Source organism: Dipodomys spectabilis, unplaced genomic scaffold, assembly GCF_019054845.1.
Source record: "Dipodomys spectabilis isolate Male_0828 unplaced genomic scaffold, ASM1905484v1 ptg000145l, whole genome shotgun sequence".
Classification (NCBI taxonomy): Eukaryota; Metazoa; Chordata; class Mammalia; order Rodentia; family Heteromyidae; genus Dipodomys; species Dipodomys spectabilis.
The window spans coordinates 10,285,370-10,573,727 of NW_024870822.1; the positions used below are offsets into that span (position 1 = coordinate 10,285,370).

Genomic DNA, 288,358 nt, shown 5'->3' on the forward strand with positions numbered 1-288,358 from the left:
ACATAACCACATATTAGCTGTGAGACCATCAGATACAAATCATTAAACTTGTCTGAATGCTTATACCTCTACATAAAATCTTGGGAGATCAGAAAGATGATAGATAGATAGATAGATAGATAGATAGATAGATAGATAGATAGATAGTAGATGGATGGATGATGGATATGTATCTCTTTCTATATTATTGGCAAATTATCCATCCCTGAATTATACAAGGTATTTTTTACTCATAATATGTAAACAAAATCCCATTAGTTCTACTTTCAGAGTCTGTTTAGATTCCTTCACATCTATTACCTGCTCTTCCATCATCGGTCTGATCTTCCCACTTTATTCTCATAGTTGTGTGACTGGATTCTTTTCTTTCACCCTTACTCTCCTATTATTACTCTCAAAGTGGCAGCCAGAATACTCCCTTCAATTCTCAGCCTCAACAATCTTCAGAAGCTTCCCATCTCAATCAGTGTAAATGCTGGTCTCTGCAGTGACTTAAAAGTCCACTCCAAAGCTTATCTTCTACTATCACCCATCTACCTCACTTAGCACCTTTGATATCTCTTCTCCTCCACCCTCACCTGCACCAGCTCCACTGTAGACCCTCTGATCTTTCATCTTGGGAACTCTTGATCCTCTCCTACTTCAGGATCTTATTTAAAATACCATCAGCCCACTCTCCATTCACTTACCCTAAATTATTTTTTCTCTATTGTAGCCATCTAACACTGTGATATTGCCTTCATCCACTTACTTTTGTGCTGTTTGTTCCCCTGAAACACACAGATACTTGTATGAATAGAAACTTTGCAAGAGTAGGTATTTTAGGCACTTAGGTGCATCTCTGTATCTTCAGAGACTAACATAGTATATTGCATACAGTCTTCTCTGTTTGACCCTCTCTTTTGTTCTTCCATGATCTCTTATCTTTGTTCATATTCCTCTGTCCGTCACTGTTTCCCTCCTTCTGCTACTCTTCTTCCTCTCTCATTTGTATATGTGTCATGGTAAACATTCCTCTGATCTTGGAACCCTAGAGAAAATGGTGTCCAAAGAACATCTGAGCCTTCTAGAAACAACTAGCCTACCTGGAGAAGAATGTAAGACTTATGGCATATTTAATATGTATGTCTTAGAACCCACTGTATAAGGTGCTATATTATTCAAGGTAAATAATATGCATTCCCAACTTGCTAACCACTTCATTTTTTAAAAAAGAAACAAGTAAAAACACAATAAATAAGAGAACCACAAAAAAACAATATGTTACTCCATGAGGAGGGAATTAAGAGGGGTTTAAAAATAGCTCTAATGTGGTCAAGACAAATCCAGCAATAACAATCAATTAGAGAGAAGACTAATGGCACAGTGTGAGTTTGATGCAGAAGTTTCCCCATTTGATCAACCCCCTAGGTTGATCAAGATGATTCAAGTGTTCCTTTCACAATGAGTCATCCATAATTTCAGGCTTGCTTTAGCTGTGTTTGTGGTTATGAAATGATCCTCATGCTACCATTCCTAATATTAGAAGATTCCGTTCTAACCAGTACAAATTGTTAGGCAAGGGAGTAGGTGTTCATAGTATGGGTTTATTTGTTCTCCAGCAGGCCTGGGTTACAGTGAACTCAGCATTTACTGAATAAGAAACACATACTAGAACTTTCCTTAATTTGCTGAATGGGACTAAACAAGAGGCACTTGGGGGCACATTCAGGGGAACTCAAAGAGCTAGATGGAGGAGTGGAGAAGGTGAATAGTAATAGCTAAAGTGTTCTCCTGAAACAAAATTGCTCTTCTGAGTAAACATTTAGCAAACTGGCACATCCATAATTTCAGGGTTCAGAAGCCTGAATATGCCAAAGCAACAACAAAAGTAAAGCTTTGAGGACATACCTTATTTCATCAGTGGAAATGTTTAGAACTTATTTCATGACCTCAAAGTACAACTGTGTACGGTAGACATTTAAGGCATTAAGAAAGTAACTGAGGGGGGAACCATACAATATTTAAATGAGCTTTTGAGAAAATGGCAGAAATAGCTTGAGAGTTACTCCCGAGGGCTAAGTACTGCTCATTCTCTCCATTTGATAAAGTAAAAAAGTGGAACTCAGAGAGAAGTAACACTTCCAAGAGTTGGAGCCAGGATGAGAGTCCTGGCCTTAATGGTTCAAGATCATCACTTGTCTTTCCCTACTTGCGTGCTAAAACTCTAGAAAACAGTCTATGATATGCTAGACTTGGTTGTACACCGGAATCATCTGGAATCTTACAAACTGCTGATACCTGGGCGTGAACTCTGTATGTTCAGATTTAGCTGGACTGGAGTGCAAGCTAGTCCACAAGATTCTTTTAAATGCTCCCCAAGTGATTTTAATGTTTAGTCAGAATTGAGAGCAACTCTGTGGAAGTTATTTTTAATTATAGATTTCTTGAACTCAAAACCAGGTTTTACACCATGACAGTCCCAGAGGTGGATACAATTAAGAACACTATTTTTATAATCTGTCATATATTTTGTAATAGTGTTTTTATAATCTCTCTAGGTCATTCTGGTAAGCAGCCAGATTTGTGGCTCATTACAAATACACAGGTATTAGACCCAGTGTGCCCTTGCCTATGTTCACATGGAGAACAGACTTATCTTATAGCATCAGTTTCTGAAATGGTCAAAGGAAAAGTGATTAATGTGAAAGTGCTTTGAAAGCTATAAGGCATCATACACTGTTAGGTATTACTATTATTATTATTCCTCTCCCCTGGCATGCCTGACTTTTATCTCTGAGATTGACTGCCTCTATATCAACCTTATCTAAAGAAGAAGAGTCCCAGCTTTCTAACTCTCTTCTGGCAATTCCCTCTTTTATCTTCTGCACAACTCAGAGGCAGCCTATTGGCTCAAGAGTAGGTAGCTGCAGACTCTCATTCCGATTAGAGAAAAAAGTACACAGAGGAAGCTTGCCCCAGTGAGGGGAAATGGAGAGAAATGAGAATTGTGTAACTTCAACCAGAGGCATTTGTTGTTGAAGCTATGAATTCAGCCAAAGGGCTGAAACATTAGCCAATATGCTTTCCCAGCACTCAAATTCAATTCACAAATGAGACTTCCCATTGCCCAGAACATCCCATCCCATTGGGAGCACGCAGCATCTCCATCTGGGGTTTCTGTGACTGATTTGGGAGTGGGAAGAAGATACATAAAGAAAAAGAATACATTACACAAGTGCTTTCTTCACTCACCTCCATCTCTTACTTTCTAATGGGTCCTTACTGTTCACATTTTCAGGAAATGGTGTAATAGGGCTGATGGCTTCCTGAGAATATCTAGGAAAAAATTGTAGAATATTAAAGTCTGAGATTCTTCCTAGAATATGAGGGGCCATGTATATATCCCCAAATCTTTACCTTCTCTTGGGCTTCTTCTGTGGTCTAATTGCCTATCAGTGGAATATGCGTTCTATTTAAAAAAAAAAAAACTCTGGATCAAGTGTCTCATGGACAGAAGTGGACAGTCACGATTTTTCAAAAGATGTAATTTCTGAAGGAAAAAATAAAAGAAAATTACCAAAATTAGAGGGGGATGAATATAATTATAACTATATATTTTTAATCTCTCTTATCTATAGCAGTTTATAGCAACTCATTCCTACCAAAAAAACCAAAACAAAACAAAAACCTCTGATGGCAATATCTCCTCACTGTGTTATCACCAGTAAAAGGGAAGAAGAAGAAGGAGGAGAAGAAGGAGGAAGAGGAGGAGGAAGAGGAGGAGGAAGAGGAGGAGGAGGAGGAGGAGGAGGAGGAGGAGGAGGAGGAGGAGGAGGAAGAGGAGGAGGAGGAAAGGGAGAAATGGGGAAGAGAAAAGGGAAGAAGGAAGAGAAAGAATAGGAAATAAAGGAGGAGGAAAGGGAAGGCAGGTTTCTATTACTGTACTGTAGTCATTGCTTTTTTCATACAACAAAGTACTATTTAGGGCAGACACATTAACCAAATCAATGCTAGTTTGAGCAGCTAAGAAGTTACCTATCAAAAGCATTAAACAGAAATCAAGTAAATTTAATGAATACTATTTATTTCTGAAACTATAAACTCACAATTTTATTTATTGATCATAAAAAATCCTTACAAGATTTTAAAAAAATATTGGTATTAGGTCAGTAGTAGAGTCATTGTACAGTGATTTTATAGCATCTATAAGGCATAAAGTTTGATCCCTGGCACCACATTTTTAAAAATCATGGTATTATATAAGTGAATACTTGAAACTATGGGTAAAATCTCCTGTGCTAGATCAGGCACATACAAAACATGGTATTTCAAAAAAGTGAAAAAAAAATACTTTCAGGTGCTGCTAGATGACTCAAGAATTGATTTCAATAATGAAAAAAAAACACTTATCTTTCTTATAAAAATGTAAGTGAGGAATAAAAACGATATGAAAATTGGGTTCAAAAAAGTAATATTCCATTTTCTAAATGAAACTATGTAGACACACATTCATCAAATTTATGTGTTAAATAGTGTAAACAAACATTTAACTATTCATTCACTTCCAAATCTTATTTATCTAGGCTTCCAAAATTTTCTTTAAACATATTCACAGGAAAAATGGAAGAATAATTATATGACAAGGAGAATGGTTGAGTCTCACAATATACTTCAGAGCCTTAAAATGCACAAATACATTGTGACTCCTTAAAATGCGAAAGAGATACAATATGGCATACTTTTTGTTCTTATTTGACAATGAAAACTTGATCCATGTGAGACAAGATTTCTTTGGGAGAGCTTAGGAAATATTGCTCTTAATCCAAAGAATCTGCCCAAGCTCAAATGTACCTGTAGCAGTTTCCTTTCCTTGGATTTTCAAGCAGAATTACCTCCATGTGTGGGTACTATCTTACTGCCACTACAGTGACCCTATCTTCTCATAGGCCAGTGTTATTTCATTTAAGAGAAACTTAAATATTTGTTTTCCTCTGGATCCTGCTGCTCACTGGAGTTCTAGCTCTATCCAGTGATTGACATAACAAATGAGCCCTTTGTTTAAATATGGTCCCAATCCCTAAAACAGAGAATGCTGTAGTCCTTTTTATGTCCAACAGTGTCATTATTAGGACATTGATCTTACCAAATAACATCTAAGCACCAAGTAATGGCAGGTCACCTAGTACTTCCTACATGCTATATGTAGGCTAAGGTAACATGAATTGTAACTACAATGAATCCAGCAACCCTTGGGCTACATTAGAGATAATTAAATGAATAATAATGACAAATAACATTAAGGCATACTATGGAATAGGCCCCCAAAAAGCTCTTAACATTTGATTATCACTACAGTGCTTCCTGAAAATTAGGGCTGTTGTAGACAGTTAACAACTAAACTGGGAGTTAAAAATCTATCCAGTAAAAGTATCTATCCAGAATAGTATAAATAATCTATCCAGAATCACTTAACTAGTAAAAGGCCTAGACCAATTGCTTAGTCCTCTATGACATTTTATCTCACAATATTTAATTCTCCAAAGTTCGCTTCCAAACTACTTCAGAACAAAAGTAGTTCGGCCATATCCCAAAGTTACAGTTTTCAGTCAAAGTGACTGGTTTTTATACAGTAGCTCCAGCTTGTGGCAGACAGAAGGAAATAAAGTGCATTGGGAAAAAAACGCCTGCCTAAACTCAGAATTTTAAAATGTTCAACCATTGACTAAAACTATTCTTACTTTTTTATTTCTTTGAAAAATTACTTGTCATATCATGTATTTTATGGCTTTTATTTTTTTAAACTAAGAAGTGTTATTGATATAGTGGGAAAAACCATGCCAGCTTATACTTGAATCTGAATTTTGAGTTTGGGCAAGATACTCACCTCTTATCTACAAAAATGTGAATAGTTATATTTTCTCTGTAGATCATGTAAGTTATAAAGAAAGCATTCAATAAGTAATCATTTCCTTTCCTGTTGAAAGAAATGGACTCATTTGCTTTCCTCATCTTTAGATTGCTAATGCTAATGTCATTTGCAAGTTTTTCATTAGAAAGAGATTGCATTATGCTCAGAGTGGTATTTTATTTGTAAGTGGCTCCTATTTGGCTGAAAAAGAATGAACATTAACTGTAAGTAGGGACATAGGCATGATAGCTCAAGCCTGTAATCGTGGACAGATGAGATCAGGAGAAACACAGTTAGAGACTAGCCTGGGCAAAATGTTCACCAGATCCCCATCTCAACCAATAGATGGGGCAATGGTATGCACCTATGATCCTAGTTATGCAGGAAGCTTAAAATAGTAGGATCAAGGTTCAGACCTACCTGTGTATAAATCAGACACTATCCAAACACAACTAAAGCAAAAGAAATGAGGACATAACTCAAGTGGTAGAGGATCTGCCTACCAATGCAAGGCCCTGAGTTCAACCACAGTACAATTAAAAAACAAACAAACAAAAAACCTATAAGGAGGCCTGAAGTCTTATCTGAGGTTCAATTTCCCACCAGCAAAGAAGTCTGGAGTTTCATTGACAAAAACTGCAGCCCAAATAACCATCGCAAGACACATCTGCTGGTACATTCTCATAGCTGTCTTGCTGTTGCCTTTGCATCCAGAGAAACCTTTACTATAAAGGCTAAATGTGCTATGTGTATGCTAATTCTATTAAAACCACATGACACAATTGGACATATTGAATGTAAATAACAAGAGAATTGTTAGATCTTCATAAAAATTCTCTCCACATTAGTACTAATATGTTATTATGCCTTTACATTTGAGTAACTACTAATAAAATTATTCATATTTTAGAATTCTTGTGTAGATTTATATTTAATTTTCAAATGCAGATGCTCCTTGGATTAAAGTGAGGTTCCATCAAGTGAGATTCCCAACAACCTGACTGTAAACTAAAAATATTGTACATCAAAGTGCCTTAAAAACATCTAATCTATCAAACATCAAATGCTTAGCAACACTGCCCACTATAGACTATCAGCTATTAACCCTCATAGTCCCATAGCTGACTGAAAACTGAAAGTTTACTGTCTCTGCCCAGCATTGGGACAATTGTTCAGCTCCAGGAAAAGATCACAATTCAAACTTTAAAATATGTTTTTCTACAAATGCGTGCTACCTTGACACCATCCTAAACTGTGAAATGTGCATCATATGGTCAAGGACCATCTGAATAACCATATCTTTATTACTTTGAAGATGGAGGAGATGCATTCTGTTTTAAATCAAAGCAGTAGAATCTGCCAAGTAGAGGGAAGAAACTGCAATTTTGGAAGAATTTTTTGTCTCAAAAATGGAAATGCTATATGTTATACTGAATTAGATAGTCCATAGGATATAGCACAGGTATGTTTAAATCCTTATGATATAAAATCTATGGGCAGGACCTAGCAATAACAAGGCTCTGAGTTCAAAGCCCAGGGCTGACAAAAACAAAAATTCTGTTAATGTAACCTATTAGCCTGTTTGCTTGTCAGTAAAATTGGTAAGAGATTCACCCTGCACCAGAATCAACTCCAAATGGATCAAAGACCTCAGAGTCAAAGCAGACACCCTGAAAAACATTACAGGACGGAATAGGAGAAACCCTAGGTCTCCTTGGCACAGGCTGAAATTTTCTTAATAGAGACCAAGAAACACAACAAATCAAAGAAAGGCTGGACAAATGGGATTGCATGAAATTGCAGAGCTTCTGCATGGCAAAGGACATAGCTAGCAAGATCAATAGAAAGCCCACAGATTGGGAGAAGATCTTCACTAGCCATACAACAGACAAGGGTCTCATGTCTAAAATATACTTGGAACTCAAAAAATTAAATCCTCCAACAACAAATCCTCAAAGAAACAACTGTCCAATAAATAAGTGGACTAAAGACTTAAAGAGAAACTTCTCTGAAGAGGAAAGAAGAATGGCCAATAGACACATGAAGAAATGGTTAACCTCCCTAGCCATAAAAGAAATGCAAATCAAAACAACATTGAGATACCACCTCACCTCAGTTAGAATGGCTATAATCAAGAACTCTAATAACAACAGATGCTGGAGGGGATGTGGCCAGAAGGGAACCTTACTGCATTGTTGGTGGGAGTGTAAACTTGTTCAACCACTTTGGAAAGCAGTATGGAGGTTCCTCAAAAGATTCCACATAGAGCTCCCCTATGACCCAGCAATCCCACTTTTGGGCATTTACCCAAATGTTTACAAACAAGACCACACTAAAGCTACCAGCACAACTATGTTTATCACAGCATTATTTACCATAGCTAAGATCTGGAACCAACCCAGATGCCCCTCAGTAGATGAATGGATCAAGAAAATGTGGTATACATACACAATGGAATTCTTTTTTTTTTTTGGTCCGGTCGTGGGGCCTGAACTCTGGGCCTGGGCGCTGTCCCTCAGCCCTTCAGCTCAAGGCTAGCGCTGTACCACTTGAGCCACAGTGCCACTTCCGGTTTTTTTCTTTTTTTGCTTATATGGTGCTGAGGAATCAAACCCAGGGCCTCAGGCATGCAAGGCAAGCACTCTACCACTGAGCCATCTTCCCAGCCCCCACAATGGAATTCTATGCCTCCATCAGAAAGAATGACATTGCCCCATTTGTTAGGAAATGGAAAGACTTGGAAAAATTATATTAAGTGAAGTAAGCCAGGCCCAAAGAAACATAGGTCCCATGGTTTCCCTTATTTGCAATATCTAGTATATGTCTGAGTCAAACAGACAAGGTCAGATAAGGTGATGTTAGGGACATGAACCCTAAGATACATATTCAAATGCTTTTTTCTTTCATGCAATAGTTTCTAACACATTTATAAGATTATTTCTTTGTTGCTTTATATGTCCCTCCCCCACAGTATAACCCCTGCTTTCACTCTATTTGATGTCGGTATAATTTGTGGAGGGGAAGGGGATAAACAAATCATTTAAATAGGGATACAGGTGGACCCATTGCAACAATGAGATCTACAAGTCATTATGTCGAAAAATGAACTTTACAACTTTGGTGGGGGAGGGGAACAGGAAGGATTGGGTGGGGGGGCGGGGGGAAGCTGGGAAGGGATGGGAAAGGGAAACAAAGGAGGAGGCTACAATGCTTGATAAGAAATGTACTCATTATCTTGCCCATGTAATTGTAACCCCTCTATACAGTATTTTCACAATAAAAAAAATTTTTAAATCCATTATGGAAGAAAGTGTAAATATAAATATATTTTAATATATTTTTATTAAATATAGATTATGTTATTCATTGTAAAACTTATAGAAAATACTTTGAATGTGTAAATTAAAAAAGGGGGTGAGATTTCATAATTGATGTGATTCTATAATTTTCAAAAGTTTATGCCCATCTCATATCTTCATTGATTCATCTTTCTCACAGGAATACAATAGCAAAAATGAGGAATATAGTAAAGCTCTCAGAGCTCTTCTTCTCAAAATTCATTCTGACATAGAATCAGCTATTTGTAAATCAAGGGTTAAAATTTCTTTTTCTGTTTAATTAGAGTAAGTAGCATGGAGCTTCCTTCCTTTTATTGATCATGGGTAAAACTGAGCATTGTGGTGTACCCATATAATCATAACATTGGAGTTACTCATCAGGAGGATCATAAATTCAAGGCAAGCCTGGCTACACAGACAGACTCTGTTTCAAAAAAAAGAAAGAAAAGGAAAAGAAATCTATTTTAAAAAGGAAAAGTATCAAAAAGAAAGTAAATTTTGAATGAAGGCTATTTGGATATAATTATTACTATGCTTGATCACAATTTTTATAGAGCATAAAATATTGCTTTTTGTTTCAGGAGGCAACACATATCCAACTGAACAATGCTTAACAAATATGATAAGGGAAAGAAATAGCCATTAACAAAATGTTCTTATATTGCTTCATTTCTCAATTTTCGTAAGGCTTTGAAATGGTCCGCAACGTTCCAGAAGCACCAAGATTTTCTACAACTGGAACAAATGTGCAAGGTATACACCTCATGCCATGTAGCTAGCTAAGGAAGAGCAAAACGTAAATGATCATCAATAGCCTACATTTGCCGAATGAAAGTATCCGTTATCGCGTTTGATCCCCAATAACCCGGTGGCCTTGGTAATGTGTTTTGTATAATCTCTATCTTAGTTATGAGGAAATTGGAGCTAACAAAGGCTATGTACCAAGTAGTAAGGCTAAGAAGTGAGAAAGTGTGTAGGATAGGGTAGGGGAAATGTTGACTTTCTCTCAAAGGGAGGGAAATGATGTGCAGTAATAGCATGGCAGCAGTCTTCCATTAGAACGAGGCAGTATATAACAAATGCAATTCATTAGCAGAATAGGGAGTTGATAATATATGGCAGCAGGCCATCTTCCTTGGGTTTCTGGGCCTAAGCCTGAGATATTTTGCAGTTAGTTACAAGAATGCAAGTAATATGATTCATTCTACCACCATTTGAACTTTAAGTACATGTCAGATGTAAGAACAAAGGAGGATATGCTACCAACTTGACTTATTTTGGTGACTATAAAAAGCCGATTACTCAAAGCTTAAAATAGGACGACTTAAATAGCAGTGTTTCTTACCCCACCCTTAGGGAGTGTTGGCTAGAAGGACTTATGTGTTGTGTTAGGCAGTACGAAGGGAGGGGAAAAACAGAGCGGGGCATCCCAAAGTCAAAGTCAACAACCTTTATGAATCTGAGCCATGGACTCATTGCCTAAAGGAGATGAGGGAGGAACCAAGTTTCCACCCTCTTCATGTAGAAATGAGAACAATTGTTGATAGAAAAAGGAAAATCTTTTCCTATCCTTCTCTCTCCAGAATTAGAATGATTAAGGCAGCACAAGGCATGCCATCCCAAACCCCCATATCCTAATTAAAAGTAAAAAATGAATAATTTTAAAATGTACACATATACAATCCAGATATAAAATAGCAATGAGTAAGGTGTTTCCATCTTTGGGTCTAATGTGATTACATTCAGTAATTAACGATGAATTCGTAACCAGCCCTGTTGGCTGTGCTCAGATGCCAAGTGTGGCAGTCTAATGGTTCATCAGCTATGGGTGTAGATTTCTAATCTAAAGGCACTGGAACTTCTGGCACTGGGTGGCGGATTTCAAATGGTTGCAGAGACTTGAAGGTAGAAAAACAAACAACAACAACAACACAAGACTTCTGGGACTGAAAAACAATGAGACACAGGTTATTTACTTGGTACCAAATGTTGTCTTCTTGGTCCACAGATTTGTGGGGGACAGAATCAAAGTACATGCAGCAAAGCACAGACAAGACCAGCATTTAACTCTCTGCCAGCCTGAGATTAGGCCTCAGGACATCTGTCCCAGCCAGAAGAGGATTGCCAGAAAGCTTGAATTTAGCCTGTCGTCTTGTGTGTGCTTGGACTTGTAGCATCAGTAGTGACAGAGAGAGCTGTGATGCTGGATGGCAAATTCCTGTAGGCATGGCTTTGTGTGAGGCTGAACAGACCTATCTCATTAGCAAAGACTTTGGATGATGGATTACAGTCCCTGGATGATCAAACCATTTCAGCCATTCCCACACATGGAGATCGCATGGAATCAATGAAACCAGGCCAGCCTGAGGCCAAAATAAAAAGTAGGCCAAACCTGTCCTTAGCTTGCTCAAAGCTGATGTCTCTACCCACCTCCTTTCTTTCAACATGCTCCACTTTTCCTGCCTTCTTCCTACTCTCCACCCAAACAAGGCCCAAACCTTCTCCACTGCCTCTGGCTATCTAAGCATCTGTGTCAGTCAACCGATTATGTCTTGCCCCACACCACCAAACACTTTATGAGTCTTAATTATGAGACAGATACTGTGTTACATACAAGAAATACAAATATACACTACACACATGCAAGCACACCCACATCTGAGCCTTGATGAGAAGATCTCATAATTTACTCTATATAGTCTGAATCTCCTACTATCGGGTGGACGTAATGCAGGGTATACCAAAGGATTCAGAGATTAAGAACACTTTTTTTAATCTCCAGCAACCTCTTGAAATCAAGAAAAGACAAGCAGAGAGGCAGGAGAGCTATGTAATGGAAAGAGCTATATAATGCCTTTCCCAGCTAATATGAAAGCATCTAGCTGCCCTCCTCACTTCTATATTTGTACTCTGTTGTAAATAATAGCAATAATAATGGTGATGCCATGTATCTATTTGCCATCCAGGAATCCGTTTCTCTTGGGAAAAAAAATCAAACCAAGTCATTTTTTTGTTTACAACTTCCCAAACTTTCCTTTGTTCACCAAACAGAATCCAAACTTCTCAGCTGATGAGGTTCAGTATGTCAAGGTTGGCATACCTTCCCATCTTACTGTTACATTCCTCAGACATTCCTATTCTCTGGGCTTTTATCTGTTCAGTCCTCTGACTGAAATAGATTTCTGCCAGATATTTGTTTTGTAGCTTTATACCTTTCTTGGCATCTCAGTTCAAAAGAACTTCTTCAAGAACGCTTTCACTGACAAGCCCGTCTAAACAACACTTCCTCTGTCAAGTTTGTGGAGATTTTTCTTCATGATATGTATCACTATTCAAAAAGGCCTCCACACCTGTTGATTTGGGGGTCAACTTGTAGAGTTAAGCCTTCCTCCAAAACGTCTCTACCTAACTTAAAGGCCACGTCATTCTTGCCATAACACAGATTTAACAAAACATACCAAGCAGTCCTCTTGGATACCTTTCTTTCTGTACAGTCCACTTAGGAATCCTGTGTATTTTATCTCAAAAAAGGAATTGCTTCTACCTGCCTTCTGCACAACCACCCTCATGTTTCACTGCATTATCTCATAACTGGTCTCTCTGCTCCCTCCTTGCTTTCATGTAGCCCAATTTCCACAGCACAGCCAGAATGGCCTTTTTATTCATTTTTTTTTATTTATTTATATTTTTGTCAGTTGTGGGTCTTGAACTCTGGGCCTGGGCGCTGTACCTCAGCTCTTCAGCCCAAGGCTAGTTCTCTACTACTTGAGCCACAGCGCCACTTCAGGTTTTCTGGTGGTTAATTGGAGATAAGAGTCTCATGGACTTTCTTGCCTGGGCTGGCTCTGAACCATGATCCTCAGATCTCAGCCTCCTGAGTAGCTAGGATGACAGGCATGAGCCACCAGTGCCTGGCTCAGAATGGTCTTTTTAAAACAAGTCTATTCAAGTCATTTCCCCTCTCAAATTTTTCCGATGGCTTCTATCTTAACTCAGTAAAAGCTGATATATCTGTGGTGGCTAGTTTAGTAGCACGTGGTTACCAAGCACTTTGTGTGGCTAGTCCTAACTGAGACATGCAGTAAGTGTATAACACTTGATTTCAAGTACTTAGCATGAAAAATGCCTCATTGAATATTTCACAAATCAATTACATATGGATATGTTAAAATTCTTGACACATTGGGTTAATAAAATATGTCATTAAAATTATTCTAACTTGTGACCAAATTATTCTAAAATATGACTGCTAAAAATACAAAATTGAATCTAGACTCACATTTGTGGCTTGCATTACATTTCCATTGGACAGTACATAGAGAGCATGTAGTTAAGAGACTGAATGAGATCACTTAGTGAGTCATTCTACCCTAGGGATGGAATCTTGCAAACTCTACAAAATTAACAGGTCAGGGAGATAAAGAAGAACCATTTAATTTAATTTATTTTATTTATTTTGTTGGTTGTGGGCTTGAACTCTGGGCCAGAGCACTGTCCCTGAGCTCTTCAGCTCAAGGTAAATACTCTACCACTTGAGCCATCGTGCCACTACTGGTTTTCTGGTGGTTAATTGGAGATAAGAGTCTCACAGATTTTCCTACCCAGGCTGGCTCTGAACTGTGATCCTTAGATCTCAGCCTCCTGAGTAGCCAGAATTAGGGTCATGAGCCACTAGGGCCCAGCAGAAGGACCATTTTAAAAGAAAATGTGCAATGAGATCAGAAAAGACTCAAATAGATGATATCCTAGAAGTCAGATGGAGAAAGTCTTACAATGGAGGGAGCAATCAGTTGTTTCCTGTAAGATGAGAACTGAGAACTGATGCTTTGCTTTGACAATATGGAAGTCATTGGGAATACTAACTGGGATGTTTTGGTGGAATGTTTCAGATGAAGATAATTAAAACTGCTCAGAAGATAGAGAGTGAATTAGGACCGAAATATTGTGTGGGCATCATTTTGAAAGAGTTTTGTAATGAAGGGGATATGAAAAATAGGAAGACTTTATGAAGAGGATTTTACTACAAGAAATACAGCATGCATATGCTGATGGAAAGAAAATGATAAGGATGAAGAGAACCTCTCCAAAATTTCTAGACTGAAATCTCTAGTCCTTAAGTTCTGAGACCTAGTGTATGTGGTACTGAGGAATCGAACCTAGAGCTTCATGCATGCTAAGCAAGCACTCTACCACTAAACCACATTCCCAGCCCTAGGATTAAAGTTTTGCCAAAGAGGGAACCAGGAGAACCAGGAAGCTAAAGGTATATAGAGTGAGTGACTATTAAGATCTAGGATAAATAAGGAGATAATGAGGACATATGAAATCTGACAGACAAAGAAAAGATGAGTCAAATGTATTATTGGGTCAAAGGATTTTAAGTTAGGGTAGTAGGTACTGTGAGTGGGAAAGCAATGAAATAGTAGTCCTAGAGAGGACTGCTGACCATGGACAGATATGATAGCTCTGTCTTTATCAAGTTAGAATATAAGGGGCCTAAAAACAAGCTTTACAACGTCAGTGCGGGGGGGGGGGGGGAAGGGGGGGAAGGGGGGGAAGGGGGGAAGGGGGGGAAGGGGGGAAGGGGGGGAAGGGGGGGAAGGAGAAGGATTGGGATTGGGGGGGAGGGGGGAGGCTGGGAAGGGATGTGAAGGGTAAACCAAAGGAGGAGGCTGCAATGCTTGGTAAGAAATGTACGCATTATCCTGCCCATGTAATTGTAACCCCTCTGTACAGTATGTTCACAAATAAAATAAAATAAAATTTTAAAAAAAAAAGAATATAAGGGGCCTATTCTGTGTGAATGAGTGGCTGAGGCTGGGGAGAATGAGACCATTAGAGAAGAAGAGATCAAAGGACTCAGAGGCCAGAGTATTGAAATGAGCCTATGTATGGATCCTGTATATGGATATCCCTTAAGAATTGTGACAGGCATATTGTTGGAAAGAGTGAGTCAGGAGCTTAAATCTTCAGACAATGTGATGATTGCAAGGGAGGAATGAAAGGGGACTGGCCATCATGCCACAACTTCCACATCAAAGTTCCTCAAGGCAGATGAGATTATGATCATCCAGTAGCAATATAAACCAAAGAGATATCTCTTTTACTTCTAAGTTCAGAATTCACATTATATTTTACTGACCCCACAAGAAGCACATGCTATTAAAAAAAAAAAAGAAGAAGCCTGGATGGTTTACAGTTTTCCTATTTAAACTCAAAGGAATGAAGAACAAAAAACAAGCCCCATTTGACCAAGCTAAACACCTACATTCTAAATATAGCTTTTAGTCATATGCTTTGTAGTTCCACTTAAAGGAAATTCTTGTGGATTGCTGAGCTAGATACGTTGCCTAATACCAGCATGGGAGAAGATGCTTTAGGAAGCAATCTTCAGCAAATGGAGAGAGGAAGAGTGGGTAAATATAGTCATATTCAGTATACATATGTGAAAATGAGACCATGAAACTTGAGTTTATGAGTAGGTTGGGAAAAGATGGAAGACATGATAGAAGGGATGGCATGAATCAAGATACCTGTACTTATAAACTGATTTATCTGACATTCCCTTGCACAACTATTTAAACATAATAAAAATTAAGATTATTTTTAACAACAGAAAGTAGTCTTTAAACAATACCTGGGCATTTCTCCCCATATGCAGAGGTTTCTATAGAGAATGTTCTTCACATTAACAGTAACAATTTTAAAAACACACACACAAAAAAGACAGACTAAGAACAAGTGTTTATTACAATGAAAAGATAACATTTTACCTGATAAACTCTGAATAAAGGAAGTTCAAGTCAAGTTCATTGAGAACCAGTGAGATGAGTCAGTGGCTAAGATCTGTAGAAATGTTCTTAATGATTTGTTATAATTGTTTCCTTAATAATGGAATCTTAATAAGCAGGTCAATGTTAAATTAATAACGTGGAAGTACTCTAAAAAGCATATTAAAACATCATCTTAGCCCATTCATGCAAGGCTTAAAGCCATAATACAGTTCTCCCTCCCTTCCTGATAGCATATCATCTATCGGAAGGAAATATTTAAGCTAGGAGATGAAGGTTGAAACATAAAATTAACAAGGAAGAGAAATAACAGTTTTAACAATAGCCAGATAGAGGCTGTGTAGGCCCAGAGCCATGCTGTTTTTTCTCATTTACTCAATAAATGATCACTGAGTGTGGATAATGTTAGACACTTTGCTATTGGCTGGAGAGTCAGAGATGAATAAAATGCAGTAACCTCTGAAGGATGTATTCTCTAGCTGAGGAAAATAAACACTTCAGTAAAGACAAAGGCTGATCAGTGAGAATGGACGTGTGGAGTGGTAGACAGAAGTTCATTGGGTAGATAAAAGAAGCATGCTGAGTAGCAAGAAGAACAAGAGAGAAGACAAGCATAGCACATGTCACATATATGACAGGACAGGAATATACACTACAGAAGGAAGAAGGAAGAGATGCAGTTGCTTATAGAAGGTCAACATGCTTTGCCCTATATCTGCCACTATTACCCCACCATCACCACCCTTCTCCCCTAATCCTCCATCGCCCAAAGATAGGCATTTTCCAGAGAAACTCCACACATAACAAACATGATGTGGTTTTTGTAGTCATTACTGATTTGGAGGTCATGTAGAAGGATGACAATACAAATCTCTTGTGACTCTCTTGTGCTTTATCATTTCCTTACTGCATCTCACCTTGACCTAAGTATGATGGAATTTAGCAACTTCATGGTACAATGGTACCATATCTGGTCCCATGTAGAATTTCTCCTTTCTTTTCTAGAGCTTTGGTACCTTACAATTATCAATTCAACAACAAATAATATGTAAACAAAGGAGACTTACTCTCAAAGAAAAAAATGTTTTGTTCTCTACTAAGAAACAAAGCTTCTCCCTCTGGTTATACTTCTAAAACATAGTTCTAGCTATTGCTTCAAAATTTTAAATCCTTCAGTAGTTTCTCTGGTCAAAAATTACATATATATATAATCTAAGCATATATATATAGTCTAAGCATTCAGAAGCCACCATAATCTGCCTCAACCTAAATGTTAAACAATCTCTTTACTTCCATACCCTCCTCAATCCCAGTTTATCCCATGTCAGGCTTTCGTAGGGAGTGTTTTGTTGTCAGTTCACATAGCTGTCTAGCTCCAAAATTCCTTTACTCCAAAGAAACCTCTGTGAAAATTCTAATCATCAGTGGATACCATTTCCTTCTTTCTAAGGTAGGATTTCTTCATTTAGGCATTGCTAGCATTCTGCACTGGATAATTCTTTGTCATAAAGGTTGATATAGTGCATTGTAAAGTGTTTAGTAGCATTCTTGACCTCTATCAGATGAACATAACCATCCTCATTCCCAGCCACTACCCATAGTCCTGACTATTAAAATCTCTCTCTATATCTATATCTATATAGATACAGATATTGCCCCTGTACTATGGGTTTTCAAATCACCTCTGGTTGAGAACTACTCTGGTTACTTCCAATGACAAATTATTAGTCACTAAAATGCTTTTAAAGAAAAAACTACAACAGCAATGATTCAAGCAACATCAGCACCATCTTTATTTTATTTCTGTTTGTTTTCTGTGTGCCTCTTCTCTTCTACTCAGCTTGTGAACTGCTTGAGAAGAGCCTTACTGGTATCTCTAGGGCCAGCATAGTGCCTTACTATGGTACATAATTAGAACATACTTACTAAATTCTGTTGATAAGGCCATAGTCTTGGCATGCTTTCTTCTAATTACCTATTTGATCACTCTGTCAGTTCAAAGATTGAAAAAAACAAAAATGTATTCTCTTGTCAGGTATTGTCTATTGCTGGGAAGTTACAAGACACAGTAAGAACAATAGATCAGAAGGTTTATTTTTTTGTTTTAATTTTCATACTGTAGTGGTTTTGTCGTTCTTACTGCTATTTGAAGATAGGTTCTCTCTTAGTAGCCCATGCTCACCTCAACCTTGCAATTCTCCTGTCTTAATCTTCCAAGTGCTGATGGTACCCTATCAAGCTGGAATGTTTTGTTGTTGCTTTGAGTACTAATTTTCAGACTCAGATTATGTTAACATAGTAATGTAGTTGATTTTAATTTAGTTGGAGTTTGTTTGCAGAATACATGAGTTTTAATTTAATATATAATGGTTCCTATGATAAAGCTTATAACTGGTAGAATTCTGTGTCATTTTTATTCTTTTCATTTGCTTGTTTTGTTTTGCTTCTATTTTACAGAGCTTTATTTCTTTACCTTTTTTTTCTCCCCCTTTTTTTCCCCCCCATATTGTTAGAAATTTCCTTGAAGGCAGAAACACATTCAGCAATTCTTCTCTTTCCCATGGCACCTGAGTAGTAAACACTTTTTGTCTAATTAGCTCAAAACTAAGGGGTTGGATGCCAAGAAGGATATGAATTTATTGACTTAACAATGCTCCAGGAACTAGCTTTAGGGGCAAGTTTTAGAAGTGGCGTCATGGTATAACAAAACTTTCTACAGAATTATTTCTATAGTTATTTCCTCCTTTTTGTCCTTGGGGACAGAATTGAGATTTCATAACTGGCAGTGTGTCATTCAAAATAAACCCTTTGAGGGGCAGTGATAGAGTGTAAACTTAGTGTGCATCAGATCTGAGTCCAATCTCCAACACCTAAATAAATAAGCAAATACCTGCATTTATTTCCCAGTTCCTTTGTAGTAGATGAAGTCATGTAACTAAGTTCTGGATACTGAGATGAAGGTCAAAATATTCATGGAACATGTGAGAAGGTGCTTACAAGTTGTAAACCCTCAGCCAGCACAGTGGTATATGCCTATAACTGTGGTACTTGGGAGGCTGCAACAAGAGAATCAAGAGCCTAGAAGATACTCTGTGTTACAGAGCAAGTTCCAGGCCAGCTTGAGCTACAGAGTGAACTCTGTCTCAACAAAGTCCACTAGGGACCTCTGTTGTAGGGGGAGGGGGCATGGGGATGGGTGGGCAGAGGGAATGTCAACTCAGCTAGGAAGGGCAGTTTTCAGCCTTCTGCAATTCTTTTCTCCTATTTTCTTTTGTACAACTCTTGAGCAATCACTAGAACTCCTCAGGCCATGAGTAAATTTGACTATGGATAGTGGTACAAAATGATAGAAACTGGACTTCTTAATGATTCTGTAGAGTTACTATATTTTTTCCAAGTTGCCTACCTCTGAAGTTTTCTCACTTCAACTACACATTCTTTTGGGTTTTCTTGATTATATTCAGGTTTACTGGATCTTAACTAATACATAAATGTTTCATTAGAATGCAAGAATATTTTAATGCCTGCTACATGCTATATATATATATATATATATATATATATGTACATATACATATATATGTATATATATGCATTCTCTCTCTCTCTATATATATATACTTTAAAAATACAAGTGTTTATGTCATACTTGAGAAGTTCAGTATTAAATTTACATGGTGAGCCTCTGGAATGAATATATGTACATATGCACATAACAAATTAGGTTAGATACAATGCATAGTTTGTGAATTTATGTGTAGAGATAGGACAGTTGGCACAAAGAGAGAGAGAGGAAGGAGATATAGGAGAGAGGAGAGAGATTTTCATAGTGTTACCTGTGGTCCTTTTTGTTCCTATAAGGCTAAATGAAATAAAAATCACAGAAATCAAAATTTGTTCTCTCTATTGCTTTTATTTTTATTCTATTCTTTTCCTATTCTATGTTGTTTGTATTTTATTTTACTTCTGCTGTAACCTTTGCTGTTTCATTCCTTCTATTTAGTTTGAGTATAATGTGTTCTTTTTTCAAGAATCTTACAACAGGTAGTTTGAGATCTTCCCTCTTTTTCAATATAGGCAGTCACTGCTATAAATTTCCCTCTAAAAACTGCTTTAACTGCATCCTGAATACATTTTTAAAGCCTTGTGGATTTTTTTGTTAGACATAGTGAGGGATATTCTGTATTTTATTGCCATTGTGAGGTTTTATTTGTATTTTTCGTATTCCAGCATGGTTTTTGATGTTTTGAGTAGACAAAGCTTTTCTTACAAAGGCAAAATGACTTCATTTGGCTTAGCTAGATATTGAAAATGGTTCTTGCTTGCAACTGAAAGTTTTCTTTCATGGTCTAATTTAAAAATCAAGAAAGTATTAGCTCTACTTTATCTTCTCTGTAATGTAGTAATATGGATCCTTCTTAAAGTTAGAAATTTTCTTTTCTGTTCTGAAGGAATAGCTATGCCCTTTAAGCAAAAGTCAGCTCATAGTGAAAGCTTTGTGCTATCAAGCCCTTTCTGGTGGACTGTGGGCTTTTCTTATTTGCCTTGCTTTTTTTCATAATTTGGCAGTACCACCATCAACTCCACGTGACAAGTGACATCATTGCTATAATGAGAATTCCAAGCGGCACCACTGGATCAAAGCCCATCTGTGTGCCTGCTCCCACACTTGACAAAACAAATTCCAAATTCATTCAGCATGCCGGTGCCATTTAGTCACTGTGACATATCCTAAGATTTGGACTCTGTGCAAAAACCAGCCTGTGCCCACAAAAATTAATCACGGAACATATTTTATGACGTTTGACAACAACTTAAAAGGTTCTCGTCCCTGGCAGGTGGCTCTGCCAATCTGCAAGTATGTGCACGACAAATTCTGAACAATACATTGTGTGGCTGAAAATACACTGTGAAGGACACAACCCCCTAGTGAGAACCAGAGTGAGTCCAACCAATCCAAACTTCTTTCTCAGGACACATACGCCAGGCTGCTATCTTGTGAAGGAAGTACGATGGCCCCAGGTACTCATAGAAAGCCAAAGGAAAGGCAACAGTTCATGTGCCAGGAGATGCTGAGAACATTGGCACAATCGCCTGTGTTGGCAGCACCAAGAGTTTGAGATGGCTAATTTAAGCGACCAGATCCTGGCAAACAGATTTATTTAGGGCAAGGGTGCGTCAGAAAGATGCCAGAAAAATATATCAATCTGTGCCTTACATGTACCATGGAGTGATGATGAAACAACTGACATTAAAAAGAAGAAGAAGAAGAAGAAGTCAACTTCCAAGACTTTAGTGCAAGCTAAAACTCATCCTAACAAGAAGCAGGAGTTACTTTTATATCTCTGGATCTGCAGCATAGGACTTTATATTGGGGCAGAGATGTGTGATAACATTAAAAGGTGTTCTGGAAGAAATTTCCCCCTAATGTTATGTTGAATTAGATGAACTGCTTTTTTTGCATATTGTTTAGTTCATTTTAAAATGAAGGCTATTTTGCAATCATACACGTTTAAAATAAGGAAGCTATTTATCCCAACTTCTAGTTTCCTGAGGAATATATATATTATATATCTATAATAGAAACTGTTGGGGAGAGGGGGGGGCTGAGCCTTTAATTGGATTGTCAAATGCCTGAATAGATTCCTTTACTTAAGAGTCTATTCTTCAGTGATATGTTACAATTATCAACTTTATATAGTAATGTCTACTGGTTCTATTACGTGGTTCAAGATAATAAAAAAGCAAAACCTTTAACTAGGACCACCTCTTGCTTCCTTATATTATTTTCATTTTCTTAGCTTTCCTAGACAATTTCCTTCCCCCAGCTTATTCACCCAGGCCCTTTTTCTCTTTAATGATGCTCCCAGTACACTGTATTTGCAATTTCTTAGGTTAAGAAATACTCTGACATTCTACCTAGGACTCTCATTTGCTTTACAAAACCTAAATTTGCGTAAGTTAGCTTTCACTGAGATTTGTGTAGACCCAAACTTCCTATTCTAATTTTAAAGTTCCCCTTCATCTCCAAGGCAGGAAGTAATAGGAAGAAGCTCTTTCACAGCAAGAACAATTCTGGTTTGGAAGGTCAGGTGATTTAATCATCTGGCAGAGGCAATGAAAGCAAAAAAGCAGCTCTCTCTCATTCAAGTTCAAAATTGCCTCCATTGAGACCCAAGACTTTTCCACTATTTTCTGCAAAGTGAAGCAATTGTACTCTCTAGGACTCTCGCAACTCTGATAGGATTTATTAGTTACAGAGGAAGGTTTGAGACCTTACATCAGAGATTTCTGTTATTTTCTATGTAGAGGACAATGCTTAGTTCATTGTTAGTTAACTTGAATCATATTTATCCTTCTCAGAAAGATTTTATTACCTCAAATAATTTAATATTAATTTTAAAACTGAAAAAACATTGTTTCTTTCAATATAATGGTGGTAATTCTCAACAATTTGTCTCTGCAATTTCATAAAGAAAACAATTTTATTTTAAAAAGGCCCTAGAAATAATCTTTTGAACCTCAAATGCAGGTTCTTATGACAGTATGTTCTAATGTGTTTAGCATGAACAAGGAACCGAGTTCAATCTCTAGCACATTTTTTTAAATATTAAAAAAAGTGGATTCCCAGAGCCTTTTCCCTGAAAATCTGATGTCCAAAAAGTCCTTAAAATTCAATAGAATCTAAAGAACCATGTTTATATTAATATGTATGCTACTATGTAGCAAGTAATTTTCATATGCAGATGAGGAAACATGTCTACAGTAATAAGTGATATTCTCAAAATTACACTATCACAATATTACAAACCAGGGGCTGGGAAGGTGGCTCAGTGGTAGAGTGCTTGCCTTGCATGCCTGAGGCCCTGGGTTCGATTCCCCAGCACCACATAAGCAAAAAGAAAAAAGCCGGAAGTGGCGCTGTGGCTCAAGTGGTAGAGCGCTAGCCTTGAGCTGAAGAGCTGAGGGACAGCGCCCAGGCCCAGAGTTCAGGCCCCACGACCGGACCCCCAAAAAAAAAAAAAAAATTACAAACCAGAACTCCTGACATTTAGTCTGTTGTTTTTACCATAATATTGGGAAACTATTCCTATGGAATTTGGAACATTTCCCTAAAAGTGCAATATATGATACTAGACATGCTAAGTGCATTGCCTGCAATGCCTAGTCCTCTATGAGAGATTGGGGGATGTTCTGCCTGCCTCCCATAGGTCTATCAAAGCGCAAGTTCACCATCTTCTCAACTTCATCAAGCCACAGTTGATTTGAACCAGGCAAGGATGAGTAGCTGATCAAAAAGGGCAAACCCATGGGATAATCACAGTTCAACAAAGGTAAAACACCAAATAATCCAGGCTCATAAAGCTAACAAATGAAAATTATCATCTAATGGTTAAGCTTTCAAACTTGTATTGCTTTGAAACATTCAGAGAGTGTTTTATTAGTGTTGTGCATTACATTCTCATGCCTGTTTAGTAAAACCTGTAACCAATGTGCAAGCTGTAACATGAGGCTGATACACATTTCAAAAGAAATATATCAAATATTTAATATTTTGATAGATATTTATCTTTTATTATTTTCACTTTATTAAAATGCATCTTTTTGGCTGACACACCTATAATCCCAGCACTGATGAGGCTCAAACAGGAGGATCACAAGTTTGAGGCTAGCCTGAATTGTACAGAGAGACATTGTACACCCTAAAGCAATGTATGTATCTTTTTAAAAAATTATATAACGTTACAATGTTTATAAATAAATAATAAAAAAGTGACACCTATCACTCCTCCTAGCTTCCTATAGATTTGTTGTATGTACCTTATCTGTCTTGTATCCTTCTATTTTTAGGATACAAGACAGCATCTGCTTTGCATCTTTATATTTCCTTCAGTATACAACTATTTTTTAGGATTAATAATTGCTTAATTTCTCCCCCATTCACTTGGTTTTCTATATACCTATCACCAACTCGTCTCCAAACACATCAACAAAAGGTAAACATGTGTTATCCATCTTGTGATCTCACTAGTGAATTTTATTTTCTTGATGACTTCTTCCATAGTCCTCTGACCTACTCCAGTGTGACTGAGTGTCTCTGTATGCCAGCTGTGTAGTTCTTATCCTCAGCTTCCCTTCATGATTGTGATGGCTTAATATTTTGTGTCAACACAACTGGGCTAAGGAATGTTCAGATAGCTGGAAAATACTGTTTCTGGATGTCAGTGACAAAGTTTTTACAACACATTACCATCTGAAGAGCAAATTGGGTAAAAAAGATAGCCCTCACTAATGGGGGGAACATCATCAATCTACCTATTAAAGACCTAAATAGAATGGCAAAGAAGGAACCGGAATTTGCTTTCTGCTTAATCTGGGACATCTATCTTCTGCCCTCAGACTTCCCTGTTTCTGGTTCCAAGGTCTTCAAACATGGACTAGGACTTAGCTTATTGGTTCACTTGTCTCTTAGATCTTTGGGTTTGAACTAAAATTATACCATCGTAGTTCCTGAAGACAATAAACACTAGACTTCTAATGCCCCATAATCATCTGAGTGAATCCTTCATAACAAACTTGTGTGTGCATATCCATTGTTTGTTATTAATCTAGAAAAACCTAATGCAACACTCATTCTGAAATCATCTTAATTTCATTTATATTGGATATTCCTGCTTTTTAGATCAGCTAACTTCCTCATTTGGATGGAGCATGTTTTCTAGTAGCTTTTGAGAATGTGTATGGGGAACCCTACCTTCTCCATACATACACGCATACATGTATACACCTATACCAAATGTCTGCCCATGCTATACACATATGCCATAAAGCACATATATAGCATATATATGTATGCATACTGTGGGGCGGGAGGAATGTAGTTGCTTTCTCTGCTATCAGCTCCTAGCTCCTCCATTCGAAAGAGTAGGTATCACTTGGGCGCTCATGGCTCGTGCTGTATAATCTTAGATAGTGAAGGAGCTGAGATTTTTAAGCTTTGAAGTCAGCCCAGGCAGAAAAATCCATGAGCCTCTGATCTTCAATGAAAAAGCTGGCAAAAAAATAATGCTGGAAAAACGGTGGTTCAAGTGGTAGAGCACCAGCCTTGAGTGGAAAAAAAAAAAAAGAAGAAACAAAAAGAAGCTAGAGGACAGCACCCTGACACAGAGTTCAAAGTCCAGTACAGGCCCCTTCCCCATTCCTAATGATAATAACTAGTTTAAAGAACTTGGCGGGTAGGACCTTCCCTCCTAACACAAAGCGGGAAACGGAGGCTGAGAGGAGAAGGCAGTCCGGATGCCAGGGCTGTCAGTGACGGGTCGAAGGTCAAGTGGGGATTAGAACCCTTCCTGCCGTGGGGTCTGCCGGGCGACACGGCCCGAGGCCGCAGGAAACAAGGAACAAGAGTCAGGAGGCCGGGGAATCCGGTAGATGGCTCCCTCGCGAGGGCCAAGTTGGACGCGGCCACGCTCGACGGGGCCACGCGCGTCGCGCCCGCTCTGAACTCCGCGAGGCTCGCGAGCGTCCCTCTTCCCCTGCTCTCGCGATAGTTGGCCCGTCCGGGCCCCTCCGGTTCCCACTAGGCCCCGCCCCACCCAACGCAGTCCCGTAACGTCATTTCCGGTGGGTCCGGCATCGCTGAGGGAGAAGATGGCGGCGCTGGGGGAACCGGTACGGCTGGAGCGGGGTGAGTGAAGGGATTTCCCACACCGGGGTGCCAGGGGAGGGCCGAGGGAGTGCGGAGACGCTGCAGGGGAGGAGAAGACGCGCAGGCCGGAGTCGCGGAGCCAACCTGTTCCTGTCCCCCGCGAGGGCGGCCGCTGTGGGCGGCGGCGCTTGCGGTCCTTGGAGCCCCGTCCTCCTGCGTGCCCACGGGCTCCTCCGGCCTCGCGTCGCCCTTCCCGCCGGGGCACGCCCGCGGCCTGCTGCGATGGGCGCGGCGGGAGCACCGTCCAGGGGCCTGTGGCCCCGAGGAGCGGACGCCGCCCACCTGGTGGGTGCGGACTGCACGCGCTGTCGGTGCGTCTGCGCGCGCGGGCACCGCGAGCGCCCAGCGCGCCCAACCCCGTGTGCCCTGCGCGCGCCTGCGCCTGCGCCTGCGCACGCACCACCCTGCCTTCCCCAGGTTCTGACGCGGCCCGCCGGCACCCGTCCCCGAGAGCCTCCCGCAGCCCCAGGCACACCCTTCCCCTGGGGCGCCCGCTGACACACACCTGCACCCGGGCGCTCGCCGCCCCGTGCAGCCCCCCGTGCCCGCAGACACACCCTTCCCGTATTCAGGGCACATTTCAACAGGTTTCTACACACACACACACACACGTCCCCCCTTTTCATTGAAAAGCAAACTCCTTGGTTACTTTCATCACCTCAGTCTCGATTGCTTTTGAGTTGGGGGTATTTCTTGGCTTTTTCTCTCAGAAAAGGGAGGGAGGGTGCTGTCAAAAGCAGCCCCGCTGTGATTTTGAGCTTGGGAAGCAGATTACATAACCAAGTGGAGTTTGGTAGATTATACGTCGTTAGTAGGTGCAATTTCTTTAAAAAAAAAAAAACAACAACCTCACAATTGCAAACCAGGATTGCTTAATTGCCGCTTAGAGCAAACTGTCATGGAAAATAAAACCCCTCTGCTCTGTAGAGAGCTAGCTGCCTCTGAAAGTACCCACCTGGCTGTCCCTCTTCCAGATTAGGGATGCTCAGTGTTTCAGTCTTCTGCATTTCCTCTATTTCAAACAATTCAAGCATCCTTCTGACACATGGTAATAGTCAAGAAGCACCAAGTTAAATATTTTGTACTGTTGATAAATGTTGAAATTCTTTGGTGCGCATTAAAATTTGCTATTATATTTGGAGCATTAACATCCTCCTTTTAAGGAAAAACATTTCAAGTTTTATTACCTTTAAATAATTGTCCAAGGGAGTTTCAATTTAACCTGTCAGTTTATGTGTACAGTGCATCTTGACCAGTGTTACCCCTTCCCACCTCTCAAGGAAATACATTTTTGAGTTCGTGTACTTAAGAGAACCTCTTTTCTCTCTTGCCTTTCTGATAAACAAATGTTCTCTCAAGATTGTAAGCTTATTACTTACAATATTCCCCACCTGGAAGTCCTTTTTATAAATGATTTTGTTTCTCTCCAGCCCACCAGAACATTCAAGCTTGGTTTTATCATGGAATATTTGCTCTGGAAAAGTTACTGAATTAGGCTTAAAAAGGTAACATCTTCCACTTGAACACAGTGATGATATGCTGTGTAAATAGGAACAAACCCATTGGTGTTAATAGGAATAGGTGTTTTTCTTTGAAAGCTTTGCCTATGTTAGCATTCTTCTATATATGTTTTTAAGTAATAGTCTGGGAACTCCATACTTTGGCATTAAATCTTGGTAGTCATGGCTTTATGTTTTTGCTCTTACGGAGTTTTTTCTGTGGAATTACTAGTGGTTTGATTTAGCTGGATAAGAAAATCAGGTTACAGAAAGTCTAATTCTTTGAGTTCCAGCAGCCTAGTAACAAGTACTCACAATGAGTGCATATGATCAAGCTCCTGAGTGTCTTCCAATTCATCAAAACACAGCTCCCTGGAATACAACATTTCAACATGTATTTGATGCAGTTTAGGTTTAGTATTTTACTTTTTTTTGCAGGGGGAGGGGGGGAGGAGGTGTCGGTTATAGGCTTGAACTCAGTGCCTGGGCTTTGTCCCTGAGCCTTTTTGTGCGCAAGGCTAGTGCATTACCACTTGAGTCACAGCACCACTTCCAGTTTTTGAGTGGTTAATTAGAGATAAGAGTCTCATGAGGACTTTTCTGCCTGGACTGGCTCTGAACTGTGATCCTCAGATCTCAGCCTCCTGAGTAGCTAGGATTATAGGCATGAGACACAAATGCTCAGCTAGTATTTTACTTTTGTAAAGTAAATTCTTTGATAATTGGATTTTCCCTCTGCTGGGTATTGAATCCAGGACCTCACACATGCTGGTCAAGCCCTCTCTTACCAAGCTGTATCTCCAGCCATGTCTGACCTACTTATAATGATTTTGCAAGTCAAAATAAGTGAATGAGCAATTCCCACTTACCAGCCATTATGATGTTGGGAAATCAGAATAGAGAAGGTCTCCTTGTTTCCACTAAACTTGGCTAGCTCATGTTTAAACTTTTATTATTTAGAATAGAAAAGGAAAAAAGAAGACTGCCTCTTTTAGTTGTAGTTATATCTGCAAACATAAAGAAATCTTATTCATACTATACTGAAAACTTCCCAGTCCTTTAGTATACCATTAAATAAGTCAAAAAAAAAAGGAATAGAAAGATAGTACTCTAGCCCTTTAGGGTACAGAAATGGTTGTAGAAAACAAAATCAAAACTATTAAAGATAGGCTTTAATACTGTTATAACATGACTCTGAATCTTCTAAAATTTCTTAAATCATAATACAAGTACACTCCACACAGTTGTATAAAATGCTTATTATATTTGTATAACTATATAGGACCCCTGAATATTTCTTATGATTAATTATCAGTTTAACACGTTTGCTTGCTAGACCCCTGTTTGCGTATTTTTTTTTTTCATTCAGTCACAAGTTACTTCTTTTTTTCTTCTTTTTTTGTCCTTTGTGGGGCTTGAACTCAGGGACTAGGCACTGTCACTGAGCTTTTGCTCAAGGCTAGTGCTCTACCATTTTGAGCCACAGTGCCACTTCTGGTTTTCTGATGGCAATTGGAGATAGGAGTCTTAGGGACTTTTCCTGCTGGGGCTGGATTTGAGCCATGATCCTCACATCTCAGCCTCCTGTGTAGTAGCTAAGATCACATGCATGAGCCACTAGCACCCAACCACCAGTTACTTATGAGGAAGGTTTTACATTGAAAGAAAATGAGAAACAGCGAAGTTAAGTAACTTGTCTAGGATCATGCAGCTAGTATGAGGACTGGATTGACAAATTTGACTAGATTGAGTTTTTGTTATTACTGCAGTTTGAACTCAGGATTGCTCTTGATAGAAAGACACTCAACCATTGAGCCACAACTCCAGCTACATTTGTATTTAGTGAGCTTGCCTAAATTAAAACACAGTGTTAATCCTATATCAAAAACAGGTTGTTACATTTTATTCATTTGTGCTATTTAAATGTGTCCTGGCTGATAACAGCATTTAAAAGAGTTACTGGAAGTACATGTCTATATGTATTGTGTTTTTCTAGGAAAAATGAACAGTGACATCACTAGTATACAAGCTCATACTATTCAGTGTTCTGGTTGCTGATACGATGATTTCATAAATTTTTATTGACTCAATAGTTCTTAATATTACTGCTAGTTTTTCTGAGGAAATGTATTCACGTGTATCTTATATTTGAGCCTTAGTTCTTTCCTTGAAATGTAATGGTTTTATATCCAGTTTACCTACATCTCCTAAAGATTCTGTTTTTCAAGTAATAGTTCTGCAAGGTTGTTTTTTTCTAATCTGTAAAATTCAGTGTGCTCAGAGTCTGCATTCCTTTTCTACTTATGATTAGTCCTTAGGGAATTAGTACAGTGTTTCAGAGGCATTTAGAGAATCCTTGGAGAAAATGATCAGTTTCTCTTTGTTTAACTCTAGATATTTGTAGAGCAATTGAATTGTTGGAAAAACTACAAAGGAGTGGAGAGGTACCACCACAGAAACTTCAGGCTTTACAAAGAGTTCTTCAAAGTGAGTTCTGCAATGCTGTGAGAGAGGTAAGTAAACATAATTAAGATTTACCAAAAATTTAAGTTAAAAATTAGCTAACATAAAACTCTAAAAGTTAGATTCAGAAATGTCTTAAGAAACAAACTGTAGAACATTTGAACTTGTCCCTCTCATTTTGGGAATTTCTAAGGTTTGGGAATGTCACTTAGTGGTAGAAGCACAACATGCTCAAGAATGTAAATTTTAACACCAGCTACACTCCCCTCAAAAAGAAAAATTCCTTTGGAATTTCTAATAAAAAAGCACTTTACAAAGATTTAGTTCTAGCACATTAAATTCACAGAGAATTCAAATATGGTATACTCCAAGTTTTAATATAAGATGACAACTTTATGTTTTACAGGTTTATGAACATGTCTATGAGACTGTGGATATCAGTAGCAGTCCTGAAGTGAGAGCCAATGCGACCGCAAAGGTAAAGTTTCTCATTTTATCAACATTGAGAATTTGTCATATTTCAAAGACTTGAAAGTGCAATGTTAGATTCATAATAAACATTTGATAAATAAGGTATCATTTCTTAAGTACTAAAAATAGGATTTTTAAATTGGCTTTACATAAGGTCTTATGCTGCTTAGTTAAAAGCATTGCGAGAACTCTCACACAATTATACACGTATTATGAATTGTATTCATAATAGTGTTGTATGTGTTTCTCTAAATGTATAGCTTTGATATTGCAGAACTGTTACTTCAAAAACAATCTTTAGGAGATGCAGACAAATTGGATATAAAAACATCACATTGCACAGGAAAGAACTAAGGTTCAAATATAAGTGAATATACACTACCTCACATAAACTGGCAGTAATATTAGGAACTATTGAGTCAGTAGTGAGATTGTGTGTGTGTGTATTACATATATATGTATATATGTAACATCACTAATTTTGCAGTTGATGAGGATGACTGAAGGGAACTGTGAGGGTTAGATTACTTGTCTCAAACCACAGTAACAAGAAGTGTGGTACTCCCCAGGAAGGCTATTCCATTTTACATTTTACATAGTGGTAAGCTATGTCTCCAGGGCTGCAGGTGGCATGTTTGCTTTCTTCTACTACTGTTTTCTTCAGATAATTCAGATGTTAACCTCAGTGTGAATTGTATGTGCTTAGGATAGAGATAATTCTGATTGATAGTTACTGGTTCACAAAGGAACATGTTAGATTATCTTAAATACAAATACTTCAATGTGAGTGTCACTTATCAGAGTAGAAAAAGCCATAGAAACTTAGGTTTTGCTAGGCATGGTTGGGCACATTTCTAATCCAGGCACTCAGGAGGCTGAGATTTTAAAGACAGCCTGGACTCAGATTGAGGAAAAGAAACTTATTTTTCATCCCGCAATTATATATAACCTTAATAGTTTACTGAGTTTGTAAGCCTTAGTTCTATTTGTTAAATAAGGCCTTTTTTAGGGCTTTAAAGATACTGGCTTTTCAGTAAGCCTGTTTCTTCCATCTTTCTAAAATGAGGCCTTTTTCAGTGCTTCAAAGATAGTGGCTATTCAACAAGTTTTGTTTCTTCTTTCTTTTGTACCTACATCCTGGTATGTCATGCAAAATGGGCCCTTTAAAAGCAAAATGAAACAGAAACTGTCAACCTGTGTTAAAGAGAGGTGGCTATATTTCATCTTTCATGTGTGTTTTTTTTTCCCTTAGAGTAACTAGGTATTTAGCAAAAGTAACAGAAACATTTGTGTTCGCTGTATGTACCACTCATTTTTTTATATTGTTATTTCTTGATGTGCTAGTTATTTGGTCTATGATATGTATAGTATATAAAGTATAGCAGCCAAAAGAATGTACATAGAGGCAAAGGACCCCTCTTATGTGTGCTGTTGTAGGTAGGTTGTATCATGTACAAAGGCCCCTGAATGATTCAGGCTATGGGGCCCTGAAGCTCAGGGCTACAAGCATACCAAGAGGAGTTTCTTCACTTTAATATAAAGTGTTTATCTGCCCAACAAGCCTGCCTGCCAAGCCTTGTGCACGTAGAACTTCACAAAAGGTCTTGGAACTGAATAAGCTAAAATAAACCTCAAAATACTATACCCTACACAGTCCCAAGGTATTCTTTTCAGTTGCATCTCTTTTTAAAAAAAAAATCTGCTTATCTGGATACCAGTGGCTCATGCCTTTAATATTAATAACTCAGGAGGCTGAGATCTGGAGGATTTCAGGTTGAAGCTAGCCCAGGCAGGAAAGTCCTCAAGACTCCCATCTCCAGTTACCTGGCAAAGCACCAGACAAGCAAGCAAGCCAAGTAGGTGAGAGGCCCTGAGTTCATCTCCTGGTACCTGGGGGTGTAGAAAAAAATCAGCTTAGTTGCTCAGACTAGCCAAACCGTTTAAAATCCATACTTCAAAAGTAGTTCAGAAGTAAGGATGTAAGTATGCCATCCTTAACTTACATGAGTCTCTGTGTTTGCTTTGCATCTCCTAAGAAAAAGATGGAAGTAGAAATGGAGGGAAAGAGGCTAGCTTTTAGAAAAGCATAAAAGAACTAAGGTGATATGAATTTTTCTTTCAGGCTACAGTTGCTGCTTTTGCTGCCAGTGAAGGACATTCTCATCCTCGAGTTGTTGAGCTCCCAAAAACTGAAGAGGGCTTGGGATTCAATATTATGGGAGGCAAAGAACAAAATTCTCCAATCTATATATCTCGAATAATTCCTGGTGGGATTGCTGACAGACATGGGGGCCTCAAACGAGGAGATCAGCTCCTTTCTGTCAATGGAGTGGTAAGGATGAATTTTATTTCTGTTTGTAGTAGTATCTTATGACCACTTGGGGGTGCATTTGATTTAAAGAAGGTAGGGAAAAACCAGGAAACCATAATTGAGAAATCTGGAGTGAATCTTGCAGTGTTGTTTGGTACAGTGATGATTTTTTTTTTTCTTAAATTTTCTTGTGGTGGAAGAATCAGAACCAGGGTTCTAGACAAGCACTCCCATCACTGAGCTACATCCCCAGCCCAGTGATCTTTAAAGCACTTTAAGTGTGGTTGTTTATCTTCAGTGTAAAGTAGCCGTGCTCAGTTTGATTTTTTTATGGTATGGACAAAGCCTTGTTAATAGCTAAAGCAATACATAAAATTAGGAATCTACTCTCATTTTACTTGTATTGACTGGCACCTGTTTGGTTTACTTCTGATATAGTTAAATAACAGAAATATACATTGATATGATAATTATGTGTTATAACAGAATTTCCTGCTAATGAAAATTATAAAACAATTTGAGTGTTGATATAACCTTAAAACTTTTACTTAATTGTATTTTAAATATTCCTTTTGAGTTAATTACAAAATCTAACTCTGTGTGTGTGTGTGTGTGTGTGTGTGTGTGTGTTCCAGAGCGTCGAAGGAGAACATCATGAAAAAGCTGTAGAACTGCTGAAAGCAGCCCAAGGAAAGGTTAAATTGGTGGTACGGTATACACCCAAAGTCTTAGAAGAAATGGAGTCACGCTTCGAAAAAATGAGATCAGCCAAACGCAGGCAACAGACCTAATAGGTTGAAAACTTTATATTCCATTTTGCTCTTTAGCTAAAGAAGTTTTGCTTGTGACCTACTGATGGCTACGATGCCAGTTATTGTAAAACAAACAACAAAAAAAAAACACTACCCGTGAAATCCTTGCCATTTTATAAATGCCTATTTTAACATCATTATGATTGCAGAGATGCGTACACTTTTTTCTGACAAGAAAAAGTAAAAGGTATAAGGGCAGTTCTGCCCTGCTGTTTCTACAGGCCTTTTTCAAATGCAGATTTTGTCATAAAATTGTTATAGATTTTTAAGACTGCTTTTTAAATATTAAAATGTACTTTTACATTCTTAATCTTTTTTTAGGAAAAAAGTTTCCTTCTTTTGGCTACTTATTTAAAAATAACAGTTCTCTGATTCTTTTTTGTTTTGTTTACTCTATTTTTTTTTTTAATCTGTGAAGTTTCTTTACAGTTTTCCAAGAAATTAAACATAACAGTCTCACCTTCAGCAGTTCATTACACTGTCATTGTTAACATCTCTGCTGCATTTTGTACTTTGGACATATGCATAATATATATAAAATCAGTGATAGACCCATAATGCAACATATTGGAAGTTTTTTTACTTTTATTTAAGCATAATATATAATGAGTGTCCATTTATACTGATTTATACAAGTGAGCTTTTAAACACTGAAACAATCATTGCAAAAATGTGTATTCTTTCATAAGGTTTAAGCAGCGAGGCAAGAAGATATGGTATTATTAGCATTACTGAGAATATCTTTTTCTTTTGCTATTAAACAGTGCATCAAAAATTACAAGTGGAAGACAGGTATAGATTTCATCCTCTGGAAATGTTTTAATGCTATCCATTTCCATTTAAATGTCTTTTTCATAATTTGGTCCTTCCATGCCTAAGAGATTAGCCAGTTAGTTGGTAGGAAATAACTGAAAGAAGAAGTCAACCTTCACTTCCCCTAGGAGCTGTGCAGTCTTGCTAGTTCAACTGAAAGAACTGATTTGAAATAGGAAGAAAAGGATACACACACACACACATATGATGCATAGGAATTATGGGGAGATAGTATAAGAATCTGATGAAATGAATAGGATCTCCGTATTAAATTAATTGGATATAGATTGTATCTTTGTTTACAATTTAAAGAAGATACTTCATGTCTTTTGTCCACTGGATGTCACTATTTTACTATAAGGCAGCTATTAGTATATAACTGTGACTGAGGTCTTCAGAGCTGAAGTTTAAAGTTGAAACATGTGCAGTCACAACTTACAGGAACATTTGTACTTTTTAAAAACTTTTAAAAGACAGTTGCTAAAAAGATGATTGAAATACACAGGAATATGACATTAATCTTTTGTTTTATTAAAGTGAGCATTTTGTAACATTCCTTCAGGAAGAATAGAAATGTAAATCATTTTCTGCATGTTTGTGAGCATTGTGAGGCTTAAAAAGAGTATTGCAGTTTTCAGTGGTCTTTGTTTTTTGTTTTTTTCAGAACAAAAAGTCAATCAGCATTGTTATTTGTCATGTAGGTATTGAACACTGGATTGCATGGTTGAATGTGTCTTTAGTCCCCACCAAATGTGCTTGACATTATTGATAAGATCATGTTAAATTGTGTATTTTCAAAATGAATTGCTGTGCTTTTAAAATATTGAGACCAAAGTAGTATAGACAAATTATGGACTTAATTTAATTGTAAAATTATTAGAGGTATTTGTTGTAGAGCTTTATATATTAAAGGGAGGTACTGGTGCATATAAAAGTAGTAATATTATTGTTATGCTTGTATTCTTGCATTTCAGGGTGAGTAAACCCCGAAGAAATCTTATTTTAGTGTAGCTACAGCTGCAGTGGCTTTTAAGGACATATCAACATTTCATTATAAATTATAGCTTCCTGGTTCAGTGTTCTCAGCTGTTTGAGAACTTTCAGCCAAGTTAAATCTTTTTTGGTGTTCAAACTTAGTAAGTTGAGTAAGCTTTTCTGTTTCTCCTACAGTAATCCACAATCTGTTCTTTGTGTGGGTTGGCACCTATTTATAATTCTCAAAATAAGGATAGCTTAAAGGAGCCAAATATAGTAGTTTTGCTTGGTATTGTTGAGCATGAGTAGCAGCGTTTTTGTTAATGCATTTCTCATAAGATATCTCAGAATTTTAAATCTTGACCACAGAAAAATTCACTGTCAAAGATGTATGATACTGGTCTAATATAATGAAGATGTGAAGGGAATTTTCATTCTGTCAGTGAATGGTTGGTGAATAAAACGTGGCACATAGTAAGTATATTATAGGTGTTTGACTTGTAATTTACAAATATAAAAGATTCTTTCCCCCAATTTTCCTTTCATTTTTGTGTAAATTTCTTGAGTTGACTAGGTGGTTCTCAACCTTTGCTGCATCTTAGCCCTGAAGAGCTTAAAAGATCGATACCTGGTTCCCATCCCAGAAGGCCAGCTAAAACAGCATCACTGTTGTTGTTGTTGTTGTAAATATCCTTGCATGTGATTCTAATGGACATCTAAGTTTGAGAACCACTAGGTTTTTTCTTTATACCAAATTCTGTTTGCAGGTGTTAAAATAGGATAATTCAGTTTTCAGCTACTATATTTCTCAGTGTTTGTTTAGTAGTAAAAGGCACTTGGCCTTCCTTTTTGTTTGTTTTTGTAATAGAATTTGCCAGTAGTTTAAATGTAAATTTATAACATCTCATCTTTCTACCTGTTTCCCTTTAAAACTTATAAAAATTAGATTACTGTTTGAAAAAGCATGTTAAAAATTGCAAGTAAATACTGCCATTGACAATTCTGTACTGTATTAACATAGCCACTGGTATCTATTACTATAATACTAGGCGGTGGTGGCCTTGTTGTTTAGGACTCATGGATTCACCTGTGTTTGGTTTCTGCTTTGTTTAGTTTTGTTTTTAATCATTGTCCTAAAGTTTTTTTGTTTTGTTTACCATTAAAACAGATAGCATTTAATTGAAGATACGGTTGTGGCTAATCTGGAAAGAAGTTCAGCATGACTTGGTATCAAATTAAAAGAATACATGTTGTGAATATTTCATCTTATGGAATGAATAATTGAAATATGAAGGACTAGTAATTGTGTTTCCTGAATAAATGTATGTTTATGAATCTTCTAACTTACAGTTTGTTGTTTCTTCTGCCAACCGTGTGGTTTCACGGTTTTTATTGTCCAGCCTTCCCTAGTAGCATTTCTTTAAAGGTTGAACTAATAAATAAGGGGGAAAAATCAATCACTTGATTATTAATTTTCAAGAAGTCACATTAACTTGTATGTGGATATGGTATTTAAAATATTGACAAATGATCTCATTAGTTGCAACAATACACAAAATGGGCATAAAAGTCAAACATTTTTAATTGATGGCATCATTTTGCAACTTAGTTCTGATTGGAAGGCTTATTTTAAATAGTTAAGTAAGTTAAGTCATTCTTTGCATCTGAAAAACTGACGACATCATTCTGTTAGATATGTATAAAATACATAGGTTAAAAACCACAGTGGTTTCTAAAATTAAATTTCAAATCTCAATATTTTGCATAATTATAATTAAGGAAACAAATTATTGCTTAATTATAATAAAGAAAACAAATCTCTTCTGTTATTCCAAAAGAGGTAGCATGCATGTGATTGGCAGCACAGAGTAGCACACAGCTACTCAGATCTCCATTACTATGAGCTGCAGACGAGTCACCTGACTTCCCTGTTCTTCAGTTTTCTACTCTGCTCTGTAATAAGGGTGTATGTTGTTATGCCAGTGCCTATCAGTAAAGGGCTTGGAAAGCTGCCTGGTATAGTAAATCCCACTTCAGGACCTTGTTAGCAAGAGGAAATAATTACACTCAAGTAACTAAAATTAGCAGGTTCTTATTTTGATGCCTAGCAAACAAATTTTATGCTTGAAAACAGAAAGGGCAAGATTCATAAGAACATTTTACAATTCTCTGTACTCTGATCAAAGAAACAAATTTCACTAAAACTTTGGTTATGGTTTTTGTTTTTGACACTTGGGGTTTGAACTCAGCACTTCCGATGTGCTAGCCAGGCATTCTGCTTGAGCCACACCAGCCCTTGATTATAAATTGCTAATTTCTTGGATTAGGGTTTCCGCTAGAGGTTAATGGTTTCCTGTCTGATTTGCATTTTTTTTCTCTCTCCTCAGCCACAGCCTGCCATGTATTGACCAGAGCTACTAGTTCTAGGGGCCAGGAAAGGGAGGGATCTGAGGCTGCCCTGAACCCTTCTCCTGCTCCAGTGCTTTGGAGACCTCTCCTTGGTGATCTCTGAAGGCCATTTCCATTCTTAAAAGTTCAGCAGTACTAAAATGCTACTGATTCGATGTGAACTATTTTTATCATGTGGCTGGACTGATAGTCATGGGTGGCTTCCTATCATTAAACATTCCTTCTACTGCTCAGCAGAATAGGTGTTCTCCACACCCTCACAGACTCAGATCATGTATTTCCACAATCAGTACCATGTTGCACTTTTGTGTGTGTGGTACTGGGGTTTGAGATGAGGGTCTCAGGTACCATACCCTATCATACTGTACTTCTATTTGGGTTTTTTTTTTAATTTGTTGCTTTAATACATTCTTGTTCATTTTACTTTTTAGGTTTTATGGTGTTTTTCAACAGTGTTTTCTTTTTGTAAGAGTCTTGCATCAAAAAGTTAATAAAAGTAAGTTGAACCAATGAGTTAATATTCAATTATTTTCAAGTTGGCACCTCCTACCTAATATGAAAGTGTTACTCTCCATTCAATTGCACTAGCACATTGAAAAATACTACTGTGTACTTACTGAGTTTCTTTGTATTTCAAATAATAATAGGTATATACAGCAATATTAGTGAAATATTCACAGCAAAAAAAAGTATTATAAAAGTATACATTTAGGAGCCGGGTGCTGGTGGCTCATGCCTGTAATCCTAACTACTCAGGAGGCTGAGATCTAAGGATCACGGTTCAAAGCCAGCCCTGTCAGGAAAGTGAAACTATCACCAATAAACCACCAGAAAACCGGAAGTGGTGCTATGGCTCAAGTGGTAGAGCACTGCCTTGAACTGAAGAGCTGAGGGACAGCGCCCAGGCCCAGAGTTCAAGTCCCATAACTGGAAGAAAAAAAAGTATAATGCATTTAAAGTATAAGAAAATGCATTGTAAACATTTTAATTGTTTGTGGAAGAAATTAAGAAAACCACACTGGGAAATAAAAGTTGAGGGCTATTTTTTCATTCCAATAAAATGATTTTTGAGTCTCAGTGGTTGAACGTGAAAAATTCATTAGTGAGCTATTCACTCTGCATTTGTACAGGGACCAACTATTGCTGGGCAGTGTACTTAGAATACAGTAGTAATCAAGGCAAAGTCCTGACAACTGTGCCTAATTCTGTAGTGGGAAAGACCCTGAATAAAACAATTCTATCTGGTGGTAGGAGCATTGTTCCTGTCCGGCAGGAACTGAGGGCTAGAGAGGTTAGAGAGTACAAGACTCGGCATTAAATCATTTGTCAAGGTTCACAACCTGTGGTCCAGAGTCCCTTCTACACTGGGGTGAGCCTCTGGGACATAGCCCAACATGTCTGACCCAGCACTCGCTTGTTTTTGTCCAAATTTGCATATGATACCAACTGCCTTCCCATTATGTTTGCAATTATTTCTTAAGTTCCTAACACGCTTGTTATCCCTAAAACATCCTCCAGTTTCTCAACCCACCAAGAACAAAAATCTAAGCCCTTCACCATGGTCCATGGGGACCTGCTCTAAGGCCAGCTTCTGCCTACATGACAGACCTTTACATTTCCTCTGTAGGAAATTTCCACCATTTGCTGTGTGCTTCTTGTTAACTCCCTTCTCAAGATTATAAGCATCCTAACAGCAGACAGGAACCTGACAAAGGTTCTTTTTGAGAAGAATGCCTGGCACATAGAAGACCACAGTTGTAAAGAACGTGATGATGTCAAGCAGGGAAACAGTCGTAATAATTATTTTAAATGGTAAGGACAGAAAAACCTGTGAGAAAGATGACATTTGAAGAAAGACCAGAATGATGTGAATGAAGAAGCCACTTCGGTCAAAGAGTCGAGGGGCTTTACCAGGACCAACCAATAAAAAAAATCACCCCTCCTCACTAGGGTTTTGAGTATAGTAAGGAAATAAAATGAGTGGTAGATGGGGCCCAATATCACCTTCATTACTGACTCATCCACACCTACCACAAACATTTGTTGAATGTCTACTGTGGGCCAACCCTGTTCTAAAAGCTAGGAGTACTCTACAGAACAAAACGAACCCCAAGACCTCACAGAACCCCAGGTCTCTGTGAAAGGCCGGGCAACTCATATACTTACCCTTTAAGAAGAAAAATGGCATCCTAAAATTAGCAGACTGCCCTACTTAGTTACAGGTTTCTCTGACCATTCCCATCCAGCATGAGCATACTCGCTTTTAAAGGGCCTATTCCCTCTTCCCAAGTTCATCAAAACTGGAAGCAGTTAGGACTGACCATGAGGTAGAAGTAAAGCCTAGAAAGTGTGGTGCTTCAGCAGCCGGACAAAACATGAACATAAAATTTCAGTAGGATAAAAAACAAGCTATGGGAAGTGGAGCTGTGGCTCAAGTGGTAGAGTGCTAGCCTTGAGCTGAAGAGCTGAGGGACAGCGCCCAGGCCAGAGTTCAAGCACCACAACCAACAAAAACAAAAACAAAACAAACTATGTATGTATAAATACTTGCTGGTCCTATTAGAGTATTTATTACTTCAGAATATATTTTTTGAAGATGACCAAGGAGGAAAGATGGGAATAACAACACACAACACACACACACACACACACACACACACACACACACACACACCACCTTTGTTTTGAGACAGATCTTACTGTGTAACCTGGTCTGGCCATGAACTTTAAATTCTTCTGCCTCAACCTCCTGAGGCTATGCATACAGGAATGCATCTTAAACCAGAAGAAAGACTTCAGGAAAGTCCTTTACAATCAAATCAATGTTATCTGACAGACACCCACCGGTAAACAGAGAGCTCCTGGCTGATTTATTATACACAGCTTGGACCATCTTGTTCTCTTGCCTTTTCATATGTGACCACGAGGTGGTGCCAAAGTGTCGTCATTTCTAGCTTAGTTTTTTGTAATTTTTTTGTAATTATTGAATTTTGAAATTATAGGAATGTAGGTGAGCTTTTTTCCTTTCAAAATTAAAATTGAAATATGTTTTATAAAACTAAGCACTTGTTAATGTGAATAAACAACTTCTGGAAAAAATACTCAAAACTTGATATGACATGAATATCTGTAATACAGTTTAAAGATTTGAGGGGGATATACTTAGCATTGTTTTTGGTCCTATTAAATATTAATACCATTATTTACATAGAAATCTTCTTTGGTTTTATATCTCTTATAGTTTCTTTACCTAATGTCCACAAATCTGCTAACTTCAGAAACTTTTAAAACTAAACTAAATAAACTAAACTAAAAAATAAAATTGACTATCTTAGATTAACTTGTTTTATATGATAATAAAATTATAAATATGGTTTATTTTCCATGAAACTTAAAGATTAAAAATTAAACCAATTAAACCCAGCACTGGTGGCTTATGCCTGTAATCCTAACTACTCAGGAGGCTGAGATCTGAGGATCATGGTTCAGAAGAGGAGTCTGTGAGACTCTTATCTACAATTAATCACAGAAAATACCAGATGTGGCACTGTGGCTCTAGTGGTAGAGCAACTAGCCTTGAGCTAAAGGAGCTCGGAGACAGCATTCAGGCCCAGAATTCAAGCCACAGGACTGGAAAAAAAAAATTAAACCAATCATAGAGCAGTTAAGCTAGATTCTAGTTCTGCTAGTGAAAAGGGCATATTGTCTTGGATCATTTAGCTGCCTATCTGATTTCTCACTATGAAATAAGGATTTTTTTTTACTTTTTTGAATTTTTTTGAGAAGAGCCTCATTACATTGCCCACACTACTCTTAGACTTGTAGCTGGGACTGCAGATATGTGTTACCATGACTGAGCCTGTTATATAACCTTTTCTTTGCAGTGCTGGGGATCAAACCTAGGTCCCTACAGATGGTAGGCAAGTGTTCTACCTCTGAGCTACATCTCAGATCCAGAAATGAATAGATTTAACCTACAATGTCCACAATTGTTTCCATTTCTAATCCTGTTTCCAAGGATCTGAAAACCATCACAGATAGGATTTACACACAACAAAAGATTGAGCATTTTAACCACTAGACCCACCCAAAAGGTGAGCTCTCCTACTTACCAAGGTCCAAAGATGCTAATTTTAGAAGTACCCCCAACATTGCAGGGATGCTATTTAACCTTAGGGAAATGGTTGGACTACTGTTAATGCCATTGTAACCCTGAGTTCTAAGTTCTGTAAGATAAATTGAATTCTAAACTGTTTGAGTGGAAGGCCTTGCGTCATATGGCTACCATGAAAATGCTTTAGCAGACTCACAAATGAGAAATTCTTTCACAAGGAATGGCTCACTGGGCTGGTCCCTGTCAATGACTGAGCACTGCCACGCCACAAAAGCAAGTCTGCTTCTGGGAGATATGAGACTCCTCTGGGAGGTGATTTCATTTTTTTTGTCTTGGAGACTTCCCATCCTCCTTGATGAATGCATATAGGATGGTCTAAGGGTCGCCTTCCGTGTAGTGTTCAGTCTAGGACTTTTCCTTCCTCACCTGGGGCCAGACACACATCTCAGTCTGACAGCTCTGCCAACCTCCCTCAACTACCGCCCCACATCCCCTCATAAATGTTTCCCCTAATAAATCTCTCAGAAGAGTAATGCTGCACTAGTGTTTGGTTTGTTTCTCAGAGAACCCAAACATGCACAGTCCCCTAGCAGAGAGTCATAAATTCCAGCATGGGGCTATATTGACATCAGAAACTTTTAAACACTGAAAATCCAGCCTCTGCCCCTCCAATCTCGGAACTTCTACGCTACAATCGATGGAGGTAAAGCCCTGGAGTTTTTGTTTCCAAAACAATCTTCCCCGGGTGATTTATATGTAAGCAGTGCTGCGCCTCTTCAGTCTTCAGTAGATGCACAGTGAATCTTAACCTGAAAGAGTAAAAACAAAGTCCAAAAATGTTGAAAAGCTTGACTATAGTCTGTTATTTTAGAAGAATAAAAGGAGCAAACTAATAAAGTTGCTGTAATCACCTCTAGGTTTTCTATTTTCTCTTTTATTCATTTTTTTAAAATCTTGCTCCAGTTTTCTACAAACTGAATCTATATGTTTTAATAAATTAACATGAAATGAGAGAAAAATAAAAAAATACCAAATTTTGCCAGACTTAGAAAATAGTATTTCCAGTGTCATTCTACTATGCAGTAACTTGGATCCTATCTCGATAGGCTTTTATTTATTTATTTATTTTTTGTCTGTTGTGGGGCTTGAACTCTGGGCCTGGGTGCTGTCCCTAAGCTCTTCAGCTCAAGGCTAGCACTCCACCACTTGAACCACAGCGCTACTTCCAGCCTTTTCTGTTTATGTGGTACTGAAGAATTGAACCCAGGGCCTCATACATGCTAGGCAAGCACTCTACCACTGAGCCAGCTCCTCCATAGGCTTTTTTGTTTGTTTATTTAATTTGTTCTTGTTGTTGTATTTGGTGGCAGGGTCTCACTAATAACTCAGGCTGGCCGCAAACTTACCATCCTCCTACCTCAGCATCTAAAGTGGTAGGATTTCAGATGTATGTTTCCATGCCAGGCCCGGCTAATGTTCGTGTTGCTTTTGAGCATTTGTTTTGTTTTTGTTTTCAAATAGTTGCTTTTTTTATTTTGTGATTGTTTGTTTTGGTACTGTTCCTTGGGCTTGAACTCAGGGTCTGGGTGCTATCTCTGAGTTTTTTTGCTCAAGGCTAGCACTCTATCTTTTGGACTTTCCTGCCCAGACTGGCTTGGAACCATGATCCTCAGATCTCAGCCTCCTGAGTAACGAGGATTACAGATGTGAGCCACCAAAGCCCAATTTGTTTGTGCTTTCACAAGCATTGCCTGAACATCTTTTTATTTTTCAAAAATTATTTCAAAGTCATCTTCAGATACTCTAGGATTATTATGATTACTTTGTCATGCTAAAGATGGAACCCAAGGGGCCTCACATGTTTAGTAAGGGCACTATTCCTAATCACACTCCCAGTCTTGCGTCTTTTCTGAGACAGTTTTAGGTATCCAGGATAAGAAAGGGAAGACAAGTTACAGAATGTGAAGTCTTCCCTCACATCCTATTCCAAGTGTCTCTTGCCATCTAAAACCTCTTATTGCCTCTTCGGTCCCTTGCTTTCCTTTCAACTATGTTCCTGTAGATAGGGAAGAGCTTTCTAGAACATGTCAGTCCCCTACGACTAGCCTGCTCTGTTCCAAGTATTGCTCTTCCTGGAGCATGCACAGATGTGCATGTACTTCCTTGAAATAGTTGTTGCATACGAACGTCATTCTGAAGCATTTATGTCTTACTTGGAATTCTAAGGGAAGAAAAGTACCCAAATGCTGTGACTAAAATTTGTTTCTCAGCATAACCACACAGTTATGCTCCTGATTTCCTATTATGGTTTTTTTTCCTGCCAATACTCTTCTGTCTCATACTCTCCAGTTTCTGTCCTTCTTTCTTTCCTTCCTTCCTTCCTTCCTGACCTCCCCCCTTTTTTTTTGTCAGTTGTGGATCTTAAATTCAGGGCACTCTCCCTCAGCTATTTTGCTCAAGGCTAGCACTCTACCACTTTGAACAACAGCTCCATTTCCTATTTTTGAGTGGTTAATTGGAAATAAGAGTCTCACAGACTTTTCTGCCTGGCTTGTTGTGAGCCATGATCCTCAGATCTCAACCTCCTGAGTAGCTAGGCATGAGCCACCAGCATCTGGCAGTGTCCAGTTTCTTTAACACACTTTTAACCTTTTGCCAAGTTTTGTTTCTGTGCTCTGACTTGGATGTTCACATGTGGTTTTGAATTTAGAAGGTGTCCCCTTGAGTCTCATTCTCCTCCTAAGCTAGAATTGACGAGAAAAGATGAGGAAAAAGAAAATCAATTTTTTTAAAAAATGAGGCAGAAGTAGAAAAAAATCAATGTTTCTAAAATTTATCCAAGTGTGTTGAAATTTGGGGGAGCAAAATGGGCCACTGGAAATACAGAGAAGGTTATCTGACCCCAGGATGTCAAACCAGGTCAGGAGAGTCAACGACTGAAGGATTGCCTCCAACACTGGCCCTGAGCCAGTCCTGCCCAAGGCCTCACCACCAGCCCTCACCACCCATTGGCACTGCACAAGGTGGCATGTACTGCTGCCAGACACTACTTCAGCCTTTGCCCCAGCTCCTGGCAGAGGAGCCAGAAGCCTATGTGCTACATGTGCACTCTCCAAAAGGGTATTTTTAATTTGACAATAATGCTGTATTGGTTGTGTGTGTGTGTGTGTGTGTGTGTGTGTGTGTGTGTGTGTGTGTGTGTGTATCCTTCAAAATAATCACTGTTTTAAATTAATCCCTAGACCCCAAATTAGATGCTGCACCATAAGAACTGCACAATAAGAACTCTCTAAGAGTGTTCAAACAGAGGGAAAAGATACATGATTAGAAAAGCATCTTAGTTAAGACAGGTGAGATGAAGGCAGGCTTTAAGGACAGTATATGGAAACTCTGCCATTCCAAAGCATGAAACACAGGTGTGGAGGGTCACCAGAAAGAACTGATCTCATTATAAGGAACAGTAATATGGTGCTTATCTTGAAGATTCGATTATCTGAGTAGATGCATATCAGCTGTCTTACCAACAGAAATCAGACCTGATTTTCTTCTTGTATTCATTGAATTCATTATGATTTGAAAAGATTATGTATGCATATGTGTATATATCTGCACATATGCACCGATATGTTCTTATATTTATATAATATGTATATACTTAGCTTCTAACTTTACATAATAGTTAAGGCTTTATTCTTTTATTTAAACTCAGTAGGCATTTATCACAGGCCATGTGGTTATACTAGGTTAAAAATATTGGGAATGTTTTTTGAATAAAGAACAAGGGAAACTCTAAATGCCCAGGACTTTCTGAGTTATTCATTCCAAAAACTAGGGCATTTTATAGCTTGTCCTGGGTTACTTTCTACCTATTGTATAGTATACATTTTAGCATGAGCTTACCATTGAGACCAAAAAAAAATGCTTGCCTTTTAGGCACATCTCTCTAATTATTTTCATAATCCTGTATGGTTTTCAAAAATAAGCGGTAAGAGTTCAATAAAAGATTAGCACTTTAGGGAGTGGTGCTGTGGCTCAAATGGTAGAGCACTTGACTTATGCTGAAAAGACTCAGGGACACTCAGGCCTAGAGTTCAAGCCCCATGACTGAAAAAAAAAAAAGATTAACACTTTAGGCTGGGAGTGTGGCTTAGTGGTAGAGTGATTGCCTACCATGCATGAAACAAACCCTGGGTTCAATTCCTCAGTACCATAAACAGAAAAAGCCAGAACTAGTGCTGTGACTCAAGAGATAGAGTGCTAACCTTGAGCAAAGCAGCTCAGGAAGTGCCCAGGCCCCGAGTTTGAGCCCAATAATTGGCACACACACACAAAAAGATTAGCACTTTATAAGGCAGGGTTAGAGAACATTGGACTATGAACCAGAAGTAGTCCAATACTTTTTTTTTAATAGAGAAATCTTATTGTAACCAACAGCCACATTGAATTTACTTATGTATTATAGATGGCTGCTTTCATGTTACAATGACGGAAGAGTTCTGAGAGAGACCACAAAGTCCCCCAAGGTTACTGTATGTTCCTGTATGGGGCACACAGTATGGAAAATGTTTGCTAGCCAGGCATGGTGGCTCATGCCTGTAATCTTAGCTACTCGAGGTACAGAGGTGGGGAAGATTGTGGTTGGAGGCCTGTCTAAGCAAAAAGTTTAAGATTCAGTTCAACCAATATAAAGCTGGGCATGGTGGTGCATGCCTGTCATCACAGTTAAGCAAGAAACATAAATAAAGGCTGGCCTGGGCAAAAAGCAAGAGCTAGGAATCTTGGCTTAAGAGGCAGAGTAATTGCTTGCCAAGCACAAGGCCCTAAGAAAAAAAAAAAAACAAAAAATATTTGCTGATCTCTATTCTAAAACACTAAAAGAAAATACAACCTAATAGAAAACAAAGGAAATGAACAGGTGATGCAGAAAACCACATGCCAGACTGTCCTACACAAATGTGAAAAAATACAGTTGTAATCAGGTAAAGTCATATCCAAACTAACTGAGATTTCACTTCATGTTCATTAGACTTGCAGTTTTGCCTGTAATATTGGACGTTGGTAAGGTCCAGAGTAATGGTGATTTTGTTGTTGTTGTTGTTCATTGACCCTATTAGGACCCTGTCATGAGACAGGATTTCATCATGTAGCCCAGTCTGGCCCCAAACAATTCACTGTCCTCCAACCTCAGCTTCCTGAATGCTGGGATATATAGCCATATGCCACAAGCATAATCACATAGTCATTTGTGTGAAAAATGTAGCGACATTTAATAATGGTGAATGCTTATTATCTATGACCCAGCAATTCCACTACTGGACCCATATATGAAGGAAATATATATATGAACAATCATACATATTAGAAAAAATTGAAATAATAAAGTGGATAGATTATTACATATTGGATACAAAATTTTTTGCAAAAGCAAGCTTGACTGGGCAAAGGATGCCCAGCTAGATGGTCAAACATCAGGTTTCCTTGTGACTGGGTTTCTGGAAGAGATGAGCATTTGAATCTGTATCCTGAGTAAAGAAGATGACCTCATTAATGTGGGTAGACATCGTCAGCCTCCATAGAACAGAAAGGAAGGTAATATGGTTCATTCTGTTTGTGTGGGACATCCACTTTTCCCTGCCATCCTTGTTCTCAAGCCTTCAGGTTCAGACAGGAACTACCATGGTTGCTGGGTTCTCAGACAAAGGACTTGAGCTTGAACTAAAGCATTGGCTTTCTTGGGTCTTGAATATACAAATGGCAGGTCATGAAATTAGCTTCTTTGATTGCGAATACCTCAAAATAAATCTACTTCTCTATATCCTTTTGTGTCCTTATAATAGTTCTGTTATTTGGCACACTTTTTTTTCTCTTCCCTTCCCTTCCTTCCCTTCTTTTCCCTTTTAACTCTTTCTTTTCTTTTATCTTCCTTCTTTCCTTTCTTTGTCATTCTGGGAATCAAACTTAGGGGGTTTGGACAAAAAGCATACACTCTATCTATGTTCCCAGTCCTCTGAGTATACTCTTGAAATGGAATATAATACAATAACAAATTAATTAACATAGGTGCCTACTTTAGGAACAAGGAGAAAGCTTATAAGTTGAATGCAAAAAGCAAGTTGCAGAACATAGATAATATTCTATACCAGATTAGTATTCATTCTGACATTTAAGAAAATGTTTACTATTCAGAGAAAAGAAGAAGAAACAGATCAGGAGCAAGTACACAGGACACTTCTGCCACATTTGCTTATTTCATAAGCTGATTGCAATAGCCTTTATTTTTCTAAGTGAGGGATACTTTACAAAAAGTGCAATTCATCAAGATATCACTATCTAAAATGTCCCACTGTCTTCCAAATCATGCCTTCCTAGACGGTTCACCTACGAGGTGGGGCTTCTGAATACTCTTCTTGAGGTTCTGTTTACCAGCACACCAGGACAAGGGCTAGTCAGTTGCCCAACAGTCATTTAGTCCTATGTCCTTTGCGTCCGTTAGAGAGGATAGTTTCTTTACTGCCCCAAAGAAACACACAGCAGCGGTAGAGGCAATGCTGCCCAGCTGCTTGCATTTCTGAGACAAGGTCTTGCTTTGCAGCCTGACTGGCCTTGACCTCGTGATCAATCTGCCTGTGTCTCCTGAGTTCAGGGAATGCAGACATGTGCTGCTACAAAAGCCTCTCAGGCTACATTTTATATCTAGCTAGTAGATATTATAAATCCATACACCCACAGCAGGTAGTGTGTAGGCAGATTGATTTTTTTTTTCTGCTTGTTACCAAATTTCTATTTGGAGTTATCTCCTAGTCTTGATGTTTTACGTAAAATCTGTTTTTATTTGGTGGTGGTGGTGGTGGTGTGTGTGTGTGTATGCGTGAAGACAACTGATATAATAGGTAAAAACTAAATGGCTGATATAAGAAATATTCACATTTTAATAGAGTTTACTTTTCATGACCAGTCCTTTATTTCTAATCTTTGGTCTTTTTCATAATCTGTAGATTATTGTGTGGAATATTGTCTTCTTCCACAAAATTTACAATTCAATTATGGCTAAAGATGAATCTTTCCTTTCACCTAAGTTGCCAACCAAAACATTTTATTCCTGGAAGGAAAGAATAAAGTTCTCCAAATGTGGTTCAGAGACCATCCATATCACTCTTATCTCATATGCTTCAAAATGCTGATTCCTAGGTTTCTCTCAGGCCTAATAGATCAGTCTACATTCGAAATACAATTTTGCATATAATTTGCATAATCACTAAAATTTGAAAATTATTACTTGAAAAGAAAAGCAAGGCAGGCTGTGGAGGCACATAACTGTCATCCCAGTTACCCTAACAGGCATAAATAGGAGTTTGGTTGTGTGTGTGTGTGTGTGTGTGTGTGTGTGTGTGTGTGTCCTGGTTAGCCTAGAGAAATGGTGGGAGATCATATTGGTAAAATAATTAATGACCAAACAAGGACTGACTCAAGTGGTAAAGAATGTTAGTCTAGCAAGCAGGAGACTCTGAGTTCAAGACCTGAAAATGACTCCCTCCAAAAAAGTAAGAAAATAAATTAATAGGCAGAAATATAATTAATCAGTAAAGTCTATAAGAAAGTGTTATCTTGACAAAGAGAAATTCCATTATATTTCAGTTTTATTAAGAGGATATAAGGCATAAATTAGGGAAATTTTGAAATTTTCCCCCCTTTTATTTACTCATCCAAGTTGCTCAAAAACTGCAGAAATGACTTAGACACTGAAAATGAAGTCTCCTAGAACACCAGACAACGAGCCAGTTGTTCTGAAATGATAGTATGAAGAGCACAGTATCTGAGAGGTTCAGATTTCTAATCTCTGAAACCAGAGAGCAAATGCAAACAACAACAACAACACAAAAAACAGAAAAACAAAAAACAAAAATGGGGGCTGGGAAGGTAGTTCAGTGATAGAGTGCCTGCCTTGCATGCCAGAGGCCCTGGGTTCAATTCCTCAGCACCACAAAAGCAGAAAAAGCTGGAAGTGGCACTGTGGCTCAAGTGGTAGAGCACTAGCCTTAGCTGAAGACAGCACCCAGGCCTAGAGTTCAAGCCCCATGACCTACAAAAACAAACAAACAAACAAAACACACACACACACAAAAGTGTTCTTCAATGTTCTTGAAGTTGTGTCTAAGGCCTATGGAGAAAGACATTTTGTCATTCTAAAAACTTGACGCAAAGTCATGTCTGTATTCCCTGACTCTCTAGCATAAATTTATAGAATGTTAGTCATGTGCCCAACCTGGCATTATTTTAACCATAAACTCTTGAATACAAAGATAATGGATAATGTTTCATCTGAAAAGCCTTTTAGGTCTGCATCAACTTGTTTCCACTGTCTTCAGGCTTACTTGCATGAGATCACTAGTTAACTTTATGATGGTGATAGTTTAAACCCAACGTGCTTTAATTTAATGAGTTCATAAAAAAGTGTCTCCAATAAGGACTAAAACAACCCAAACGAAGAAAGGAGGCTCCCATAAAGCTACATTTTGTTTAATGGGGGGAGAGGGTGGTATGGAGAGGGTGATGTCAAAGGCCATAGAAAATACAAGTCCAGAATGGCAGGAAATATTAATAATTACCTAACGTCAAGTTCCCTCTGACTTCTGAAAGATAGTCACTCGGCACTCAAAAGTGTTGTTGTCTGGAGAAATTATCCAGCGTTCAGAAACATCCTTTGACCCTTCTGACATCCCTGCGTTTTAGGATTTTTAAAGTGAGTGAGAAAGCAGTCTGGTTTGTATCAGGGATAATAAATCCCTGATTTAGCTACCAAGTGTATATAAAGATGAGCATAAAGATCCCAGGTGAAGCGAGAAAGTTAATCGTTTTAAATGTAGGACACAGCTAAAACCCGAAGATGTGGGTCAGATTGAAGGAAACGTTTTTTTCCTCCTCTTCAAAGATCTCCCCTCTCCCTCCTTTTAAAAAAATTCTTATTAAATCATTTGCACAGCTCCCAAAGTTCTTGGCCCTTTTAGGAACAGTGGAGAGTCATTTGAAATTTAACTGAAGGCTAAGGAGGCTAGTTTTGCCTTTTCAGATCATCCAATTTAGAGGATCCAATTTCTGCGGAGGGAAGGAAAAGACGGGGTGGGGAAGGTTAAAAACCAGAGTCCTCGCCTGCGGATCTTCTAACCTTCAAATCCACAACCTGCCAGGCAAAGAGAGTCAAGTCAGAGAGGTTTTTTGAACCACCACCAACACCACTACCACCACCACACCACCACCACCTTGTCACTCATGCTCAAGAAATACGCCCCTATGGTCTCACTCTTGACCAATGGCGGCCCGGCTGCCTGCATAATAATGAGCTCGAGGCCTCCCCTGGCCAATAGCACAACGGGAGAAGGGTTAGTTTTTGCATGTACCTAAGTGATTTGCATAACCCAGCGGCTGGGGGCTTGGGAACCGGAGCGTGCAACCCTAGAAGGGAAAAGGACGGGAAGAGCTGGAGCCGCGGCGGGGAGCGAGCGAGCAAGTCTGGGTGTTTGTGTGAGACCCGGGCGGGGGGCTGGGCCGGCCGGCCGGCATGGCTGAAGGCTACGCTCCGCAACCTTGAAAGAGCGACTGTGGCTGGAGGCCGTGGGGGCAGAGGGAGGCGGGTGCGATGGCAGAGCGCGGCCCGGGCAGCTGCGCGGGGCCGGGCTGGCTGGCCTGAGCCTCTGCGCTTCCATGGAGCAGCGGGAAGGGCGAAACTCCGGAGCGCCGCGTCCCTGCGCTGTTACGGCGGACTGTTGACGGGATCAGCTCCGGCCCGGGCGTCTACGGAGAAAGAGCCCCCGCCCCGGCCCCGCAGGCCGGCTGCCCCAGGCCGGGGGGGCGCGTCGCAGGGCAGCGGGGGTCGCGCGGATCCGGAGACGCCGCGGGGAGAGGCCGGCGCGGGAGGCGGCCGCAGCAATGCCGGGCCCTCTGGGGCCGCTCTGCTTCTTCGCCTTGGGGCTGCTCGGCTCGGCCGGGCCCAGCGGCGCGGCGCCGCCTCACTGCGCGGCGCCCTGCAGCTGCGACGGCGACCGTCGGGTGGATTGCTCCGGGAAGGGCTTGACGGCCGTGCCCGAGGGGCTCAGCGCCTTCACCCAAGCGCTGTGAGTACCGGGGCGGCTGAGCTGTGGGGTGGAGGATCACCGCGCGGGGTGGAGCCAGTGGCCCACCCCTCTCCAGCCACCCACCCCAGGGCCCTGGGGTCGCGGATCAGCTGTGAGGATGGGGGGGGGGGGGGCTTGACACCCTTTCCAAACTTTCCCTGTCCGGGTCCGCGAGGAGCTTCCTCTTTCTCAGACTTTTCGGGGGCGCGCGGGGGGGAGGGGGGGAGGGACGGTCGTTGACCGGGCCCGGTGTGTTTAGGGCCCAGAAGGAGGGAGGGATGTGGACCGCGTGTCCCCGAGCAAACCTTTTCGCCCGACCTGCCTTCTGCCGCAGTTCTCTGATGGACTGGGGGTATGGGGAGGTGGGGATCTTTAGGCCCAGGCCAGGAGGGCGCCGAGAACTTGGCCCCGCGTTTGCAGACCCAGAGTGGATCGCTGGGTGCACCTGGAGTCCCCGGGGTCTTGGGCTAGGGGGAGGGGTTAGGGGGCGGGGGAGAAGAAAACACCTGTACCTTGGGAGACCCGCCTTTCAGTTGTGGCCTCCACCTGGCCGTTTGCAGCCTGGCACCCTGGCCCAGATCCTCTCTGGAATCGCTTCCAGACGTCCAGGGCTCTGGGGCCGCCGAACACAAGGGAAGAGGACGGAGGGGAAATTACAGGCTTCTCTTGGTGAACATACTCCTTTGATTCAACCAGGCCTTTTAAAGCAGGAGTGCTGAGCTGGGGAGCACCGAGCTAGGTGCTGGAAAAGGAAGCTGGCAGCGCATGTGCGCAGTGCTGTCTGCAAGGTGGGCAGCTGTCGTGTGCCATACCTGAACCAGCAGAACATTTGCTTCGAGTTGTCTGAGATGGGGCAAGTCACTCACATGGTTCTGACTTCCAAACGCTCTGTCTTCAGAGACCTGAGAGGTTCAACGGTCACCCCAGAAAAGACAGAATCTGAAAGTAGGTATTGGAGGTGGTGTTGGCAAAAGCCACCCATACAGAAAGAATAGCGTAGTTTAGTGCCCGGACTGCTTTGCGCTCTCCTTCTTCCTCCTTGTGCTGTGTGGCTGGTGGACTGCTTAAATCAGGAAGAGTGAAAAAGGTGTTCGAAAGAGGAAGGGGTCTGGGAGGCACTTGGGTAAAGGGAATTTCCTTTTACCTTAATGCTACTGAACAAGACCTCTTAGTTTTAAGAGGAATAGCAGACCCTGTGAGGAAACTCCTTTTAGGCAGGTGGGACACTTGCTGTATCTCTAGGTGGAGGGTGACAGACTGATCTCAGATTGTGGTTAATGAACGTTGAGGCCTGTTGTCCTGGAACCTGTTTTATTTTATTCTTCAACCCAAGCTCCCCTCTTTCTCACCACCCCCCCAACCCCATTTTGTAAAGAAGTCACACATTTGAAGTCATTTTCCTTCAGTGTTGATGGAATTTAACGTTTCACCGAAAAAGTTAACTTTACAGTGTGGAGCATACTATTCACAAAGGTCCAATACAGGAATGGGGAAGATTGAGGAAAGGACTGGATAGAAGTAGTAGGGTGGTTTTTCCTTTTTCCTAAAAACTTTAGAAACTTTTTTTTTTTTAAAGGGAATTCAGGCAGAGATGTGACTTTACCTGAACCTCTGATGAGGCTGTCTATATAATAGAGAATCATAGTTCTACCATTTAGGCCAGTTGTAAAGACCTTGTGTAGCAGATTCCTCCACGTTTAATGAGTATAGTTGTCCTGTAAAGAAAAAGGCCTGTTTTACATTAGTACCTAAAAGCAGAAAGAAATGTCACATTTTCAGTGAGAGAGCATGCTCTCTGGAGAGCAGCTGGCAGCACGAAGACAAACCTCCCTGGAGGCAGTGAAATGCTATATCCTAGGAAAGAAAGTTCCTGTTCATAAGTAATAGTACTTTCTCAAATGATACTCCTTTTCACCGCCCACGTATGTATGTGTATGTGTTTGTCTGTTTGTGTGTATGTGAGTGTGCATATCCCACTTGGGAGGTCTCAGGACAGATTGTCAATTTTAGGAGATTGTCAAATACAATATTCTTAGCATTTAGCTTTTTGGCCCTCTCTGAAAAGACCCCTAAAATTAGAGACTCGCTTCTTCTAGTGTAGGCATTTTTAAACTTTTCAGTCAAACCATTTTCTGCTGCAAGCAGTGTTACCTAAGTCTGGGGACCAGGCCCATGTAAATTTTCAGTATGACTACAGGACTTCCTGCATATTTGCTGGACCTGATTATGACTATGATTATGTCACCTCTTGTCACAATTCGTGCAGAAGCTTGTTCAAGGAAGTGATCTTAATAAAATTAAAATCCCAATTTTGCCATATCCAGACACTTCAAGGTTATTCCCAGGTGAATGGTAATAAGATCAGTTTTAATCATTTGCACTTCAAAACTGAGGGGAGAAAGAAATGAAGTCACATGGTTGGATATGAGGCTGCATAAAATCTGTCTTCCAACCTTCTGGGAACCTGGAGCACAAGCTTTTTTTTTTTGTTTTTTGTTGTTATTTAATCCTACATTGTACCTGGCACATAAATTTAAGATTACAGAGGCTGTTTCTGTGGCTTCCTGGATCCCAGTCTTTTCCTCACCACTGGGTAATTGTGTGGCCTTGGGCAAGTCATTCTACTTTTTACTTGGTGTGTGAGAGTTTCACTTTTTAAAAAAATAACGCAGTTGAATTGCCTAGATCATCTCTGAGGGTGCTTCTTGCTTTTAGAAGTTCTATGATTTTGTACAGGTTTTAGGATGGCAAAGTGACACTAATGTTAAGATCTTCTCATGAAAAGATGCCAGGAGTTAGCAGAATATTCTTTTACTTGAAGTCACACAAGCCTATTTATTACCACTCACTTGGAGGAGTTCTTCTTTGTATTTAGAAGTGTGTGTTAGGAAATTTGCCATGGAGACTTGTTGCAGAATGCATGAGTAGCTGAGGCACTTTGCTAGGGTAGAATAGCCTTACTTGTTTCCTGTGGGTATGGCTTAACACTTGGAAAATAAAATCTCTCTGTTTCAGTAATTTGGATACTGTACAAAAAGTTACTCAATGTCCTTGCTTCCACATAATTAGTCATAATCGCTCAAACCTTCACTGTTTTTATCCTGTACTGGAGCAGGTTATCAAGCTTTTCCTATGGAATTAATCGTACCTGAAGGGCTTTGAAGTGTTTTAAAATAATCTGTTGCTTTTTCTTCTTTTGCAAGCACCATTTCAGATTCTTTCCCAAATATGTCATCGTCGTCGTTGTCATTTGTCATTATAGTCCCCCGCCTCCTCCTCCTCCTCCTCCTCCTTCTTCTCCTCCTCCTCTTCCACCTCCTCTTCTTCCTCCTTCCTAATGTACCAAACACCTTTCTCCTTTTATTAGTATCATTTGAAAGTATTTTCTTAAATATTTTCCAGTATCAACTGTGTATTTCCTGGTAGGTCAGCTCAATAATCAATGACCAAATATTTGTACTTTATTGCTAGTGGAGATTGGAGATATTGTGATTTCAGAACTGTTATGTACTATTGTAGTGATGTGTTTGTTTTGTAAGTAAGTGAACTTCAAAGTAAGGAGAATATATGAACATCTTTCAGTATAGATCCTTTGTTTTGCAATCTAGTGAGCCAGTGGGTTCTCTTTAGATACCTGAGAGGAAATAGCATTTCCCCTGAGAAAGCATGGGGAGCTGGGTTCCAGATCTGTCAATAATTCACAGGACTGACTTTGAGAGTGAGTCACATGCCCATCCCTTCAGGGCTTTGGCTTCCTCAACTGTAAAACTAAGAAAGCTACTCTCACTGACTGGGGATTTCTTTTAAATTTGTTTTTATTGATTTCTATTTATTGTGTATTTTGAGCCGAAGGCCTGAGGGTCTTGTGCATGCTAAGCAAGCACTCTCATGCATGGAGCTATATCCTTAGCCAGCTGTCCAGTTCTACCAGAATGTTTCTCTTGAATGGGGAACTCTTGTCTCAAAGAACAAGAATGTGCTGGATTTGACTGGACTAGTATTTAGGACTTGAACCAATAATTCATTTGTTCTATGTTCCTTAAGGCTTGCAGTAGCCAATACTATTTTATGATTTTCAGTTGAACTACGTGCTGTGGCTGTCACGGTATCACAAGTATTTAATGTCCGGGCACTTGGCTCTTCACATTAGAATTGTTAAGGTAACATGTGACAACTTAATCTCTCAGGAGAGATCAAAGATGTGTATTAGTAGGTGGATCCAGGCAAGTTTAGGCATTTTCTTGGATTCTGTCTCTGTCAGTCTGTCTGTCGCTCAGGTTCTTATTTCAGTCATCTTTAAATGGGGGAATGCATTGATAGCTTGTAAGTTGGATTATAGTTTGTGTTCTCCTTGGTTGTTCCTCCTCTATTAGCCTCATTTTTTCATATTTGTAAATAACAGACATTGGACTAGATGATTAAATATCCATTAAAGCCCAGTGTCTGTTGCCCTACTTGTATTAAAAGTTAAACTCTGCCAAATGTGCCTTTAACCTTAAAGAAATGTAACAAGTCCAGTTTAGAGTTCCTTTGTTTGCTTGTTTTTGTTTTTATTTTCTCAAGGCAAGTTCTTTCTATGTAACCCACACTGGCCAGCCTCCAACTCCCAATCCCCCTGCCTCGTCCACTGAGTGATGGGATTACAGGCAAGCACCACCACATCCAATAGAAGCCTTCTTGATGACAGCTTTTCTCTTTTCATTTGTAAAAGTAGACCTCAAGGTTTTTAGGTATAGAAATATGTCACCTCGCTTGCTCTTTAATCATCTTGTAGCCTAGTTTGTAGCCAAGTCAAAGCTTCCCTATTTGATACATAAAAGGATACATAAAAGAACATAGATAACTTTTTCCTTTCTTTCCTAGCTAGTGAAGCAAATGGATGTGTGTGTGTGTGTGTGTGTGTGTGTGTGTGTGTGTGTGTGAAGCTTTATTGAAGGTTTTTTAAAATGCTTAAATTGGTACACTTACACAATGTCTAATCTGCCTCCTCTTGCCCTTTCTTTTGCGCTTTTTGAGCAGCTAATGGTCACATTATATGCCAAATGCCAGCTCTATTGTCTAAAACAGTGAAAATATAAAAACAGATTTGAAATCAATCTTACTATATGATAGACCGTGAATTTATAGTTCATATCAACTCAATCACGTCTTCACTTTCTGAAGTGCTTAACAAGTTAGTCTCCAATACCCTTTTTTAAATAGCACAGTGTATGTGGGTAGTATCATACTCTACATTCACCCACACATAGATAAATATTTGTTAAACTTTGAGTACAGCTGGGCTGCTTTTAGCTAGATGAAGTGTCTAAAGTATTCTGATGCCACATCCAGGCACTTAAAACCCCCATGTTTGGGTTGATTATATTTAGTCTCTAAGAGTTGCTCTTGTACCACGACATATTTTAATCATTAAAAAAAAAAGTACCCTCCCCATGTCAGTATTTTGCATAATCTATTATTTTAGATGTGAGTGGCTGAAATTTGGGAAATGTCTTTGTTAATTGTCTAGATCCAACAAATGAACGTTAAAGTTTTTTAAAAAAATGTTTAACTTCTTGTCCTAAAAGGTCTTAAGGGAAAACATTGAAGCATGCTTTTGTGGGTCACATGTCCCATGGAATATAAGAATATCCTTGCAAGGAAAAGTAAACTATAGATATTTTGGGAGGCAGCTGGGTATATGTTTAGATCCCAGCTTAATCTCTTGTCTACTAGTGAGAAAACACGGGGAAGAGGTTTATTTTTGATAGACTACAAGACATTTAGTGACTCTTTGTCCTTCATATTAAGCCTATTTGAAGTAAAGATAGGTAAAAGTCTTACAATCCCCTTTGCTAGTTGTCTTTTGTATTCCTCCTCCTCCTTCTCTTCTTCTTCGTCCGCCTCCTTTTTTCTTGGTACTGGGACTTGAACTCAAGGCCTCACACTATGCATGCAAGGTTGGAATTCTCATTTGAGCTATACCTCCATTTCCAGCTTTTTGCTGGTTCATTGGAGATACAAGTTTCATGGACTTTGCTGCCTTAGCTACCTTTAAATGGTGATCTTCAGATCTCAGTCTCCTGAGTGGCTAAAATTATAGATGTCAGTCATTTGAGTCTAACTTCTTCCTTATTCTTTTGCTCTTTTCTTTTTCTCTTTGTTTCTTTTGACAAAATCTTGCTATGTAGCTTCAGATGGCCTCAAATTCATGATGTTACTGTGTTAACCTCCTGTGAACTATGTTATTTTTATACCGGGAGAATGTTGCAATATGTGTTTTTTTTTTTTTTTCTTCCAAAAACCTGAGTTTAAAAAATAAAGTTGAACATTGGAAGGATGGAAATACTGCACCAGACAATGATGTATTTTCGAATTTGAATCAGATTATCGAACTCCATATACAGAAAATCAGAGGTTATATTTTCTCCATTCTCTTTGTATTTTTCACATTAAGGTTGGGAACATTATTTTCCTTCTCATCACAGTGACATGAATTTGGCCCAGAGATGATTCCTTTACGTTGGAGCTGTTCTAGGCCTGGCTGAGGAATGCGTCTCGGACTGCTTCAGTCTCAGTCTCCACTCCCCTTAGAGGCTTTCGGTTCCCTTGTGGGGCTCTAGCCATCCACGATGGAGTAATTTAGTAGATGTTTTGACATCCAAACTGCCCTAAAGAGCTTGATTAGAGCTGTTTTCACGTGAAGGGAATTAGAACATTCCTGCAATCTTCATGGTTCTGGTTTTAAAGGTGCAGATTGGAAGGTGTGTTTCTTTCCAAGCTGGCATTCTCTGAAACCCTTGTGATTGGGCTATGATGTTGATTAACGTATGGGTTTTTCCCCATTTGCCTAAGGGATATGCTTTCTGGGTGGAAAGCCCTTGAAGAAACTATATAATGCATGAAGGGTACGTCCCGCCTGATGTTTTTAGGAGAGTGAAGACTCCAGGTGTGCAGTCCATTCTAGACTGCCACTGTGTGCCAAAGCTGAGAGCCTTCTTACAGGAGAAATCTCCAGAGAATGAAAAAGCTTTGTCTCTGGACTAACTGGATCCTCAGGTCTGTTATTGTTTATTCATTAGTTGGGGGAGCGAAAAATAATATCAACTGTGCTCCTTTGAGCATACTTAAAGATGGCTCCTATGCTGTGTTTATTTGAAATCCCTTTGTCTAATTACTTAGGGGTAATACAAATAAATAAAAACTGTTTGTATGCTCCTCAGCTTTCTGTTTCAGGTACAAAATCAATCCATTGTTTGTATTTTCTAAATGCCACGATTGTCATTTGGGTTTTCTTTAACACCCCCTCCCCCTTACTGCGTGTAAATTGAAATTGTCACAGATCTCGCAGTTAATTTGATTTCCTTTCCTAAGAAGAAAATATTAAGGGAATTCCCTATGTAAAATATTTTACTAACATGTTAGAATCATGGGCTTAATTAACTGATATTTAGCAGTGGTATAATCCCAGTTTCCCTCCTTTTTCTACTATTTCTGTTAGTTCAGATCCTTTGAATCTTTCTTTCTTTCTTTCTTGCTCTTTCTTCTTTCTTTCCCTTCCTTCCTTCCTTCCTTCCTTCCCTCCCTCCCTCCCTCCCTCCCTCCCTCCCTCCCTCCCTCCTTTCTTTCTTTCTTTCTTTCTTTCTTTCTTTCTTTCTTTCTTTCTTTCTTTCTTTCTTTCTTTCTTTCTTTCTTTCTTTCTTTCTTTCTTTCTTTCTTTCTTTCTTTCTTTCTTTCTTTCTTTCTTTCTTTGTCATGGGTCTTGAACTCTGGGCCTGGGCACTATCCCTTAGATCTTCAGCTCAAGGCTAGTGCTCTATCACTTGAGCCACAGTGCCACTTCCAGTTTTCTGGTGGTTTATTGGAGATAAGAGTCTCATGGACTTTCCTTCCCTGGGCTGGCTTTGAACCACTCCTCAGATCTCAGCCTCCTGAGTAGCTAGTATTACAGGTGTGAGCCATGGGTGCCTGGCTTTCTTTCTATTTTCTTAGAGAAAAAGAAAATATTCTTCTTAGTCTTCAGTTCTCTCAGGTTATTTTCAATTCATGGCTTTATTATTATTTTTAATGTCACTATTGACTTCTCGTTCTTCTATTATAGGTATATTTTGTGATCAGATTTTAAAAAGTTATTATTATTACTAGTACAAATGTGCCACAAAGAATCAGGACTCCTCAAACTCAGAAAGGTGTTCTAGAGCTTAGGCAAGTTACGTAGCCACTCCAGGTTTCAGGTATTCCTTCTGAAAAAGCAGGGCCATCCTAGATCATCCTAGAAACTCTTTTCTGCCTGACCTCTTGATGCAGCTAGGACCCAGGTTGTTGTCATTTGTTTAAGTAATACCTAAGCATTTCTGATGTTCAATTCGGAACCGGAGGTCTTTGCAGGTATATCAGGGTCAACAACTGTTTGAGTCTTCATTAGGTACTAATGAAGAAAAAGACTAGCAGGTGTCTCGTTTAGAAATCCATAATGATTCTACTGGATAAACAGTACTACATTTACTTTAGAAAGACACCACCTTACAGGTGTTCCCATACAGCTTCTTACTGGCAGTGGTGCATGGTGTTGCTTTCCTGAGAAGGCTGGGTAAGTGACAAGGTATTGTCCTAAGAGAGGGACACAGTATTTCTCCTCAGAACAAATAGCCTGTTACCATGTTCAGTACAGCTAGACTTCTGATAAAAAAAATAGTAAATAACTTTGGGGGTTCGGATTCCCCCTCGGACCTACCGTAGTTTGCTTTCCTTCTTTCCAACTTGGAGATGGGTAAGATGTTTCTAAGATTGACAAGTTAGCCCCATTTTTATTTCTTCCTGTCAATTCTTTTTCTAGGACGATTCTGATTATATAAGAACTTTCCTCCTAAGTATTTTGGAAGTAGTATTTTACTAGTTTCTAGGTCTATCTATGTTTATTTACATTGGGCACTAATGCTCATGTTCTCTGGATGAAAGTGCTAATTTCTTAAAAGTGGTTTTTATCACCCATATTCTTTCTTTAAAATTTGTCATATTTCTAAAATGTTTTGGCATTCTTACTTTTTATTGACATGCTAAGAAGAGCATGCTCTACCACTGAGCTACAGCCCTAGCTTCTGGCACTTGAATCTTTCAGAAATTGAAAAAAAAAACACCAAAACACCAAAACCCATTTTTTGGGGATTCTGTTTCAGACCTGATTTAATAAAGGCCAGAACAGCAGCTCACAGTGGAAGTAGTGCCCACAACCTACTTAGATTAACTGAATGGTTCAAATAGAGTTGTGTATTTTGTACCTTGCATCTCTCTTAAAAGAAAAAAAAAAGTTTGGGATGTTTTTCCCATTACCATCTTGACATCTGCCTGGTTACACACATGAATAGCTTGGCCCAGTCCCTCAGCAGGGAGACTACCCTGGCCTTGCTTTCAATAGCCATGTCACTGACAAAGAAAACATATGGAATATTTCATTCCTATCCTTTACAAACAGAGTCTGGGGCTGTGAGGGCAGGCAGCAGAAGGCTTCATACTTCATGGTAGGCTGGCAGATTTGTGTACTCACCATATGGTCTGCTGATAGTCATCAGTCTGTGCTTTCCAAAGTCCCATTACCTTCTGAGGAAAGGAAATTCTGTATTTTGGATGAGTCAGTTTCCAAAGTCAGATTGACTTCAGTTTTATGTAGTCTGCTTTCTATGTTGAGGCTTCCTACTTAATCACATACTTCACCAGAAGGAATTTATGTGTGTGTGTGTACATGCATGTGTGTGTGCATGTGTGTGCGTACACACACATGTATACACATATGGGTGAATGTGTGTGTGTTTGTGTATGTATGTTTGGGCATTCAGGTGCTGATCTTTCAGATTTGGTATGTAGTGCATATAGGGAATGCAGTTGCTTGATTCCCAGAAGAACATGCCTCAAGGACTTATCTGCCTTTATGTTTATCTTCTTGTCAGTCTACAGAAAGAGATCAACTCATCATTCTCATGCTAGCCCTAATAGTACTGTTGGTCTTTCCAGCTGTTTTTTGCATACTATGGAGCTTCTACTAGTATCAAAGGCTTTGCATTGTGCCATCTGAATCTATAGTGTGGAAGTTTCTTGGCAGGTATGACTGGAGATGAGCAAGAACACAGAAAAGAGGGTCAAGTTACTTTCTGTCTTTTTCAGGTCTTATTCTGTGTTAAAGAATAACCCATGGCATCATCGCAGGTGACATGTCACACAGTAGAGAAAGAGGAAGTGGGTATGGAGAAGATTCATGACTTTTATAGGAAGTGGTCTCTTGTTGATTATTTAATTCCAGATGCAATCATTTATTTAAATATTTAAATATATTTGAATATATATTTATATATTTATAATATATATATCTATATATATATAAATGGTGCTTGGTGTCATTACTCAGACATACTTGCTAATAGAAATTATTGCCTTTACATAGAAATGAGATCCCTCCCTATATAACTAAAGTAAGCTAATTAAAAGAATGATTGCCTTTAACATTTTCTCATACAAGTAGTTCTTGAGGATAGTTTTTTTTTTTTTTTAAATTTGTTGACTCAGGGCTGGAGGTATGGCTTAGGGGGTTTAGTACTCATGTAACAAGGCTAAGACTTTGAATTCAACCTCCAATACTGCCAAAAGAAGAAATTTGTTGACTTGGTAGGTTAAATTTTCTATTTATGGTCCTTTACAAATGAAACTTCTTGAAGTTCTTCCTCCCCCGGCCCCACCCCCAGCCCTTAAATTTTTTTTCCCTTATTTTGATATAAATGATGTAATATTGGATGTCCCTTCTTCCTTTAACTGGCTCCTAACTATGAATTCATGGGGAAATTTCCCTATATTAAAGTTTACGGTAACTATTAATGTACAGTTCTCTGATCTTAGATATGTGTATAGTCAAAGGAAATCACCAACGTCATTGTCAACATTTAGAATGTTTTCATTACTCACCCATATTTCCTTGTGTACTTTGGTAGTTCAGCCATCTTACCACCCCTAGCTTCACACCATCGCTGGATTGAGCCTACCACTTTGCATAGATTTGCCTTTATCAGAAAGCCATATAAATGGAATGAAACAGAATGTAGTCTTTTGTGGCTGGCTTTTTAATTTACTGAATCGCATGTGAGATTCTGCCGTAGTGTTGCATATGTCAACATGCAATATCCACTCTCCTTGTATGGATATCTGTCTGTTACCCATTTTGTGGACATTTTGTCTTTTTTCCAATTTGGAGCAATTACAAATAAAGGCAGTGTAAATATTCACATGGAGTTTTTATATAAGGACAAGTTTTTATTTTGCTTGTACAAATACCTGGATATTGAGTCATGTGGTTAAGTATATGTTTATAAGAAAAGCTGGGTCTCAATTTTAATGTTTTAGAACTGTAGTGAAGTTTATTATCACCAATTACCTGCAGACTCAATATATTGTTAACAGCACACGTAGTATTAACAGAACCTATTAAAATTGATGTGGTTGCAAAGTCTGTACTTGTAGAAGAGTAGAATTATTAGCTTCCTTTTTTATTCCCAATCATTAAAGTGATACCATGTAGTGTCTACTGTGATCTCATGTGAAGCATTCTTTATGCAGTGAAAAATCTTTGAGCTATTAGGGTGTGTGTGTATGGAAAACCTGATTCAGAAAACACAAGGATTTGGTGAGGAATGTCTGGATCTGCTTTGTATATGAGGCCTGGTCCCTGTGTTCTGACTATAATTTCCATAATAACTATTCTGGGTCTGTGGCATGTTCCCATTTTACAGCTGAGAAAACTGAGATTTGACAGGATTAAGTAATTTGCTCAAACATCCCACAGTTAGTGGGTGGTAATTTGTCTGGAAGTCTTGGTACTCTGTATTTTTAGGTTTCTTCATCTCTTTATACAGTTTGCTTGCATGTTTGACAGTTGACCAGAATTGGAAGTGTGTGAAGTATGTTAAATGCATGTATAAAAAAAATCACATCAAAACCCATTATTTTGTACAATTGATATGCACCAATTAGACATTTGAGAGAAAAAAAGGAGAAAACTAAAACTAAAAAACCTAGAAGACTTGTTAACTGAACAATAACCAACAAAAAGCCTTCATTATTTAATGGTGCTTTATTCCATGTCGGGAGAGCATCAGTCATATGCTTTTCGTTTCTTTTCCTTTTTTTTTGAATTCATTTTTGTGTTATGTGAGGATCAGATCTCTTAGTGGGTTTGCTTTTCTATTTCTCCAGCAATTTTCTGAATGTGCTTCTTTAAAGCAAAACCTTGAAGATTAAAAAGCCAAGTGTGCAGTTTGATGGCTTCCATATAGCTGCCTCTTTTCACTCACTGGAATTTCCTGCCTCTCCTGTTGAAGATGTTTTTATAGGGAAGTCAGCATAAAAGTGAATCACCCAGGAGCCCTTTTTCCCCCTAAGGCATTTCATTTAGTCAACTTGCTATTAATTTAGTTGGTACTTTTTAGTTGACTTGAACACTGTGTTTGTTGATAGTGTGAGCTGATGTTTATTAAGCTGTTAATATTTTACAGACTTCATGAGTTCCTATTTGGATCTGTACACTCTTTTCCCCCTTTAGCAGTAGGGCTATTCATGATTGCGTCTGTGCCCACAATTTCAATGTATTAGTAATAGCCGGCTCTATCCAGGAGAGTCAGTGGCTTGGTGATTGCTGAGGTTGATCTTCTGGAAGCTTTTGCTTTTTTCCTTTCACTTAGGTTGCTTTTTTCATCAGGAATTGCTTTATGGTTTGTCTTGCCTTTCAGATAAATCACCATCATCTCGTTATTAACCTAGATGCTAATAATAATGCTATTGAGTGCCAAACATTAAGTGAATGCTTTACATGTGGTATCTATTAATCCTCCCAATAGCCTTCTCCTTATTTTAGAAATGGAGAAACTGTATGGGGGAAGGGGAGAGCTATTAGCACAAGTAAGAAGTGAGGTTTTATAGAGAGGGTGTTGGGGGTTTTAAAAGCAGAATTATTTAGTACAGAGAGTTGTACAACTGTATGCTTCAGTGCTCTATCTATGAGTAAGTGTTCGTGTATGTTGCCTGTTTTGGTAGGAAATATTCATCTTATAGATGGGGATTTATTTTGGAGATTTTAAGTCTGTTTGGTCCTTTGCCTAAAGTGTAGTCCTGTATTAGAATGTAGAGAAGGAAGGGATCTTACAGGTCATCTTCTGGACCTAAAACTTGTCTGTGTGCTATCAGCCACTAGGCAAAGTGGCTCAGTCATTCCGTGGAGAAAACATGAAGTCTATGTGCTCCTAGGGCATATTTTTACACTGACAAGCTTGTAGACAGAATAGTTATTTCTTATTTGCTAAACCTTCTAATTCCATAAATTGTAACACCAAATTTTTGTTGATTCAGATCTTCTCTTCCTTCTTAGGGTATTTCTCTTAAGAGTCAATAGGAAATAGTTGATTTGGCTTAAATCTTCCATTCATAGGGGAGAAATTCTGTTACATTTTATTCTATGACTTGTCCAGAATCTGTTACCCTTTGGTGTATGTTGGAAATAAGCAGAAGGAGTAGTGTGATTAGAAAAAATGGTTCTCTCTACAACTGTGTAATGCTTAATATTTAACAAGACTTGTCTTTTTAAGACTTGTCTTGCTTGTGCCTGTCAGATAATAAACTTTTTTGTGCTTCTTTCTTGTCGGATCCAGCATTTTGTTAACAGCATAGCCAGCCATTAGTATGATAGTGAATGAAAAGGTCTACTATGAATAATTTTATCCAGTTAAACTTTTTTTTTTGAGGACTGAAAATATACATTTGGTGGCTTACAAACACAATCGTCTTTGAACTTGAAAATAAGAGTTACTTAACCTTTATTTAAAAAATTAATTTGTTCAACATCTTCAATGTCTTGCATGTTAGAAACTAGTTTTGGTGCTGGGGACACAGAACTAGAGGCTATTTTGTGTCTCTAAAGGGATGAAGGGATGAGATGGGAGTGATAGTACATAATAAATAAATAAATAAGTAAAATAAATTATAATGTCAAGTAGTATAAAATACCATTAAGAAAAATAATCCAGAATGAAGGAGTTTGCTATTAGGGATAGCCTGCAAGGGCTTAAGAAAGTGGTGATAAGGTGGGTACAGTAGCTCACGCCTGTAATCCTAACTACTCAGGAAGCTGAGATCTGAGGATCATGGTTGGAAGTCAGCCTGAGCAGAATGACTTTTTTTGTTGTTGTTGTTGGCCGTAGGGTCTGAACTCTGGGCCTGGGCGCTGTCCCTCAGCTCTTCAGCTCAAGGCTACAGCACCACTTCCATTTTTTTCTGCTTATGTGGTGTTGAGGAATCGAACCCAGGGCCTCGTGCATGCAAGGCAAGCACTCTACCACTGAGCCAACTTCCCAGCCCCCAGAGAGACTCTTATCTCCAATTAACCCACTCAAAGACTGGAAGTGGTGCTTTGGCTCAAGTGGTAGAGTGCTAGCTTTGGGCACAAAGCAGCTCAGGGACAGCACTTAGGCCCTAAGTTCAAGCTCCACAACCAACAAGTAAAAAAGGAAGAAGGAGAAAACAGAAAGAAAGAAAGGAAGAAAGAAAGAGAGAGGAGGGGAGGGAGGGAAGAAGGGAGGAAGAGAGAGAGAGAGAAAGAAAGAAAGAAAGAAAGAAAGAAAAAGAAAGAAAAGTAAAAAGTCCATCTATAGATGGACACTATGGATTTTATCTATAATATGGAATATAGGTCCATTTTAAACAATACAAATATGATTTTAAAGTTTCCCTCCACCAATAACGACAATTTAATTAAAACATAAAATGAATTAAATTGCATATAGCAGGATAAACTGGTATATACAAGTAATGGGGTACTAGACAGCAATAAAGGAACAATCCACTGAGTATAAGTAAGTGATAAAATCCAATCTCTAAAGGCTGTCTGATTCTAGATGTAGGACTCTACAAAGGGCAAAGCTTCAGTGACTTAGTAGTAGTGGCTCACTTTGGAGATAGGTGTGACTATTCTGTGTAGTAGGATGGAATTTCTTCATGGCCATGGAGCAGTTTCTTATGGTTGTCCATGAATCTAAAAAAATAATTTAAGAAATGAGTGCATATGTGACAAAATAATGAAATCTGATGAAGGCCTCTCGTTTAGTAAATATCTGTACAAAGAGGAACTTCTCCATGTAGCTGATATAACATGGTTATGTAAGATGCTACCATTGGGGAAAGCTGGGTATACAGGAATTCATTGTAGTATGTTTGCAAGTTCTGGTAAGTTTTAAATCATATGAGGCACTGAGAATAAAAACCGACACGATCAGTTAGGTACCGATGGCTCATGACTGTAATCCTAGCTACTCAGGAGGCTGAGATTTGAGGATTGGAGTTCAAAGCCAACCTGGGCAGGAAAGTCCATGAGAATCTTATCTCCAATAAACCATCAGAAAACCAGAGTGTTTTTGTGGCTCAAGTGGTGGAGCCTTGAGCTGAAGAGCTCAAGGACAGCACCCAGGCCTAGAGTTCAAGCCCCATGACCAACAAAACAAAACAAAACAAAACAAAACAACAAACATGATCACTTTAGAGTCCTGAAAAGCCTTAGTCTTGACTACACCCTTTAAATAAAATAGGGAAACTGAATGTTTGATGCAAGAACTACAACCTGTGTGTGAGTCAAAGTCTCAGTCTGAACCATTTCCTTCCTTCCTTCCTTCCTTCCTTCCTTCCTTCCTTCCTTCCTTCCTTCCTTCCTTCCTTCCTTCCTTCCTTCCTCCTTTCCTCCCTCCCTCCCTTCCTCCTTCCTTCCTCTTTTCTTTTTCTCTTCTTATTCCTCCTCCTCCTCCTCCTTCTTCTTCCTCCTCTTCCTCTTCCTCTTCTTCTTGGTGCTGATCCTGAGGCTTAAACTCAGGGCCTTAGCATTGTCCCAGAACTGTTTTGCTAAAGTCTAGGTGCTCTACCACTTGAACTACAGCTCCACTTCTGACCTTTTGGTGATTAATTAGAGATAAGTCTCACAGACTTTCCTGCCTCAGCTGCCTTTGAACTGCTATACACAGATCTTAGCCTCCTGAATGGTTAGGATTATTAGGTATAAGCCACTAGCACCCAGCCTCAGTCTGAACCTTTTTTAAGTTTAGTGTCACCATTATTTTCCTCCCGAGAGCATATGTACATTTAATTTGTGATTGAGGAATTGTTGCAAGGTTATATGAGTAGTCTCCATCTTTTCCCCAGCTTAACTCCTCACTGGCTGTGTGTGTACATGCTCTGGCATGTATAAATTCTCTTCTATGTTTTGAAAGAGTACAGTATCTAAAGTATGTATTGGATTTATAATTTAAATGTGTTTCATATTTTTGAGTGGAACACACACACACACACACACACACACACACACACACACACCTCCTGTTATAGAGATATCTCATTACTGAGTACTGTGCCCGTGAATTAGTAGCCAAGTGTTTTACTTCTGATGATTCAATATATTTGCCTTAATTGCTAGATTAACTAATCTCTGGCCTCCCACAAAAAGCACACACATTTGTATAAAGAGAGGATGAATGAATAAAGTTTTAGGGACTAATTTTTTGTGGTATTTAAGCAACAATAGTTTAGATTGCCCACAACCTTAATTTCCTTTCATGAGTTCCTATAGATGGGCTTTGTCACCATTTACACTTGATTACTTCATTGTTAACCCCAGTGATGTGATTTAGCATGCAAAGACTTAATTATTCCTTTCTGGCCTAGTGAGAAATTTCCTTCTAATAATTGCTGCCACTGCCCTTTAGCCTCTTAAACATTTAGTTTGTTTGGAACAACATGGTTGCTCAGTAAGCAATTCCAAGCTCAGCAGTGCCTGGAGCTGTCTTTGGACCATAATTTATACGTTGGGCACAGTGACTTGGACCTCAGTTCTTAAGTGGTGACTGGTAGGGGTTCTTCATTAGAGGAGCATAGTGCAGCATTTGTCTGAAGTTGCTGTTCATGACTAAATTGTACAACACAGCCCTCTGTACAGTAATCTCTCTTAAAATCTAACATTTCCTTATTTTAAGTGAAAAAATATGCCAATGGTGGACATAAAAACTAGACTCTTAAAACCATAGTTTTGCTTCTTAGAACTACTTGTTAGTGTTGAATACTAAAAACTTGGATTTGTCAGCAGTGGTTTTGTAGGGCAATCACATGTACTCCTAGTTAGTTACGGTGCAGGCTAGATCATTGCATGCTGTGCCACTAGATTTTTTTTTTCCTGTGAACTGGAGGGTCATATTTAGATGCGATGTTGGCAAAGAGGTATTTAAGTTTACTTCGTTTTAAAATATAGTGCATTCCATATAAAGCTCTGAAGCAAGAAATAAAGGTAGAATAGAATGAAACTATCTGAAAGTAAGGGCTCCCTTTTTCTTTGCAGCAACATTATGAGAAGTTTTGATTTTCCAAGTGGGTGTTTATAGAATTGTATATTTTTCAGCCAGAACCTCAGAAAATACTCTGCCAGGAAGAACTCCAATGTTTAATTCTACCCAGTTTTGTTTGTCTTCTGTGCTGGTGTCTCTATAAGGTTTGTTATGTGTCACTTTTTTTGTTGTTGTTTTGTGTTGTTTTTTGACAATGTAATTTTAGAGTTTTAACTCTAAGGCCCTGGACACTGGTTTTCAAAATTAAACCCTTCCCATTTCTTCAAACAATTACTGACTCCATTTTCGTTAGAGAGGATTAGGAATGACAATGAACATACTTGCATGCCATTCTGTTAGTGGGCTGTGTGTGGCTGGACTATTTGAGAGCAGAATATCAGATGGATCGGGCCTAAATAAGTATGTTTCTGAGGGAGATCTTTTATGTAGATTTTGCCTTTCAGTTTCTGTGCATACAAGACATAATCCTCTGAGATACCACCTCATCTTGCTAACCTAAGAAATGTCCAGGGACTTGGTTTCTTGGCACACTTTATACCTTGAATAGTATCATCTTTTGAGAGGGGAATCCAAGATTAAGCATACTTTTTGGAAAGAAAGAAATGTCAGGAACACAGTATGAAAAGATGAAGGTAATAGAGCACGTATAATCATTCTAATTATTTAAAACTTGGTTAGGAAATGTAGCATAAGATACTAAAACCCTCCTGTGACCCAGTAACCATCTCATTCTGAAGGAAAAGTTCTAAGATCCTGAGGTTGGATGTACTATGTTCACATCCTCAGGGCTTTTCCCATCTTAAACAACAACAACAACAAAAAAACAAAAGCAAAAAAACCTTGTACTCTGTGCCTTAGTTTCTGTAGTTGGCTGTACAAACAACAAAACTAGCATTTATTTCTTTACAGTCTGACAGATAGAAGATTCATTACCATGGATGTGAGCATCCTCAGCATATGGTTTGTTCTTTTTTTCTTTCTTTTTTTCTTGTTTATTGTGAAAATACCGTACCAGAGGGGTTACAATATGTGGGCAAGGTAATGAGTACATTTCTTATCAAGCATTGTTGCCTCTTCCTTTGTTTCCCCTTCCCATCCCTTCCCACCTTTCCCCTCCCCCCTTTCCCCTCTCCCCCCCCTATGATTTGTTCTTGACTCAAGGTCAAGAACTTCCAGCTTTTCACTTCAAGGAAGCACTTTTTCTTTGGCATGCTAGAATTGCTAGCATCATTTTTCTCATGCTCTGGATCCCTTATTAAGTAAAATAAGGGTTTTCTTCTCAGCAGTGAATCTGATAATACTGGTGGCTTCCAAGTGACTTCCAGGGGTGTGTGATCTTCTGGATGAAGGGGTGACTCACATCCTGGGTGACATGGAACAGGATAATAGGAGATTTCACTGCACAGAATGGCACACAACTTAAAATTCAAGAACTGGTCACTTCTGGAATTTTTCCATTAATATTTTTGGTTGAGCATGCATAATAAAAGCTAAGAAAGCAAAACTGAGGGTAAATAGGTGTTACTGTATCTCTCCTGGGGATTACTATATCTCCTATTTTTTTTTTTAAAGTATTAGCTTATTGTAGAAGTTTGTTGCTTTATTCTTTTAGTAGTATCTTGGGTTAAACATTTTCCTCATAAATGCCACCATTTTCAACATTGCATGGTGATTGTATTGATTTGTTAAATTGTAATATTTTGAAACTAAAATAAATTCATAATTCTTCCTTTTGAAACTTAGTGATGTATTTTACAGCTCGCCAATAACTATCTAGATGGAATTGCCTTTCTTAGATGAAGGTAGTAAGACTAGACATGGAGTTTTTGTTGCAGCTTTGTTAATTTATCCTATTTATAATCAGCTTGGCGAGCCTCTCCCTTATTTGCATGGAACAAAGAAGTAAACATTTTGTGTTGGTATTTAACCCGGTGAGGGTAGAGGTAAAAGGCTAGAAACATTGACTTCAGGAGGTTAGGTACAATGGTTGATGTAAAGACCTCATTTCTTCTGGTAAGATGTGACTCTAGCCTTTAATCCTAGCTACAAACAGATCTGAGATCAAGAGGATCACTGTTCAAATACAGTCTAGACAGTAAAATAGCTAGCTAAATACTGAGCTAGAGGCATGTCTCAAGTGGAAGCGCACCAAGGAAGCAAGCTAGGCAAGTACAAGACTCTGAGGTCAAATCCAGGGCCAGGAAAATTAAATGAATAAATAAATAAGCAAGCAAATAACAGAGCTCATTTCTTATAGTCTGTTGTCTTTCTGGAAGGATAATTGGATACAGTAAATCTTTCAAATGCAAGGGTATTTTTGTACCTTTAAAGTATAATTCAGACTATCATGATATTTGTGTGTTTTTGAGAAAATAATGTTGACAGTGAACAAATGTGTGGGAAAGTCAGTTTGTTCTGATCAGACTCTTTAGCTGAATAACTAAACAGGGTGATTTATTCTAATTGCACGAGTTTAGTTTAGTTATGGTTTTTATTAAATTGGAGCTTATTAGAACTGTTGCATTTAATCATGTGTTCCTGTATTTAATGGTAACATTGTTTTTTGGGTTTTTTTTTTTTTTTTTTTTTTTAAAGCATTTTGAAAACAAAGTGATTTTGCTACATGCTTGTTTCTGACTCAATTTATTTAATTTTATGGATTGGTAGTTTTGACTCTTAACAGTGCTACAGAGAGCAATAGCTATAATCTTAGAGCCAGTGTAGAGATCTGCCACACATATGTGTGGTGTTGTATGAATGTGGAGCACAATTGAGAAAAGTATAAGGTTCATTGAGATATATTAAATATAACACTATAGATAAGATTGGAAGGTGTAGCTTAGGGGTAGAATATTTGCACAGCTTGAGCGAGTGAGGCCCTGGTTTCTGTCTCCAGCACTGACAATAAAATAATAAAATAACATCCTTAAACTATATTGTCATGTCTTCCTGTAGTGAAATGAGATACTTTGATTTCACAGATATTTAAAAAAATATTTGAAGACAATATTCTCATATACATTGGGAAAGTATAACATCAGCAATCAATATAAGAGACAGACATATCACTAGGTTCTTATTCTGAAAATGATCTGTAAGTTGTCTGAGGGCAAGAATCATGCCTTACTTGGCATATATATATATATTTTTTTCCCTTGCCTTTATTTGTCCTTTGTAAGTAACATCCTTTTCTTTTTTTTTTTTTTTCCTTTTTTTTTTTTTTTTGGTGCCAGTCCTGGGGCTTGAACTCAGGACTTGGGCACTGTCCGTAAGCTTCTTTTGTTCAGCATTTAGCACTCTACTGCTTGAGTTACAGCTCCACTTCTGTCTTTTTTGAAGATAACAGTCTCATAGTACTGCTGTATTGTACTTTGAACTGTGATCCTCACATCTCAGCTTCTTGAGTAAGTAGGATTACAGGCATGAGCCACTGGTACCAGGTTTAGGTACTTTTTACTTGTGGAGTAAATTGAAGGCATAGAAAAAGTGTTTTAAAGAATTACACCGTTATTTGGCAACATTGTATCAATGAATTAACTTGCTTAACAAAGATTATACTTTGTACTTCCCAATCTGTAGCTACATTGAGGATGGGATAGGGCAGATGAAGGTAAGGCCTGTGCTTCCTGTTTTATCATGTGCCAAGCTCTTCATGTGTCAGACATGGTGCTCAGAGAGCACATTTGTGAATTTACTTGGTTATCACAACTCTGAGAGAGGTCCCTGTTCTTATTTTAAGATGGGACAGTAGCTGCATAAAGTGTTTTAAAAGGATACCATCCACCAGTGGCTCAACCCTGTAATTCTAGCTACTCAGGAGACTGAGATCTGAGGATTGCAGTTCAAAGCCAGCCAGGATAGGAAAGTCTGTGAGACTCTTATCTCCAATAAAAAGTTGGAAGTTCAATTGGTAGATCACTAGCATTGAGCAAAAGAAGCTCGGGGACAGCACTCAGGCCCCGAATTCATGCCCACAGCTGGAAAAAAAAAAGTTTAAAAGCACATTAGTGAAATATATTGTCACCACATGTTAACAGTCAAGGTTTATAATCTTATAATCTCTCTCCCCCCCCCCCCACCCCCTTTTCATTCTAGTCTTGAGGCTTGAACTCAGGGCCCTGGGTGCTGTCCCTTAGCTATTTTACTCTAGGGTGGTGCTCTACCATTTGAGCCACACCTCTACTTCCTGCTTTTTACTGGTTAATTGGAGATTTTTAAGCCTCATAAACTTTGCTTGCTGGGATTTGCTTCCTCAGATCTCAACCTTCTTAGTAGCTAGGATTACTGGCATAAGCCCCTGGCACTTGATGGTTTATCATTTCTAGACAGGATTTGAACCCAGTCTGTCTGACTGCAGAACCAGTGCCCTTGCCCCTGCTACACTGGCTCACCAATGTTCATAGCGGACCTACCGTGTGGTGGAGATAACAACCAGTACAAATAGCATACACACAGTATGACTGTGCCTGTGGGGAATGGACAAAGGGCTGTGGGAGCCCTAGGAAGCGGGAATTTACTCTGCTTTGGGGAGTGGGGAGGCTTTGCTGAGGTGACATTTGAGCTGGGTCATTTAGTCTTCTGCAGGGCAGCTGCCCAGTTCTGCCTTGTTTGAAATAAGCACATTTACAAGAGAATAGTTGAGCACATTCCACTTGATGGATTGGATTGACAGATTGAAAGTAACTCCCCAGAATGATGGCTTTGTTAGGTATTTGTTCTCTGAGAACCCTACCTGTCACTCCCCTTTGGTGAATTGTGGCTAGAAAGCTGTCACATTAAGCTGTCACTCAGGATATTTTGAGAGGGGGAGGGAAGGACAAATTATGGGCAGAAGTAAGTATTTTCAGAACTGTCTAAAACCCGGAAAGATTATATTTCAGAGCATTTAAAAGTGAGCACAACAACCTTAAAAAAAAAAACTGTGCAAAAGGAAAACTGAATAATGAAAAGTTAATTAGGCTATGGATATTTTTAAAGCTTAGACATTCCGATTCTTATCCACTCTAATTATATGAAGCTTTGCTCGGGTCAGGATAGAAAAAGAAATCAATTATAGAACTAGACAGAGTTCTTATAGAGATTGTAAAACTACTGGATCTTTCTCTGTGATTTTTAAGGAGTTTCTCAGAAGCAGACTCAATTCCAACTTGTATTGCCCTTTGTTTCAGTTGTCTAGCTGTTTGCTTTAAGAATATCTCATGTGTTTGGCTGTTTCATTTGTATGTGCCAGTGAGAAATTGAAAGACCCATCTAGGTCTCTCTAAGTTATGGCTATTCATGGTTTTATTTCTGGAGAAATGGTTTAACAACACTTCTGAGTTTTGCATTTCCTTTCCTTGTGCAGACTCCTGCTTTCTTCTGTCCTAACCAACCCTTCATTCACTCTCCACTCCCCAAGCCTGAAAACCAGAGAACTGGCTTTGTTACTGATGATAATATTTAAGCTCTAAAATTTTAACAGTATTTCAGTTGCAAATAAATGGAAATTGTGTATTCTGTTTAATGTGTTTCAGAAAATCCCTGCTATTTTTTTTTCTTTAAATACAAGAAAACAGGCGTGTAATGCCTCATTGAAAAAGGCCTGTAGGGGTGCTTTGTACAGGTCTTAATTAAGGGCTTTGAAAGACCAAACAAAAGGAAAAAGGAAAATGCTACAGGGTTATTGTTATTCCACCCCATTGGCTCAGCTAGCTGACCATCCATTGGAGCATTTTGTCCATTTTGAAACTGAATGACACTTTTGTTCGTGATTAACAGAGGTGAAAGAAGCCAATTATTGGGCCGTCTTTTTCCATAGAGCAGCTGCTGTTGGATTTAACTGCAGGCAAATATGGCTTTTTACTACCACAAGGGTGTTGTGATGACAGTTTATTTTTATAGAACTATGTGGTAGAAAACAAAATCTGTCTGACTCTTGTTACGAAAATGCCCTGGAATTTATCATGAAAGGGTGGTTTTAATAGCTTGGTTCATATTTCTTTTTAAGAAACAATATATATGGGTGAATACATGTGTATGATACATGTAGATATTTTAACATCCTTTTATGTGTAGATTTAGCATTACCATTCTGTAAGATACACTCTTAAGCTTCAGGCTTTTCCTATTTCAATTTTAATGGAAACCCTCATAACTTATTAAAGTTGCAAAGTAATTACTGGGAAATGGAGTGGTCTTGCTTATGCCTCCGGGTCTTGTGATGAACAGACTGCTTAGGGAGAATGAATGAGTCTCAGAGATTTCGTTCCCAGTGGTTTTGACTCTGGTTTGCTCTGTTAAGAATGGACTTCTGGGAAATCTCCCTTAGTCTTAGTATTAAATGAATGTATTATAATAGTAGGTGTGGCTAGGGAGCTGGAGGAGCAACTGTCTGGATCTACTCCACTTTAATACGTTCTCTTTGGCAGAGGGATAGGCTGTGTGAGAGTGTGTGTGTGTGGGGGAAGAACAGGTTGGTTAGCCATTATTTACTTCAGTAAGTCTCTAGGCCCTGTATCTTTCCCCCTCTCCTTCCCCTCCTCTTGAATCCCCTCCCTTCTCCTCTCCTCCTTCTCCTCTCCTCTCCTGTTTCCTTCCTTCCTTCCTTCCTGTCTTTCTTTCTCTTTTCTTTTCCTTCCCTTCCTCCTTCCCTCCTTCTCTCCCTCTCTGTCTCCCTCTCCCTCCCCTTCTCTCTCCCCCTCTTTCTCTCTCTCTCCTCTCTCTCTCTCCCTCTCTCATCTCTCTGTCTTCTTCTACCACTCCTGAACTTGAACTCAACTCAGGGCCCGGATACCGCCCCCGAGCTTTTTTTGCTCAAGGCTAGCACTCTACCACTTGAGTGAGCCATAGCTCCACTTCTGGCTTTTTGATAATTAATTGGAAATAAGAATCTCACAGGCTTTCCTGCTTGGGCTGGCTTTCCTGATGGTCAGATCTCAGCTTCTGAGTACCTAGGATTACGGGTATGAGCCACTAGCACCTGGTTCTCTGAAGTATTTTGGTACAATGGATAAATTGCTCTGTCTAGCATGTCTTTGGGAAGATTTATTAACCTTCTTGAGCCTCAGTTTAATCTGTTGGAATTTATAACACCTATCTTTCATAGTGGTTCTAAGAATTAAATGAGTTGGGCTTGCCATGTATATTAGTCCCTTGGGCATGTAAAATACTTCACACCTGCTAATTCCTTTTTTTCCTCCTTGTTTGCTGTAAGTAGCTCTTTATGCTGAAACAGAAAACTAAGCAGCAAGAAGAAAAACTTTGCTTCTTCCTCAACTAGTTTTCTTTTAATGTTTTCCCTCCCCCTTTGTGACAGTTAAGTTTTCAGGGATAACTTAGTGACAATAAATGACTTTTTTCAACAGCTCTGTCTTCTTTTGCATAAAATAACCAACATGGCTCCATCTACTGAGTGTGGATGACTGCTTTGCTCTTTGAGAACTATTGCCTGGCAACAATAAACTAATAACATTTAACTCACTACTCACTTATTGGTTATGATTATATCATAAGTGGGCCATAACCTCTCTGTAGATATCACTACATTAAAATGAAAGGAGTACGTTCTTACAATTATACAATAAAACAAACTAAAAACTTTGTGGTGAGGTAATTAACCTGGTTTCTGTGGCTCATGGGGCAAAGTTATCATTTGAAAAGCTGTTTAATATTTAAAGTTAATCTAACCCTAGTCCTAGCGAAAGTAAATCTACTGTCTGTAGAATTACCCAGAAAGGTGGTGATAGAGCTCATCTGAAGGTCTCTTCTCTGGTTTGATTTTACCCTCTTCTCCATCCTAAACCCTTGCTTGCTCCATCTTCTCTGAAACTCTTCTTCGGGGATGAATCACTTCCCAGTAGCTTCAGCCTTTTTGCTGGGTCTCACCTGAAGTACTCCTTGCCTTGTGGACTGTTCTTTAAAGGCCGCTTAACCCCACCTTGTGAAGGGAGTAGCCTCACATCTCCTTTGCTTCCTGAATGTCAGTCATTGGGCTTCTGCCTTCACTTCTAAACTCTGTACTTTGTGGCCCATGACTGGCAGTCCTAGCCTCCTGCCGCCGCCCCCCCCCCCCCACCCCCGCACATATTTTCAACTCGGTTCTGTTTTGGTTCTTTTGGAACTGGAGTCTAAGTTCATTTGTCCTCTCTTTTCTGCCACTCTCTCCTGTCTGTGTAAGTGTAAGTCCCATCACACATCACATGGATGATTCTTGAAGTATCCTTGCCACTGATTTCATCCACCTCCATCACACCGAGAATTCTGGTTCATTTCCACCTCAGCCATTTCCTGCCATGGTCACAATTAATGGTGTGAACACTCATGGCTGCTAAATGCCTTAGAGCATCCTTCTTCTCTTCCTTTTCCTCTTCCCTTTTCATTACTGTTACTACTCACATTTTTCAAGCTCATTTAGTCTTCAAGTCTCTTTATCCTTTTACTTTCTATCACCTATTTATTTCTCTGATGAGATTGAGGTCTACTCTCCATTCCTTTGGTTGTACAGAAACTCAATCGGTAAGAAACAGAGAGGGCACATTTTGTGAGGTTGAATTGGGAGTCTTTATTGGAGAGCCAGAGAATGCCGGTGGAATTGGGAGTCTATTGGAGAGCCAGAGAATGCCAGTGGACTCCTGTCTCAAAAGACTTGCAGCCACCTTGAATACACTTACCACTGTCAGAACACTGAGCCAGGAGAGTAGGAGAGGTGTGAAAGAGTAGAAAAACCGTATCAGCAAACCAGATCAACTCCAATGGGGAGCTGAAGTGCGATACCCATGGTGACCAGGAGACAGGAGGTGACCAGGAGGACCAGGAGACAACAAGGCATGGCAAAATGGAACCTGAGCTGGTCCTGGCCTAAATAGGGTCAGGGTCAGGGAGCAGGGTCATACAGAGTCTCTGGAGTTCAAGGCACAGGCCTGACAGGTCCAATGACTCATTGTCTAAGTCCCTGCCCCTGCCTCTAGAAATTCAGGCAAGCCCATCAGCTGGACGTGGGACTTCACTTTCCTCCACCAGGAAGGTAAGATTTTGCCAGTTAAACCCAATTCCTCATCATCTACCACATGGCCAAGATGGTGCCAGTTAGACACAGTATCCTTATTTCCCTTTATGTTCTTATCAGTGTCCTTCTTTCTCTTACCAATATCCTTCACAATCTTCTGTCTAAAGTGACTTGACTTAATGATGAGATCAGTCTCGTAAGTCACTTATGCCAGTATTTTGTGAAATACGCTAGTGCATTGCAAGCTAAGTACTTACCACAGGTGGCTCATCAGTTATGAAGGTATTTAACTGGCAGAGGCTGCCTGCTTGGATGTAATGGTTCGAAAGAGACTAAGAATTGTACTTGTATGGGAGAAAAGCAATTTCATTGTGGTGCTATCTGGTTTTGTTCAGATCATTTAAAAGGGTTAAATGATCTGAGTTTTAGTTGCTTTGGATTTTAGTTGCTTCATCTGTACCTAGAAGATATTTGGCAATCTTTCTCTAACCGTACACATTAGATGATACTAGAACCAGGTGTTTTGTTGTTGCTGTTTGTTCTCTCTGCTTGCTTAACTACATCACTTTAAAAGTCAAATAACTGTGGTGGGCTTCAGTTTCCCCATTTATAAAAAGGACTGAGAATGTAGCTCAATGATGGAGCACTTACTGAGTATGTGTGAAGCCATGGGTTCAAACCTGAACATTGTATGTTGGGGGAACAAGACATACTGCTACAACCTACTCTTATAGTCATGCTGCTCTCAAGAATGTTGTGAAGCTCAACTAATAGCATAAATATAGAAGTGCTTTGTATTGCTAATAATTTAGATGCTACTAAACTATGTTTTGAGAACTACTACTTTAAGGAGTTCTAGATATATGAATTATCACCTTGTTCCCTTTTCAAGCACATCCTTAGCTATACTTTATTCTTAAAAATCTGAATAAGGCCTAAGAGATTTTTTTTTAACTTATGTTATTTTTTTGGTAAAAATTGATTCTGTTAGTATAAAGGTGATACTAAGAGTTTTTGTAATAATAAAGTTATAAATGTATTAGACTTCAAATTCTTCTTGAATATCTTAGACTTCTTATTGTCTTGTGTATGTGAAACTATATTTTTGCTCAAATTAACTGATACCAATTGAACTTGCATTGAACATCTATTCAACTATGGTATGGAGCCTGTAAAATCAGAATCTTTTCCCACAAGCTACATGTAAGTAAGAGATTGGAAAACCAGAAAAAAAAAATTCTTTCTCAGAGAATACAAGCAGGTGTTCCATAGAAAACTCAAAGTGAGGTGGGGATTATTTCTATCAAGTTTCATAGGGAGTCTGGGGTGACTTTCAAGAATGGGTTTGAAGAAGGATCATCTCCTGGGCAGGCAGGTGTACTTCTTCCCATGTTCTCCATGCCTCTCACTTCCTTTTACTCCAGTGAAGATGACTTACAGGCATTGTACCTCAGGGAAAATTTCAGGGTGATGATTAATTTTTAAATATTGTTTCCTAGAGTTTCTTTAAGGGTCCTCCAGTTTTTGTTTTTGTTTTTTGTTTTTTTGCCAATTGTGGGGCTGGAACTCTGGGCCTGGGTGCTGTCCCTGAGCTCTTCAGCTCAAGGCACATGCTCTATCCCTTGAGCTATAGTGCCACTTCTGGTTTTCTGGTGGTTAACTGGAGATAAGGGTCTCATGGACTTTTCTGACTGGGCTGGCTCTGAACCATGATCCTGAGATCTTAGCCTCCCAAGTAGCTAGGATTACACGCATGAGCCACCAGCGCCCGGCTCCAGTTTTTTAAGTATTGACTCACTACCTGCTTCATGAGAGGGCCAAAGTACAGTGAGAGAAATAGATCAGAAAAAGATAGGAGAATTCAGATATCAGGAGCCTAGTTCATGAAGAATGTACCTGATGGAGCTGGGTACCAGTGACTCATGCTTGTGATCCTAGCTACTCAGGAGGCTGAGATCTGAGGATCATGATTTAAAGTCAACCTGTTCAGGAAAAGTTCATGAGACCCTTATCTCCAATTAAAGCCAGAAGTGGAGCTGTGGCTCAAGTGGTTGAGCACTACTAACCTGAGACAATAAAAAGCTCAGGATGTCAAATGTGTAGCTACTCAGGAAAACAGTATGGTGGTTCCTCAGAAAATGAAAAACAGAAATGGTTGTATATAGCTCAAGGCACTGGGTTCAATGTCCAATACCTTAATCATATATATATATTTTTTAAAAGCAGATTTGATTCAGCAATTCTACTCCTGGGTATGTGTCCCAAAGAGTTGAAAGCAGGATCTTGAAGAAATATGTGAACACTCTCTATATACTTTCCTAGTGTTATTCTTCACAATAATTAAAAGGTAGGAACAACCAGTGTCCATGACAGATGAATATCTACAATGGGATATCATTCAGTATGAAAAAGATGGAAGTCCTTCCTTTACTATAACATGGACGAACCTTGGAAATATTTTCTGAGTGAAGTATATCAGTCACAAAAGGACAAATGCTGTCTGTTTCTATTTGCATGAGATTTGCAGAGTAGTCAGAGTAGAGAAGGTAGAATGGTGCTCCTAAGGACTGACAGAAATGGGATAATAACTGTTTCATGGGTACAGAGTTTGTTTTGCAAGATGAAAGTTTTGTGGATGGTGGCTATGAGGGTGGTGTTGGTGGTTGTGTGGCAATGTATATACACTTAATATCACTGAACTATGCAACCGGAAATGGTAAATCCTTTGTATGACATAATATCTCTATTATAAAAATGTCAATAGTCTTAAAGAGTAGTTTCTCAACTTGTTGATGGTTTGGATTGGATAATTCATTGTTATAGGGGGTCTCTCTGAGATTTATTAAAAGGAATTGGTAGCAGTTATTTAAACTAGGTATTGTGTGTGTGTCTGTGCACACGTGTGTGTGCACGCAGACAAAAACACTGAGACTTGAACTCAGGGTCTCACATTCTTGCTCTGCTTGCTTGCTCACAGCTGGCACTGTGATTTAATTCTCTGGATTTCAGCCTCCTAAATAGCTAGGATTACAGGTGTAAGCCACTGGTGCTCAGCTATTAAATTAGCTTTCTTAAATACACACACACACACACACACACACACACACACACACACACACACACACACACACACACACACACACACACACACACACACACACACACACACACACCATACTTTAAAAGAGATTAAGGTAAATATTCACAAAGACTTTAGAAATAGAGACTATTTCTTTCTATGCGTAACATAACGGATTGAAAGATTTCATTCCTGTTCTGTTCTTGCAGGAAATACCTGACTAGGTGGCATTCAGTTAAAAAAAAAAAATTAAAAATGTCCTCTACCTCCCAGTTTTAACTCATTGTTTATTTACACAGCACTTTTTTACAGAGTGAATTTTATGGAAGTACATTGGTTTTAGTGATTAATTCTGGGTAGCACTTTAAAATTGTTTTCAACAGTAGGAAATAATGTATCTTTGGTTTATCCACCACACATGGATAATTATAATTTATTTTCAAAATAGCAATTGTTTAAAAAAATGGGCTTAACAGTAGGGTTTCTTGGCTATTTTTAAGGAAGAAATTACTGAGATGTAAAATAAGTTTTAAAATAAGAATGAATGTGTGTATATTTCGACTATCTAACATGTTTATATTGGCTGTCCTGGCCCAGCCACATAAGTGGCAGTTTGAATTCTGGGCCAAGCGTTTTAGTCTGCCATCTCCCAAATTTTAGACCCATCTCAGTTTTTATGGCTCATGTTGCTATCTAAATATTGGGTGGAAACAACAGAAGAACCAAAATAAAATGGGGAAGGGGTTGTTCAAAACTAGTAAGTAACAAAACAAGCAGCTATGTGCCAAGTTTTTCAATGTAACCCCATGGCTTCAACTTTCCTTCTTTACCTTCGCTTGTCAATACAGTGCAAAGACTGATTAAGACACAGCTAAATGAGTGGCCTCTCTGTCATACAAATATAGGATTTGCAACATATGACATTTAGGACTAGAGTTAACTATAGCTCTGTGAAAGTTATGTGATGACACTGTGAACAAACAGTATTAACACTTGCAACAAGAGCAAGCGGTCCAGTGGTTGTTTTCACTACATTGTTGTATCTATAATTATAAAAATTGTAGTCCTCTCAGAAGATATCGTCTACATACTCATGATTTATTTTTTTTCTGAGCACATTTTCTCTCTTTTTCACCTCTACATACATAGTGTAAAGAACTGGAGGAAGAATTGTGGAAGGTATGTTTTAATCATATAGTTTTCTAGAAAATTGAAGGATTTTAGAACATATCTTAAAGTCATTTGGTAGTAGTGATTCTGATACTTTTGTTTCTAAAGCATTAGGGTGTAGTGATTAATCAGACAGTGGGAAGTGATTGCTTGACATCTCTGGAAGCGAACTTTGGGTGGTTCCTTTTTCAGGTCTCTAAACTAGGAATAGCAGTGGAAACTGTAGTCTCAAGATTGTTGTAAGGGTAAGGGGTGTTAATCATTCTCTTGTGCCTGGGATCAAGACTTTCAATTATTGGGAATTGTATTAGTTAAAAGTGCTATGTGGCCAAATAACTGTTACCTCTCTGGGTATTATTAGTCTCTTCGAAATTGTTAGAATTTTTAGATATTAAAATTTAATCCTTTGATAGAAATGAAAAAAGTGTATCCAGAGCAATAGAGATGGTCATGTTATAATTATCACAAGAGAGTCCTTATGTCCAGTTACAACATCATATCTTCTGGGCTTGAAAGGTAGTGGGTTCTTAGCTATCTGTATAACAGTTTACATGGTGAAAACTTGGGATGGTGATATGATATATTTTTCTTAAAGTAACTATTTTTAATTATCTTTTGTTGTAATATTATGCCCTTTTAGATTTTTAAATCTTTTTTTTTTTAATTTTTGGTTGGTCATAGGCCTTTAACTTGGGGCCTAGCCACTGTCCCTAAGCTCTTTTGCTCAAGGCCAGTGGTCTACCTTTTGAGCCAGAGCAGAGCACCAGTTTTAGTGCCACAGCCTTTGCTGCCTGGCTGGCTTTGAACTGCGATCCTCAGATCTCAGCCTATTGAGTAGCTAGGATTACAGGCATGAGTTACCAGTGTCTAGCCCTTTTAGATTTTTTTTTTTTTAACTGGATACCTTCCCTCTCTTGGAAAAAAAAAAAAGAAACTAATGGGGTTGTTTTACAAATGGTCTCACATGCTAATGATGACAATCAGGTATTGATCTCTTTGTTGGAATATGATTTGGTGAAATGGGGTGGGTATTTTATAGATTTAAGGTATCTGAGTTCCAAGAGCTGGATCCATAAGAGGAAGTTTTTTCTCCATAATCCCTGCTTAAGTATCTCCAGTAACAAGGTAGTAGCTTCTTTTTCTGTGTGGCACAGCTGAACACCCATTGACAATGTTCTTTCTGCTGTGTTCCATTTAAGTATAGTGAAAAACCATAGGCTTCTACTCCACCCACCATTAGTTTACTCTGGGAAGTGTTAAGTAAAGCCCTGAGTTATGAGTATCAAAGGCCAACACAGATATAGACCCTAAGCATTGTTCATGTCAACTAACACTAGGAATTGTTACTTCCTTACCCTTGGGTAGCATTTGTTCAGTATATCTAATTCACTCATCTAGAGCAATAGTGATGGATGATGGACTTGTTATAATTATCACAAGGGAGTTTTTAAACGTCTTCCTCATTTTCACCTTCTACCAACCAGATGTCCTCCATTTTCTGTGCCTACCCTAACTTGAGTGTTTAAGGCCTCTCACTACCCAAGCCTTTTGTTCTGGAAACAGGACACATGAAGTTTCTATGTCTCATTTGTGCCTTCTCCATGGGACACCTTTTACTTTGCAGAATAGTAGGAATAGTGCCTCAATGTTTACTGAGAACTCTAGTTTAGAAAGTGCTACTCTATCTTCCCCAGCCCTGTGGTAGAACAGATGTTTCTCCATTTGTCCAAGAAGGAACCTGAGAGCCTTTCTAAGAACAAACAGACATCATTTAATTTTAGAGTTGAGAAGGCTTCACATTCCATGCTGGCTTCACATCCCAGAGGAAAAACTAGAAGCTCAGAAGAGTTAAGGGTCTTGCCTCAGGACACATGTTCAGAATTCGGCTATTGTCCTTGGGAACTAGACTCCAATATTAAGTTCCATTTTAACTCACAAGTTGAACCTTGATTCTGTGTGTTGGGCAACAGATGAAGAGAAGCAAAGAGCAAATAAAGCAGCACTCACGGCAAGGAATATATAGGAATTGAGTAAATAAAACAGAGGACTCCAGTGCGAGGAATGTGCATAGGAACAGAGTGAATGGTTTGTTTTTCTGTTCAGTTACAACACACATACACACACACACACACACACACACACACACACACACACACACACACACACACGTCAGCAGCTAAAGGGATGCTGGGTTATAAATTTGAGCAGAAAGATCCATACTAAGATTGTTTAGGAAGGGCTTTTTAGAGGAGTCCTTGAGATTAGGTTGTGGGAGAGGAGAGTGATAGAGTATCCAGTGAGGAGTCTGGGGTAATGATTCTTAAAATATCTGTGGTAGGAGGTCAGTATTTTTGTTTTGACCTTTGTTTTGATAAGTTTTTGATTCAGGTTGGATCAATACTTTTGTGAAATACAATCGAGATTAATTTCAAGGATAAATGAAATGAAAAAATAAACAAAAATACACATACTGTAAACCCCTGGCTTTGTTTCTTTTTTTCTTTTTTGGTCAGTTGTGGGGCTGAACTCTGGGCCTAGGCGCTGTCCCGCAGCTCTTCAGCTCAAGGCTAGCGCTCTACCACTTGAGCCACAGCGCCACTTCTTTTTCTGCTTATGTGGTACTGAGGAATCAAATCCAGGGTCTCATGCATGCAAGGCAAGCACTGTACCAACTGAGCTACCTTCCCAGCCCCATTGGCTCTGTTTCTTTATGGCATAAAAATTCTGTTGTCAGGTTGCCATGATGTGAGCCTTCAGTCTCTCTATTTGTCTCATGTGGACTGTTCAGAGTTTACAGATTGGCCTTACATTTTAAAGTAAAGCTGATTTCATGTGCACCAAAAGGAAAAAGCCGGCAAGTGGTGGGAAGATCTAGCCAGAGCAAATGGAGATGGGTGAGACACAGGAAGAAAAAATTGTTCAGGTGGTGTTAGCTGATGGAGAAGCTCCACTTCTTCTTTAGGGATGAGGAGGAGTTTAAATGTGACCCCAGCAGCAGTTAGGAGCCTTTGCGAGTTCTTAGGTTGCTCAGAACTATGCTGTATGGTGGGTATTCCTGGTGACTAAGATACTTGGTATTGCAAGTTCTTCCATGATTTCTTCTCTTCATTTTCCTTTGTGTTAATCAAAGAAGGGACATATCCTATTTCTGCAGTATTTTTCTTGAATTTTGCCATTGGGCCTTTTCCAGGATGAATGCTGTGTTCTGAGGTCTGCAAGCTCTCTTCTCTCCTGTGGCTTCACCCCCTCTGTGAGCTGCATGGTCTCCTAGAACATGTCTCATTTGCTAGACAAACATTGCTTCATTTCTGAGCATTTTGAAAGCAAGGTTAACGTGGGGGCTAGAGAGAGAGAGGGTATTTAGGACATGTAGAACCATTTGGGGGAACTTTAAGGACTACAGCCCATCTTTTGTAGGGTTGGCCTTCCAGGTATGTGGAGAGGTTTTTCTATTCTTTGCCTACAAGTGAGTCACAATGCGTTACTATCCAGAGCAGTATTTTGTTCCTGAGCTACCAGGGCTAAGAATTTACCTAAGACCTTACCTAAGACCTAGTGATAGGCTACAGAGTGTGGCATGAAATAGTCAATGGGCATTGAGGGCCTTCTATCACATGGGGATGATCCAATCCCTGGATGTGAGTTATCTCATTTAATTCTCACAGCAAACTTGTATGGTAAGTGATGTGACTCCTTGCTTTTAGATTAGAAAGTTTACACACAGAAGCTAATCAGCTGTTTATGATCACACAGCTAATCAGTGATGGGATTAGGAGTGAATGCAGGCAGCCTGGCTATAAAGCCAGTACTTTTACTTATCTTGTTCTTCTGTCTGAGCTTGAAAAGTTTAATGTGAGAAGCATGACCCAAGGATCCATCACCTTTCAAGAGTAACCCTTCCTATGTTCAGAGAGGTATGGAAGAAAAATGGGGAATCTAAGAGTCATGAAAGAAGACACCAAGAAGAGAGATGAATGCTAATCTTTTTGTGGGATAATGGGTAACATCAGATCATTTAAGCATCCATAAAGTTTACATGGTTTTATTTAGCAGCTTTCAAATTCCTCTAATAGATGATGATCTGGGGTAGGAGGTCTTTGTCTTTGTGAATAGGGGAGACTACGAGCACGTACAGGAATAGCATATTCTGTATTTGGAGGGCATCAGAATCACCTGGAGAGCTTGTTAACACTCCTGAAGTATCTGGGTAGTGAATCCACAGTATGGCCTGAGCATGTGTATTTCTATCAAATTCTAGGTGACTTTACCCCAGACTTCAAGAAATCCTATTTGAATGGTTAGTGTTAGCTTACAGTCTGTGTTACGAGACAGTTGTTTTCTAATAAAATAAAAGGCAACATAGGAGATATTTAAAATACTAATAGTTATGAAGAAGAAGTGAGCTGGGTAGGAAGAGTTAACTGGGACCACTTTATAGAAACTAAAGGAAAATTGTTTAAAGGGGTGACATTTGAGATGAAACAAGAAGGCAGTGAGGTTGCTGGGAAAGAGCAATCCAGGCCAATAACAAGGGCAAAGTCCTGCAGGAAGCAAGGATCCTGGTGTTTTAAACAAAAAACGAAGTCCATGTGAGATGGGAGTGGGGGTATGAGAAAATGATTGGAGGTGAGGATGAGCAGTATTGAAGAACAAGTGCAGGGAGAGCATCGGTCTGGAGTGGATAGAATTCCAAGGGCTGGAGTGATGTGAATTGCTTTTCTATTTTAGAAAGATTGCTTTGGTTGCCACATGCAGGTTGAATGAGAGAGGGTTTTAAGTGTGGACAGTAAGCAGCCAGTAAGTACCACCTGTCATGGTCTAGGGAGACGGGATACTGCGGATTAGAGCTAGACAGTGGAAATGGAGAAACAGAAATAAAGGTGAGACAAAGGAACATATCTACTTTATATCCAATGCAGTGAAAGGCTCAGAATAGAGGCCCATGAAAGGTTTACTTTTTCTCCTAAAATTTTTTTTTGTTATTATAAAGGTGATGTACCAAGGGGTTACAGTTACATAAGGCAGGTGAAGAGTATATTTCTTTTTGAACCATGTCACCCTTTCCCTCGTTCTCTTCCAGTTTTTCCCTCCTGATCCATCCCATAAGTTGTATAGCTCATTTTCAACATAGTGTTTAGGAAGTACCGTACTACTGCTGCCTTTGTTCACCCTTTGTCCCTCCATTTCTGCGCTCCCCATTACCCCCCCCAAAGACAAATAAGTGAACAGTCAAAACAAAAACAGCAAAAAGGAAAAAAAAAAACCAACAATTCTTGTTTCCATTCCTGGAGTTCATTTTGATAAATATTATTTTATAGGATCAGATGTACATAAACATTGTGCCTTTGTGCTCCTCTAAGGTTATGTTTCAGATAGACTGTTTTAGGAAGCAGAGAAATGAAAACAAAATTAAAGAAATAGTCTTGAAAAGTCACTTAAGTGGCATGGCTTTTCCCCTTCCTCTTTTTCTTGAGGGTAAACCCTCAGCTATCTGGAAAGCCTTGCTGTTCAGCACAACTTGTTCTATGAGCTCTCTGGCTTAGCTTTATTAACATGGAGTATAATTTGTGTGTGTGTGTGTGTGTGTGTGTGTGTGTGTGTGAGATTGCCTAATTGTTGGCATGTAGTGACTCAACTGGCAATTTAAATTAATAGACTGTGCATATAAGCCTACTATTGTTCTTCTTAGATCTCGATGGAGCTTTGATTGGCACTTAAGTGATGGTATATTTGAATTAATTACTGTAGCTGAGAAGAGCTGGGAAAACACAGGAGGAATAGTTGTGATGTAGGAGTGAGAGGAATAACATTCAACGAGAGAATGAGCCTTGCATACATTATCCTGGCCTGAAAAAATGAGGGAACAAATGCCAAGTCTTCACAGATTTCTAGGGCCCTGTCAACCACGGCTCACCACGGCTCCCTCTGAGGTGTGGTCAGCCAGTAGCCTCACCTGTTCACTGATGGGTAAACTAGCCCTCCTGACCGGCCCTCCTGTCCAGGCTGTTTCCTGCAAATAAAACAGTCACATTGTGGATCCCTCCTTCTTTGTCTCTTAGATTTCTAATGCAAGCACTTGTACCTCAGGCGGTCTCTTTCTTACATGTTTACACACATCCTCTTTAAACCTTGTATTTCTTTTCCTTTGCTCTTTTAAATCTTGCCCAGTTACCTCAGGAAATTCTCTCCTTTTCTTTGTTCTATTCCAGAGCCAAAAAAGGGGGGGGGGGGTGGAATCTAGTCATGGTTATTATGTATGAGATTCATGCTGTGATAATCATATTGACAAATGATCCAATTACCAAATCCTGTGGCTACTCTCTGCACTGAGTCCCCGTTGCCTTTCACGGTGGAACATTTTCTCTGCTTCAAGCTTTCCCTTCAAGTCCTTCCCTGCCTCTCTTGCCTTTTCTGTTACTTGACTTATTTCTAGAAATGTGGTCTCAGCCATTTTGTCATTCTTCACTTCCTGTGCAGGTGATGCCATTACCTCTGCAGTTTTAATTCTTTACATTGTGCACTCATACTCTTACCTTCTCTCTCCTATTCAACTCAATTCTGGTCTGGACTTCCTCCTGGGTATTAAAAACCCAACCTATCCATATGCTCTTCTCCTGTATTGTATCTTCAGGTGATACTAACTTTATTCTACCAACCCCATGGATTTAAAAAAAAATCCATAGTAACTACATACACATACACACCTGTAATCCTGTAAACTCAGGAGGCTGAGATCTTCGGCAGTTCAAAGTCAGCTTGAGCAGGAAAGTCCGTGAGACTATTATCTCCAATTTACCACCAGAAAACTGGATCAAAGTGGTAGAGCTCTAGCCTTGAGCAAAAGAGTTCAAGGACAGTATGGGGGCCCAGGGTTCTAGTGACAACACACACACACACACACACACACACACACACACACACACACACATTGTAGATTTAAAACAAACAAACAAATCCAAAGGGTCATCCTTTTACACACACACACACACACACACACACACACACACACACATTGTAGATTTAAAACAAACAAACAAATCCAAAGGGTCATCCTTAAGGTTTATCTTTACTTTTTCCCGACCTCTAGTCAAGGATGAAATGTTGCTGCTGATTCCTGGGTGACTGCTCTTTTGATTTAGAACCTTGTGATCCCTCAGAGCTGGCCTTTTTGCTTCCCTGTTACGTTCATTATTTTATTTCTTTTACTTTCCTATTTTAAACTTTTATGTTTTTAATACTGTGATGGGGATTGAACCCAGGGCTTTCTGCAGACAAGGCAAATGTTTTACCACTGAGCTACATCCCCAGCCCCTAGTTTATGGACTTTAAAATTATCCTGTATTACTATGCAGAATGGATTTGTGTGGTTGTTTGGGTTGCATATTCCAGGCACGTAGAGAGTGCTCATAAGATACTAGTATTCTTTTTTTTTCTTTTTAAATTTTATTTTCTTGTAAAGATGTATCAGAGAGATTACAGTTACATCAGTAAGGTAACAAGTACATTTCTTGTTGAGTATTGTTACCCCCTCCTTTGTTATTCTCCTACTATCCCTTCCCTTAGTATGCCCCCCTTAAAAAAATACTGGGAAAAAAAATTCAAGCTAGATACAAAAAAAGTGCAAGATAATTTAAAAATAAATGGCCAGAGGCCTGGCTCATGTATCAAATACCTGTCAAGCAAGAGTGAGGTCCTGAATTCAAACCTTAGAATCACACAAAAAAAGAGAGAAATGGATGAATATATAAATAAATAAAATATATAAAATGAAATATTAAAACAATAAAGGGGGGGGAGACCAGAGGGCATCTCCTACCATCAAAAAGGGAGAATACTCATAAATGGAGGATAGAAATTACTGAAGCTGCCTACCTCATGAGGATATTTGGGTTCAGAGAATCAGAAGCTGGTGGAAGAGGGAAAGAGCTTCTATTTCTCTCATTCCACGTTGTTCATAAGATAAAGAGGACACGTGATGCAGGAGAAACAGCTATTCTTGGAATTGAGGTCAGAGGGAACTTTTCCCCCAAGGGCTCTGATAAAGAGATTTCTCTGTACGTTCATGAATAACTTCACCAGCATTCTTAGAGTACTCAGTGTAGTCATTTTTGTGGGACTGCTGCTTCTAATATATATCACTATGTGAGCCAGCAGGAATTGTTGTGGAAGCTGATGGAAAGTAATAGTTGTAACTGTGTAGGGAATAGGAAAATTGTGCCCATTCCTCAAACCTTTTTTCAAAAATACCCTTGTTTGTGTTCTTAAAAGAAATCCTGATTTCTGGTTCCTATCCTGGAATCAGTCCGTGGCCTCTGTCATTCAAGGCTGCGGCATCTTTGTAGGTTGTTCTTGACCTCACTCTGCAGGCATCCTTATGCACAGCAACTTGTCCTTTGGCTGGTTCCAGAGTAACTGTCTTCTGGCTCCACCCTTATGGAACTGTTCTTTGGTTTTGGAGGTCCCTCTCTCAACCTCCCTGCCTCCTCCATGTGAATTTAGCTACTTTGTTCCAGAGGGAATGTTTTCTTTATACCAATAAGGAAATGCTGACCAACCACCACAAAAGCTCTTTATGTAAAACTGAACTATACCAAAGTATTTATCCCCTTTGAAAGTATCTACAAATCCATGCTAGAATTTTTGTCTTTTTTAAAAAAACTTTTGTAAACTTGTTCAAGGACAAGTATTCTTGGTGAGAAGACACTTTGTACATTTGCTGGGTTAAGTGAAAGTGAGGACAGTTTCTTGTTTGGTATGATTTGTGTGTGTGTGTATATGTGCGTGTGTGTGTGTGTGTGTGTGTGTGTGTGTGTGTGTGTGTGTCTGTGTCTGTGTCTCTGTGTGTGCTGGTAGTGTGTGCAGAGGGCCTAGTAGCTTTCTTTTAGCTTTCTCACTTCAGGCTGGTGTTCTGCCACTTGATCCATGGCTCCACCTTGGGATTTTTGGTCATTAATTAGAGGTAAGAGTCTTATGGAATTTCCTGCCCAAGATGGCAGATCTTAGCCTACCGTATAGCAAGGATTACAGGTATAAGTCACTGGTGCCACACTTGTTATGATTTAAAAAATAATATTAATCTGTTTGAGTAGCTACAGTGTGGGCTCAACTGACTTACTTTTTTTTTTTTTTTGGTCGGTTGTGGGACCTGAACTCTGGGCCTGGGCGCTGTCCCTCAGCTCTTTAGCTCAAGGCTAGCGTTCTATCACTTGAGCCACAGCGCCACTTCTGCCTTTTTCTGTTTATGTGGTGCTGAGGAATCAAACCCAGGGCCTCCTGCGTGCAAGGCAAGCGCTCTACCACTGAGCCACCTTCCCAGACCTGACTCTTACTTTTTTTTGGGGGGGGGGGGGTCCGGTCGTGGGGCCTGAACTCTGGGCATGGGCGCTGTCCCTCAGCTCTTCAGCTCAAGGCTAGCGCTCTACCACTTGAGCCACAGTGCAGCTCAAGGCTAGCGCTCTACCACTTGAGCCACAGTGCCACTTCTGGCTTTTTTCTTTTTGCTTATGTGGTGCTGAGGAATCGAACCCAGGGCCTCATGCATGCAAGGCAAGCGCTCTACCACTGAGCCACCTTCCCAGTCCAAATTTCAGAGCATAAGTACCATTCCTTACATTGTTTCTGGCAAAATTCTTTTTTTTTTTTTTCTAATTCTGGTTCATCTTTCTAAAATAATTACTGCAACACAGTCCAGGTTAAAGCAATAGATAGAATCTTGGAATATGATTTGTCATTTGGATTTTGATCTTCATTCTTAAGTAATTATTTAATATTTCTGAGTTTTAGTTGCTTCATTAAAACAATGATTAGATTATGTGGTAATTAGATGATGATGGCCATAGAAAAACTATAATAGCTGACTTTTTGCCGTGAGCTATACACTTTACTAGACACTGGACAGAAAGCATATCATTTAACCCTTTTTTATGAGTGTGTGTGTGTGCGTGTGTGCACATGTATTCATATGCCTACATGTCAGTTCTGGGGCTTGAACTCAGGACTTGGGTGTTCCTGAGCTTTTTTGCTCAAAGTTAGTATTCTGCCACTAGAGATGTAGCTCCACTTCCAGCTTCTCTCTCTCTCTCTGTTTCTTTCTCTCTCTTTCTGTGTGTGTGTGTGTGTGTGTGTGTGTGTGTGTGTGTGTGTGTGTGTTTAATTGGAGAAAAAAGTCTCATGGACTTTCCTGCCCAGGCTGGCCTCAAATCCCTTCTCAGTAGCTAAGATTACAGGTATGAGACACTGGTGCCAGCTTCTAGTGATGTTCATAAGTCAGAATTGTTGTCCTCATTTAGTTGTTTGTGTGTGTGTATGAGTGTGTGTGTTTTAAATATGTCTTTAAGTAATTGTACAAAGCCTGTTCATTCTTGTAGGAAACAAGGAACAGAGAGATTAAGGGAGTTGGCCCAGGGTTGTACAGTTGGTGAGGAAGCAGGCCCTTGGTCTGGGCTTCTGGGAGAAACACTTAACCACTATGCTTTCTAGTTCAGTGGTTGTGTGAGGTGCTATTTATAGGATAAAGCCTGTATTTTGAAATTTTGAGGGCTAAAAATTAGTTTTACTGAAATCCAATTTTATATCATTCCTCTCAAGCTATTTTTAAATCTAGTAACTTGTATTTGAGTTAAAACCTTACTTTGTGTCTTGCTCTGTCCCCAGATGTGTTTGCATGTAAGGTTATTATTTGGTATTAAAACCATAGGCATCGGGAAGAAATATCTGTTACTGACTCTTTTGCTGTCCCAGAGAAGTGTTGTGTTGTGTGTCTGTCCCAGAAGCAGATCAGGTGTCCCTTGTAAAGAAGATATTTTATATGTCCTTTCTCTCTTTCTTCCTGCAACCAGTCCTTGGACTCCCTTTACAGGATTGGAAAATTGCCAAGCCTTTTTTTTGAAGTGCTAAGTATTTACTATGATTACTATGTAAAGCATTTAATGCAATGTCTGGCACATCCGTCACTCAAGAGATATGATGACCAGAGATTGTACTAGAGGCTTGGGAGAATTACAGTGAGCAAAACAGACTCTGCCCTAATGGAGTATAGGTGTAGGAACTGGAAATTTGTCAAATAAATACTGAAAAATACTACAGATGTTCAATAGGTGTTTTTTTTTTAGTGATTCTTACTATTGTCACCATTGTATCATTGAGGAGTTAGTCTTTCACTCAACCTTTTCCCAAAGTTATTCAACCCAAAACTTCTACCTCTTCTCATAACCCATCCAACAACATGCATCCAGATTTATTGCTGTCTGAGGGTTAATTAGTTCATTTATCATCCATTTTAGGATACTTTTGAGAGTGAATGGGTACACTATTAACATTTGTAAACCATTTTAATATGTATAATGCTGGATGTTTGGAATATGTTTTTATTCTATTTATTGGTATCTGAACTGTCCTTTTCATCTTATTTTCTTTATTTTCAGTTAGGCTGTTTAGTGCATGAGTGCATGAATACCTGTGTGTGTGGGGGGGGGGGGGAGGGTGTATGAACTGAAGGTGTGTACTTGGTTTTGTTAGAGGTCAGGGAAATTAGATATTCTCTTCCTCATAGAAGTTTATTTTCTAAGCATTATTTCTTCTCTGTCTACCCACTTAGCATCCACTGCTTCAATAAAACATGAAGTCAAGTATAGATCTGAGAAATTTTTCTGTGCTGGATATCAGAAAGCAACAACTCTCAGTGGTCTTTCTCTGAGTATCTTTTTGTTTTTAAGCAAATTCTATGGCAGCAGATGGATTTCTGTCCATAGCAAGAAACAAAGAACCATATGACCCATATGGATTGCAAAAATTAAAGGGAGTTAAAGGGTTTTTTTTTTTTTGGAGGGGGGGAAGTGAAGGCTTTTAATGAGTTATAAGTCATTCCCAAGGGATTATTTTTAATGACTCTTTCTAAACTGTCATTATCAATGTCTGTTGTCTTATACATTTTTGAGTCACTCCTAAAAGAATAGAATATATTTAATATAAGCCTCTTAAAAAATCGACATCATCCAGGTGCCACACTTATAATTCAAGCTACTCTAGAGGCTGAGATCTGAGGATCTTTATTAGAAGCCAGCCCAGGCAAGAAAGTGTGTGAAACTCTGATCTCCAGTTAATCACAGAAAAATCCAGAAGAGGCTCTGTGTGGCTCAAGTGGTAGAATGCTAGCTTTGAGCACAAAGAGGCTTAGGGACAGCACCCAGGCCCTGAGTTCAGGCCCCACTAACTGACAAAAAAATATGGCCATCAGAGGAGAAATGAATGAGAGAGAAAGAGAGGCGGGGGGAGGAGAGGTCAAAGTAGATATAGACAGAATGTATGTGTGTACGTGTATATGTATATGTATACATGTCTATGTGTGTGTGTGTCCGTGTGTGTTTGGGATTGATGTTTTATATCCCTCATGGCCTGAAAGAAAGTGATTGCTCCACAAGACTGAATCATGGGGGTGGTGAAATCTCAGAGTGTGCCTTTGAGTGTAGGCCTTGACCATTGGCAGCTGGCATTCAGGATACAGACTGCCTCATCATTTAGAATTTTCTCTTTTGCTTCAACATAATAAGGCCACTGTCTCAATGTCTTAGAAATTAGAACTGCTCTTGCCCAGGCCAATTATTGGAAATACAATGGGGAGTTCTCATTTGGATTTAGGGCATTAGAAAGGATTTATTCATAGAGTGTAGGATTTTTGTTCATTTTTAAAAATTCTTACTGTTTTTTAACTTTAATGTCATTACCTTATCTGGGGATGGCTTTTATTGTTATTTACAAGCATGGATGCTCAGTAAATTGAAAAGAATATGTCATGATATAGTAATCCATATAGTCCTAAAACCTCAACATAGGATAACAGAATGGAAATTTAACTAGTGGAGCTTAACATTACTTTTCTTGGTACAACTGAAAATAGTACAGCCCCTGTGGAACTTAGTGGCATTCTCTAATAGTATTCCTGTCAGTTTTAGCTGATATCACTAAAATATGAAAGTCCTAAATTGTAGACAAAGTTAAAAGTGACTGTAAGGCTCCTAAATCCATTGGATCTGACTCACTGTTGTAGTTTTGACTAGGTCTAGATGGAAGAATAAGAACCATTTGGCTCGTAGTGGGGTGCTGATGTCATATGCCCGTAATTCTAGCTGCTCAAGAGGCTGAAATCTGAGGATCCTAGTTAGAAGCCAGCCTGACCAATTAACCAGTAAAAAGCCAGAAATGGAGGTATGGTTCAAGTGGCAGAGCTCCAGTTTTGAGTGAAAAGTAAGAACACAAGACCTTGAATTCAAGCCCCAATACTGACAAATGGTGGGGGGGGCGGGTGGGAGACATAGAGAGAGTTGGTTTAAATAGCCAATGTCTTGAAATTATAGTTTGGACTTTATTTCCTGGACCATACAGAAGAACTTGCATGTAAGCCAGAGGACAAGTACACATGCTGAAACAAAATCTCCAGAAACAATGGTTACCTTTACTATGCCTTACACCAGCCAGCGTTTTTGTATTCTATTCTTTACTATTTCAATTTTTTTCAAAAAAGTTGGCTGTGACCCATTAAAATGATTTCACAGCCCATTAATTGGTTGTGAGCTAAACCTGAAAAAAGTACGCGTCTAAACAGAAGGTTTTGTGGATGTGCATGTTTGAAGGCAAAGGACCATGAAGTAATGTTTTCGTATCAGCCCTGCTAATAAGTGTAGCCATAATAAAACATAAACCATTTAATTAATTAGAATATTTACCATAATATGTGCTGTTCGGTTGGTTTCCTTATGAATAGTGCATTTTGTCTGCTCGGATGAAGTAATTGAGTGTTTCCAATCTGCCCAGACGATAATCCTTATAATACTTCTTGTTGCTGTAAAATAGCCTATTGAAATACCATTTTGTCTGTGTGTCTTTGCCAGTAATGAACACTGTTTTGGCATCATAGGGTTACCAGAACAGCTGTTGACACCCAAAGAATGCCTGAGAACACCAGTTAAGTAGGACACAAACAAGGAATATTATAGTTTAACCCTTATCTAGTCTGTATGATGCCAAATGGCAGGGGACTTGGGTGCATTGTGAAAAGTAATGTACCTTTTGTCTTTAGCATTCATTTTTCTTTGCCATTTAGCACACATTGCTCCAGAATCAGAACATTTTATGTTTCTTTTGAGATGAAATTTTACCTTTAAGACTCTTCTCTGTTTAATGACACAAAAATGAAAACAAGAAGCTGAACTTACTTTTACTATTAGAACATATGGAACTATCTGTACTAATTTTACTTTATTTTTTAAAAAAAGTTACTCTTTTAAGAACATTCTATTTAAGTCACACATGCCTTTCATCGTGGCATATTTATATATGGGTGTTTTATTCTCCTCTTCTCTAACTTGTAGGATTTACATCTCCCAGGAGAACATAACCCTTTAGTGTCTCTAAGGCTCTATTGCTTCATCAACAGCATAAACAATGACAGCAGAGAATGCTAGGTTTGGAAATGAAGTCATGCTTCGTGCTTAATTGCTAAACACTTGTAATTCTGAAGGAAGTATATTTAAGCCTGAACTCACACATTTGCTAACACAAGCATATAGATAGGAAAAATGTGCATCTGAGGGGCTCTTATTTTCTGCTAATTATGCATGGAATGTGCAGGATCAGGAATGTCAAAGTAGGAGTCAGAATGATGGATTTGGAAAAGGCCTTAGAAGTTAGTGAGTACAAAATGTTTTACAGTAGAGAAGGCTAAACTTTAGAGGGCTGAATTTCTTCTGCCTAACTTTTGTCTTATCACCTATCATTTATGGCTGCATGAAATGATCTTTCTAGAGCAAATTTGATCTGCTTAAGCCTTGGCAGCTTTGTATGCTCATGGAGTTCTAATTGTTCAAGGTCATTTATAAGGCCTTGGGGGTATGCTTTCTGCTGCTCTTGGTAGCTTCTCTTATCATTTGAAGTTATACTACATGCAATTCTTGAATTCCTTCATAGTCTTCTTTCTTGACTATACTACTTAACAATTCTGTAATTCTTTGATAATTTTACTTCTTTGGCTCACCCTGGTTTTTATCATTTGACCATGCTGTAGACATGGCCAGATTCCCTCTTCTTGTAATACTTCCCCCCCAAGATACTAGAATCTAATTTAGAGGCCTTTTCTAAAATAAATAAACCCAAAGTGGGCTGCATTCTGGCATCATGACCACATAGGTATATATGTATCTACGTGTATATAATATAAAATGTATTTCATAACATGTACACCCAAATAAATCTATGTGATGTTGTTAACTTTGGTATTATCTATTTTCTATAATTCCTTTGTTATTGTTGTTTGTTTGCTTTGCCAGTACTGGGGCTTGAACTCAAGGCCTCTCGCTCTCCCTTTGCTTTTTCACTCGAGGCTGGCACTCTATCTCAGCTTTCTGCTGGTTAATTGGACGTTAAGAGTCTCTTCCCACTCTGGCTTCTAACTGAAATCCCGAGATTTCAGCCTCCTGAATGGCTTGGGCCACGGTGCCTGGCTGTCATCTTTTTAAAAAGTGATGTTTGCTATCATCTAAATGGCTTTCATGCCCCTCTCTGAGCTACCAACTTAGAAGTGTTTGGAAGTGATTTGGGTTATATTAGATTAGTATGCTGGGGGACATGGATGCCATATGCCTAAGAGCAGGATGTCTTAAATAATAAAGAATTCTCCTGTTCAACATGCCAGTTGTGTGTTTACTGAGAAACATTGCCAACCTAATGAATCAGGTCACAGATGGAAATAACAGCTTTCTATAAAATAATGTCTGTGTTTTTATAGCAGACTATACAAGCCCCCACTGGAGTCTTTCTTGAGCTTTGGGTCTTATTTGGATGTCTTTCCTTGCTGGGCCACTTGCATCATAACATTTCCTTGTTTTGTCCTTGTTTCTTCACTTCCAAAGCTTATTCTTGTCTAATTGCCTTAGAAAATTCTTGAGGGTAGGACCCAAGTCTCATGTGCCCAAGGACACAGGTGCTCAATAAGGAGAATTAAGCGCGTGGGCCCAGTGCTCTGATGCAAGTTGATAGCACACAAAAGTGTAACAAAACAAAGTGAAAATAAGAAAAAGAGCCTCGCTTTCCTGATTCTCAAACCAGTGTTGAACATTACATACTTGCATTTGCAAAAGGCTTAGGGAAAGGACCTCCAGACAAAAGTTGGATTTTTTTTTCTTTTTGGGGGACATGGGAGAAGGTGTACACACACGCACACACACACACACACACACACACACACACTCATACACACACACAAACTGTCCTTATTTATAAGAAGATAACTTTGGTTTTGAGGCTTCTATCAGTGTATAATTCTAAGAGTGTGGAAAAAGTGTACAATTACAAAAGTACTATCAAAATCAAGATACAGCACACCTTCATCATTCATCACCTCAGAAAATTCTGTGGTATCCATTTTATAGCCAACTCTCCAACCCATTGGCCATGACTGATGTGTTTTCTGTCTCTGTAATTAAAACTTTTGCATCTGGCTTCCTTGACTTAAGGTCTGTGAGATTCATCCAAACTCTTGCTAATATCAGTAGGCTATTTATTGCAGGGTAATAGTCCATTGGAAAAGTTTGTCTATATGTTCACTAGTGGAAGGAGTTCAGGTTTCCTGTTTTTAATAAAGGATTAGACCTAGGATTGCTAAGGTCTATGCTCATATGTATGTATTCAATTTTATAAGAAACTTCCAAATTGCCCTCTAAAGCTATTTTGCATGTGTCATTTTGCATTGTCTCTACCAGTACAATATGCAGTTCTAGTTGTTCCACACCCTCACCACATTTGGTATTGTCAGCTATTTTTTTTGGGGGGGGGGCCCAGTCATGGGACCTGAGCTCTGGGCCTGGACGCGTTCCCTCAGCTTTTCAGCTCAAGGCTAGCACTCTACCACTTGAGCCACAGCGCCACTTCTGGCTTTTTTCTTTTTGCTTATGTGGTGCTGAGGAATCGAACCCAGGGCCTCATGCATGCAAGGCAAGCGCTCTACCACTGAGCCACCTTCCTAGCCCCTGTCAGCTATTATTTTTCAATGTTTTAATCATTTTCATAATTGCATGGTATCTCATTGTGATTTTAATTTGCATTTTCCTTATAATTGATATTATGACTCTTATTTGTGTGTGATTTGTATCTTTTGTTTTGTTTTATTTTTTTGATGTGAGAAATGGGGTGTAAATGCAGGGCCTGAACACTGTCCCTTAGCATTTTTGCTCAAGTCTAATGTTCTATCACTTGAGTAATAGCTCTACTTCCTGCCTTTTGGTGGTTAATTGGAGATAGGAATCTTATGGCCTTTTCTGTCCAGGCTTGCTTTGAATCATGATCCTCAGATCTCAGCCTCCTGCATAGCTAGATACATAAGAGCCTGACTGTGTATTTTCTTTGGTGGTATCTTTTTAAATATCTTTTGCTTGGGCTTGTTTTCCTTCTATTGATTTTTAAGTTTTTTTCCCTACACCATAATACAATTTCTTTATTTGCTTCCCCCCCCCCAATACCTTAATGTGTGTGTATGTTTTTTTTTTTTTCATTTTCTTAATAATGGCAGTTCAGCTTTGAACACCTTTAATGAGAAAATTCTATACTCAAGAGGTTGAGATATGAGGGTCATGGTTCAAAGCCAGCCTGGGCAAGAAAGTCTGTGAGACTCTTATCTCCAATAAACCACTAGAAAACCGGATGTGGTGCTATGGTTCAAGTGGTAGAGCACTCGCCTTGAGCTGAAGAGCTGAGGGATAGTGCCCAAGCCCAGAGTTCAAGCCTCACGACTGACAAACACACACACACACACACACACACACACACAAACCAACCTTTTTTAATTCTTTAAGTAGTTGTACAAAGGTGTTTCAATTCAACATGTCAGTTTTGGACAGTGTTTCTTGATCCATGTCATTCCTTCCTTCATTTTCCCCTCTCTCTCCCAATCCTACCCCATCCCCTCAAGATTCGAAGCAGGCATTTTTCTCTTAGTCTTTCTGAATAGGAAGATCGTAGTACCTCACAAAGATAATGAATTTACAAGGAGATAGTTTTTTCTGCACTAACACTTATTTTTAAGTGTTAACATAGTTGTGGTAGCTATCTTTTTAAGGATTCAGGGGCTTCAAAAAAGTAACTTTGGAAGTACTGAGTCTTGGTACTTAGATACTAATGAAACTGCCAGATAACATACTGCTGCCTAGAACTGTTTGTAGTAGAAATGTCCAACAAGACATTGGAAAGGCATCTATTGGGACATCTAGTTAGAGTCTATGAGTGTGTGGTTTACATATAGGCCTGGAAAATTAATTTGGCACATGTATTGTGTCAGCTGAATTTCTATAAGATGAAGAACAGTCTCTTTGGGCTTATAGCTGGACTTATTTTCAAAAATGCAACAGTACATTTTTTTAAAAAGTGAAATTTAGTCAAATTTGACAACTGCATCTGCAACAGAAATAACATGTAGAATGCTATGATGAACTTTAATGTGAGAGAGAAGAAAAGAAAAACCATCAACTGATTTTTGGCATAAAACCTTACCTTTCCAGGACAGTGCCTGTATATATGTGGACAATAGGTATTCTGTAAGTGGCTGCTAAAAGGAAGGGCTAACAGAAAAAGATTTCTTTACACAAGTTTTTCCTATGTAAGGAAAAACCCTTAGGTAGTATCTTATTCCTTTTGGCCTTCAAACAACAAAGATATTGCCATTCCTTGATGTATAAGCTCCCCAGAGAGCATTGGTATATATTAGACTTTAGTATTTATACTTTTACTAAAAGCTAATGTTTATAGGATTTTTTTTTCATTTTGAAAATGAATAATCTTAGGTGTCAAGAGATGAATGTGTTCAGAGATCAGAATATGATTTCATATTTGTAACAAAACAATCTGTAACACTATCCATGAAATATGAATGTGGCTTTGTGGTTATTGGTGAGTCTTGATATTAAGATTATTTTCTCTGTATATTAGCTTTTGTGTGTGTGTGTGTGTGTGTGTGTGTGTGTGTGTGTGTATGTGTATGTGCCAGTGCTGGGGCTTGAACTCGGACTGGGCACAGTCTCTGAGCTTTTGCTCAAGGCTACTGCTCACCACTTGAATCACAGCACCACTTCCAGTTTTCTGATAGTTGGAGATAAGAATCTCATGGACTTTACTGCGACCGGACCCAAAACAAACAAACAAACAAACAAAAACAAAATCAACATAGGTGCAGGTGCTGGTGGCTCACACCTGTAATCCTAGCTACTCAGGAGGCTGAGATCTGAGGATCATGGTTCAAAGCCAGACCAGGCAGGAAAGTCCGTGAGACTCTTATCTCAAATAAACCACTAGAAAACCGGAAGTGGCACTGTGGCTCAAGCAGTAGAGCACTCACCTTGAGCTGAAGAGCGCAGGGTCAGAGCCCAAGCCCAGAGTTCAAGCCCCATGACTGACAAAAAAAAAAAACAGAAAAAATACCACAGAAAACAAAAAACAACATAGCTTAGTTTTATGATCCTTAAAGGTGGGAAGAAAAATAGATTACTTATCCAAAGTTATGGAATAATGCCACAAAGGAAAATCAACTCTTCATAAACTTGACTAGATATTTAGTACTGGTGTGTCTGTACTACTTAGAGATGAGAGAGAGAGAGACACCTCCTTCAAATTTGTTCCGGAGGCATTTTTCAAAGTTAGTTTCAAGTTTTGTTTTTTGGGTCTTACTGAAGACATCTCTTACTTGGAGCTTGGCCTGAAATTTCTAGTTGGTTATCAAAGATGCTAGAAAAGTAATAGGGACTGTGTTATGTTAATAAGGGCCTGTGTTAGATTAATATTGTTATTGTTGTTGTTGTTATTAATGGTGTATAGGACCATCATCAGGCCTTGCATAGGCTGTGCAAGTGTTTTACTACTGAACCACATCCCCTTACCTACATGTTCTGAATAAAGGTCTCACTCCAGCTTTGACTGGCATTGAACTTGAGGTCTTCCTGCCTTTACCTACTGAGCACTGGGATTATATGCTTGTGCTACCCCACCTAGCTGAGAGTATTAGTTCATAATCACTATCATAATGTACTTTTTTGAATTTAAAAATATATCATCACTATATGTGTTTTTTCTTTCCTTGAGAACCTTGTGTTCTCTAGAATTTATAATGGAATGTAGTGACTTCTGAAACTGAAAAGTAATCATTGAGATATATTCAACAGTATAGCAGTAACAGTATGGCATTATATAATACAAATAAGAGGCCTTGTTCAAATTTAGATAACATTGGTCAGGCACTGTGTATTTAAAATTAAATTATTCTGTGGCAGAAGGGCCCAGGCCAGGTGAAGGACAGTAACTGTCCACAGTGGTATATACTCTGCCACCAGTGAACAGATCAGGCTCTCTTGGGGAGCATTTTACAGGGCTTTAAAAAGTACTTTGTTGAAACATGAATATGCCTACTTGGGAGATACACTTCAGCATTACTGAATTTTATGAGGAGAAAAGATGAGAGTTTAACCACAGGAGAGATTTGTCAATTAAACAATTGTACCCTTTATGGACATTCAGGTTTATTTTTTTAGTGAGATGATATGTTTCTTTTTTCTCCCTGATCTCTGTGGTAAAAAGTTGGGACTCTTGTACAATATATGTATAAAGTACAGACATATGCTTTGGCCTCATTGGTGTATCTTAAGAAATCTTACCACCAAGAAATGTGATACAAACCAATGGACATAGAAAAGATTTTTTTCCACTAGCCTCTGTTACTAAGTCAGAATTATACATTCTACCCCTAGCATTATCACTGAACTGCTGGAAATCATCTTAATGATGTGTGTGTGTGTGTGTATGTTCTGATACTGAACTCAGAGTTGCTCTTTCTCAACATTTTTGCTCATAGCTGGTGCTATATCACACTTGAACCATACTTGTAGTTACATATGTATGCTTGTGTGTGCATGCGTGCTGGTGTATATATACGTGTATATGTGGGTATATGCATATATCCTTATGTGTATATATATATTTATGTATTTACGTGCACCTGCATTTGAGGCTTGAACTCAAGTCTGGGAGCTTTCCCTTAGCTGTCTTTTTTTTTTAATTTAATTTAATTTTTTTTTTGTGAACATACTGTACAGAGGGGTTACAGTTACATGGGCAGGATAATGTGTACATTTCTTATCAAGCATTGCAGCCTCCTCCTTTGTTTCTCCTTCACATCCCTTCCCAGCCTCCCCTCTCCCCCTCCCTTAGCTGTCTTGCTCAAGGCTGGTGCTCTACCACTTGAGTCTCAGCTTCACTTTTGGCTTTTTGCTGGTTTTATGAACTTTCCTTCTAGGGCTGCCTTTGAACTGCAATCCTCAGATCTCAGCCTCTTGAGTAGTTAGGATTACAAGCATGAGCCACCAGAACTCAGCTATTTTTAAGAATGGATTTATCAGCTAGGCGCTGATTTCAGGAGGCTGAAATTTGAGGATCGTGGTTCAAAGCCAGCCTGGGCAGGAAAGTCCGTGAGACTCTATCTCAAATAAACTACTCAGAAAACTGAAGGTTGGCACAGTGTTTCAAGCGGTAGAGCATTCGCCTTGAGCTGAAGAACTGAGGGACAGTGTTCAGGCCCATGACTGACAAAAAAAAAAGAAAAAAAGAAAGAAAAAAAAAGAATGGATTTATCTTTCTTGTCCTTCGAAAAATTTCCTGTACAAAATGTAATTTACTTTGATTTATGAGTGTATGACTCTACCAATAAGTGGATGTTAACTTTTTGCTTGTCCATTTTTTAATGAAGTATTTGATCCCAAAGGACATTTGTAGTTTAAAATCCTTGACTCTTGGAGTTGGGGAGTTTCAAATGAGAATTTAGAACCAAATCTCAGTTCAAGGTCTTATGGATCGGTGGAATTTATTATTTCTCTCCTATAAAAGAGGTTTCTTTCTGGGAAAGCCACCAAAAGCAGTGTGATGCTTGGCTTCCTCTTAGTTCTGTCTCAGTCTGTTGAGTTCAAATGACTTCTAGGAATAACTAAAACAGAGATAATGGTAAGATTGGCCATTTCTTGGTGAGACTATCCTGTAACAACATTTTCTGATCTTCACAGAAATCAGCAAGGGTCAGTTAGTAGTGCTGTCTCCATTTTACAAAGGAGCCAGAGATCAGCTTGCCAGAGATCACACAGCTAATAGTGGTTAACTCACATCTGTCTGGCTCTAAAGGCCTGTATAAATTTAGGCATGCAAGCCCAGATCTGAGGAGAGCCGTTGGCTCTCCTAAAATTGCTCTTCAGAGATGGTTGTGACTTGATAGTATTCTAACCTAGTATGATTTGTGTGTGTGTGTGTGTGTGTGTGTTGATTTATTTCCTGGTAGAAATTAAGGATGGCACATCACTTGGGTTTAATGACTGATGTTGCTTAGAAAATTGCATTGCTCATTCAGATTTGAAGGTACCAATTTGCAGGATCATCATCTCGCTGAAGCAACTTTCTTTTACCTGTCTATTTTAATAATTCGCACAGCTTAGGAGCCTCATGTATTTGTAATTACTGGCACAGGGCTTCCATTTGCAAATTGCTACAGTTTAGCTCATCACCACTAGCATCCTTTCTAACCTCTTATTTATAAAGTCTGACTAGCATGGATTCTCTTGTGGGTATTGGTGATGTCAGGTCTTGAATCTGCTCTTAAGACAGTCTGTAGGTTGTTTATCACCATTAGCCCTCATTATTTTAAATGAGTACCCACCCACTTCATACTCCGTAACCACATGTTTCCAGAGCTTCTCTGGAGATAATATCTGGTAGCCTACCCCCCCTACACCTCTCTTAGTGTATTCATAAATGTTTTAAGTGAAGCCCAGAAAAAAGATGAGGGAAAACACCTATAGAGCCAACCTCTTTGAGCATGTGAAATTCAGAAAAAGTTTGAAAACAAATGTTGCTGCTAAACCTGAAGCTTTAAAACAAAATCTCACAGTGTGTTTAGTGTTAGTTTGTAAATATGGAGTCTCATTAATTGTATTTACAGCTCACAGCAAAACTACCTGTTAGATCTTGTTACTCTGAGGGGAAAAAAAAATGAGAGGTGAGTGTGTTTGTGTGTGTGTGTGTGTGTGTGAGAGAGAGAGAGAGAGAGAGAGAGAAACTGAAATGTGAAGCATAGTATGGTATAAATTGTCTTTAATTATGTGTCTGGAAAGGCAGTTAATCAGTTCACTCCAAGACCTTTCTCTGATGAAGCAATTAATCAGATTTTCTGTTACTGTAGTCCTCACCTAAATTCAGGCATGTGAAGCTTAGAAGAAGCTGTATGTAGTGCCTCACTTTGTAAAACAATGTATTACTAATTTATTGCCCTTTCTCCCCCTCTTCTTATTTGAATGGCTCAAAAACAATGAAATTCTGTGATATTTTACAGAATCACTCTTTATTCATATCAGTTTTTTCCCTTCCTTTTCAGTACAATTTAAAAGTTTCTTTGTATTCTTTTATTTTTTAATTGGTCATGGGGGCTTGAACTCTGGGCCTGGGCGCTGTACCTGAGCTCTGCGGCTCAAGGCTAGCACTCTCCTGCTTGAGCCACAGTGCCACTTCCAGTTTTCTGGTGGTTAATTGGAGATAAGAGTCTCATGGACTTTGCTGCCTGGGCTGGCTTTGAACTGCTATCCTCAGATCTCAGCCTCCTGAGTAGCTAGGATTACAGGCGTGAGCCACCAGCGCTGGCTCCTTGTAGTCTTAAGAATGATTTTATTGGTTGAGGGTAGCATGTTTCCAGCAGGGATGAGCCAGTAATTTTATAAAGGAAATCTAATAGTCTTTTATGTTTTGCACTATGGTAAATGGTTCAGAAATATTCCATGGAACTCATGTGTTTTCTTCAGGAAAAGATTGTCTCTCCATGGAGGTTGGGGGGAGGAAGACTACAAAAAATTAAAAAAAAAGATGAATCATAGAAGAATCAACCCATTAGCCTAATAGTCATTTTACTAGCTAGCTAACTGTGGCTCAGAATTAAACTCTGGCCATGTGTCAGTAGCTTTTTTCACCCCTATTTTGGTGCTATTTTCCCAGTATTTTTCCAAAGTGTTTACTACAAAGAGAAGGATCCATCTCTTGTTTCTGGCTATAAAAGATAGCTAGCTGAAGTAGTATTGGGGTCTGAGTTTGAAAACAAGAAATCCTGGAAAAGTATATTAATAATATAAGCAATAGTTACATTTGGTAGCCATTGTTTCCAATGATAGAAAATTTGGAATGCTGATAGGTCTTGTGTAACTCTAAGAGTTGTTTAAAAGGAGGTTTCTTGCTCTGAGAAACTTATATAAACCTTGATTCCTCAAATGGAAAAGCTATTTATAGTTTTCCCCCATACCTTCTCTCCGCCCCCCCCTCCCGTTTTAAGAAAAAGTACATTTCCTGAATTCTACTGATGATGATGTCAAGCTCTTTCTTGTGGATGCTATCTTCCTACCTTTTGAGGGGGGTTGCTGGGGACCAAATCCAGGCCCTCACCTATGCTAGCAAGCACATGTTCTTAACATGTCTGTCTTCCTGGTCTTAGCCTTGGTAGGAATCAGGGTTTGTTTTATATCTTAACTAGCAGTAGAGAACATAACAGGATTCAAATAATAATTGGGAAGACTCATAGTCTGCAATTAGGATCATGGGCTTTGGAATTTATATTTCATGTTACTTTACTAATTGTCAGTCTTAGGGGGGAGGGTTGTTATTTTACCAAAATAAGCCTCCGTTTCTCTATTACTAAAGTGAGATTTTAGGTACAGTTTTATACTGCAAGCCTTTGTTTCATCTCATGGCTATATTCTTGCTATTTTTGTTCCCCATGCTGTTCTTGTGATTTCTAATCCAAGAAGTTTTCTAGAACTGCCTTGGGGAAAAGCAAGTAAGAAGGGACTTATCGCTGAGGTATTGAAGATGTCTTCTTGAAAACAGCATTTTACCCAAGTGAATCGATGACAGTAATAGTCTTGTTAGCTGACTTTGGTTTGTTCTTGATTTCTCACACCAGTTCTTAATATCAAGTCATAGAAATGCTGCATGGGTGGAATTTTCAAGGCTATTTCTGCAGGGGAGAGACAGAAAAGCTCAGCCACTGAACTTATTCCCAGATTAGAGGAACAGGAAGCTGGGGGACTTGCTTAACTGACCCAGTGCATGTTGGGACTTCCTTTTCCCTTTGAGGCTATGTTAAGGTGTCTGCCTCAGTGTTGCTATCAAGTGAAATATGGAAGAGAAAGTCAATTCAAAAGGCAGCTGCCAGGGAAGAGGAGAATGATTAATAAAGTGTTTCTTTAGCTGTTTGAACTAGTTAATTGTGGAGTTATATTGTTGAGTGAGTGCTGCTTTCTGCTGATGCTCTAAGGGAAAACTGGAAATGGACTGCATACCTATCATGTACACACTTGTTTCTAGCCCGCATCTGTTCATAGGCTAAAACTGAAATCCACTTACAACTCTTACCTGGAGGACTTTTATGGGTTTTAAAGAAAACATGACTGGGATAAAATTCAGGCATACTTTTATTGTTCTTGACAGTGAATCTAGAAGCCATCCTCTCCTGTAAAGCTGTTCACTCAATGACTTTGAATGACTAGAGCACTGGAAAGCCGCACGGGTACCCATTCATTGTAGTCCTTTTGAGACACCCACCCCACCCCCTTCCAAGGCTATTTAAAGAAGAGAATTCCAGGATCTAGGTGTATTTCTAAATTACAGGACATACTGTGGTAAAAGATGTAGTACTTTTACGTTTTTGAAGCATTGCATTCTGAAACCAAAATTATTGTTAGTCTTATATCTTCTATATATGCTTTTAATTAAAATATCAGCACCTAATTAGTTTTCTGCTTGGTTAAATCCTTTAAGACTGTTGCCATTTAGTTAAAAGTATTCTTTTTTTAATGTTTTTTTATTGTAAAAATATTGTACAGAGGGGTTACGGTTACATGAGTAAGGTAATGCGTACATTTCCTATTGGGCATTGGAGCATTGTTACTTCCTCCTTTGTTTTTCTCCTACCATCCCTTCCCTCCCCACCTCCCCAACTCCTCCTTCCCCCAGGAGTTGTAAAGTTCATTTTCAACATAGTGTCTTGTACCTCTCATTATTACAATGGGTCAACCTTTATCCTTATTTCAGCATTTTGTTATTTTCCTTCCCCTCCCCAAATTAGAAAAATGTATATACAAGATGCAGGGCACCCAACATCAAATACAGTGAAAATGGGTTATACCGTGGGGGAAGAACATACAAGAGAAACAAAAAAATCACATAGTACATTTTAAATATGTTAGAAACAATAGCAAGAAAGAAAAAAAAAAACACTTGTGTCCCTATCTTGGGGTTCATTTCGCTTAACATCATTTTATCTGGCCTTATGTACATAGCTAAAAGTATTCTTAACTTTGTTTTCCAGGGATATTAGTATGAACAATATTACTCAACTACCAGAAGATGCATTCAAGAATTTTCCTTTTCTAGAAGAGCTGTAAGTATTATTTTGAAAAGGTGTATGTGTTTTCTATACCTATTCTCTTTGGAAATTTTTACCTCATTTCCTGTTCAAGAGATTCAAGTATCTTAATAGTTTTAGTGGGCTTTATGCAGAGGAAATCATGTTGGTTTGTTTTTGTTTGTGTGTATTTTTTTGTGGTGGGGAGAAACAAATGAGTTTTTTAGGTAATGAAATAACAAAAGTTATTTTTAAAAGACACAGCTAAAAAAACACTACTTCCACAGGCCACTTTTTTTTTTTTTGGCAGCCCACATAGCCGTGAATGCTGCTGATGACACAGGTTAATTATAGTGTGATTTTGAGATAACAAGGCTGCTGCATAATTAACATTGTTGTCAGAGGAGTTGCTATATAGGTAACAGAACCATAAAAAAATAACATAGTGTATTCCAGGGTCTGATGCAATAGACAAGTTTGACAGCAGGCTAGCAGCAAGCACAACACTGATAACAGATCTTCTTGGCTATTTGCAGATGACTTTTGGGAATGGAGTAAAGGCATGGGACATCTGCCAGGTCTCTTAACAGCCTCTTTCACTCAAAGAATATTTCTCAACTTACTAGTTTGCACTTCATTTTTTCATTTGAACAGTTTGCACTGGAGAATTGTTGTTTTGTTTTTTAACCTTATTAGAATCTCCCTTTGGCTGTGTTCTCCACATGTGTGTGATGTGTCCATCAGAACACAATGCCTTTAAGTTTTTAAAGGAACTGAAAAACTGCACTTTAAGAATCTTGGTGGGAAAAAAAATGAAATGAGACTTGACATAAATTAATGTAGGCTTTTAAAAGCACAAGCTAAGTTTGTGGCCGTAGCTAGGTGACTGTTGTATACTAGGAGCACCAAAAACATATAGCCCTAAAGGAATCCCAAGTCAGAGTACAGATTGTGCCATGCACTCCAGCTGCTTGACTGTTGGAGCCAACTCAGTGAATGTCTGTCTCCTGGCTTGGCTCGGTACCTCCCTTAGAACAGAGAGCAGTACTCCAGATACACAGATTGTTCCCCCTGCTTCTGACATAGTATTGAAGAGCATTTAAGGTTTTAATAGAGTTAAGAAGAAATATTTTTTCCCACACTACTTAGTTGAACATAATGCTCTCACAGCCAAAAAGAAAAAGAGCAGAGATTATTTGTTATAAGTCTGTGAACTAGATTAAATTACTTAGCCTTTCTCTGCTTAGTTTCTTTGTCTTGAAGGTATGGATAATAATAGTCTCTTGCTTAGAATATTTTGGTGAATACAGAATGAATTACTGTATATTAAATACTAGCCAGAATATTTAAAAAATGTTTTTAATTAAAAATTTAAAATGTACTTTTTTTTTTTTTTTGTCAGTCGTGAGGCCTGAACTCTGGGCCTGGGTGCTGTCCCCTCAGCTCTTCAGCTCAAGGCTAGTGCTTTACCTCTTGAGCCACAGCATCACTTCTGGATTTTCTGCTTATGTGGTACTCAGGAATCGAACCCAGGGCCTCGTGCATGCAAGGCAAACAGTCTACCACTGAGCCATCTTCCTAGCCCCTAATGTACATATTTTTAAATATTAGATGTTTGGATAGTGTTGGGTGCAGGTGGCTCAAGCCTGTAATTCTAGCTACTCAGGAGGCTGAGATCTGAGGATCTTGGTTGGAAGCCAGCTGGGGTAGGAAAGTCATGAGACTCATCTCCAATTAATCACAGGAAAACTGGAAGTGGCACTGTGGCTCAAGTGGTATAGTGCTAGCTAGCCTTGAGGACAAAGAAGCTCAGCGATAGCAATCAGGCCTTGAGTTGAAGCACCAGGACTGGCTAAATAAATAAATAATTTTTTGATGGTAATCTATTTACTTAAATTAAAAATTTTATATAGTAAATATTTACTAAATATTATCTTTGGGAAAAAGGGGTGTACTGTATTTTATGTCTTCTGTACTTTGTTCTATAATGAATATTGATTTGTGCTGACGTCATTAATTTATAGTTAAAATTTTAAATTGTGCTAAAAAGGAGTTAGAGGTGCATTTGAAGCCTTCACCTTCATTGCCTAATCAAGCATTAAGCTGCTTTGTCTCAGTCTTTTTTTTTTTTTTGTCTTATATAGTTTCAGACTTTAGGATTAGTCTCTCTTTACAGAAGCAATTATACAAAGAAAGGACACCAACAAGTGATTGTTCAGTGATCGTGTAACCCTGGTGACGTGTGATGCACTAGTGGAGGAGTGGAGGAGTTCCCTTGTTTCTAGCTGAGGCCATTATGTACAAACTTCCTTTATTGATGACTGTGATTGTCATGTATACTTTAAGGGATTTTATCCTGGGGACTAGATGTGGAGTCAGACCTGTATAATCTCTGCTTTGTGAAGTGTGCATCTTGGATTTCTTAAAGTCTCAAATGACCAAGCATCTGTCAGCCTCACCAGTTCTGCCAACTAAGACTTTTAATTGGAACCAAATTGAATTTGATTGCTGGCTCTTTGTAGCTAGGTCATGTTCTCTCTATTCGAGTATTGAAGTAACAAAGCCCCTCAAATCAAGTTTGGTACACCTACTCCAAACACTGTATGGGATTTCACAAAGTCATTTAGCAGAACCAACTGTTCAAAGTAAGCTTGCATATTCTGGCAATAGTTTGGGGGCATGCAAGGGAATTTAATTTCCATATTAATATAAATATGGTAAATGCCTGATTTTTTTCTTTAAAGAACAATATAGTCAATTTGACATTCCAAAAAAATGCTGCCATGACTCTTGTAGTATTTCATAAACAGTGTAACCATTTGTCTAGAAGGCATCTGGAAGTCATTTACCAGTGACTGTGGAGCTGAGACCCTTCAGTTGAAATGCATGATTGGCTGAGGGATTTTTTTTTTTTTTTTTGCTTTTTCCATGTGAACGAGGTATTCTTTACAAGATATGAACAAGTTTGTCCAAATTTGATATAGTGATCTAGGATGCTTAGAGTATTGGGTAGAATCATTTCTCAGCAGTAATAGTAAGTTAAATGGCCAGAGTTGATCCAGTGTTGAGGAAAATGTTGATAGATTTGTGTGTGTGTGTGTGTGTGTGTGTGTGTGTGTGTGTGTGTGTGTGTGTGTGTGTGTGTGTGATTTCTGGGGCTTGAATTCAGAGCCTGGGCACTGAGCTTCTTTTGTTCAAGACTTGTGCTCTACCATTTGAGCAACATTGTCACTTTTTGCTTTATCTGGGTATTGGAGATAAGACTCACACAGACTTTTCTGCCTCGGCTGTCTTTGAATTGCAATCCTCAGATCTCAATCCTCCTGAGTAGCTAGGATTACAAGTATGAGTCACCAGCACCCAGCAAGGTTTACAGACTCTTACACATTAACTTGTCTTTTAAGCAAATACACTGGACATCCTATTCCAGGCTGGGTCTTACAGTGAGTGTTAAGGATACGATCTAAGTGTGGTCCTCTCTTCAGAGCTGTTCTGCCTACTAGCATATCCACTACCCTCAAGTGGCTATTTACTTTAAAACTAATGAGCTAAGAAAATTGAACATTGTAGTTTCTTAGTTGAACTGGCCATATTATACAGATCTTTTGATCAATTGGTTGATTTAGTAGTGCTGGAGATTGAGCACAGGGCTTGAACAAGCTAGCTAAGAGCTCTATCTCTAGGCCACATCCCAATTCTGTACTATTTTCAGTGCTCAGTACTTACCTGTAGTGAGTAACTCCTGCATTAATCCAGACATAGATCATTCTCATCATTGAAGAAAGCTGTTTAGGACCAAGTTAGAGGACAAAATGGAACTAACATATGCATTGTGGTGAAGGGTTGTGTATAGATCAGTAGAGGCCTAAAGTACTATATGTACTTTAGGTTATAAATGGAGAATCACTTCCCCTGAGACATGCCGGACATACAGGAATTTTCCAGGTGAGGGTAGGCAGGAATGAAGCCCCAGGAAGAATTCATAGCATGTGTGAAGGCATAAAGAATATATTTCCTAAGTATCAGGACACATGAAGTAGCTTGTTATGACATGGACTAAGGGATAAATCTAGAGAAATGTCAAGAGAGGAGGTGAGATCATGAAGGGGTTTTAAAGAGGAAAAATTGAAACTCTGAAAGAGTTTAATTTCACAGTAGAGTAGTAAATAGGAGACTAAGATTTTTGCCTTCTATGGCTAGGTGCCATTTACTGAGACACTTAAGAAAATGAATACTAAGAGCTGGTCTGTTTGGGGCCTAAATAATTCAGTTTTGTATACATATGATCCTCAGTAGAATCTGCTTAAAGCCTGATGATATATATCAGTCTGTTCTCATTACTATAAGAGTAGCTTACTTTACAAAGGTAGAAGTTGAGCTGAAGAAGTTCAGGGTCTTGTTCAGGTTCAGATGCCGGGCATTTTATTTTCCTGGGTCTTGAAGTCAGGTTTTCAGAACCTTATTCTTTGTGAAAAAGTTGAGGAATGTGTATTTATTTTCAGGGAAATGTTTCATCTACCTTTTTCAATATACATGAGATACATTAGAAACTATTGTTGTCAATCATTTTATTTTCACACTTGACCTACTTTTGAATGTTTTATAGCTCATAAACATGCTAACCAGTGAGGCCCCCTTCCTTCTTTTCTCTGGGAATATAAAAACCGAGGTTCTGGCTCTAAAGTGAATACATCTGAGGTTCTAAAACTAAAATCTTGGGACAGTCTCTTGATTTTTGCACTTCTCTTTAAAAATGAGATTCTTCACAGAACTACTATAAATGAAATATTGGATATTTGATCAAAGGTACTTTGTATTCAGAAAGGGCTCTATCCATATGAGGTAAGGTGATTCCACTAATGGTTGTAAACACGATTGTCTTTCTTTTTCTTGAAATTCCTGGAGGAGATGTGGTTTTGCTTGGGGAAAGAGTTGGAGTAGGCCAATATAAATGTCTGTTAGCCATGTTAAAAAAAAAAAGCCAGAAATTTTGGAAAAACTTTTATTTAGCAGGGACAGAATCTGTTACAGGATGCAACATGGCCACAAATGCTTTTGGTTTTCATTTACGTGTGTCAGGACACTGATAGCCATTTGAAGAATGATGGACATTTAGAGATGTGAAAATGATTTAGTTTGAAATAGCCTAAGGAATACCAGCAACTTTTCCATAGGTCTTCTCTGAAAAATAAAAATTGCTGTAGATAGTACCCTGAAACTTTCACCAGAGTTGGCACTTGGTTTGTTATTGTTGACAACACACTCTGTGACTGGGACAATGCCATTTTATTTCCAAACTGAATTTGACTTGGGAGACTTCACAAGGCTGAAGTGAAATGTAAGTCTTTGAGTATGGATTCAAAATCACCTGTCATTTTGTTTCAACTACAGGACAATTCTAAATGGTTACACTACTTTATTAAAGGGTAAATGATTTAAACTGGAGGTTTAAAATCAAACTATATAACCTTAGTAAGGTTCCTTGCCTCTAAAGCTCCCATATTCTCATCTGTAAATTCATGATAATAAATTCTATTGCCTCTTAGGGGCACTCATTTTTTACTAAGCACTGTGGTTAAGTTTTTTAGCACATAATAAATTTTGACCAGATGTTGGCTGTCATTATTATTTCCATTTTATCTTAAAATTATTTCCCATTTGAACAATTTTAGCCAACTATACTAGTTTGGGTAAAGACTTTGAAAAAGAGTTTTAGAAATTTGAAATGAATTATTATCAAATAGATTTACTGTGTGAATTCTTTAGTGCTGGAGAAAGTAACTGTCCATTGTTCTCTTGTAATATTATACTCAGAAGGAATTACACTGGCATTTGATTCACTTAATGTTTCCTTCCTGAAGGCTTCCTTAATGAAGCCTTCCAGGGAAGATCTATCAACTGTAGTAATTTCTCAGATAAAACAAGATAGTTGCCCAGTTGCCTGATAATATTTAACAGCGTTTGAAGCAATCTCTTGTTCCTAGTTAAGATTACCACCCTTACTGTTGTCTAGTAAACTCATGGAGAAGTGTTACTACCTGATTCACTGCATTTCCCATAATCGGTCATTTGGAGATCACTCAGATTAGTGAAATAGGAGGAGAACTTATACTAATTTGGGCATATGAGGTTCTGGATTCTCCACTGTAGAGCATTATTCTATTGATTTTGTTTCAACGTATAAAATTTTATAAGGTATATTTATTTCCAATTTGCTGATGAGGATATCTCAAGTTTTTTTTTTTTTTTAACAAGTTGTCCAAGACCACAAAGCTCATTAGTAATATATCATTTGGTGTCAGTCCTAGCTACGTCTGCCTATGTCCCTGTACATGTGAACAAATTGAGGAAAGACTTACTAGGCCATACATTAACTCAGCACACTTCTGTCAGCTAAAGCACTGTGTTCAGTGCTGAATTCAATGAGATTCTTGCCTTCAAGGGAGATGAGCAGTGGGCTCCAGCTATGGGAGTTCAAAGGAGAAGAGAAATTACTTCTAGCAAGAAAGATTAAAGAAGACCTCATCAAAGAGTTGGCATTTCTGGAGAGCCTTGAGGGATAATAGGAGTTATGCATGAGGAGATGTGCAAAGGAGCATGAGCAGAGATAGGGAGACTGACTGGGATGGGAGCAAAAATGTTAAGTTCTATTAGAGTATGAAATTTTGAAACCAAGCTACGAAAAAGAAACCTAGAAACCTTGGGGACCATGCTGAGGGAGGACCACTCTTAGCAGAGCAATGGAGTTTAACTTCTTAACTGCCTGTTGAAGAGAAGTTTTGTTCTTTTTGATAACTTGGTTAGATATGACCTTCAATAAACGTAAGGCTTGCCAAGGAGAAAGGGCAGAAGAAAGAGGAAGAAGGCCAAAGACAATGCTTTGGGAAATAACTTGAATCAGGGTGTGGGAAGAAGACCAAATGCCAGAGAACTAGGGCAGAAGTTTGCCCCAGGAGCTGTGGGAGAAGAGGCTTTTCACAAAGAAACCAGGGATCAACATCATCATTCTGGAGAGAGATGCCCATAGCTACTGAAGAAAGATTTTTCTTTAAGTGTTCTAAGATTTGTTTCAGTAGAGTATTGACAGTGACTTTGGGGTAAAGATTATTCAGAAATGCAAATTTGGGGACGATGAGTCAGTGACCTCCTGGATTTTGGAATGAGTAAAGCTTGAAATATATAATGTATATAACAGGTATCTCCTGGTTAGTTTAAGAGATAGAAACCCAGGACTTACTGTTTCATTCAGAACTGGAAGGTCCAGAGGTCAAGTTGGCTTCAGAGAATACTGGATGTTGAGGTTTGAAGTTATAAGGGTTTTGCTACACTTTCTATTTCTTGACCTTATTGTCTTTATTTTTGTATTTTCCCCCTTTCTTTCCTATTGTAATGAGCCTGTCTCGAGACAGTGAGAAATAGAACTTTTACAGTTCTATATGCATCTTTGCACTCCATAAAAATAAATCATTTCTTGCTGCTTTTAGTAGAAAGAAACCTTTTGGAGGGTTCTAGTTGTTGAGGCTTGCCTCCTGTGCCTGTCTTTGAACCAGTCATTCTGTACAGGATGGTGTGATCTCACCTGGGTTATGGATTTCATCCCCAATAGTACTACTTAGAATGGAGAAGTAGTCTTCCAAAACCAACAGAAGAAAAGAGGAAAGGGACACAGAGTTATCACAGCCCACTAGAATCTAGTGACTATACACAACTGTAGAAAATGTTGTTTCATTGGGTCCATCTAAAATGAACAAAATATTATGAAAGAAGAGTTAGGTCTCATTTAAAGCTTGGATATACAAGTAGTGCCATATATTACAGTGTCCTGTAGTGCCTAACAGCCTAGGACTAAAAGGGTTTAGAGATGTGATATACTCAGAACTTAAGTTTATATATCCAGATTTAATAGGGAACTAGGAGAAATCACACAGGAGAATTAAGCAGTTCATGGCAAGCTTGACATGATATTCAGAGAATGTGAAGAGGCAAATGAAACCATAGATTTCTGGTTCATTTACTTATTTTAATCAAGGCTGCTTATTGATTCTTTGTCCAAATATAGTCGAGATTATAAGTAAATGAAAATGTGTTTTATTTTCCACAACTAAGATTAAATTGTCCTGCAAGGAAATAAGCCACCATATTATCTACCCTTGGTAAGGCCATGCTTATTTAAGTGCAGTATTTAATAAAACATTTGCTTAGGATGTATTCATCGTTTCCTTGGTTTCACTATCTATTATTAGTTTGGATCCTATATATGCTTCATAGAAGGTCGTGTTAGAGATGCCAGAAATAATCTTTCTCATAGACACGTATGGATTTTAAGATAATCTCAAAATGAAACAGTGCTTATTAAAACCTAGAATTTATCTCTTGGAAAAAGATTTTATATATATATATTATATAAATAAATATAATGCATACTCAGTCTTAAAATCTGGACATACAGAAGGATATCTAAAAAATGTAGACAAGCAATGAAACAAAAACCCACTTCTTAGTCATCTGATCTCAACATGATTGTTGTCCCTTCTTATAGTATGTTGAGATAAAATGGTAGAAGAAGAAGGTCATCCCTTCTAATGTCTCCTCATTTAGAAGGAAAGCTATTCTATCTCAGAAACCTTCACCAAGAAACCTTGACCAGGGCTAGGGTCACAGTCTACCACTAAACCACTTACTAAAATGGGACCAGCATGGTTGATGAAGGCAGGTTTTATTGTTCATGGAGCTGCGTCCTATGAAGGAGGAGATACAGAATGAAGTCAGGATCTGCCAGGAAGAGACTATAAATGAATGGGTGACTGGTGACCACAGCATTCTCCCCAGTATAATGTATATATTATTGGAACATTGCCCGTTTTATGCAGTTAATTTTCAGCCCTTGCTGCTACATGTAGCCTTCCCTGGCTTTCCATTTCTAAATCCCTCTGAAAGTCTTCTCCTTGCCACTTAGCACCAGATTGTATGGCTTGTTATTTTGTGTTCTACATAGGTCAATGTGTACTTGGCTGTTCCTTGAACTTTCTCTATGGAAGGGCTATGATCACTTCTGGATGATCTTTAGTGATAGTAAGCCATGTTTTTTAACTTGAAAGTGAGGGAGAGGTTAAGACAGAGGATTTCTTCTCATCTTGAATTTACTGATTCAGAAATCTTACAGCCTATATAAATGTTAAATTCCATTGACCTGTATGATGAATGGATTACTTTATTTAAAAGAAGGAAATGAGAAATGTGCTGGGAAAATTCATTGTTTCCTTTGACAGACCTATGGTGTTTGGTCTATGGTAGTTAAATAAATATTTCTTCATTAATGTTAGAATAAATGGTAAGAATATCTTCTTAAATTGGTAGATAGAGCTTGAGGGTAAATGATTTACATTGTCTGAAGAATCACTCACATGTCTGTGTTCAGCTTCCCTGTGTGGAGATGGAGTCTAAAAGACTTTTCTGCCTGGGCTGGCCTAGAGCCAGGATTCTCCCAGTCTCAGCTTTCCACATAGAATGGGATGATAAGCATATGCCCTTGAATCCAGCTTGGACTGAGAAAGACTCCAGCAACAGCTGCCTTTGAACCATCATCTTCCCATTCTCAGGCTCCTAAGTAGTTAGGATTACAAGTGTAAGCCACTGGCACATACCTGCTAGGAATTTGTTTGTTTCTTTGTTTGTTCTTTAAATTTAAACCCTAAAATGAAATTATATGTAGGTTAGTTTAGTGTGAGTCAAGTAGAACTTAAATTTGGTATAAGTAGAAATGAAATTTCTTTAAATAAAGCTCTCTAGTATGTCAAAGGCTCTAGGTCATCTACACATGTTGTTATCAGGGACATTTTACTTTTTGTTCTGCATTCCTGTTTTAGTTTTTGAAATACATATACATATATATATACAAACATGTGTGTGTCTCATGAAAATATGTTTCATGTATTTCATGTATACATATGAAATATTTTCCTCTTCTTGAAAAGAAAGACTACCTTAAAAATATTAAGAACATTCTTAATAAATATATGTTCTTAAAACATACTCAGTTTTTATATAGTTTCATAAGAGTTATATGAAACTACCTGGTATATGAAGAAATAAAGTAATGGGGCTAGGCATGTAGCTGTGGTAGAGTGCTTATCTAGCTTGTGCAAGACCCTGGGTTTGCTGCCCAGTACGAACAAACAAACAAACCAACCAACAAAAACAAGAAAGAAATGGGGTAACCAGGCTAGACATTATCCATTGACCAAAGGCTACTTTGATCTACTGTAACAAATGATTCTTCCTAGAATGTCCAAGGGGAATTAGAAAGGCAGTTGTTTAGATGTTGAATTTCTTTATTCACAAAACAACAACAACAACAGTGTCCTTTGGGGCTCTTACATCAAAGGTAGAAATAACACCAACACCCCCCCCCCCCCCCACACACACACATTGTTATATTTCCTGAAATTGCATCATTCATCTGTACTGTATGACCATGGGCAAGAAGTTCACATTCCTTATCCATTCAAGGAAAAAAACCCTACCAAAACCAAAAAACAACAGAATAGGTCTAATAAGCTTATCAAGACAACTGACAAATTTGTTTTAAGGGCCAATATAGTAGGATAATGAAACCAAAAAGGACTAAACAAATGCTCATATTTTTATTATCTACATGGACACCGACTATTCCTAGCCAGGAACTAGTGAGCCTCTTCATATCTTTATATTTTTCATGTATAGACAGGTATAATTTTCAGGTATAGGCATGACTGTGCACATAGGTCTTCACGTATAAATGAATACATGGCTTAGGATTTACAAAAGAAATGTGTATTATCAGGGCTTCCCCCTTCCCCTCTCTCTTTTAAGCAGTTTGCCAACATTTTGGCTTTTGGTGATCTTAACTTCTATGTGGTACAAGAATATCACTCACTTCCTGTTAAATATTTTCTCATGGCCATACTTGTTCATTCAGTTTTAAACTAGAGTCATGTTCTCTGAAGACAGGATGGTGGTTTGCCTATTGTACTCTACATGTAGCATGACGATCTGGCAATCTATCCACTTGAGTAAATTTAATGGTATCACAGGCAAGTCAGCCTGGACATGTTTGGATATGATCTGTGATACTTCCCTTTGCTTGGCTTCAAAGGTAGGTACAGAAAGAAACCGTGAGGGAGGAGAAAAGATATGGCTGAGGGGCAGATAAGTGTTGATTAGAGAGAAGGGCTGTGCTCCAAGTACTTTTCTATTAGGATTTGACAAAAGAGCAATCTTGTAATCACTCTGGCAAAATAATAATTAGAGAGAGAGAGAGAGAGAGAGGGTGGGGGAGGGAGATATATTGGGGGACCTGAGCGGTTGGGAAACTGTGTAACCTTCTGTTTAATCTCTCCAGTATATGAGAGAAGCTCTGTATTATTTTTGTGCAAAGCACATTTCCTGCCTTTCTTCCACAGTTGCTGTGGTCTCCCTTTGCCTTCTCCACCCCATATCTCTTCACAACAGCTGCTGGAAACCACGGAACCCTCATCTGTCTTCCCTCAGCTCAGTACATGTCTAGTTAGTGTGTACTAATGTCCGTATTCCACTAATTCTTGTCTAGAATTCCAGCCAAATGGCTGTGGTGAAATTTACATCGTAGGACAGAAGAAACTCAAATCCATACATTTCTCAACACAGCACCATCAATTGGTTTATTGTCTCCTTTGCATTTGCCTCTCTTATTTCAGTTGTTTCCGATGTTTAAAAAAAATCCCACTCTAATTCCAGTCTAGACTCCCTTTTGAAATGTGATGTACTTATTGATACTTACTGTTGACCAGTGACCCCTGTTTAACCAGCATGGTTTTCTTATTTCTTGCTGTTGGTAAAGACAGCAGATAGAAAAGTTGGTGTAGTCTATGCATTAAAAGTAGAGGATGGTTGAAAATCTCTGCTTTCCCCAAATCTTCCCCTGAAAGGAGCCCCTAATGTGAATCCCTGTTCCTTATGAATAATAAATGCACACAAGAGGGATTCATGAAGACATTACACACTAAACCATTTGTTTTCTGCTTCTGGTACAGTTCCAGAACAACTAGGCAAGCAGAAGTCTAATGGACTGATACTTACCTTTCTTCCACTTTTTTTTTTTTTTTTTGTCTCTTCTCTGTTTTTTCTTCCTTTGCTTTGGGACTACTATAGCAAGCATAATGAGTTGTATTTACCTTGAAGTAGATGTGTCACTATTCAAAGCCCTTTTGACTTGTTTCAGTTCTCTTTGAGTATGTGCCCATTATGGTGTACATTGAGATACTACTTCTGGCCAGTGAACTGATGTTCTGAGATGTTCTGATATTTTAAGCCCCTTGGCCCTCTAGTTTAAGAAAATGTATGCTTTCAGAATATGTGGAGAAAGACAGTTGTTCACTGGCACTCAAGTGCAGGCAAGTAGCTTTTCTCTATGAAGCATATAAAGGGAAGTGAAAGAGTTCAAATGAAAGAGAGAAAGTATACAGAAAAGGGAAACTAAGAAAGTTTTCCACTCTTGAGCAGAATTACATTTTCAAATCACATTATATATTGGAGCTCAGCTGAGGCATGGTAGCTAACATAAGTTTCTGCTGCATATAAGATTCTAAACTAAAGCAGCCTAAATAAGTAAGACCTAGTTCTTGCTCGTTGAAATAGAGCACTTCCCATTTCTTCCAGGGATGAAAACTAAGATGCAGTCAGTGAGAAAGTTTTATCTCAGGTGCCAATGGAATCAAAGGAAGGTGATATCAAAATGGTTTTATAGTGGTAGTATTATCCAACTTGGGCAGTCTGAACTATGTTCCAGTTGGCAGAAGCTAGAGGAGGGGTATTTCAGGTGAAGAAAAAAGGGGTGAGCAAAGAGTCAGGAGTGGAGAAAGCCTGGTATGCTTGGACATATAACAGTGCTTGGGTGTAGAAGACAGGGCCCACAGAATTAAGGTAGAAAATAGTAAGGTTGTACTTGTAGGTCCAGCAAATTCACCAGGGGAAAAATGAGCCTTTGGGAATAATGCTCAGAGTTGTACTTTTTAAAGATTTGGATCTCAGAGTATTATAATTAAGTGGTTTGAGGCAGGAGTTCCGTGGGAGTTCATGGCAGTAATCCAGGTGAGAAAAAAAAATGGGGCCTACACTCAGGTAACAACAAAAGAATAAGAGTGAATAGATCGAAGACTTACAGAGTGACTCTTCCTATGCTCTTTGGAGACAGGAGCAGAGGACAAAGGAATGTCTGAGACTATCTACTGGATATATCGACAATTATCAAAGATAGAACTTTCTTCCTTCGATTCTTACCCTTTGGTTTTTTTTCCTCTTTGGGATTAGTTGCTATTGGGAGAATTCTAAATTATACATCCACACATACATACATATATACATACGTAAATATATACAAACACACGTGCATAGTAGAAAAAGGTTTTCTGAGGATGATGGCACTGAAGTACAAACCTAGGCATGAAATGTGAAGTGCTTTCTTTAAACATACTGGCACTTCTCATACCATTTTCCCCCCTTGGAATGTGCTTAAACACACACACACACACACACACACACACACACACACACACACACACCTCCATCCCTTCCTTCCCCACTGAATGCTCTAATCTGTAAGCATAGTCACACACACACACACACACACACACACCTCCATCCCTTCCTTCCCCACTGAATGCTCTAATCTGTAAGCAGAGTCACACACACACACACACACACACACACACACACACACACACACACACACACACACACACACACACACATATCCATCCTTTCCTTCCCCACTGAATGCTCTAAACTGTAAGCAGAGTCCTGGTACAAGATCAAGTAAGAAAGGCTGATTGCTTTTTCAACCTTTGCCTCAAGTTATCTTCAGCTGTGTACTGTTGATCTGTTGGGAATTTCTTCATAATTTTGACTAATGTGTCTGCTATTAGTGCATAGACAGGCCTTGTTAGCTTTGGACTGCTGGGTGAGAGGTATTAATATTCAAACAAGGTTATACCTTTTCCAGATCTACTTTACTCCATCTTTCCTTTCTGGGAATTATTTCCTAATCTTTTGGTGATACCCCAGAGGTGTCAAGAGGAAAATGATAAGCATTGTAGCCAGCCAGGCAAGAATTAAAGTATTGGTTGTGTGACTTAAAGCTTAGCTAAGTCAGCTAACCTCTCAGGTACTCAAATGTCTATATGTGATCTGTTAATTTATAGCTATATGTTAGCCCTGCTATTTATTCACTTTGCTCTTTTTTGGATGCACAGATTTAGGCCCAAAGCATGCCCCAGATCTGCTGTATTACTGCTTTATAAGAAAAAAATAAAAGAGCAAAATAAGAAAAGGCTCTGAAGAATGTAATTGCTGGAGCCTTCTGGAAGCCCAGCAGCATGGTGAACTTAGGTATATCCATTCCCCAAGGCTCCACATGATATGTTTACTCTAGTAAGAAACCAAGTAATAATCAAAGTAGTGTGTCCTCTCGTGTAGCATTATCACCATCCACCACATACTAGGAATGTTTATTTCTCCAGATAGTTGGCTTGTGTTTCAGGATAAGCCTCATGCAGGGAGCTCATTTTGTCATTTATATTAATGATAAGTAGAAGAGAAAGAGAATGCTTTTTGAAGTTAGGTTACTTTTAGTTTTCCCATGGTTTCTAGAGGGGCAGAGATTTGGGAAAAGGAAGAAAATATTTTGGCTAATGTGGTTAAACACTCTCTTTTGCTGACAAGTTAAGATAACCAAGTGTTCTGTTTTTTGCCACCTTCTTTGTTACTTTATAAAATACTCTTTTTCACAATCCCAGCCCAATATACAGAACACATCAAGGAACACTGATAGATGCAAAGACATTTAAAACATATTAGCTTTTCTAACACTGGATTTACAGACAGTCAGGGAGAAAGGAGTCACATGACTATTTGAGTTGATGGAGGGAAGATGGCTACTGCCTTTCTAGGCCCTCATGGAGCAGATTGATCTCTTGAAAGATGACCTTGAAACACTTTGCACTGTAGCTGTGGTTACCATTTGTTGAAGGTAATGAACAAGCTTGGGACACAGAACACCCTGAAAAGTGCTTACACCAAGCTTATACTCAAGCAGACCAGGGATGCTGCACCAAGTGCATGGTAAACATTTTCCTACAGGAATTTAGGAGAAAGCAGTTTCTAGACATTGATTGGTGCTATAGAATGTGAGATGTGTGCTCTGTTCCTAGAAACATTTGTACTTATACTGCAAGACCCACACTTAAGAAACAACTAGTAGAAGATAACCTGCAACCAAATTTAATTATGTGCCCCAAGTATTCGTGCACAAGGTGCATGTTGGAAAGAAATGAACTCTTCAGTGAATATTTAAGGGATGAAAATGATTCTGCAAGATGAAGCATTTAAGAAATGTGATTTATCAAAAAGAAACATTTTTTTAAGTGGAAGCAGTCAGGCCTGAAAACTGTCATCTTCAACACTTCACTTTACATATAGTGAACTCTGAGGGATATAAGGCCATGAAAGTTTAAAAAAAAAAAAATAAACTGAAGCCCAGAAATATTTATGAGTTCCCCCCCCCAAAAAAAATTCATATTTAATGGGCTGGGAAGGTGGCTCAGTGGTAGAGCGCTTGCCTTGCATGCCTGAGGCCCTGGGTTCAATTCCTCAGCACCACATAAGCAAAAAGAAAAAAGCCGGAAGTAGCCCTGTGGCTCAAGTGGTAGAGCACTAGCCTTGAGCTGAAGAGCTGAGGGACAGTGCAGGCCCAGAGTTCAGGCCCCACGACCGGACCCAAAAAAAAAAAAAAGAAAAGAAATATTTATGAGTGTATGTATTTATGACTAATATATAGTCCAGTCTCACCTTGTAGTCACAACCCTCATGCTTTAGGTAATTTCATGTGCTAGGATTATGGGCATTTACCACCATGTCTGGCTTACACAGTCAGATTTTTAAAAGTTTATTTGAGCAAACATCAATTCATGAATTGGGCAGCCCCCAACCAGAAGTTGTTTTGTAGTTCCACCAGCGAAATGTAAGAGAAGAGCTTCTGTTGGACCAATACAAAAGCAAAGCAAAGAAAATAGTTAATTAGCTACAGATAGACAGTTGCCTTATAAGTTTGTTGCTGTTTCTGATTGGTTGATTAATCTCTGTTTCTCTTTAATACAGGAATTTCCAAGAAATATAAATCAGGAAATCAAGTCTTACTGATATTTGAAAGGTGTGGGTCACTTAGCGACCTAATGGCTTTGTCAGCTCAGAAATTCTTCATGCCTGATCTGCATTTTAAGTGGCATTAATAAGACTGAGGGTGCTACCAAGTTAGGTGTTAGGAAATCTAAATTATGAGAATCCTTGAAAAGCACATAATAAAGAGTGTTAAAATGTCTTGTGAAGAAGAAGCAAAGTACATGGGGAGTTGAGGTGCATGAACCCTATGTTAAACTTGTGTTGCCTAAGAATCTAGCATTTACCCATGCACTGGGAAGAAATCACCTTTTTGATCTCAGAGTCATTTCACTGCCTATTTTTAGCATCTTTTTTTTTTTAATGTGGGGTTTAAAAAAATTATAGTCTATAGCTGCTTCAGGGACATAACCTGAACAAAACCAGAAGCAAGAGGGTACTGAATTTTTTTTTTTTTTTTTTTTTTTTTGCCAGCCCTGGGGCTTGAACTCAAGGCCTAGGCACTGTCCCTGAGCTTCTTTTGCTCAAGGCCAGCACTCTACCACTTGAGCCACAACACCACTTTTGGCTTTTTCTGTTTATGTGGTACTGAGGAATCGAACCCAGGGCTTCAGGCATGCTGGGCAAGCACTCTACCACTGAGCCACCTTCCCAGCCCGGGTACTGAATTTTTATCATGAGGATACTTGAAAATTGTCTTTCAGTTCACACGTGACTTTTATGCATTCTTACCCTGTCCCTGCCTTTTCTTCTGTCTTACTCTTCTCATTTCAGTTATCACTGAATGGGAGATGAGAGGGAAAGTGAATTGTGTGCTCAGATTTCTTACAAAAGGACCTAAAGAATGAATTCTCTTTCCATACATCACTCTTATCCCCATTAAGTTTGCTGTTGTAAAATTGTTTTAGGAAACCATTGTCTTTAAAAGTATGAAGTATATGTAGGCCTTTATTGGGAAAGTTATACCTCTAATGACTCCCCTTTTTTGCCCCTGAAATATGCTACCCTGGGTTATGCTGAGATACCAAGCTGCCTCACCTCCCCAGACATTCTCTCTTGACAGACTGGTTTGCTGTGATCTGAACAAACATTTCTGCCTGCTGACTAGTAGTCTGCGTTTTATGAGGCCCTTGGACAACATTGCAAGCTGCAGAATGACCATGAATAGCAAACTTAATTTGGCTTAATGTGTTTTGGCTTGCTTGACCTCACCAGAATAAAAATGTGTCTGCTTAAATTACTGTATGGAAAGTTTTTTTTTAAATGCTAGAAATGCTTATCTTATTGGAAGAATCTTGAAATTGTTTTAGCAAAGGTTGAAGTCCATGTTTAATGTCACATAGACTTGCGAAATGTTAAGATAGAGTTTTAATCATAGATTAGGTTATAGTACGTTGTGAAGTTTAAGTCTGAATTACTACTTCTTTTTTCTCTCTTGCTACTTTTTTTTTTCTAGACAATTGGCTGGCAACGACCTTTCTTTTATCCATCCAAAGGCCTTGTCTGGTTTGAAAGAACTCAAAGTTCTGTAAGTAATGCAATTTTAGAGTTTCACAGCTGGCTGTGTATTTTCTTTCTACAAAGTAGACATGCTTGGACCTAGGTTAAGCACAGTTTTTTTTCAGTTCAGGATTAAAAGATATAAGGGGTGGCCAGTGAGTAGTGTGGGAGGCTAGAGGTTGATTTAGACAACCTTGGGTCTAGATAAAAAAAGTTAAAACTAAATAGGAGGCATTCTGACCTTTAGGCTATTACAGTTGTATATTAGGCTTTTTGTGAAGCTAATGCATTAAATCAAAACCATATTTAAGCTCTACTGGTTGGGTTTTATTTCTACTTATTTTATAGCTACTAGAACTTTGGATTAGTTAACCCAAAAGGGATAAGAGTTTATAAGAGCTTCAAATGTTAAAAGCATTTTTAGAGCTGAAGGAATTGCTATGCCCATGATTTATATAGCTGGGGAAGGATCAGGAAATAAATTGCTGGCAGAGCTTCGAGTGTAGGAAACTGAGAAACAGGTGAAGTGACTGCATCTACTTTTCACATTGTTCAAAACCTGGGCAAGGTGCTTTAGTTCGGTAAGCTTGGTAGGCCCCTACCTCTTCCATTGCATGGGTTATGATTTGTGTCAGGCTGTCATTTCTTTAAAGTGACAGAAATGGTATTAGGCAGAAATTAAAAGAATTCCATATTCAATAGGAATCTCTGCCTCTTTTCTCCAGGCCATCACCCTTAGATGATAAGGGCTCAGTTTTTGTGTGGGTCCTATATGCAGATACGTCTGATTCTCCCTAAGAGCAAAGGTTCTTTCCTCCTGGCAAAATAGGCTTTATCTAATGGCCAGGTTTCTTTAATTCCAGTTGGAAAAGGTATTAGGTATTCATGTGGATTTGCTTATTATAATTCCCAGTTATAATTTTTTATACCTCCAATAACATTAACTAGAGCCTAAACTTTTGAACATTAGCTAAGGTGTCTTAGTTCCCAGGAATAAAACAACTCCTGGAAATGAAGGTTACCTAGCAGGTGTGTTTTAGAGGTGGCTTAGAATAGCAGCAGAAGTTTCACTTAAGACTTCATCTCAGATGCTTCTTACTTTTTTTGAGGATGGAGGAGGGGAAGTAATGGCTCCAAATTCTTTTAAGATAAAAATTGCTTATTAATCACTAACTGAAAATTTCCTTCCAGAACTCTCCAGAATAATCAATTGAAAACAGTACCCAGCGAAGCCATTCGTGGACTGAGTGCTTTGCAGTCTCTGTAAGTAACTTTCAAGTCTTCTGTAATCCTTGAATCATGTGGAGGCTGCTCTGGCTGCTAAATGAGTAAAGAATGAGAATACTAGGGGAAGGGGAGGTCTGTGTTCTCACCTAGAATAAAAAGGAGAATGGCCAGTGGTTATTAACAAGGTATGATTCTCTGTTGAAGGAAAGGCCAGTTGGCCTTCTTTCTTACCTCTGAGGCTGGGAGAAAAGTCCATGGATGTTGGGTTTACTTCTATGGACATGCAGTGTGTCTGGTGATCCCATCTCTTGGAACTAGAGTTTAGTGTTTACTGAAGTACTAGTATTTTCTACTCTGACAGGCTTAAAGAAGTTTCTTTTCAAGTGGTCATAATGATTAGAGCAAATGACTATAATTTCTTACTCGTGGACATCAAATATGCTTTGGTGGTAATACTTTAGTTACTTGGGCTGCTTCCTCCCAGGTTTTTCTGTTTTGAAAAAAAATTGGTTTTATGTGGCATGTTTATGGTTGTAACACTTTCAATCGTGTATAGTAATTAATGTTAAAAAAAACTTTCCAAATACCTCTTCATTTGTTTCTGCATTTTTTTTCTACAAATAATTTACCTTTTTATAAATCCATTCTGTATTCTTGATGGGTGATGAGAAAAATGAAGGGGGAGGGTTTAAATTTTCTTTTTGTAAATTTAAAACTTGTTATTATGAAGGTGATGTTCAGAGGGGTTATAGTTACATAAGTCAAGTAAAGAGTACATTTCTTTTCAGACCATGACACCCTGAAGGGAGAGTTTTAAAGAACTTGTCCAACATCAGACAACTACAAGGTGGATTAGTGATTCAAAACTAGATAGATTTGTCCTAGAATTCTAATTAATGTTGTAGTAATTAATACGAAGCGAATGTGAGACTGAAGTTACAGACTAAACTACTGTAAAAGTTAAATGTTACATTCTGCCATAAACAAGGAGTTGGCCTTCCAATTTCTAGTTCAAATTTTCATAAAAATAGTCAGTTACAGAATATAAGGATCTCATCACCTCTGATTTTACAGAGAGTAGACTATTCAGATGAGAAGTATAGAATGAGCTTCTTTGCAGAGATACTATTTTGGTGAGTCTATATTCTCTCTTAGGATGATGTACATGAGGGAGAGATCTAATCTCCCTTGGGCTAGAATTCTTTAAACGTTTTATTTATTCATTTATTCATTCATTCTTTTTGTTCTGGGACTGGAGCTTGAACTCAGGGAGTGGGTGCTGCCCTTCAGCTTTTTCATTCAAGGCTGACTCTCTACAACTTGAGTCACACTTGTAGCTGTTTAATTGGACATAAGAGTCTCACAGACTTTCCTGCCCAGGCTGGCTTTAAACCTCCACCCTCAGATCCCAGTCTCTGGAGTAGCTAGGATTGCAGACATGAGCTACTGGTGCCTGACATTCACATTCAAAATTGTAAAAAATTTTGTAAATATTTTTTTTTACTTCTTCAGAATTTATTTTCCTTTAGGATCTCTACATTGAATTATTTCCCAATATATAATAATCAGAGTACTTAATCATTTGATCTAGTTTCAGTACTAGATCAGTCATGGGGCTTGAACTCAGGGCCTGGGCCCAGTCCCTAAGCTCTTTCAATCAAGATTAGTACTCTACCATTTTGAGCCACAGTTCTGCTAGAAAGACTAAAATCTTATTTTCAAGTATAGAGTAGAAAAATTCCCAGGAAAAACATACAAATAATTTTTCTAATTTGTGGCCAGTAAATACATTAGAGTACATGTGGTATTTATTAGTAGATTTAAAGTGTTGTTTTCCCACAGAAAAAAATAGAGGGGTTTCCCCCCACCCCCCATCAATGTTTATTTTAAAAAGAAAAAAACATATTGTGCTCATCATTCATTAAATCTTTAAATTATCTTCAAAATTATGATGAGAGTTTAGATGAGACTAAGAAAACAAGTTTTCTTTTATCTTTTGAAAGTATTCATCTGTTTATATGTGTAGCAGAAACTCAAGGAGGTGCTATAGAAGAAGGAAATGTGAGTTTGTTAGCTTAGTGGGTGTAGTGATCAAGTTAGATAGAATTGAAATTCTGTCCTGGTATAAAAGTCTTATCAGCACTTGAGTCAATTTGAAAATCTGATCTTCAGACCCGAATTACAAGAGAAAGTTCTCTGTGGTTTTGAATGGTGCTCAGAAGGAGCAAAGTCCATTGGAGTTGAAATTGATCAGAAGTGGTTTGATGCTAGTATGTGCTTGAGAATGACTATAAAATCTGATGGTGAATTGTCTGTATTTAATAAACAGGAAGCATAATAGCTTCTCACAAGCCTATGAAAATGGCAGAAGCATTACCTAAGCAGGATGTTAAAATGGCCTATCCCAAGAATCTCCACAAAAGTTTTTGCATATTTTAGATCACATTTACAATGCCTATTAAAGAATCTCAAAGGTTAAATGTCCTAAATTTTCCTCAGTACTTTAAAAGCATTTATAACTATACTTTCATTATAGGTAAGTCAGAGAAAGTTTTTGAGTACACACTTATTGATAGCATAGACATTTGACACTAAACCTACATATAGTAATATTTTGCAGCTATGATTTTTAAGACAAATATTTAAGAAATGTGAGCCTTAGATATTAAATAGATTCTTCAGAAAAGAGAAATAAAGAATATTTTCAAGACAAAAAATATGGGTAACCTTTTAGCAATTAAATTGCACTTAAAAGTATTAGCTATTTCTTGCCATATGGAGTTTTAATAGTAAAATAATTTGAAGAAACCTACATAATCACTCCACTTTGTGAGACATGACGCTATATAGCAACTAATAAAAACCAGTCAATTGTACCATTTTCCTGGTATGAATGTTAACAGTGTAGGTTGATGGTACAAAGCAACATTCTTCTCCTCTCCCCCTCCCTTCTTCTCCCCTCCCTACTCCTCCTCCCCTCTCCTCTCCTCTTCTCCCTTTCTCATTTTCTTTCTCTCTCTCTCCCTCCCTCCCTCCCTCCCTTCCTTGCTTGCTTGCTTGCTTGCTTGCTTGCGTTCCTCTTTCTTGCCAGTACTGGACTTGAACCCTTAGCTTTTTTTGCTTAAGGCTGGAGTTTTTGGTGGTTAATTGGAGATTATTGGAGTTAAAGTCTCAAGGATGTTACTACCTGAACTGATTTCAAAGAACTGTCCCATGGACTTGACTTTTTGAGCTGGCTTCAAACTGCAGTCTTCAGATCTGACTCCTAAGTGTCTAGGATTATAGGCACAAGCCACTTTTGAGTCCTAGAATGCTATGATCATTTTCCCTAAAGCATTGATTGGTCTCTGTGTGAATACAAACTTTACATATATGAATGTGTCTTCAATACCCACAAGTGAATTAGGTATAGTGGTTAGCCATTTTAGTCACCACAATCCTTTTTTCACAGTTAGCTTCTAACTTAAGGGTTCATTTTTTTTTCTATAGTTCATCCTTTTACACCTTCCATTTTCCATAGTTTTTCCCTATAAACTTTTACTTATATACACCTCTTCTATTGGAGGAAAGTTTTAATACAGCGGAAAGTGTTTCTGTGTTTTTATTGTATTGCTCTTAAGTTCATTACTTTTTAGCTTAGAACTCACCTGGTTATCTTACTTTAAGGTTATCCCTTCTGTTTGATAGTATACAGCGTAGAATTAACAGGAACTAGCTAGTGTATATAATACTTTACAGTATTTTATTGTATATTAATAGAACAGTTTATAAGTATTTTACTGTATTGTAAGGAGATAATGGAGTACTTAGAGTATGTGCACTTGGAAGTCTATTGCAGATTCTTTAATTCTCTACAAATTCATTATTATGCTAACATAAACAAGTGACATTGGGAAACTGAGGAGGATCTTCAATTTTAAGTTATTACCTGGTCTACAAGGGCTTCCATAATCAACTCAACTTGCATATATCAGTGTCTCTCCAGACCTTCAGCTTTTTTTTCTTTCTTCTTTCTTTCTGTCTATGATCTTTTGCTCAAGTCTAGCACACAGTACCACTTCTGGCTTTTTCTGTGTATGTGGTACTGAGGAATCGAACCCATGGCCTCATGCATGCAAGGCAAGCACTCTACCACTAAGCCATCTTCCCAGCCCATTCTTGTTCATTCTTTAGGTTTCAGTTTAAACATGACAAACTCTTTTCGTAGGTCATGGGACTTGAACTTAGGGTTGCACACTAATTTGGCTCATTCCTGCTCACAGCCAATGATGTACCACTTGAACCATGCCTCCAAACAGCCTTCCTGCTGGTTGTTTTGGAAATGGCGTCTTACAGACTTGTGTGTCCAAGCTGGTTTCAAACCTTGATCCTCCAGATCTTAGATTCCTGTTTAGCTAGGATTACAAGTGTAAGCCACCAGCATCCACCTAAATAACTTCTTGCAGATGCTTTTAAATAACTTCTTGCAGATGCTTTTCACGACCAAGTGAATTTTAAGTAACTACTCTCTCTTGAGTACCCATCAATGTTTATCTGTTTCCTGTTTATTTATTTTGTAGCATGTTCCAGTCACTCTTTTGTTATTTTGTAACTTGTTTATTATGCTGCATGGCCCCCACTTGGCCCCCAGAATGTCAGTCTCATGAGGACAGTCTTTATTCCTGTGTATTCACTATTTTGCCCCCTGAGCCTAAGAGGCTTGTTTAAATTGAATGAATGGCATATTATCAAATTATCTACAAACACAATTTAGTTACATTATATGGTTAATTTGTATGATTATATGTTTGGTGTCTCTAACTAGGAATGGAAATTCCAGGAGAGTGTGAATTATATCTCTGTGTTTGAACACATTCCTATCTCTTCATTATAGCAAATCTCCTAAACAGTTCTGTAGCCAGTATTTTGCTAGTCTATTATATAGAAGATACCAGCTTCCCCCTCCCCAGCCCAAGGATAAATTGTGGAAAGCCCAAAGAAGTCTAGAAATGTTTGTTGCTAGGTGGATTCTTGAGGCAGCTGCCCAGTTCCCCTCTTCCCCCTTTTAAAAAATTCTTTCAATTATCTTGACTCTATCTGAAAGAAGGTGTCCATCAGATAGATACTTTCCAGACAACTGTCCTTCACCCTTGCAAGTTTGCCTCTAGAAAAAAGAAAGATTTTGGAGTTGGAGACAGTTAGTTGGGAGCAGGAGCCCAGAACTTGCCAGGCAAGGAAAGGAACGAGTATGGCAGGAACTGAAGTTGAATTTCAGAAAACTGGAGAGATTGGGATGTGGCTCAAGTGATAGAGCATTTACCTAACAAACATAGGCCCTGAGTTGAAAACCCAGTATAGCAAGTAAACAGGAAAAAATGAAGGAAGGAAGGAAGGAAGGAAGGAAGGAATTTGGCAAAGTTAAAGTTTAGGGTTTACTAGTTCAGTAGTACAACACTTGCTTAGCATACCTGAGACCCAGAGTTCAATCCCTAGCACAACAATAAATAAATAAGCAGTGTAAGAAAGTTCCCAAACCCCATTTCTTTAAAAACAGACCCATACTGTGAGGTGGTTTTTTTTTTTTTATTTAATATTTTCCACCCTGGTCCCTAAAGGTAAGACTGTAAGGCATGAATATATGTGTCAATTGTCAACAAAGGATTCAGTGAGGAACATTGTGATTTGCCTAACACATACTTTCCTTCATTATAATCATCCCAGTTGTCTTTTTGTTGAAAAGTGATTATTCTAATTACACTTGGTTTTGCCAACAATAAATCTTAGGACTTAGTTTCCAGATTTTTCAGATGGGAACTTAAAACTAAGTATGAATAATCCTACTAATAAGGTGTTTCTTAATTCCAAATTCTTTTGGAAAAAATGAAGAAGCTTTAAAGCCACACTGACTTTGATTGGGAATAGTTATTAGTTTTTTTTCCTATGGACAAGTTGCCTTTTACTTAACAACTGTTAATTTTGGCAAACTACATTTTTGAGAATAATGACAAGAGCTGTTTGCTTTGTACAAACTGAAACAAAGTTTTAATTTGTTGGTATAAGGGCAGTTGAGTACCCATTGAAAATGGTTCACTGCTATTAAAAACTTGTAAGTATTTTCTCATTTTCTTTTTTTGTGGTACCAAATCAGAGTAGCAATTAAATTTTTTTTTTTTTGGGGTCCGGTCGTGGGGCCTGAACTCTGGGCCTGGGCACTGTCCCTCAGCTCTTCAGCTCAAGGCTAGCGCTCTACCACTTGAGCCACAGCTCCACTTCTGGCTTTTTTCTTTTTGCTTATGTGGTGCTGGGGAATCGAACCCAGGGCCTCAGGCATGCAAGGCAAGCACTCTACCACTGAGCCACCTTCCCAGCCTCAGCAATTAAATTTATCATGAAATATCAGGCATAATGTGACACTGGAAATCAAGTACTATATTTAACCTCTGCTTAGATTTTTTTCTTGCTTTTTTTTTTTTTTTTTGTATCTTTGGTAGGTACACTGTGAAATACAAAGTTCCAGTTTGAGTTTTGAGAGAGCTTTCTTCTTTTAACCAAAGAGAAGTAAAACCAAAAGAGTTTTACTTCTTTAACCAATGACAGTTGTAAGATTGGAAATTCAGATATATCCCTTTTATTTAAAAAGAGGTGAGAGAAATGACTTACTTTCATGTAACAGTCTTGGACAGTTGTTAGATTTAATGAGGCCTTCTAGGAAAGAAAGAAGGGATGTTGTGGTTCTGGTCAGTTTATAACTCCTTTTTGTTTTCAAAGCTCTGAGAATGGTATGACTCGATTGACTCATTCCACCAGAATTCCTTACTGAGTGTGGCTGTGTCTGTTCCTTCCTCTCAGGCGTTTAGATGCCAACCATATTACCTCAGTCCCTGAGGACAGCTTTGAAGGGCTCGTTCAGTTACGGCATCTGTGGCTGGATGACAACAGTTTGACAGAGGTCCCCGTACATCCCCTCAGCAACCTGCCAACTCTTCAGGCATTGACCTTGGCTCTCAACAAAATCTCCAGCATTCCTGACTTCGCATTCACCAATCTTTCAAGCCTGGTGGTTTTGTGAGTAATCTGAATGTTAACTTGATGTAACTTCTGTGTGTGTTAACGGATTTCTTGTGATGAATTACTATGAAAGCACCTCACTAATCCTACTTCTGAACAAGATTAAATGAACATTCTGACTTCTAAAACATTTTAAACATTTTTAAACATTTTTTATTTTTTTTGGAGTTGCCACTGGGGGCTAGAACTCTGGGCCTCATGCTCTTGCTTGACTTTTGAAGGCTAGCACTACTCTATCACTTTAGCCACAGCTCCAGTTCAAGTTTTTTACTGGTTAATTGGAGATAGGAGTCTCATGAACTTTTTCATCCAGGCTGGGTTTGAACTCAGATCAGTTTTCAGCTTACAAGTGTGAGCCACCCTTGCCGGACTTTGATGAAAGTATGAATTGGGAGAATTAAAAAAAAAAGATAATATCCGTTGAGTAGTGAGTCTCCCTAAAATAAATGGTCATTTATATCATGAGAAGAAAAAAATTAGGTCATTCACCAAACACTCATACAGATTTTTCTTGTGTCCTAGAATGGATTTGTTTATACAATGTTTAAAGAAGCAAAACCATTTTGAGATACTTACAGAAATAAATTCCAAGGATATTTCTTACTTTTCTTCAGAGAATATATGATTTTCTGCTTTTAATCTTTCAAAATTTGGACAGAGTAAAGTGGTCTTGCTTTTAAAAATCTGCTTTCAATCCCACTGATATAAATTCATAGACTTGCTCCATATTATTCTTCCCATAGGAGAGCTCAACAAAGTTTTGTTTCATATAAATGAAAAGTTAATCAAAGTGTATTTCATTTCCATGGGATTGGGGTGGGGCTTCTTCCCTTTCTATATGTATTCTGTGTCCATTGAGTCTCAGCTCCATAGTCAGTGTTGAACGATGTAGCTACACCATTCCTTTAACGCACACCAATTTAAACATACTAAACAATTATAGTTGCTATTGAAATATGCTTAATATATTTTGGTGCTTTTTTTCCATAGGCATCTTCATAACAATAAAATTAAAAGATTGAGTCATCACTGTTTTGATGGACTAGATAACCTGGAGACATTGTAAGTATACTTAAGTCATTCCATTGTGGTATTAACAGTGGGAATTTTTTTACTGCCAAAAAAGGAAAAGTCTTTTGTTCTTGAATTCATCTCAATTTGCTTTAAAGCATAATTAAATGCTTGCCAGCAAATAAGCCAGTTTTGAACAACCATTCAGTTTTAGTTATTAAAAATTACAACTAAGTGTGAGCATCATGTTCTTTCCTTCCCCAAAATACGTATTAAAAAGCAACTCAATTTGCAAAGATTTATCTATTCTCAAAAAATGTTTTTTATTTAGTCTCTTGAGTAGCTTTTCCTCATTTTCCTGCTAATGATGGAACTGAAGGCAGCCACCTTCAGACTAGTTAGTCAGGAAGCTTTTCTGAACTCCAAATGGAAGCCTCAGTTTCTCGTTACTGTCATCATCAATAAATTCTGTTTTCTGGTGAATTTTTCTGAGAAGTACTATTCAGAAAATGTGTTTATTTCATCCTCCAGTGGTATGCAATTCTCAGAATTCTTTGAATTTGTAAACTTGTTGACCTAAAAACATCATAGAGAAAGACATGGAATTTATTTTTCTGTTCAGTGTTTTAAAAGCTGTAAATTTAATTAAACTCCTACTGGGTTTTGAATGACAGTGTGGTTGGTAAGGAAAGTTTACTAACTAGAGGGATGATCTGTTAGCATGCATTTGTACCCAATGGTTTTATGAACTGTGACATACTATTCTGTATTCTTACATATTTTCCTCCTTTATTTTGCCCCAGGGACTTGAATTACAATAACTTGGAGGAATTTCCTCAGGCTATTAAAGCTCTTCCTAGCCTAAAAGAGTTGTAAGTATTGCTCTATCCTCTTAATACCATTATCCCTAGAAGTGACCATTTTTTGTTGCAAGGATGACATCCTACATCTTCCTCCTATTGCAGTTGTACATAATATACACAAACAGACATAATATCTATATACACACATACAAGGTGATCCTTCCCTGTCAGATTGTGTGCTAGTTTGTTCATAGTTCTTAGCATAGTGTTAGATACTACTGAAGTAAAAAGGCATGCTGTCCAGTCTTGACTTGAAAGGAGCTTATAGTCTCAGTCTCACTGGAAAGGCAGTCCAGGAATATAGACCAATAGCTGTTGCTTGTAGAAATAAATGTTGAATGAATAAAATAAATAAATCATTCCAGAAAATTTTCATTCTGGCCTTGAGTCATTGGGAAGTTCATTACTTAAAGGAAAGGAGTTTGACGTGACTGGAAAACATGGAAAAAATAAATGGAAGATACAAGGGACAATGTTGAATATTGCATTTATCACAGGCAAAGACAGGAATGTACATGACATAACAGAGATTGTATGTCATGAGCTGACAGCTAGTAGTTCATCTATTGCCTAAAGACAAAAAGGAGAACACAGTGAGAGAGATTTAGGGACCAGAATACCTAATATTCCCATGCTACAAAGTTCTCTGCTGATGACACAGAAGATAAATGCATAGGAGGGACCCATTAGTTGCAGATGAAGCAGTGTGTTGCGGGAGGGGGGATGATGAGGGGAGAGGTAGGAAAGGGAAACAAAGGAGGAGACAACAATGCTTGATAAGAAATGTACTCATCATCTTGCTCATGTAATTGTAGCCCCTCTGTACGGTATTTTCACAATTAAAAAAATCAAGTGTACTCCTGAAAGCTCCACATTTTTGAAAATGTTTATGTAGCTGTTATTAGTTATGTTTTGTATAATGTTGAACAACAGTAGATACTCAGGTTTTAACTTTTCTACTTTACAGAGGATATGCGTTTCAAAATACTATTTTGTCATTCCAGGGGATTTCATAGTAATTCTATTTCTGTTATCCCTGATGGAGCATTTGGTGGTAATCCACTCTTAAGAACTATGTAAGTATTCTTGAAAGTTTCTTTTAATATATTATCATGTAAAGCCCCTCTTCACAAGGCCAAACATTAATGAAAATGAAAATTTGGGCTTTAGATATAGCCAAAGTGTAAACATTGATTTTATAGTAAAGGACTGGCAAACACAAAAACTTTCTCTCTTTTTTTCTTTTCTTTTTCTTTTTTTGTATTTTTTCAGACATTTGTATGACAATCCTCTGTCTTTTGTGGGGAACTCAGCATTTCACAATCTATCTGATCTGCATTCCTTGTAAGTATTATGCAAGCTTAAAAACATACCTGAATATTTCCTAATGGCAAACAAGAATGTATTATGTCTTCAGAAAATAGATTTTTTTTCTTTTTCTGTTCTTGGGCAAAAGTCTAAAAGATGACTGAAAATTTACCATGTTTCTTATTTATGTGAACATTTGACCAAATATGTTTTCAAGTACTTTCAAGAGGTCAAATTAGGTGATCTTTTAGGTACAGTAATACTATAATTTCAAAATGTCTGGAAAATGAAATGGAAAATTGATGTATGAAAAAAAAGTTAATTTAAAATCACTTCTTTTCTCCCAATTTCCTAAAGAGTCATTCGAGGTGCAAGCATGGTACAGCAATTCCCCAATTTGACTGGAACTATCCATCTGGAGAGTCTGTAAGTATGGGGCTGGCAGTATGTTAGCTGGGTGCCAGTCTTTTTAATGATGATGGTGATGGGTGGGTTTGAGGTCATTCCTCCCAAGTTCCTTTCATTGAGAATCATGATGGAGGCGAATGTATTGTGTTTTGGGTCATTCTGCTCAGTGGAGCTAGTTTGTGGAGAGAAAATCTAAAAGGTAACTAAACCGGTAAAGTTGTAACTCTCAGTGCCATTAGAAGTTTGGGCTTAAGAATTTAGACAAAGTTGGACTAATTAATGCAGAGTTTCGAGAGCGGGCTGGAAACTGGGCATTGATGGCTCATGCTTGTAATCCTAGCTACTCAGGAGGTTGAGATCTTAGGATAGTGATTCAAAGCTAGCTCAGGCAGGGCTAGCTCAGTCAGGAAAATCTGTGAAACTCTTATTTCCAATAAACTACGCAGAAAAACCTGGAAGTGGTGCCATGGGGATAGCACTCATGCTAGGGAGGGGGGTGGGGGGAGGGAGGAGGGAAAGAGAGGGTTCATGACTTTGGCAGAGGAAATGGTGACATCTATTCAAGTAGTAGAGTGTTAGCCTTGAGCACAAAGAGGATCAGGGCTAGCACTCATGGGGGGGGGGGGGGGGGACGGGGGAGGATGAGAAAGGAAGAGGGAGAGGGAAGAGGAGAGAGGACTCATGACTTTGGCAGAGGAAATGATGACATCTATTCCATCAGGGTATTTTCTAACCCTAAATTATCCCAGCCTGAATGTCTAGTTTCATTGTTTCTTGTACATGAGAGCTGTCTTTGACAGGAGCTGATTTATCTATAGGAAGTGGTCTCCTATTGATTATTTAATCCCATATAAAGCAGTTATTTAAATATTTAAATTTATATATGCATCTTATATACAGGCCCTTTCTAATGATTCTTCATGTCATTACTCAGACATATTTGGTAATGAATATGCTAATAGAAATCATTGCCTTTACATAACAATGAAATTTCCTTCTGTATAACTAATGTAAGCTAATTAAAAATTTATTGCCTTTCACATTTTCTCATATAAGTAGTTCTTGATGATAATACTTTTTCTTTAAATTTGTTGACTCCAGGCTGGAGGTATTGCTCAGGTGTTTTAGGGCCCATCTAACAAGGCTAAGACTTTGAATTCAAACACTAGTAGTGCCAAAAACCAGAAAAAAAATTTAAAGTGTCAATTTTATAGTTCTTCACAAATGAAAACAGGACGAGGCTTAGAGAAAAAGCATTAGATATGAGCACATTATGGAGAAAGAAGTAACAGAAACTTGGATTGACAGCAAATGAAAACATAGGTAGAGGAGAGTATTTTAAAATGCAGTGTCTAGGTGACTGACAGAAAAGACAGAAACAGTATCCAGGGCAAGACACCAAGGTGGTTTCACACATGTTGAATATAAGAAGGTGACACAGCTTTCAGGTAATTGTAGCTAGGGCATGGCTATAAATACATATTTTTCTCCTAGTCCATTATCTGGACAGTCCATTATCTGAACTCTAAGCTTTTATTCCTTACTGTAAAGTTGATGTTAGATTGAGGGTTAATTCACCTTCCTACCAACCTACCATTAGGGAGTTGTTAGGAAATGGGATTCATTGACTCTTGTATGCGCAAGCACATGAGAATTTATTCTTGTGTATGAGAATAACATTTTTACCATGCTGACTTGAAATATTTTTTTAGATGAACAATGCTTTTTTTTTTTTTTAAACTCCCCACAGGACCTTGACAGGTACAAAGATAAGCAGCATTCCTGATAACTTGTGCCAAAAACAAAAGATGCTCAGGACTCTGTAAGTTTGATTCTTTCCCCCTGCTCTTCATACTTTTCTTGTATGTACTTTACAAGTGTTCTGCTTTATTTCTTAATAAACTATTTTCAGAAGGTAGCTTTAACATGCAATTACTTTTTATTTGCTTCTTTCACATAAACAGGCAAGGTTAGTGGTGTACTGGAGAGGTCATGTGCATTTGATTTTGGTTTCAGTTCTTGTGTCTGTCATAATCATCTGAGTTATGTATTGAATAAAGAGAAACTAAGCTAGGTTCTTCCTTGATCCTCTTCTTCTCCCTTCCCTCTCTTCTTTCTTTCCCTTTTCTTTCACTCTTGTTTTCCTCCCTCTACCACCCATTTCCTCTGCCTCCTCTTTCTCTTCCTCCTCCCCCTCCTCTTCCTCCTCCTCCCCCTCCTCCTCCTCCTCTTCTTCCTTTTTCCTCTTATTATTATTTTTTTTTGTCAGTCGTGGGGCCTGAACTCTGGGCCTGGGCACTGTTCCTCAGCTCTTCAGATCAGGGCTAGCATCCTACCACTTGAGCTACAACGCCACTTCCTGCTTTTTCTGCTTATGTGATGCTGAGGAATCGAACCCAGGGCCTCATGCATGCAAGGCAAGCACTCAACCACTGAGCCACCTACCCAGCCTCCGCCTCCTCCTCCCTCCTCCCCCTCCTCCTCCTCCTCCCCCTCCTCCTCCTCCCCCTCCCCCTCCTCCCCCTCCCCCTCCTCCCCCCCTTCTCCCCCCTCCCCCTCCACCCCCTCCCCCTCCTCCCCCTTCCCCTTCCCCTCCCCCTCCCCCCTCCCCCCTCCCTCCTCCCCTCCCCCTCCCCCCTCCCCCCCTCCTTCCCTCCCCCCTCCTCCTCCTCCTTTTCCCCCTCCCCCTCCTCCTCCAAGTTAAACCCAGAGCCTTCACATGTTAGGCAAGCACTCTATTTTTTAGTTATATGTCAAACCTATGGGGTTTTTGTTTTGCTTTGTTTTTCTTTCTGAGTCTGTCCCTTACTCTTGATTCCCCAGGGGCATCAGACCCCATATTCTTCTCTTTGATCCACAACAGATTGTAAGATCCACAAGCAGAACCTAAACCTTCCTCTAATCAGGAATGAAGTAATTATGTAGCTTCAAAAGGACTAGAAATGGAAATGAAATGAAGGATGTAAGCATGTCACCAGAACAAGTGCTAAGATGTTACTAAGCATTTACTGGAGGGAGATAGTAAAGTTAAGTGACTGACTGTGCAAGCAATTAAATGGTGTAAATGGGAAGAGGATGGCCACCAATGAGAAAAAATAGTGATGAGGTTGGAAGGTAACCATTCTGATACTTTATTGAATATGAGTGCTTAAAAAGATTTGCGGAAGCATACTATTCTCCTTGTGCTTTTTTTTAATTGAAAAAGCAACAGAAATTATTTATGGCATAAACAATATTGAAAAAAAAGAACATTTTCAAACACTTGTAGCTTTATCAATTAAAACAATTATATATTTTCCATATTGTATTTTTGGTGCATAAATTAATATATTAGCATATTTTATATTATCTATAATCAACATGATACATTTGGACTTTATGAATCTTAAGCCTCTTGTATCACCAAGGTACTCTGGGAACTTATAAGTTTTAGGTTAAAAATAGTTGCTTTCCTCGTTCGGCTCTTTTTTTGAAGATCTTATTGCTGCTTTCAATACTTCTGAGTATAATGTTTCTGATATACAATTCTAATGGTGACATTGATTTGTCAATTTCTATTGTTTTAAGTGACTTGTCCTACAACAATATAAGAGACCTTCCAAGTTTTAATGGATGTCATGCTCTAGAAGAAATGTAAGTTGTTTTTTTATTTTTGTAATGTTGTATTGTTAATTCACTGAGCACTTCCTTTGTTTAATAAACTGTTGCTATTACTAACCTGAACTATTACTGTTAAGAAATTAGATTCATAAGGTATTCCTTTAAATAAAATGGAAAATTGGCCTTTTTAATTTATATCATCTGCTGGGCACTTGTGGCTCAGGCCTATAATCCTAACTATTCAGGAGGCTGAGATCTGAGGATCTCAGTTGGAAGCGAACTCCAAGCAGGAAAGTCTAGACTCCTAACTCTAATTAATCACAGAAAAAGCCAGATATGGCAGCTGTGTCTCAAAGTGGTAGAGTGCCAGCCTTGAGCAAAAGAGCTACCCCATGACCAACAACAACAACAGCAGCAACAACAAAAGGAATACAATTTATATCATCTGTCTTGTATCTGTGTGTGCATGTGTGTGCATGTGTGTGCTAGTCTTAGGGCCTGAACTCAGGATCTGGATGCTGTCTCTGAGCACTTTTGCTCAAGGTTAGTGCTCTACCACTTCAGGCACAGCTCTACTTCAGCTTTTTGGTGGTTAATTGGTTGACTTTGAACAATGATCTTCAGATCTCAGTCACCTGAGTAGCTCTGATTACAGGCATGAGTCACTGGCACACAGCGTATCTATTTTTTGTGACAGTACTGAAGTTTGCATTCCAGGCTTCTTGTTCTCCCTCAGATTTTTCAGCGTTCTACCATGTGAGCCACACTTTCACTTTCGGCTTTATGCTGGTTAATTTGAGATAATTTTTCAGATTTATCTGCCCATGCTGGCTTCCAACACTGATTTGTAGAGCTCAGCCTCCTGATTAGTTAGGATAATAAACATAGGCTAGCAACTGGCCTTCATTAGACACTTATTCATCAGCCATTCTATTAGATGCTATAAAAGGGGAAGAGTGCATCTAAAAAGCAAAACAAATCTTGCCCTGGCTGCTGAGAGTAAACAGTCATGAATCCTATAGCCCACCATGTGCTCTTATAGGACAGCCATCATGGAAGCTGGTTGGGATGTGGTGGAAGAGGTTATCAGCTGTCTGGTTCCTGTGCTACTTGGCTTGGGTTCTTTCTCACTGTGTCATCTTCTCTCACCTCGTGGACTTGATAAAGAGTTTTGATGGTGTACTAATTAACTCCTAGTTTAATTTAAGATGTAATAGCACTTAATCCCACTTTTTTATTTTCAGCATGAGGAAATGGCAGTTCTCTTTACTTTCCACAAGAGCAATTATTAAATACAAATGAATACTTAAACTTAGAAAATGTTTAACTAACAATGTTACTGTTCCAAATAGAAAAAGTAATTTTTGTTTTGTTTTCTCCTATTCTTTCATTCCCTTCCTCTTTTTCCTTTTTTCTTTTCTTCCTCCTCCTCCCCTCTCCTTTTCTTCTTCTCCTCCTCCTCCTCCTTTTTCTCCTCCTTCTTCTTTCTACTTTATTTCAGTTCATTGCAACGTAATCAAATCCACCAAATAAAGGAAAATACTTTTCAAGGCCTGGCAAACCTAAGGATTCTGTAAGTTTTCCTATGGTTATTATTAAGACATTTTTTGTTGAGCTATAAATTAATGTGTCACTATGCTTTGCATGCCAATAGTTCCATTTAAAGATTCAATTTATGATCCATAAATATTGTCTACTTTGTTATCACATTGTACTTTATATAATCGATTTTTAGTAGTTTTTACCTGAGCTAATTGATGTTATTGTACCTTACTGAGTGAAAAAATTATAAATGTATATAACCTGAATGATGGAGTTTGTTTCCAAATTTTAATAGTGAGTTCTCCATCCTTTAGAGCTAGGGTGAGCAAGCTACTGCCTATGAGTCAATGCTACTAGCCTGCTTCCTGTTTTCATAAATTAAGTTTTGTTGGAACTAAGCCAGGCCTTTTGTTGAAGTGTTGTCTAAGCTTCTTTTTTCATGGTGTGGCACAGTTGAATAGTTTCAACAGAGACCACATGACCCACAAAGGTAAAAATATTTATTCTTTGGCCAAGTAAAAGGCAAAGTTGGCTGACTCTTGCTCTGGGTTGTCTATCATGAGTAATATATAGCTCATTTATGTATAACAGAAGCACTCATGTTATAATTTATTTAGGGTCAGGAGAGATGGTGCCTACCAGTAATCTAAGCTACTTGAGAATGGAGGTAGGACAACTGTGGTCTAAATCCAGCTCAGGCAAATGCATGGGACCCTATCTGAAAAAAAACCCAACAACTAAAAAGCAAAAGGACTAAGTATTTATCTAACAAGCACATGCCCTGAGTTCAGTACCCAGGTGTGTGTGTGTGTGTGTGTGTGTGTGTGTGTGTGTGTGTGTGAGAGAGAGAGAGAGAGAGAGAGAGAGAGAGAGAGAGAGAGAGAGAGAGAGAATATGAGTGTATGTTTGTCAGGCATTAGCCTGGAACTACAGAGATGACCAAGACAAAACTGTCACTATTTTTATAGAATGTTAGTTTGGAAAATGTAATGCACTAAATTAATGCATCTTTTTCAATATAGAAAAATGTTGAAAATTTTAATATATTTAATCTATTTTCCTACTGGCTCCCCTTTAAGAAATCAAAGAGGCTGTGGTTACAGCTCAGGGATAGCATGATGCCCAATGCCTTGGATTTGGTCCTAGGCATCATAAAGAACAGCAATAGCAAACAACAATAAACAGGCACTGTACTAGAGGTGGTGTTGTCTGTTTTTGTGGTGGTTAGTCATTCTCTATGTGTGGGCAGTCATGTGGACAGGAGCTGGATCCTAGTTGCCATGACTTTGAGCACACTGATTGACAGCCATGAAAAGCAAGTCTTTTCATGATTTATAACCAACTTGTTTCAAGTTTTTCTGTTATTCCGGACATGCGTTCTAGATGAACTTAATGGATCTTTAAATTTCCTTTAAGGCCCAACATAAGTGTGGTTATAGATTACTCCTCTGATTTGTTAATTCTGTAAAAGCAGATTTTTTTTTTCAGGGTGTGTTGCTGAATGTAGAGCTAGCTTTGCTGTTGATAGGATTTTTATTTCCTGCTTTGGGAAAGAAAGATATCTGCAGCCCTCTTGGAATGCCCTTGTTTGTTTATTGATTCTATTTGTCTTCTCTGGAGTCTTATCACTAACCTTTGAGAAGGCAAACACTATGAAGCCTATTTTTATTTTCAGTCTTGTAAGGGCTGGGCTTTTCTTCCTCTAGTTAATAGTACCAAAGGTTCTCTCATATCATTTATAGTTTTGAACTGGTACCAGAATGATAAAGGTGAGAATATTTACAACTGTTTTGAAATAGTTGCCAGCTTTGCTGCTATAGGGATTCCGTTTTAAGAAATAAATTTTCACAAAAGAGAGGCAATAAAGCATACAGGAAAAAATGTTGCTGGACAAGATTGAAGGTCTTTGTTATTATCAAAGATATTATGTTACATCGTCAGAAAAATTAACATGTTACTTCTAAATTGCAGAGATCTGAGTAGAAACCTGATCCATGAAATTCACAGCAGAGCTTTTGCTAAGCTCGGGCCAGTTACTAACCTGTAAGTATGCAGATAATTATATGAAGTAGCATTCTAGAGCTATGAAGAGAAGTTTTTCTTTTTTCTTTCCTTGAGGTAGTGTCTCACAATGTAGCCCAGGCTGGCCTTGAACACTTGATCTTCCTGCCTCAGCCTCCTGCCTACTGGGACACAAGACATATTCTCCCTCCTTCTCCCCCACCCCCCCCCCCCCCAAGTTTTGAAACTTGTGTTTTAACATGGGCAAAATCAAAATTGCTAAAATATATTGAGATAGTAACAGCTTCTTACATGACAGACACATGGTACATCTATCATTTTAGGGATATAACGTTTATGATGTTAATATATATAGCGATTTTTTTTTTTTACATAGGGAACTAACTCAAAGTCTCATTCACATTTTAGAGATGTAAGTTTCAATGAGCTAACTTCATTTCCCACGGAAGGCCTGAATGGGCTAAACCAGCTAAAACTTGTGGGCAACTATAAGCTGAAAGACCCCTTATCAGCAAAAGACTTTGCTAATCTCAGGTATGTTTTTGCTTATTCTTTTTCACTGGGTTTATAGTAAGCCCCCAAATTATAGTGTTCTGAGGTTTTGTTCCCCCCATGCCCCGCCACCCCTTTCTTTCTTTGTTTCCAAGATTTTCTTGCTAGATTATATTTACTTTCTACCTCTATCTTTTGTAGATTTGGTGAATAACAGATCATGAGTATTGTTGAGAACATGAACTAAAAATACAGAATAGTTTAGTGTTTTAATGAAGATAATGCCTTTTCTTTACTAATATCATAAACAATATCATGTGAGCTGACAAGTAGATATAATGCTGTAAAACTTCATAGAGACTTCAGATTTATATAGTATGATCTCATTATGGATAGTGAAAAGTACTTGAGACTATTATTGAGGAAGAAGGCAATAAATACTTTCACTGCATTTATATGAACAAAGTCAATTTATTTAATGGTGCAAAGTCACAAGTGACGGTGGATATTGATGTGAAGGTAAATTGAGCATAGTTAAGACATGATATGTATAAAAGATATCATAGACATTTACTTTTCTTTTTTTTTTTGGCTTGTCCTGGGTCTTGAACTCTGGGCCTGGGTGCTGTCCCTGATCTTTTGCTCAAGGCTAGTGCACTCTTCCACTTTGAGCTGAAGCACCATTTCTGGCCTTTTCTGAGTAGTTTATTGGGGATGAGAGGCTCACACAGACTTTCCTGCTGGGCAGATCTCAGCTTCCTGAGTAGCTAGGATTACAGGTGTGAGCCACTGGTGCCTGGGAACATTTAAAAACTGCATTGTTGTGATGAAAATTTAAATATGGCTTAACACACATTCAACTTCAAAAGGACAAGTTTGTAATATGTCTTTGTGATTATCTTTATGAACTTTACCAGGACGCTATTCATAGATGAGGAAACAGGCCTGGAAATAATAAATGGCCAGCCTATAAGACACATGGCAGTTAGGTCTTCCTGACTCACCACTGGAGTTTTCAGAGATTAAAATAGTTTCTAACCAAATGAACTCCTATCTGAGAAATTGAGATTCAATGTGTATTTTTATCCAGAAGTCAGATTACAAGTACAATGTATGTTGATCAGTGTCACCACCACCTTTCATTGTGTATTTTACAATTTTTCACCAGGTCTTTATCAGTACCCTATGCTTATCAGTGCTGTGCATTTTGGGGTTGTGACTCTTATGCACATTTGAACACAGAAGATAACAGTCTCCAAGACCATAGTGTGACAAAGGACAAAGGCAAGTGCATGACTTTTTAAAACAGAACACTCCTTAGTGCATTAATCAATGGGTCTGTGTTATAATCAGTTTGGGAAGGATCAATATAAAGTCTGTGGCATTTCCTGTGTGATCAGTATCACAGATATATTATCAAGACTCATATAAGCTGGGTTTACAATGAGAGGGGGAAAAAAAGGTAGCGAAATGTGGCACTTTTGAATTGCATCCAATTTTAATTGAGCATACTTTATGTGATATGTTCAGGTACTGCCGATGCAACCAATGTCACAAGCAGTGTTGAAAATGAAGAACACAGTCAAATAATTATCCATTGTACACCCTCAACAGGTAAGGCCCAATATAATTTGCCATGGTTCTCACTTTAAGTAAGCATAGGTTAAATAATCTTGACACATAGGGGAGAGATGTGATTTCTATGGAGTAGGGGTGGGACTAGATATCTTGTAAGGCCTACTGACTCCAAATGTGATCTGCTGATAGGCAGCTCAAGCATCTTTTTTGGGATTTCAGGGTCCTATCCACTGAATCCCACTATGCACCTTAAGATTTTTCAGGGTAAGGATTAGGTACATACTGCTTAAGAGACTCTTTCTCCTTCCCCTCTTTCCTTCCTGTCTGCCTGTCTGCCTGTCTGCCTGTCTGCCTGCCTGCCTGCCTGCCTGCCTGCCTGCCTTCCTTCCTGCCTTCCTTCCTTCTCTCCCTCTCCCCTGCCCTCACTCCCCTTCCCTGGGTCCCTCCCCCCCTCTGCTTCTTTTTCCAGTACTGGGTTTGAACTCTTGCACGTTAAGGGTGTTCACTACCACTTGAGCCACTCCACCAGCCCTTTATGCTTTGATTATTTTTGAGATAAGGTCTTACATTATGCCTGATCTGTCCTGAACATTCCACCAATTTATGCTTACCTGTTACTTGGATTACAGGAATATGCCACCCAACTATTGTGTTCTTCTCATAGCTTGGGAAGACAGGCACATGCCAAGATCTTCAGCTAGTATTATATTTTATTTTGACCCAAACTGGCCTGGAACTTTGATCCCTTTATTATTGCTTCCCAATTAGCTAGGATTACAGACTTCAGCCATTGTACCCATAAGAGGCACTCCTTCCCATATCAGGATTTGAACTCAAGGCCTTGAACTTTGCTTGGCATTCTTGCTTGACTAGTGCTTTGCCACTTGAGCTTTGTCTCCAGCAATGCTGTTTTGGGTTTTTTTTAATGGTTACTTTTGGAGATAAGATTATCACAGACTTTTCTACCCAATCTAGCTTTGAACCTCACTTCTCAAATCTCAGCCTTTTGAATAGCTCTAAGACTATAGGTGTTATCCACTGGCACGCAGCTAAAAGGCACTTTCCTAATGTTCTTTTGACTCTTTCTACAAATCACTGGTCTATTAGGGTTTTTAAGGTTTTTAGTATTATTTTAAAATGTAACTAAGCGACTTTTTTATGATTCATTAAATTATGAGTCTTAGAAAAATTATTAAATTGCTTCCACATATTTGTAATATTATACCTTATATACCAAAGATAGATTAATAATTTAACTATAAAATAAACTACTTTTTGTGAAATTGTTTGCCTGCACAAAGGAGATTTCATTGCTCTGATGTCAGGGGATAATCTAGACATTGATTTTATGTCAGAATCACACATTATGATTCACTACTGTGATTGCCAGACTGTGAGCTTCTGTGGTGCTATTTGTTGAATACTTAATACAGTGATTTGTATAAAGAATAAGCTTTTTATTTTCTTGTGTGGTACTAGGGTTTGAACTCTGGGCCTTTTGCTTGCCTGCAAGTACTCTACTACTTGATCCACATCCTCAGCCTGATAATAAGCTTAAAGTTAGCAGATACATATATGGATAAATTGGCAGGAATCTTAAGTTTATGTAATGCATTGTGTGTCTCTATGTATTCATTTTTAGAAGATGGATAACTACTCAGTTGCTCCATTGGTCATATGTTAGAGAGTATACATAAAAAGCTGAAGATCCAGAGAGAAGGAAGTGGTTTTCTTAAAGGGAGGTTACTGATCATGCAGTGATTCCATTTCTTCTACACTTGTCCAGGGAGAAAGCTGGTCTGAGCTCATCTCCCTAAGGTAACAGTAAGGGTGAACTCAGTTATAGTAAGTACACACATGCACACATATGCGCGCGCGCGCGCGCACACACACACACACACACACACACACACACACATGCTCATGCAGAATCAGGCAACAAAAGAGAACATAGATCCTTTTAGGTTTGAAGGAGGTGGTAGGCTTCCACAGAGAGAATCTGGGTGTTGGTCACTTTTAGACTTTTGTAGGTGTCCTTTTCTTCCAGGTCAGATGCGCTACCCCTCCTTCTTGAAAAATAATGAGTTCCCATACAGAAAGAAAGTTAAAGTTACAGAGCTTCCCTTCTTCTGATAGGGAGAGTGAAAATAAAATTTAAGTCACAATTTGTATGTATGTGTATATGTGTCAGTCCTGGGACTTAAGTTTAGGGTTTATCTGGGTACTTGCTCTTACTTTTTTTGCTCAAGGCTGACTCTCTGCCACTTGAGCCACAGTACCACCTTCAGCTTTTTGCTGGTTAATTGGAGACATCAGTGTGCAGCCTTAAGTTACAAATTTTTGTGTGATCTGGAAATCAGGTAAATGGTTTTTGGGTCTATAACTGTCTTGAGGACTAAAGTGCTTTTTGGATATATCAAATTTCATGATAGTCCAGAAAAATAGAACATATCTTTCAGACAATTGTGATACATAGATTCTTGTGTTTCTCATTTTTTTTCATTTCTAGTTTTTTTATATGAAACAGTTCTCACTTATTACAAGGATAGCATGTGACAGTGAGTTTCTAGAACAAACAATCCAGTTACTGAATGTGCTGAGTGTGGTGGATCCCGTCCATAATCTTAGTTACTTAAGAGGCAGAAATCAGGAAAATGACAGTTCTAGGGCAGCTGGGCAAAACATTCTCTAGATCCTATCTCAATCAATAAAAAACTGAGTACTGTGGAGTGTACTTGACATCCCAGCTATGTGGGAAACATAATTGAGAATCAAGGTCCAGCCTCTCCTGGACAGAAGGGAGACCCTATTAAAAATGACAACAAAACAACAAAAAATCAAAAAGAGCTGGCAGTATGGCTCAAGTAATAGAGTTCCTGCCTAGCAAGTGTAAGGTTCTAAGTTCAAAAACCAGTACTGGAACCACATAAATAAAATGAAAAAGGAAAAATTACTAAGTCAGTTCTCACAACTCATATGTGTTATATAGTTGTTTGTATCAAGCATTGTATAATTATATCAATGTGGGCTTAATACTGGTTGTACTGTCTTACTGAAATGACCCTTGTTGGGGCGAAGGCTTTACAATGTCAGTTTCTCTGGGTAAAACAGGAAGGTAACTGTATGTGTCTTAGCCTTCCTCATCAGGTTGCCTTTTAAAACTATAAGAAATAGGTAATAATATGTTTAAAATATGTGCATATATGTATACTGTTATGAAGTTTATGTAGACTAGAAAAAGGGAGCTAATATTTACTAAAGTCCAACTATATATTCTGCATCCTGCTTAAGTATCCTGTTTATAATTTTACATGCTTCACAGCTCAGTGAAACAGATATTACCGTCCACAAGTGATAAAATGAAATTTATACAGATATAAGTTCCTTTCTCTAGGTAAGATTACATGTCATGAAGCATTTAATTCCAGGTCCCCAATATTATCACATACCTTTTATGTGTTAGACATTTTTTCTGGGAAATTGAAGCCATATCTAATTAAATTAAAGCCAGTTTATTTGTAAAATTGGCCTATTCTATGACTGAAATATCTTAAAAAGTCGTCATCTTTTCCATTTGATTAATTCACATAGGTAGCAGACTCCCTCAGGAGTCAACTGTCATTAGTCTATAAAGCTGTTACGCATAGGAAATAGGGTATTTTTAAATATTGCCTCTTACTGTGTTTTCTTTTTTCATCATAGGTGCTTTTAAACCCTGTGAATATTTACTGGGAAGCTGGATGATTCGTCTTACCGTGTGGTTCATTTTCTTGGTTGCATTGTTTTTCAACCTGCTTGTCATTGTAACCACATTTGCATCTTGTACTTCACTCCCTTCCTCCAAATTGTTCATAGGCTTGATCTCAGTGTCTAACTTATTCATGGGAGTCTACACTGGCATCCTCACGTTCCTTGATGCTGTATCCTGGGGCAGGTTTGCTGACTTTGGCATCTGGTGGGAGACTGGCAGCGGCTGCAAAGTTGCTGGGTTTCTGGCAGTTTTCTCCTCAGAAAGTGCCATATTTTTACTAATGTTAGCAGTGGTGGAAAGAAGCTTCTCTGCAAAAGGCATGATAAAAAACGGGAAGAGCAATCATCTCAAGCAGTTCCAGGTTGCTGCCCTGTGTGCTTTCTTGGGGGCTGCCGTGGCGGGCTGTTTCCCCCTGTTCCATACAGGAGAGTACTCCGCCTCCCCCTTGTGCTTGCCGTTCCCGACGGGAGAGACGCCGTCCTTAGGATACACTGTCACCTTAGTGCTGTTAAACTCCCTAGCGTTTCTGTTAATGGCCGTTATCTACACGAAACTGTACTGCAACCTGGAAAAGGAAGACCTCTCGGAGAATTCCCAGTCTGGCATGATTAAGCATGTGGCGTGGCTTATCTTCACCAACTGCATCTTCTTCTGCCCTGTTGCGTTTTTCTCCTTTGCGCCGCTGATCACCGCCATCTCCATCAGTCCTGAAATAATGAAGTCGGTCACTCTGATTTTTTTCCCGTTGCCTGCTTGCTTGAATCCGGTCCTGTACGTGTTCTTCAACCCAAAGTTTAAAGAAGAATGGAAGTTACTGAAGCATCGTGTGACCAAGAAAAGCGGATCCGTCTCCGTTTCCATCAGCAGCCAGGGGGGTTGTGTGGAGCCAGACTTCTACTACGACTGTGGCGTGTACTCTGACCTGCAGGGGAACCTGACTGTGTGCGACTGCTGTGAATCCTTCCTTCTGACAAAACCAGTGTCATGCAAACACTTCATCAAATCACACAGCTGTCCTGCCTTGGCAGTGGCTTCTTGCCAAAGACCCGAGGGCTATTGGTCCGACTGTGGCACGCAGTCGGCCCATTCGGACTACGCAGATGAAGAGGATTCCTTCGTCTCAGACAGTTCTGACCAGGTGCAGGCCTGCGGAAGAGCCTGCTTCTATCAGAGCCGAGGATTTCCTTTGGTGCGCTATGCTTACAATCTACCAAGAGTGAAAGACTGAACTACTGTGTTTCCGACCATTTCCTCATCAACCAAAATCACAGTGTTTCTAGAGTGGACCTTATTCTGAATCTTTCTTCTGGAAAGCATGTCTGTAATTTACTGTCTGGTACCACTTAGAGGAAGGGGAAGGTGGCAGTTTATTTCTCAAACCCAGACATTTTCAAAGAACAGGTGCCTCAACTATAAATTGGTGGGAAATAAAATAAATGTCATGTCTAAGCCATGTGGGGTCTGTTTGAAATAAATAAAACTTGAAAAGAATTTGGGTGTAGTCTTGCGATATTATAAAGTTCATTCTTTGTGAATCCTAAGATGCAAATTTTTATGTTTCTGAATAAAGCACAAGATAGAGAACAGCTGTTAATATTTTTTAAAAATTAAATGTGATTTTAGATAACTGAAAAGTCTTACTAATCTTACTTAATGTTTCATCATTAATCTCAGGACAATTTACTGCAGGGGTGAAAAAGGGACAGTCTCTCAGCTCGCACTGTGAGAGTATGCACAGGCATTACCTTTTTGTGTTTTGTTATTCTCATCTTGTTCATGTGATTTATAAATCTAAAACCTGAAGACGTTTTTTAAAACAATATTAACAGCTGTTAGATTTCTAAAAACAAAACAAAACATAGCAGACCATTTGCTTCGCATCCTTATACATTGCTTTGGTTGTGATCATAGTATTTTTTTCCTTAGTATTTTGTAATTGTACTACTGAGGAAAAGCAACAGGCTAATTGTTATGTGGGTTTAGTTGATTTGGCTAAAAATATACGGATTTGAATGGTTCCTGAGGGATTTAATGGCTCTGTGCAGTTTTTCAATAAGTATTTTTTGTCATTACTGACTCTACTGATTTTTTTTTCCAGTTTTGTTGGTATGTGCTGAACTAACAATTTGGACTATACAGGGAGTAAATCAGGGGTAAATATATTAAGTCATTGGAAATAACTTGGAATAACTGTGACAGAAAGCACTTCCATTTAGTTCTCAAACAGCTGGATTCTCCTGCACTGCTAAGTAGATGTGTCCATATACCCTCTCCATTTTCCCACTTACAAATGGCCCATTCAGTGGGTCAGATGTTGAACCCCAGTTAGACATTAAAAATGTGCCATTAAGGGGGGAGGGTGGATAAAAGGAAGAAAGTTAAATGCTATGCCCTTAAATATTTTCTAAGTACTTGATTTTCATCTGTGGGCTTCTGACATGTTTCTATATGGAGTCATAAAGTTATAATTGCTCAGTAAGTTCTTTTTTTTAAACAAGGTTAAATCAATTGCAAACCTACTGCCATGTGAGTTAGCCTGGATATACAAAAAATTAAGCTAAGTTGCAGTTTAATAATTAAACTGTACATACTGTGCATATAATGAATTTTTATCTTATGTAAATTATTTTTAGAACACGAGTTGGGAAATGTGGCTTCTGCTCATTTGTTTAATTAAAGCTACCTCCTAAACTATAGTGGCTGCCAGTAGCAGAAAGTTAAATTGTGGTTTATATACTTTTTTTTGCATTGTAAATAGTCTTGGTTGTACATTGTCAGTGTAATAAAAACAGAATCTTTGTATATCAAAATCATGTAGTTTGTACAAAATGTGGGAGGGATTTATTTCCAGTGTGCTGTAATTTTGTATGGCCAACTATTTACAAGTTTTAAAAATTGCTATCATATTTGTATATTTACACATCTGATAAATGTTAAATCATAACTTGGTAAGAAAATCCTAATTAAAACCTTTTTTCCTAAAATACAAGTTATTGAAAACTTTATTCATTTAAAAAATAGGGCCACAGACCCATGGTTTATGCCAGATATCCTAGCTACTTTGGAAGCTGAGATCTGAGAACTGGAGGTAAAAGCCAGCCTGGGCAGGGAAGTCCGTGAGACCTATTTTCAGTTAACCAGCAAAAACAAGAAATGGAGCTGTGGTAGAGCATCAGCCTTGAGTGAATAAAGCTAAGGAGCAGTTTCAGGTGCTGAGTTCAAAGCTAAGGAGCAGTTTCAGGTGCTGAGTTCAAAGCTAAGGAGCAGTTTCAGGTGCTGAGTTCAAGCATAAGTACTGGAAGATATTTAAAATATGTGGGAAAAAATTTATAAAGTGAGAATACACTATTATACTCAGTATTTTGAATTATTGAAGTTTCTAAAAAATCCATTTTGCTTTACTTTACGATGAATTTACTTAGTGTTTTGTAGACAAAGTATAGGATTTGGAAGAAATAATAGAAGTCACAGATTATGAACTACTTTGATAGTCATCTATAAATATCTAACAATGCTTCGTTGGAATGTAGAAGTAGTTTTCTCCTAAATTTGACTATATCACAAAAAACAAATTGTGCAACTTGAGAATGCCAATTCAATATTTTCAAAGCAAATGACTTTAAAATATTTACATGATATTAAAGATGGTCAAATACTTGAATATTCAGTGTTTACGGTCTTCAATCCCTCAACTACAAATGAGAAATCGGTTGGTTGAGTGAAATTTAAGTAAATGTGAGACTCCCATGTGTTGTATTTTATGTGTGTGTATGTGTGTGTGTGTGCTGGTACAAGGGCTTGAACTCAGGGCCTCATGCTCTTGCTCAGCTTTTTACTAAGGCTAAGTAATCTGAGTAGATAAGATTATAGGTATGAACCTCTGTTACCTGGCTGTTTTGTGAGTATACTTTAAACTTCACAGACTTAAATTTCTATAGCCAAAACATACAATAATTACCTTTCCTTTATATATCTTACTCCATTCTAATCTCATTCACCTTCACCTTGGCTCACTCATCTCCTCCCAATCACTCTGCCTTTTCTTTTGAGGCAAGCTAAGACATGATGTTGTGTCCAGGGATATATTAAAGTAGCCTATATTGCCATAGAACTGCTAGTGGTAGTTTTGTAACAGAAAGTTACCTTCACTCACAGAAGGTTTTAGGACCAACAAAAATAATGATCTTGAGTACATTATGAAAGCAAAACAAGTTTTTAAAAAGTGAAAATTAAGTGAATAGAAGGAAAACCTTACAAAAACAATATTCTATAACTTAAGCAAGGCATTCTCTTTTAAGCTAATTTGTATATCTATGAATAATTCTACCCATACTGTTATGATTTCTCAGCCCTACAAATGAAAAGGCACTGTAAAACAAGTGACTGAGGACTTAGCTTCAAACACTAGCACCATGTTACTGCCTCGGCTACATGGTTCATTATTAGTCATAATGGTGACCCCAAAACATTGAAGAAAAGACATGTTTTGTTCAGTAAAGTGCTTCAAGAAGTAAAGTGCGTTGCATTTTTAATATTCCTACAATGGAATTTTTTGGTGGAAACGTTTTGAAGTTTAAGTGGTAAGTTTACATTATTCCTGAGCTAGAAGCTTTGATGGGTAATGAAATATTATTGTAAGGTAGATTATCTCCTATTTTATACAGGAATAGGCTAGGAATATAAAGGTCAAACTGCTTATTTAAGGATATTTATTAAGGAAAATCATTAATTCAAGTTTTTTTTTCTATTAAACCTTTTTTTCCCCCTTAAGTTAGGTTATTTCTGTTTGAAAATTGTATCTCAAGCTTATCTCCTTGGGAAGTGCCAAAAATGTGATGTTAATACTAGAGATATTCTCACAAAAGGTTTTAAGCAGTTATGCTAATATTCAACAATAGGATAAAGACGGAAAACAATTTAATGAACTTGTTTTTTATTGATCCTTTATAGTACTCAATATGTTGTTCCAGCTTTCCTTCATTTTCATTGTGATTTTAATGCAGATTTTAACAAAATGCCTTATATAAGTAGTTTGTAGGATTGCATTTTTGTATTCTTTCAATACTTGGGATTTAACATAAGTACTCTCACAGTGTAGGCAAGTACACTACCACTAAGTTACACCTTCTGGTGAAATATTTTAGTAACTTGAGCTTCTTCATCCTGAAATTAGCTTTTGTTGCAATTAATTTCTGCCATATCCAGTTGTGTCAAATTTTGCACAGAGCTATCTAAATGAATTCAGAGTAAAAGATTTTCGTATCACCCTCGTCTGTAACAAGTTTTTGTGTTGTTTTAACCACTGTCTTTTCACTTGGTGAATCTGAAGCAGGATATAGACAGATGAGGAAATGGAAAATTATGTAATTTTTTTAGTGATGATTTTTTTGCCAGTCCTGGGGCTTGAACTCAGGGTGTGGGTACTATCCCTGAGCTGCTTTTGCTTAAGGCTAGCGCTCTACCCCTTGAGCCACAGCACCATTTCCAGCCTTTTCTGTTTATGTGGTGCTAAGGAATTGAACCCAGTGCCTCAAGCATGAGCAGCAAACACTCTACCACTGAGCTACCTTCCAAGCCCTAGTGATATTTCTACGAGCAATTGTATTGGACAAAAGTAATGTTTAGCTACAGGTGTATACAGTTTTATCATCTTGAACAAAGCATCAAGCTTCCACACCTCACAATGCTTCCTTACCTACCAGAATTTTTTTAAACGACATTTCATCACAAAAGAATGAAGTGTTTGAGGTGGTCACATACACAGGTAATCGTAGTATTCAGGAAGGTGAGACAGAAGGATTTCAAGTTTTCGCTATATAGCCTGGGCTATATAGAGAGATCCCGATTCTCAGGAAAGAGGCTAAAAAATCCACACGCTGCTTAGGACAAACTAGTTCCCTTGAGATGCCAGAAAAATACTGCATTACTTCTAAACCAGGAAGATTGTCCCAGAGCTGGGAGCTGGTGGCTCATACCCTGCCTTCCTAACTACTCAAAAGGCTGAAATTTGAGGATGACAGTGTAAAGCCACTCTGGTAGAAAAGCCTGTGGGGCTCTCTTCTCCAATAACTAGCCAAGAGCTGGTGTGACTCAGTGGTTGGAGCACCAAGCTTGAGCAAAAAAAGCCAAGCAAGAGCACAAGGCATTGAGTTCAAATCCCAGTGTCCCCCTCCCCTGTCTGTCTCTCCCCAAAGAACATTCTTAGATAAAAGTTCTCCACCTTCTCAGAAAAAGATGGTCACTAACCTCAAGATATGACTACTGATAAGTTTATCATCCTGACCTTACCTGGAGGCTAGAGGGGTTGTCTTGGCTTTCCCCCATCTTTTACTTTAAAAGGTACTGCCTTGTTCACTGACAATAACATTTTATTTGCCAAACGGTTTATAACACCACAGCAACCAAAAGTTGTCAGGAGGGAGCCAGGACCCATGGGCGGGGGAGGTGCGGAGTCTCTTAAGCACCGGGCAGCGTTCAGCCACTGCGGAAGGGTAGAGAGAGGCTCAGAACCCACAGAGGAAGCCACGCTCTGCAGGCCCAGACAAAGCCTCGGCGTGCCCCAATCGTCGGCATGGCAACGCGAGGCAGGGGCGGAGCCTGTTCGGATTGGCTAGGCTCGGCGCGCGCTGGGCCTGCTGGGAGAACGGGGCTTGGCGGCGGCGGCGGCGGCGCCGGTTTGAAGTTGGCTGGGCCCGATGTGGTCGGTGGGGCGGTGGCAGCTCCCCTCTCCACCTCCCTGCCCGGACTTCTTCACCGACTTCGGGCCCAGGTCTCGGCCCGCTTCCAGATCACTCACGGTCCTGACACCGGACTCGCTGGGGCGGGGACTGGAAGCGGTGACGACGTCGGAGCGCTCGCCGCCGCCGCTGCCTCTCAGCTGCAGCAATTCGACCTGGTCCCTGCTGTCTCCCCTCGGCCACCATAGCTTCGTGTTTGACGAGGAGGACGGCGCCGGGGAGGATGAGGAGGCCGTGGATGGAGAGGCCTGTGACCCACCGGCCCATGTGGAAAGCCTGAGAGGATTGGATTTACAGGGGTGCGCCAGGTAAACTGAGGCCCCTGGCCTACACAAGCTTCCTCAAGATGCCCTAGACACCCCCCACTTCCCCAAAGAAGCAAGCCAAACCACCCCAGGAGAAACCCGGGCCCCGTTCTGCACACAGACCTGGGCAGATGGTGACAAATGACCACAGGTTTCCTGTGGTTCTTATCCCCTACCCCCCTCCCCCCCCCCCCCCCCCCCCCCGTCATCCAGGAAAATGCGGATAGGCCACAGATACTCAAAACTTTGTGATTACAGGAGTTTTGTAAATTCACAAGGGCTGTAGAACTTTTGCCCATAATCTCTACCACCAAGCAGGTCACTTTTAATATAAAGAACTGAATAAAGTACAGTGGCTGTCAAAGTCTACTTCAGCATACAGAGGCAGGCTGTGTCTGAAATGAGCACGAGCTTTCAGTGATACCTGTGGTAGAATTCTAGCTAAGGAGGCTGAGATCTGGTGGAGTGCCAGCCTTGAGTAAAGCCAAGGGAAAGAGAGTACAAGGCCCTGAGTTCAAGGCCCCGTACACACTCACATATTTGGGGACACACACACACACAAGCACAGTTATTAATGTCCCAAAGAATGGTAGACCCAAAGGATTATTGTTTCTACGATGAATGAACAAACATTTATGTTTTCCCACATAGGTTTAGGTCCTGAGGATCCTAAATCAGATATACATGGTTTCTACTGTCATTAAAACAGATCACGCTATTCATTTTACAGATAAAAGATCAGATAGAGAGCCATACTCCTAATTATTAGCAAATCTGAACCTAGTACTCCAGAATACTTGTAATGTTTTCCGTATAATATTTGTCTAAAGCCAAGGGCCTTATTCCTAAAAGGAGTATTTCTGAGACATGCATAATAATCCAAGTCCATTCTGGGATTTTATTCCTTCAACCATATTTAGGAAGCATTTGCAAGTTTCCGATTGTCATGTGACATAATGTACAAGATGGGAAATCTAAGAAAGTCAGTCCAGAGAACCCATGCTTTTTGTGTCAGAAATAACATACCCACCTTCAGTATTATGTATCAATATGAGAATTATAAATAGAATATGGGATCATATGAAGTGATCCATGGCCACAAGACAGCCTCTTTGTAAGAATGAGAAATGAAAGTAAATACATGAGTAGAATGGTGGTTAGGAGGTCAGGGAGAGTAACCAAGCAAGCCACATGTTTAGGCTGCTTGTAGCAACAAGAAACAGACCTGTTGATTGGTCTGTTAGAACTCAGTTCATAGTGTTAAAGAGTGTCTGGAGTTCATTTTTTGTCATTTTTTGCCTTTGGAACCTGCAGGATTCAGTGGGTCTTATACATTTTAAAAATACATTTTAAGGCTTTGGGAAATACCTTCTGTTCATCATCAACAGGACTACATATTGATGGGCATAACAGCAACTTGAAGAATAAATGGCCATCAAAATCTGCAGTATAGTTAGAGTTAGAGCCTTGCATTGGCCTCCAAGAGCCAAAACACTAATCAAATGGAGCCTTATGGGTTGGGATAGAGCTAGACACTCAAAGCCACTTGAGCTGGTAGCACCATAAATCTGATTGCCTTCTTGACCATATTTCAGTCCTTTTGAATCAAAACATAAATGGTACATGGATCTAAAAAGAGAATGAAGATTTGTAAAAGCTTCTGTGTACTGTGTCTCAGATGCCTATTAGGTACTAATAGATGCTCTAGTTACATTCAGTCATTTTAGAAAACACCGTCTACCTACTCACCTTTAGTTGATTCTCTGGACATCTGAAGCGTGATAGGCTGGGGGAGCAGGCAGCTAGAGTCACAGGGCAGCCATTGTTTGGGGACATGAACGTGCTGTGTGGAGCAGACACCAAACCACAGAGAGCTGTGGGAGATTACATACACTTTGTCCCTCACCTATCAAAGTGATCTGACAGTGATTAACTAATAAGGTAAGACTTCTTTGAGATTGACTCAGGAATTGGCTGTACAAAATGGAAGCAAACTCAGCATTATACTTTCAAGATAAATAGAAGCATGCCTAGATGTTGCAGTGTTGAATTTCAAGTGTATTGGCCAGGATTGATAGGCAGTTTAAAGTTGGCCTCAGACAAGATAATGAAAACTATTTTTTCTGGAGTCTTTTTCATACATTAAATGGACACTTCATCAAGCTTTTCTTAATTTTGGATACAGCTTTTGTGGGTGACCATTTTTAACACATCATTAAAAATGTTAAGAATTTTAATATTTAAGTTGCAATTTGACTGAATTACTCTTTCAACAAATATTTCAGATTCAAGGCTAGTCAAGATTTGTTTTCTTTCTTTAAGGAACTTTTGGCTCATGGCAGAGGTTACACAGACAGCCTGAAACAATCCAGATGGTTTGCAGGCAGAGTTCCATAGGCAATAAAATAATGTCAGAGTTGAATCTCAGAGCTTGGCTTGGTGGTGTGGCAGCTATAATCCTAGCATTTAGAAGCCTAAGGCAGTAGGATTTCAAGTTTCAGGCCAACTTAGGCTAATGTAGCAACTTCAAAGCCAGCTTGGGGTACATAGCAGGACCTTGTTTAAAAAAAAAATCTTAGAGTAAGAGTAGGAATTAACGATAGTAGTAGTAGTAATAGTGGTAGTAATGCAGAACAAGTGCTTATGAGTATCCAAAACTACTGTGTACACTGAGTACTAGCATACGTTGATTCAGACAGTACTATTGTATGGTAACTACTACTGGCATCTCCATTTTTCAAGTAAGAAAATAGTGGCTTTAAAGAGGTTTAAAAATGTATACACCTAGGAAAACAGGTAGTGATTCCTCCCCCCCCCCCCCCCCCCCCATCAAATTGCTGTTAACTGGCCACAAGTGACAGAAGAGTAAAGGAATTTGTGAGTTTTAGGACATAGTAGCCTGGCACAGCCATTGAGGAAAGAATTGGCTAGAGGATAGGAAGGGGTCAGTTTATGGATTTATACAAAGGAACTACTGAAAATTTTTGAGATGAGAGTAGAATGGTAGAAAGATGCATCTTTTGAGAGATGAATGTGGTAAAAGGTGTTTAGAATTGTTTGAAAGGAAGGGAGAAAGACCATTTCTACTCACAGACTATAAGTTTGAGAAGAGAATGTCTTGGGAAATCTTAAGTAGTGTAATTGACAGGAAGTGATTGTATGGATGATAGGGTTAAAGGATGGGGGAAGGAAAGCAGGTAGAGTCAAAGATGGGGTTTCTGGCTTGGGTTCCTGGATAAATGGTAGTGTACCTTTCACTAAGGATTATAAGAGAAATAAACTTATTCTTGGTAGAGGATAAATACTAGAAGATAATTCGATCAGTTTTTGAACTATTTTTGATATTGAGTAGATCTATCAAGTGGTTGGAGGTAGATTAGAATTTAAGATGAAACTCTGGCCTGGAATTGATATGAACATCATCAGTTTATAGTGATAATTGAAGCTGTGGGAACAGATAAGGTTATTCTGTAAGAATGAAATAATATATCAACTGAATCTTTCCCAGTAAGAATACAAATTCCATAATGGCATGAATGAATGAATAACAGCAGAAAATACTTGATTTATGAGGTAGAAAAACATTGTGTAGAGCAGTTTGTAAAGCAACTTGTTTGCTAGGAGCCATGTTAAACACACAACACTGTCCCAGAGCTTTTTGTGCTAAGGACTTCCTTGGATTCTAATTGTTAAGTCTTTACTAAGTTTTATAAGGTCTTTATGTCCAGTGTTCTTTATTTGCTCATGTAGTTTGGTATTTTTTTTTCCTGCTAAAAGATAGAAGACTTACAGAAGATATGTATATATGGAGCCTATGATACGAAGTGGGGAAACAAAGGAGGAAGCAACAATGCTTGATAAGAAATGTACTCATTACCTTGCTCATGTAATTGTAACCCCTCTGTATGATATTTTCACAATTAAAAAAAAATTGGCCAAAAGGAATCAACCACAATAAGGCCATAGTTGCTGTAGTGTAGTTCAGTGGCAGAGCTCCAGTTAGCAGGCTTAAGGTCTAAGTTGTATTCCTAGCACCAAAAACAAAACAAACAAGAGAAGGGCTATTTTTTCTTGTGGCTTTTTATTTCAAAACAATTTCAAACTTACAGAAAAGTAAAAAGGAGAATATTAAAAACATCTGTTCATCCTTCACTCATAAGCCCTAATTGTTAACACATATACTTTATCATTCTGTATATATATGTATCATTCTGTGTATATATTTATATATGTATTATTTTTTCCTGTATTATTTTAAGAGAAAGGGAAAAGTTTCTACCCAGGATCTGATTAGGATTATGTAATCATGTAATTAGTTGATCCACATAGTAGTTTTAGAAGTAGAGATTACCTCCTTTAGTATTAAGGCAAATAAATTGGGTTTGCTTTATTCTAATAGATTATCTTTGCTCAGAATTGAATCTAGGACCTTGCACATGCTAGGTACCCACTTTGTCCCTAAACTCCAATGAACTCTTAACTGGTTTCAGAAAGTGAAGGCAAAGAGCAGGGGATTTGGCTAAAGTGACTAGAGTCTGGAGTTCAAACCCATGTATTAGAAAACTTCCTTACCATGATTTGTGTGTGTGTGTGTGTGTGTGTGTGTGTGTGTGTGTGTGTGTGTGTGTGTGTGTGTGTGTGTTTGTGCATGCATGCACATGCATCGTGTGCATACATGTTGTTCCTGGGGCTTGAACTTGGGGTCTGCCCACTGCCCCTGAGCTTTTTGTGCTAAAGGCTAGTGCTCTACCACTTGAGTACAAAAAGATTTTCTTTTTTCATTTTGGTGTTTAATTGAAGGTAAGAGTCTTCCAACTTTTCCTGCCTGGCTTTTGAATTCTGATCCTCAGATCTCAGCATCCTGGGTAGCTAGGATTAGAAGAGCCACAAATGCCCAACCCTTTCCATGATTTTTATATGATGCTTATATGTAATATGTATATATTAGTTCAGAGTCAATATATCTGAAGTATGCAGATATTAACTGAAGTATGATATATGCAGGAAAGAAATTCAAAAGATGAAACAGCTAACTTAAGAGTCTAACTGAAATGTTTATTGAGTAGGGTGGGTGGCAGTAGATCAATGAGAGGAGAAGATGAATGAACAGAGGAAGAGAATTCGAATTGAATCATAATATTCAACACATATCCTATGAAATAGAATTGAGGGGATGGTTGAGGTTGGATGGGGAGAACAATGAAAGGAGTGATATTGATCAAGAATTCCACTCATAAACTGACATTTTGAACAACCACTTAAAGATACTAAAATAACCATCAAAGAAACAATTATAGTATTGTAAGTACACTATTAACTTTTGCTTTCATTGTACAGGGAAGTAATTTTAACTAGTAAGAAAAGAGGTTCGTGTGTAAGTGCTATAGTATTCTATGTTTCATAGCAGTGAAGTTAAATCAGAAGATAACCAAGAAGAACAGAAACAGGTGCACTTACCAGAAAGCAGACTGACACCATGGGAGGTTTGGTTTGTTGGCAAAGAAAAAGAAGAACGTGACCGGCTGCAGCAGAAAGCTTTAGAGGTAAAACTAGACAGTGTTCTTTTTATTTAATCCTGAGCTCTCAGAGTTGAGCTGCTGTTCTAAGTTAAAATGTTCATTGTCTCTGAAACCAATGATTGTACATTTGTGTTAGTGTACTAAATTAATTTTAATCTTAGAGAAATAAGATGTGTTCATTAGAAGAGCACTTGGAAATAAAGCTAATGATAATTAAGAAAAAGAAAATATTTCTAATTCTCCACCTAAAGATAACCATTGTTGTTAATATTATGGCAGATAACCTTCTAGATTTTCTTTTATTTTTTTTTAAAAAATCTAGTTAACCCATAAGTATCTGTAAAAGATTAGTTCCAGGACATTTGTGGATACCAAACCCCACAGATGCTTAGTCCCTTGTGTGAAATGTCATAACATTTACATATAACATAGGAACATCTTTCCACATGCTTTAAATCATCTCCAGATTGCTTATATTACCTAATACAATGTAAATACTATGTAAATGGTTGTCATGCTTTATTGTTTAGGGAACAATGCAAGGAAGAAAATGTGTTCATGTTCAGTACAGGCACAGTCTTTTTCCCCTGAATATTTTCCATTTATGCGTGTTTGAATCCACAGATGTGGAACCCATGGATAGAGGCAGACAGTACATGCAAATGCCTCTATTCAGACCCGTGCAGTGGAACTTTTTCATATGTATTTTTTGTAATGTAAATGTAACTATATACTCACTTAGTTTTTTGAAAAAGACAAAAATTGAAATGGAGTTGAGAATATAATCCTCCATATTTCAAAGAGCGTATGCTATCATGTGTGCTGGGGTGAGAATTTATGGTCTTTCCAGGTGTTTCAGTTTCTGCCTTCCCTGTGGCCACTGTCCCTGAGTTTCTTTTGCTCAAGGCTAGCGTTCTACCACTTGAGCCACAGCACCATTTCCAGCTTGTTCTATTTATGGGGTACTGAAGAATCGAATGCACAGCTTCATGCATGTTAGGCAAGTAGCTCAACCACTAAGCCAGATCCCCACCGCTTGCCTTCCTTTTTGCCTGTGTAAGGACATTCCTATGTTGCTGTTTCTCTTTTTGGGCTTTAATTGTTCATAGTTACACAAGAATCTTTTATTTCCTCAACTGTTTCGGTTTGCCATTGAGAATCTACCAGCAACCAATTAGGTTTGTATAATTTGGAACCCCTTAAATTCATTATTCAGCCGGATTGTCTTAATCATACATAAAGTAGATTGCATGGTGAAGGATACTTTTTAGGATCAAACTCTTATAACTCCTTTTTTTTCTGACTGTCACATTATTTATAACTTTCTGTATTAAAAAAATGTTGGTGGCTTTAGGAATCAACCCACAGGTATTGAACATACTAAGCAAGTGCTCTACCACTGAGCCTACATCCTTATTAAATATTTTAACATCATTTTAAAATGGCAGTCTGATACATTAAAGAATATTCAGAATGTATTCAATGTATATTAAAATATAACTGTTTATTTGTGTTTATTCTAGCCTTAGTTACCATGTTATCATAAAAATCATGAGAACTAAAACTTTTCCCTTTATGATTTCCCTTAAAATACATTTTTCATAGCAGTTTTGAAACTGTTATTTCTGTGATAAGTTTCTAACTAGGTATGCAGTCAACATTTCCAGGAGAGTTGGAATAGCTCAACTGATTGTAGAAACTAATAAATTCTGCTCTTTCCCTACTATATGATACTTTGTTCTTCTAGAATACCATTTTCCTGGGAAAGTATATTGAGAAAGTAGCACTTATTTCCTCTTAGTAGGGCCTGTGGTTAGCTGTTGGGCAGACTTAATAAAAAAGCCTAGATTTGTGCAGCCTGTTACTTGTTGGGTGATTTTAGCCAAATTATTTAAACTTTCATACTTTAATTTCTCTGTGTAAGACAGTAAAAATAATACTTAAGGATTTTTGTGGAGATTAAAAGAAGCAAAATATAGAGATGATTTTCTTTTTGTTGGTATTGTTATTTATAGCTATGCATAGTCTTAAAGTTTTTCATTTATTTTCAGAATTAATACATATTTTTGTGGCTCTTAGCTAACATTTTTAACATTATTAATTTCATTGTTTAATTTGATAGTAGCTTTATTTCTTAATATTTTTTCCCAAAATACCAAATTTTAGAATAAAAATCTAAGGCCCTCTGCAAAGCTTCACTGTGGAGCTACATACCTAGCTCTAGTATTAGGTGCTCACAGTGAGAAATTTATTTTTTTAATATTACATATACAATGAGTAAATGTTTCTAGATTGTAGAGGCAAAATTGCTACATTGCTGAGATAATTTTTTGGTTAAGATTGGTCTTGGAGCTAAAGCAACCAGGAATTGGGCAAATGTAGCAGGAATAACATATATAGCCCATATATATATATATATGTGTGTGTGTGTGTATATATATATATGTATATGTACATATATATATATATACACACATACATATATGATACCTTAATATCATACGTGCATATCATATATATTTATATATCATACATATATGATAATTCTGTACAAAACGTGGTATTCTACTTTTAGTTGAGGATTAGTTACAACCCCTTACTTTATTTTTTAATTTTTTTATTGTGAAAATACCATACAGAGGGGTTACAATTACATGAGCAAGGTAATGAGTATATTTCTTATCAAGCATTGTTGCCTCTTCCTTTGTTTCCCCTTACCATCCCTTTCCATCCCCCCCCACGCCCGCGCCAAATTTGTAAAGTTCATTTTTCGACATAACGTCTTGTACATCTCATTGTTGCAGTTGGTCCACCTGTTTCCCTATTTAAATGATTTGTTTTTTTCCCTTCCCCTCCACAAATTATACCAACATCAAATACAGTGAAAACAGGGGTTATACCGTGGGGGAGGGACATACAAAGCAACAAAGAAATCATCTTATAAATATGCTAGAAACAATAGCAAGAAAGAAAAACCATCTGAGTCCTGATCTTGGGGTTCATTTCGCCTAACATCAACTTATCTGACTTTTTCTGCTTGTCTCAGACATATACTAGTCATTGCAAATTAGGAAAACCATGGGACCTATGTTTCTTTGGGCCTGGCTTACTTCATTTAATACAATTTTTTCTAAGTCTTTCTGTTTCCTAACAAATGGGGCAATGTCATTCTTTCTGATGGAGGCATAGAATTCCATTGTGTATGTATACACATTTTCTTGATCCATTCATCAACTGAGGGGCATCTGAGTTGGTTCCATTTCTTAGCTATGGTAAATAATGCTGCAATAAACATAGTTGTGCTGGTAGCTTTAGTATGGTCTTGTTTGTGATCATTTGGGTAAATGCCCCAAAGTGGGATTGCTGGGTCACAGTGGAGCCCTATGTGGAGTCTTTTGAGGAACCTCCCTACTACTTTCCAAAGTGGTTGAATAAGTTTACACTCCCACCAACAATGCAGTAAGGTTCCCTTCTGTCCACATCCCCTCCAGCATCTGTTGTTTAATTAGAGTTCTTGATTTTAGCCATTCTAACTGAGATGAGGTGGTATCTCAATGTTGTTTTGATTTGCATTTCTTTTATGGCTAGGGAGGTTGAGCATTTCTTCATGTGTCTGTTGGCCATCCTTCTTTCCTCTTCAGGGAAGTTTCTCTGTAAGTCTTTAGCCCACTTATTTATTGGGCAATTGTTTGAAAATGCAGAGCTTCTGCATGGCAAAGCAAGCAAGATCATAGCTAGCAAGATCAATAGAAAGCCCACAGATTGGGAGAAGATCTGCAGTAGCCACATAACAGACAAGGGTCTCATATCTAAAATATACGTGGAACTCAAAAAAATTAAATCCCCCAATAACAAATCCTCAAAGATACAACCCCTTTTTGATTTCAGAAAAGGAAAACCTTTTCCAAGTCTTTCCATTTAAATTATATGAAGTGAAGTAAGCCAGGCCCAAAGAAACATAGGTCCCATGATTTCCCTTATTTGCAATAACTGGGACAAGCAGAAAAGGTCAAAAGCTATGTACATATGACCAGATAAGATGATGTTAAGCGAAATGAACCCCAAGATAGGGACACAAGTGGTTTTTTTCTTTCTTGCTATTGTTTCTAACATATTATAATGTGCCATGTGATTTTTGGTTTCTTTGTATGTTCCTCCCCCATGGTATAATGCCTGTTTTCACTGTATTTGATGTTGGTGCCCTGCATCTTGTATATATATTTTTCTAATTTGGGGAGGGGAAGGGAAAAAACAAAATGCTTAAAAAGGGATACAGGTTAACCCATTGTAACAATGAGATGCACAAGACACTATGTTGAAAAACGAATTTTACAAATTGGGGGGGTGTTGTTGTGGAGGTGGGAGGGAAGGGATGGTAAGAGAAAAACAAAGGAGGAGGTAACAGTGCTTGATAGGAAATGGACTCATTACCTTGCTCATGTAACTGTAACCCCTCTGTACAGTATTTTTATAATAAAAAAGTATATAAAAAAAGGAAAACCTTGACCTAGCAAAGTAGTGGTGAACAGATTACTTTCTCCCTGAAAGTCCCTTGTTAACATTAAGGAGAAGAGAGTCACTTCAAGTCTACATTAAACTGTAGAAAAATGAGAAAGCTTGGGCTGTGTAGTCACCCAGAAAAAGGCTGAATTTTATTTTATTTATTTTTATTTGTTTATTTTTCTGTGTGTATGTGCTGATACTAGGGCTTGAACTGATGCTCTGTCTCTTAGCTTTTTTGCTGAAGACTGGCACTTTACCACTTGAGCCACATCCCTACTTCCGGCTTTTTGATGGCAAATCGAGATAAAAGTCTCAGATTTTCCTGCCCAGACTGTGCCTTCAAACTGTGATCCTTAGATCTTAGCTTCCTCAGTAGCTAGGATTATAGACATGAGCCACTGGCCACCAGCCCAGGCTGAAATTTTAACTCTGTAATCTTGGCTCTTCTTAGTTCTTTATAAGTCAACTCTTAAGAGGAGGAATACTGGAGGGGTTCAAAGTGTAAATTCTTCAGCTGCACTTCTGCATTCTAAACAGGCTTTGGGTAAATCCTTAACTTCTGTGCCTCAATATCTTTATCAGTGAAAGGTTAAAAAATGATAGTTACTTCTTAGTGTTGTTATAAGGACTAAATGCAGATCAGGAGTTGGCTTCCTATGTAGAAAGCATTCAGTGCATATTATTTTGTATGAGAGGAGATAACTAATATGATTTGTTTAGAGGACAGGCTAAAATAATGAATATAAAGTCCCATTCCACAATGATTAAGCATAGAACAGGGTATAATTATTTGTAAAGGCTTTTCATGTTTTGTCTAATGTGACATTTGTTTTGGTTACCTTGTTATGTAACCCTGAAGTTACAACCCAAGTGCTTTTCCCACTATATCAAGATGTATTTTACATAGGGGTAAAACAAAGGAGCGCATAACAATGCCTCATAGGAAATGCCTCACTACCTTACTCATGTAACTGTAACCCCTCTGTACAATATCTTTACAATAAATATATCTATATTTAAAAAAAAAGAAACACCTCTGACTTGGTATTTATTTGTTTGTACTGCCTGGAACTTGATAGCCCAGGATGGCCTCCAACTTGAGGTTTTCCTGCCTCAGTCTCTCTCCCAAGAGCTGGGATTTTAGGTATATACCACCACACCTAAACTTACACTGATATCCATATTTTCTTCCTTTAAAATTTAAAGGAGGGGCTGGGAAGGTGGCTCAGTGGTAGAGTGCTTGCCTTGCAATGCATGAGGCCCTGGGTTCGATTCCTCAGCACCACATAAGCAAAAAGAAAAAAGCCGGAAGTGGCACTGTGGCTCAAGTGGTAGAGCGCTAGCCTTGAGCTGAAGAGCTGAGGGAGAGCGCCCAGGCCCAGAGTTCAGGCCCCACGACCGGACCAAAAAAATAAATAAATAAATAAATAAAATTTAAAGGAAAGTCTAGATTAGGTCGGTCATTAAAAAGAGCATTCCAACTCAGCAACTTGGTTTCAGTAATATGTAGATTTGTTGCAAACATATTTGTGAGATTGAATTTGAAAATTATTTTAACTTATTAAAATTACCCACTTGTAAAAGCTCATATATTTGTAAGGTTTTTTTGAGATAATAAAATATGGTAAACATGAACGTAATCTGAAATATATTGATTTTGTAGGTTATACAAATTTTATTTTCATTTACAAATAATTCTTTAGCTAGCTGACCTGAATTCTCTCATCTTTGACTTGTTCTAATTTTTTAACATTTTGATATTATTTCCTCAAAATTAGAAAAATTACCTGTTTCTTTTCTTCCTTGCCTCCTTAACTCATCAGTCCTTAATGAAGGAATATAGGCTGTATAGAGCTGGCAAAACTTAAAACTAATTTATTATTTATTTATTTGTCGTTTGTGGGGCTTGAACTCTAGGCCTGGGCACTGACCTTGAGCTCTTCAGCTCAAGGCTAGTGCTCTACCACTTGAGCCATAGTGCCACTTCCAGCCTTTTCTGTTGTATGGTGCTGAGGAATCAAACCCAGGGCCTCATGCATGCGAGGTAAGCACTCTACCACTGAGCCACCTTCCCAGCCCCTTAATTTTATTTTATTGTTATCTTGCATAGTAAAAAAGTCATGATATATTGAAATCTTAAGCGCATATTAGATTTTAATTTTTTTTTACCATTGTTTACTCTATAGGGAAACAGCTATAATACTGTTGAAATTCAGTGGTATAGCAGAAGATTGAGTAAGTGTCTTTTTTGAGAGAGCATTTCTGCTGGAGTGTCCTGAAAGAAGCCTGTGTTTGTGGTGAACAGATGGAGTGATTAAAGATAAAAAATTTTAAGAAAGATAATAAGAGTTATATTCTGAGTGGGTAAATTGCTTGAATAGACATCCTGCTATTAGAGCGTTATTTAGGTTAGTGGTAGCATTTTCTAGATACTTGTGGACTTTACCAAAAAAATTGTGTATTAACATTAACAAAATTTGGAAACCATAAAATAGGAATTAAAGATCAGATTTTACCTCCTGGTTCATGAGTTGCATGGACTTTTCAATGGTACATAAATAAAATTAGTGATGTCCAATTGTTCATTTAAGCTTTTCATAATTAGGACTGGGGAATATTTTGAAATATATATCTATAAATATGTATACATATCTTCAAATACATATCTATAAATATCTATATATTTTATACTTTTAACTATACATGCATATATACATATCCATATACTTATGTAACATACACATGTGCATATTTTTTCTTATTTTCTGACACAACTGAGACACTTCTCTATAATATGTACTTTGGTGACCTCCTAATTACTCTCAGAGTAGTTTTCATCCCTTCCAACACAATCTTTAACCTTTGTCATCAGGAGCTCTGTATCAGCCCTTTTGCATATAGTTTTGCTTCATAGTGTTTGATTTGTTCAGTCTGTCTCAAAACACTATTTTATCAAAAGAGAAAATTAACAGCACACTTTAGGTTTCTAACTCCCTCCCCTATAATCTCTCCCTTCTTGGAATGCCATTTCTTCAATATTTTAAGAAAGAGGACTATTACTTCCTAACTTAGTCCATTCTGTTTCTCCATATCTTTGCCTTCCCTTCATTTCACTGATCTCCTGTTTTTATACACAACTCACAATCTAGCATTTTGCTGTATAGAGGATGAGATAAAATCAGAGACTTCTAGGACTTATATCTGTCATCTATCTATCTCATTAATAGGACTTATAGTAGATATTCTATAATTTTGAGCTAGTAATCAAGGAGTACCCCATAGATTAATGAAGAATTTTAAATCATAATAGTGTTGAAAGTTGGAAAGCTTTAGAGTGAGTGAATGAAGTTATTTTTTATGCATTGAAATTTTAGGATGAGAAGTCATGGAAAACAGACAAGTATCCTGGGAGCAGTCAGTCATTCTAACATGCAAAAAGTATGCTTTTGGGGCTGGGAAGGTGGCTCAGTGGTAGAGTACTTGCCTTGCATGCATGAGGCCCTGGGTTCAGTTCCTCAGTACCACATAAGCAGAAAAAGCCAGAAGTGGCGCTGTGGCTCAGGTGGTGGAGAGCTAACGTTGAGCTGAAGAGCTGAGGGACAGCGCCCAGGCCCAGAGTTCAGGCCCCACAAAGAAGTATGCTCTTATCACATTTTATCTTCATTTAAGTCATTGCAATTGGTCTGCAACTTGGAAAATTGTCCTTACTACCACTAATGTGCAGATAGATAGGTCTTTTGGAAAGGGAAGAAGGAGGAGGAGAAGAGACCAATGGAAGATATGTAAAAAAGTATCTGGTTACTAGTATCCAAGGAGAGAAAAGAAAAATAATCAGTAATTACAGTTGCAGTATCCTAAAGAAGTCTAGTTTGAACAGCTTTCTTAATGTGGTAATTTAGCTGATGAGTGACAGAGTGGTGGCATTGAGCTTGTAGTTTTATTTGGCCATACCTTCCACATTCCTTCTCTTGAAGAAATGCCCAGACGTGTAGATTCCAGTGACAGCAAGGCAGTTAAATAATCTAGGATATGAATGTGGTTTTGTTTTACACCCCAGCAGCTATGAAATTAGTGAAGAAAATTCCAGATTCCTTTTTTTCTCTAAAGTAGAATAGTTTCTTGCATTACTTCTTTGGTGTAACTCTGAATTAAAAGTTTAAGTTAGGAATTTTTAAGTCCTGCTCTTTCCTTCATCTTCATTAAAAATCTAAAATTTTTTCTAACTGTAAAAAAAAATGCAGTTGTCTTGAGTTACTGCCAGTAGCTTATAGGGATGCCAAAATTTATGTGTGGGAAAGTTGATTTCAATGAGGGCAATTTAGCTGAAGTTTAGTCTAAGAAACTAGTGTTTTGCTGCCAAGCAATTATTTGCATTTCTAAAAAATGACTTATGCTTTTTAACCAATGCTTTCTTTCATCATGGACTAGTTTTAAATAAGTAATTGTCACAAGTACTATATATTCTAGGAAGAAAACTATATTCTCCTTTAATCTCAGCCTTTTAAAAAATGTGATTTGCATTTTTCTACTAAAGGTTACCTTTTGTTTCAATAAAATCCACAGGAATTGAATGAAAAACTAGCAAAAAGAAAAGAACTGGAAGAACGTGAAAAAAGAAAGATAATTGCTGAAGAAAAGCACAAGGAATGGGTTCAGAAAAAGAATAAACAGGTAAAGATAAAAAATGTACAAGCACATGTTAATATTGTCTTCTCATCTTTTCATTACTAGGTTTTTTGCTCTTTTTGATTCTCTTGAATTCTGTCTTCCTTGCTCTTTTTGTTATTTCCTTACCCTCATGGACTTTAACCGAGTTTTTTATCTTCTGACTTCTACCCTCTGTTTTTTTTTCATTTTTTTTTTCTTCCTGTGCCTTCCACTAGTCATGGGCCTCTATAGACACTAACTTTAATATCACTTAAACCTCAACTTTTATCCATAACTGGCAGGTACCTCTAAACTTGTATATCTAAAACAACCTATTTTTTCCATTTTTATCCTTCATTTTATTCTTTAGAAGCTAGAAACTTCCTTCTAAGGTCTGTTGCTTTCATTAGTTCTGTCTCCTTAGTCACCTAGGCATAAGAATTCTTTCATGATTCCTAAATATTTCCTTTTCCAAAAAACTAACCTTCTCCTCATTGCTCCTAAAAAAAAAAATTCCTAGAAATCTTAAGCCTTGAAATATACTTTAGTGTCTGCAGGAATATGTATTCTTTTTTTTTTCTTTGGTTCTGGTTGTGGGGCCTGAACTCTGGGCCTGGGTGCTGTCCCTCAGCTCTTCAGCTCAAGGCTAGCACTCTACCACTTGAGCCATAGCACCACTTCTGGCTTTTTTCTTTTTGCTTATATGATGCTGAGGAATTGAACCCAGGGCCTCATGCATGCAAGGCAAGCGCTCTACCACTGAGCCACCTTCCCAGCCCAGGAATATGTATTCTTAAGGGATTTTGAGACTTTGTCCCTTTACTCCCTTCACACTCTTTCTTGTTCTCCCATCACTTTTTTTTTTTGTTGTTGTTGGTTGTGGGGCTTGAACTCTGGGCCTGAGTACTGTCCCTCAGCTCTTCAGCTCAAGGCAAGCATTCTGCTTGAGGCACAGCACCACTTCCAGTTTTCTGCTGGTTTATTGGAGGTAAGAGTCTCACGGATTTTTCCTGCCCAGGCTGTCTTTGAACCACATTCTTCAGATCTCAGCTTCCTGAGTAGCTAGGATGACAGGCCTGAGCCATTGGTGCTCAGTGACACCACTTCTTTTTTTTTATACAGTGTTTCTCAGTCTTTTCATTTACAGCTAGTCCTCTACTAGTCCCAGTTTTTTGTTTGTTTTTTTTTCTGGTAGATAGGTCTTTTCAATTTGTCTTCCTGAGCTGACTTCAAACCAAGATTCTCAGATCTCAGCCTCCTGAGTAGGTAGGATTATAAGGTGATCCACCTTATAATCTGTTTTACATTTATATATATGATATTTCTTTTTTTTATTGTCAAGGTGATGTACAGAGGGGTTACAGTTACATAAGTAAAATAATAAGTACATAACTTGTCAAACTTGTTACCCCTTCCCTCAGTTTTCCCCTACTTTGCCTCCCCTAACCGCCCTAAGTTGTACAGGTCATTTCCAACATATTGTTCTGTGCATATCTCTGTGATATTGGTTCCCTCCTTGTCTTTTGTTGTATTCTGTTGTTCCCCTTCCCTTCCCTAATTCAAATAAACATATATACAATGCCAGTATACCAAAATCAAATACAGTGACAACAGGGGATATACTATAGGGGGAAGAATATACAAAAGAAACAAAAAAATCACATAGTATGTATATGACATTTCTTTTTTTTTTTTGGGTGGGGGGGGGTCCAGTCGTGGGACCTGAACTCTGGGCCTGGGCGCTGTCCCTCAGCTCTTCAGCTCAAGGCTAGCACTCTACCACTTGAGCCACAGCGCCACTTCCGGCTTTTTTTCTTTTTGCTTATGTGGTGCTGAGGAATTGAACCCAAGGCCTCAGGCATGCAAGGCAAGCACTCTACCACTGAGCCACCTTCCCAGCCCTATATATGACATTGCTTCAGGATAGTATTTCATGTCCTTTACTATGCTTTTCCCTTTTTCATCCAACTCTAATTGTTTCCTATGTGAAGTAGTCATATGTTAGAGATTCTTTGAATATTTAGATTATACCATTTTGATGGCACTTTATTTTGCACTGCCCTGTAGAGTGTAAGTTTTTCTGTTTTTTATTGTGTATATGCCTTTACTTCCTTGTGACTTTAAAATCCTTGAGAACAGAAATTATTTTCATCTGTGATATCTTTATCTATTAAAAGATTTAACATAATACTTTGTATATAGTAAAATTTATTAATTGAATAAATGAATTCATTTCCTTTTATTTCTTTTTCTTTGGTATTGAGGACAAAATTCAGAACCTTATGCATATATGCTAGCCAAGTACTCTACCACTGAACTATACACTAAGCTCTTACTTTAAATTTTAATATGCTGTTGTGTTGGCTTAGGGATTAGAAATTTTTCTTTAATGCTAGGACTAGGGATGTAGCTCAGGGGTGGAGTACTTACCTGCATGTGTGGGAGGTCTTCACTTGGATATCCACACAAAAAGCAGATGGATTTTTAAAATACTTGATCTGTTGTTAGTTTTCTATCATGGTTATATATGCTTAGAATGATATTGCTTTAATTGAAGTATTTCTTCCTTACTTTAGAAGTCAATTGTGGTTTTGTTCCTTTGCTTTATCTTACATAACAAGAAAGATTTTACTGTGAATAAATGTGAAAATTAAAATTATTCTGTTGGGAATATTTCAAAATTGGGCAATATTTTTTGAAGTTTATAACTAAATCAGAATAGTTTTATATGTGAGGAATACTGTGCTCTCTCTTCTGAAAGTCTCTCTTATCTTCTAACTCCATTAAGCTAATTTTGACATGCCAATCTCACACAGTTGTTAAGTACATAAGATACTGCTGAACAATCCATGACATATTTGTTATTTTAATTAGTGTCAGTACATCTAACCCAATCGAGAGGGGAAAATCTTTTTTTGGGGGGGGCAAAGTGGCTTGTCCTGACATAAATCACTAATTATTGAAGAGAGTATTTCAGAAAGTTGGAAATGGTTCAGTAATGAACCCTGAAAAATTAAACTTGGAAAACATTCTTGCCTGTTAATGAATAATTGATTACTTTGTGTTTTGTGTGTGTGTGTGTGTGTGTGTGTGTGTGTGTGTATTTTCTTTAAAGCTATCAGATTTCTTACAACCTTGACTACATTAACCTCCATTTGGAAAGACTACTCTCCTGGTTCTTCTCTTCCTGTCTGGCATCTCATTTTTTTTTTCTCCTCTGTTTACATTTCATGGTGTGTGGTCCTCTGCTGCCTCCAGCCTCATTCACAGTTCAACTATATCTGAGGCTGTTATTTTCTCTGTCATTTTCACTGTGTTCTATCAAAAAAAAAAAAAAAATCACCCAAAAGAATTTGTGTAGCCATTAGCAAAGCTAGTTTCTAATGACTGTAAATTGTTAAATCCTTTTAAAGTAAAATGACTAATCTCTCCTGGTACTTTTACATTTGTGTTGCCATTCTAATTTATTTTCTACATTAGTTTTCATGATGTTGATATATATATATATATATGTATATATATATATATATATATATATATATGCTGCAAAAAGGCTTTTTATTTTCAGTGGTTTAAAGTTACCTAAAATTGGTTTTGAATCTCAAAAAAACACAACATTTTTATGTAAAATGCTAATGCAGACCAACACAGTGTCTGATTGATGCCACGATTATCAGTGTATCACTTAAGCTATCAACAAATGTTTACTCAGCTTTTTCTGTGTGCCAAGCAAGTACTATTAGGGAAACCAAAATAGAAACTTAAGCACCTAGTTGTTCGTTTCCTTTAGTTGCGAGAAACAAAGGTTCTCTCAGGGCACCATCTTAAAAATAGGAAGATTTATGGTGCTGTGTGTAGTGTAGAACCAGTGTGCTGGAAAATCTGAAGGCACTTAATGGCCAGCTACTCTCTCTCTCCTGGTAGCAATGTCTCTTGAATATCCTGCTCTTCTTTAGCTGACTTAGGCATTTGATTCTCCCTTCTTTAATTTTAATCCTACAAAAAGCCTGATTTTTAAAAAAGTAGCTCTATACTCACTTTTATTAGCACATATTTTATAAAGTCCTGGATTTCTTGTGATATTCGAAAATGTATTTGGTCAGATTCCCCCCCCCCCCCCTTGTCTTGCTTCCTGATATTTTAGCTTTTCTTTTTTTCAGTTGAGCTACAATTTGAATACCACAGAATACACTTATTTGAAATAAATAAGTTCATCATCCCCAAACTGTCCCCTGGGTCCCTCTAGCTAGCCCCAGCTCCAAGGTAGCCAGTAGCCTTTCTAGTTTGTAGATTAGATTTGCCTCTTTTAGAATTTCATACACATGAAATGATGAGTATATACTTTTGATCTTCTGTTGTTTTTAAATTTATTTCATATATCATTGATTTACTCTTTATTATTGAGTAGGATTGTGCTGTCCATTTACTAGCTGGTAGACATTTGAGTTGTTTTCAGTTTGGGGACATTATGAATAAAATTCTATGACCACTTACATATAAGTAAACAGTTGTTTTCATTTGCCCTAGCAAATACCTAGAAATAAATTGCTAACTATATGATAAGTATATGTTTATCTTTATGAAAAGTTTTCAAACTGCTAAATGCTCATACCATTTTACATTCCATTACTATTATATGAAAGTTGTAATCTGCATTTTTTTTTGCCATCTACTTCGTAGGCTCTTTGCTTCTAAGTCGTACAGAGATTGTAGCTGAGTGTCGGTGTTCTTGTTTCCAAGTTCTCTCATATCTGATGGTGTTTAACATTTCAGTTAATTTTGTTAGTCCTTCAGTGCTGACATAACAAAATAGCATAGACTGGGTGATTTAAACTAGAGAAATTTATTTTCTCACAGAGCTGCAGACTGGAGATCAAGATGAAGGTGTATGCAGTTTGATTGTCCTTTGGCCTCTTCTTGTCTTGCAAATGGCTGTCATTCTGTCTCCTTGTATGTTTTTTTTCTCTGTACACACTCACACCCTCTCTCTCTCTCTCTTTCTCTCTCTCTCTCTCTCTCACACACATCCCTGATGTTTTTTACTCTTCTTGTAAGGATGCCAGGACTGTTAGATTTAGGTTCCACCCTAGTGACTTCATTTAAACTTAATTACCTCTTGCAGGGTCTGTCTCCAAATATAGTCACACTGGGAGTTGTGACTTCAACATGGGAAAGGGGAAGGGGACAACACATTTAAGTCCATAATATTTGGGACTATTTCTATATCTCTTTTTCTTGCTGGAGCTTGAACTCCAATAGCAATTCAAGACCAGCTTGGGCTACATAGCAAGATCCTGTCTCCAGAGGAGTGTAGAAAAGAAATTTAACTCCAAATAGGAAATATTTTAGGCTTTTCTGGCCATACAAGGGAAATCTTCAACTTTGCTCTTAGGATGCAAAAATGGCCATTAACAATAAATGTGTAAATAAATGGATGTGTCTATATTTCTGTAAAATGTTACTTATAAATATACATAGTTGGCAGACAAGATTTGACTTCTGGGTCTTTATTTGTGAATGCCTGATCTTTCTGTGTAGCCAAAGATTTGTCTGTTTTTGCCCTTACAGTATTAAATAGGTGTCATTCATTTCACCAAGGATAAATACAAATATTTTTTTATCTATTGCTAAGTGTTTAGGTTGGCAGTTTGTCCAGGAAATTTATAGACAGGTGACTCATATTTAGAGTAAGGGTGATCATTCATTATAAAATGTTAAGATTAAGGACAGTCAAATAGGTTGGAATTTGTATCCATTAATTTATTCAACAAACCTTTATTGAGCACCTGCTGTTTGCTCAGCACTGTCGCAGAGTTTGAGTAAACTTTGCGGAGCAGGATCAGCAGAGATGGAATTAAATATGTGATTGCACATATGTTGTATGTTTCATAAAGTATATTGTACCAAGCACATGGTATCACCTATTTTAAGAGATAATTAAGTTACTATATAACAGTTCTTTCTGGGAGGATCATGAAAAGTGTTTATTTTTATTTAAGAAAAGGAAATTTATTTTTATTTAAGAAAAGGAAAGAAAAGGAACAAAAACTCAATAAAGAAATGGAAGAAAAAGCAGCAAAGAAACTGGAGAAAGAATATTTGCAAGAAAAAGCAAAAGAGAAATATCAAGAATGGTTAAAGAAAAAAAAACGCTGAAGAATGTGAGAAGAAGAAGAAAGAGAAGGTATTTACACTGAAGTGACTAATGAGAATATATGGCTTTGGTGTTTACGAATGACAACTGTATTGTAGAAAAAAAATGTGTAATTAGAAAATTGATATTCTCAGCACAAAATAGAGGGAGCTGTCTTTATGTCCATGATCTTGTGTTCAACATGCATTTATCCTGACTTCTATCATGCTGTGTTTAAGTTCCATGGGAATTTGTGGTTTTCTTTCATTGAATAATACTAATAAGCCTGTTTATATGTTTTATTCAGGCTTAAACCATTTGGGGTATGTATTTTTGGTGCATTTTAGTCATATTACTATATATAAATTATAGTTCTTTTTAAATAACAAATTGCTTTCTTCTTGAGTTTGACATGTTACTGTTGTTCAGCCGTAGATACCTTAATATCACATCCCTGGTTATGTATACTTCACGGTTTAATTATAGAAATATAAGTCAATTAAAATAAAAAATATAAAAATTATAAAAAAAGTAATTTAATTTTAGAACTCTGATTCTGTGACCAAAAGGTCATTAGAGTGGGAAGCATCTGGATAGGGGGTCAGTGAAATTTGAATGAAATGTTACAGAAACCCTTAAATTTTTCTGATGTTGTCACTTTAAGGAAAAAGAAAAACAACGGCAAGCTGAATTACAGGAGAAAAAGGAAATTGCAGAAAAAAAATTTAAGGAATGGTTGGAAAATGCAAAAAATAAACCTCGTCCAGCTGCAAAGAGCTATGGTTATTCCAGTGGGAAACTTACAGGTTGGTTTTTATGTTATGTGGCTTTGTAAGTATGGTTTGCAGAGGCATAATGTTATGCATTTTGTTTCTTTTTGACAGGAATAGAAGTGTATAAAAATTAGTTTTTCACTTAAACTACTATTTTCCAGAAGATTATATTACAACATACCATGTTGCTAAGGAGATACAACAAATTTATTGTCATTCTCCATAAATTATGTATTTCCTACAGGCAGAAGTTGAAAACTGCAAATTTATATTATCAAGCTATGGCTTGTAGGACTGTTGATATAGCTCAGTGGTAGAATGCTTGCCAAGCATATGTATAGCCAAAGATTTGCCTGTTTTTGCCCTTGGCTGGGTTTGATTCCCAACACCACTGAAAACAAAAACAAAACAAATAAAAAGATGATCCCTAACATTAGGGAACCAAATAAAATTCTTGAGATTGAAGGTGTAGCTCAGTGGTAGAGCATAGGTTTAAGCATGTGTAAACCCCTAGGTTCAATTCCCATCATCCCCTGAAAATAACCTCTTACTTTTCTTGGATGATGCCTTTCATCCTTTTAACCTTCTCTAAAGACAGAGCTTCCAATGCCTTTGACACATTCTTTTTGCAGGGTGGAATACTAGACAGCACATGACCAAACACAAAACCAGTTGGACTGTAAACTTGGTCTGATTATAAATGGCAATGCATGTGTTTCTTTGTGCTTCATGTTGGAAGCTCATACCTTGCTGACAGCTGCCGTCACTTGTTTAAGTGATTTATTATTAAAAATACTCCCATTCTGTTGTGTTCACACACTGGAACATATTCCAGACTTTGTTTTGACCATCTTGGTGAAGTGTGTGTTGACATATCTATGCAGTCAACGTGGACTGCCAGTGTCTGAAAGACACATTCCTGCTGTCAGGGGTAGGCCCCTCTCACAGGTCACAGAGGTCATCCATTTTAGCTACCGAGCTTGGCCTGCTCCTTTTGTTTTAAGTGTCTTGTTTAGAAAAAGTGTAAAAGGGTAATAAGCAGTGATTTTGACCTGATGATTAAATAGCAAAGCTTTAACTTTTGCATGGTATTTATCTATTTACTAGAAGTTGTTAAACTAATGAATTGATATTAAAATTTTTTCTGCATTTTTAAGAAGTTTAATTTTAACAGGCATATTTTTGTTACAGATGCCATATTTCCCATCCTTATTTTCATATCAGTTTTACAAATTCTTGTCACTTATACAAATTACAAATGAAAGGAATTTCTGTATATGTATGATCACGGTGTTTTTCTTTCATGCTGTTAAGTGTCAAGTATTAACTATTTTTAAAGACTTTATATACATCAGTAGGAGAATGTTTTGTAATAGTAACCAAAATTACAGTAATATTGTAAAATCTTAATTTGTATGACCTTGTTTCAACAAGAACTTTGATTCATTTTAACTCCATATGAAAAATATATATTTTTCTGTAAACTTCAGTATCTAAGAAAAGGAAACTAGTGGCCCGTAACTTCCCACTAAATTGAAAAAATGGAAGTATTTTAATTCAGTGGTTCTAAAATGAGCTCTGTGCCAGATGCTTTTGCCTATAATCCCAGCTGCTCAGGAAGACAAGATCTGAGGATTGTGGTTCAAAGCCAGCCTGGGCAGAAAAGTCTGTGAAACTCTTATCTCCAATTAACTACCAAAAAAGTTGGAAGTGGTTCAGAGAGCACCAACCTTGAAAGAAAGAGCTAAGGGACAATGCCCAAGCCCTGAGTTCAAGCCCCAGGATTGCTGCCTCTCTCCGCCCCCCCCCCCCCCAAAAAAAAAGGAGGCTCTAAACTTACAAACTACTTAGTAAAAAACTAAGTATATAGAGTTTGGCATATTTGGTTTCTTAGAATGACCATTTATTGTTTAATATTTGTTACAGTATTTACTGTACTTGAAAAGCTATCGTGGCCTTGAAAAAAGTTTTCTAGTTTTAAATAAGTAGTTTGGTTTTGCAGTGATAGACATTTTAACATTTTTTAAGGAATTTCAAAATAGAAATGTTTTTCAATCTTGAGATTTTATTTGATTATTTTCTGATTCATTTAATGACTTTAGGTTTTTACAGTGGAAATTCCTACCCAGAGCCAGCCTTCTGTAATCCAATACCATGGAAACCTATTCCTATGCCTCCTTCCAAAGAAGCTAAGGATCTATCAGGAAAGAAGAATAAACGACCTGTAACAAGTCAGCCGCCCAGGTCACCGGCTCTGGTAATTCACAAAGCCAGAAACAACCTTTGTCTTGGAACTCTGTGCAAAATACAAAGATAGTATATATCGAAAATAGCATTTTTTGTTGTTTTTGTTGGAGCTACTTAATTTTTAAAATCAGAAATTGTTTGTTTTTATACGGCTCAATCAGTAAGTCAGCATTTGATGTGATCATTAAATACCATTTTTCAAAATTTGTATGTGAAGTCCTTAGAGCTAATGAGGAAGATGTTTTCTACCTTTTGATTTTGATAAAGCTTTTAAAGTTGATCTTGACATGTTGTTTTACAGGATAAATGACTGAGTAACAATTGTGTTTGTTTAGTTTTTATTAAAATTATACTATAATGTCAATAAACAAACAGTTTTTTGTTTGTTCTCTATTATTTGCCTATATTTTTGCTTAGAACATAGTAGTATTGAGTAATTTATTCCAACAGGCATTTGTAAGTTGCATAGTTATTTAAATGAGTTAGGAACCTAAGTATTCTGAAAACAGTCTTCGTTGATGGCTTTTGGTGTATTTTTCTAAGTAGTGTTGTTGTTGTTGCTGTTTTTGTCTTGTTTTGTTTTCCAGAACTGTGGCCTTACACTCTTGCTTGGCTTGTTTGATTACCCATTGCATCATACTCCAGCCATTATGTACATTTTTTTTTTAATAACTAATCGAAGCCTGGCACCACATGGTTCCAACCTATATTCCTCACTACCAGGGAGATGGAGTTTGGGGATCATCGTACAAGGACACCTCAGCCAAAAGAAAACTTTGAGACTTCATCTCAACCAGTGGCTGGGCGTGGTGACCTGTGTCTGTTATTCCAACTTCCAGGGGAAGCACAATAGCTGGGTGCAATGATGTATATCTGCCATCCACAGAGAAGTAGTTAAGAGGATCACAACCTAGGCTAGCTTAGACATTCAAAAATAGCCAAGACATTCTGGTTGCTTTTGGGGATGGGATCCTGTCTACCCATGTGTGTGCATAGATGATGATCCACCTGTTTTGTGTTTTTCATCATAGCTAGAATGACAGACTCATGAAACCAAACCATTCATCATGAAGTCTTGCCATCTCTTTTGCGTGGGCTGATCTTGAACTCTGAACTCTCCCATTCTTAGCTTTTCAAGTAACTAGGATTACAGGTTTGAGCGACTTTTAAATTGCATACTTCATTGCATTGCATATGTTTATCATGGACAATCATCACTACTGTCCAGTTCCAAGACTTTTTTTTTCAACATTGTACAACTGATGTGCACAAATAAAAAATGTGAGATAAAAGAAAGAAAAAATAACCAAAGTAAAAAAGGTCTGTAAGTGGTGCTCAAGTGGTACAATGCTGCCTAATAAGTGGGAGGCTCTGTTTTAATTTTTATTACCACAAATCAATAATGATAATAGTAACAACAACTAACAAAGTCTGCTTTGCAACACAGAAAGAAGGGGTGAAATTTTCAAAGAAAATTTTGAAAATACTGTTTTGTCCTTTGGTTCATAAGTTGTTCTGTAATAATCTTGAGACACTGCTGTACTTTATAAAAATTATATGGTAATTTTTAACTGGCGCGTTAGCTTTGAAATCAGGATTATCAGAGCATTTTTAATATTGAAATGTTAAACATTAAGTTACATTTTACTGAGATTGAAATCACAGATCTTAATTTACATACATATATATTTCTTAAGAATAGATGTCAGGGCTGGGAACATGACATAGTGTTTGCCTTGCATGCATGAGGCCCTGGGTTCGATTCCTCAGCACCACAGAAGCAGAAAAAATCCGGAGGTGGCACTGTGGGTCAAGTGGTCGAGTGCTAGCCTTGAGCTGAAGAGCTGAGGAACAGTGCCCAGGCCCAGAGTTCAGGACCCACAACCAACCAAAAAAAAAAAAAAGAATAGATATCTAAGTGATTACTAAAATAGCCTTCAGTACTTCGTTACATTTTTAAATTCTTTGTAAAGAAAAGTCTGATCAAGAAATGAAAATTTGTTCATTTAAAACTGATTTCTATTGAAGATATCTCCCTTGTTGTTAGATCAGTCATCTCTCCAGTTTCTTGTGATTGGTAGTGGTGTTTGTCAATATAAAGAAACATTAGAATCTTTGAAGGTAAATCTAGGAAAGTTTACATTTAAATAGATCAGTTTACCAGGAATCAGTAGGTTTATTGGATCAAAAATTTAGAGCCTTAACCATTTGTAAAACTGGATAATCATTTTCCCTTATTTAAAAAAATGAACTTCCTGGGTAGCAATAATCTTATGTGTAAAAACATATTGTGTTCAGTCTGGCAGTGGTAGCTCATGCCTAAAATCCTAGCTACTCAGGAGGCCGAGATCTGAGGATTGAGGTTTGAAGCCAGCCCAGGCAGGAAAGTCTGAGACTCTTATCTCCAATTAATCACAGAAAATGCTGGACATGGCACTGTCACTAAAGTGACCGAGCCCTAGCCTTGAGCACAAAGAAGCTCAGGGTCAATGCCCAGGGCCTAGACACTGTCCCTGAGCGTAAGCCCAACAACCGACAAAAAAGAAAACAAAATGAAAAAAACACAAAACATTCTGTTCAGTTCTTTTTGCCCCCGTGACGTGTACATTTTTCCAAAGAAATTTCTTTGCTAACATCTTAGAAAACACTGGAGAAGAAGATACTTGCATGTGATTAATCTACTGTGTTTATTGAACACCCCAAAGTTAGTTGTGAACACATCAGTAGTAGGGGCTCATAGAGATACAGCTTTGTTGCCCAGTTGAGAAACTTAGTGAGAGGCAGTTAGACTTTATCAATCTAACAATTACTGAAGCTAGAGATGGCTTGCATTTCCCAAGGAAGTCTCAAGCAGGACCTTGTTTCATTTATTCATTTAGTGCATTTTAATCAAGGACCTACCATGGCTGCCAAGAAGATGAGCTAAGATGAAATGTAGGGAAAGAGCATAATGGTTAGGTAAAGGGAAAGAAGCCATGAAGCAATGAAGGTAGTGGCGAAGAAGACAAAAGGGAGCCTTCAGAAGGAGAAATGAAAGGTTCTCCGTAGCAGTAAGTGCTATTAGGGCTTCAAGTTGAGTGAATAAGGCCTTCCAGGAACTACTGAGTTCCTAGCACTGTGTTAAATTCTGGTTGAGCAAGGCTGACTTAATCCAGACTAGCTAATATTTACAAACCAGCAGAGATGACAGCTAAACTGATACTATAAAACCCAATTTATGAGGTTTTAGGAGAGTGTAATTAGCATTTGTGGGGGTTAGGATAAGTTTCTGGGAAGAAGTAATAAGCTAAGATGCAGGCTTGAGAGACCCAAATAAGAAAAATTTAAGATTTAATCATTATGAAGGCTGGAGAGCAAGGAATTGGCTCAACACACTGGTGTTGAACATGTAACTTTTTTTTTTTTTAACTTAAAAGACCACTGATGCAGGGGTTTTCACTGTATTTGATGTTGGTATAATTTGGGGATGGGAAGGGAAAAAACGAATTGTTTAAACAGGGATACAGGTAGACCCATTGCAACAATGAGATGTACAAGATGCTATGTCGAAAACCAAACTTTCCAACTGTGGGGAGGGGGTGGGGAGTGTAGTCGTGGAGATGGGAGAGCAGGGATGGTAAGAGAAAAATAAAGGAGGAGGCAACAATGCTTGATAAGAAATGTACTCATTACCTTGCTCATGTGATTGTAACCCCTCTGTACCGTATTTTCACAATAAAAAAATTAATAAATTTTAAAAAAAGACCACTGATAGGTGGTATGTCAGTTTTGGATATCAAAGAAACTTTCAGACAGCTTGTATACATTGATGAATTATTACAACGGAAATTTCTCAATTCTTAGTTAATTTGCAAAAAAAATTTTTGGAATTGTAGGGGAAAATACACTTTGAAGTTTGATGGCAAGAAGGAAAAAAAATTCACTATCTGTATCTGTGGTAATTTATTTAAAAGATAAATTGCTAGGGATCTGATTGGCAATTGAAAGACTGCACTTTTATAAACTTGCTTATAATGCTCATGGCCTTGGTAAATAATCACCAATTGTACTTTAATGTACAAACTACTCTTTTTTCTAAAAGAAAATATAACAATGTTCATGAGTTTTCTTAACATCCTAAATTAAATTCATATGTTAGCTTGAGAACACACACACTCACACACACACACACACACACACACACACACACACACACAAAGTTATTTTTCGTGAATATTTACTTACTGCTGTTGATCATGGCAGCCTGCCTGGGAGAAAAGTTTTCAGAAAGGGCAGTGGTATCATGAATTTCCTCTTAAAATTGAGAAGAGAGAAAATACTCAGTTATTATGCAGACAGGAGAAAATTATGCCTTGCATTCATAAGAACAAGTCAACAAGAAACACTACCTTTCTTTCTTAGAAAACCAAGCACACACCTCCTGTTACTTTTCCTGCTCCGTTTCTTACTAAAAGAACTAGCATATGAACTTGGGAAAGGGGGTTCCCCTCCTCCCCACCTCTTTTCATGGCTCTGGGAACCACCTGAGAGCCAGCAGGAGATGTAAGCTATCTTTGTTGTTAGGGTGGCAGTGAAGGGTGGTGTGGGAGTGGAATGTTTTCTTAGTCTGAATAAATTTAGCAACCATGCAGTGCCAACCTGTTTACAATTCCAACCCCTTCCACCAAAGGCTTTCCTTCCTTGGCATAGACTGAGGTACGAAGTGCCTATCTAGGTAAATCTTAAATGGACATCTCAGTTGTCTCTTACTATAATAGAAAAAAAAAAAAACCTCCAACAGTGTATCTGACCAATGAAGAGCCTTTAACTGGCTGATCTTGAAAATCTTCCTACTCTTTAGGATTCTGTTATTTTGTGTGGTTTATTTTTAAATGTTTACCATGCAGACATTGGTTACTCCTTATGTCCAGGAAAAGGCAGTGAGGACACCAACATTTCCTTTTTTAGAAGAGTAGACCTGATGGAAAAACAGCTGCAGAGACTTGTGGATCATATCCAGTTCCTGCTGGAGGTAGCACAGGCAGAGTAGCCTCAGGTAGAACACAGTAGTAGATGCAGTACAGCCTCTGGGGTCTTTGGACAGTTAGCTACTAAAAGCATATCTCAGAAACCCATTTTTGTAGTCAAAGTTATAGTCTTATGTCCTATAACTATTTCTCATATGTAAGCATCACAAAAATTACTGCAAAAACATATATGGTGTTGAGATAATTGACCGCATTTTCAAAGCACTTTTGACTGTACATGCACATTTAAGAAAGAAAACCAATTAATGTGGCCCACTTTTTATTATCACCATGTGCTATAAACTCAGTCATGCTGTGATAAATATTCTACACCACTAATGAATGCCGTTTGGTCCATGCACCATACCCTCAAGTCTTTCATGCCTCTCTCCAGACTTCCTATCCTTTTTTCATATTTCAGCCACAAACCAAAAAATGCACACAAATCTTCAGATTCCTGAAGCATTTTCAAAACATCTTTGGGAATGGTAGATGCTGGAGTGATTTAATGTATGGTACTAAGTGGTTTCAAAATGCCAAGAAGTCAGTTTCTCCAAGAGTGATCAGGGAAGTCCTCAGAGGGGCCCCGTGCTAGAGTTTGAAAGATGGGTTTGGGGGACTTGGTAGAAAGGAGTATCGATAGGCTTGCAAGCTAAAGGTAAGATGTTCAAGTCTTAAAGGGAAAGGAAATACAAAACAAATCAGAGAAACTATGACTAGGTACAAATACCTAGCTTTATGTGAGGTAGGACTAGAAAATAAGACTACAAAAAGAAATTGGAAGAAATTAGGGAGGATGATGAAGGGGTGACATTGATCAAGAAGCATTGTATTCACAAACTGACATGTCCGTTTGAAACTCCTTCGTACAACTACTTTAAAAAAAAGTTGGAACCACAATTATAAGATTGTTTTTCAATGCCATTCTAAGCAATGTGTCGCTAAATCTAAGGGTATTTGAGTCAGGTAATAACCCAGCGAAAGCTAGACTTTAGGACATGATTCTGGCATTGTTGTGCATCGCAAAGCTAACTGGAGGTTAGCTCAGCCAGTAAAGACTGTCAGTCGTTAGGAAACAAATGCCTGAACTACGGTAAGAAAGACATCAGTTTAAGAGCTATGAAGGAAGTTCATATCTCAAATGCAATGTCTATGCGACTAAAATTGCATCTCCCCTCAAATTTGCTTTCATATTACCATCCATTCAACCATTCCTTCAAGAGATCTGTGTCAAGTGTCTACCACAAGCCAATGGCTGTATAAAGTCTGACAACTTAATCAGTGTTCAGCTCTGCCAGGTGTTCTTGCTTGGCACCTTAGCCCACATTCTCATCTTCAGCTATTGCTGCTGAATTTATATCCCAAATCAGCAACTCCTCCTACCTATCTGCACAGAGTTGTCTGGGTGAAATCTGAAAGCCAGGCTACGTCCCAGATTAATTAAATCATAGGCTTTTATGAAGCTTCTTGAATGATTCCAATTGGTACATGAGATTGGAAACCACTGTTAAGTCTTTGTATAAATGTGGCCCTCTTTCCATCTCTACTACCACAACACTAGTAATTTCTCACTTGGATTACTGCATCAGCTTCTAATCTTATCCCCTTCCCATTTATCCTCTCCATGGCAACCTGGTGACCTCCCAGAAAAGTAAATCGAACCATGTCATTAGAGTATTTCCAAGTCTTCAAGCTCAACCTTCTACTTGTGCCTATGCAGTGTTCATTAGCATAGTACATACAGGTCTTTTGATGGAAACTGCATGGCGATTTTCAGGTGTGTGTGTGTGTGTGTGTGTGTGTGTGTGTGTGTGTGTGTGTGTGTGTGTGTGTGTGTGTGTGTGTGTGTGTGTGTAAGCAATGCTAACTTGTGCACCTTTTCAAAGCATATTTTTCTTAACCACTTCTTGATTTTTCAATTACATTTCTATCTTTAAGTAATTGTACAAAGAAGTTACCATTCAACATGTGCCCTTATAAGCACCATGCATCTTGAGCAATGTCATGCCTTTCATCATTCCCCCCCATCCATTCTAACCCACTCCCCTCCAACTTTCCATTACACTGAATATGCATTGAATATTGACTTCATTCTCTACCTCCTCCCTCTCTACCTCCTCCCTCACCACTTCTTTGTTCTCATCTTCTTGCCCCCATTCCTATATCTCTACTTCTGCTCAACCCCTTATGGAATATAATGCTACCTTTGATTTAATATTGTTTTTATAATCCCTCTTCTTTCACAAATCTTTACTTCGTTACTTTCATTTTACTCTAAACCGATACAGGTATCCCTTATAAACCATACTATCTTTTATGCCTTTTCCTAGTTCTCTCTTTCTGGAATGCTTCACTTTTTATCGTTCTAATAGTGTCTTAGTGTCTCTACACTAAACCTCTGACTCCTTGTTCTCCTTGTTCTCAGAACAAGAAACTCATTCTTGAGGTTCCAGTATATTTTTTTTTAATCACTAATCTTGCTATGTTGTACTACAATTAGATGTTTTAATTATTATATATTTATGTAGTCTGTTTACTACATGTAATTTTTAAAATAGTTTTGATTTTACTTTCTGAACTTTTGAATGTGAAATGATTCAGAAGCTAGCATGATAAAATAGCCGTACCGGGGACTGGGGCCTGGCTCAAGTGGTAGAGTGCTTTCCTACAAAGAGCAAAAGACCCTGAGTTCAAATCTTAATGCTACAAAAAAATCAATATTATTCAAGATATTATAATTAGCCTGAGCAGGAAAGTCCATGAGGCTTTTGTCTCCAATAAATTACTGAGAAAAGGTGGACATGGCACAGTGTCTCAAATGGTAGAGGGCTAGGCTTGAGCACAGAGAGGCTCAGGGACAGAACCAGGCTCTGAGTTTAAGTCTCAGGACTAGCAAAAAAAATTATAATTAATACATAAAAATCATTCACACTTATGGAGATCCATGTGATGTTTTGATTCATGTATAGATTGTGTCATATTCAAATCAAGGTAAAAGATTTATCACTTATAATAAAAACAGCATTTTGAACTGTACAGGATAACTTTTGCTATCTATACATAGTCACCCTACTGTAAATAGCATACAACTTCTTTCTCCTAACTCTAACTTGGTACCCTTCATCAACCTTTCCTCAGCTCTCTCCCTCTTTTTCTCTTAACAGCCACTGGTAACCACCATTTTACTCTTAACTTCTATGAGATCAATTTTTTTTTTTTTGTCAATTGTGGGGCTTGAACTCTGGACCTGGATATTGTCCCTGAGCTCCTAAGCTCAAAGCAAGAGCTCTAAGTGAGAGCTCTACCACTTGAGCCACAGCATCACTTCCGGTTTTCTGGTGGTTTATTGGAGATGATTCTCATGGACTTTCCTGCACAGGCTGACTTTGAACCGTTTTCCTCTGATCTCAGCCTCCTGAGTACCTAAGATTACAGGCATGAACCACTGGCGCCCAGCTGGAAACGATTTTTAAGGATAATGTTGTTCAATAACAAGAGTAGAATTTAAAAAGAAAAGAACACTAATTGAATTTGAGGAGGGTGCTCCCTGTCCAAGTGGAAATATTCTGCCATGTTTAAAAAATATAAATTCATGCCAGAGAAATGAACAGAAAGTTAGGCAAAGCTACGGAGGACTGGTGTATAAGAGGAATAGAGCAAAAGACAGAAGATAACACCTACATAAGAAGCAAGAAGAGATAAACAGACGTCACTTAAGACAGATTTATAGAAAAAGAACAAATAAAGTGTCTTAAAAGCCAGGGAGGGAATGTTGGGAGGAAAGGGGCTGGTTATGGGGGTGGCTATGGGGCTAGGTCACAATTAGGTTCAGACCACAAGTGGTCCTGTAATTCCTCTGATTGGACTCCTGCTTGGTGAAGGAGTTTAATCCTCCAGGAATTAGACACATCTGTGGAGGTTTCGCCCCCACCCTTCATCAAAATGACTGAACCAAGACTCAAAGCCTTTAGAAAAAAATCTCATAAAATCTAACAATTATATCCTCAGAAAAATGCACACAGGTGCACATACATGTACAATTTTTCAGGTTACCACCTGTCTCTGAACTGCCCCCCCAATCAAGCTTCTCCATGGACCTTAGCTTCTGTAGTTTCATTGTCAGATATAGGAGCTTGTTTGGGTGTGAGGATGGGTGATACATTTGAGGATTTTTCTCTATAGGTCTAGACCTGTAGAGGCCATAAAAGACATCTTTTATCGGGCTTCACGCTTCCAAGGTATAATAGGCTAGGGAGTGGTTTTCCTTGGTGCTTCCAAGTTTGCTCAGCTTGCCAGTTGAACATTTCTGGATTTAGTCTACAGGCTAACCAAGGCTTGATCCCATGCCTGCCAGACATGGGGCTTGTCCAAGCCTTGGCTTCTGCAAAAGTCTCCTTCAGAGTTTTAACCAGAAAATAACCTCTCTCATCTACCTGCCTGGTTTTTCACTTTGACTTGACTTCCACTACTTTTAAATAATTCACCTTCATTTACTTCTTTACTTCTGTGTGTGCATGTCCATGAGCGCTTGTGTGTGTGTGTGTGTGTGTATGTATGTATGTATGTATGTATGTATGTATGTATGCATGCTCCTGTATTAAGACTTGAACTCAGAACCTAGACTCTGTCCCTGAGCTTTGTGCTCAAGGCTGTCACTCTACCACTTGAGCCACAGCTCCACTTCTGGCCTTTTGGTGGTTAATAAGAATCTTGTGTGCTTTTTATTTTGTCCCACTAGCTTCAAACCTCAGTCCTCAGATCTCAACCTACTGAGTAACTCTGTTTCCAGTTTAGGAAAGCAATGAAAACATTCTGCATTGTGGATATAGAAATATGGTTGTTTAAAATTTCAAGGGAGAAGGAAGCAGTTTCTAGTCAGTATAAGTCCAAGCAAAGAGCAATGCTGAGGGAAATGCAAAACACTGAATTATTTTTAAATTGCTACACTTGACTTTGGTTTATTTTATGAAATCATTTTCGTACCTCTTCTCATTTTGGGTTAGCATAAAAAGTGATTTGCAAATAGCATACAGAGTGGAAATAAACATGATGGGAAATTGACTTGGAGTGCAAAATGTGTTTTGTTGGTCCTTGCATGTTATTAGTAATTGAGACTTGCTATCTCTTTAAGATAGAATTTCATAGTTGGATAAATAATGCATTTTTAAAGAGGAATATGACCTCTGATTGATAAAAGTGACAACTATGAAAGAATATTAGTTTAGAAATGATTGTTGTGGCCAATTGTATATTTGATTTTAAGGAGTTGGTGAGTATGGTTTAAAAATTTTAGGGTGAAGGGATTGCCTTAGTTCTGGATCAAAAGTGATTTTTACTGTATATAACTAGGTATGTGCCAGTGGTTCATGCCTGCTACTTGAGAAGAAGAGGTCAGGAACGTCATGGTTCCAGGACAGCCTAGGCAAAAACTAAACAACAACCAAGAAAACAAAACAAAAAAAAACCCATGACTCCATCACAAAGAAAGAGCTGGGTGGGGTGGTATGCCTAGGTCATTGCAAATATGATGGGAAGTATAAATAGAAAGGTAGTAGTCTTAGCTAGCTTAGGCAAAAATCCAGACCCTATCTCAAAAGATAATCAGAGGAGCAGGGAGGATGAATATGGCCAAAATGCTTCATGTATATATGTGAATATGAAATGAGAATGGTTTGGGAATGAGGAAGGAGGTATGTAGGAAACAGATGGACATATCAAAACAAAACTCCACTACAGAACTCAGTTGAAGCTAATAAAATATGTGAAAAGATACCTAGAATAAAAAGCTAGAAGTGTGGTTCAAGTGGTAGAGCACACGTCTAGCAAGTGAGAAACCCTGAATTCTACCTGTCCTTAGCCTTGCCTCAACAAGCCCCAGGACCACTGCCTTGGTTGCCTCTACTAAAGCCTCCACCTTCATCTCCATGGGCCTCCCATGTCTGGGCCTCTGGGGCCTCCGGTCCTCCCCATTTGGTGTTTTCTAGGAGAATTAACAAGAGTTGAAAATGCTATGTTGATATAAAAAGCTTAAAAATGCTGCCTTAAACTGGGTGCCAATGGCTCACACCCATAATCCTAGCTACTCCGGAGGCTGAAATCTGAGAGTCAAGATTCAAAGTCAGCCTGGGCAGAAAAGTCCTTGAGACTGCATCTGCAATCAACCACCAAAAAGCTAAGCTGGAGGTGTTGCTCAAGTGATAGAGCCTCAGTCATGAGCAAGCAAGCTGAGCTAGAATGCAAAGCCCTGAGTTCAAGTTCTAGTTCTAGTACCAGCATACTGCCTTAGCTTCATACAAATATATGTTGGGGGGTGTATTTTTATAAAAGACACTTTGTTGTACTTCTTTTTAACATGATTTGTGATTTGGTAGGGAGTTGTTTAAATATAAATACCTGAAATTTATTTAAGAGCTTTATTCCACTTTATTTTCAGATCTTAAACAGAACTAAAGTTACACTGAAGAACCAAGCAAGTTAGGTTATGGATGTATGTGCATGGCTACATTTATATTCAATGTGATGCTTTAGATTAGCAGAACTAGTGCTTGGAATACTTCCAACAGAATATTATCCAAAGGAAAAAATATTGTTGCAGATTAAATACATGAAAAGGTACTACTATTGCATGCTATCATTGGGGAGGGGGTGGAAAACAGTCTGTTAGTTATATTAGCATCTTCTATTTTTAAAATATAGTCCTAAGGATCTAGTTCAGCAATAGCTTGCTTAGAATGCATGAGGTCATAGGCTTGATTATCAGTGCTGCACACACACACACACACACACACTCTATCTCTCACACACATGCACAAATGCATGACGGTATGTGTGCATTCAGGCAACACCAGTTATTCTAATTTATCTCTATTTAAAAATTTGGATCAATGAAACAATATGAGAGAACTCATAGGCTGTTAAAATTGAACTGAGATGAAATTTAAAATGGTTCAAACTGAGACTGGCTATGCCAGAGGTTTCCTATGGGTGGTCCATAGACTGCATTTAGTTCTGGGTTATGTATACATAGCCTGACACGCTCTTAACTCTTTTGGCTTAGTTGGCAGTGTTTCCAATAGTAAGTTTTTACATATATGCCTGAGTTTCCATTCTCTCTTCTCTTTGACAGTAGTACTGGTTGGACCTGTCAGGCAGGTGCTCCGCCACTCCAGCCATGCCTCCAGCCCCTCCATTCTCTCTTAATCAGATCTAAGGGCACCAAGCTTACATTCTGACATAGCAGCACTTGGCACAGCCTGGAGTGAATACTTGCATTACAGGGTATGCCCTTTCTAGTTTGCCATATATCCTTTATCATTGGTATGGGTGCATCCTCTTCCCTTTCCCTTTTCCTCTCCTTCTCCCTTTCCCTCTCCCTCTCCCCTCCTTTCCCTCTTCTTCTCTCCTCTTTTTATTTCTTTTCTTTGGCAAGGTCTTACCGTTAAACTGGCCTTGGAATCATAAGCCTCTTGACTCAGTCTCTAGCAAGTACAGGTTTTACAGTGGTTAACCACCATACCTGGCTAGATTTCTTTTTAAACATTTTTTTAAGTCAGTTGTGGGGCTTGAACTTGAGGTTTGGGTGCTGGTCCCTGAGCTCTTTTGCTCAAGGCTAGTGCTCTACCACTTTGACCCACAGCTCCACTTCTGGATTTTGAGTGATTAATTGGAGATAAAAGTCTCACTGGGACTTTTTTGCCTGGGCTGGCTTCAAACCACAGTCCTCAGATCTCAGCCTCCTGAGTAGCTAGGATTATGGTGTGAACCACTAAAGCCAGACCCAGCTAGATTTTTTTTTTGAGATAGAATTTTTTTGAGATACAGCATAAAAACCATTTCAAAATGAATATTATAGTGGCAATCAGTATATTTATAATGTTCTGCCACCACCACTGTTGTCAACAGTACTACAGTACATATAATGGGTATACAAGTGTATTTCTTATATATTGAATATTATTTTGTATTATTATATTATTTATTTTATATTTATATTTTATATCTGGCCCTGTTGACAGGCTCTAGAAAAGAAGGCTTTCTCATTCCCAACTACTACAATTTCCCCCCTAACTTCATAGGAAAAAAAAAGCTATAGCCACACACCGATGGCTTTTGCCTGTACTCCTAACTACTCAGGAGACTGACATCCTGAGGATCAGGGTTGGAAGCCATCCAGGCAGGAAAGTCCATGAGACCCTTCTCACTGCTTAACTACCAGAAAACCAGATGTGGCTTTGTGGCTCAAAGTGGTAGCACACTAGCCTTGAGTGAAAAAGCTCAGGGACAGTGCCTAGACCCTGAGTTCAAGTCCCATGACTAACAAAAAAAAAAGTTACTAGGGCTGGGAAGGTAGTTCAGAGGTAGAGTGCTTGCCTTGCATGCATGAGGCCCTGGGTTTGATTCCTCAGCACCACATAAGCAGAAAAAGCCAGAAGTAGCACTGTGGCTCAAGTGGTAGAGTGCTAGCCTTGAGCTGAAGAGCTGAGGGACAGCATCCAGGCCCAGAGTTCAGGCCCTACAACTGACAAAAAAAAAAAAAAAGTTACAAAAACTGTAGCTAAAAAAGAAAAATTCCTTAGCTTCATGGTTTAGCTTATGAAAACTCAGATACTGGTAGAACTGAAAGCATGTAGAGCTGAGGACAAGTTCAAGGTAGATAGGAAATATCTCTGGTTCTTTGAGTTAAGCAGTATGACCTCATTATTTTGTTTTGGTTTCTAATCCCAAGAACCCTAGATATGCTCAAGATCAACTATAAACACCAAAACGCATTCCAAAATTCCAAGAAATGATTTTTGGATGATCTGGGTATGGATCGCCTCTAGTTTGTGTAATCCAGAGCTGGTGATGGTGTATATAAATGGTCTTTTCAGGGAAGGCTCACGTTTAACTCCTTGTAGGAGTATAGAGCTCTCCCAGTTTTGACAAGACTTTATTTATTTATTTTTTTCAGAATGCCTGGTTCATTCCTCTGAATTTTAGAATGTTATTTGGAAGAAGAGGAAGGTGAAGTCGTGTCTCAGGGGGAAAAAAAGTACACCATCACAAGTCACAACTTGAGCAAGACTAGATATCATAAAATATGAAATGGTGACTATTGAAATAACAAGTTTGCAATCTTAAAGTAGACTTCCATCAAAAATAAAGCAGTCAATCTTTTTTTTTCTGGCCCTCACTTCATTCTTTTTTCTTTTTTTACTTTCAGCTTTTATAATACACGTGTCAGCCTAGCTATTAAATTCACATTTGTATCCTGACCATGAGGACTGTTTTGGCTTCCAAGTTGGTCAAGTTGAACTGCTTTGAAGCTAGTAATCTGCTGAATTAGCTGACTTCTTTCATGGTCTTCCTGAACAAACAGATCCCCTTTAAAAAAAAAATCCCTGCTTTTGTTATTTCAGGTGGCTTAAGCCTGTTATTCTTACATAAAGATGTAAAGGGTGTTCCAAGACAAGTTCAAAGAAAAATTTAGAAATAAAAATGTTAAACAGATTAAAAGGTCCTTGAATATAATGATCATGTCACAGGGTGAAAGATGAAGATAAAATCGGTTATCACTTTACAGTAGTCAAATGTAAATATGTATTATGTATTATATAGCATATATTATACATATAAATATAAAATAAAAAAGTCCCAAGATAGTCCTAAGTTTTAGAAAGGAATTATATTGGGACAAACTTGGAACAATATATATTTATTTATTAAATACTCAAGGCCTAGGACTCTAGCCTGGGACTTCCATTCAAGGCTAGCACTCTACCAATTGAGCCACATTTCCATTTCAGCTTTTTGGTGGTTAATTGGACCTAGAGTCTCCGGAACTTTCCTGCCTAGAGAACATTATTTTGAGTGTTTACTGTGATGGCCCTGAGAGGTAGGCTTTGTTATTGGTGTCATTGTACAGATGAAGGAACTGAGGATCAGAGATAAAAATTCTATGCCATGGACTCATATATGTTGAAGGAAGAACTAAGTCTATCAGCTTGCATAGGCAATATAGTTATCAGAACTTGAACTACACAGGCATGCAAAAATGGATTCAAATCCTTCCAAGAATTTGTTGTTTTCTTGGATGAAGCCATTCTGACTAGGGTGGGATGAGTTCTCAATGTTTTAATTTACATTTCCTTTATGGATAAGGATGTTGAATACCTCTTTGTCTGTCTACTAGCTATCAAATGATGGTTCTGAGGACCAATCTAAATATTAGCAAATAATAGTATCAGGCCTTATTGGATGCACTCAATGGTAACTCAACTGTGCAGGTAGTCTTGTTACCTCTGTTATATTTTTCTGGCAACACAGGGATTTGAACTCTGGTTTTTACTCTTACCAGGCAGATGCTAAAGCACCAAACTATGCTGCTACTCCTTTTTTTTCTGCTGGTGATTTTTGAGGTAGGGTCTTGCTTTTATAACTGGACATGTTCTACCAATATTAGGCTTCCAGATAGTGTGGATAACAGGTGTGCATGCTGCTGTGTCCATCTCTTCATTAGAAGGAGGATCTCTTTGAACTTTTCTGCCTAGGCTGGGCTTGAACTGCTGTCCCAACATTCCCATACTCCTAAGGAGCTAGGATCTGCTGGTCTCTGATTTAATCTCTCTTTTCTTTCAAAAGAACTTTAGTATAAAGAAGCCAACTTGCTAATAGAGCTCCCCTATGACCTAGCAATCCCACTTTTAGACATTTACCCAAATGATCACAAGACCATACTAAAGCTACCAGCACAACTATGTTCATTGCAGCATTATTCACCAGAGATAAGATATGGAACCAGCCAGATGCCCCTCAGTAGATGAATGGATCAAGAAAATGTGGTCTATCTATCTATCTATCTATCTATCTATCTATCTATCTATCTATCTATCTATCTATCTATCTATCTGTCTGTCTGTCTGTCTGTCTGTCTGTCTGTCTGTCTGTCTGTCTGTCTGTTTGTCTGTCTGTCTGTATGTCTTTCTATCTGTCTATATGCAATGGAGTTCTATGTCTCCATTAGAAAGAATGACACCACCACATTTGTTAGGAAATGGAAAGACTTGGAAAAAATTATGTTAAGTGAAGTAAGCCAGACCCAAAGAAACATAGGTCCTATGGTTTCCCTCATCTGCAATAACTAGTATATGTCTAGGACAAGCAGATGAGGTCAAAAGCTATGTACATATGACCACATAACTTGATGCTAAGTGAAATGAACCCCAAGATAGGGACACAAGAGATTTTATCTTTCTTGTTCTTTTTAATGTACTTATGATGTACTATGTGATTTTTGTTTTTTTTTTTTGTTTTTTTTGTATGTTCTTCCCCCATGGTACAACCCCTGTTGTCACTGTATTTGATTCTGGTATCCTGTATTTTGTATATACATTTTTCTAATTTGGGGAGGGGAAGGGAAGTAACAGAATGCTGAAATAAGGATTCAGGATGACCCAACAATGAGACCTATAAGACATTATGTTGAAAATGAACTTTACAACTTTGGGGGGCGGAGCTAAGGGAGGAAGGAGTTGGGGAGGTAGGGAGGAAAGGGATGGAGGGGGTAACAATGCTCAATAGGAAATGGACTCATTACCTTGCTCACATAACTGTAAACCCTCTGTACAGTATCTTTACAGTAAAAATATTTCTTTTAAAAAAGCTGGGTTTTGAAAAGCTAAGTGTGTCATTTGCTGAATGAACAGGCAATTGATTAGAGTAATTGCAATAGTGGTAGCTACAGAAAGGGAAGTGCTTACAATATATCAGAATAACATCAATTTCTTAACATTTCCTTTCATTTTTGTGGTACCTTTACTAATAAATATTGGAGAAGGCAAAGAATGAAACAAACCAAGTTCAGAAGTTTATTTGGTGCTAACTAAACTAACACATCTGAGTTAAAACAGCAAAGCAAATTAATTTGTAGCAAATTAAATTTCAATGATACATTTAAATAACCAGCATCACTTTTTAATCTATCAGGAAGTCAAATGGACTTACGTCAACAAAATATGGCGAACAATGGAAAATCATATCTAGAAATGCAGCCACATTTTTGTTGTATAATCAGGTTTTTTGTCATTGCAATGAATTTAGTCATAAGTCTCCTAAAATTAGGCTTCTGGACTGCCTTTCTTCTGTACATTTTGCTTTTTGACTATGAAAAGTTTCTCTGTGAGTTTGCTTTTAAAATAAAACTGGAAACTAGGCTCCAGAGGCTCACATCTATAATCTTATCTACTCAGGGGGCTAGGATCTGAGAATCACTGTTTTAAGCCAGTCCAGGCAGACAAATCAGTGAGACTCAAATCTCAAATAGCTGGAACTGGAGGTGTGGTTCAAGTGGTAGTGTGATAGCTCTGAGTGAAAAAAGATAAGGGGCCCTGAATTCAAGCCCCAACATTAGCATTAAAAAAAACAAAAACCCATCAAGAACAAGAACAAAAACAACAACAAACTCTTGCTCTCCAAGACCTGTTTTTCTTCTTTCCTTTTTTATATTCCTTTTTTATATACTGAAGGTTCCAACACATACCTGCAGGGCTATTCAAATTAAGCTTTTAAAATTCCATAATTTAGTTCAAAAAGGCCAAGGAATGTTTGGAACCAGGATTGTTGGAGCCAAGAAAGCTTATCACCTTCTAGAAATGAATTGTAGGCCTTAATGAAGAAACCAGAACCAATTGTAAGGCATAATTACTGCACACACATATACTATGTAGGAAGCTCTGATCATTTAATTTCACATAGGAAAAAAACTCTAGACAACATATCCATTGTTTCATTTCCCTCACATTCTCCTTCTGATTATATCCTGCTAAGACAGTGCCTTGCATATATATATATATATATATATATATATATATATATATATACAATTATATATATATCTAATATATATACATATTAATGTAAAATATATATATATTAATGTAAAATGCATGCAAACAACTAAGTTTAACTTACTAGAAATTTGGTTCTTAGAGGAAGTTCAGCTGGTTCCTCATCCAGATTTAACAAAGGAGGAACACATAGTTTTGTAGCAGCAATTTCAGTAGCTAGTGATCTCAGGTACATCATGACTGTCTTCCATTCCCCAGCATCATTTGTTACTTAGAGGTGCTAGTGAGCTCCTATATAGGAAAGAAGTCCCTATTTCTTTTTTAAAAAATAAGTCTTTTATTGTGAAAATACTGTACAGAGGGATTACAGTTACATGAGCAAGGTAATGAGTACATGAATTTCCTCAAAGTGTCTCAGGGCCTGGGCACTGTCCCCAAGCTTTTTCACTCAGGGCTAATGCTCTACCACTTTAAGCCACAGTGCTACCTCTCAAAGTGTCTTGTCTTGAAGGTGTCTATTCAACAGATCCTGCTACATCAGCACTTCTTAACCTTCATAAACTTTTTCGGGCTTTGTGATGCAATTGCATATCAATAGTAATTATTATTGTGATGGTTAAAATTAGTGTGTGTGTAGTCAACCTACTAAAGCTTTTGCATACGTTGATCACTCCATTCATTCATCCTTACTACAGTTGGAAACAACGTTTATTTGGTTAGCACTTTTTGTATGAAATTAGTTGAGACACTACTTCTGAATTCCTCAGTTTTTTAAAAAAAATCTTTCTTTAGGATTATTAACTGATTTATTGCCTAGAAATCTAATTTCATTTATTTAGCACATGAAATGTAGAGGAGAAATGGAAGACATCAAGGAAAACTGGAGCTTTAAAGAAACAGAAATGGTTTACAACTTAGAAAACTCACTTCAACAGCTGTTCTATTAGCCTAAAATACAATCACCAAAGCTCTAAACAAATGTAGAGTTGAGACAGCAATTAAACAGGATTTTTTTTTTTTATGTTGGAGCAAGGATGAGTAAAGAATTTAGAATGACGTTTTAGAAGAGGGAGGTGCATTGGTTGGGTCTAGGTTCACTTTTTCCATCACTCTTCTCAAGTGTAAAGATATCACCATCAAGGTATATTTCTCTAGCGGAAGCTTATGCTTGAATTGCTCCATGGGTCAGTTGGAACCTATGCTCTGGTCTTTATTGTTCATCTTTTATTCCAGGATTGATGCTGAAGCTCCACCCACCACGCCCACATTAAAGGACAGAAAATGGAGGGAAAATAAGACAGAGAGGGACTACTCCTGGCTGAATGATCTCCCTTTAAGTAGTTTTCCTGGAAATCCCTTAAAGCACTTCTATATTTATGGCCATTACTTAACCCATGACCTTATTTAAGTTTAAGGAAGGAGTAAGGTGCTCAAACATATAATCTTAGCTACTGAAGAGGCTGAGATCTGAGGATAGAGATATGAAACCAGCCTGGTCAAAATGTACACCGAGACTCTTATTTCCACTTAACAAGAAGGTGTGCCAGAAGTGTGGCACAAGTGGTAGAGCACCACTGCAAGTTAGAAAGACAACCAGAAGAGAAAACTTTTCTTTGTTTTTGGTTAGTCATGGCCCTTGAACTCAGGGCTTCGGTGCTTTCCCTAAAGTTTTTTGCCCAAGGGTAGCACTCTACCACTTTGAGCTACTGTTTGGGCTGGTTTCAAACCTTGATCCTCGGATCATAGCCTCCTGAGTAGGTAGGATTGGTTACAAGTATGAGCCACTGGTGCCCGGCAAGAGAACTTTTTCAAGGCTCCATTTACAAAATAAGCAGCACAAAGCCAGGCTAAAGGCATGTCTCAAGTAGTAGAATGCCAGCAAAGCAAGCAAAACAAGCAAGTATGAGGGTCAGAATTCTAACTCAGATCCTGGAAAACAAACACCTACCATAAAACATCGTCTAATACAAACAAGTTAAAAATTTTAAAGTTCTCGGGTCATTGATTTTAGGCACGGAACAATATAATTTACATTTTCTGTATATAAATTTAGACTGTGCCCTTGGAACACAGTTTATCATTACCTAGGAAAGTGAAACATGCATATACTTTGCAATTCATCAATGTCCCAAAGCAGTTTTTAATTTTTCTTGGAGTCAGGTCAAACAGATATGTAAACAAGCAATAAAAACTGGAATGAGATATGATAGAATTAAGCAGAACAGAATAGAAATAGAAAATATCAGAATACCTTGCTAACACAAGTTTGTGTCTTGCTTTGTTGAATTTTTGAGTTGCTGATAGTAAAGTTTTATGTTTTTCTATTGATCCTTGTGGGTTATGTTGTAAAAATGTATTTCTTATGGTTAGTCATGGTCATATTTTTTAAATGTATTGTTATTGTAGAGGTGACATACCGAGGGGTAATGGTTACGTAAGTCAGACAAAGAGCACATTTCCTTTTGAGCAATGACCCTTCCCTCACTCTCGCCCAGGTTTTCTCTCCTATCCACACCCAAAAGTTGTACAGTTCATTTTCAACAGTGCCTAGTGAATATCACTGCTGCATTTGTTCATCCTCTGTCCCACTATTTCTGTGCCTCTCCTTACCCTCCCGAAGACAGATAAAGAATGTTCAAAAAATTTTGAGAGCCATCTTAGAAAAATGCTTATAGCCACAAAAGCACAATTATGAAATATAGTATTCTTTCTAATAACCAGAAGCCAAAAACAGTTCAAATATCCAACAAGAATAACATGGTAAATAAATTGTGGGTTAGTCATGTAAGGGAATCTACAGAGATAAAAATGAAGGAACATTGCAGATTACTCATGAAATAATCAACAGAAGTGAAAATAAACTACTGCTATACACACCCAAATGAAACTTGGAAAGTATTATGACCAAGTGAACAAGTCCCTAAATATAATCAGCATAATATAATATTAAACAAAACTAAAGATATGCTGCTTAAATCTATATACACAGGTGTTACAACTCTAGAGAAAGGCAAAAGTTTACCATGCGTTGGGAAAGAAAGAGATAAAGTAGGAAATGTACAAATTGTGTTTGAAGGTCCCAAGAGTGCTCTATTAACTAGGGTAGGGGGCAAACATGTACTCATATTTTTATTATCACAGTTTAGACAGATATGTTTATATGATTTCTATTTACAGTTTCACAATTCAAAATAGTCTTAACAAAAACTGGGATATGATATACATGGCCAAACTATTACTTCCTAGTAAAATAAGCCCTTTGGAGAGGGGACATGGATTTCTCTGCCAAACAGCCATTATTTAAGCCAGTTCCAAGGCTTCTAACTTGATGATGCCTTTTCTTTGGATTAGCACCATTCCAATGTTGTTCTGTTGTCCAAGAATTGCCATCTCCAGTCATTCATCTATCACAAAATTTATAAACGGACCAAATCCCCACAATATTCTTTGGATGTGTCTACTACCATTTCATTTCAATAAGAGCTTCTTGTCCATAATTTTTTTAGCTTGGGAGAATGAGCTTTGCTCATGATCTCCACTTGGCTGACTCAGAACTATTTTTTCACAATTCAGAATAATCAAGCAACTAAGAAGCAAGAAGGAAATTAATTGGTTGAGTAGGATCTTTGCAGAGCGCACACGAATGGGCATTTCTTGCAAGACATCCCTGAAACCAGAACAAAGAGATGCAAGGATGGGAGAGATGAGGGTGTTTTGGCATGTATATGGGATGAGAAGACACCTGGAAGTAAGTAGGGGCATTCAAGGCTGATGAAAAACATGAATGGGGTCTGTTGACAATGAAGGGATAGGTTTGTATTGGCAGGATGAAGGCATGAAGAGAGTAGTGAAGGTATAAAGGAGTATTTCACAAAGTAGGTCTGGCATGCCATTGATGATATTTGGAGAGTTTTTTTTTTCCACAGCTTATATGGGCAAAGTTTTACTTTGTTTAAACAGTTATATAAAGTTTTTTAGTGCAAATATCTTTTAATAGTTTTGTGTCTATTATGCGTTGGGAAACAGTACATTGAACCTAGCCTGTAATTCCAGCATTTAGGAGACTGGACTTTGTGAGTTTAAGGTGAGCCTGACTATAAGTGAAAAACGACCAGTTGAGTAAATATTAGTGTGGGTGCTAATTTCCTATGGCAAAAAGTGTTGGTTTGGTGAGGGAATCACAAAGCCAGGAATCACAAAGGTGAACAACTTAGCCTACAGAGCCCTGTGCTGTTAAGCTCTGATGTTTGGTTGGCATAGTTAATGACTTTTAAACTTATGAACATTTTTGACTTATAAAGTGTGTAGGAGGGCATAAACTTTATGATATATAGAAAGGGCATTTTTAGTTTCTGTGACTGGGTTAGTCTTGAACTCCTAGACTCAAATGGTTTTCCTGTTCGACCCTCCTAATATGACAGGCATTCACCACTAGAGTGCATTGCTTACATCAATATTCCCATGTCTCTCCTTGGACTTATGGAAACCGGGAGTGAGACAAACACACATCTGGTCATCAAGGGATGAGCTCTGTTAATGGAAAGAGGTTGGAGCTGCTTACTAAGGGAGCAGATTATTTTCGTTTTCAGTACTGAGGTTTGAATCCAGGGCTTTATGTTTTCTAGGCATGTACTCTATTGACTCAGCCACATCTCCAGCTCTTTGTGCTCTGATTATTTGTGAGATAGGCTCTCATTTCCTTCTCTGCCACCCCCCACCTCCCGCTCCCTTGCTGGGCTGGCCTAGACTGTGATCCTGTTACTTAGGCTTCCTGCTGTAGCTAGGATGTAGGATGACAGGCCACAGCACCACTTCCAGCTTTTTCTGTTGAAATAGGGTCTTATGAGGGCTAGCCTCAAACCACAATACTCCCGATCTCCACTTCCCACAGCAGCTAAGATTACAGACTTGAGCTGCCATGCATGGCCTGGAGAAGACATTTTTAAAAGTGATATTTCACTAAGTTGGAAGCCCATGAAAAAAAGCCATCATTCCTAGAGAAGTCCGGTGATTAAAGCTGTGAAACATGGAAGGGCACAAGTGTGTTAGATGTGTTGAGTGTGTAGGACAGGCAGGTGCTATGTTGAGTGTTAGAAATATAGTGAACAATATAGACATGTCCATTCCCTCATAGAATTTATGTGAAAATACTTGGTGGTACATGCCTGTAATCCTGATCCTGTGTATGGAGGTTGATGTAAGACCCTGAAAGAGAATGAGAAAGAGAGAGACAGAGACAGAGAGACGGACAGATGGACAGACTTGGGTGAATTAGTAAGTCATTTCTGTTCATTTTAGGATGAAAAAGAGCTAAGAATTTAAAGGCAGTGCTTCTTTTTTTGTTCACCAAGAAAAACTCTGTTATATTCACAATGCTGCTGTTTAAGGCTTTTCGCTGAGCCAGCTTGTTAGCCTGCGGTATGCTTCTACATTTGAAAAATTGCTTCCAAATTGCTACTTTCCTAGAAACATCTCAGTTTGCTGCTAATCCCAGGCATGCCTGTGGGAATGCTAGAATGTCTTGATGGAAATATCCACTTGCTTTTTTTTAAATGTTAGCCAATATATACTAATTTCTTAAATCCATTTAAATAGTGTGAGTAGCAGGCTACAGACACAACTACATAGACAGAGGAAAACATCACAGGTAAAAGAGTAAAGAGCATCAACCTTACCTCCTTTCAGCTCTTCCTGTCTCAAGATTATCTTCAGTGGATGTCAAGGAGTTCTGAACGTGGGGTCTTTGGGGTCCAGGCGGGTAAAGATCTCTTCAGTGTGGCCCTGAATTTCCTGATATGGCATGGAAACATTTTGAAAGTCAAGAATGACTTCTATAAACCTTTTGAAACTGTTTCCATTAAGATGAGAAGATAGTAAAATCTTCCTGATGACTTTACAGACTTCCAGATATGAAGCAATACAACCCAATGACACAGACCTGGGAATCAGGACCATCCAACCCCCAAAGCTGGTTTTCTTGGCACCAGCTATGTGAAGGTCTCAGTTCCTGTTTACATTACCTTCTGAGTGGGAGAAATCACAGTTTGTAGGGTTTTTTTGTTAGACGAGCAGATATGTGAAAATGATTCAAAAGCAAGGTTGTTACCTAAAAGAAAAAGGGTTTAGGATACATTGACTATCCCCTACCTGTAATTGATATGTGTTCTTGGTCACTAGAGGGAGCTTTAGGATTCACGGGAAAGATAGGCCATCAACACCTATTCTTGAAAGCCTGAGGCCTCCATGAGAAATTTAAAAAAATGTATTTTTATGTTTGCATTTAGATGTTTTCCACTTCAAATAACTGTCTATAAAAGCAAACGTGACTACAGTTTGGGACCCAGGTTTTCCCACCCACTAACCTATAGGATTCCTACATCTAACTTTGTCTATGGTGAACTTAGTTGGTGGAAAAATCCTAGTGTTCATGTGGAATCGATTTTAAATCAGAGAGATAAAGAAGTACAAAACACAACTTTCTATGAGGCCATAGAAAGCAGCAAGTACTTTTCTCTCAGCAAAACTTAGTCATTGTTAACTAGGAGAGAATGAGGAAAGGGGTGATATTGCACAAAAAGAAATACACTCATTATTATCTGACATATGTTACTCCAGGCATGGGAATTGTCCCTAAGCTCTTTCACTCAAGTCTAGCACTTTTCCACTTTAAGCCACAGCTCCACTTCTGGTTTTTGAGTGGTTAATTGAAGATAAAGAGTCTTATGGGGACTTTTCTGCTTGGGCTGGCTTTGAACCATGATCCTCAGATCTCAGCCTCCTAAGTAGTAGGATTATAGGCATGAGCTCCAGCAGCTGGCAAGTTTAGTTTCCTTAATGAAACCCTGTGAGGTTCTTAAGTGGTGTGATTTTTCTCATACTACAGTGGGAGGAATGTATTCATTTAAAAGTGTGATTGTTAACACCTGAAGTCCCAAGAGAGCCTGAACTAGATGCTATGAAACAGTAAAAGACTTGTATACCAGGTAATCAGTGGGGGTTTGTTTTTTGTTGACCTTTATGAACTTTGGTCTTGTTTTGGGTTTCAGCTTTGCTCTCTGATTCTGACTCATGCTCTCTCCATCTTCCCTTTTCCTATGGCCTAAAGATCTTTCTTCCTGTATTGTGGAAGATCAGGACATCAGGTGAACAGATCTAAGACCTGGGCTAGGTATATTTTTCCAGGAGCACATATTGCTTATATTTATCAAGTATCTGTGGGGACAGCAGGATCTCACTATTAGTGTAAGCTGGCCTCAAACATACTCCTCTTGTCTACTGTACATTTGCCCAGTGTTGAGATTACAAGTTTATACCACTATTCCCAGCACATGTACCTCACTTTGGGCCCAAATTTATTTGGGTCTTGATATTTCTTTTCCTGATAGCTCCCAGTATTTTGATTTACTCCTATGGCAAAGAGAATGCCTGCAGAAGGTGGTGAACATGATTTCTTTTTTTCAGACATATTAGCAGGAAACTATGTAAAGACTTAAACCCTATGGTGTTTCCTGTAGTCATAGCTTTGTTCCCCCTGAGTTGAAGTAGTGTAGAAAATATATCCTTTATGTTTTGTGTATTTCTCATACCTGGATGTTCCTTCTACAAGCTCCCCTCATGGATGACATTCTGGCTAGCGCTTACGTTGCAGCTGTTGATGCCTCCCAAGTCTCCCCCAGCAGGAAGGGATTTCTCTCTGCTGACAGAGAGTCAGGAGATTGCAGGTTATAAAGGATGAACCCTGCTGGGCTTGTTCAATGCAGTTTATGAGACACAGCTGCCTTTCCTTGTCCAGGCACTTGTTTAAAGCTTTCCAATCCATTCTCTCCAAAGTTTAGTAACTAACTGAGACTAATCAGCTGATTTGGGTCACACCAAGCCCAAGGGTCTGTCAGCCCATTTTAAACATGTCTGCCTCATGTTAACAACAGGAGATTTCCTAAAACAAGTCAAATAGCTTGATCAATGATTCCCTAATGATTACAATCTGAGTACGTTTCTCTCCTTTTCATTTTTGAAACAGAGGCTGATGTTTCTTCTTAAAGTTTTCAGTTGGGAAAAGTCAGAGGGTGAGAAAAAGAACCACTGTTGCCTAGTTTAGGACTTCGCAAATTTTAATAAACACAGGAATCATTGGGTATCTTTTTTAAAGTGTAACAATTCTGTTTCAGTAGGTCTGGGAATAAGGTTGGAGGTGGAGAGCTGAGATTCTGCATTGCTTAAGGCCTCCCAGACCATGCCAACATGACTGGTGTTTGGACCCTTCTTAGTAGTAGGTCATTCCCAGTTGAATCTCTCATTTCCTGTCTCAAGTTGGAGTATAGAGTTTATTAAATCCTTTGACATGGTCAGAAAAGAAGAGTGATCAAGGAATGCTTTCAAGGTCTGTGAAAAATCATGTCTTTTCTAATGACTAATTGGTAAGCCATGACTTTGAATTCCAATTTACAGCAAATCAAAACTTTGAGATTAGGGCTGTAAAGCGTGTAGAAAGAGAGAACAGAATAAAACAAGACCTGTTTTGTTTTGTCTTGTATTTGACTTTAAATCCTCCGTATATATTCTTTCTTCTTACCACCAGGGAGCCCGTTGGATATGATATATATTTCTTCAGGTATAGAACAACTTCAAGTTTTTCTTGAATAATCTCAGGACAGCTTCATGTTTGGTATTACTAAATGCTACTTAAAACATTAATTTGACTCATTTTATGTTGCTTTAGATCTGCTATTATTTTATAGGCTACCAGATTAGGAATGACCTTCAGGCTCAAGGAGTCCCAATTCTTCTTTCATATTTGTATTTCTACAAGCTGTCTCTGCTCAAAACACATTTGGTGATGGAGATTTTTACTATTTTATCTCTTGTTTTTTGACCAGTTCTGTGTGACTTTCCAAAACCTAAATCAATGTGGTCTCTCTGTGTTTTTTTCCCCCACTATCGCAGTTTTAGCCCACAGGGGCAATGCCTTTATCTTGAATGGACTACAGGTACTTCATGCACATTGGTGGGCAAAAAAATTGTCCAGACCCAGCATCTGGGCTTCTCTATATCTTTGGCAACACATCATAAGGAAGTACGGCCTTAAATTTCTTTTTTTTTAAATTAATTTTACTTATTTTTTGATTGAGTAGTACTGAGAAATTGAACATAGGACCTCAGGCATACTAGGCAAGCACTCAATCACAAGGCCAAATTCTCAGCCCAGTCTTAAACTTCTGACTTGAGTAATAAAGGTTCAGAGTGACATTGCCAAGAAATTGCACAAGCCAGGCAAAATAGGACAGACACTACTCTTAAGACTTTTCCTAGCTTGATTACAAAAAAAAAGGACTCCATCTTTCTTATATCCACTTAAGCCTTAAGGAAATGCAGGATGAGGATTCATGATTACTCATGAATTTTTAAACATCTACACCATTCAATTGGAATCTTAAAAATACCTCCAATTTCTTAAATATTTCTCTTTCCTTCTTAACCTATTGCACAAAGTTAAAGTGGGCAAAACTTGGCTTTCTTTTCCCCTGTTTGAGAACTTTCTCCTTTTCTTAGTTGGAAGTCCTGGAATTTGAACTTAAGGCCTCATGCTTGATGTGTGAGCATTCTATCACTTGACCCACACTGCCAAACCCTTTGCTCTCCTTCTTTTTTTATGGTCCATGGTTTTCTGATCTCCTAGGTTTCTCCATAGTGATATCTTTCTATTCCTTGGATGGCACATTATCTCTTCCTTCATCTAAAGTTGACCATGTCTTCTTTCTGATTCTCTCAGCAAATGGCTTTATACAACACAACCTTGGTTATTTATGGCTTCTGATCCTCTTTTAGAAAATCCTTGATACCCACACTCCTCAAGCTCTTCAGAGAAACAGAGAAGGAGGGAGCTATCCCAAACTCATTCTACGAAGCCAATATCACACTCATCCCCAAACCAGGCAAAGACCCAACCAAAAAGGAGAATTACAGGCCAATCTCCTTGATGAACACAGATGCAAAGATCCTTAACAAGATTCTAGCTAACAGAATCCAGAAACACATTAAAAAAATAATACACTATGATCAGGTAGGCTTCATCCCAGAGACACAGGGATGGTTTAACATACGTAAGTCAATAAATGTAATCCAGCATATCAACAGAGCCAAGGTCAAGAATCACATGATTATCGCCACAGATGCAGAAAAGGCCTTTGATAAAATTCAACATTCATTCATGCTAAAAGCTCTGGAGAAAATAGGAATAGAAGGAACATTTCTAAAAACAATAAAAGCCATTTATGACAGACCAATAGCCAATATTATACTTAATGGGGAAAAGCTACAACCAATCCTCCTAAAAACAGGAACAAGGCAAGGATGTCCACTGTCTCCACTCCTCTTCAACATAGTCCTAGAACCCTTAGCCAGGGCAATAAGGCAAGAAAAAGACATTAAAGGGATCCGCATAGGGAAAGAAGAAGTGAAACTATCCCTTTTTGCAGACGACATGATACTATACCTCCACGATCCCAAAAACTCCATCCCCAAACTTTTAGAAATCATAAGTCACTTCGGCAAAATAGCAGGATACAAAATAAACCCACAAAAATCAGTTGCCTTCCTATACACTGATAATGCACAGGAAGAGAGGGAAATAAAGGGAGCAACCCCATTCACAATAACCTCCCCAAAAATAAAATATTTAGGAATTAACCTAACCAAAGATGTAAAAGAACTATTTAATGAGAACTATAAAAAGTTAAAGAAAGAAATTGCAGAAGACACTAGGAAATGGAAAGACCTCCCATGCTCCTGGATAGGCCGACTTAATATAGTAAAGATGGTGATACTTCCAAAACTAATATACAAATTCAATGCAATTCCTATTAAAATCCCAATGACGTACATCACTGAAATACAGAAAACAGTCCAAAAATTTATATGGAACAACAAAAGACCTAGAATAGCCAAAACAATTCTAGGGGATAAAGACAATATGGGAGGGCTATCCATGCCGAACTTCAAACTCTACTACAGAGCTATAATCACAAAGACAGCATGGTACTGGCACAAAAACAGACCCGAAGACCAATGGAACAAAATAGAAGATCCAGATATAAATCCACAGGCCTACAGCCAGCTGATATTCGACAAAGGAGCCAAAGACATACAATGGAAGAAACACAGCCTCTTCAACCGCTGGTGCTGGGAAAACTGGGCAGCCACATGCAGAAAACTAAAAGTGGACCCCAGCCTATCACCATGCACCAACATCAACTCAAAATGGATTAAAGACCTTAACATTAAACCTGAATCTCTGAAACTACTGCAGGACAGAGTAGGAGAGACACTTGAACTAATAGGCACAGGAAGGAACTTCCTGAACAGAGTCCCAGGGTCACAACAAGTTGGAGAGAGACTTGACAAATGGGACTACCTTAAAATAAAAAGCTTCTGCACAGCTAAATCTATCGCAACTAAGCTAGAAAGACAACCAACTAATTGGGAAAAAATATTTACCAGCAATATATCAGACAAGGGGTTAACATCCTGTATATACAGGGAACTCAAGAAACTAATCCCTCCCAAACCTAACAAACCAATTACTAAATGGGCAAGGGAACTAAAGAGGGACTTCTCAAATGAAGAAATAAAAATGGCAAAGAAACACATGAGGAAATGTTCATCATCCCTGGTGGTGAAGGAAATGCAAATAAAGACAACCCTGAGATACCACCTTACCCCAGTCAGAATGTCCCACATCCACAAATCAGCCAACGACAAATGCTGGAGGGGATGTGGAGAAAGAGGAACCCTATTACACTGCTGGTGGGAATGTACACTTATACAACCACTTTGGAAAGCAGTCTGGAGGGTCCTTAGAAAGCTCAAGATTGACCTCCCTTACGACCCAGTCATACCACTTCTAGGCATCTACCCTGAACAACAGGAACCAATATACAAGGACACGTGCACCTCCATGTTTATTGCAGCACTGTTCGCAATAGCTAGGATATGGAAACAACCTAGGTGCCCCACCATAGATGAATGGATCCAAAAATTGTGGTATCTATACACAATGGAATATTATGCAGCCATTAGAAATGACAAAATAATGGCATTTGCAGGGAAATGGATGGAGCTAGAAGGAATCATGTTGAGCGAGGTAAGCCAAGAACGAAGAGACAAATGGTACATGGTCTCCCTCAAGTGGATGCTAAATCGAAAAGGTTAGGTGATACGACAAAACTAACAGGACTTAAGAAACAAAGAACTCCCGCTCACCTGGTTGAACCACTACTAAATATCCTCATGCTGCTGATCACAAATATGGTATATAACATGTGAACACTGTTATATATTACAGACTGTGGTAGACAATTTGCTCCAGGGAAGTTAGAATGAACTTGTGACTTTGAAATTATGTAATCATTTAATCACAATCAAATAAAAAAAAAAAAAAAAAGAACCTCAGGGAAGGGAGGGAGGGAAGGGGAAAACAATGGAGGGGGTAACAATGTTCAAGAGGAAGTGTACTCATAACCTCACTCATGTAACTGTAACCCTCTGTATAGTAGCTTTACAATAAATTAAAAAAAAAAAAATCCTTGACAGGGAGAGGAAGGTGGCTCAGTGGTAGAGTGCTTGCCTTGCATGCATGAGGTCCTGGGTTCGATTCCTCAGCACCACATAAGCAAAAAGAAAAAGCCGGAAGTGGTGCTGTGGCTCAAGTGGTAGAGTGCTAGCCTTGAGCTGAAGAGCTGAGGGACAGCACCCAGGCCCAGAGTTCAGGCCCCACCACCGCCCTCCCCCCAAAAGAAAAATCCTTGACAATGTATAAGATAGCTAGTACTTTATCGGTTACCTCAGCATTATTATCTTTCAATTCTGCATAAAGGTCCCAGGTGTTCCTTAAGTAATGGTTTTATAGTAGGAAGGGACAGGAAGCATGATGAGGTCATGAGTTAGAAAATGTTTTGGTCTGGAGTCCCTTAGTACAATGTCCCATAACAGAGCTCTCTCCATAGATAGCACTAGTACTCTCTAAGCATCTGCAATAGCTCGTATGTCAGGTGATTAGTCATTACCTCAGGTTGCTGTGATTCAGGTACTGTGTCTAGGGCTTAACAGATACCTAGTTCACTGTTCATCATAAGCATGTGATATAAAAAGAAGGATTTTTGTGTTAAAGATTAAACACACTGAAGTGCAGAGGGGTAAAGGTAATTTGCTTTGTAACACAACAGCTCTTACATTGCAGAGAGAGGGCTCTGATTGAGGTCTTACTGAAGCTTATGCAGCCCTCTTTCCTCTGATTAACCAATAGAACAGAAGCCCAAGATGAATAAGACTTCCCAGACAAGCCCTAGTGTTTCCACCTTGAATGTAACCTTCCTACTTTGCATTGAAAACCTCCCTTTGCTAGGGATGGGAGGGTGAGGGAAGGAGGTGGAAAGCTTCCCTGGCTTCTGCATGCACAAGAATAACAACTATCTGTTATTTAATTATAAGGATTTATTATAAAATGGGAGGAGGGATACTAACAAATCCCATCTGGGCTAATTAAAAAGAACTGTGTTACTGAGTGTATGTGGTTTTTTTCTTTTTTCAGGAGGGGAACAGTTTCAGCAACTTTTTAGCACATGAAGTCTGGCATGGTTTAATAGAATCCAGGTGATGGAGACATCTCTGCTATTTCTGACATAGCAAGCTGGTCCATCACCTTTAATAAGCGAGAAGCAAAGTTTCTGTACAGTGTCAGCCCTTTGTGAGTGGGTCTGTACCTGTGCCTAGATCCCACATTTTTTGAAAAAGGATATCCTTATGACAGTCTCTCTCCTTTTCTGTTTTTTCGAACAAAGGCAATAAAAAGACACCAGAATGCTGCATTTTGAATAAGTGCATCAGTTTGCAAAAATTTATAGGGTTTCCCAGAGTGGCCACCCACAGAGGAAGTAACATCTGGTTGTCACAACAGGAAAGAGCTGTACTTGGGCACAGGGTGAAACAGAATGTTCCTCATGACTGCATGAAAGACACGTAGTTAGAATCAACCCTCCAGGCAGCAGATCTCTCATGCTCAGCACAACTTGGCCTATGTACGGGATAAAAGTTTATAGGTGTCTTCGTCCTTATTTCTATGATACCTTAGCAATGGTGAAATAAACTTACACACTAACCAGAAAAATATGAGACCCTAGAGAGTTGCATATTTTCAATCACAAGGAGAATAAATTAGTATTTATGAAATCTAGTGAAGAAGTATCTCTATTCTTTGAAATATATTACACTAAGCTCTGCTAGCTATGAAAGATAATTTTCATTCATGTATTCATGTATGCATTTATTGACGCATCAAATATTTACCATGTGTCCCCATGAACCAGGATCTGTGTTACATACAGTACCTGAAATACAAAGAGATGTGAGAGACTTTCTTCCCCAAGGAAGGTGATAGGAAGTGAACGAACAGCCACAGATTTAAATAACTGAGATGTAGTATGTTTACAGGAAGCATGAGAAAGAGCATTAACCAGCCTGCAGGCAACCATGGAGATGCTTTCTAAACTGGTTTACTGTATGGCTAGAAGTTTTTCAGAATTCTGTATTTACAAAAAAGTGCCTCTATCATGTAACAAGAAAGAAACCCAATAACTAAGTAGACATTGTATATACGGAGGGTGGAGAGGAGATTACAGGGATGGAAGGTGAAGAATGGTAGAATAAGAATTTCAACATATAAACTGGAATGTTCAAGAATGAGTACAGGCCAGTGTAGCCTCTGGCTTTAGGTGACTGAGCTTAGGACATCCACAACTTCCTAGGTGTGTGGAGCAGAATTAATTGCTTAGTATTTCTCAGTCCCTGTGCTTCTTAGGACGTTCAGGTTGCAATGAGGGCACGTGTGCAAAGCACTCTGCTTAAGGCCTGGTTTACTAGGCTGTTAATAAATGTGAGCTCCTATCATCCTAATTCTGTTAGCATCATCAGCAATGTTTATTCATGATTATCCTTTTAAACCCCTTGAATTGTATGTCCCTAAATCTTGTCTGCACAGAAAAATAGAGAAATGAGGACAAAATAAACTTAACCAATACATAAACATAAATGTAAAAAGATAATGGCAATAAATATGAAAAAAACCATAAATGTGATAGAAAAGATTACTTATCAGACTACCTCAAGAAGAAATAGAAATAGTAGTACAACTTAATCATTAAAGAGGAGGAAGCATTCTTTAAAAGTGTACCTTCTTATCTAGTCCTGATGGTTTTGGCTGAATATTTAAGGAGAAGATACTGCTCTACTACTGCCAATTTCACTGAAGAATAAAAGTAAAGAATTGTTCCCCACTCAGACAAGGAGAAACAGAGATTGCAAATCAGTCTTTCTTATAAATATATATGCACACATAAGCAAAATATTAGATGTCCCTGGGTTATCATCTTACTTTTTTTTCATCTGGACCTCTCCATGTTTATATCTTGCAGGTTACTGACTTCTATATCAGACTGTACCAAACATTGCTGTAACCAGAAGAGAAATCTTTGTAGAAGCTCTGGAGGTCTAAGATAGTCATCATTTGACAGATAAAAACTAGATGATTCTGGGGGCTGGGAAGGTGGCTCAGTGGTAGAGCGCTTGCCTTGCATGTATGAGGCCCTGGGTTCGATTCCTCAGCACCACATAAACAAAAAGAAAAAAGCCGTAAGTGGCACTGTGGCTCAAGTGGTAGAGCGCTAGCCTTGAGCTGAAGAGCTGAGGGACAGCGCCCAGGCCCAGAGTTCAGGCCCCATGACTGGACCCCCCCCCCCAAAACAAAACAAAACAACAACAACAAAACTAGATGATTCTGGATTTATGTTGATCACTGAGGTGAAGGGCACTTTCAAAAAATTTTAATCATCATTTCTCAAAATGATATATGTCTGGCTTCTTGGCTGAATAATTACAATTTTTTTTTTTTTTTTTTTGCCTGTCCTAGGGCTTGAACTCAGAGCCTCTGGGCCTCAGGACCTGGGTACTGTCCTTAGTTCTGTTTGTGCTCAAAGCTAGCACTTTACCACTTGAGCCACAGTGCCACTTCTGGCTCTTTTGAATAGTATATTTGAGATAAAAATCTCATGGGGACTTTGCTGCCTGGGCTGGCTTCGATCCCTGATCCTCAGGGTAGCTAAGAGCCCTTACTTTGAAAAGGCAAGCTCTCTAAACTCAAATGCTTCCACATCACAAAAAGAACTGTTACCATGTACCTCTTAAGCAGAAGCACGAGCTGTTTTGTTCCAACCATGGCAAAGTTCAGATGGTCAGACGTGACCACAGTATCCCCTGTTATTTCAGGGCTCACATACATTTGCCTTGGCTCCCTTTCCCTGGCATTTGGTTTCTGTTATTTTTCTATGGATTTGGCTTGCAGGAAATCAATGACACATTTCTTTTTTTTTTTTTAAATAAGAAATGGAGTTTATAAAGATGAAGGATTCTGAACTAGAGGTGGTTGGGCACAGAGCAGGCAATGTGCTCTCAGTCTGAGTTCAGCAGCATGGGCCTGTGTAGACAAGGCCAATATGAGTAATGACCAAGACAGAGAGAATGCTGTTCCAGCACCCAAGGCTGGCAGAGCCTCTCCTCCTTGCTTCCCAGCCAGGTTCCATTGTGGCTCAGCTGCCACACATTGGGGTACTTACTAAGGCCCAAACTAAACTCCCAGGAAAGATGAAGGCTTCATTTAGTGAATTATTTTCCCTAGTAGCCTCTATTACAACTGATGGTTTTCATTTGGAAGAGGTGGTAATTGTCCCTTGAAGTGGCTGATTTAGGCTATGCTCTGAGCTCTCTGCAGAATGTGTATCTGGGAAACAGATCTTTATATAAAATATGATCAAGATTGCTACTGTGGGGTTAAACTGACAACAGAGACCTAAAGGACAGGTGTTAGCATTGATGTCATACTGTAGAAAAGATGGTAGGTTGGGGTGGAGGGATGCAACAAGTACTGTGGACCAAACTTCTTTGTATATGGGATCAACTGGAGAGTTCCCGAAACTCTCAATAGCTAGGTTCCTCCTTGAAAGACTGTGACTGAATTGGTCTAGGTAGTTACCTTGACTTTGAAAGTTTTGAGAAATTAACAGGGGATTTGGGAACTTGATCATGCATGCAATGGTCAATATCCTAAAGTGAAATTATACAGCTCTCGTTTGAATCTCACCTTCAACAACTAATAGCTATGTGGCTTTGAGTTATTACACTTTTGGGGGCCTCAGTTTTCTTATTGGTAATTTGGGGGTTCTCTTCTCTCCTGGTATGGTCACCATGAAGAATGAGTATAAACATTAAAATGTTACATCCAGAATCAGAGAGTGAGGTAGCAATCCATTTTATGTTCGTTTCTAGCTATGTGCCTATCAGTGAGGCTTTATAAGGTAGAGGTGTGACTCCTGTGGGTTTTAGAGTCATGAGCCTGGGTTTGAATCCTTACACTGTGGTTTGATCTCGAGCAAGTATGTTTACTGGTGTGCCTTCATCCCTCTTGTTGATAAAATGGGTATTTATGCTTACTCTATTGGTTTGATGAGATAATTATCATACACTTAGCCTGTAGGATGAGTAATATGAAACTGCTTTTTCTTGAGAGATTAAAAGTGTGGGAGAATGTTAGCAATTTTGTGTTTGACTTAACATGAAGTTTTTAGGAGTATTAGTAGGAATATCTGTAATTATTAATCAGTATATGACTTTAAGAGAATTACTTTACTTCAGAGGGTCTTAGTTTCTCCATCCATGAAACAGGACATAGTAAGCTTCTACCTTTCTGGCTGAGCTGCTTGGTCTGTACCTGTAGCACTGGCTAGTAGAGAGGGTGAGGTGGGAAGAGTTGAGGAGTGGCACCCAGGAGTTTGAGGTCAACCTGACCAAGATATAGAGATACTGTCTCAAAAAATACTTTGCCTTCTTTATCAAACCGCTCTGTTGTTTCATTGGTTTAAATGGGATGATGTTCAGAAAGAATGACATTTCCCCATTTGTTAGGAAATGGAAAGGCTTGGAAAAAATTATATTAAGTGAAGTAAGCTAGGCCCAAAGAAACATAGGTCCCATGGTTTCCCTTATTTGCAATATCTAGTATAGGTATGAGTCAAGTGGAAAAGGTCAGATACTGTGATGTTAGGAAAACGAACCCTTTAATATGTATTTCAATGTTTTTGTTTCTTTCATGCATGTGTTTCTAACGCATTTATAAGATTATTTCTTTGTTGCTTTGTATGTTCCTCCCCCACATTGTAACCCCTGCTTTCACTATATTTGATGTCAGTATAACATGTGGAGGAGACGGGGACAAACAAGTCGTTTAAGGATTCAGGTGGACCTGTTGCAACAATGAGAAGTAAAAAATGTCATGTCAAAACCAGCTTTACAATGTCGGTGTGGGGGTATGATTGGGTGGGGGGGAGGGGGGAGGCTGGGAAGGGAGGTGAAGGGTAAACAAAGGAGGAGGCTGCAATGCTTGGTAAGAAATGTATGCATTATCCTGCCCATGTAATTGTAACCCCTCTGTACAGTATGTTCTCATATAAAATGGGATGATGTTGATCTTGGCAAAAGATGAGGAAATGACCATTTAAAATATTCTAAGAAACTGGGCATCTCCTGTGCATAAAGATAAATATTGATTCTGAGAGAGTGAGAGGAGTATACTTTCACAGTGTGAAAATTGGGGTGAAATTTGGGAGGGGGGATTGAATCACGTAGGGGTTGGCTTTTGTAATTTGGCCAGGAAATGACTCTATGAGCCTGCTTGAATTCAGTACCACTCAGTACCATAGAGGACAGAAGGGTGAAGCCCAGGGTAACTAACATTTGTGTAATAATGCTTATCCCATTCTGGCCTCTGCTCAAGTTCCCTATATGTGTGACCTCATTTTATCCCCAGAAAGTCCTGTTGCTCTCCTAGCTTTTCACTGAGGAAACTGATGCACTGTATTAGTTAGTCTCCTGATGGCTGTGACAAAATGCCTGTCAGAAAGAACTTAAGAGAGGAGGAAGGATTTGTTTTAGCTCACTGTTTCCGAGGATTTGGACCTTCATGGCTGAGAGGGTGTGGTGAAGCTGAGGTGGCATCCAGTGAGTGGGGAGGGGGAAGAAGATGGGGAGAGACAAAAGGGGACAGAGCAAGTTATAACTTTAAAGGATATGCCTCCAGAGGCCTACTCCCTCCAAGTAGGGCCTCTTCCCTACTTTTCACCACATCTCAATAATGCTGTTCTATGACTCCATCAATGATCATTGTCTTCTAATGCCCTCGAAGACACACCCAGAGGTGAAATTTACTTAGTCTCCTACCCCTTCTAAATCCAGCCAACTTGACAGTTAAGTTTAACCATCCTAAACACAGATTATTAACTATCACACATTATTAATATGTGTTCAAATGTAACAACACAAGGCATTAAAAACATAATTGTGAAGATTGTTTTAAGTAAATGCTCAAAATGGTAACAGAATATAACATTATAAAGCATTTTATCTAGAGCTCTTCTATGCTCTTCTGCTTCTCACTTTCAATATAGACTTATTTATTTATGTTCTTAATAATACATAAATGGTAAATATCTCACATAGAAAATCTCTCATGGTTTATGCTGAGGGCAGATTATTCCCACTTTAAAAAAATTGTTTTTGGTTGTTAACCTCACTTTCATCCTGACATTTTGGGTGGCCTCGGATGAGCAAAATAACTTTCCCATGTCTCTAGTTTCTCCACCTATAACAGGGTTCTAATAATGCTTTCCCTTGAAAGCATGTGGTGGGGGCTAATTATCATAAAACTAATTTTTTTCTTTTGCTTCAGATGCAGACTAAAGCCCCACAAGGCCACCCAGATTTCAGCCCTGTGGTAAAAGCTTGGCTTCTCTTGGACAGACACAAGAGTATCGCTTCTTGGTGGAAATCCAAACCCTCTTGCTGTCTGCTCTTTGCATAGAGCAGTGCCAGATCACTTTTTTTTCCCCCCACACACCATTCCTTGGAGTGAGTTACCATAACTACCCTGTGGTCAACACGTAGGTGATATCATTGATTATAAAGTTACTGGGACACATTTTCAAGTAATTGAGGTCGTGAAGGCAGTGACAATGTCACTTGATATATTCATGGCCCAACAGAGAGACTACATAGAAAAAGATGACAAAAGATTGAACATTTTAGGATGGGAAAATGGCTCCAGTGGATTGTAAAACCTCATCTCTCCAGGTGTGGAGAAGGCCATTACCTGCGAACTTGTCTGGAATGTAGAATCCTAACCTCGCTATGGAACTACTGACCCAGAGTCTATGTCCTCTGGCAAAAGGAATCCATGAGTGTTTGGTATTCTATTAAAGCTAGAGAAACAGCACTCTGCTTGGAAGCATCACTGTTATTAAACAGTATTAACAGAAGGAGGCGAAGGTCATCCACAAAAAGGTACAAAGAAGGGTCACAAGTCCTGGATTTCTTGGAGCAGCCCGGGTCAGTATTTATTTATCAGAAAAAATTATTGATAGTACTAATTTCACTTTCAAGAGTGTCTCAATTTGAGCAATAACCTGTGGGTCACATTAGAAACAATAGATTCCTGGGGGCAAGCTTGCCTCTCTTTTGGGACTCAGTAAAAATGAATCTAGCAAGCTAGTTTAATAAATATTCTTCAGGCTGGGAAGGTGGCTCAGTGGTAGAGCGCTTGCCTTGCATACATGAGGCCCTGGGTTCGATTCCTCAGCACCACATAAACAAAAAAAGGAAAAAGCTGGAAGTGGCACTGTGGCTCAAGTGGTAGAGCGCTAGCCTTGAGCTGAAGAGCTGAGGGACAGTGCCCAGGCCCAGAGTTCAAGCCCCATGACCGGAACCAAAAATAAATAAATAAATATTCTTGATATTATTTGTTGCTAAGGCCCCTGGTAAAGGAAAAGACTCTCATTCAATGAATGACTGTGATACTAAATATTTGAGAGCACTTTGGTCACATGAGTATTTATAAATATATTTTTGATTTTCAATTGACACATAGTGATGTGTCATATCTACCGATTACCTTGTGACATTTCAATATGTTTTCAGTCTTTTATCGGAACTTATTCATGGACACATCTATCACCATGGACATTTATCATTCCTTTGTACTAGAAACATTAAAAATCCTGTCTCCTAGCTGTTCTGCAATATTCAACTAATTGTTGTCAACAAGTTACATAGAGATAGAGCACCTGAGAAGTTATTCTTCCGACCAAACTGCATACTATATCCATTAACCTATCCTCTCCTTTTCCTACAACACACCCTTCCTAGCCTCTGCTAACCACACTTAAATTCACTATTTCTTTGAGATCAACTTTTTAGCCTCTACCTGTAACTGAGAACATGGAATATTTGTTTTTCTGGGCCTGTCCTATTTTACTTAATATAATAACCTCCAATCCTTTCTATGATGGGGCAAATACAGAATTTTGTTGGTTTTTTAGGGTTGAATAATGTGTTCTTGTGTATCTCTATGTACTTTTCCTTTGTCCACTCAACTATTGACACACAGCTTAGCTATTGGGAATAGTGCTTCAATAAGCACAGAAGTTCAAATGTCTCTTAGACATACTGCTTTCAATTCCTGTGGTTAGAAAGCCAGTAGCAGAACTGAGGGCTTTGAAGGTAGCTCTATTTCTAGCTTTTTTTTTCAATGCTGGGGTTTGAACTAAAGGCTTTGCATTTTCCAGGCAGACACTCTTCTACTTCTTCTACCCCACCAGCCCCTTTTGACACAGTAGTTCTTTTCAATATTGGGTATTGCTTTATGGTAAAGCTTTGATCTTCCCATTTTTGCTCTCCCTTGTTGCTTGATTATCAGACATGCACCACTATACTCAGCCATTGGTTGAGATGGAGTCTTATTAACTCTTTTTTTTAACTTTGTGCCACTCTTGGGGCTTGAACTCAGGGTGTTGTCTCTGAGCATTTTTGTTCAAGATTAATAATCCTCTAACCACTTGAACCACACCTCCTTTTTCTGCTTTTTGGTGAGTAATTGGAGACAAGAATCTCATGGACTTTGCTGCCTAGGCTGGTTTTAAGTCACAATACTCAGATCTCAGACTACTGAGTAGTTAGGATTACAGGCATGAATCACCAGTGCCTGGAAAATCATATTAGCACTTTCTTCCAGAGTAGCCTTAATTGCAGTCTCTTGATCTCTGCCTCTCAGTTGCTATGGTGCAGGTTGAGTGCTTGCTCCTGGATGTTTCCAGCCATACTCTTTTCCATATTGGCAGAACTCACATACTTTCCAACCAATAACTGTGTAAGGGTTCCATTTTCCCCCAAATGTATTTTCATAGTCTTCATTTAGCAATGAATAATTTCTAGAGTATATAAGGAACTTAGCATGTATTGAACTATTTCTAGGCTAGTGCCAATGAGAGGATCATGCCCCATCATGTTGATGGAATCTCTAACTTCTTCTCTTAGTTGTCTTTTGGGTTATTACTGTATCCATCAGGTCCAGAAGCATTTTCAACAGATTTGAACTTCCCTTGCTACTATGACAGAATGAAGAATGTATTTCTATAAATCTTGGCCTTTGTGTCTCTAGCTTCATATTTACAACACTGAGAAGATGTTGCTTCTAAGAGGTGAGATGCCTTGCACTCTAGGTTGGAAGTTTAAAAACACTCATGAGGAAGTAAAGCATCTTTAGACAAATTTATTACACTGACATTCTGAAATTTAAAATGAAATTTAGCACAGGTGGTTAAAAGTGGGAAAACAGCCCCAAGGCACAACCTTAACAAAAGCCCTAACATATTCATTCTGTGTATTTCTTGATGCCTATCCAGGACTTGGAAGCACATCACATGATCCTCAGTTCCAGGTTCTGGGGCTCCTCTTTGTACTTGAGCATTGCACACCTAAGGTGGAGCTCAGAAAAATACTTTTCTCCTCCTGTCCCATCTGGATGCCACCAAGTAGACATTATGGTGGTTCTAATAAAGTTTCAGAGCCAGGTTTTGTTTGTCAATCCTGGGCAGATGCTGGTAGATTTGGGGAGAGGGAACATAAATAATTGGCCTCTAGGAGATATGTCTATTTAAATGAAATTTATTGTGATGCTGTTTAGGGAAACTGGAATTTATTTTTCCAGTTATGGTTAGGTCTGATAGGTGTTAGATGTCTCTAAAGCCTTCATGACTCATGACCCTATGTGAACTCACATTCTGATTTTTTCTGTCTCTGCAGCACTATCATTCTTGCTTTATAACATGAAAACAGCTAAGTTGCTTAGTATGGATGCTTCCCTTGGAAAAGATATCTCTGGTGAGTTTTGGGAAAGCACTTCACAAGCTGAAAAGCACCATGCACCTGGGAGGTGGGATTGCCTTTCTGAGGAATTTACTTCTAGAAGCTGATTTTCTAAACCTATTTCAAATGACAAAATAAAGCTTTTCTTTCAAAATGGTCACCTCCAAGCTTCTCCTAGAAAAATCCCTGCCTAGACTTGTCACTGGAGCCAGCTTAGGAGAAATCCATGCAAGATTTGGTCTCTGCAAAATTTCACCTCATTTTGACCTGAACACTCCTTTCTGGCATGGTACCCAGGCTTGTTCATCAGACTTTGGCAACAAACACCAGTTGACTTTTCCAGAAATCAAAATATCCATGGAAGGTTGTAATCTTGCCAGTATTGAGAAGATCCAATATAATATATGAGATTTTTTTTCCAGGCAAGTTCCAAAAAAGACACTGAGTTATTATTACGTGTTTTGGGAAAAGATCCAGTTTTAAAAGGTGACCATTACATGAGAGATAGTTCAACATTAATCAAAGAATCACCCAAACAAATGTGAAAAACAAAACAATACAAAAAACAGAACCCACTCTGATGAGAGCTCTGAAGGAGAGAAGCACTGCTGGAATTAGTACAAAGGAGAGCTCCTGCTAAGGAAGACCAGAAGGAGTAAGAGTAGAAAGAAAGAGGGCACATAGGCCTTACAAAGAGGGCATCACTTATGTAATGCCTTCATAGCAGGAAGATGATGGAGATTTGTAGGAACAGAAAGAAACATACTAGGGCTACAGCTCAGGAGACTAAAATGAGAAGTTATCAGTAATTACCAAATACTCATAAACTTCAACTCTCCTAAACAGGTCAGCTCCCTCTACTTACAGGACTTTTCCACCTCAAGATTTTGATCTTCATCCTAAAAGCAATGCTAAGCCATTGCAAGATTCAAAGTTAGGATGAGAATAAGGACCACACTTGCATTTTGAAAAGATCTTTCTGGTTTCACCATGGAGATAGGAATGGTGCCCTTTGCCTTAAATGCCAAGATGTCTAGTTTGATTGAGATCTTTATGCTCCCACCTCCTTTCTCTGCTCCTTCCTAGTACTCAGAACACATCTGGGCAGCAGCTGTAGAACTGGGATTCCTGAGGCTCTGGCTAATTTGTAGTATTATGGAGACAGTGCCTGGCAGTGGACTGCTCCCATTAGTGCTGCTCATGTTCTCATTGTAAGCTTGATGCTTTCCACATGCTCCTGTTTTATTCCAATCATCCTGGGGCTAAGCCAGTAATTAACTCTTTGGAGGAATTCAGTCCAACCTAGTGTCTTTCATTGCTGAAATTTACAGAAAAATTATGGCTTGTGCATGTGAACCAATGGGAGAAATGCCTTGAACTCATGAGGGGCTTTGTTGTCATGTTTGTATATTTTCAGAAAGTCACAGAATCAGAAGGGCTTAAAGAGGTAGATATCCTATTTGTGTCCTGTTGAGAAGTTTCTGGTTCCTTCTAGAGACTTGGATTACCAGCCCTTCAAGGATTCTATCCAGGATCTACTGTCTTCTTTCTATCTCTACTGTGGTCATCTGATCTATCTTCTCTTGCTTAGACTACTGTAATGACCTTCTAGCCAGTTTTCCTGCTATGTCAGTCTTTCTGTAACCCATTCTCCACACCAAAGACAACATGACCTTTTCTAAAAAACAGCACTGAAGCCAGTAACCTACCTAAGCATCTTCAACACTTATTATTGCCTTTGGATTAAAATCCACACTTCTTACTGTGTCCCAAAGGCTCAGCTTTCTTCATACTTTCCAGCTTTCTCTCTCACCAGTCTCCACCCCACACATGAACGTAAGCCTGCTTGCGTTCTTTTGTTTTTTTTTTTGCAGACACACAAGACATTTCTGTTTCAGAGCTGTTGCATAGAGAACTCTTCCTCTTTAGGTCTCTTTTGAAGTGTTACCTACACAGAAATATTTCCTGATGATATATGTACAGGGTTCCATCACACCAGTCTCAATTTCTGGCTCCTTTACTCGTTTGCTTTATAAGACAAGGTGTTTTTTTTTTTTTTTTTTTTTTAACTTTAATGGCATATTGGACTGTTTTTGTGCCAGCCTGTCTCTCTGGCCAAGATGTGACCCTGGAATATGGGGACTGTAATTAGCTCATTTACTGCTATATGGTTAGCACCCAACATATAATAGGTATGTTCAATGAATGTTTGTGGAATAAATGAATACATGATAATGGACTGCTTTTTGTTGAATGGCTACATGTTTTTTCATGAAGCAAATGTTTAATGTGAATCTTGCAGTTATGGTTTCCTCTCATAATGGGTCTCTTGAGAATTCCTTTGGCATAGTGAAGACTTATGTAAAGATTATTATCATGTCCATTCTAAAGCTTCTTTTCTCTAGACAAAAATATGTCATTGAGCTTTTGCCATCTGCAATGCCATCTTCTTAATCCATCCTCTTGTTCTTTCAGGCTACCGAATTCCTTCCGTGTTTATAATCTGTCATCTAACAGTGGTCATACATCTCATCTCCAGGTCCATGTACAGATTTCCTAAATATAACCTATGTTCTCATTCCGTTTATAAGCATGTATATGGAATGTCCCAAGAGTCCTTCCTTCAGGCACTCATAATTTAATGAGCCCATGGGAAAACTAGCAAAGACCTTTGCATTAATTGCATTTGCAGAGAGCAAAAAGTTAAATACTCCAGCCATTTTGAAGCCATTTTGATGACATTTTCAATCAGATGTCTTGCCTACTCCAACAAACTTGCAAATTGTAATACATAATACAGTTCATGGTCATTTGCATGGTGGTTACCAAGACTATGTAGTTATATAAAGTTATGATTCTGCTATGTGATATATGGTAAATGGAAAAAGCACAATGTCAAATTTTGAGCAAGTTTTCTTCATTTCAGAATATGTTCTTTTCACATTTATAATGAAAAACAAACATTTCTAAGAATACTTACATTCCTCTGGTGAAAATCAGTACTTTCTATTAAAGAGCCTTGCTTGCTTATAGAAATAAAGATCAAGAAGTATTTTGTAGTGATAGAAGGCCAATAAGCTTTTGGGCACTGGGAAACTCAAACTCCTGTCATTTTATTTTCACTTTTCTTTGATGTGTATTGCACATGTTAAGCAACTATTCTACCACTGAGCTATACCCTCTCCTGAATACTCTTCTGTTTTAAATACTCCAGGAACTCAAAATATATTTAAACCCTATTTCTAAAGTCCTTTGTTTATTATTTTTTGTTTTTGTCAGTTGTGGGGCTTGAACTCAAGGCCTGAGTGCTGTCCCTGAGCTCTTTTTCGCAAGGCTAGTGCTCTACCACTTTGAACCACAGCCCCACTTCTGGGTTTTGAGTGGTTAATTGGAAATGAAAGTCTCACGGGGACTTTTCTGCCTGAGCTGGCTTCGAACTGTGATTCTCAGATCTTAGTCTTCTGAGTAGCTAGGATTACAGGCATGAGCCACTAGTGCCCAGCTTGTAGTTTTTCTGAGGAAATAATGTGAAATGGATATTGATATTTACATGTTAAAAATTTTCCCTTCTACCTTTTCTTCTGCTACCTTGATTTCATGATGTCTCAACTATTAGTTTTACCTCCTTTTTCAATTTTCCTAGTCTATAGCAAAGTTACCTATCGTTATTACTGTTTCATCATACTGTAAAACTAATATTGGCCACCACAATAACCTACAAAGTTCAGAAAATATAAAGAAAAAAGAAAATCTCACTTCTGTTCAACCATCTAGAAAAGATCCTCATATTTTAAAAAGAATTCCTTTGGTTTAAGGAGTTTCTGGGTGGTAATGCCTTTGTCTCTCCTGTTTCTTGTTTGTTTGTTTGTTTTATTCCAAACTAACCATGATCTTTAAATTCCTAAAGTGAAAAGGGTGTTTTATTGGTGAATAATTGCTTTTTGAGCATTTTCTTAGAAAGACTAACAAGAAGAGGGCTGTTTCCCTTCTTCAAATGAACCCAGTAAGCAACAACTCACTCTGTTCCCTTAGAAATGCATCCTATCCTATCAAGGTCCTATGTGGAGAAGAACTTAACATTAGTCTCCCATTTCTTTATTCACTTATGCATCTCAGTCCTCACTTCCCACTCTTAGGCAGTTCTCCAACTCCCAGTGATGTTTATTAGGGACAGGCCACCCAGCTAGTCCATGTCTCCTCTGAATTCCTATTATACTTTATTGTCTCTTCTTCTTGACTCTTTCCAGCCTTGAATTTTTCCTTAGTTGCTTGTTATAAAGATGGCTAGTGTTTCATTCAGACATGACTCCAAGGGCCAAATCTCAAAAGAATCTCATTTAATTGGAATACCTGAAGACCCTAAGGCTGTTATATTTTACTGTAAATGTGTGCTTAAAACTAATGATTTTTTTTTAAAAAAATACTATATCCAAGATAACTGCTTCTTCTTTCATGTTTCCATAATAAAATCAAAAGAACATAATGAAACTTTCCATAATTTGTGAAGTACTTGCAGATTCAGAATTCTAGACAAAGGTTCTCATTTCCAACACTTGATGACTGAAACAAGAATACAGGATCCAAAGTTTTACCATTACTCTTCAGTCTTGATCCTGAAGTTCTGACCTTCTGTCATCAACATTACTCAAGGTGGGAAAATTTGTAGAAATGCTGATGAAAGAAATGAGGAAGGATGATGTCAGTAAGACCAGGGAAACCCAGAGTCATGACAGGTCTTCATTCACGTGATATCCAGACTGCAGGAGACCCAGTGGGAGAGAGGTCCATTACTTGAGGTTTCATAGAGATGTAGGAACCAAGTGCAACCTTTTAACAGGGCAAAGAGCAATGTTTTGCTGTGCCAATCTCAGGAATCTTGTGGTAGAAACTCATTACATTGTGGTCTCCCTTGACTTCCATCTTTTCTCTTTGAAATCACTATGAAGGTGTGATTAAGAAGTTACTTTTGAGCCTGTAATGGGAGAAAATAGAGAATAAAGTCTTGTAACAGAAAAAAAATTTAGGTTGGGCATCAGTGGCTCACGCCTGTAATCATAACTACTCAGGAGGCTGAAATCTGAGGATCATGATTGGAAGCCAGCTGGGGCAGGAAAGTCCATGAGACTCTTAGCTTCAATTAACCACCAGAAAACCCAAAGTGGCAATGTGGCTCAAAGTGGTAGAGTGCTCGCCTTGAGCAGAAAGTGCTCTGTGTGCACAAACCCTAAATTCAAGCACCATGATTAATCACTCATTACCTTACTCATGTAACTGTAACCTCTCTGTAAAGTATCTTTGCAATAAAAACAGCAACAAATATTAAGTTGCTGGAAAAGTTAACGTACATTTGGATTCTATCTTGACCACTAATTTCCTGAATAACCTTGATAAATTGCTTATTCTCTCTGTTTTTCTCTTTTGTAATGAAGACATTCATACTTTCCTTATAAAATTGCTCTGAAGATTAATTGAATTAACACAAGTAAAATACTCAAAACAATTGTCTTTTTAAAATGTGAAAAAGGTTTTACACTTTGTTGTTGTTTTTGTTTCTTTTCTTTTTGTTTTGTTTGTTCATTTATCTGTTTTGGGCAGGGCAGGGGGAAACAAATGGAGGGACAGAAAACAGCAGTGGTACTCACTAGACATAATGTTGAAATGAACTACACAAGATGTGGGAGGGGATGAGAGAAAGGATAAAATTGGGAAAGAGTGAGTGGAGGGCTGACATCATCAAAAAAGAAATGTACTTATTCCCTGACTCATGTAACTGTAACCCCTCTGCACAACACCTTTATAATAAAAGATAAACCATTTTTTAAAAAAATGAAATACTTGTCAAGTAGCAGTAATCCCAGGGAGAATGGTTAATGTTATGAATAGTATGTAATTCCAGTAACTAAAGACTTCTAGTTGTAGTTTGGTATATCAAAGTGTTTGACACATCTTTTATATTGTCACAGTTTATTTGTTCAGAATACATCTGGATACAATACAGGGACTCAATAAGTCTTAGTTGCTGTATCCTGTGAGAGACTGAATTAAAATTTAATTGCTTGATTCTCCTTTTAGCCCTTCAGATTGCACAGCTTCTTTCATTAGTTACAAGGTTATTGTAGTAAATCTGATTAATGATGTAAACAACATTTCATGTATGAAAAATGGCAGATAACTCGCATAATGCTGAAATTGCCATTTATGTCATGAGTGTGTTTCTGGGGAAGAGATGCTTAATGATCTCAAGAGGTTGATCTACTAAGTCAGCCTCCAGAAATGAACTCCAGGAAATGGAAACAAGAGGTTTTGGTGTGTTTTTTTTTGTTGTTTCCTTTTCTTTTTGTCTCATTTTTTCATTTATCTGTCTTCAGGAGGATAAAGGGGGGCACAGAAATGGAGGGACAAGGGGTGAACAAATGCAGCAGTGGTACATACTAGACATCATGTTGAAAATGAACTATACAATGTGGGGGTAGGGATGGGAGGGAAAAACTGGGAGAGAGCTAGGGAAGGGATGATATTATCCAAAAAGAAGTGTACTCATTACCTGACTCATGTAACTGCAACTCCTCTGTATATCATCTTTATAATAACACTAATTTTTTTTAAAAAAAGAATTATTACCTCCAGAGGATTGCAAGTTCTGATCAAAGAAGCAGTTTGCTTGGAGGGGATTATCAAGCTCTGCAAAAGTCTCTTACTCTACAAAGTTCTATTTCCATTATATATGTCTTGCTCTTCTTGCTCTTATAATGAGCCCTACTTCCTAGTAGGTTTTCTTTCTTTTTTTTTTTTTTCCTTCAGTCAGTTGTGGAACTTGAACTCAAGGCCTAGATGCTGTCTCCAATCTCTTTTGTGTAAGGATAGCACTTTACCACTTTGAGCCACAGCTCCACTTCTGGTTTTTTGAAGTGGTTAATTGGAGGTAAGAGTCTCATGGGGACTTTTTTGCCTTGACTGGTTTTGCACCATGATCCAGTCCTCAGATCTCAGCCTCCTGAGGAGCTAGTATGAGCCACCCTTGCCTGGTGTATTCTCATCTTCTTATCCATCTCTATCTCTTTCTGGGAGAACATAGGTTTCAACTCGAGACTGTAAGTTCACTTAGCTTGACTGGTGCTCTATCACTTGATCCATGCCTCCAGCCTAGGTTTTTGCTAGAATCTCTTGGAATTTTCTTCATTGGTTTATTTTAAACTGAGTTGGTCCACATCTCAGTCTCCTGAGATAGCTAGAATTATAGGCATAAATACTAGTGCCCAGCTCCTTATCCAGTTAGCTTGATTGTGGGTTTGGCCAAGTGATTTCCTTTGGCCAAAGGGATAATAATTACATAATGTGGTCAGCGTTTTGATAAACATTTGCACTTGAGAGCGTGTCCTTTTGGAGAGCTTCCTTTTGGAATGAATCTAGGCTTCTTGCTGTAAGAGAGCTCAGGATAGAACAAGGAATGAAGAGAGATCATGTGGAGAGACCCTGAATAACAACAGCTGACTTGGACATTCCTTCCTCAGCTGAACTCACACTTGATTGCAGCATTAGAATGACCTCAGTTACATCCTCTGGAGTAGATGAGCCATCCAGCTATGCCTGGCCAACCCATGGACTTGCAATATATAACAACACATTGTTATTTTTTAAATACTTAATTTTTTAGTAGTTTAGCAATAGATAATGAATATATAATCTCTTTTCTACGTTCCTCTAGGATCCAGGGACAGACCAAATGGAAATATCCCTTGATATGTACTATTATTAGTATTATTATTTACAGTAGTCAGAGTCCTTGTTTGGCCTATGAGAAGGAGATCATTCAACCCCCTCAAGTGCCTTCACTTTACAAATGTAAATACTTGCTTCCTTTACCCATTATTACTTGGGTTGGTGATTCCTTGAGATAATTAGTTTCTTAAGCTCTCTGTATGTTGTAGCTATTAAGCCTCTGTCTGATGTATAGCTGACAAAAATATTCTCCCATTCTGTAGGCTGTCTTTTCAGCTTGTTAACACTTTCCTTTGCTGTGCAGAAACCATTTATCCATTCTTTCTTTGATTTGCTGTGCTTCTGGATTTTTACTCATAAAGTTCCCGCCATATGTTTCCTCTTACTCCTTCCTATAGCAATTTCATGTCTCACATTGCGGTATCTGATCCATTTTGAATTGATACTGGTGCAAGATGAGAGCAAATTTCAGTTTTCTGCATGTGGATATTCAGTTTTCCCAGCACCATTTGTTGAAGAAGCTGCCTTATTTCCAGACTATGTTTTTGGCTGTCTTTTCAAATATTATTAGATAACTGTAGATCTGTTTCTTTATTTCTGGGACTTCTATTCCTTCTATTCCTCTGGTTCTCAGGCCTTTATTTTGTTTTTGTTTGTTTGTTTTTGTGCCAGTACCAAGCTGTTTTTAATCACTATAGTTCTGTACAATAGTTTGATGTTTGGAATTGTTATATTTCCATCACTATTTTTTTCCTTCCCAGGATTGTTTTGTGATTCAGAGCTTTTCGTAATTCCTTATGAATCTTTGAGTTGCTTTCTCTATCTCAGTAAGAATGATGGTTGATGAGTATTACAAATGAACAAATAAGCTAAATAGAGATTTTATAGAAGAAGTAAAAATGACCAAAAGACATATGAAAAAATGTTTAATATACCTGGCCATAAAGGAAATACAAATCAAAATATCACTGAGGTTCCATCTTACTTAATTAGAATGACCCTCATCAAGAATACAGATAGTGCCGGGCGCTGGTGGCTCACGCCTGTAATCCTAGCTACTCAGGAGGCTGAGATCTGAGAATCGCGGTTCAAAGCCAGCCCGGGCAGGAGAGACCGTGAGACTCCTATCTCCAATAAACCACCAGAAAACCGGCAGTGGCGCTGTAGCTCAAGTGGTAGAGCGCTCGCCTTGAGCTGAAGAGCTGAGGGACAGCGCCCAGGCCCAGAGTTCAAGCCCCACGACCGACAAAAAAAAAAAAAAAAAAAAAAAAAAAAAAAAAAGAATACAGATAGTAACAGATGTTGGCATAGATCTGAGCAAAAAAGAATTTTAAGATACTGTTGGTGAGAATGTAAACTGGTGCAACCACTCTGGAAAAAAGCATGGAGGTTCCCCTAAAAGCTATTGCTATCCAGCAATTCCATTGTTGACCATTTATCCAAAGATTCTAAACTAGGATATAGGAAGGCCACCAGCACAACCATGTTCATTGCAGTATTATTCAACCACAGCCTAAGTAGGGAATCAGGCCAAATATCCCTCAATGGATGGGTATAGAGCAAGAAAATGTGGTATATGTACACAATAAAATTTTACTCATCCATTAGAAAGAATGTTATTGCAACATTTGCAAAGAAATGGAAGGACTTAGAAAAAAATCATTTTAAGTGAAGTAAGTCAAGCCCAGAGATACAAAAGATATATGTGTTCTTTCATAGGTGAAAGATAGAATTAAACTATACATACATATATGAATATGTACTTTGGGGCAGTATCCAAGCATACACAAGTGTATTAATCAAAATATGGTAGATTCAGGAGAGAACCCAAATGATATAATTCCTTAGAAAGGCTAATTTGCAGTCCAACTAAATAAATACCAGGAAATTGGTACTCAGAAGGAGAAGGGATTTAGGGAGAAGGGGCAGACAAATGAAGAGAGGAGAAGAGGGAAATGCAGTCATAAAATTCAATGCGTAGTCTATAAAATCAAGGAAAAATTAAGAAGATTAAGGGAAATTGTAGGGAGAATGATGAAAGGGGTGACATCGATGAAGACACATTGTTACACATGAACTACTGTTGAATGGCAACTCCTTTGTGCAAGTACTTAAAGATTAAAACATATAAAAATGTGAATATTGAGGCTTAGAAATAGAAACATGTCCAATGCCACTTATTTAGGTCTCCTAAATTGTCAATGCTTTCTCTACAAAGAGCCATCAAAATATTTTTACTTGTAAAGGTTCTTCAAACCAAAATTGTATCATAATGTCCAACTAACACACAACAGTTTTTATTTAGTACTAATACATCCATCTCCATTGACTGGACATGATTGATTTCTGATTTGAAATATCAAGATATTCCAATGACAGTCATGTTAGCCACAAGAAACCAAAAGCTAATTTGGCCAGGAAATACAAATAAGATGCTGCCCCAAATACAAATGGATGGTTTTAAAAAGAATTAAGAAATACTTCAGAAATTATTTTTGTTAAAAGTTTTACTAGAGGCCAGGTACCAGTGGCTCATACCTGTGATCCTAGCTACTGATGAGGCTGAGATCTAAAGATTGTGATTTGAAGGCAGCCTGGGCAGTAAAGTTCATGAGACTCTCATCTCCAAAAAACTACTCAGAAAAGGCTGGAAGTGGTGTTGGATCTGAAGTGGTAGACCACTAGCCTTGAGCAGAAGCAGCTCAGGGACAGCACCTAGGCCCCATGTTCAAACCCCAGGACTGACAAAATTGTTTAAATAGGGATACAGGTGGACCCATTGCAACAATGAGATGTACAAGATGTTATGTTGAAAATGAACTTTACAACTTTGGCGAGGTAGGGGGAGGAGATGGGTGGGGGGTGGAGGGAAAAGGGAAAGGATGGGAAGGGGAAACAAAGGAGGAGGCAACAATGCTTGATACAAAATGCACTCATTACCTTGCCCATGTAATTGTAACCCCTTTCTACAGTATTTTCACAATAAAAAAAAGTTGTGCTAGTCTTTAAAAAGTAGCAACTTATGTCAACTCTAGTTCTGGAAATTTACTCACTTGGCACAACAGTTTGGGCACTTCCTCTGTTCAGCATGTAGGATGGTAGAGTTATACAATGGATGAGATAGTCTTTGCCTACAAGGGAATTTAGCATAAAGATTAACTAACTTATGTAGGCTCATTTAGCTATTCACATGTTAGAGCTGAGGCTGTGCAACATAGCTTAGCGTCCTGGTTGCTGTTAAATACATACTCAATTGTCCTTTTTCCAGAGTTATTGATCATGTTTCATTTTTGGTAATTATGATTTTAAAAGGGATTTTTTTAAAAAAAAGACATTCTCTTTCCTTTTAAGGATAGAGATGTGATATGGAATGAACCCAGATTTCCCCCTGTGGATGAATGGATCAAGACAATGGTATATATACATAATAGAATTCTATGCTTTCATCAGAAAGAATGACATTACCCCATTAGTAAGGAAATCAAAAGACTTGGGAAAAATTATATTAAGTGAAGCAAGCCAGACCCAAAGAAATATAAGTTACATGGTTTCCAAACCCAATGGTTAGTAAAAGCCAAAAAAGTCACACTCAGACATGATAGATTAAACAGGATTCTAAACATTCACACAGTGAGACCAAAGGGGGATATTCTTAGGAGAGGATCACCAGGGCTCAATAACTATGTTCATATGATCATCTAAAATCATGCTTATTGACAGTATGGAGGTTCCTCAAAAGACTTCACATAGAACTCCCCTATGACCCAGCAATCCCACTTTTGGGCATTTATCCTAATGTTTACAAAAAAGACCACACTAAAGCTACCAGCACAACTATGTTTATTGCAGCATTATTTACCATAGCTAAGATATGGAACCAACCCAGATGCCCCTCAGTAGATGAATGGATCAAGAAAATGTGGTATATATACACAATGGAATTCTATGCCTCCATCAGAAAGAATGACATTTCCCCATTTGTTAGGAAATGGAAAGGCTTGGAAAAAATTATATTAAGTGAAGTAAGCCAGGCCCAAAGAAACATAGGTCCCATGGTTTCCCTTACTTGCAATATCTAGTATAGGTATGAGTGAAGCGGAAAAAGTCAGATAATGTGATGTTAGGAAAACGAACCCTCAAATATGTATTTTAATGTTTTTGTTTCTTTCATGCATGTGTTTCTAACGCATTTATAAGATTATTTCTTTGTTGCTTTGTATGTCCCTCCCCCACAGTGTAACCCCCGCTTTCACTATATTTGATGTCAGTATAACATGTGGAGGAGACGGGGACAAACAAGTCGTTTAAGGATTCAGGTGGACCTGTTGCAACAATGAGAAGTACAAAATGTCATGTCAAAACCAGCTTTACAATGTCGGAGTGGGGGGGGGGGGGAGAGGGGGTATGATTGGGTGGGGGGGAGGGGGGAGGCTGGGAAGGGAGGTGAAGGGTAAACAAAGGAGGAGGCTGCAATGCTTGGTAAGAAATGTACGCATTATCCTGCCCATGTAATTGTAACCCCTCTGTACAGTATGTTCTCAAATAAAATAAAATAAAATTAAAAAAAAAATCATGCTTATTGAAATGAACTCCAAGAAATAGAAACAAGAGGTTTTTAACTTTAGTTTTTGTGTTTTTTCTCCGGTTTTCCTCCTTTTGTTATGGTTTTATTTCTATACCTTTTGGCTTGAATTTAAGTTTATCTGATTTGGGGAGAAGAAGGAGAAACATAGAAATGGTAGGACAAGGATGAACTAATTCAGCGGTGATATTCACTAGCCACTATGTTAGAAATGAACTATACAACTACACAACTTGTGGGGGAGGGAACCCAGAAGGGGAAAGAAAACTGGGAGGAAAAAAAGGGAGAGGTGACATTGTTCAAAAAGAAATGTACTCATTACCTGACCTATGCAACCGTAACTTCTCTGTACATAATCTTGCAAAAAGAATTAAGAAAAAAGGAAATAAAAGAATAGAGCTGTGACTTCTAAGGGCTTTGTAACATTTACTCTTCCTAAGACTTCACTTTTTATATTAATATTTTTATTAATATTTTATTAATATTTCTAGATAAGATGCAGCTTTACCCTCTGGCCTTTCTTGAGCAGGAGTGACTTGTACATCAGTGAGCATAGTGTGACAAATACATTCCTGCCGAGCCTCTTTAAATAAATCATTTAAAAATAATTACATTTAGAGTCATAATTTTGCTTGTAAGCATTTCAAAAATCCTAGTGTTTTTATAGCTTGAAGTCTCTGTAGTTATAAAGCTAAATGTCCCTAGGCAAATTCAGCCTTGATTACATCCAGCTTTTGATCAAGAGGAGTGGCCTTTGTTTTTCTATCTTCTCCAAGACTATTATTGGCATCAACCTTTTACATTTTTTAATATCACTCATTGTTGGATAAACATATCACAAAGCCACTCAAACAAAGAAGCTGACAGAAAGGATTTTTCCCCTCTTGTCAGATATAATGTTAGTTTTGGCATGATAGCCATGTGCATAATGAAAAGCAAGTGTTCCATTATGTAGTCAACAAATATATTTTGATGCCTACTTAATAACAGGACCTAAAAAAAAATAACAGGACCTAAACTCAGCACTGGGTAGTGGGACATAAGATACACAAATATCTGTGGTATGGAAGATACATTGTAATAAAAGAGATAGCCCATACACTAAGAAAATATACAGGATAATGTTATGGAAGATATGGTGAAAACTGAATTGGGTCAGAAAGCCCAGTGGCTTGATCACAGTGAACTCAGTGAACTTAAAGGACTTGGACTTTCTTCTGAGTGTGATGGAAGCCATTAGAAGTTTTGGATCAGGGAGTGATGTGGATGATCCAAATTTTAGAAGACCTATTCTGGCTTCTGTTGAACAATCTATAGAAGATTACGTGGGATGACTGGAAGCAGTTTGTAGACTTTCTTGGCTTTAGTTCTTCTATACAGCCAAAACTGAGAGGAGAACTTGTGGATGGGCAAATTCTTTTTTGGAAGTGATCAAAGGAACAGAAGTAGATAAGAAATGCTAGCAAAGAAAGAAGTGAGCACACACACAAAGAAAAGAAAAGACAGGAGCAAAAGAAAAATCAGTTTTAGGACTGTGGAAGATGCAGGTAAACTGTATATGTGGCCAGAGCTCCATTCCTTTACACACTTTCTAAGATGTCACGTAGGGATACAACTAGAAGTTCTTAGATGCCTGTCCCTTAATGGACTTGCCCATTGGAGGGATAACTTCCTTGAGCTGCTAATTTTATGGGTGAGGCAGACAGACTAATCAAAGTCCACATTCCAAACATCAGGGGCAGAAAATACAAGAATTGTATAAGAGGATCGTACTCTAGATGGGCTCAATACAGAAAGCTCAGTGAGACACGGTAAAAGTTCAAGATTGGGATGCCAGTGGTGCTGACAAGGACAGATCCATGGGTTACCCCGAAACTGTTCAGTGAAATTCTACCCTGCGACAGAAATGTCCATATGTTTATAGTGATGATAGGCCATTAATTTCATCACCCCTTGCCTCTCTGACACGATCTACATTTGGTGGACAGGGTGACTTTCCCTCTCACATCTTATTTATTTTGTTGGCATTAAGATTTATCAGTTAAAGTGAAGAAATCAACAAATAAGGATTTAGTTAACTTAAGGGTAACACTGGAAGATTATAGAGATGTTGAGTTGCTTGATTCTAGTGATCATTTTACTATGTATATGTATGCCAAAACATCATCTATATTTTAAACATCTACAACCATAATCAGATAATTAATGAGAAAAAGGATTTAATAATCTAAAAACAAGTCTTTTTAGTCTTAGATGTCTTCTGTGTATAATGTATTTGCTAGTTTATAGAGCCAAACAAAAGTGAAGTAATGAGAACAAGCTTGAATGTGCCATATATTTAGACAGAAAAATGCATTTTCAGTTAGACAAATGTCTGAAAGAGTAGAGGACTTATGGGCAATGTTAGAAATGTCTGTTTAAAAGTTAGAAACAAAGGATTATTTCTTCATTGGTCATGGTTATTCAAGTGTCTTATATCCTGCAAGTCCAAAGCCAGGAATACAATTTTCATGTCATGAAACTCAACATTGTGAAAACGAATATGCATCAGAGTGTTTCTCAGGAAAAGAACATCTGTAACTTGTCAAAAACAAGTCTCCTTGTGGTTGAAGGTGCCTAGGAGATTCATTCTGGAGACAAGTAGTCCAAAATCCTTTGTCAAAAGCTACTGTGAAGAGACGGAGTTGAAATGTACCATGTTATCAGAGGTAGATGTGCATGCTCTGCATGGTGTTCTAGCATGTTCTCACGGAACCATTGTCTTTCTGGCCTAGGATTTAGCCTTTTGCATTTTCATTATTATCTACTGTCACTGAAAGCTTTCTGGTTATCATCACTTAGGCAAATGACTGTTTGTAACAGTACTGGTAATAATTTCTATTTAATTAGTCCTCTTTGATGTAAGTACTAGGTCAAGCCCTATACACAGATATGAATTGATTAAAAAAGCACAAATGTTTCTTTGTAGATGATGTGAATTTTTTGTGGATAGATAGACCTGTTTACCATCCATATATATATACACATATATATCATCTACATCTCTATATCTCTCATTTATAAATGCATCTGATGGATCAATATGTATCATCTATTGAAGGTTCCCCATCCCAGGGGCACCACATGGAGGCAGGAAGGCACAGGAGAAAGATTATGACAAGGCTTATTAGAGGAACCATATGGTAACACATGGTAGCAGGAAGAATCTGGGGGTAGGAAGTGAGGTAGATGGGAGTTCAGGTGGGTCTGGATGGAGAGAGGGAGGGGCCAGCTGTATGGTAGGAACTCCAGGGATGGGAGGGGCTCAGGTCTGGGTGAGCTGAGGACCAAAGGTGAGCATAATACTAACACCTATCTATCTATGTATCTAAATATATCTCTTTTTTTCTGCTTTAAAATTACTTTCTTCTGCCCACTTGTGATATGGAAGTGAACTTCTGGGGCATCATGAGGGGGAGGGTAGTCTATGGCTAGATTTAGAAATCAGGAGGGCTCTTTGTACTTCTGAGAGCTCCTATCCATTTCTATCCAGTACAAATGGAAGAACTAGCACTCCACTGCTAGAACCAGGAGAATCTACTTAGGAACAAATCTTATCTGGTGGGGTGGGGTGGGGAGACTCATTTTAGATACTGTTTGTGCTTCTTATCCGGTGAGCCCTTCTGGTGGAACTCATGAGTTTGAATGAACGAACTGTTTGCTTTCCAGGTGGAGTCAGAATGAGGCGTTCGAGGCTTTGAAGCTATGAAGGAGAATCACCAACAACTGCTTTACCCTCAAGAGGCAATACAGCTAGTGGTTAAGAATATGGATGTAAATCCAATATTTACTATTTTTAGGTTTTTCTTCATTCGCACTTTCTGGTCTGTTCTTTATTCTGTGCTCTGTAATGTTGATTTCGATGTCTCCATAACTCCCTTGACCTCTAACTTGCAGTTGAATCTGACTCATGGAAAGTACTGATGGAAGACTAGGGAGGAGAGAAGGTAGTTGAGATATTTTTCTTTCTCCTTCTCTGTCAAGCTATGGTTTGGACAGTGGTTGTTTTTGTCTATTCAGGACCCTCTTCCAGATGTATAGCTCTCATCTGGTTTCAGCTATATCATTTTTCCTCTTGTCTCTCTGGGCTAAAAGATGAAATAGTCTTTCCTGGGGACTCCCAGGGAGATCTGTTACTATTTTTTTCTCTTAATTCTCTTCACATCTTCATTAACATTCTCTGCTTCCCCTTTAAACATGCACCTCTCCCTCTGTCAGTTTGAGCAAACAAATATGCCTCAAACTTGGTGGCTTAGAATCAACAGAAATTTATTTTTCGCAGGTTTGAAGCCTAGGAAGATTTAGATCAAGGTGTTGACAGGTTTAGTGAGGGGAGAGATTTCTGTTTCACCTTTATAAGTGTAACAGTCTTGTTAATGAAGGCTATGCACCTCCCTCAACTCCTCTTTTTCCTTTATTATCTCCTTGGTAATTTGAATTTTGATAAATGGTATTTTGGGGGATGGGAAATGCGATGTAAACTTGCAGTCTATTGCACTCCCTGATAATTACATTGCTTGGACTTGAAGAAGTAATTTCACTGTTTTGTGATTGTATTTTATTATCTGTAAAACTAAGGTTGCTATTATAAACTGAGGAGCTATTATAAACTAAGGAGCTACTACATGGGATTGATCATTGGAGAATGAATTAAGTGAACATCTCTGAAGTACTTTGCTTCTAATCAGTGCTAGCTCTAGTGTTTTGTGTTTGAAAATGAAACAATGAGACTTGCTGAGAAGAGTTTGGGAAGAGGGGGGGGGAGGGAGGAGGGAATGAAGGCTGGGCTCTTGTCAAGGTACATTGTGTGCATGTTTGGACATGTCAAAATGACCTCCCCCCAACAACTAATTGATGCTAATAAAATACAGTTTCATATTTACTCCTTAAAAACAACTTTATAACATAAACAGTTTCTCACTTTACATATGGGGAAACTACAACATAATGAAGTTTAAATAACAGAGTGGTGACATAAAAACTAGGTCTCATTTGGAAGCTGGTTTTCACATCATTGTGTGACATGAGAGTTCCCATCTAGCTACAAGAAAGAGAACAGAAAATTAAGATTAATAGCTAGCAAAAGCATTCTAAAATACTCTAGTGATGATGGAGTATTGAGTAGATTTATTTTTAAAGCAACTAATCTCCTAGAAGTGACTTTTGACAGTAAAAAGAACATTTATCAATGTCATGCCAATTGTGCAATGAAATATAGTACTGGGGGGGGGGTTCAAAGAGAGGTTATCATTCTTTTTTTTTGCCAATTGATATTTTTGCTTTAGCCTAAGGATCTTTCCCTTTTCCTGCACAAAACTATCTTCAAGCTTTAATTCCAAAAATAAGACTATTTTCATTTTCCTTATTATCCTTTGGAAAGAGGTGAAATCCTGAGATTAACTGAACAATTCTCACTATTATTTTCCAAGATCAGGCTTTTGTACTAAAGGTAGGAAGGAAAACTAAACCCTCCTTTAAGGGTTAATTACTAAACCCTCCTTTAAGAATCTGGTTATAGTGTGAAGGAAGATAGGAAATCGATGCATGTAATCAAGTTGGATTTGTCTAAGCTACTAAGACAGGATCTCCTGAAAACTTTGAAAGAAATAAGTCCCTTTTGGCTTTGACAGCTTGAGGGATGGATTAGTTTTCAGACTAAAAACAAATGATGGACCCTAGACAAGATAACCTGGGTATCTGTGTATGTCAAGTTCTATTCAAGTCTCAGTTAAGACATCTGGATGAGAAAGAGGAAGCAGATATATCAAGAGACTGGCCAGAAGTATTGGGAATGATATTTCTATGCAAAAAAGAGGCACATACAGTGTAGAAAATTAGAAACTAACAAAATCTATATTGGAAAAGTTCATATATATATGCTCTTTCCAGAAGAATTTCCCAGGAAGAAAACTAATTCACTTGGAACCAAAGGAAAGTAGGTTACGTGGGAGAGAAACCAAAGTTGATCATTCACTTGTGGCTTTGTATAAGTTAATTTCTCACTCACTAAACTATTTTCTTTTAATTAGGAAGTGTAGTGGCCAGTGTGGTGATGCCTGCATTAACTTACAGAGATGAGCTTTGGTTAGACACACTCTTTCCTTCTCAGTGGCATGCTCACAGCTTCTTCAGACCAAGGAAGATCAGCAGAGACTCAAAGGGTATGTTTCTTTTTGTTTAAAAAATCTATTTAACCAGTCCCATTTCTTTCCCTAACTACAGGAGACAGTGTCATTGTTCACTACCACCACCACCATCACATCATCTTCATTCATCATCATTAACAGGTGAACAGCCAAATCTATCCAGTGAGCAGCACCATGGGCCAGTTACCTTAGCAGAATGTCACATCGATCCTTAACAAGCAATGATCAATAAAAGAAACACAGTATTTATTCACATTTAGTAATGAGAAAGCTGAGGCTTGAGATTCTATAGCCAGCAATGTGAACCTAGAATTCAGATCCATATTCAATTTAAACATAGAGGTGAAAATTAGAGAGACTGGAAGACTTGCTAACTCAAATCACTTTCCACTTAGAATAAGTGGGCAAGCACTTGGAAGATTTAATCAATTTTCAAAGGTTGGCCCCAGTGTTACATTGATCCCTACCCTTTGTAGTCTGGAGATTGTTAAAACATCAAAAGTTTCCATTTTCCAAATTTCCCCAGAAGTGAGACTCAGGTCTTTTCTTGACTTGTGCAAAAACTCTACTCAAAGCCATACATGTTGTTACTAGGATTTACTGAGAATTTGCGATATGGCTGGGAGAAATCATGGAAGAACTCATACTGCCAAAAATCAAAGCGGGCATCCTTATTCTCAGATTCTTATGCTCTAGGATTTCTTATTGAGTGCTTCATCCTAACCACAACCACTGTCTCTCCCTGGTCACTGACCTGAGTGGCTTCTCAAATTCCCCATTTTTCTAATTCTGCCATTCTGTTTTCTCTACTCCATCAAACTCTAGTTTTTAAAACTCCATTCAATGTACAGTTATGCAAGAGGACTTTCCTTTGAACAGATCTGACTTTCCTTAGAACACAGATGGTGGATATACCCTATCTTACCTTCCTGATAGCCACTGCCATGGAGAGATTGGTTTATTCCTGCAAGGATCCAGCAAATGTTGGGGAAACATTGATGGTAATTCCAAACACCCTCCCCCCAACACACACATCTTGACAACCTGGATCAAGTCAGTTTCCTGAACACTGCATTTGTTTTAATCCCTGGATAATTTGACTGGTCCTGGGTCTGTGTGCCTGTCTCCTGTTCCCTCTGGATTATCCTGAGATTTCTGAACTCAGGAGACTGCTTTGGGCTTCTGGGTTTCTTAAAGGGTATTTGACACCCCGTAAATGCTGCTCATTAAAGGAAACAGTAGGGCTGCTTTCTCTTTAATAGTCTAGTCATAGAATGTTTGACCTAGTTGGAAAGGTCAGAGGTAGAAGACTGTAGTTTGAGAAGGTGAGACAAGCCTGCTTGGTAGGGTGAGAGCCTGAATACAGAAGGAAGACCAGAGAGCTGGAGCTCTGAGGCCTAGTTCCTGGTGGTCAGGAAACCCACTGAGGGTTCTATAAAAAATAATGACAGCAGTTAAACCAGTCATGGGCCCAGTTTGGGGCTGCAATTCCAGATTTTGCTTTTCCCCTCACTCTTGAGGTTTGGCTCATTGCCTTTCACCCTCTCCTGAGGTTCTGTTGACACATGAGTGTTAGGAAAACTTCTGGAGGGTGGGATAAAGGGTGGCCCTGTCACAAAAGAAGGCTAATTGGCTGCAACTCCCCCCTCCGCCCCTCCAGCTGGCCTAAATCTTTCTTTGGATTTTAGTTCTTCCTAAAGGGTCTTGGCATCAACAGCCCGCCTCTCTTTTCAAAATAATTAAAACCGAAGAAATTCAAATTAGGTCTTTTCTTGTTGTCAATGCTGTTTGTCCCTTGTTTTCTAAGTGGCAGAGGTGGGGTGCCACTGGGACATTTTGTCTTCATAGTTGGATCTGAACCCAGTTAATGCCTTCCTCCCTTGCAGAATATGTCCATGTTGTGACATCCCCAAAAGCTAGGAATGACAAATTCTGCATCTGTATGGCTCTTCTCACTCTCTAACTTGTAGCAGACATTACCAGTAGATCAAGGCACTTTTTTTTTTTCCAACTGAGCCTGGGCAGTCTCATGAATCTTCTTACTATGACTTTCTCTGCAGCTACTACCAGTAATCCATGTTGGCCCAGAGACTGGAATGGAATTTGCATCTTGATATTACCCTAAATTTCGTTGGTGCTCTGAAGAAGGCATTGCTTTCTCTGTGGGGGTTAGGCCAAGGGCAATGTAATTGGGAAAATTACAGGTTTGTTTACAAATCCTAAAGTTTCTTGTTCCTAAGCCTTCAGGCTGGTTGTGCATTCATTTGCTCTCTCTCATCTACTTCCCTTGTTTGAAATGCATTATGGTTTCCTAGGAAGACTCCTAACAAGAATCGCAGTATCAGTGATGAAAGTGTCCACTTAATCCAACCACAACTCAGCCTGAAATTTATCACTTATAAAGAACCTTTTGAGTTACACCACAATTAAAACAAGAAGGAATCGAGCTGATTCTGTAACTACTGTAATGTTGAGTGGGTATGTTGGAGGGGTTAAGACAGACTCAGAGTAAGAGGACAGATAGAACCATGTTTAAATTGTGGCTAGACCTCTTGTTAGGTGGTCTTTAAGAAGTTAATTGCATTTCTTTGAAGATGTATTTCCTCATCAGTAAAATGGGGAAAATAATAAGTTCTAATTTCATGTTGTGCTGTGAGGATGAGTTTATACCTATTAGACACTTAGAGTTATGATTTGAAAATGAAATGTTTCCCACAGAAAAAGAAATGCCTCCCATGGATTTGGGGCTTAGTTGCCAACTAATGAGCCTTTAGGAAGTGATTGCATCCTAAGGGTTCTAACTATATGAATGGATGGATCTCTTCATCACAAAATGTAATGGCATAATTGGGAGGTGGTAGAAAGCAGGAAGTAGGCCCTACTTGGAGAAAGTAGATCCCTGGGGGCGTGGCCTTGGGTGCCATATCTTTTACTCATTTTCTTTGCTTCTTGGCTGCTAAGATGTTAGTTAGCTGCTCTATTTTACCATGCCCTCCCTTCCTTGATGGACTGACACCTCTGAAACCATGAGCCAAAATAAATCTTTCCTACTCTAAAGTAATTTACTTCAGGTGTTTTGTAACTACGATGTAAAATCTTAACATAATTAGTACACATTGGAATTCTGGGCAAATCATGAGGCCCTCCTCTCCTACTCAAGTTTATGGCAGACATAATTAATAGAGCAACATGATGATTAGAGACACGGATTTTATCAGCTACTTATTGACCATTGGCCAAGTAGGTGAAATTACTTGTCCAAGGTCATCACATAGCTAATGTGAGACAGAAATCTAGGCTTTGGTTCTAGGTCTGCTGGCCTGAAAGATCTTGCCACCCTCTACATGAGCTATTATGATTTTCAGCTTCCTAGAGGGAAAAGTAGTTTCCACATTTATAAAATGGAGATAAATACAATTCAATCTCATTGAGTTATTCTAAGGATTAAATGAGTCTGTGCTTGTAGCACAGTGCTTGACCTATTCAAAATGTCTGTTGTCACCTGAATAATCATCATTGTTCTCATTGTTTTGTTCTGAATCCACTCCCTCTTTCCCATCACCTACCATTGTGGTTGGCACAGGTTTTCCTTGTTTATGAGTAGTCCTTTGGAAACAGTATGCAGTATTGTTGTACCCGCAAGAGAGAAGGCACAAATTACTGACAGGATTGAGAACTTTGGCTGACCTCTGGCCTCCTCATAAATAATTACAGGAAATCTGTTTCTATCTACCTTGGGAAAATCCTAGATTTGTAGCTCAGGCCAACCAAGAAGCAGCAGCTCTTCCAAGCTCCTAGAGGCTCTCTGCTGTTTGTGGCTATCCTGTAGAGGATGGCACTGTCATGTTCATGAGGGAATATCTCCTAGAAAGGCAGATGATTGCATCAGGTAGGGAAGAATATCCATTAACTACCATCTCCTTGTCTTTAACACCCAATGCTTAAAATAGAGTATTCTTGTTAAGAATTTTGAAAAGGCATGTTTTGTCATCAAGAGTTTAAAGAAATGCAAATTCCTTGAACTTTTGTTGACAGTATACCCAAATCCATGTTAATAGCTAATAAAGGATTTATTATCTAATTTCTTACATTTCCTCAATCTAATCAAGGAATATTTACGACTTGAAAAATCTTCCTTAAACTCCTAGTGGGCATTATGTTAATTTCAATGATGGAAACTTGATATTTCCATTGAACAAAAGTCAATAGTATACCTTGCTTCCTGTCTACACATATTTGTCATTGTGGTTCACCTATTTGTAAAAAAAACTACTATTCTCATATATTTTATTTTTAGATCAGTTTTAGATTCAAGAAAACTGAGAGGAAGGGACAGAGGTTTTCTGTATACCCTTTCACCTCACACATATGTACATCCACCTCCATCATTAATATTCCCTATCAGAGCAGTACAGTTGTTGCGATTAATGAACATACATGGACACATCATAGTTACTCAAAGTCCATCGTTTGTCTGAGAATTCATGCTTGATGTGGTGCATCCTATGGACTTGGACAAATTTATAATGATATGTTTTCACCACTACAATATTCTATACAGTATTTTTACTACCCTAAAGATCATGGGCTCTCCTTAGTCATCCTGATCTCTAATTATCACCTGCATTTTGCAATTTCAGAATGTCAGTTGCGATTGTATATGTAGCTAAAATTGTTCGGAATTTTAAATTTCCAAATTCTTGCAGATTTGTGGAAAACTTGAAAACATGCAAGGAGTTGCCTTCCACCTTCACTCAGCTTTTCCTAACATTTTGACGATATTCATTCCCTTCACTCTCTACATAGCCCTCCTGCTTCCTCTTGTCCTAACACCAGCATTTAGGCAATACTCATCCGTTTTTAATTTTCAGCCTACATGAAGTGTGTGAAGAGTGTTTCATACATGCATTTATTATAATTTATTCTGACTGTCTTCTCTTGCTCTCCCTTTCTCTTTTTCTTCTGATTTCTTCCTACTGGTATGCCAGTTTTCAGTAAGATTTCTTATGCCATACATAGACACAATGTTTTTTATATTATTCTTTCTCCATCATTCTATTTCTTTCTCACATCCCTCCTCCAGCAGTCCCACAGTTACAATCATGTGTTTTACACACAGACACATACACACACACAGACACACACACAGACACACACACTATCTGTTTTTGTTTTACCCTATTAAAAAGCTTTAGAATTGGTTCTTTTAGTGCTGACTTTTTTTCTGTGTCTTCATGGAGAGGTAAAGTTGAACTTCTGCTTGAATCATGATTTCTCAGTCAAGAAGCAACACTGTAGGCTTTCTCCCCCATACAGGACTAACAGAAAATAGCTTTTCTCTTTCAAAGGGTATTAGAAACAGAATCTCTTCACTCGTCTCAAATGCAGGCAGATCATTTCCAAGATACGTTGAACCATTTTCATTTTCCCAGTGAGGTCAGTGCTCCTCCTCCCTGGGAGGCCTCCCACAGAGTGAACATCATACCATCTTGCTCAGCCCTGAAGATCCTATCTGCCTCTCCTGGCACATGTCCCGAGCCTGAGACATGGTGAGAGCAGATATGGCTCCTTCTTGTCTCACCCACAAAGATGTGAATCTCAGCACTCTGAGTGATGGCTTTGTGGTTTTCAGATAGTGAGAAGTGTTTATGAACTTAAGGAGTCCTGCTCTAAGGGAGAGTGCTGCCTAAAATCCAACTGTTGGGTTTAAGGTTGTGAAAACTTGTGGGTTTTTCTATTTTCACTCATGTTTCCTTATTTCAAATAGCCATTGTGATTAGCATCTGGAACTTTCTGGGGTCCAAGGTAATTATGCCTTTCAAAGGTATGAAGATTCTAAATATTGCTGGGGATGTAGCTCAGTGAGAGTGCTTGCGGAGCTTGTGCAAGGCCCTGGACTCAATCCCCAGAATGAGATTGTTTTCCCCCTCAACGTCACAAAAATGAAATTTCATACCTATCATCAGAAGTTATTTGTTATATTATATAAACCACCCTACTGTAACAAATCAAAACGAAACTCACTAAAGCACCCTAAAAAAAATCTCTGTACTTTTTTAGGTTCTATTTGCAAAATTTTTCTGAGTTCAGACATTTTTTTCTCCCATAGAGTGAATTATCCTTCAAATCCAAGCATGTTGGATATCACTTGCTCCATACATTATTGTTGTTTGTTCATACATTTTATTTTTTTTCACAATTCTTTCAGAAATTAGCTGCTAAGGGTATAAAGACTTCTATTGGAACTGAGCAGGACTGAGGGTAGAATAACTTAAGTTGGAAAACACCAGACCATGTCTTAAGGTCTCTGCAACCTTTAGTCTTTTTCCTTGTTCACATATCCTTTTCTTTAAAACTGATGCATATGTATGAAGATGGCCTTCACTGAAAGCTGTTGAATAATGGGAGGGTGAGAAGGAGAGGAAAGAGATCAATAGAGGAGGTTCATCTGATTAAATTATAATACGCATACACGTGATTATATATATATATATATATATATATATATATATATATATATATATATATGAGCTGCCAGAGTGAAACCCTTTTGTACAATTAACATACAGTGAAGCCAAATGCCAGTGCTTACACCTGTAATCCTAGCTACTCAGGAGGCCGAGACCTGAGGATGATTGTTCAAAGCCAGCTCAGGCAGGAAAGTTTGTGAAGTCTTATCCCCAAATAATCACAGAAAAAGCCAAAAGTGGCACTGGGGTTCAAGTGGTAGAGTGCTAACCTTGAGCAAAAGGGCTCAGGGACAGCACCTAGGCCCAGAGTTCAAGCACCAGGATCTGCAAAAATAAATAAATAAATAAAGTGAAAAAAGTGAGTGACAAGAAAGTAAAACAGGCTCTGTTGGGGGATGGGTGGCAGCAGGTTTGGGGGAAGGCCAATGGAAAGCGTGAATGAGGATGAATATAGTCTAAGTACTTTATAAGCATGTATGAAAATGGGGCAATGAAACTTACTGAAATTATTTTATGAAGGGGGGATGAGGAAGAAAGATGAAGGCTTGAGTTTGCTGGGAGATATTGTATGTATGTACAGATATGTCACAATGAAAAACCCCCTTCTAAAACTAATATGTGCTAATAAGAATCTCTATAAAAAATAAGGAGAAATTTAAAAACATTCATGTTTAAGCCCATCTGAAGCATAGTTTGTAGCTACAGTTGTAACATTCACCTGAGGATAGATGCCTAATATAAACACTCAGTCAGGTTCTCAAATTCAATTTCAGTAGTGACAGGAGAGAAATGAAAAGTAAATGGCTTATTGTTCCATGCCTGGCTCTTACAACCAATTTCAAGCTATTAGAGACTGGGACAATAGAGTGAGTCTGGAAAACTGATTGAAAAGAGCTGTTTTCTAACCTCTAAGCTGCACGTAGACAGTTGGCATATAGTATACTATGCATCTCCATCTTTGACTGTAATCCTTTTAACACTTTCCCTTGAATGGATCACATTTTAATTCATCTGTCCGTTTCTTTATTCTTTCATTTATTTCTAAACAGTTCTAAATGATAGTTTTTAAATGATGAGCAACAGAAGCTTTCTTTCATTAAGGAGAGATATATAGGAAAATTAACAGGAACCTGCCTAACAAATCTGTGATCATTTGCTGAATCAACCATGCTTTTCCACTGTTCTCTGTGTCCACACCTTTTTGCAGTAAGACTCTGTAGCTCTGTCTGTCTAAAAGAATAACTTAGTTCCTACTACCTTGAATATTGCCTGATCATATGATAAGCTTTGGCCAATGGAATTCAGTGATAATGACAATGTAACTGAGCCTGTGTCTGGGCCTCAATGGAACTTGTGTGTTTCTAGTCCTTCTTTTAGAAGGCTTAGCAGCATGTGCAAAATCTCAGGCTAGAATTCTGAAAGATAAGATACCACAAAGGCTCAGGTACCAGTGGTTCATGCCTGTGATCCTAGCCACTCAGAAGGGCTAAGATTTGAGCATCCAGGTTTAGAACTGGCCCAGACAGGAAAAGGAAAGTCTTTGAGACACATTTCTCCAAGGAATCACTCAAAAGCTGGAAGTGGAGCTGTGGCTCAAACTCAAGGACAACATCCAAGCCCTGAGTTCAAACCCCAAGACTGGTACAAAAAAAAAACTAAAGATAAAAACAAACAAACAAAAGAAAGCAAACAACCCAGCTAACAACACCCCAGGCCAGATAGCCTTCAGTTCACCATTAGCCAATTGTAGCTGTCTTTACAAGTCTCCTTAAGACTAGGAAAAATGCCCAGCTTAACCATGCCCAAATTGCTGACTCTTAGAATTTTGAGATAAATAATTGGATATTAGTTTATGCTACCAAATTTTGGATCTTATTGGTTATGAGGTCAAAGCTCATTTGGTATAAAAACTTTAAGAACATAATCTAGAAACTAGAGTATTTGTAACCCCTCTAGAAATCTCCCATTAGATGACACAGCTGTGGTTGTCTTTCATTCTTTCTGAGACCTGCTCATTCTTTTTTTTTTTGGGGGGGGGGTCCAGTCATGGGGCCTGAACTCTGGGCCTGGGCGCTGTCCCTCAGCTCTTCAGCTCAAGGCTAGCGCTCTACCACTTGAGCCACAGCGCCACTTCTGGCTTTTTCTGCTTATGTGGTGCTGAGGAATCGAACCCAGGGCCTCTGGCATGCAAGGCATGCGCTCTACCACTGAGCCACCTTCCCAGCCCCGACCTGCTCATTCTTAAGTATACGAATTTGATTGAAAGGAGGAGGCAACAATGCTTGATAAGAAATGTACTCATTACTTTGCTCATGTAATTGTAACCACTCTGTATGGTATTTTCACGTAAAAAACTTATTAAAAAAGAATTTGATTGATGCATCTTGAGCATGCCTTCCCTAGATGGGGTGTAGTCTAGTTTAGCAGCTTTGCTGAACTACATGAGCAAAGGAAGAACCGTTCCTCAGAGAATGTTGGCATCTGTTATTTAAAAAGAAGAGAAGAAAGGAGGAGGAAGAGGAGGAGGAGGAGGGGGAGGAGGAGGGGGAGGAGGAGGAGGGGGAGGGGGAAGAGGAGGGGGAGGAGGAAGAGGAAGAGGAGGAGCAGGAAGGGAGGAGGATGGGGAGGAGGAGCAGGAGGAGCAGGATAAGCAGGAGGAGGAGGAAAAGAGCTGGGTGCTGGTAGTTTATGCTGGTAATCTCAGCTAGTCAAGAGGCTGAGATCTTTGTATCTTTGATTAAAAGCCAGCATGGGCAAAAAGTCCAAGAGACTCTTGTCTCCATGAAGCAGCAAAATTTCAGAATTAGAGTTGTGGCTCAAGTGTAGAGTGCTAACCTTGTGCAAAAAAAAGAAAAAAAAAAGCAAATGAAAATAAGCCAAAAAAAGTGTAGCCCCAGGAATAGGACACACACACACAAAAAAAAAAAAAAAAAAAAAAAAAAGGAAAAAAGGAAAAGGAAAAAAAAAAAAGAAAGGAGAGGAGGAGTTCTTCTGTACACTCACTCAGGGGAGTAAGGACATCTCGGTCTGATGGATGGGTTGGGGGAGCTACAGTGTCAGGTAAGTAACAATATGCTCACCTCTATCACAGAGGGACCAGAGGCAGGTTTAAGAGGTGGAGGAGGACACCTAAGCCAGTTGCGCAACTAGGAAACAGTTTTTGGAGCTCTGTGAGCTAAATGAAGTGGGAGGGTGACTAGTCGCACCCATCTAGGAGGCCCATCCAGCAGCTGGGAGTAGTATGTGTGAAAACCTAGAGAAACTTTCCAGCTGACAACATAGACCAACTATATACCATCCAGTCTGCTTGGCTGGAGTTAAGGTGGGAGTGAAAACTTCAGGCTTTACCATCTCTGTTTTATCTCTTTCTGGTCTTGTTATCAGCTTGATATCTGTTGTGTGTGTCAAGTGGCTAAGAGGCCAGAGCCCGTTACATTTTTAGAGGAATAGAGAGAGCGTGAGCGTTAGGTAAGAAGGGCTGTGGAGAGCCTGTATATTCCTTAAGGAACTTGTGTTTTCTCCTATGAACAATAAGGAGGGATTGCAGATTGCAGGTCTCTGAGCCAGGGCAGTGATCCCACTCAGTTCTATTTTTCAAAAAGAGCACTCCAGAAACAAGTAGTCATAAGACAGCAAGGGACAAAGAAGGAGGGAAGGAGGCCAATTCGGGAGCTACTGTTTTCTAGAACAGAAGTATAGGCTTCCACTGAAGGGAGTAGACAATGAAGAAGTGGCCAGGCTTGGGATAGCTTATTATTAGTATTATTATTATCATCATTATTATTATTTTATGATATCTTCAAAGGAGATCTGCCACAAGCCGCTTCTATCTTTAAAATTGCTGTTGGAGAAAAAAACATAACTTAAAAAGCCTTAGTGCCTGATAGCAGAGCTTTTTTATGTCAAATGAGACACACTTGGTCTGGAAATATTGGTGATAAGTTTAAATGGACATGATGCAGAGATATAAGATCCCTATTCATTCTTGCTCAGAAAAATAAATAGCTCTCCTCAGACCTCCTCCATCTGCTAGAGACCCATGCCATTTCCACAGCCTTTTAGAGCCATGGTGTGAGACACAGGGCTGTCACAGGCCAGCTAAGAACTAGAAGCAGATGGGAGAGGAGTCTTGCCAGAGACATCATCCAAATATCTTGCCTTTTTGTGATCCAGAGGTTAAATGTTCAGAGAAAGTGCATCTGATGCCTTAGTCACAACTGGATCAACTGAAATAACAAAGCAAGGAGGTGTGTCTGTCCCAGAAGGGATAAAAAGACCAGCTGCCAAGAAATTCATGTTTGCCTTCTTCTTCTGAGAGTGTAGGAGTAGGAGGAGAGTGTCCTTACTCAAAAGGATTTGGACACAAAGCCACACGAATAGTTTGATGCGTGAGAGTTCTTATTTCAATGTGATAGTGAGGGAACATCTAGGAGATAAATATATAGAGGGTAAAGAAAAAGCATGAGTTTGTGGTAAAGAGGATCACATTTTTTATTAGTATTTTATTTGCAACTTATTTTATTTTGTACCAGTAGTGGAGATTTTTAACTCATGGCTGGCACTCTACTCCTTGAGCCACAGCTCCACTTCTGGCTTTTGGGTAGTTAATTGGAGTTAAGGGTCTCATGGACTTTCCTGCCTAGATTAGCTTTGAATTGTGATCCTCAGATCTCAGCCTCCTGAGTAGTGAGGATTACAGGCATGAACCACTGGCTCCTGGCTACTAGTATTGTATTCAAACAACTTGATACTCAACAAGAACCAACAATTCAATTAGTGTGTTACTTTCTTGTTATGATTGTAAGAAGCCATCACAGAATATAAATCCTTTTACTTTGGTTGGGAAGTTCCAGAGTTTGCACAGGAAAATGCTGGTATTAATACATGGGACAAATGCTAACAGTGAAATCAGAACCTATTGGTGGAGGCAAAGGAAGAGGGGTCTCTTGAAGTTGCCTTTAAAACCCAGCTTGAGTTTTGTTTTATGATACCATCAATGATACCATTGATCTCAGAGCTTCATAGGATTATTGAAAGAATGCTTCTCTATACTTTAGAGAAATACATTTTGATCACCTTGTCAGGTGATCATTACCTACACAATGTGTTCGCAATGTATGATCTGTCTTTTGTTACTCTTGAAATCATTTAATTAAGTGTGCGATCTATTGCATGTATATGTGGCCTTAAACCACTGATTTGTTAAATGAAATGTTTCAAATACATTGGATGTTTATGATAATATACTGTTTTTCCATTTTCTATTTTCATTTACTTGGTAAACAAAGCAACTCCAGAAAATGAGAGCGAGTATGTCCTTTCTGGACAGAAGAGGTCTCCTGATTTTAATGCAGGAAAAGTTAGAGCAGTGTGCAAATCATTGCCAAAGAATGGTGTTTACTATTACTTATTAAAGATCTGTTATAAGCCAGTGACTTTACTCATCTCCTTATATTTAACAAAAACAAAGAGAAGTCACATAAGGAGGAAACAAAGTTGTTGTAACACTGTGGGAAATCCCATTCCTAGAGCTGGCTGCTAAAGACTCAGAGTCATGACATCAGGCAGAGAGATGAGGAGCCATCACTGATTTGTTCTTGTCAGTGAGGCTGAGGAGATTTGAGAAGGATAAGTAAATGCCTTCTCAAGGGAAAGAGTCAGGAGATCATTCTGCAGTCCTGGACACTGCTGTCTGGGCAGGAAGCACAGGCCTGAGGTACCAGAAAGGGTACAGGTTGCCAAACAGGTGAGGGCAACTGGCTGGCTGGCTAGCTCAACCTCAACCATGCAGCCTTTGAAAGCACAGCCAGCCTTTTCTTTCAAACTTTCTCTTTCCCTACTGAGATTTCCCCTGCTCTTCTTGGCTATCAGTTTGCATTTTTCTGCATCCTGGTGTGAGTCTAGGTTTTGAAGCCAGGAGACCCAGTCCTGGATGGTTGTGCCATTGCTAAGACCCCAAACACCATCTGTTTTCTCTCTCCCTTGTGGTTTTCTTATCCTTCTGACCCATTTATGTATTTTCATTATGTGTTTTATTTTTCCTAAGTTGGGTCTAAGGTCAGGGCTAATTGTGCTGCCTGATGAAGATATCATGTTACCTTGGTGAAATTAGGTCCTTTGGAGGGGTGTCATTTAAAGGAAATGAGACATTGCACTTAAAGCTTTGCAGTCCTTACATATCCTGACTTTTGGAGGTCCCCCTGTATGGTATAACAAACATAAATGTTTTCATTTGTGAATTTTTGGTGAGGATTTTTATACTTGTGTTTTAGAAAGCATTTGGCTCCATGTAACTTCTATTCTGGCAGTGTGTGCCTGACACTTGCTGGATGTACTTAAGGGAATTTGTAAAGTGAGAAAATTAAACCTGTAAATTGCATTAGAGGTAATGAAATCTTTATGAATACGAACTTGGCCACTTAATGTTGGTGCCTTTTGGTAGACAGTTAATTGCACATTTATTCATTTTAATTTTTATTGATTTCTTTCATGGTTTTGGAGCCAGCTACTATTTTTTTATATGTGAATTTAATGCATTTTCTAGTGCTCTGAAATACTCTTAGCTCTGAATTCTACTGTGTTGCTAGGAGTCTGATGCAGTGGGATTTGTTAAAGATTTTAGCAATATGACCCTCTTATTCTATTAAAAATTACTGAAAAGGTTGCCAGGCACCAGTGGCTAACTCAAAGGCTGAGACCTGGAGGATTATAGTTCAAAGACAGCCCAAGCAAAAATGTCTGAAAGACTATATCTTCAATTAATCAGCAAAAAGCCAACTGGAGGAGGCATTGCTCAAGTGGTAGAACACCAGCCAGGAGTAAGGAAGAAAAGCTAGAGACCTTGAGCTCAAGCTGCAGAACCAACACACAAAAAATTGCTGTTGAGAAACTAAAGATTTTTGCTATTTTTATTTTAAAATATGGGCCATATCTATTGCTATGGATTTGTTTATCCAGAAATTCCAACTAAAAAGTTAAAAAAATGATTTTTAAACTTATCAAAAGGTATTCATGACCTGACTACATGTTACCTAATTAACATTTTTGTGTCAAATAACTGCATTTTCCAAAAAAGGTAATAAAAATCTTAATACACAGTTTAATAGAAGATAAAGTCTCATAATTTCTTTGGAAATCAATATGCTGACATATGTTGTTCACATGGTTAAGCAAAATGTCTATCTTTATTTAGATATATTGTTGTAAAAGGATGCTTATTTTATTAGAACATATATATGCTTATTTTATTAGACCATATACACACATATATGTATATATACATATATCTGTATATGCATATATATATATATATATATATATACATATGTGTGTGTGTGTGTGTGTGTGTATCAAAATAAGGCTGGGCATGGTAGCCCACCTTTGTAATCCCAGCAACTTGAGAGGCAGAGACAGGAGGACTGAGATTTGAGGCCAGTCTTGGCAAACGTTACCAAAACCCTATCTCAAAAACAAGCTGAGCCAGGCACTGGTAGCTCAAACCTGTAATCTTAGCTACTCAGGAGGACAGCATCTGAGGAGCTTGGTTCTACACAAACCCAGTCAGGGAAGTCCATGAGCTTCTTATAGCCAATGAACTACTCAAAAAACCCCCAAAAACCTGGAAGTGGAACTGTGACTCAAATGGCACAATGCTAACTTTCAGCAAAAGAAGCTCCGGGGAAGTGCCAAGGCCCTGAGTTCACCCCCGCCCACCCCCCATAATGATTGCTACCTCACAAGTCAGTTGTTTAGATTAAATGCAATAACGTGTGTCAAATGCTCAGTTCAGTGTTTGGGGACATGATAAAACAGTCCTGTAAAGATGAAATGTGATTATTAGTTTAGCTAAATGGTAAAGTATTTAAACACCTCTTCTGAGCCAAGGCCGCCCTGCTTCTGAGGCTCTGTGGCTGCATCCCCTTGGGAAAAGGGCTCCCACCAAGGAACTCCCACAGCATGACGACCATGCAAGCTGCAGTCTTGATTTTTGTTTTGCTCAGCTCTTGAAATCTAGTCTAGACGCTCCGAGAAGGTGGAGGATGTAATTACAGCAGGCACCAGCCACGCAGCTCCTCCTACACACATGTGACTCAAGCCCTGAGAGGGCTGTGAAATCCGATGAGTCACTTGCCCAGATAAGCTGGAAATGAAACCCTAGAGGCTCAGAGCCTGGTCCAGTTGTCCTGACCACACAACACTTTACTCACAGCCATTTCTCCATTTGGTTCAGTGCGATGTGAGGCGACACATGCTCCTCGAGCTCTTAGTAGAAGCTCTGCTTTGTGATGATGCCAGTTTTCTGGTTGCCCTGAGGCTGACGTGTATGCCGATCTATGGCATCCCAGGCTCTTTACCTTCTGGCCTCCAGTCGGATTTTATCTGTGGCTAGTTCCTGGCAGGAAGGAGATGAGCAGAAGCAGGCTCGGGTCTTCCTCTGCCTCGCTGGCCAGAATCACTGCAGCTTTTGTGGAGTGACCCCTCTTCTGCTATTCCAGCTGGAGGTGGCCCTCATCAATCATAACCTGGCAATGTCATTTTCTCACTTTGTTCCTTGGAGTGGTAGCAGCCTCCTCTGTGTCTAGTCCTCAGCAAATCACTACCCCTGTCCTTTCCTATCGTGGCTGCCTAGCTTCTAAAACTTCTGCCTTCCCTACGCTTGCTTGCTTTTTGCAGTTAAAGCCTTTGTGGGTACCATTTGTTCCCTGGCTGGATCCTGACTGACACAGAAGCTACTGGTCTACCTAGACCAGTTGTTCCAAGTATCAGGCATACACTACTCACTGTGCAGTCCAAGAATAGGCTCTAGTAGTAGTATGCGTTCTGTTTAATGTGCCTAACTTTAAATAAGATGTAAAAAAAGAAGCATTTGTTTAAAACCAAGTATTAGAACATCTGCCTAGTAAGAGTGAGGCCCTGAGTTCAAAATCCAGTGTGTGTAACACACACACACACACACACACACACACACACACACACACACACACACACACACACAGAGGAAGAATAAGAAGGAGGAGGAGGAGAAGAAGGAGAAGAGAAAAAGGAAAAAAAAGGAAAAAGAAAAGAATGGTAAACTGATGCATTGGCAGGAAGGGTCTCTGAGAAGGGATTGGGTAATGAGGGTGGAATGCTCATTGATTGGATTTGTGACCTTATGAAAGAGGCTCCAGAGAGTAACTGGTTTGTCCCTCCCTTCTGTGCAAAGACAAGAAGAGAAGGGACCATTCATGAGCCAACAGGGGAGTTCTTTCCAGACACTGAAGCTTTCAATCCCTTTAACTTGAATTTCTCAGCCTTTAGTACTATGAGAATTATATTTCTGTTGTCTATAGCTACTTAGTTGGTATCTTTTTATTAAAAAAAATGCAGTCCAATGGACTAAGGCAAACTGCAAGACAAGGGTAAAACAGATCAACTGAAAACAGAAAAAGTATTTTTAAACTTTAGTTCAATATCATTGGATTAAGAACACTCATGCTAACTAGGGTAGAATTCTGGTTCTTCCACCTCTAGCTATGTGATGATAATCAACAAAACTTTTCTGTGCCTCAGTTTCCTCATCTGAGAACTGGTAATAATGATTCATTCATTAATATGATTCTGAGGGTTGAGTGAATTAATGTATGTTAATGTGTGTGAAGTGTTAAGAACACTGCCAGGCTTACAGAAAGCTCCATGGAGTTGAAGTTGCTTTGTTCTAATGATAATTATGATGATAACGATAACATAACGGAATTAACTGACTCAAGATCTGAGCTGAGGGAGATGAAGACCCATCAGACCCAGAGTGAAACTTTTTCTCCTGATATAATCAGTTAAATTCAGAGAGAAATGAAAATAATCACTTCTTTACTGTGTGGTTTAATGTTGTTTGTCTCTCTGAATGCCACTGAAAATTATTAATGTATCACAAAAATTTGCCTCAGGTATCACCAGTGGGATTCTTCTTCCTACAATTTGGAAAATACCTAATGACAGAGAAACAAATAACTGGTATGCTACAGCAAACAAACAAGCCAAGCATCAGAGGCAGCATAAAGAAAGGGGATTCCAACTCAGGTGTAGGACTGGAAAGAGCCTATAAGCCAGTCAATTCCATCAGTCAGATATAGGGCTGGAAAACTGGCAGACAAAGAAAGCTCTTGAGGATAGAGGGAGTAGCTTTTGGGGAAGGGGGAGTGGGTAGTGGATAATTGACATGATCTATTCAGGAAGGGCTATACACATGCTAGAATTTGAGACCCAGTGAGCCTAGAGGAAGCTGGAAGAGCATCAGCAACAGAGCAGGAGATTCCATGCACAATACCCATCAAGAACTCCTTACCCAACAACTTCTATGTGTCAAGGTTTGTGCTCACCCTTTTACCTAACCTAGCTCACATGATCCGATCTTTGTAACAACACAGATACACTATTATGTCCATTTTTACAAATGAGAAAAATGGAGGCTTAGTTTGAATTTGAATAATTGTATATTCCCAAGGCACTGGAACTTAGAATAATGGGAACATTAGAAATGGATGAAAAGTCATAGGATGGGTTTGAACAGATGATCAGACTTTGTTCAGGAGGCTTTTCTATGCTAGTGGGATGTGCGTGTGTGCATGAGCTGGGTATGATGGCTGTCAGCCACATGTGATTGGTAGGTTGACATGTGAGTACACTTTTGTGTCTAGTGTGATGGGGAACTCAATTTAAAATTATGTATAATTTTGATGAATTTAAATATGCACAGTGATGTGGGGCTAGTGACTACCTCATGCACAGGGCATTTAATGGCACAGAGCAAGAGAGTTAATTGGGGGCAGAATTGGACGTTAGTTCTAACTCCCAAATCTTTGGTCTTGCCCACTCTTGTTCTTTCTTAGCTACTGTCTGGAAAGGACTATAATCTCTTCTGGGTCAAATCCTTGGGGCAATTTACCTTTAGACCCAGAGTGGTACTTTGAGTGTCAAATCTTTAGCTGATTACTATATTTGGAGGAAAGGGGCTAAGGGCAGGTAAAATGATTAATGTAAAACCTAACACATAGAAGTTGCTGGGTAAATAACTTATACAGATAGTGTGCACACAAAATCTCATGAATACTTGTTATTAACACTCTCCTACCTTTAGCCTCCAAATGTTCCCTGTGGTATGAGTAAGAACTCACTGATGGCTTTCAAGGCAAAAAAAAAAATGTGAGCTGACCATTGTGATCTGTTTCTGAGCTTGTAGAGTCCCTGCTAGCATTTATGCTAATATTAAACATTGGGTGAACTTGCTAGAGACTGCAAAAGGTCCATTGGAAAACATGGGTTTTTAACTAAATTCCAAGACTAGAGCACATTCTATATTTTTATTTGTTCAATCCTCCATGGAGCTCATGAAACACTGCATTACTGAAAAACTCTTGTGCCTGAGAACTCTCAGCCTCATTAGTCCTATAAATTGTTCAGATCAACCTCTGGCTTTTCTTCCATCATCCAATTACATCATTTTTTTTGTAGGCAAGAGATTGATAAACTTTTTCTGCAAAGATCCTGATTATAAAATATATTTGGCTTTGTGGATCTTGTAAGATCACAGTTTCATAGTCTAACTTCGAATAACTTCATAGTATGAAGTTATTGTTTTTGCGGGGTTTTTCCTTGTTTAGGCAATCCTTTAAAAGTGTTAAAATGCTTCTTAACTCTTAGGTATGATTTAGTGCTTTAGTGACCATGTTCTCTCTGTACTCTAGTCTTGGAATCAAAGGTTTATCAAACATCAGTAAGCACAGGTATGTTGGGTGGGTGTGTTTCAACAACGCTGTAGGAAGGGTGCTTTAACAGACATTGTAGATAATCATTTTAAGGCAAAAGGCTGTGGGCCACCATTTGACACACACTGTCATAAGTGGCATGACTCTTTTATTTAGTGAGCACAACTGTTTTATTTTATAGGTCAGAGAACTGAAGTCCAGGGAAGGTTTTGAGTGTTTCTAAGATGGGGCTAACCCCTGCATCTGAAGGTAGAGCAGATAGAGCACCGAAAGTGGGCCAGGCCCAGAATTGGAAAATCTAACTCCTAATCTTGTTCTATCTTTCTAAGAGAGGAAAGGAGCTAGACACTGGTGGGATATATTGGCACTGTGGGGGTAATAATCGCAGTGTGTTTTTAAGGGTTGTTGTGAGGCAGGGGTTTAAGGAACCTTGGTTGGGGAATAGAATGGGTGGTTATTGGGGCTGGGAAGGTAGCTCAGTGATAGGGTGCTTGCCTCACATGCATGAAGCCCTGGGTTTGATTCCTCAGCACCACATAAACAGAAAAAAGCCAGAAGTAGTGCTGTGGTACAAGTGGTAGGGCGCTAGCCTTAAGCTGAAGAGCTGAGGGACCGTGCCCAGGAAGGAAACAAAAAAGGGTGGTTATTAGTCTTTTTGGCAGGTGATGGGGTATGTATCCCTGAGTGACTCAGCATATTGATCAAGGTGTAGTTTGGCCCACAGACATACATTAGTGTCTTCAAAGTTTCTGGACACAGTAGTTTCCAAGACACAGAGAAAAAGAGAGGGAGAAAGGGAGAGGGAGAGAGGGAAAGAAGGGAGAGGGAGAGAGGGAGAGAAAGAAGAGAAGGCAAGGGAAGGGGGAGAGGGAGGGAGAGAGAGAAACAGAGAAGGAGAAAATGCTAGCTGGGTTGGAAAAAAGATAAGCAAGTTTAGGCAAGAATTTACACAAAATAAATACATTGGAATATTTAAGTTGGACTCTTGGCTTTACACACATTACTTGTCTGGACCTTGCTTTCTCATCTGGAAAATGAATGGGGTGGAAAAAAATCCATTTTTCAGGCTTCTTCTGGGCTAGATATTATCTGACAGAACAGAACATACCTATTGTAAATAATATTCTCTTGGATTTTCACAACTCATACTCCTGACCCCCAACTCCTTCTCTCAAAAAGATAGTCATTACTTCTTATTTATAGAACACACACACACACACACACACACACACACATACACACACACGAAAGCATTGACTTTGGCCCAGTCTATTCCTTCCTGACAGAAATTATCCCCTAAGGAGCTCATACACATTCATGTTTGAATCAGCAGCCCTCGAAGGTTTCTCTAGGGAACATTTCCTTCCTGGTTTCAAGGTTGGAGCTAATTGACACACATGAGTGTGGATCAGGTGGAAACACATTTCCCCCTTCTATTTGGTAAAAAATAATCAGGCTAGTGAGTTGAAAAAACAATGATAATTAAAACAAAAAAACATGCCTGGTTTCTCAATTTGTTGGTGCTGATGGAATGAATTACCTGTGCTAACACTCCTGGGAGAATAGCCATCTCCTCCTGACAGGTTTGCTCTTTGCTCAGGGGGGACATTACCTAATTCTGCCTTCAGCATGTTATGACAGGAGCCTGGGAGCCAAGGGACTAAACATTCACCCTCATGTGAAATCATTCTTGTCTGTATTTTCATGTTTGTCATCTTTTTTTCCTTCTACAAACCCCAATGCATTACATGTTCAAAAGCAGCAAATGTGATAAAATAGAAATGGATAAAAGAGCAAGGTGATAAAGCAAGTCACTTATGATCATTTCTTTAAACTGCTGCGTTTCAAAGACCTTCTAATTACCAAAGCTCTCTATGCTCAATGCTCAAGCAAACACTAAAGAGAAAAATGGCTTCACAGCTAACTCCACAGCTGGTGAGTGTCACAGAAAGCCTTTAAGTAAATACCCTCACCTTCCTGGCTGCCCAGCATGCTGCCTCTCACCTGTTTGTGTTGCTCCCAGTGTCCAGGATACTGAAGGGCTCTGAGCCCGACAACAAGAAGCATGGAAATACTTGTTTTAGTGTTTTGGAATGATGCTTCTCTCAGGGTTAGACCCCAGGGAAGTTCTGTGCACAGGAAAACCAGCTCTGCAAAAACGCACAGACACCATGACTCCCTCCCTCCCTCCATCATCCTCAAGTCAGAATTTAAACAGCGTGTCTGGCATGCTTCCAAAAGGGGTTTGCAAGCTAGTGTGAATGCCAGCTGTATTCACAGGCAACCTTATGACCTAAAACACTGTTGTTTTATTTGCAGAGTTAGCTTCTGAGGGCATCACGTAACTGACCACCTTTCTCCCCAAACCAGTTTCCTTTTTCTTAATTTGGCCAGAAAGACCAGCATTTGTATTAATGCCGGAGCTCCACTTTTCTGTCTAGAAAAATAAAAGCAACTGTGCATATTTTCTTACTAGGTATGTGAGAAAGAGTAATGTAATAAACATTGAGTTGGCTTTGGAGTCAGGTTGACTTGGATTTAAATCCTGCTGCTGTCACTTTCCAGCCAGCCCATGAGCATGGATGAATTAACCTCTTTGAACCTCCATTTGGCTTTCTGTGAAAGTTAATAGTAGCCATTTTGTGTTCAGAGTTTACTATCTTCATTACACTCTTCACACTGCTTTGTACAAATTAACCTATTTATTCTTTGTGCTTAGATGATCAGTACCATTATTCTCATTTTACTGAACAAAGACATTTGCTCAGAGAGGTTGAACTCCTTGTGTTAGGTCACACAGTTCAGTAAATGGTTAATTTGGGGTTCAGACTCAGGTAGTCTGCTCCCTATTATTCCTCTGCTCTCCTGTGTAGAAAGTATTTGCAGCAAAGGATATGATGCAAGTTGAATAAAATTTATGTACATAGAAGAGAATTTGAACAATCCATATGCTTTGCATTTTAAAAAATGCTAGAAAATTTTCCCTTCTAAATTTATTATCCCTGTCTCCTTCAACTCCTCCAACTAGTTTTACTTTTCTACTTTTTGTGTGTTGGTGGAAAGTTTGCAAAAATCTGTTTTCTTTTAGGAATGCAAATGATCTACAACTCTTTAATGGCCAGGACATAAAAACAATGGTATATTATGCATTTACTACATTGTAGTACCATGCTAAATAATTTTTGTGTGTAGGTACCATTACTGAAGCTTGAACTCAAGGCTTCTCATGTTTGCCTGGCTTTTTCACTCAAAGGCTGGTCTTTAGCACTTAAGCCACAGCTTTCTGGGATTTTTTTATTTTAATTGGAGATAAAAGTCTTTTGGACTTCCCTTCCTGGGCTGGCTTCAAACCACAGTCCTCACATCTCAGTCTCCTGAGTAGCTAGAATTTCAGACATGTACCATCAGCTCTTTGCTTATGCTATGTAGTGTCAAATGGATGGTTTTAATGGATTCTCATGAATCCATGATTCAAACTGAAGTTACTTTACTTGAGAGCTTGAATTCTTACCATTTTTGCTAAAAGATGCCATTCTGTATGATATTAAAACTTTTCCTCAATTGGGAGATGTAGCCAGGCACAAAAAGATAGGATGTCCTTTGACATGAACTGGTTATCTAGAGAGAGACACTGATTTAAAACTGCAGTGCTATCCAGGGATGAGGGCATCATTGCAAAGCCCAGAGTGGAGACGTCACTGAGATGTCAGATGGGCCAAAGCACTAATTGTGGGCTGGGCACACTGGCCACACAGTAAAAGTAAGGCTGTCCTACAGCCTTACTCTTGGGGATGCCTGGGGACACTCTCTGCTAGGTCCTGCAAAGGAGGAAACTATAGACATTTTCTTACCACAGGGGGACAGTGTGGGGGTTTGGGGTACAGGCGATACGATTGAGAAACAAGGGCAGAATTACCTGAGGTATGAGCAACAAGTTGGTTTGTCGTGTGTTTCATCTTCTCTTATTGTAGCATTTCCTTCACCTTGTGTGAGAAGTTACAGAAAAAGTTTTCTAGAACCCATATTGTATGCTAGAAATTTCTTTTTTTAGAAGAAGATTCACGGTATATTTATGAACAGGAACTATGTTTATCACTAGCAGCTCCATATGATTTTACTTCCATCTCTAAAAATTTCAAAACAGGATAGTCAACACAAGGACAGTTTTCTTCAGAATCAGAATATCCAGGATATTGATAATAACCTTGAGTATCTACTAAAAAGAGAGACTAGAATCATTTTACCTTTCACATTTTCCCCCAAACTGTCACTGTCCCATGCCAGAAGGACATTCTTTTTTTTTTTTAAGTCCCAAACCTTTTATTATTATTTTTTTTATCTTGTAATTTTTTTTAATTTAATTTAATTTTATTTGTGAACATATTGTACAGAGGGGTTACAATTACATGGGCAGGATAATGCGTACATTTCTTACTAAGCATTGCAGCCTCCTCCTTTGGTTTACCCTTCACATCCCTTCCCAGCCTCCCCCCTCCCCCCCAAACCCAATCCTTCTCCTTCTCCCCCCCCCCCCCCCCCGACGTTGTAAAGCTCGTTTTGGACATGACAACTTGTACTTCTCATTGTTGCAACAGGTCCACCTGTATCCTTAAACAACTGGTTTTTCCCCATCTCCTCCACAAGTTATACTGGCATCAAATATAGTGAAAGCAGGGGTTATACTGTGGGGGAGGGACATACAAAGCAACAAAGAGATAATCTTATAAATGCGTTAGAAACACATGCATGAAAGAAAAAAACATTAAAATACACATCTAAGGGTTCATTTTCCTGACATCACATTATCTGACCTTTTCCGCTTGACTCATACATATACTAGATATTGCAAATAAGGGAAACCATGGGACCTATGTTTCTTTGGGCCTGGCTTACTTCACTTAATATAATTTTTTCCAAGTTTTTCCATTTCCTAACAAATGGGACAATGTCATTCTTTCTGATGGAGGCATAAAATTCCATTGTGTATATATACCACATTTTCTTGATCCATTCATCTACTGAGGGGCATCTGGGTTGGTTTCATATCTTAGCTATGGTAAATAATGCTGCAATAAACATTGTTGTGCTGGTAGCTTTAGTGTGGTCTTGTTTGTAAACATTTGGGTAAATGCCCAAAAGTGGGATTGCTGGGTCATAGGGGAGTTCTATGTGAAGTCTTTTGAGGAACCTCCATACTGCTTTCCAAAGTGGTTGAACAAGTTTACATTCCCACCAACAATGAAGTAAGGTTCCTTTCTGTCCACATCCCCTCCAGCATCTGTTGTTGTTAGAGTTCTTGATTTTTGCCATTCTAACTGGAGTGAGGTGATATCTCAATGTTGTTTTGATTTGCATTTCTTTTATGGCTAGGGATGTTGAACATTTCTTCATGTGTCTATTGACCATCCTTCTTTCTTCTTCAGAGAAGTTTCTCTTTAAGTCTTTCGCCCACTTTTTTATTGGGCAGTTGTTTCTTTGAGGATTTGTTGTTGGGGGGTTTAATTTTTTGAGTTCCAAGTGTATTTTAGATATGAGACCCTTGTCCGTTGTATGGCTAGTAAAGATCTTCTCCCAATCCGTGGGCTTTCTATTGATCTTGCTAGCTATGTCATTTGCCCTGTAGAAGCTCTGCAACTTTATGCAATCCCATTTGTCCAACCTTTCTTTGGTTTGTTGTGTTTCCGGGTCTCTATTCAGAAAATTTCAGCCTGAGCCAAGGAGACCTAGGGTTTCTCCTATTCCATCCTGTAATGTTTTCAGAGTGTCTGCTTTGACTTCAAGGTCACAAATGGAATTCTTGATATGCCCACACCTTTTTCTAGAATGAAGATAATTGTCATTTTGTTGTGGGAAATTACTATTTTTATTTTTTTTCCTTTTAAATTTCCATTGATAGCATTGAAAAGGTCCTGAATGAATGGCAGAAATTGTTTTCAGCAATTGAATGGGCCCTGTGGTGAATGTGTAGCAAATGACCTCATAGAAAGGTATTTTTATGGGAATTTTCTTTTCGGTTCAAGCCTCCAGCTTATGGCTCCTTTGAGAATTAAGCTTCCACCACAATCCCTGACAGGCCTGTTAGCTACCTTTTCTCTGAGTGGGAAGATCTCCATCTCTGAGCCATCTACAGTCAGCCCACAGGATTAGTGGGATTTGTGTCCGAGCCAGGCAGATCTGCTCTGGTGTGCTGGTGAGCTAGTGACCCCCCGGGACAAACAGCCCTGGGTCCCCTTTACCTCCAATTTTGCCTCCTTTCTGGAGAAGCCAGCTCCTTTAGGCTAGCATATCTTCTAAGAAGTCTCAACTCCCTTAGAGAAGGGGATATGAGGGGAGGAGGACAGCCTTAACCTTATCCCGGCAAGAACTCGGCCATATTTTTTGCACTGCATGTAAGCAACCACTCATAGAATTTCCCCTGATGTCCATGTCCTTCTCAAGTTTCCCAACCTGTTCACCCTAAGCCCTTGAACTTGGCTTTTCAGCTCAGAGAAAGTATTCAGGTTAGCCTCGAAGGTGGTGACTGAATAAACAAGGGGCCCAACCCTAGGCAAATACTTTATTTTCAGATAGGACTTTTGCTGATATTACGTTGAAGTCAACAAGAAGGATTGTAAGCAATGGGACTGCTGCAGCTGGGCCTGGGGACTCCTTTGACCCTGTTAACTTGTCACTGTAATTGTTAATTAGAATATAAAGAGAGGAGAGACAGACAGACAGACACACACACACACACACACACACACACACAAACACAGAAGGCAACTGTGGATAGATAGCCAGTAGGCAAGCAAAGACCAGCACTGCTTGCTCCTCGCACATGTCCTTGCCTGACATTGAGAAGTCATTGCAAGTGGAAAGATGATGAAATGTATGTACTATGGAGTCAGAAAAATCTGGATTCAAGACCCAACTGCAAGACTTCCTAAAAGGGTGGCTCTGAGTGAAATTATAATGACATTCTGAGCCTTAGGTTCCTGGAGGGAGAAGAGACAAAATACTTTTTTTTCTTAGTGCTGTTCTAAGTGAGATAATACAGGTAATAGTCACTGATCCATAAGTTATTGCTGTGCTTATGTAAATACATAGCATAGTGCTTGGTACTGAGGAAGTGCCAATGATAACCGTTTCATAGGATCTGGAATGCCAGGGTTGCTGGGTTTCATGTCTGAAACCAAATTATTATTATTCTTTTTCTAAATCTCCTTTTTCAAATGAGAATCTTGAGGACTAGAGAGGGACACAGATAAATCTGGATCACATTTGAATTTGAGGCATCTCTCTGAAAGAATTCAGGCTTCTAGTTTGATTTGTGAGCCAGTTGTATGATGGGAAACCAAACCAAAGTAATCAAACAACAACAACAAAACAAACAACCCGGTGGGTTAAAAATAGATTCAAGTTTTATTTACAACTTACTAATGCTGTGCCATTGCTCCAGTGACTGAACTCTCTAAAACTTGATTTTTTTCCTTTGTAAAATGGGGATATGACTAGACCTTCCCTTAAAATTTACCTATGAAAGTTTAGATGCATTAGACGGTTAGGATGGCACTTGGTTCCTTATGCTGAGAAATTGCTAAGGATCAGTTTGCAGTCAGGTGCCCATGGCTCACATCTGTAATCCTAGCTACCCAAGAGGCTAGTGAGAATCATCGTTCAAAGCCAGGCCAGGCAGGAAAGTCTGTGAGTCTCTTATCTCCAATTAAACACCCAAAAGCCAAAAGTGGAGCTGTGGCTCTAATAGTAGAGTGTCAGCCTTGATCCAAATAACTAAGGAAACTCAAGGGCAGTGCCTAAACACTGAGTTCATGCTCCAGTACTGGCACAAAGAATAAAACAATTAAACAAACAAACAAATAAGTCAGTTTGCAAAGATATAGCACTCAGGAATTCTTCCCCTAACCTCAAGCTGATTTTAAGTGTGGCAAGGTTAGTGGCCTGAGTCACAAGACAGTGACAGTTGCAACCAGGAGGAGAGGCCACACTAAAGTTACCAGGGATTCATGGGAGAGAAGGAGATTGGTGTGCAACTGTGGATGGAATTATAGTAGCTATCATAAACCTGGCCTTGCTCTGTGGCCAATGGCCTTGAGAGGCCATTGCATCATTCTTGCTATTTTTTCTTCTTACTAGAACAAAGCATAGGTTTTGTTTTGTTTTGTTTTGGTTTGGTTTTTGGTTCAACCAAGAGTCATGGGCAAGGCCATGCAGAGAAGCCAAACAGCTGTCAGAAGAATTCGGGCTGGGGAGGGCTCAGTGCCCAGGCCATGCAGCCTGTAATAGGCAAGGAACACAAGGAAATGTGACATCTGTTACCCTAGCACCTCCCTACTTACCCCTCCCACGTCCAGCTGCTCGGGAGTAGGGAGGAAACTAGCATTTTCCCACTGCCATTGTGTACCTGACAGGTTCATCAATCTTTGCTTATCTCATCCTTATAACCTCTCAAGCTGGTTATCATTTCTCTTTTATGGAAGAGGAAGAGGAAGAAGAGATTCAGAAGTGCCCAAGGGCACAGCTGGAGACCCAGCCAGCATTTAGGCTCAGGGTCTTGGACTCAAAAGTCACAGCTCCTTTCATGACTGTGAATAGTTCTATCAGCTATAGCCAGTCATCACTAGAAGCAGAAGTTTGTCATTAATCAATGCAATGCAATGTAAAAGGAGATAAAAATAAATGTGGAGGGCTGGGAAGGTGGCTCAGTGGTAGAGTGCTTGCCTGCCTTGCATTCATAAGGCCCTGGTTTCAATTTCTCAGCACCACAGAAGCAGAAAAAGCCAGAAGTGGCACTGTGGCTCAAGTGGTGGAGTGCTAGCCTTGAGCTGAAGAGCTGAAGGACAGCATCCAGACCCAGAATTCAGGCCCCATGACTGACAAAAATAAATAAGTAAATACATACATACATAAATATAAAATAAAATAAAACGTGGAGTGGGTGGGTGGCACAAATAATAGAGTATCTGGCTTGCTCAACTTTGAGTTCAAAACTCAGTACTGATGTGTGTGTGTGTGTGTGTGTGTGTGTGTGTGTGTGCATGCTGCACATACGCCCCCCTCCACCCACACACAAATCCCTTAAACCAATGAAATATTCACCAAATGTGCTGGGTCATGCCTGTAATCCTAGCTACTTAGAAGGTGGAAATCAGGAGATTTTGTGATTCAAGACCAGCCCAGGTAATAAGTTTGTAAAATTCCATCTCAACCTATAAAAAAAATCCAGGTGCAGTGGTATGTGTTATTATTCTAGCTATGAAAGAAATGTAAGTGGAAGAATTGTGGTTGTAGCTGTCTGGGGTATAAATGCCCTATTTGTAAAGTAACAAAAACAGCCACTTGGCTTGAGTGTTATAGTGCCTGCCAGGTAAGCACAAGGCCCTAAGTTCAAATCCTAGTAACACACACACACACACACACACACACACACACCCAAGAGACAGCTTCTGACATTAATAGATGAAAAAAAAAAGAGAAGCCTATGCTCAGGATTCCGGATTCCTTCTTGGTGTAAATATTTTCCTTGCCTCCACCACCCAGCCTCTTCACTTCCTGTAGCCAGTGCCCTGGACAGACCCTTGGCCTGGGGATGGCAGCCTGTACTGGTGGCAGCCCAGCATGCTTGGCCTTATCAACAATTGCTGGAAGGGCCTCTTGGAGCAAGTACTTCCTGAAGTGCCCAGAGCAGCCACTGTCCCCACAGCTCAGGAACAATCACACACTGCACCAGCTTCCGTGTTGTGCTTAACTTAGAGCCTCCTGCATTCCTAGCAGAAGCCCTGGGCCTGTGCTACAGAATTCTGACTCCAGGAGTGACAGGCAGATGACAGGCTCAGACAGCTCAGAGGCCTGCAGGTTCTAGAATGACCTTAGTTGTTTTGGGGATTCCCTCCCCCCACAATTGAAATAGGAAGAACAATCTGGATATTCAGTTTTCTTTATACTACCTTATCCTTCATGCTTTTTTTGTTTTGATTTGTTTTAAAAAATCTTTGTTTTGTGTTTATGGTAGTGAGGACTGACACAGGGCCTTGTACTTGCTAGCCATTCCTACCACTTGAGCCATACCCTGGTCCTTCTGTTTTTTGTTTGTTTCCCAGATAGGATCCTCTGATAATTTTATTGGGAGGGGGAAGGAGGTATGTAGAAACTGGCCTCCAATTGAGATCCTTCTGTCTTCACAACCAGAGTGGCTAAGATTACAGATGTGCACCAACATGCCCTCTCTGGGGTTTGAAAACAAAAAGGGAAGGACTTTCTTTCTTTTTTTCTTTCTTTCTTTCTTTCTTTCTTTTTTTCTTTCTTTCTTTCTTTCTTTCTTTCTTTCTTTCTTTCTTTCTTTCTTTCTTTCTTTCTTTCTTTCTTTCTTTCTTTCTTTCTTTCTTTCTTTCTTTCTTTCTTTCTTTCTTTTTTAAAGGACAAAATGGAAAAAAGAAATTGTGGAATATACTCTTCTATTCATTCGGCAATATTAGATGAGGCCTTGTCCTTGGCCTCCACACATTGGGGTACAAAAATACTGATTTACTTATTTAGGTATTTTTCTATTCATTTCGAAATGATAGAGCCCCTGTCACATTCCAGGCATCACCATGTGACATTGCCTGGGAAACTTGCGCCCCACCCTGTGCAGCTTCTAGTTCAAGTATGAGGGACTGACATGAATCAGCAGGTGAAAGAGATGGTTTCTGTGTGGAATGCTGGGAAGGGACTTGGTGATGGGACACACACAGAAGGGACAGCTGGCCCTCAAGCATCCTAGAAGATGAGGTTAGGAAGAGGTATTAGCCATTGTGAAGGCTGGCAGTGAATATGAGGGCATAGTTTTTTTGTTTTGTTTTGTTTTTAAAGAAATAAATAAAAGCAAGCTCATGTGACTATCTATATCCTAAGACTAATGGTCCTCTGGAGTTGAGCATGACTAGGTTAGATTCTTGCTGGGCCCTTTAGTTTGGTGTGTCTTTATTCAAAGACACATAATTCTTTTGTAACTCAGTTTTCTCAGAACAAAGAAGATGGTGCTATTAGTGACCTCATACATGCTGGTAATGATTAAAATGCACCAAGCTGTATGACATGCTTAAACTATACCTCATATATAGTAAGAGATGTAGAAATGCCAGCAGTAGTTCAGCACAGGTACCTTGTGTCTGTAATTCTAGTTATTCTGGAAGCTGAGATCTAAAGATCATAGTTTAAAGCTAATCTTGCTAAATAAGTCTATAAGACTCTTATCCCCAATTAAACAGTGAAAAGCTGATAGTGGAGGTGTGGTTCAAGTGGTAGGGTGCTAGCCTTGAGTGGAAAAGCTAAGTGAAAGTACAAGCACCGGAGTTCAAGCCCCAGTACTGGAATAGCAAGAAGAAGAATAACCCTGTCTCTCCCGGTCTCTCCCCCCCCAAATAAATAACTAAAGCAAACCAAAATAAAGTCAGGGGGCTAGGTGAAGAAGCTGGAACTCGTTCCTATCAATCAAACAGTGAATAGATTTTTCCACCGCCCTTCTTCTTTCTCCAAGACAAAGAAGCAGACTTTGAGATCTCAGTCTTTTGCCTGGACATTGGGTGTAACTGATAGGTCTCAATGTAATGAACCGGAGGGCTGATTAGGAGCTTATGTAAATGTTGAAACTTTTGGCAGCAGTCCTTTCCCTCTGATTTTTGGCATGATTCAAAGCACGAGAATTTTTCAAAAGAGAGCACTTTCAGAGAATACCCACACCCAATGGCGAAAACCTTAGAAGAATGGGGTGCAGAGAAGCAATCCTCCAGTGGGGATTAGGGAACTCTGAACAGATTTTCAAAGGCATACAAGAGAGACAAGATGTTAGTGTGAACTTGTTTCTCTGACAGCATTTGAAATGCTTTTAGCCAGCAAGTTTCCAAGTGGCTTTTAAGTGAAGAGGTTAATGTTGTAGGTTTATAAATAAATGGATGTTTGTGGTGACTTCTCTGTGGTTCATGTGACAGGGCAAACTGCTGGAGAAGAGATTACGCCTTGTATCAACAGCTTAATTGCTTCTCCTGCCTCTTGGATTAGTAAGCAGGAGGCAGAAGAGCCCTGGGTGAGGAGTTGGAAGGCTTTTTTCTTCTAATCCTGGCCTTGCCTCTGATGAGAAGTGTGGTCATGAACAAGCTATTAGCATTCTCTGTATCAACTCCCTTAGGAGACTGAAAAAGCCTTGTTAAATAGTTTTAAAATATAGTTGTACAACTAAAGCATATGGAGCTATTGTTATGTGTCAGCCCCGTATGAACTCTTTCAATTTTCATAGCTACTCATGAGATAGATTTACTATTCCTGTCCCCATGTCAGTGATAGAAAAACTGAGGCACAGAGAATCTAATCACCTAGCTACAGTCATAGAGCTGGAAAACACCAGAGCCAAGATTTGCAACCAGATTTAATGAATGTGGTATTCTCGGTTGCCTCCTGTAGAATTTGAGTAGAAGCTACATATGTGTGGAAGGGCTTAAAGACAAAGGCCCAGTTGCTTGGTGACTGGCCAGAATCTCAACAGAGCATCTTCAGTGGGAAGAAGAAGGGTAGAGAGGCTCACAAGGAAAGACATGTCTTTATGGCAACTGTATCCCGAGAAAAATAAGATCTTTTGTGTGCTGGTTCTGGGAGTTGAACTCAATGCCCCAGTGCTATCCCTTAGGGTTTTTACTCAAAGCTAGAACTCTACAACTCAAGCCAAAGTTCCATTTCTAGCTTTTTAGTGGTTAATTGGAGGTAAGAGTTTCATGGATTTTTCTTTTCAGACTGTTTTCAAACTGATCTTCAGATCTCAGCTTCCTGAGTAACTAGGATTCTGGGCATGACTTAACCTGCGCCCAGCTAAAACATATTTTTTCATGGTTAGTATTGGAAAATGAACATGCTGAGATCTTGAACTTGGAGACAGTGATGGGTTGGATCCATGTGTGTACCTGTTAGGATGAATTACAAATCTGATCAGTTTTATAACTCACCTGAAAAATGCACGGTATTGTGTGTGTATTACTTTAGAAGATGACTGGCATATGTTGCTCAACACACTTCTCTTCCCTTTTCATGATGAACCCAACAAAATAACTGAGTTTGGTGTCAGCACATTGTGAACTGGCTTGGGATATGTTCGCTCTCTGGGTCAGCAGACAGGCTGCATTTTATGTGGACAGTGTTTTTCAGCAAAAATGGCTGCTACTATGTGAGTCAATTTCCTTGTCCTTTCATCTGAGTCAGATGACCATTCCTACCCCATTCCCCATGAGCTGAAATGGCCACGAAACATGAGGCTACTGGATGCTATATACTTGCCCTGTGCACCAATTTTGTGCTTTAGGTCGGAAACCAGGGAGTTTGATGGCCTCCCTTGGAAACTCTCCAATTCAGGTGCCCAGGTCTGATTAGAAATTCCTATGAAGAAAGCAAGAATTCTGGGGCTCCTGAGGACATATCCTCTTGGTTCCTGTTGGGTGGTGCATGGAGTCCTACATTAGAGAGTGTAGACAAAAAATACTGTGAGCAAAAGAGAGACTGAATTCACAGATAAAATATTAAAGCTGGGTTGGATCCCTAAGATCTAAGTTCTGGATGCTCTAGGTAGATACATAGCACCAGAATTTATAGAGAGGAGTACATGGGAGTGCCAAGTGTTTTATTTATTTATTTATTTTTTAATTTTTTGGGTCCGGTCGTGGGGCCTGAACTCTGGGCCTGGGTGCTCAAGGCTAGCGCTCTACCACTTGAGCCACACTGCCACTTCCAGCTTTTTTCTTTTTGCTTATGTGGTGCTGAGGAATTGAACCCAGGGCCTCATGCATACAAGTCAAGCGCTCTACCACTGAACCACCTTCCCAGCCTCTGCCAAGTGTTTTAAAGTCAGGTGGTATTTCAGGCATTAGAAGACAGCAAGATAAAAATGTACAATTTTCTGACCACACTAGTTTGGTGGTGAGAGGGTTACATGACCCAGAAAGGAAAACTGGCTTGTTCTTAGCTTCGACCTAGTTTGTGATTAATTAATAATTGCATGTATTTATCATGGTTCAGAAACAGAGCATTCAATCTCCTTTAGTTTCTATAGTAAGTTTGTAAGAGCACGAGCTCCTTTTAACCTCTTACTGATGAAGGAATTGGGGTTCAGTAATATGGATTGATATTGGTAAAGTTGCCAAAAGGCAAGAAAATTGAACCAGTTATGTTTGATTTGGCATTTTTTTCTGAGCCCCTAAGCTTCCTATTTTTTTTAATTGTGAAAATACCGTACAGAGGGATTACAATTACATGGGAAAGGTAATGAGTACATTTCTTATCAAGTATTGTTGCCTCCTCCTTCGCTTCCCCTTCCCATGTCCCCCCACCTCTGCCTCCGTACCCCCCCACCCCCTGGCCAAAGTTGTAAAGTTCGTTTTTCGACATAACATCTTGTACATCTCATTGTTGCAATGGGTCCACCTGTATCCCTAGTTAAATGATTTGTTTTTTTTCCCTTCCCCTCCACAAATTATACCAACATAAATACAGTGAAAACAGAGGTTATACCATGGGGGAGGGACATACAAAGCAACAAAGAAATCATCTTATAAATATGTTAGAAACAATCGCAAGAAAGAAAAAACATTTGAATCCTACCTTGGGGTTCATTTTGCCTAACATCAACTTATCTGACCGTTTCTGCTTGACTCAGACATAGACTAGTTACTGCAAGTAAGGGAAACCATGGGACCTATGTTTCTTTGGGCCTGTCTTACTTCACTTAATATCATTTTTTCCAAGTCTTTCTATTTCCTAACAAATGGGGCAATGTCATTTTTTCTGATGGAGGCATAGAATTCCACTGTGTATATATACCACATTTTCTTGATCCAGTCATCTACTGAGGGGCATCTGGGTTGGTTCCATATCTTAGCTATGGTAAATAATGCTGCAATAAACATAGTTGTGCTGGTAGCTTTAGTATGGTCTTGTTTGTGATCATTCGGGTAAACGCCCAAAAGTGGGATTGCTGGGTCATTGGGAGCTCTATGTGGAGTCTTTTGAGGAATCTCCATACTAACTTTTCAAAGTGGTTGAGCAAGTTTACACTCCCACTCTAAGCTTTCTATTTTCCATATCCCTTTTTCTTTCTCTTGATGGTGTCCTAGAAGGCTCGTGTGGTCTGATATGTCAGAAAGTTTTGTTTATAAACATTGTTGGTTCTTAACAGGTAGCTGGCATATCTACTCTGTAATTTGGATAAATTAATCTTTATCAGAGCTCTTCTATCTTCTTCATCCTTAGTAGATCCAGTTGGATATGGTGCAGGTCTTTGAATCCTGATTGACAATGACAAATAAGAGGGTAGTGAAAGAAGGGGTCATCCATAGTTGGAGGGACATGAGCCCTTGTCATGCAAAGTATGGGTTCTCTTTTGAAAGGTGAGCAGCAAAGCTTCATTTTCTGTTTGTCCTAGCAGAGGCTCTGGACCTGTGCTACAGAATTCTAATTCCAGGAGTGACAGACAGGTGACAAGTGTAGGAGAAAAGGCTCAGATGGCTCAGAGGCCTGCAGGTTCTAGAACAACCTTAGTTGTTTTTTTTTTTTTTCCTCCTAAATTGAAATGAGAAGAACAGTCTGGATCTTAATTTTTCTTTACATTACCTATTCCTTTATGCTTAAAAAGTTCTTGCTTTGCTTTGTGTTTATGGTAGTGAGGCCTACATCTTCCTCTACATGCACACACTCCAGATAGAATGTCCTAACCGATGACTCAGAGTCATTAATAACATGACCACTTGTGTAGCCCAATGATTAGACAGCCACAAGCCAAGAGTATGTTGTATTGAAGTGGTGCTGGGTGGGAAGCACTCTCCCCAGAGACTGGGGCAGGGCATGACTTGCCAGGGGAGGGTGTGCAGAATGTTTAGACTGTGACTCATGAAGGTCTTAGATGAATAAATAGCCCTCTTTCTGCTGTGACTGTTGACAGGGCTGGTGACAGCTTACCTTCTCAGTTGCCAAGGAGAAACGGAGTGATTTTTGACAAATTCAACTTTCCTAACCAGGCTGGCCCTCGAGCAAGACCACCAAGAATGAAGACGTGACCAAAAGCAATGGCTGACAAAAGGGAACAGGGATTCAAAGGAGTGAATCTCTCCTGTCTGCCTGGGAAAAGCTATTGTTGAGAAGAGAAGAAATGTTTTATGCTTCCAGGATTGAGAGAACATTCTTTTGGATCTTTGTGTGGCTAGTTGTTAAAAGGCTTAGAGCTACACAATTCTGGTAGGAAAATCCGTCCTCTTTGGAAATATCTATATAATCTATGATTTATTTGGCTACTAGAAACAAAAAAAATCCCTAACTAATAGTGGATTGAGTCATGAAGAGGTTAATGTCATGTAACGGAAAGTCTGGAGACAAATAATTAAACTGAGAACAGCAGCTCACCAGTGTCATTGGGTTGTTTATTTTTCTATTCTCCATATTTATGCGTCTTAAATTCTGCTGGTTGCCTATAGGTGCAAGATACCTACCACATCTCCAGAGAGCATAATCGCATTCAAAAATAGAAAGGGGATGTAGAGTTGCAAAGCGACTTTGTCTTGGAATGATGGGTGGCATCATTTCCTTATTGAAGGAACTAAAGTGTCCTAGTAGCCCTCCCAATGAACTTTCTCTTACATCTATGACTTTGTCTTATATCTTATACATGCAGGCCTCCATCCATCAGAATATTGTTGGTCAAAACTGGGTCAAAGGCCAAAGGCCATCTTAGCTGCAAGGAAGCCTGTGACAGTGAGTGTCTGGTAAATGTTAATGAAATAGCCATGATTTACCTAGACTAATTATGATCTAGTTCCCCCAGGGCTAAACACCTTGCATTCTTGAATAGGATGAGGTTCTGTTAGTGAAAAAGAGAGTTGTTGTGGGCTAGGGGATGGTTTCTTGTAGAAACTCTTGGAAAGCTAATTCAACAGTTCACGGTAGAGACACATCTTTAATATAGAAATAAAGGGAACAAGAGAGAAAGGTGGAATGTTTAGGATTCCCAAGGTAGAGAAGTTTTCAGGAATGTTCTGAATTCCAAAAGCCATCAGTGGCTGCTAGTAGAAGTTTGAGCGCACACACACACACACACACACACACACACACACACACACACACACACACAGATGTCATATAATGTGCTGTTTGCTGTACTTACACTTCAAGGCCTAGGTCCACTGTATTTGTTTTGCAAACCAGACATAGTTGATGGTTCTTTCTCCTTGCTCCTGTTGCATTTAGCATACACTTTGATTATATGAGTCACTACACTGAATTCTGAATCAACAGATATTTATTGTGTCTGAATACTATCATGACCTATGCTTATTTGGTGTTTTTCTGTGTCAGCTTATGGGAGACCTTCCATGGCTTCTAAACTTTTGTCATCAGGTAATGGATACTGAAGGGAAATAAACTCAGCTAATTTTACACTTAACTCACCAGCCCCCTGGTGCCCAGACTGGATGATGTCTCTAGTTTTATCCCTTTTCACAACCTCCTTTGAACCCTATGTTCATCCATTCTCAACACATAGAAGTCATCCATTTCCTCTCTCTACTCCTTTGCATTGCCATTCCTGCATATAAGATGGTCTTTCCCTCTGGTGCCTGGCCAACTTTCACTTGCTTTTAGATCTCCCTGGCAGCTGGGTTGCATGAGGTGGTCTTTCTCTGAGATCTTTCCCATACTATTTATCTTAATTTTGGGTTAATCACATTTTCAAAGTCCAATTTGCCGTGTAAATGAATATGTTCTATATACTACTAGGAGTTCGAAAGTGGATAAAGTTTGGGGCATCATTATTCTCTCTACCACAGGGAAAAGAAGGTGGGAGTGTAGCAGCTTTTCTCTTTGGCTTTCGAGTATAGATAACCTTTATCCTCACAACGGTCCTTAGATCTGTGGAGCTGAATTTAAAGACTTTAGTAGCTTCTTAGCTGTATGACTTTGAAATATGATTGATCTTTTCATCCCTCTACTTCCCCAATTGTAAAATGGGGAGTACTGAACCCAGCTCTATCAACTCAATAGTGTTGTACTGAGGTTATGGGAAATAATCTATGAGAACTACTTCAGTACATGGTACATGGTAATTGTTCAGCAAATGTTGGTTATTTTCATTATTAGATGCCCCGAGGCTCATTTCCATTCTAATACCAGGCTGTGTCATTCTAATTTAAAACAGATCACCAGAAGATGAAATTAGAACTGTGTTTTTTCTGGGTCAGTCAGTATCCTAATGATTATTTTTAAAGTTTCAGTTATTTTGCTTAAAAACCAGACTATAATTCTGCGTAGAGGGTTAATAGCCTTTGTTGTTGTTGTTGCTGTTGCACGTTTGAGCATCTGCAGGAAATGTGAACTATGGCAGGTAAAGAGCCAAGAGGCTGTGTGGTAGCAGTGGTCTGCTTGCAGAGGGAGGCAATGTGCAGGCCCTGGTGTTTATTTAGGAACACATAAAAAGGTCTGAGGCTATGGCTGTGAGACAGTTTATGAAACAAACACTCAGGAAGTTTACCAAATATTAGACTTGAATTTTATAGCTTCTGAAAGAAGGACTGTATTCCAGATGGCAATAAAAAAAATCCAGCCTTCTAAAGGTAAATAGCCCTCATGTCACGTTTGGAGAAACAAATCCACAGAAATGTTCTTGGGAGGGGCCATTCTTCCTCATAAGATAAAGGCCTTCTTGCTCTTGGGGAGCTCTAAGTTAGAGCCAACCAGAGCAGGGAGTGGAAGCGTAAGCAGAGCCTGTAAGTGTAAGCCTCCTTTATGATTCAAGCATACTCCTAGGGGATTCTTTCCTAATATGGAAATATTGGGGAATATATATATATATATATATATATATATGGAAATATGGGGAAACATTATGCATAAAAATGCAGAATACTTCTTTATATGACCCTAAGTGGAAAACATCTCAAATTGTCTGTTATGGGAGATGCTCAGACAATGGTGGTATGCCATATTGGGGAATGTGTGGCAGCTAATGCTTTCAAGAAACTGCTCATAACATGTTAACTGAAAAACAAACAGGACACGACAAATCTCTGTGAAGGCAGGAAATATATCAAAAAGTTATTTGTGTGTTCTTTCTGCAGGTGGGTGAAATATAGGAAAGGACTGTCTCTCCTTTCCTATACTCATTTTTTCTCTATTTTCTGTCCTTGACAGCTGAATGAATATGATTAGTATTTAAATTCCTTGGGTTTTTAGTCATACTGCTGTCTTTGGATCATGCCCTTGACTAGGCTCCAGTTTAAACTCTCTGCCTCTCGGCTTTCTCCTCTGTCAGGGGGGAGTAATGATCAGACTTTGTACGATGAATATGAGCTCAGAAAGATAACCCAAGGAAAGAAAGTATTTTGCACCTAGTTGAGTTCTCAAGAGATAATTTACAAAACAATTCCCAACCAAGCTAAAAACTTTAAAAAGAGGATTATATTGTCAGCTACCCTGCCTCAGTAAAGACTTTTTCTAGTCCTTAATATCCTTTTATATGTGGGGAAGTACCCAACAGTCTGTTCTATGTGGAGAAATATCTAAGACTTCAACTTTCTCTTCAACTGCTAACCATTCTTGATCTTCTACCTTCTCAGAGTGTTAATGCCTAGCCCTCAATGCTTTTTGTCAATCCCTCTAGGAATCCAATACCTAATGGAAGATGACCAGAATGATAGAAAGGAATGTACCAATGCACTACTGCATCACAAGTTACCAGACTTAGTGGATTAAGACAACATGCACTGAAATTGTCTCAAAATTTCTGTGGGTCAGAAATCTGGGTGAGTTAATTTGCTCCATTGCTTAGTGTCTCACAAGGCAGCAATGAGTGTGTCAGCTGGGTTACATCTCATCTGGAAGTTTGGCTGGGGAAGAATCCATTCCTAAGCCTGTTCAAGTTGTTGGCAGAATGTATTTCCTTGCACCTGTGGGACTGACAGCCCCAACTTCTTGCTAATTGGAGGCCAACGTCAGTTCCTAGAAGCTGCTCTCAATTTGTAGAAGCTTCCCACAGTTCCATGTCATGTGAGCTTTCTCCACAAAGACAGGTGCCTGGCCCAGAAGGCTCCTCACTTTGTCAAGTCAGTAAAGAAAATCTCTGGAGGGAATTTGCTCTCAGATGCAGCCTTATATAATGTAACATTATCACAGCAGTGGTAGGATCTCTTCTTTGCCATTTCTAGAGTGAGAAGCAAGTCTTGGGTTCCACTCATATTCAAGAACAGTGGGGCATTTGAAGACATGGCTCTACTTCATGGCCCCATAAAGACAGGACGTGAGGTTTATGGTGACTTGCTTAGAGTGAAGCCTGGGCTTGGCAGTCAGAGGTTGAGGAAGCATCTCTATGACACTTTCCATATGTTAGCCTCAGCCATCCTTCCTACTTTTCTGATACTTAAATCATTATTAACCAGTTGTACAAAGATTCCAATTCCCTAAGTCAGGTTAAGAGTATGATACATGTTGATCAATGTCACCCCTTCTATCTTTGAATTTTTTTTTCTTTTTTTTTTTTTTTTTAATCTTTTTTGTTGGTCAAGGGGCTTGAACTCTGGGCCTGGGCACTGTCCCTTAGCTCTTTAGCTCAAGGTGAGTTCTCTACCACTTGAGTCACAGTACCACTTCTGGTTTTCTGAGCAGTTTATTGGAGATAACAGTCTCATGGACTTTTGTGCCTGGGATGGCTTTGAACCGCAATCCTCAGATCTCAGCCTCTTGAGTAGTTAGGATTATGGGCGTGAGCCACCTGTACCCAGCCTAGCTTTGAACTTTTGAACATAAGATGAGTAATACTTCTTAGCTTCACTTCTCAGTTAAAGAAAAGAGAAGGGGAAAGGGCAGACACCTGCCAACTGAGCCTGATCCTTTTCATTTTCATACTTTTTTGTTTGTTTTGTGGTCAGTCATGGGGCCTGAACTCTGGGCCTGTGCCCTGTCCCTCAGCTCTTCAGCTCAAGGCTAATGCCCTACCACTTGAGCCACAACACCACTTCTGGCTTTTTCTGCTTATATGGAGCTGAGGAATTGATCCCAGGGCCTCATGCATGCAAGGCAAGCACTCTACCACTAGCTACCTTCCCAGCCCCTCCTTTTCATTTTTAAAATCAGTTAAACAACAGATCACCAGAAGCCCAGCCTATCTACACTCATGCTTAGTGCATGTCATCTGATTCATTTGTATTACCTGGTCATCTCTACCTTGAAGGTCATTGGGAAACACACACACACACACACACACACATTGCTCATGCACAATGATAAACTATGCCAACTGTGATCCCAGCAAGAATGCCTGTCTCAGCTGGCACAAGTCTTCTGCCCTTCAGTACATGGGAATGTGAATTAGAGCTAAGAACTGGTCTGTGGCTAAGTTACAAAGCTTCAGTTAGAACACTGATTAAAAACCTTCTGCACTGGTGACTGGCAGGTTGCCTCTTTTCTTTGTCTCTCTCTCTCTTCCTTTTTCTTCCACGTTGCCTTTACCTTTGGGTTTAAGTGTTTCAAACACTGTAGCACCTTCAGAGTTAAGCACCAGGACAAGCAGACAAATCTGTGTTTGAAGCTTAGAGGAGAGTTTATGAGGGAGGAATGTAATAGCCCCAGCTGGAATGCTGCCAAGGGACTAGCAACTGCAACACCCTTATTTGCTCTGGGGAGGAGCAGCTTGGAAACTTTTTATGAGATTCCAGAAGCAGCAAGGTCATCAGTTTTATGGCCACCCTGCTCCATTTGTAAATACGACCCTTGAATGATAATGTTTGGGCTCCTTGACAGAAATAAGGCTAGTGTTTGTTCCTTTGCTACAGGAGACAATTTTTTAAAAAGATACTCTCTCCTATGGGACTGCAAGGCCTTCTGAGTAGTGTTTGACCCTGACAAACAACAGTAAACCAGTTGTGCAGAGCATTTAATTCCCAAATTGCTTCATTCTGAAGCTTCTCTCTCTCTCTCTGTCTGAAGCAGGTAATCTTATTTGTCAAGTCACAAATGAAGAAACATGTGTTTACTATCATGCTCATTTTCCAGCCAGCTGCAAGTGTCTGGAGGAAAGATTTGGTCAGGCCTGTTTGCTGTGATACGGTCAAGGCTAGAAGGAAAGTTGCCCCATGCCAGGTCCCATGTGTTCTTGTTAATAAGAACCACCCTCTCTTCTCCAGTGACACCTGGGCCTCTTTCTCTAATTGCTCACTGGACCATGACTTTTATTAATAGCTGAATATTTACTAGTCTGGACCCAAGAAACATTCCGTTTCCATTGTGTGGCTAACAGCCAGGGTCTAGGCTGGATTGCACTTGGCCATGGGTACAGGGTCACTTCATCTTTGGGTTTCTTTTCTTTGGAATAGCCAAAGGCAGCAAAGACAGAGCCAGCTTGTACATCCGGGATTTCAGGCTATACAGCTAGTTTATTGTTCTGGGTTTTTTAGGGTCTAAAATTACTTTGCAATCACATGGAAAAGAATGTGTTGTTTTATAGCACATGTGTGGCCATATGCATGTGTGCATGAAAATGTGTGTATGTACGTGTGCATATGCATTTGTTTATGGGGATTGAGAGGAAATTGGGTTGTGGAGGCAAAAACTAGTAGAGAAATTCTCCTTTAAGGTATAATTCTTGGCCCTCTCAATAGTTGTTGAATGACCAAGTGATTTTGCTCACTTACCCAATATTATCGACTATTCCCTATTCTGCCAGGTGCCTAAAATCTGATGGCACAATGCAGAACTTGCTAGACAAGATTTGTACTCTCCTGGAACTTGAATTCTGCTAGGGGTATAAAGAGAGTAAAAATGTAATTGACATTAGGAAATGCCACAGGCAGAACAGAAGGTAGGGTTGGGATAAAGAGCCACATGGGCGGAGAGAGCTCTCTGAGGTAGTGCTATCTGAGCTAAGAAGGCACCAAATATGAAATCTTTGAGAAGAATAGAATTCTTTTCTAGATTGCATAAGGCAGGCTGAAGATAAAAGAAGGAAACCCTAGCCTAGACACTTCAGCCGAAGAAGGGATTCTTTCCCCCCCCCCCCAGAATCTGGGCAATGAGAGGTGGGGAAGAGAGGAAGAGAGAGGCAAAAGGAAGAGGTAGAGGAGAAGGAGGAGAAGGAAAAGGAGGAAGAGGAGGAGGAAGAAAAGGAGAAGGAGGAGGAGAGAAGAGGAAGAAAGAGAGGGAGATCAGAGGAGGAGGAGATGGGATGGAAGGAAAAGGAAGGGGATAGAAGATGATATTGAAAACAAGGGCATTAATGCAAAATTGATTCAAGGCCCCTGCCTTGAGGTGAAACTCTTTGCGGCTGGGCATCTATTCCCAAAGCAAGCCAACGGAAGGGTTGTTCTCTAAGAAGATTGGCTAGCTCTAGACCAATGCATAAGAAATTTTGAGATGCCCCAGTGTGATGGTGCCATCCTGCCCGATAACTTTAAAGGAGGGGGTTCCTTTACTCAGATTTGCCAGGGTATATACAGAGCTCCTAGGCAGCCATTTATTGTCCTCTTTGCAAATATGGACAACTAAACTTCTTTAGACCTCTGAATAACACTTTCAATGTAAATGAATAACAAAATGGTTCCACCTAGTAAATTGGTGACTTATGACAGTCTTGCTTGGAGCCTGTCAGAGTTAGGGAAGTCTTGGGAACCAGGAAGGACATTTAGCAGTGAGCCTCATAGAGGCCAAAACTTTTCACAGTGAGGCCTTTGATATTACCTAAAAAGCAAAGTTCGAATTGAAAGAGGAACATGTTCCCTATTGAAGGTTAAACCTCAGGCCTGTTGGCCTATAGTTTACTATGAATTAATATTATGCGAGTCTTGTAATACCTTTGGATAATAGAATTACACTGTAGTTTAAGTGTGAACATGCAAAGTGTAACTTCATTAAATGTAAAATATTAACATATATGTTGATCTTTAAAACTCTTTTGGCATATACGTTGCAATTTGCTGAGTCTCAAAAAAAAAAAAAAGAAAAAAAAGAAAATAACTTTGGTAGCTGAGTCATCTGGTTTACTCCAGAGTGTCATTGTATATTTGCAACAAGTTTTCAAATTACTTTCTGTTACTCATGACTAGTACCACTTGCATGTGAATTTTTGCTAGTTTCTATTTAAGGTCATGGGACCCTTTCATGTGGGACAGAGGTAATAGGTTGGACAAATGCTGTCAGCTAAGTCAAGAGAAAGCTCTAGGGGCCTCTTTGCACTCTCTCTGAGTATTTTCTACATGATATAAAAGAAGTACTGCGCAAGAACGACATGAAAATGAAACTACTGAAATGGAGGAAATGGAAAGTGTAGCAGGGTCAGAAAGGTGGTAGGTGTTAAGAATATGGTCTGCTCTTGAGAAGTCTAGAAAGGTTTTTCCTGAAACTTAATACCAGCTTTATGCTGAATGCTTTCTGTAAATATTTCCAAATGGATCTTTTCAGGCTTCTCCAGCATCATTGCCAGTCAGTTAAATCCTACTCATTCATCAAGGTCCATCTAAATGCCCTATTTTCGGTGAGGCTTTGCTAGAAGCCCAGCTGGAAATAATCACTCATTTCTATGAGTTCTAATGATCAAATCATGGTCTCTCTCTCTCTCCCTCTCTGTATCTCTTTTTTTCCCTTCCCTCCCTCCCTTCCTCCCTTCCTCCCTTCCTTCCTTCCTATCTCTATCATCTGTCTATATGTCTAATGTGTGCTCCACTTTTCTAGGCACTAATTTTATGTAGTGATATATGGTTCACAAGTGACTTTCTTCCTTTCTTTCTTTTTTGGGAGGGGGGGTCTGGTCGTGGGGCCTGAACTCTGAACCTGGGTGCTGACCCTCAGCTCTTCAGCTCAAGGCTAGCGCTCTACCACTTGAGCCACAGCGCCACTTCCGGCTTTTTTTCTTTTTGCTTATGGAGTGCTGAGGAACCAAACCCAGGGCCTCATGCATTCAAGGCAAGCGCGCTACCACTGAGCCACCTTCCCAGCCCCACAAGTGACTTTCATGCATGTTTTCAGATCCAGTTGTCATCATTATAACGTTATAGGTTGAGACACAAAGATATAGGAATTTGTACATAGACTGACTTCATAAATTGTGAGTACAAATCAAAGTTGTGTGAGAGATCCAAAATGTAGTATTCTAATGGTTGGATTTATTAGCCCAAAGTTATTTGGAGTTAGGCCATAATATTAAATATGAAGTGAGACTGTAAGAGGAAATGGACACTATGTACAGAATTTTTAGGAGTTAAAAATGCCTAAGTTGCAAAATCATTGACCAGACCACTGATGTCACATTCAGACCACCAGAATCTCTAATAAGTTATAGCACCAAGCATGCTGAGGTGATAGACTTCTTTGGATGGTTGAATAGGACTTTTTTTTTTAAATAAAAAGTATCACTCAGGAAGTTTCAATATTCAAAATTGATGTTTACCTCAGTAATATTGCCAAGTAATTTCAGTTAACATGGATATGAATTGTCTTGTTTTCTAAACAACCATCTTTAGTCTTCTGGAAATCTTGAAGTGCACTTACAAATGTTTAAAATTATCAGAACTATAATAGTTTTGTAATATGTGTCAGGTCCTATTTGGTATTTCTATATGCTCATGCTATTTAAGAGAATTTGATGTATTAACATGCTATTTACATTTAAAAATATATAATTGACAAAATTACTAAGATACAACTTCATGACAATTAATATCAATCATATTTATAAATATAATTTATTAGATAAAATGGGAGCATTTGTTGATCAAAGATAATTGATGTTTTTAAAATGAAATTGAATCTATATAGTTTAAACTATTTGAAATAATTTCATTTCCTATTTGTAAATTGAGGCAGTTGTTAGCAGAAGGCTTTTCAAAAGTGACTTAAGAAAATAGGAGAATTAATAGTTGTTCTACTAATAGAAAGATAAGATTTGTAATCTGAACCCAAAGAGAAAAATTGTTTTTAAACTTATTATTTCAATATATTGATTATTAAGTTAAAAGATCCAAGATAAACTTCTCAATGGTCCTTTCAGTGTATAACACTCATGCTCAGATAAGGTAGATTTGCAGAGTTTTTCTCCCAAGGTCACAGCTAATAAGAAGAGACTCAGCAACAACTTACCCAGGATTCAGTCGAATCCTGCAATATTCTCAGTATTTCTTTGTAGCACATGTATTATTTTGCCTAAGATTTGATTATTGATCTGTGTCTTATTTGACTACTTATCTCTCCTCAGTTGCCAACACAGCATCTAACATGGGTAGAGATAGGGGAGACTCAATAAAATGTATCAGATTCAAATGGCTATAGCTTTCAGCAGCCTCAGAGAAAGGACGGCTGGCCTGGGGATTTATAGAATGCCATCTTTCTCTGACCCTATTTAGCCTTAAGAGAGGCTGAATTGCAGCCCTGAACCTCAGAGGCTTCTGCTCAGGTGAAGTGGATAGAGATAGACACAGTTTGCTGCCTGACTTATTTTAAGATTTAATACTCTGGATATCCTTCCCACTCTTAGGATAAAGACAACATCCTTTCTATGGTCAGGAAGGCCTGAGTTGTCCAGCTCTGCTCACCTCATGTCTGCCTGCTGAGTACACTGGCCTCATTTAAGTCCTTGAACATCCACGCTCTTCTTTTGATACAGTTAGTTCGCCACGTGGGGCACTCACAGAACTCTGAGTCTCTCCTCCATGGCACTTGTCAGAGGATATAAGTATGCATTTTTAGTTGTAATTATTTAATATTCTCCTTCTATGGAAAGTCCTTAGCTCTGTGCACCTGGCCCTTTTGGTTCACCATTACACTTGGTACAAAGTAAGGGTGTGATAAATGTAGGGTTTTGTTGTTGTCATTAGCACTTAAAACTTAGCTGTTGTTGGGGTGGATAAGTGAGTGAATATTTGGGGATCGACCTGCTGGTGATCTCTTAGACTAGTCTGGTCTCCACTCAGCCAGGAAGGATTGTAGATGAAATCTTATCAGACAGTTAGGGGACATGATGTCTATGATTCCTTCCAGGCCAGTGAGCCTTTAGCTTCAGAAAGGCTGTTTGTCATTTTGTGTTAGCTACTGCTTTAATCATTCCCATGGGGAATTCTGGCTGTGTATGTGCATGTATAAATGTGTGTGTGTGTGTGCCCGCGCATGCACACGCGTGCGTGCGTGTGTGTGTGTGTGTGTGTGTGAGAGAGAGAGAGAGAGAGAGAGAGAGGGGAAAAAGAGAGAGCAAGGAGGGGGAGAGAGAGAGGGAGAGAGAGGAGAGAGAGGGGGGAGGGGAGGATGGGCGAAGGAAGAAAAGAGTGGAGAGGAATGGGGAGGTGGAGAGAGCACATTCCTATGCAAGGTGATGGGAAATGACCCAGGGAGGACTCTGCACAAAACCTTGGTTTCCCCATTTGCCTCACTGAAGCCAGGGAGGTCTTCTTTGGTTAGGAACAGGGTCAGCAGAAAATTGTCAAGCCCCTGAACATCAATGAGTTTTGCATTTCCAAACGATGAGTTTATGATTAAGCTCCAATAACTCAAAGGCACCATCCGTGAAGAATGCCACTTTTAACTAGCAATTCTTGTTCTCTTTAATCTCTTCCCTCCCTTTACTTTTAAAATCTGTGTCTCCAAATTCCTCAAACCACAAACATGAGTGGAAGGATGGGGGGACGAAATTTTCTGATGACACAGAGACACCCATGATGATGAACCCATCAGGTAAAGAGAGGGAGAGGGAGAGAGGGGGGGAGGGAGAGAGGGAGAGAAGGAAAGGGAGGGAGGGAGAGAGGAGAAGGAGGGAAAGAGAGAGAGAGTATAAGGGAGATTACAGAATGAGGATCTTATTTCTTCAAAAAGACTTGGGGTGGGGCTGGTAAAGCACTTGCTTGGTATGCATGAAGCCCTGGGTTTGATTCCTCAGTATCACATAAGCACAAAAAGCCAGAAGTGACAATGTGACTCAAGTGGTAGAGTGCTAGCCTTGAGCAAAAAAAGCTGAGGGACAGTGTCCAGGCCCCGAGTTCAAGCGGGGCAAAAAAAAAAAAAGACTCTAAGTATTATGGCAGCATCAGTTCAGCGGGTGCCTTGTATGTTGATTGTGAATGCTGGCTGATGTTATGGAATTAAATTTGGAATTCTCTTCCTTAAAATCATTGCATAGGACAGGGGACGTAACTCTGGCCTCCAACATTGCCAAAAATAAAATAATAAAATACCAAACCAGCCTCACTAAACAAAACAAACCAAATCTAACTCTTCCACCAAAAAACAAATGACACATGCACAAAATCCAGACCAACACACACACACACACACACACACACACACACACAGTGTTCCTTAGACCCCCACCTGACTGCTCTTCCTCTAGTCA

General features: G+C 38.7%; 3 protein-coding genes, 1 long non-coding RNA gene and 1 pseudogene across 5 annotated transcripts in view; 4 read left to right on the forward strand and 1 right to left on the reverse strand.

Moving 5' to 3' along the window:
* Positions 1-25,637: 25,637 nt before the first annotated feature.
* On the forward strand, positions 25,638-36,415 carry Lin7c (lin-7 homolog C, crumbs cell polarity complex component). Of its 2 annotated transcripts, XM_042691347.1 has the most exons (6): positions 25,638-25,707; positions 29,622-29,740; positions 30,097-30,168; positions 32,284-32,493; positions 33,108-33,266; positions 34,762-36,415. In XM_042691347.1, the coding sequence occupies exons 1-5, from the start codon at positions 25,671-25,673 to the stop codon at positions 33,261-33,263; spliced, it is 594 nt and encodes a 197-aa protein (XP_042547281.1). In that variant the 5' UTR covers positions 25,638-25,670; the 3' UTR covers positions 33,264-33,266; positions 34,762-36,415. The 2 variants fall into 2 exon arrangements, with proteins under 2 accessions (XP_042547281.1, XP_042547280.1); XM_042691346.1 differs by having other exon boundaries at positions 33,108-36,415.
* A 14,604-nt stretch (positions 36,416-51,019) lies between these two features.
* Lgr4 (leucine rich repeat containing G protein-coupled receptor 4) lies at positions 51,020-154,297 on the forward strand. The gene is made up of 18 exons (XM_042691414.1): positions 51,020-51,704; positions 108,740-108,811; positions 126,420-126,491; positions 127,655-127,726; positions 134,519-134,734; positions 135,728-135,799; positions 136,552-136,620; positions 137,616-137,687; positions 137,884-137,955; positions 138,277-138,345; positions 140,078-140,149; positions 141,895-141,960; positions 143,429-143,500; positions 145,441-145,512; positions 145,900-146,025; positions 147,152-147,267; positions 147,514-147,597; positions 151,264-154,297. The coding sequence occupies exons 1-18, from the start codon at positions 51,520-51,522 to the stop codon at positions 152,538-152,540; spliced, it is 2,856 nt and encodes a 951-aa protein (XP_042547348.1). The 5' UTR covers positions 51,020-51,519; the 3' UTR covers positions 152,541-154,297.
* Positions 154,298-157,955: 3,658 nt separating this feature from the next.
* On the forward strand, positions 157,956-182,569 carry Ccdc34 (coiled-coil domain containing 34). The gene is given in 7 exon segments (XM_042691705.1): positions 157,956-158,357; positions 163,759-163,897; positions 172,940-173,047; positions 179,048-179,164; positions 179,166-179,207; positions 179,821-179,962; positions 182,032-182,569. Coding segments are annotated over 7 exon segments (1,113 nt in total). The 5' UTR covers positions 157,956-158,007; the 3' UTR covers positions 182,247-182,569.
* Positions 182,570-203,306: 20,737 nt separating this feature from the next.
* Positions 203,307-203,613, reverse strand: LOC122117869 (annotated as a pseudogene).
* Positions 203,614-287,586: 83,973 nt separating this feature from the next.
* The window catches only part of LOC122117702, a 4,045-nt gene continuing 3,273 nt past the window's right edge, over positions 287,587-288,358 (forward strand). Inside the window, exon 1 of the long non-coding RNA XR_006149226.1 lies at positions 287,587-287,703. This is a non-coding gene — a long non-coding RNA (uncharacterized LOC122117702). The remainder of the gene's footprint in view (positions 287,704-288,358) is intronic.

What these genes read in the sequence shown, in the direction of transcription:
- Lin7c (XM_042691346.1), top strand. Translation starts at nt 25,671, where the DNA reads ATGGCGGCGCTGGGGGAACCGGTACGGCTGGAGCGGG. An exon ending in GAGCCAATGCGACCGCAAAG is followed by an intron (nt 30,169 to 32,283) that starts GTAAAGTTTCTC and finishes TTTTTCTTTCAG; the next exon opens with GCTACAGTTGCTGCTTTTGC. An exon ending in TCCTTTCTGTCAATGGAGTG is followed by an intron (nt 32,494 to 33,107) that starts GTAAGGATGAAT and finishes TGTGTGTTCCAG; the next exon opens with AGCGTCGAAGGAGAACATCA.
- Lgr4 (XM_042691414.1), top strand. Translation starts at nt 51,520, where the DNA reads ATGCCGGGCCCTCTGGGGCCGCTCTGCTTCTTCGCCTTGGGGCTGCTC. An exon ending in CAAAAGATGCTCAGGACTCT is followed by an intron (nt 140,150 to 141,894) that starts GTAAGTTTGATT and finishes TATTGTTTTAAG; the next exon opens with TGACTTGTCCTACAACAATA. An exon ending in TGTCATGCTCTAGAAGAAAT is followed by an intron (nt 141,961 to 143,428) that starts GTAAGTTGTTTT and finishes ACTTTATTTCAG; the next exon opens with TTCATTGCAACGTAATCAAA.